Source organism: Ranitomeya imitator, chromosome 1 (genome assembly GCF_032444005.1).
Source record: "Ranitomeya imitator isolate aRanImi1 chromosome 1, aRanImi1.pri, whole genome shotgun sequence".
Taxonomy (NCBI): domain Eukaryota; kingdom Metazoa; phylum Chordata; class Amphibia; order Anura; family Dendrobatidae; genus Ranitomeya; species Ranitomeya imitator.
In genome coordinates, this window is record NC_091282.1 from 1,067,502,793 (window position 1) to 1,067,791,150 (window position 288,358).

Below are 288,358 nucleotides of genomic sequence, written 5' to 3' on the forward strand. Positions count from 1 at the left end.
TTATTATTGGTGGTCTCCATCCTCACAGAAGATGCCATGTCTAGGTGTCAGTGCTTTATTATTGGTGGTCTCCATCCTCACAGAAGATGCCACGTCTAGGTGTCAGTACTTTATTATTGGTGGTCTCCATCCTCACAGAAGATGCCATGTCTAGGTGTCAGTGCTTTATTATTGGTGGTCTCCATCCTCACAGAAGATGCCATGTCTAGGTGTCAGTACTTTATTATTGGTGGTCTCCATCCTCACAGAAGATGCCATGTCTAGGTGTCAGTGCTTTATTGTTGGTGGTCTCCATCCTCACAGAAGATGCCATGTCTAGGTGTCAGTACTTTTTAAGTGGTGGCCTCCATCCTTACAGATGCCATGTCTAGGTGTCAGTGCTTTATTAGCGGTGGTCTCTCAATGCTTTATTAGTGGTGGTCTCCTCTATACAAGATCCTCACAGAAGATAATGAGAAGATACAGACAGCTCAGCCCCTGCGCCATCAGGCACACAGCCGGCCGCCGTACTACAGGGCAATCAGATGACATGACAGCATCCGGTCACTGTAGGCGCAGTGTAGGTCTTCCACGGCCAGAGGGCGCCACTGCTTTCTGATAACACCGTCCTAATTGGCTCACGAGATGTGAGATCAGGATGTTGATACAGAGTGCACAGCGGCTCGTAGTAACCCGCTCACATAGAGAGCGGACAGCCGGCTGAGCGGAGGGCGGACTACAGCTGCCGGGACCGGGACACAGAGCCGGCGTGTGGAGATTACGTGCGGGAGCAGCGCAGCCACCCGGAGCTGGACATGGAGTGAGCGGGAGAGCCGAGCACTGCTGCTGCGGGGACTCCGCTCTACCAGCCCGTGGAATGGTGCTGACATCTGCCCGCAGCGCTCCCTCCGCCAGCAGCATGGAGACGTCGCCTGTCACCGCAGTGTAAGCGCCATCTGTGCCCGCACCAACAGCTGCCTGTGCCACCCACTGTATCTGTCATGTGTGATGCCAGTGTCCCGCCTGTGCCACCCTCTGTATCTGTCATGTGTGATGCCAGTGTCCCGCCTGTGCCACCCTCTGTATCTGTCATGTGTGATGCCAGTGTCCCGCCTGTGCCACCCACTGTATCTGTCATGTGTGGTGCCAGTGTCCCGCCTGTGCCACCCACTGTATCTGTCATGTGCGATGCCAGTGTCCCGCCTGTGCCACCCTCTGTATCTGTCATGTGATGCCAGTGTCCCGCCTGTGCCACCCACTGTATCTGTCATGTGTGATGCCAGTGTCCCGCCTGTGCCACCCTCTGTATCTGTCATGTGTGGTGCCAGTGTACCGTCTGTGCCACCCTCTGTATCTGTCATGTGTGGTGCCAGTGTCCCGCCTGTGCCACCCACTGTATCTGTCATGTGCGATGCCAGTGTCCCGCCTGTGCCACCCTCTGTATCTGTCATGTGTGATGCCAGTGTCCCGCCTGTGCCACCCTCTGTATCTGTCATGTGTGATGCCAGTGTCCCGCCTGTGCCACCCTCTGTATCTGTCATGTGTGGTGCCAGTGTACCGCCTGTGCCACCCTCTGTATCTGTCATGTGTGGTGCCAGTGTCCCGCCTGTGCCACCCTCTGTATCTGTCATGTGTGGTGCCAGTGTACCGTCTGTGCCACCCTCTGTATCTGTCATGTGTGATGCCAGTGTCCCGCCTGTGCCACCCACTGTATCTGTCATGTGTGATGCCAGTGTCCCGCCTGTGCCACCCTCTGTATCTGTCATGTGTGATGCCAGTGTCCCGTCTGTGCCACCCACTGTATCTGTCATGTGTGATGCCAGTGTCCCGTCTGTGCCACCCACTGTATCTGTCATGTGTGATGCCAGTGTCCCGTCTGTGCCACCCTCTGTATCTGTCATGTGTGGTGCCAGTGTCCCGCCTGTGCCACCCTCTGTATCTGTCATGTGTGGTGCCAGTGTACCGTCTGTGCCACCCTCTGTATCTGTCATGTGTGGTGCCAGTGTCCCGCCTGTGCCACCCACTGTATCTGTCATGTGTGATGCCAGTGTCCCGCCTGTGCCACCCTCTGTATCTGTCATGTGTGATGCCAGTGTCCCGTCTGTGCCACCCACTGTATCTGTCATGTGTGATGCCAGTGTCCCGCCTGTGCCACCCTCTGTATCTGTCATGTGTGATGCCAGTGTCCCGCCTGTGCCACCCTCTGTATCTGTCATGTGTGATGCCAGTGTCCCGTCTGTGCCACCCACTGTATCTGTCATGTGTGATGCCAGTGTCCCGTCTGTGCCACCCACTGTATCTGTCATGTGTGATGCCAGTGTCCCGTCTGTGCCACCCTCTGTATCTGTCATGTGTGATGCCAGTGTCCTGCCTGTGCCACCCACTGTATCTGTCATGTGTGATGCCAGTGTCCTGTCTGTGCCACCCACTGTATCTGTCATGTGTGATGCCAGTGTCCCGCCTGTGCCACCCTCTGTATCTGTCATGTGTGATGCCAGTGTCCCGTCTGTGCCACCCACTGTATCTGTCATGTGTGATGCCAGTGTCCCGTCTGTGCCACCCACTGTATCTGTCATGTGTGATGCCAGTGTCCTGCCTGTGCCACCCACTGTATCTGTCATGTGTGATGCCAGTGTCCTGCCTGTGCCACCCACTGTATCTGTCATGTGTGATGCCAGTGTCCTGTCTGTGCCACCCACTGTATGTCATGTGTGATGCCAGTGTCCCGCCTGTGCCACCCTCTGTATCTGTCATGTGTGATGCCAGTGTCCCGTCTGTGCCACCCACTGTATCTGTCATGTGTGATGCCAGTGTCCCGTCTGTGCCACCCTCTGTATCTGTCATGTGTGATGCCAGTGTCCTGCCTGTGCCACCCACTGTATCTGTCATGTGTGATGCCAGTGTCCTGTCTGTGCCACCCACTGTATCTGTCATGTGTGATGCCAGTGTCCCGTCTGTGCCACCCTCTGTATCTGTCATGTGTGATGCCAGTGTCCTGCCTGTGCCACCCACTGTATCTGTCATGTGTGATGCCAGTGTCCTGTCTGTGCCACCCACTGTATCTGTCATGTGTGATGCCAGTGTCCCGTCTGTGCCACCCTCTGTATCTGTCATGTGTGATGCCAGTGTCCTGCCTGTGCCACCCACTGTATCTGTCATGTGTGATGCCAGTGTCCTGCCTGTGCCACCCACTGTATCTGGCATGTGTGATGCCAGTGTCCTGCCTGTGCCACCCACTGTATCTGTCATGTGTGATGCCAGTGTCCTGTCTGTGCCACCCACTGTATCTGTCATGTGTGATGCCAGTGTCCCGTCTGTGCCACCCTCTGTATCTGTCATGTGTGATGCCAGTGTCCTGCCTGTGCCACCCACTGTATCTGTCATGTGTGATGCCAGTGTCCTGTCTGTGCCACCCACTGTATGTCATGTGTGATGCCAGTGTCCCGCCTGTGCCACCCTCTGTATCTGTCATGTGTGATGCCAGTGTCCCGTCTGTGCCACCCACTGTATCTGTCATGTGTGATGCCAGTGTCCCGTCTGTGCCACCCTCTGTATCTGTCATGTGTGATGCCAGTGTCCTGCCTGTGCCACCCACTGTATCTGTCATGTGTGATGCCAGTGTCCTGTCTGTGCCACCCACTGTATCTGTCATGTGTGATGCCAGTGTCCCGTCTGTGCCACCCTCTGTATCTGTCATGTGTGATGCCAGTGTCCTGCCTGTGCCACCCACTGTATCTGTCATGTGTGATGCCAGTGTCCTGTCTGTGCCACCCACTGTATCTGTCATGTGTGATGCCAGTGTCCCGTCTGTGCCACCCTCTGTATCTGTCATGTGTGATGCCAGTGTCCTGCCTGTGCCACCCACTGTATCTGTCATGTGTGATGCCAGTGTCCTGCCTGTGCCACCCACTGTATCTGGCATGTGTGATGCCAGTGTCCTGCCTGTGCCACCCACTGTATCTGTCATGTGTGATGCCAGTGTCCTGTCTGTGCCACCCACTGTATCTGTGTTTTGTCTACATAACACTCAGGCTAAGACTGTTCCACAGAGTGAACAGGTGAATCCCCCCCGTGGGACCCCACACCCCTTACATAAGCACTGCTGGGCACAGAACATTTAATGCTAATTGTACAGACGATGGCTTCAGACATATTCATTTCACAAGCTGCCCAGTCTGTCGTAGAAACATTAGCAGATGTGCACTGAGAACCAGGGTCACTGGTGGGATCTAACACTGATCACCTCTATATCCGGAGCAGGACACACTGGGATCACATGTACCCTGTGTATAATGTCCACCTCGTCTTCATCATGTGTGTCTTGTGTGATGCCAATGACCTGTGTGTGTTATACTAGTGTGTCTCATCGGGCCGAGGCCCCGTACAATCGTTCTGTTATCTGTATCTGTCCTGGAGGTCCTGGTTTTCCTGTTAGGGACACGTCTGGTGTTTCAGCGGTATCTGATGTGTAGGCACTCAGCCGTTCCTGCTTTCCTAATAGATGCAATGTAACCAGCACCTCTGCACCAAGAAACGGGGATCAGACCCCTGTTACCTGGAATGGTGGGAGTCCCATCAGTCGGGCACTTGGTTGCCAGATATTCTGTTTCGGGGGTCAGTTGAGTTGTTGCCCTGTTGTCTTTGCCCATTGCCGACATCTTCACTGGCCCCTGCTTCCTGAGACTCCGAGATGGGCTGTATTGGGAAATCTACTATAATTGGTGGGCCCACTGGGCACGGACTACCAGTGATGGCCCCTACTGACATGTCAGAAAATGGCTAATGGGATTGATTCCAAGCATTAATGCCACGTGCACATGTTGAGAATTGGGTGAGAGTTTTACCTCAGTATCTGTGAGCCAAAACCAGGAGAGGGAAAAGATGCAAAAGTGGTGACGGGTTTCTATTCTACTCCTCCTCTCCTGGTTCTGGCTTATAAATACCGACATGAAAAAGCTCAGCTAATACTCAGGTGGCCTGATGGGTTAGGCGGTCACTCCTCCTGATGAGCTAAATAAAGGCAATGGCGCTTAGACGTGTTTCTGAAATGGCTATGTCGGGGGGTCGCTATTCCTGCAGTTGGGGATTGCTTTCGGATGCCCAGCAATCTTCCCATAGTCTGTAGAATGTGACGGGCTTCATGATCTGCGGTAATTCCCTCTAACCATGTGAGGGGCATCTCCTATGTCTTGTCTATATCCTAGTGTTGCTCCGTTCTCGGTGGGTGGCCTGGAGGCAGACATCCACATACTAGTAGTGCCAGATGGCAGAGTGGGTCTCTGTACACCGCTATTATCTGCTGGGTATAAGCCAGGCTAGCCTCTGTCCCCGCTCCTGACTTGCACAGTACATGTACGGAGGATGTTGGGAAGGGGTTAATAACCTCATTGATAGCATGCCCAGGATCACTGTGTGCTCTGGAAGTCACTCTTCTCAATACAAGTCTATAGGACTGCACACCGGCTCCAGAGCCTCGGCCTGAATTTCTATTAAAGCTGACGAGCTCCTCTTCAGACGGCCCTCACTGTGTACTGTGGTGGTGCCGGACTGAAAAGGGGTGAAGATGGCCGCCGGTGAGTATGTGACTACATGTAGTGCACTTACACCCGTGATCCCTAATAAGGGAGTTCAAAGAAAAAAACAAAACCCTGGAGCGCAGCTTCATGTCATCCCACCCTGTGATTTCCAGAATTCCACCACTGCCTTCTTGGTGTCCAGTGCAGATGAGTGTATGTGCATGTCTATGGGGTCCTAGTCCTGACCGTCTGCTGCTCCCTGGATGTAGCGTTGGGCCGAGCATGGCTCAGGATATACCCCCGGCTTCCGGCTGGCCAGAAGACAGCGGCCTTTCCTGTTTTGTGGGAGAGAAGGATGTGAATCAGTTTTCCTCAGCACTGCGGTGTACATTGTGTAGATACGTTGTGTAGTGCCGTTCTGTGCAGGATCACAGCCGAGCTTGTGGGTCTGGGATTTGCTGTGGATGAGATGCCTCCCTGCATTTATACAAACGCGTGACCTGTGTTCTTGACCTATAAGTAGAGAAGAACGAAAAGTGACGCCGACAGTCACAAATACAAGGCAAACAATAACCCTCTCATTAGTGGGGGCGCCGCTGCCGTACACGTGCTGGCTGGTATATAGCTACCTTACCTGGCTGCATATATAGCAGAGCTGAGCTTGTAGGAATAGTGACAGCAGAGGAGCTGCTGTTAGACAGTTCTGATGGTGACATATCATTACAGAAAAAGCTGACCAATCCTTCTGCTCCGACTTCACCTGACTGAGCAATGTCGGCAGAGGGGGTTCTTCAACATACTAGATACTGATGGTTTGGCCAACTTTAATGTTTATGGGGCCTTTATTCTCATCTAGATAGGCAATAGCCTACTTCTGGGCCTCACATCAGTTCTAAGAATGTGCTCTAAAATGCCGACAAAATGCTTATACAGTTAGCTAGATAAGCAGCTGGAATATATTTGGCAGTCCCATAGCCAATGAATGGAATGGGCACCACTGCGGCCCTCTCACAGGGCATTTCACAGCTCCATTGTGCCAGACTGCTCAGATAGGAGTAATCCTTTGAAAATGTCAGGCCCAACTAAAACTCAGAACTTCTAGGGCATTCTTGGGCAGGAAGCAACTTCAATAAATACATTTCAGGAAATGTCTCGTACAGTTTTTGTTGGAGGTTGTCTGCTCTTACCCTGGTACAGGTGATCATTGTATAATAGAAAGATGTTCGGGTTGGAAGCCAGATCTTCTAGGCCTCAGTGTCTCTGCTTGCTGGCCCTCCGTGGGAACACTTTGTCTTACACTTTAGCTTGAAGCTCTTCCTGACCAGGGCAGTCTTATGCTTGTGAGAGGAGGGAGGCCTGGCCTGGCACTGCGTTGTTCCCCCGACAGATTTCCTTCTGCGCAGCCTCGGCTTCCATTGAATTGGGCCGACTGCAGTTCCCTGTACAGCCTGGATGATTGGGACCGTCCAGCCATATGCCATCATTTTACGCTAAATATTGCCCTATATCACTAGAGTGCTGTGATTGCCTGGGATTTCATGCGACTTGATAGGATAAATCCCTTCTGTGTGTGCGCTTATGGTCAGCTATTGGCGTCTACGTGTAAGTGTAGGGTAGGGGTGATTGTTCTCCTTCTGTGTGTGTGCGCTTATGGTCAGCTATTGGCGTCTACGTGTAAGTGTAGGGTAGGGGTGATTGTTCTCCTTCTGTGTGTGTGCGCTTATGGTCAGCTATTGGCGTCTACGTGTAAGTGTAGGGTAGGGGTGATGGTTCTCCCTTCTGCCCCTGTGAGGGCCATTTAGCTGTTGTTCAGTTTACAATGTGTTTTTTTTTTGGGTGAATGTCACTTACAGCTGGTCTGTTGCAGGTAGTTCAGCCATGTGTGCATACCATATATTCTTTTATGTAAAACACGTTTTTTTTTATACAAGATATTGTAGCCACACATCAGCCAATCTCTGTCTCAGACGCATATGTCTGCCTGTCCATATTACACGCGGGTCTAGGGGCCGACCGGACCACTTCACACTGCCTTCATAAAATGAGTATTTGGTGAGTTTTGCACATTGCAGCATTTCTGCACCCTTTATGTACATTGGGTTACTTACATTTTTCCATTTGTTTTTCTATTGCATTTTTTACTCCGCACTATTGCAGCCTTTTCACTCTTTTTTTTTTACTTTGTAGATGCCGCTGTTTAATTGACCATGGTATCTTAAGAGGTTAAAGAGTTGCTCCCAAAAAAAACTAGTCATTCCATATTAGCTCGTTGATTGCTTGAACTCCTAGCAATCCTGGGATAAGGATCTGCAGCTTCATTTTGAAAGAAGCATACGTGTGTGTGTGCTCGCCCTCTACTCCATTCATTGTCTATGGGACTGCTGGACCCTGCCGAGCGCTGCATGCGGCAGTCCAATGAGTGGATCGAAGGCAGAGCATGCACACCATTGAGAGAGAAATAATCCTGTGTTATCAATGGATATATAACTCATAGCACAAGATGGGGTTAATCACACTTCTATTGCTTTGGTGCTGATCTCTTTTACTCTGTGTACATAGGAAGTTATGAGAATGCTGCCGCTGGTCAGAGACTTGTGCACCTGGCTGTAGATGGCTATGTGCCACTGCTGACATAGATGAATATTTCTTGGTTATTGTGGCTGGCAATGATTCCACATGGTTCATACCTGCAGCCGGTGCTGGAGTGCTATTGGGCAGTCAAACAGCTTGGGAACGTTTGGTGCCAAGTAAAATGCTGGGCGGCGTGTCTTACAATTAGTTGGCTGTACTTGTGATTGTTTTTTGCTGGTAGAGAACCAAGAAGACATCTCGGCAGGTGATCAGGGCTGTAGGAATGTGTGCCCTCATTGTCTTACCACCAAGTCTAGGACTGGAACCCCTCCCAGAAAGCTTGTCAGTGACATGGCGTGTGACAGCACCCAGCGCTAAGGAAGCCACGCATCGTCATGCTGCTATCATGGCTGGAGACACTTTGGACCTTTTGTCCTTCCAAATCCAAATGTTTTTCTTTTAGTTGTAGAGATACGAGGCTTACTGCTGGTAATCACACCTTTAGAAAATGGCCTTCAGCTCACTGTACTCACCCGACACGCAGGCAGGAAGCCTAATCCCTGAGGCCGATGCCTCCATACAGGGGGGATCGCTGGCTTCCTTTTGTTCTCTGAACCTTCTGTGGTTTGGCGACGTTGTGAATCACCGAGCCGTCTGCTCAGCAAGTTTCCGTTTTACCCCCCTCAGATATTTGGAGATCTAGGACTACTGTTTAAGCTCCACAGCTTTCCAAGCTACCCTGGAGGTTTTTTACAGGGCGTATCGGATACGTTTTGCTCCAATCTCCCGAACCAGTCCGGGCCATTTGCACAGATGCCAACAAACCCACAGCAGAATTGTCAGTGAGTGTGTTGAGATACTCCATATGCAAATTGCTGGTATGTCACTCTCCACAAGGAGAAACCTTAGACCTTTGTTGAGATACTCTGCATATTTAATTTCCCAGAGGAGCATTGCAAGGCTTAAAAAGGTTATCCACTACTACGGCAACCCCTTCTTGATCAATATGTTTGACCCCAATGAAATAATAAAGCTTATACTCGCCTCCCGTGCCGGCGCTGTTCCCGCGATGTGGGCACTAGTTCTCCCAGGACTTCGGTGCTGTTGTTGTGACTTGTGACGCCATTGCCCAATCAACGTTGGTGTCACTGTCTCCACGTTCGGACAAATCGAACACGAAGAGGAAGTCCAGGCTGCAACGACAGCGCGGGACTCCCGTGAGAACTAGTGCCGACACTGCGGGAACTGTGTTGGCATGGGAGGTAAGTAAAGGCACCATTATTATATCAGGGATAAGCGAGGGGTATGAGAAGAAATTGTCCAAGTAGTGGACAACGTCTTCGTTTCCTCACATTGGTATGCCAGGCTAGGCATGTCACTCTCCACATGGAGGAACGTTACCCCTGAGATACTCTGCAGGACAGATTCATGCACGCACTTTTTGGACAATTCCCGGTAAAATGACTTTGGGTCTGATCGCAAAGCTCCAAACTGTCATACAGGAAGAGCAGCTCCAGGGAGAAGAAACATATATTCTATGAGCTGCCACTTCCAGGCATTGGGGTGTCCTAGGGGCTGTTAAAGTTACCGATCGCTATACGGGGGGAGTGCTGGAATTGCTCGCCGGCAGTATGATTGACTGCAGCGTTTGTGTGCAGAGCAGGCTTTCACTCAAAGTGCAGGTTTGCAGTGATTTAGCTTTCATTTAGCGGTGACTACACTGCCCGATGCCTGGAAGTGAGCAGCGAGTAAAATTAAGCCACAGTCACACGTTCAGTATTTGGTCAGTTTTTTACCTCAGTATTTGTAAGCCAAAGCCAGGAGTGGAACAGTGAGAGGAAAAGTAGAATAGAAACATATGCATCACTTCAGCATTTATCACCCACTCCTGGTTTTGGCTACAAATACTGAGGTAAAATACTGACCAAATACTGAAGGTGGGAACGTGGCCTTAAACTTCATTTTCACCAGTTAGTGACTGACCAAACCAAATTTGTAAATTCTAAGGCTACGTTCACATTAGCGTTGCGCCGCCGTGCGTCGGCGACGCACGCTAAAACGCGCGCAAACGCGCGCAAAAACGCGCGCGTTTTGCGACGCGTGCGTCGTTTTCCGACGAAAATCGGACGCACAGAAAATGCTACAAGTAGCGTTTTCTTGCGTCCGACGCTAGCGTCGGAAACGACGCACGTGGTGAAAAACGCCACCAAAACGACGCACGCGTCCCCTATGTTAAACATAGGGGTGCGTCGCCGCTGCGTCGCCGGCGCGTCGCCGGCGCAACAGCGACGCACATTGGCGGAACGCCAATGTGAACGTAGCCTAACATGTGCCTTTTTTTGGCAACAACTGTGGAATGCTTCAAATCCCAATGATTTTGAGATTGTTTTTTTTCGTGACACATAATGGTTTATGTTAATTGTAATCTTGGGTCCATTTATGTTTTGCATTCATTTATAAAAAATATCCAGCATTTGACAAAAAAGTCCAAGAATTTAACCCAGCATATAGTCGTACACATGAAAAGTTAATAAATAACATTTAGGTCATGTCTGCTATACATCACCACCATCTGTAAAATGTTCTTTTATTTTGTTGGGATCTTGTTGATTTTAAAATTTAGAAGCACACTTTTTTTTTTTTTTTTTTTGACCTTGTCAACTTTGAAGCGACTTATGGGCACCTATGTTTTGGAAAACCCCCAAAGTGATGCCATTTTATAAACCGTGCCCATCACCATGTTCAAAACTGGTGGTCTAAGGGGAACCGGTCAGCAGGATTGTGCACATTAACCTACAGACCGTGTCAGGTTGGCTCCGTTATACTGATTAAATTGATACTTTTGTTGATGAAATCCGTCTGGTGGTGGTGGTTTAATCTTCATTTTCAGTTTTGTGTTAATGATATGCTCGTGCTGTGGGGCGGCCTGTGGGGGTCTTCATGTGGTGCTCTGATTAGCTGTTTATCTGTATGGCTTATGACATGTCCCTGATCCCTCAGTGACCTGCCCCCTAATTTACATACTAAATATACTATGGTTTGGAAAGGGGGGGGGGGGAAAGCATTGATCAGGCAGACACCTTCGCTGTAGCATGATACGGGAATAATATGCATGTTTTCATTTTATTCACACACAGTTTTAAGAACATTTTTTATTTTCTTTTTCAAACAAAATGTCTCGGCGCCATTTTGCAAGAGAAAAAAAAAATTAGTCTTCATCAAGATGGCGCCTGTGCAGTAGCATCTATCAGAATGCGATAGATGCTACTTCACAGGCGCGGCCACCGGCACCATTTTGTTTGGGGAAAAAATTTCTTAAACAAAACTACCGTATTTTTTGAACTCTAACACGCACCGGACCGTAATATGCACCCCAAATTTTGGGGTGGAAAATTGCAGAAAAATAAGATGGGGGTCCATCTTATTGTCAGTCTTATTGTCCGAATTCAAGGTATCTTACCTGAGAGCCGGCGGTGGTACATCGGGATCACAGAAGGCAGGGTCCCTTCCTCAGGATGCCAGTGGTGGCAGAACTGGGGCAATGCTGCAGTCCCAGGGTGCGATGCTGCGGATCATGGAGCAGGGTCCCTTCTTCAGGATGCCGGCGGCAGACATGTGGCGACGCCGTGGCCGGGTGTCCATGGTGAGCAGAGCCGTGTGCATCACCAATTTCCCTGCGGCCATCTTGCAGAACCTGTGGGCTACCGGAGGCTTCAAGAAAATTGCCGCGCATGCGCAGATTGTGATCTTGGCGGCCATTTTTCTGAAGTCTCCGGCTGTCCACGCCTTCAGAAAGATGGCCGCAGGGAAACTGGTGATGCACTCTGCACACCATGGACATCGAGCTGTTGTGCCGCCACGTTTCTGCCGCCAGCATACTGAAGAAGGGACCCTGCTCAGGTGCACTCCCCACCGCCGCAGCATCGCCACACATCTCCTGCAACCCCCCGGTAAGCCTGCATCGCACTATAAGACGCACCCCCCCATTTTCCTTCCAAATTTTTTTTGGGAAAAAGTATAGTCCGAAAAATGCTTATTATCCCCCATATCCTGCTACAGCGCAAGCGTCTGATGAATGTGATTTTAAAAAAATAAAACATTATATTCAGTGTGTAAAATAGGGGGCAGATCAGTGACTGGTTATAAGCCATACAGATGAATATCTAAGCAGAGCACCACATATAGACCCCCAACAGACCACCCGGGGCACGAGCATATCATTAACTGAAAAATACAGATTAAACAACCACAAGACGGATTGCATCACCCAAGGTAACATTGTAATCAGTATAACGGCGCCGACCTGACACTGTCTGTAGGTTACCGTGCACAATCCTGCCGACAGTATCCCTTTAACCTTTTTGTGCTTTTTAGGAATTCATGCTAAGTGACATGAAAGGAAAGTAAAATGTTGTTTTTATCACCTAAATTTCGCTAACTTCTGAACAGACCCCTATAGGCGGAAGAACCGGCTGTTAAATGGCTGCGAATTGAAATGCCAACCATCAGCACCACATAATCATGATCTCATGGCGCTGATGGGGTTAAAGAGGGAGTCAGCTGACAGCTGCTGCATTTTCACTCAGGAGATGCAATTCTCTTGTATCTCAGGTCAGTAAAAAGATGTATTGGCAGTCACTAAGTGGTTAAATAGAAGAAACAAAATTGCTGCAAGTTTGGTGTGGCCATAAAAATGACCTGGAAAGATTAAACTCCAACAAAACCCAGAAAAATTGCTGAAATGAATATGAAAAATGAATAGTGGCGTTAAAAACTAAAATTCTTAAAAAAAAAAGAATAAATAAAAAATGCGCCCATAAATCGACATAAACAAAAGTTATGGCTCTTTGAAGAAGATCATATTTTTCACTTGCGGCTTTTCTTTTTTGCTTGCACAACTATTTGCTATTGGTCTTGAAAAGATGGCAGATGGGTGATTACACAGGGTGGATCCACCAGATCATGGAAATCTAGATGTGCGGTTAAATTGTCTGACCACCAAGTGATGGTGCGCCCCTCAAAACATAAGGGCAAGGTCTCTTTTGATGGTCATTGCTTAATGTGGGAACAGTGAAGGATCCATTGAAGAACCTGGTGATGTTGGAGGGTGGGCGCGGAGATCCTGCCAGCCTCCATAGTAATCGGATCGGGTGGGTTGCTCAGGTCCCTACTTCACATAGCACAGGTTTTAGTGGCTTGTTTGTCGGGTGATCAGTCAAGTGGTTAGAGAACAGTCATTGTGTTAATGAGTGACTCCTAGTGATGTAGGAGGTAGAAGAGATGGCCGGAACATCAGAGCGGCCAGGTAGCTGCGATAAACGCCCCGGATATCTTCTTAGTCCTCTTTGGAAACACAAGTGAGTTTTCTCTTTACTACATATGTAAATTTACAGCATGGATATGGTCTATAGGTGCGTTTTTATGGAAGCCTAAAATTCCATCAGCGAGCCTCTCCACCAACATGCAGGAACTGTTTACATCCTCGTGTGGATTGTTTTCTGTTCTTAGATTTTCTGCCAAAACGAGATCTTAGGAAAAGGTTTTCCTTTCCTTATCCGCCAAGATAGAGGACAGCCTGCTCTTATTTTTGGCTTAACCCCTTCACCCCATGCCAATTTCTGTTGTTGTTGCTCTTCTTCCCAGAGCCATAACTTTTGTTTTCCCCTTCAATATGGCCATGTGATGGCTTGTTTTTCTATGGGACGAATTGTACTTTTGAACAACACCATTGGTTTTACCAAATAGTGTACTGGAAAATGGGGAAACAAAATCCAAGTGCAGTGAAATTGCAAAAAAAAGTGCAATTCCACAAGTTTTTTTTTTTTTTGGTTCACCAAATGCTAAAACTGACCTGCCATTATAATTTCTCCAGGTCATTACAAGTTCGTAGATACCGAACATGTATAGGTTGTTTTTTATTTACGTGGTGAAAAAAAATCTAAAGTTTGTTAAAATAAAAATTGCATCATTTTCTGATACCCGTTACGTGTCCTGTTACATTTTTCATGATCTGGGGCTGGGTGATGGCTTACTTTTTGCGTGCCGAGCTGACGTTTTTATTTAATACCATTTTGATGTGGATACGATGTTTTGATTGCACGTTGTTGCATTTTAATGCAATGCTGCGGCGACAAAAAAAGCATAATTCTGGTGGTTTTACTTTTTTCTCGTTATGTAATTTACCGATCGGATTAATTATTTTTATGTATTGATAGATCAGGCGATTCTGAACATGGCAATGCCAAATATGTGTATGTTTTAAGTTTTTTTTAATTGATATTTTTTTGTAGTAGAAATGGTCACTTGCTCTGAGCGCCAACCTCTGGGTGGCGCTCTTAGCTCTCCGGCTATGACAAACACGGGGGTCTTCTGTAGACCCTGGGTGGTCATGCCAACCCATCGGCGACCTGTGGTCATGTTACATGTGCACCGATGGGCGAGATTAGTGACACGCTTCCAGCTCAATCGTGTTATTGCTGCTGTCAGAGATTAACAGTGCTATTTAACAGGTTAACAGCCATGGGTGGATGAAATCAGCTGACGTGCTGGAATAGATATGGGCTCAGCGCCTGAGCCCGCATCAAAGGGGGAGACCCAACATGTGCCATACATGTACGACGCATGTCATGAAGGAGTTAAAGGAAATTGTCAGTACAATCAACCCTCCTAAAGGTACCGTCACACATAACGATATCGTTAACGATATCGTTGCTTTTTGTGATGTAGCAATGATATCGTTAACAAAATCGTTATGTGTGACAGCGACCAACGATCAGGCCCCTGCTGGGAGATCGTTGGTCGCTGGGGAAAGTCCAGGACTTTATTTCGTCGCTGGATCACCCGCTGACATCGCTGAATCGGCGTGTGTGACGCCGATTCAGCGATGTCTTCACTGGTAACCAGGGTAAACATCGGGTTACTAAGCGCAGGGCCGCGGTTAGTAACTTGATGTTTACCCTGGTTACCAAGCGCAGGGCCGCGCTTAGTAACCCGATGTTTACCCTGGTTACCATTGTAAATGTAAAAAAACACTACATACTTACATTCCGGTGTCTGGTCACGTCCCTCGCCTTCAGCTTCCCGCACTGACTGTCAGCGCCGGCTGGCCGTAAAGCAAAGCACAGCGGTGACGTCACCGCTGTGCTTTACAGCCGGCGCTCAGTCAGTGCGGGAAGCTGAAGGCGAGGGACGTGACCAGACACCGGAATGTAAGTATGTAGTGTTTTTTTACATTTACAATGGTAACCAGGGTAAACATCGGGTTACTAAGCGCGGCCCTGCGCTTGGTAACCAGGGTAAACATCAAGTTACTAACCGCGGCCCTGCGCTTGGTAACCAGGGTAAACATCGGGTTACTAAGCACGGCCCTGCGCTTGGTAACCAGGGTAAACATCGGGTTACTAAGTGCGTCCCTGCGCTTGGTAACCAGGGTAAACATCGGGTTACTAAGCGCGGCCCTGCGCTTAGTAACCCGATGTTTACCCTGGTTACCCGGGGACTTCGGGATCGTTGGTCGCTGGAGAGCGGTCTGTGTGACAGCTCTCCAGCGACCACACAGCGACGCTGCAGCGATCGGGATCGTTGTCTAGATCGCTGCAGCGTCGCTAAATGTGACGGTACCTTTAGCCTTCTATATGGGCATGTAGACAATAGAAGGCTGAATAACATGATACCTTGATATCTGATGTCTTATTAGAGAAATTTACATCTTTCTTACATGTGAATGAGCTGTTCAGGGCTGTTGGTCAGACATCAGACGTTAGCAGTGTGAGACAAGTAACTTAAGGGTACCGTCACACTAAAGCGACGCTGCAGCGATACCGACAACGATCCGGATCGCTGCAGCGTCGCTGTTTGGTCGCTGGAGAGCTGTCACACAGACAGCTCTCCAGCGACCAACGATCCCGAGGTCCCTGGTAACCAGGGTAAACATCGGGTTACTAAGCGCAGGGCCGCGCTTAGTAACCCGATGTTTACCCTGGTTACCAGCGTAAAAGTAAAAAAAAAACAAACACTACATACTTACCTTCCGCTGTCTGTCCCCGGCGCTGTGCTTTCCTGCACTGACTGTGAGCACAGCGGCCGGAAAGCAGAGCGGTGACGTCACCGCTCTGCTTTCTGGCCGCTGTGCTTATACAGGGCAGAGAAGCAGAGCGCCGGGGACAGACAGCGGAAGGTAAGTATGTAGTGTTTTTTTTTTTTTTACTTTTACGCTGGTAACCAGGGTAAACATCGGGTTACTAAGTGCGGCCCTGCGCTTAGTAACCCGATGTTTACCCTGGTTACCAGCGAAGACATCGCTGAATCGGCGTCACACACGCCGATTCAGCGATGTCTGCAGGGAGTCCAGCGACGAAATAAAGTGCTGGACTTTCTGCAGCGACCAACGACATCACAGCAGGATTCTGATCGCTGCTGCGTGTCAAACTGAACGATATCTATAGCCAGGACGCTGCAACGTCACGGATCGCTAGCGATATCGTTTAGTGTGACGGTACCTTAACACAGAACTGGAGAACTGAACCGTGTCTCCTTACAAACACGTTTTCTGCAGCTCACAGCTCTGCTGTAATACAGCCCTGTCTGCCTGTGAGAAGGAAGCTGGGAGGAACCTGCAGATGTGTCCGGTATAATCACACAGCTCTGCAGTGAGATAATTAAACAGAGAGCGGCTATTACACATCACACTGGTAAAGACATTATAATCTCTGGAGGCAGATTGTCATGCAGATCCGTGTCTGGCCCATAGCCTGGAACAGCTCATTTACATATAAGATAAAGATGTATATCTCTGGAATAAGACCTCAAATCACTGATATCAAGGTATTAGTTTTATTTAGCTTCCTATCGCCTACATGCCCTTAGGCTACTTTCACACTAGCGTCGGTCTCGGCCTCTCACAGTGCATCGGGCCGAGGTTCCGACACTAGCAGTGAAACGGAGGCACAACGGAGGCAGCGGATGCATTTTTCCTGCGCATCCGCTGCCCCATTGTAAGGTGCGGGGAGGTGGGGGCGGAGTTCCGGTCGCGCATGCACGGTCGGAAAAAGCGGTCCGTCGGCAGCAAAAAAGTTACATTTAACGGTTTTTGCTGTCGGCGGTCCGCCACAACATGGCACGACGGTTGCAACGTGTGTCAATGCGTCGCAATGCGTCGCTAATTTTAATCTATGGGGCAAAGACTCATCCTGCAATCAACTTTGCAGGATGCTTTTTTTCCCCTAAACGACGAATTGCGACGTATTGCAAAAAAAACGCCAGTGTGAAAGTAGCCTTATAGAGTGCTTAGGAGGCTATTAAACTGTGTTTTGTTTTGTTTTCTTCTGAAACACCGCAGCAGTCCGCGGATTGGGCTGTGTATCAGCATGTATCGTTTTTTTTCCCTATTTTTCAAAATTTCTTACAAGCACTTATTTGCAGTCTAAGAATAGATCTGTGAACATCTGCTTATTGTGAAGATCTGTTCTCTCAGAGGTGTGTACAAGGGTATAGTTTCCATACAATGGAGGAAACCTAGCAGACTGACTATAAATCCGTGGTCACTGTTTAGGCTGTGTTCACATCTGCATTGGAGGCTGTGTTCACATCTGCATTGGAGGCTCTGTTGCTGATTTTGTGAAGTTCTCTGCAGAATAGAGCAGGATGAGAAAAACTATATAGACCCCATTATAGCCATTGGTGTTAATTGAATGTTTTTGATAAGGCAATGTAACGGAATTCTTAACATAGACGTTTAATAATATCAACAGAGCCTAACAGTGAAGCCATGCATTTTGTTTCTGTAATAAGGTAATATCTCATGTGTTGTGTTCACAGGAACGGTAAGATATGCCAGCAGAAGCCTGTGGAAGTGAAGGAGAACACGGAGAAGTTCTGTCCAGTGACTATGAACCCGCGGCACACCAGGAAGGCTTTCAAGGTTATGAATGAGCTCCGCAGGTAGTGTTTTTGCTTCTAGACCCCGTTAATCTGTACGTCTTTAATTTCAACATGTTTTTATTTTTTTTTTTTTAAAGAAAAACCAAGAAAATTTCACAACAAAATCCCACGCAGGGGAATATGCATAAGTGTAATCAAATTCTAACATAGCCTTGAAAGCATTTAAACAACACAATTAAACATGCAGACAAAGACAAGTGGTTGAAGAAGACAAGAGGAATGGGGGGGGGGGGGGGGATAAGAGATCCATTACTGCATCAAAGTATCATCAATGGTCAGGTACAAAGGGCGAGTCCAAGGAAATCTATCTGACATTAAGTTGGCCTCATAGTGATAGTGATAAGACTTGGTCAAGATTATTGCTAGAGTTCCTTTCAATCCTTTCGATCCACGGCCTCCATACTTGATAGTAGGGCTCCCATGAGTCTTCTCTTGTAGCTTGTATTCTTTTACATAGCATGATGGTGTTCATTTTGTCTATTACCGAGGAAAGAGATAGGGTAGATGTTTTCCATTTCGTTGCAATGTGTAGCTTAGTGGCGAGGAACAGCTGATTGACTAAATTATGGAGTTTGTTGGAGAAGCCCGGGTATCTGGCCCCTAGTAGGAACACCGTTGCTTCTAACTGAATCATCCCACCATAAAGCTCCTCTACAATAGATTTAATCCTTAACCAAAGGGCGGAAACAACCGGACAATCCCACCACGTGTGCTTCAAATCGCCCAGGGCTTCACATCCCCTGAAACACCGATCCGATAAATTTGGGTAGATGGCATGTAATTTGCTCGGTACCAAATATGTCCTATGTAGGAGCTTGATGGATGTTTCAACTAAAGAGGTTTGGAGACTACCCTTAGAGAGAGAGCAGCAACATTTTTGCCACTCTAATGGGGACATTATCTTATTAAAGTCTCTTTCCCATTGAATCATATATTTGAGTTTCACATCCTCTGATATTGCATTCAGAGTTGAGTATATTAAAGAGATAGCTCCCTTGCCCAGTGGGTCATTCAAACATATTTGCTCATAACCTGATGGGCGGTGGGTGACACCATGTCCTAAAATTTGTTCAGCAAAATGAAAGATTTGGATGATCCGCAATATTTCAGAGTTTGGTGGGAAGTACTTTTGGATGAATTCTTGTTTGGTGAGTAGAATGTTAAATGGCGAAGTTAGATGTTTAAGGGTAATTAGACCCCTAGATATCCACCAATGGAAAGGGCGAGGCTCCAACCCTGGTGGAAAAGCTGGATTATGAAAAATATGCGTCATTAAGGAAGTTTTGGATTGTAGGGAATGTTTAAATCTTTCCTTCCTCCATAGCATCAGGGAATGTGCTGTGAATGGAGCTGAAGTATGGAGCCCTTTCGGAAGTCTCTGCAACGACCACATGAGGCCTGGTAGGGTGAATGGGGTCAGGAGATGAGATTCGAGATTCACCCATCTGGGTGTGTAATGTTTGTCAGCGTTGGCACTTATTAGCTGAGCTATTTGGGCCGCTCTATAGTATAAAGTGAAGTTGGGTAGAGACAAACCTCCTCGTCGTCTATTAATAAACATGGTTTTTAGTCTTATTCTAGGTCTTTTCCCCTGCCATATAAATTTAGAGATCGTGTTATGGATATCTAGTAACGTTTTGGAAGGTAGGGGAATGGGCAAAGAGCGGAAAATATACAGAAATCGTGGTAAAGATACCATCTTAATGGCGTGTAGTCTATCTAACCAGGATAAGGACATAGATGACCATCTGGCAAGGTCTGATTTGAGATTTCTAATTAAGGGGGCATAGTTCCATTTAAATAGAGTCGATCTATGGGAGGTTAGATTGATGCCGAGATAGGTTAAGTACTGCTCATTTCTGGTAAACTTAAATTGTGCTGTTATGTTGTTTTGTATTTCCCTGGGGGTATTAATGAACAGGGCTTCAGATTTGTCGACATTAATCTTGAGGCCAGAGACCAGTTCAAATTCATGGAGGGCAACGAAAAGGTTTGGGAGTGTAATAGTGGGATTGACTATGGATAAAAGTAGGTCATTCGCAAAAAGGCTAGCCTTGTATTGATCATCTTTGATTATAGGTCCATTAATGTTGGGGTTGGTTCTAATAGCTTCTGCCAGGGGTTCCATGGCTAGGGCAAATAGGGCTGGGGATAGCGGGCATCCCTGTCTGGTACCACGTTGTATGTTAATAGGGGTAGGCTGGTTTGCGGGTAGTTTCAGATAGGCCGTGGGGTGATCATACAAAAGTTTAAGACAGGAGGTAATACTACTCGGGAAACCAAACTTAGCGAGGACTTCGAACAAGTATGACCATGACACTAAGTCAAAGGCCTTCTCTATATCGAGTGCTAGCAAGAGCAAGGATTGCTTGGAGTGATTAGCCGAGTGTATTAAATTAAGGTTTCTCCTGATATTGTCAGGGCCCTGTCTCTTGGGGATGAACCCTACCTGGTCCCGGTGGATTAGAATGGGCAGTATTTTATTCAGTCTGGCCGTGATTATGGATGTGAAGATTTTTAAATCTATGTTTAGCAATGAAATAGGCCTATAGTTTTTAGGGTAAAGGTGATCCTTCTTCGGTTTTGGGATTACAGTTACATGAGCGGTGTAAAATTCAGGAGGCATTTGAGCTCCGTTTAGGAGAGCATTACAAAAGCTCTGTATGTGAGGTATGAGTAGGCTGTCAAATTAATCTGTACGTCTTTAATTAGCATTTTACTGCTTCTCCTAGACTGAATCCATGGCCCTTCAGAGAGGGCAAACATTTCTTTTATTTCAAAGTTTCATCAGCTGCAAAATGACATGTTTTCCCGTGTCGCAAAGTACCCTAACCGAAGTGATATTACTATTAGGCCGGAATCACACATACGCAAGATACGGCCGAGTCTCGCAGGTGAAATCCCAAACTGTTCTTCAACTATATCAATAGTAAAAGAATAAAAACTGAAAATGTAGGCCCCTCAAAAAAGTGAGGAAAGAATGGTTGTAGATGACGAGGAAAAAGCTAACATATTAAACACCTTCTTCTCCACGGTATTCACGGTGGAAAATGAAATGCTAGGTGAAATCCCAAGAAACAATGAAAACCCTATATTAAGGGTCAACCATCTAACCCAAGAAGAGGTGCGAAACCGGCTAAATAAGATTAAAATAGATAAATCTCCGGGTCCGGATGGCATACACCCACGAGTACTAAGAGAACTAAGTAATGTAATAGATAAACCATTATTTCTTATTTTTAGGGACTCTATAGCGACAGGGTCTGTTCCGCAGGACTGGCGCATAGCAAATGTGGTGCCAATATTCAAAAAGGGCTCTAAAAGTGAACCTGGAAATTATAGGCCAGTTAGTCTAACCTCTATTGTTGGTAAAATATTTGAAGGGTTTCTGAGGGATGTTATTCTGGATTATCTCAATGAGAATAACTGTTTAACTCCATATCAGCATGAGTTTATGAGAAATCGCTCCTGTCAAACCAATCTAATCAGTTTTTATGAAGAGGTAAGCTATAGGCTGGACCACGGTGAGTCATTGGACGTGGTATATCTCGATTTTTCCAAAGCGTTTGATACCGTGCCGCACAAGAGGTTGGTACACAAAATGAGAATGCTTGGCTTGGGGGAAAATGTGTGTAAATGGGTTAGTAACTGGCTTAGTGATAGAAAGCAGAGGGTGGTTATAAATGGTATAGTCTCTAACTGGCTCGCTGTGACCAGTGGGGTACCGCAGGGGTCAGTATTGGGACCTGTTCTCTTCAACATATTCATTAATGATCTGGTAGAAGGTTTACACAGTAAAATATCGATATTTGCAGATGATACAAAACTATGTAAAGCAGTTAATACAAGAGAAGATAGTATTCTGCTACAGATGGATCTGGATAAGTTGGAAACTTGGGCTGAAAGGTGGCAGATGAGGTTTAACAATGATAAATGTAAGGTTATACACATGGGAAGAAGGAATCAATATCACCATTGCACACTGAATGGGAAACCACTGGGTAAATCTGACAGGGAGAAGCACTTGGGGATCCTAGTTAATGATAAACTTACCTGGAGCAGCCAGTGCCAGACAGCAGCGGCCAAGGCAAACAGGATCATGGGGTGCATTAAAAGAGGTCTGGATACACATGATGAGAGCATTATACTGCCTCTGTACAAATCCCTAGTTAGACCGCACATGGAGTACTGTGTCCAGTTTTGGGCACCGGTGCTCAGGAAGGATATAATGGAACTAGAGAGAGTACAAAGGAGGGCAACAAAATTAATAAAGGGGATGGGAGAACTACAATACCCAGATAGATTAGCAAAATTAGGATTATTTAGTCTAGAAAAAAGACGACTGAGGGGCGATCTAATAACCATGTATAAGTATATAAGGGGACAATACAAATATCTCGCTGAGGATCTGTTTATACCAAGGAAGGTGACGGGCACAAGGGGGCATTCTTTGCGTCTGGAGGAGAGAAGGTTTTTCCACCAACATAGAAGAGGATTCTTTACTGTTAGGGCAGTGAGAATCTGGAATTGCTTGCCTGAGGAGGTGGTGATGGCGAACTCAGTCGAGGGGTTCAAGAGAGGACTGGATGTCTTCCTGGAGCAGAACAATATTGTATCATACAATTATTAGGTTCTGTAGAAGGACGTAGATCTGGGGATTTATTATGATGGAATATAGGCTGAACTGGATGGACAAATGTCTTTTTTTGGCCTTACTAACTATGTTACTATGTTACTATGTTAAATCCCTCCTCTGGCGCCGGCACTCCGGAGTGGAGCGTGCAGCCGCACAGCAATACATGGAGCTGCACGCTCCGCTCCCAAGTGCCAGCGCCAGAGGAGGGATTTCACCTGCTAGACTCTGCCGTATCTCGCGTATGTGTGATCCCGGCCTTATACGTATATACTGTAGGGAAAAAGCAAGACGGCAGTGTAGTGTGAAATGTCCGCTCCTAGGACTTAGCGGGGAACTTCTAACAGTTGTGTAGCAATATTTCCTGTTAGGCCATGTTCACACTAGGCGGTTTTTTTTTTCAGTGTTTATTTTGTGCAGCAAAACCTGCTCTCTTGGTAGGAGAGAAGCTGCAGAGAAAAGCAGGTTTTGTTTGCGTTTTTTGCTGCGTTTTTGTCATGGTGCATTTCTCTTGTGCATGCTGATGTCTAGTGCAAAAAAAACCCACTATTTAATCAGGTTTTGGCATAAAAACCACTGCAGAATCTGATAACTGCGTTTTTTTGCTGTGGATTTTCAGCGTTTTTTTCACCATCCATTACTTTTAGTGAGTGAAAAATACTGAAAGAAGTGACCTGACCTATTATGCAAAAACACATGGAAAGCACAAAATATTTTTGCCAAAAAAAAAAAGCTGTGTGCATGAGATTTCTGATAGATTTATCATAGAATTTGCTGGTACTGTAAAACTCAGCTTAAAACTTGCTTAATAAAAAAACACTTCAAAAATGCCTAGTGTGAACTTGGCTCTGTACATTGCACAAAGAAGGCTGTGATCGTCATGGGACCTCCATTTGCTTGGATTACGGCAGACCAGTATGGATTATTTATTTATTTTTATTTTTTTAACAAATGGGTAAAAGGAAGAAAATGTTAGGGAGCGATTTTTTTATTTTATTTTATTTTATTTTTTTATACAAATTAAAGACTTTAGAGTGTGTGTGTGTGTGTGTGTGTGTGTAGATATTTCTTTTGACTATGGGGTTAGTAATGAGGGCGTCTGTCAGACACCCCTCCAATACTAACCCGAGGGCTTGATGTCAGCGATAGCTGCTGACATTAGCCCCACAAACTCATTTCCCCGATTGTCAACACCCCAAGGCAATATACAGGTCCTTCTCAAAAAATTAGCATATAGTGTTAAATTTCATTATTTACCATAATGTAATGATTACAATTAAACTTTCATATATTATAGATTCATTATCCACCAACTGAAATTTGTCAGGTCTTTTATTGTTTTAATACTGATGATTTTGGCATACAACTCCTGATAACCCAAAAAACCTGTCTCAATAAATTAGCATATCAAGAAAAGGTTCTCTAAACGACCTATTACCCTAATCTTCTGAATCAACTAATTAACTCTAAACACATGCAAAAGATACCTGAGGCTTTTATAAACTCCCTGCCTGGTTCATTACTCAAAACCCCCATCATGGGTAAGGGTACCGTCACACTATAACATTTCGATCGCTACGACGGTACGATTCGTGACGTTCCAACGATATCGTTACGATATCGCAGTGTCTGACAAGCAGCAGCGATCAGGGATCCTGCTGAGAATCGTACGTCGTAGCAGATCGTTTAGAACTTTCTTTCATCGCTGGATCTCCCGCTGTCATCGCTAGATCGGTGTGTGTGACACCGATCTAGCGATGCGATCCAGCGATGCGTTCGCTTGTTACCAGGGTAAACATCGGGTAACTAAGTGCAGGACCGCGCTTAGTTACCCGATGTTTACCCTGGTTACAAGCGTTAAACTAAAAAAAAACAAACAGCACATACTTACATTCTGGTGTCCGTCAGGTCCCTTGCCGTCTGCTTCCCGCACTGTGACTGCCGGCCGTAAAGTGAAAGCAGAGCACAGCGGCTGTGCTTTCACTTTCACTTTACGGCCGGCAGTCAGTGAATGCGGGAAGGGACCTGACGGACACCAGAATGTAAGTATGTGCTGTTTGTTTTTTTTTAGTTTATCGCTTGTAACCAGGGTAAACATCGGTTAACTAAGCGCGGTCCTGCGCTTAGTTACCCGATGTTTACCCTGGTTACCCAGGGACCTCGGCATAGTTGGTCGCTGGAGAGCTGTCTGTGTGACAGCTCCCCAGCGACCACACTACGATTTACCTACGATCACGGCCAGGTCATATCGCTGGTCGTGATCGTAGGTAAATCGTATAGTGTGACGGTACCCTAAGACTAGCGACCTGACAGATGTCAAGAAGGCCATCCTTGACACCCTCAAGCAAGAGGGTAAGACCCAGAAAGAAATTTCTCAACAAATAGGCTGTTCCCAGAATGCTGTATCAAGGCACCTCAATGGTAAGTCTGTTGGAAGGAAACAATGTGGCAGAAAACGCTGTACAACGAGATGAGGAGACCGGACCCTGAGAAAGATTGTGGAGAAGGACCGATTCCAGACCCTGGGGAACCTGAGGAAGCAGTGGACTGAGTCTGGTGTGGAAACATCCACAGCCACCGTGCACAGGCGTGTGCAGGAAATGGGCTACAGGTGCCACATTCCCCAGGTAAAGCCACTTTTGAACCATAAACAGCGGCAGAGGCGCCTGACCTGGGCTACAGAGAAGCAGCACTGGACTGTTGCTAAGTGGTCCCAAGTACTTTTTTCTGATGAAAGCAAATTTTGCATGTCATTCGGAAATCAAGGTGCCAGAGTCTGGAGGAAGACTGGGGAGAAGGAAATGCCAAAATGCCTGAAGTCCAGTGTCAAGTACCCACAGTCAGTGATGGTGTGGGGTGCCATGTCAGCTGCTGGTGTTGGTCCACTGTGTTTCATCAAGGGCAGGGTCAATGCAGCTAGCTATCAGGAGATTTTGGAGCACTTCATGCTTCCATCGGCTGAAATGCTTTATGGAGATGAAGATTTCATTTTTCAGCACGACCTGGCACCTGCTCACAGTGCCAAAACCACTGGTAAATGGTTTACTGACCATGGTATTACTGTGCTCAATTGGCCTGCCAACTCTCCTGACCTGAACCCCATAGAGAATCTGTGGGATATTGTGAAGAGAAAGTTGAGAGACGCAAGACCCAACACTCTGGATGAGCTTAAGGCCGCTATTGAAGCATCCTGGGCCTCCATAACATCTCAGCAGTGTCACAGGCTGATTGCCTCCATGCCACGCCGCATTGAAGCAGTCATTTCTGCCAAAGGATTCCCGACCAAGTATTGAGTGCATAACTGAACATTATTATTTGTTGGTTTTTTTTGTTTGTTATTAAAAAACACTTTTATTTGATTGGATGGGTGAAATATGCTAATTTATTGAGACAGGTTTTTTGGGTTATCAGGAGTTGTATGCCAAAATCATCAGTATTAAAACAATAAAAGACCTGACAAATTTCAGTTGGTGGATAATGAATCTATAATATATGAAAGTTTAATTGTAATCATTACATTATGGTAAATAATGAAATTTAACACTATATGCTAATTTTTTGAGAAGGACCTGTAGAAGAGCTGAGGCTAAGTGCCAGAATTTAATGAATGTGCCATTTCTGGGGCGGTTGAGGGCTGGTCTTCTTAGGTTGGGAAGGGGCCAATATCTATAGACCTTCCCAGCCTAGCAATATCAGCCCGCAGCTGTTTGCTTAGCCTTTGCTGCCAAGACCCCTGCGATGACGGCTGAGATGCCAGATAGTGTGTTCATTTGGTGAGTTTAACACGGGGAGTGAAAGTGCAGTTGGAAATGACACAGGAGGGGACATCCTTTGCTCGTCAATGTACATTTTCCATGACGAGCTGGGTCCTGACTTTTTTCCAGGTCACATCCTTGCAGGAAAGCAACGTTGACCCTTTTTGTGTCATTCCAGGCTATTTGTGAAGCAGGACGGGACTAGTAACTAAATTGTATATTTGAGTTTCAGTTACAAACCTAGTGTAAGAAGTCAGAGTACCAGCCGAGTATGGGCGAAATGTAAAGGAAGCCGTAAAGATGTATAGTTAATCACTGCTGAAGAAGGAGATGAGTGCATTACTGAGAATATGGAAATCATACCTTGTAATGGAGCTTTAAAATGTCATATTACTGAGGGTAATTTCCTCTAATTAATGCCATCTTATTACAAGAGCGGTCATGTTGGCGCAGAGTACAGCCGCTCGCTCTCACACACACCCCTCTCTTTGATTTTAGTTCCTGTTTGGAGGCTGATGTCTGGGTGTGATTGCAGTGCAGATCTCGGTTCACAGGAATTAAAATGCCTCTCTTCACAAATCTATATGTGTACCTCATTAGAGGTGATGTCAGGGGAAAGTGTGTGTAGATTTCTAGAAATTATCAAATGCAGAGAATATTGGGAAATTCGCCATCTTTAATTCTTGGAACTGAAAGTCTGTGTGTGGCCCAAGTGTATTTCCAGACAGTAACACCGTTATTAACATTTAATCTGCAGTAGATATGAATGGTACATAAATGAGGCAGAAAAAGTAGATTTCTGCAGTAATAAACCTGTTCATTAGTATGTTCACATGTGGCATATTTTCTGCATATATGCATACGGAATCTTTGCTTATTGTTGATCCCTGCTGAGTTTTTGCTAAGAAACATCATTGTAACATCAATTCTTTCATGCATTTTTGCAGCATCAAAAATGCGTGATGTACGTAGCGCTTTCCCTGTCGCACTTAACATGCTGTTTTTGAAGAATATGTGTGTATTGGTAATAGATGACAATGTACTCGTTTTTAAGAAAATGAAAGAAATATCACATAAATGGATGGTTTACTATATACAAAACAATATAGGCTCAATATATACAGAGACTTGTGTTTTCTATGTATAAATTAACTTCTTATTTATTCTCAAATATGATTACAGTAAACCCCTGATGGGGGGGCTTGGCTTAGGCGCAGGTGATGTAGGTCGCAAAATGTGCGAGCTCCTGAGGTAACCCTCTAACGCAACATATAATGTGACTTTTTTTGAGAATTTTTGCTTCCATTCATATTTACTTTTATTCAGAAATTTATTGTGCACATTTTGAGACATTATTCGCCTTAATCGGATAATCCTAGGATTGTTTATCCTGTTTTGAAGATGACAGACTTAAAATGGCATCATCAAACGGCTTGTCCCTGTGAGTGACAATTTTTCTTTTTAAACATTGTGTTTTTTTTTTTTTAAATAAATTTGTGTGGATTTATGACATTTTTAAAACAATTCTTGCTTTTAGTGCCTTTGCTCTGGTTTACCTGTTTTACCTGGTGTCTGTGAGGTTGCTATGATTACCTCGGTAACCTCTATTGCTCTGCTGAAGACATTGTGTTAATTTCTATTAATAACACCACAGGAGGTTTTTTTTTTTTTCGGGTTGCCCCTGGCCATCTCGGACGGTTTTACCCTTTTTTTTTTCTTTTTTTCTTTTTTATCAAATTTGTACCAGGCACATCATCTTTGAGGGCCCTGTCATGGCCTGTCATAAGCGCTGGTGGTCCGGCATTTATTTTCTCTGTGACGTCACCGCTAATCAGGTGGTGTGACAGACTACCAAGAAACACCTGCCTGGACCTTCCTTGGGTGTGCCCCTACCCAACCTGGGTTTTTTCACCCCCTTTTGACTACGTTTGGACCTTTCACACCGGGGGTGAGGATTCTGTCAGGGTCCACTCGAGGCGCCATCTTCCTTCATCTCAGTGATGTTACCGCTAATCGGGCGGTGTCACAAACCACAACCAAACACCTCCCTGGACCTTCCTTGGGTGTGCCCCTACCCTACTGGGGGGTTTTGCCCCCTTTTAACTGTATTTGCACATAGCACACCAGGGTGAAGATTCTACCACGGACCGCTCCAGGCACAATCTTCCTCCCCTTCAGTGATGTCATTGCTGCTTGCGATAATCTAGTAAGTGCTCAATCTTCTTCGGAACCACTTCAGAAGACTTTCTTGGGGTTGCCCCTTGTGAACCGGGGGTCTGGGATCTATTTTGCTTCTGTTTTCATTGGGCACACTGTTTGGGAAGATCCTGTCAAGGACAGTTGTTTCCATCTACTGGAGGCTGCAGAAGATTACAGCTGCTCTTTCTTTGCATAATATTGACTGACTAGATGGTGGCCTGATTCTAACGCATCGGGTATTCTAGAATATGTATGTAGTTTATTTATGAAGATTTTAGAATAATACATTGAATACACAGGATTTGGCCAACCGCGACCAATTAGCGAAGCGTGGTTTAAATCCTGCGCCAATTCGCGGCCGGACTGCGCTTGTCGCTGATTGTTCGCGGCCGGCCACGTAGTATATAGCACGCCCACGTAGTGTATAGCACAGCCCATGTAGTGTATAGCACAGCCCACGTAGTGCATAGCAATGTGGGCATCATATCCCTGTAAAAAAAAAAAAAAAAAAAAAAAAAAGAATTAACCCCTTAAGCCCCGAGGGTGGTTTGCACGTTAATGACCGGGCCAATTTTTACAATTCTGACCACTGTCCCTTTATGAGGTTATAACTCTGGAACGCTTCATCGGATCTTGGCGATTCTGACATTGTTTTCTCGTGACATATTGTACTTCATTTTAGTGGTAACATTTATTCGATATAACTTACGTTTATTTGTGAAAAAAACAGAAATTTGGCGAAAATTTAGAAAATTTCGCAATTTTCCAACTTTAAATTTTTATGCCCTTAAATCACAGAGATATGTCACGCAAAATACTTAATAAGTAACATTTCCCACATGTCTACTTTACATCAGCACAATTTTGGAACCAAAATTTTTTTTTGTTAGGAAGTTATAAGGGTTAAAAGTTGACCAGCAATTTCTCATTTTTACAACACCATTTTTTTTTAGGGACCACATCTCATTTGATGTCATTTTGAGGGGTCTATATGATAGAAAATACCCAAGTGTGACACCATTCTAAAAACTGCACCCCTCAAGGTGCTCAAAACCACATTCAAGAAGTTTATTAACCCTTCAGGGGTTTCACAGGAATTTTTGGAATGTTTAAATAAAAATGAATATTTAACTTTTTTTCACACAAAATTTATTTCAGCTCCAATTTGTAATATTTTACCAAGGGTAACAGGATAAAATGGATGCCAAACATTGTTGTACAATCTGTACTGAGTACGCTGATACCCCATATGTGGGGGTAAACCACTGTTTGGCCGCATGGCAGAGCTCGGCAGGAAAGGAGCGCCATTTGACTTTTCAATGCAAAATTGACAGGAATTGAGATGGGACGCCATGTTGCGTTTGGAGAGCCCCTCATGTGCCTAAACATTGAAACCCCCCACAAGTGACACCATTTTGGAAAGTAGACACCCTAAGGAACTTATCTAGATGTGTGGTGACCACTTTGACCCACCAATTGCTTCACAGAAGTTTATAATGCAGAGCCGTAAAAATAAAAAATCATATTTTTTCACAAAAATGATTTTTCCCCCCCAATTTTTTATTTTCCCAAGAGTAAGAGAAGAAATTGGACCTCAAAAATTGTTGGCCAATTTGTCCTGAGTACGCTGATACCCCATATATGGGTGTAAACCATTGTTTGGGCGTATGGCAGAGCTCGGAAGGGAAGGAGCGCCATTTTACTTTTCAATGCAAAATTGACTGGAGAGCTGCAGCCTGATCCTGACCCGGAAGTGCTCCCTGCAGGACCCGGATGCAGCCCGGCGGCCATTTTGGATCCGGGGACTGCAGGGAGAAGACGCTCGGTACACGGTGAGTACATCACCGTGTACCGATCGTCTCAGGGAAGCCCGCTCCCTGCGCGATGCTTCCCTGCACCGCCGGCACACCGCGATCATCTTTAATCGCGGTGTGCCGGGGGTTAATGTGCCGGGAGCGGTCCGTGACCGCTCCTGGCACATAGTGCCGGATGTCAGCTGCGATAGGCAGCTGACACCCGGCCGCGATCGGCCGCGCTCCCCCCGTGAGCGCGGCCGATCGCATATGACGTACTATCCCGTCACTGGGAATTAAGTCCCAGGTCACCTGGACGGGATAGTACGTCATATGGGATTAAGGGGTTAAAATAAAAAATAGTTATATACTCACCTTCCATTGGCCCCCGGATCCAGATGAAGCGTTTACCGATGCTCCTCGCGCGCTCTGGTCCCAAGAGTGCATTGCAGTCTCGTGAGATGATGACGTAGCGGTCTCGCGAGACCGCTACGTCATCATCTCGTGAGATCGCAATGCATGGAGCGGTCACCGGGCGTCGCGAGGAGCTGGAAAGGCCTGTTCTGGATCCGAGGGGCCGACGGACGGTGAGTATATAACTGTTTTTTTATTTTTCTTATTTTTAATATTAGATCTTTTTACTATTGATGCTGCATAGGCAGCGTAGATATTAAAAAGTTGGTCACACAGGGATAATAGCAGCGATAACGGAGTGCGTTACACCGCGGCATAACGTGGTCCGCTAACGCTGCCATTAACCCTGTGTGAGCGCTGACTGTGGGGAGTATGGAGCGGGCGCTGACTGCAGGGAGTAAGGAGCTGCCATTTTGCCGCAGGACTGTGCCCATCGCTGATTGGTCGTGGCTGTTTTGCCGCGACTAATCAGCGACTTGGGATTTCCGTTACAGACAGACAGACGGACGTGACCCTTAGACAATTATATAGTAGATTGCTTGCTTGGTTTCATTGAGTGTGGGAAAGGCGTGGGTATTTTTATTGCCTGAACAGGTCTTTTTTTGTACATTTCTTTTTAGCAGTTACTTTTAATAAAGTGGGAGTTGGTTGTGATTAATATAATAATTATAAAATATATATAAAAATAATGGAATAACTGAATATATTAAATACAATACAGATCAAATTAATGCACATTAATAATTATATAAAGCTTATAACAAATTTGTATTGTATATTTATGTATCTAACTATTTACATATTAGGTATGGTTTTGCTTTGGTTGGCACTAGCTCCCTTGGTCCTCCTTTTGGGGGTGGGGGTGGGGCTGTAATTGCCTAGTCAATTGGTACTCATGTGAGCACATTGTGGTGAGACCTTGTCTTACCTTCAATCACTTTTTTATAATACCACGGGACACCATGAGTCATCTCACCTCTAAATTGCCTATGGCTAAATCTTCCGGTTCTTCTAGAGCTCAAAAACAAAATAAGGACCCACAGGCTAATCATGTTTCTTCAAGGTTATTTTCCTGAGTCCAGTTAAGTCTCGTTCTATCAAGGCCCTCTCTCATTCCGCGTCCACGCCTAAAGCTTGCTTAGCAGAGCTCGGTGTGGAACTTCCCACTTCTCTCATTCCTACTGAGACCATGGACCTCTCTTCCTCTTCAAAGAGGAAGGGTTCCCCGAGTTGTGGGGGGGAGAACGCGGTCTTCCATTACCAATTCTTCGGAAGAGGACTCTACTAATTACTCTCCCAATCCTAGTCCAAAAAAGACCAAGCCAAGGACCGAGGAACCTGTCTTCCCTGTCTTGTACCTTTCATGATGCAACATCGCTTGAGGCGTGTATGAATACTCTTGTTGATAAACTTAGCACCAGATTGCGTCTTGATATGGACAACCAGACAAAAATCTTTCAGGTGACTCAAGTTTTTCACTTCTCCGTTGGATAACCATGAAGTTAGACTGGGAGAATTGGAAAAGACACATGCACTGTCCCTAAAGGAACAGTCTGACTCTAAGTCAGAGATTAGTCAGTTGAATCTTAAGTTGGCAGATCAAGAGGACAGATCCCGTCGTAACAACATTAAAATTAGAGTTATATCTGAAGATATCTCGCCCATTAAGCTTCCTGAGTTTAAGGTGATTTTTAGGAGGATGATTCCCAGTCTTTCGGATACGGATCTCATTATAGATCGTATCCATCGTCTTTCTAAGCCTCCTTCTGTCCCCAAAGACCTCCCTAGAGATGTTATCATGAAAATTCACTTTTATCATGGTAAAGAGAAAATGCAAAACTTGGTCAAAATTAAAGGAGGATTCCCAGAACCCTATCACCATCTTAAGCTACTTTCACACTAGCGTCGTTCGACGCATGTCACAATGCGTCGTCTTGAAGAAAAAACGCATCCTGAAAAATTGCCTGCAGGATGCGTTTTTTCCTCCATAGACTTTCATTAGCGACGTATTGCGACACGTTGCATCCGTCGTGCGACGGATGCGACGTGTTTTTTTTTTGTCCGTCGAGTCCGCTTTTTCCGATCGCGCATGCGCAGCTGGAACTCCGCCCCCTCCTCTCCGGCCCTTACAATGGGGCAGCGGATGCGTTGTAAAACTGCATCCGCTGCCCCGTTGTGATTTTACTTCACAGCATGCGCCGGCCCGACGCACTGCGACGGGCCCGTACCGACGCTAGTGTGAAAGTAGCCTTAAGTTGTTTGCCGACCTGTCCAAAGCAACTATTGAGGGTCGGAGGCACTTTAGATCACTCACCTCCGTTCTGAGAGAAAGGCCTTCCTTACAAGTGGGGTTTTCCTCTGAGGCTCATCTTTAATTATAGGGGGAAAAATACAGTTTTTCTTACACCTGAGGAGGGTCTCCTATTAATGAAATCCTACGTTGTTATTTCTTCCTTTCCTGCATCTATTTCCACAGATCCAGACCATGTCACTTGAGCTCAATTTGTCTTTTTTCGATTTGCGTACCTGGGTTTTTTAATATTGTATGATATTGTGCTTCTACTATTCATTTGTTTAATCTTAAATATTTGTTATTGGTACTGAGGGTCGCCTTGCGCTGCGCGGACTTTCCCCCCGTTACAAGGAGAGCCATTTTCTTGGTATGCCTCTAGTGCTCTAGTACTGTAAAGTTTCATGTTTGTACATTTCTTTGTCTATTTAGTCTTGGTAGTGATTTCTTTTTCTTGTTACTTTCCAGCCGGTGATTGCCTACTAAAGCCAATTTCTTATTTCTTTTTTCTTTCATGGTGTTTACTTTGGTTACCTATAATGTGAGGGGTCTTAATAGCCCAAATAGACGTTTTTCCTTTCAGAGGGAAATTAATAAATCTGTTGCGGATGTGGTATGCCTGCAAGAGGCTAAATTTAAGACACATAATCATCCTGCATTTGCCATAATAAATTACCCACATGTTTTTTTGAAGCCTCGGGTCCCTCTAAAGGGGCAGGCGTTATGACCCTGATCAGAGACTCCTTGTCGTTTGAACTATTGGAGGAATTGGTTGATGTGAATGGTCCTTTTCATGTCCTTGTTTGCAAGTTAAATTCCCAAATTTATACAATTGTAAATATTTATGTCCTAATAAGGGTCAATTACATTTTTAGATAAGTTGCTGAAAAAAATTGAACCACTTTAAAAAAAGGCATTCTTTTACTTTTAGGAGACTTTAATTTGGTCCCTGATAATATACTTGATGCCTCATCCTCAAAAAGGCTTAACTTCCCCTCCTTAAATAATTGGCTCTTTACTCACGAACTTTGACATCTTTAGATGTTTAAACTCCACTTCAAGGGAATACATGTTTTTTTTCTGACTCCCATTTGTCAGCTTCTCGCATTGATCTGATATTATCAGATGTGTTCTCCCTCCCTAGATTTTCCTCTATATCCATTGGTAATAAATCCATTTCGGGTCATGCCCCTGTCATTGCCAAATTGATTGAATGTTACTCTATTAATAATCAACCGTTGTGGAAGTGTAATGCTTCTATTTTTCAAACATTTATTTTTCTCGGATTGTGTATGACCCTTGCAAGCCATTCCTCCAGTGGAACGCGCACAAGGCGGTTCTACATGGTGCTCTTTCATATTTCCTCCCGTATTAAAAATGTTAACCTCCAAAAGATTAAACGTTACAAGCCTTGATTAAAGAGGAGTTGGAGCTGTCATTGGCCAATAGTCCAACTCCTTGTTCCAAAACTTTGACTGATTTATCCCATCTTGGGAATGAATTGAGGGCTACATTTTTTTCATTTTATGACTCTGCGGTCAAACAGTCAAAACTCAATCATTATATGTCCCTTAACAAGCCCACTCGTATTATGTTCAATAGAATTAAAAAGGTTAGAATACATAACCGAATCGACAAGATCATTTCTCCTAAGGGCATTTCTCTCAGCCACCCACAGGACATTGCAAATGAATTTGCACAATATTTCAATCAGTTATATAATTTGTGGTCTGATCCCTCTCTCCCCATTCCAGGTGCGAGATCTATTGATGACTTTTTGTCTTATGTCAATCTTCCACAACTTGATTCAATGGATGCAGCCTTTTTCGTCTGCTCCTTTTACTGCAGAAGAGATTAGTGACACAATAAAACAATTGAAATCTTATAAGGCCCCTGGTCTTGATGGTTATAGCGATAATTATTATAAATCATTCCGTGAAATTCTTGTCCCCCATTTAGTTCAAATTTTCAATGCCGCTGCGTCCGTTGGTTCTTTCCCTAGGGAAAATTTGGATGCCACAATTATACTTATTCCCAAGCCTCATACTAGTCCTGATCAAATACTTAATTACCGTCCCATTTCATTAATTAATACTGTTCTCAAAATTTATTCCAAAGTCTTAGCTAACTGCCTTAACCTTATTTTGCCCAAATTAATTTCCACGGACCAGATTGGATTTATCAAGCAATCCATTGAAGGCACCAAGAGGCTGTTAAATATTATTAAATTAATTACCGCATATACTCGAGTATAAGCCGACCCAAGTATAAGCAGACCCCTAATTTTGCAACAAAAAATTGGGAAATCTTAATGACTCGAGTATAAGCCTAGAATGGAAAATGCAGCAGCTATCGGTAAATGACAAAAACAAAAATGGATGCTAATAAAAGTAACATTAATTGAGACATCAGTAGGTTAAGTGTTTTTGAATATCCATATTGAATCAGGAGCACCATATAATGCTCCATACAGATCGTGGTGGGCCCCATATAATGCTCCATACAAAATACACCCCATATAATGCTGCACAAATGCTGATTATGGCTCCATAAGATACTCCATGCAGTCATTTGCCCCATATGCTGTTGCTGTGATAAAAAAAAAAAAAAAAAAAAAAAAAAATTCACATACTCTCCTCTCGTCGCTCAGGTCCCCGCCACTTGCTATACTCACCTGCTCTGTGTTCCAGCACCGACCGCCGCTGTGTCTTCCCCGTCCTCTGCACTGACAGTTCAGGCAGAGGGCAGCACGCACTAATCGCGTCACTGCACCCTCTGACCAGAGCGTCAGTGCAGAAGACGCAGCGGCGGCCGGAGACAGTGGAAAAGGGAGCAGGTGAATATCGCTCACTGCTTATACTCGCCTGCTCCTGGTGCGGTCCCTGCTTCCCCGGCGGTGGCGCTGCAGCTTCTTTCCTGTATTGAGCGGTCACCTGGTACCGCTCATTACAGTAATGAATATGCGGCTCCACCCCTATGGGAGTGGAGTGGGGTCCATATTCATTACTATAATGAGCGGTTCCATGTGACTGCTCACGACAGGAAGAAGCTGCCGGAGCCGGGGGAACCACTGACCACGCCAGAAGCAGGTGAGTATTATTAGACAGCTGCTGCTCCACCTCCCCTGCCGACCCCTGGGTATGATTCGAGTATAAGCTGAGAGGGGCAATTTCAGTCTAAATAAATGGGCTGAAATTCTCGGCTTATACTCGAGTACCGTATTTTTCGGACTAAAAGACGCACTTTTTCCCCCCCAAAAAAGGGGGGAAAATGGGGGGTGCGTCTAATAGTCACAATGCAGGCTTACCTAGGTGGCAGAGGTCCGGTGGCAGAGGTGCGGTTGCGGGGGTGTGGCGGCAGAGGAGGCGCAGTAAGCGGGGTCCCTTTCCCCGGTATGGTGATGCAGCAGGCCCGGTATGCAGCAGAGCCGGGTGAATCCTCTTGTTATCGGTGGTGGCGGCCATTTTCCGGAGGCCGCGCGTGCGCAGATGGAGCGCTCTGCTTCCCGGGGCTTCAGGAAAATGGCCGCCGCGATCTCCATCTGTAGTGATGGATATAGCGTGCACTCTGTCAGAGAATTGGGGTGCAGGTGGGGTCCATCTGCGCACGCGCGGCCTCCCGCGGCCATTTTCCTGAAGCCCCGGGAGCAGAGCGCTTCATCTGCACACGCGCGGCCTCAGGAAGATGGCCGCGCCCACCGATAACAAGAGGATTCACCCGGCTCTGCTGCATACCGGGCCTGCTGCATCACCATACCGGGGAAAGGGACCCCGCTTACTGCGCCTCCTCTGCCGCCACACCCCCGCCACCGCACCTCTGCCACCGCACCTCTGCCACCTAGGTAAGCCTGCATGGTACGCCAGGGACCCCTCTCACGCCATGCCTCTCACTGCACCTCCTGATCCCTGCACCTCCTGATCCCTGCACCTCCTGATCCCAGCACCTCCTGATCCCAGCACCTCCTGATCCCAGCACCTCCTGATCCCAGCACCTCCTGATCCCAGCACCTCCTGATCCCAGCACCTCCTGATCCCAGCACCTCCTGATCCCAGCACCTCCTCATCCCAGCACCTTCTCATCCCAGCACCTTCTCATCCCAGCACCTTCTCATCCCAGCACCTTCTCATCCCAGCACCTTCTCATCCCAGCACCTTCTCATCCCAGCACCTTCTCATCCCAGCACCTTCTCATCCCAGCACCTTCTCATCCCAGCACCTTCTCATCCCAGCACCTCCTCATCCCAGCACCTCCTCATCCCAGCATCACCCCACCTCTGCCGACACCTTGCCTCCTGTGACCCTGCTCTGCCACCGCCATAAGATACTGTAAATTCGGACAATAAGACGGACCCCCATGTTATAAAAAATCTTTTTTTCCAGGTCACCACCTGACAGCACCATGGAGGACGTCCTTCTTATTCGCAGTGGGACAGGAAACACGAGAGTTTAAAAGGACCCTCCCCCTTCCACCCTTCAGTGTTTTTCCTGTCCCACTGTGGATAGGAACGACGAGAGATCGCTGTCCCTACAGAGCGTGCGGATCGGGGGGGCTCAGCCTCTTCCTTCCCACGGGCCGAATCTCTGTATCGCCGACACCCAATTAAGCGGGTCCCTCAGCGACGCCAGTGCAGCGCTGCTCCTGGCGAGGAGGTCGCTTCCCCCTGGGGGGGGCTCTCGACCTCGGATGACTACCCCAAGCATACCTGCGCATGGTCTCTGCAGGGTGATCCCTTCGCAGATAGTCCGGCAAGGAGAGGCAGGTTCGGCAGAATGCTGGAGAGAACGCTGGACTCCATGTGTTCCTCGGCGGTAAATGGGCTTTGAACTTCCGGTTCACCGCTGCCGCATCACTTCCGGGTCAGGGCGGCAGCAAGGGGGCGGTCTTCCTCTTCGCTCCTGTAGGAGGACTGGGACACAAGCAAAAGGATTTAAGGTAAGTGGCTAGATAGCGCTAGGCACCGCAGCTGTAATGGACCCAGGTGCTATACCGGCTGTCAGCGTAGAAGCCCCGGGGAAACAGGATTCCCTGACGCATGTGAGTCCCGCTTAGAGGTGCGCTCCTTATAGGCCCATTAAAGGTACTAGTAGTGGTCCCTTTGTCTGTTCCAGGGGCGTCCTTTATCTGGGGATAAGAAGACGGGCAGAACTAAGAGATGTCCAATATGTGCTACAAAACTTGTTGCCTCATGGCAGAAGCCTCTGTGCGAGTCCTGCACCGCTCGTATTGTAGGAGAGGAACAGGCCTCTCTATTAAAAAGCATGAGAGCTATGGTTAGAGAAGAAGTGCAGGCTTCTATATCTAACATATCCGCCTCCCAGCCGATCCAGCCTGAGTTCCAGGATCCAACCAGGTCTAGGAAGAGGCAGAGAGAGTCAGATTCATCGTCTGAGGACAGTCCATCAGAATCTGATATAGAGGAAGAGGAGGAAGTATGTAGAGACCCTCCTCAGAAGGGGAAAAAGTATCTATTCTCTTCCAACGATATTGATGAACTGCTGGGTGCGGTCAGGCAAACTATGCAGGTTGAAGAACCTTCTACCTCTCTCTCCGTACAAGATGAGATGTTCGGGGGGCTGCGTTCGCAGACTTCAAAAGTCTTTCCAGTTAATGCCCACATTCGGTGAGTCCGAGTTCAGTCTCGGCTTTTGCTCAGAGATTGCAGCTACTGACCCCTTCTTAACCTCTTCCCGCAGCTCAATGATTTTGGAAGAGTGGGAGGAGGCAGAGAAGAGGATATCGATCCCGAGAGACTTTAGACTCCGTCTTCCCTTTGACCATGAGGAGGTCAAAGACTGGGAAGATATACCAAAAATTGACATCCCACTAGCGAAAGTGTCCAAGAGAACTGCCATTCCGTTCGAGGACTCCTCGAATTTAAAGGAGCCCATGGACAGAAAGGCAGATGGCCTCCTTAAGAAAGCTTGGGAAAGTTCGGCCGCTGTGATCCACACAAATATTGCGGCGACTTCTGTGGCGAGAGCCATGCATCTGTGGGTTGACGATTTAAAGGATCAATTGTCAGCCAAGACTTCTAGGGAAACTATCATCAATGCTGTCCCTTTACTTAAACTAGCCACAGGTTTCCTTGCAGATGCTACGGCAGAATCTGTCAGGTTCACAGCCAGGGGGCAATCACTATCTAATGCAGCCCGTAGGGCCATTTGGTTAAAAAGCTGGTCGGGGTATATTCCTTCTAAGAACAAACTATGTTCCATTCCCTTTTCAGGTGGCCGTGTTTTTGGGCCTGTATTAGATGACATTCTGGAGAAAGCTTCTGATGAAAAGAAGGGGTTTCCAGAAGAGAAAAAGAAAAAATTCCAGCCTTTTCGTAGACCCTATTACAGTCAGAGATCAGACTATAGGGGTAAAGGTAAACAGGGGAGATGGAGTTATCAGAAAGGGGGAGAAAATAGGAACCGAAATAGAGATCCAGGTCCCTCAAACCCCAGGTCTGAGTTCCGAAGGAAATGACGCCACCAGGATAGGGGGTCGGTTGTTGAATTACCTGGAGGAGTGGAAAAAAATTACCTCAAATCCTTGGGTCCTTCAGGTTATATCTCAGGGGTACAGGATAGAGTTTGTATCTCGTCCCCCAGAGAGATTTTTCATTTCCAACGCCCGTCTCTCTTCAGTCTCACCAATGTGGTCAGACATTCAGGATCTCCTCTGGATGGAGGCAATAACTCCCGTACCTCCTCACCAAATGGGAACAGGTCACTACTCGGGTCTTTTCTCTATAATAAAACCGTCAGGAGAATCCCGAACCATCATAAATCTCAGGCCGCTAAACAGATGGTTGTCGTACAAGAAATTCAAGATGGAGTCCATTCGCTCCACAATTCCCCTATTAGGGAAGGATGTGGTAATGTGCACTTTGGATCTAAAAAGTGCGTATTACCACGTTCAAATTTCTTCACAACATCAAAAGTACCTAAGATTCGCGATAGAGAAAGAGGGTTCAGTCCTCCACTATCAATTCCGTTGCCTTCCATTTGGACTGGCATCGGCTCCGAGAGTTTTCACAAAACTCATCATAGAGATCGTGTCTTACCTAAGGAAGCGAGACATCATTATAGTACCATATCTAGACGATTTCCTGTTAGTGGCAGACTCAGAGTCCCAACTCAGGATCGACTCTCGATTGGTGATCTCCACACTGCAGAATCTAGGTTGGGTGTTGAACTGGAAGAAATCACACTTAACCCCAAGATCAAGGAGACAGTTTCTGGGTGTAATACTAGACTCGAACATCAGGAAGTCTTTTCTTCCAGACAGAAGACGGTCAGAACTGATAGAGAAGGTTCGACAGTTTGCAAGAACTCGGGTGACGATAAGAGATGCAATGAAGATCCTAGGCCTAATGACAGCCTGTATCCCATGCGTCAGCTGGAGCCAATTCCATTCCCGTCAACTACAAAGAGCGGTTCTAACAACATGGGACAGAAGACAGTCTTCGTTGGACAGACAGTTTGTCCTATCCTATCGAGTCAAGAAATCCCTGCTTTCCTTCGCCATCAAGGGGGCCCGAGACATCCGAAGCTACAACATCTGGCGGATCAGATCTTCGAATGGGCAGAAAGATCGGTACTTTCAATTTCAGCAGTCCACTTAGAAGGCTCAAGGAACCATGTTGCGGATTTCCTGAGCAGAGAAAAGCGATCACCCATAGAGTGGGAACTGAACAGCAGAATTTTCGATACCCTGTGTCAGTGCTGGGGAACCCCGACCGTGGATCTTTTCGCAACCAGAAAGAACGCAAAAATAAGAACCTTCTTCTCACTAAATCCTCAGGAGAATCCAGCAGGGGTAGATGCCCTTTCTCAGTCATGGAGCTCGGGTCTGCTATACGCCTTTCCCCCTCTGGCATTAGTACCAGGGGTACTCAGAAAAATTTGCGAGGACAGAGCTCAGGTGATCCTGGTGGTCCCTTTCTGGGCCGGAAGGAGCTGGTTCCCCCTTCTAAAGAAGCTGGCAGTGGACAGTCCTTACCATCTTCCAGTCAGGGGGGACTTACTTTCTCAGGGTCCGATCTTCCATCAGAACCCAGAGAAGCTGCGGTTAACAGCTTGGATCCTGAACGGCAGATCCTGAGGGCAAGAGGCCTTTCAGAAGGAGTGATTTCTATTCTACAAGCAAGTAGGAAACCAGTGACCTCAGCAATATACCTTAGAACCTGGAAGAAATTCTGCAGTTTTTGTGGAGACACAACAGTCGATGTTGATCATCCTAACATACCCAGGATTCTTGATTTCTTACAACAGGGATTCAAGAAGGGGCTCAAACCGAGTACTTTGAGGGTTCAAATTGCAGCCCTCAGTGTATTTTATGACTCTTCCCTTGCCGCCCACCCTTGGATCGCTCGGTTCTCTAGAGCGGTCTCGAGGCTCAAACCTCTAATCAGGAAGTCTGTCCCTCCCTGGGACCTTAATTTAGTCCTTAATGTATTATGCGAAGAGCCCTTTGATATAGAGAAGGATATAAATATCGCTAATCTTTCCCTAAAAGCAGTATTTTTAGTGGCCATTACATCAGCCAAAAGATTGGGGGGAACTTCAGGCCCTATCCATCCAGAGCCCTTATCTGCAGATATTTGATGATAGGTTGGTTTTGAGGCTTGACCCAGGATTTCTTCCCAAGGTAGCCTCAGTGTCAAATATTAACCAAGAGGTTGTTCTTCCGTCTTTTTGCCGGTTTCCTAAAAATCAAAAAGAAGCTTTCTTTCATAACTTAGATGTTAGGGAGACGGTGTTGAAATACTTTGATATGACTAGGGCCTGGAGACAGGATAGTAATCTCTTCATCCTGTACGGGGGTCCTAATAGGGGTAAAAAGGCATCAAAATCCACTATTGCCAGGTGGATTAGATCCACTATTACCATGGCCTATCAGGCGCGGGGAAAAGTTCCTCCTGATAGCCTTAAAGCTCATTCATCCAGGGCTATGGCCGCGTCTTGGGCTGAAAAAGGGGGGGCCTCAATAGATCAGATTTGTAAAGCGGCATCTTGGTCTAATATTAGCACCTTTTCAAAACCCTACAAATTAGATGTAGTCTCTTCTCAGTTAACATTTGGCAGGAAGGTGCTTCAAGCGGTAGTCCCACCCTAGAACCAGGAAGTCTCCTTTGGTACTTCTCCATGGTGCTGTCAGGTGGTGACCTGGAAAACGGTAATTAGTCTTACCGATAATTATATTTCCAGGAATCCATCCTGACAGCACGGATAGTTCCCTCCCTAATACAAATACGTGTTATACTTATGTGAAGTAACATTGGTGTTAATCTTATGTTCAAAATAAATTTTCTGTTTGCATCCATCCAGATGTGTTACTTTGGAAAATCACTGAAGGGTGGAAGGGGGAGGGTCCTTTTAAACTCTCGTGTTTCCTGTCCCACTGCGAATAAGAAGGACGTCCTCCATGGTGCTGACAGGATGGATTCCTGGAAATACAATTATCGGTAAGATTAATTACCGTTTTCTGCAATTTTCACCCCAAATTTGGGGTGCGTCTTATGGTCCGGTGCGTCTTATAGTCCGAAAAATACGGTATATACGGTAATTCCCCAAAAACTAACTCCACTTTAATTTCCCTTGATGCAGAGAAAGCATTTGATCGCTTAAATTGAACTTTTCTCAATTGTTCCTTAAAAAATGTGACTTTCATTTGGACTTTATAAATAAAATTATGGCTTTATATTCCGATCCTCAGGCAAAAATTTATATTAATAATCACTTTTCTTCCCCATTTCCAATCTCTAATGGTACCCGGCAAGGTTGCCCCCTTTCTCCATTGCTTTTTGCCCTTGCCATAGAGCCATTAGCCCAGGTCAATAGAGATAATCCATAGAGGGAGTTTGCACGGATCGTAAGGAATTTAAAATCAGTTTATATGCTAATGATATTCTCCTGTCCCTTACCAATCCTTGTCATTCTATTCCACATTTGCAAACCCTTCTTAAAAAAGTTTAATTTTTTTCATATTTTAAAATAAACAAGTCCAAGTTGAAAATTTTTCAATTTAACCCCTTCATGACCCAGCCTATTTTGACCTTAAAGACCTTGCCGTTTTTTGCAATTCTGACCAGTGTCCCTTTATGAGGTAATAACTCAGGAACGCTTCAATGGATCCTAGCGGTTCTGAGATTGTTTTTTCGTGACATATTGGGCTTCATGTTAGTGGTAAATTTAGGTCAATAAATTCTGTGTTGTGATAAAAACGGAAATTTGGCGAAAATTTTGAAAATTTCGCAATTTTCACATTTTTAATTTTTATTCTGTCAAACCAGAGAGTTATGTGACACAAAATAGTTAATAAATAACATTTCCCACACGTCTACTTTACATCAGCACAATTTTGGAAACAAAATTTTTTTTTGCTAGGAAGTTATAAGGGTTTAAATTTGACCAGCGATTTCTCATTTTTACAACGAAATTTACAAAACCATTTTTTTTAGGGACCACCTCACATTTGAAGTCAGTTTGAGGGGTCTATATGGCTGAAAATACCCAAAAGTGACACCATTCTAAAAACTGCACCCCTCAAGGTGCACAAAACCACATTCCAGAAGTTTATTAACCCTTCAGGTGCTTCACAGCAGCAGAAGCAACATGGAAGGAAAAAATGAACATTTAACTTTTTAGTCACAAAAATGATCTTTCAGCAACAATTTTTTTATTTTCCCAATGGTAAAAGGAGAAACTGAACCACGAAAGTTGTTGTCCAATTTGTCCTGAGTACGCTGATAACTCATATGTGGGGGTAAACCACTGTTTGGGCGCACGGCAGGTCTTGAAAGGGAAGGAGCGCCATTTGACTTTTTGAATGAAAAATTGGCTGCACTCTTTAGCGGACACCATGTCACTTTTGGAGAGCCCCCGTGTGCCTAAAAATTGGAGCTCCCCCACAAGTGACCCCATTTTTGAAACTAGACGCCCCAAGGAACTTATCTACATGCATAGTGAGCCCTTTAAACCCCCAGGTGCTTCACAAATTGATCCGTAAAAATGGAAAAGTACTTTTTTTTCACAAAAAAATTCTTTTAGCCTCAATTTTTTCATTTTCACATGGACAACAGGATAAAATGGATCCTAAAATTTGTTGGGCAATTTCTCCTGAGTACATTGATACCTCACATGTGGAGGTAAACCACTGTTTGGGCACATGGTAAGGCTCGGAAGGGAAGGAGCGCCATTTGACTTTTTGAATGAAAAATTATCTCCATCGTTAGCGGACACCATGTCGCATTTGGAGAGACCCTGTGTGCCTAAACATTGGAGCTCCCCCACAAGTGACCCCATTTTGGAAACTGGACCCCCCAAGGAACTTATCTAGATACATACTGAGTACTTTATCCGCTGCAGATCCGCAGCAAAATCCGCACCGTGTGCACATAGCCTAATTCTAAAGGTATGTGCACACGCTGCGGAAAACGCTGTAGATCCGCAGCAGTTTCCCATGAGTTTACAGTTCAATGTAAACCTATGGGAAACAAAAATCGCTGTGCACATGCTGCGGAAAAACTGCACGGAAACGCAGCGGTTTACATTCCACAGCATGTCACTTCTTTCTGCGGATTCCGCAGCGGTTTTACAACTGCTCCAATAGAAAATCGCAGTTGTAAAACCGCAGTGAAATGCGCAGAAAAACCGCGGTAAATCCGTGATAAATCCACAGCGGTTTAGCACTGCAGATTTATCAAATCCGCAGCGGAAAAATCCGCAGAGGAACAGAATACGTGTGCACATACCGAAACCCTACCCCTAACCCTACCCCTAGCCCTAACCCTAAGTGCGGGGGGGTTTGATTGGAGCACGGGGGGAGCGGACAGGAGGACGGGGGAGCGGAGCACAGGACGGAGGGGAGCGGACCACAGATCGGGGGGCTGGGGGGGCGATCGGTGGGGTGGGGGCACATAAGTGTTTCCAGCCATGGCCGATGATATTGCAGCATCGGCCATGGCTGGATTGTAATATTTCACCAGTTTTTTAGGTGAAATATTACAAATCGCTCTGATTGGCAGTTTCACTTTCAACAGCCAATCAGAGCGATCGTAGCCACGGGGGGGTGAAGCCACCCCCCCCTGGGCTAAACAACCACTCCCCCTGTCCCTGCAGATCGGGTGAAATGGGAGTTAACCCTTTCACCCGGCCTGCAGGGACGCGATCTTTCTGTGACACAGCATATGCGTCACAGGTCGGATTGGCACCGACTTTCATGACGCATACGCTGTGTCACAGGTCGGGAAGGGGTTAATCTCACTGATTCTCAAATCGGTTGTATAAAGGATATTTCACCCTGGAGTTGGGCGGAGAGGGATATTGATTATTTGGGTCTGAGGTTTTCTAGAAACCTTAGCTCCTTGATTCTCAGCAACTTGGATTCTCTTATTGCTTCTATTTCTAAAGAGCTTAGATTTTATGATGATAAAGTATTATCGTTGTGGGGAAAGTGCCTTATTGTAAAATCAATAATTCTTCCCAAGATTCTCTGTCTTCAGGTTTCTTCCTTTACTTGTTTCTACTTCCTATTTGACCAGTTTGCAGGCACACCTCAATCTGTTTGTTTCGGGCAACAAGAGAGCTCGTATAACCTCTAGTCAACTGTATAAACATAAATTCATAAATTGGGTCTACCGAATGTTTCGGCCTATTATTTCTCTAATTTAATTAAACAGATATGATAAGCATATTACCCAAGCCCATAAACCCTACACGGGAGTAGGCCACACTCCATAACAAGATTCAAACATTACAATCCTCATGTAGTTACCAACAATAGGATCAAGAAGTGTTTCTAAGCACAAATTTTAAAACCATTCAATTTATTTATTTAAACATCAATAAATAGCAAGACAATAAAAACAGATGGTGCCTCAGACCAAACAAAACAAAGGCCAAGCAAAAAGTGGAACTCCGCAAAAATACTAGGTAATTCCTCAACTTATTACCTCTAAGCGTGTCCCACAAAAAATCCACTGCCATGTGACAAGCTGTGCCTCCGGACCCCAACGCGTGTTTCACGGTTGCTTCTTCCTGGGGGTGTGTCTATTGACAGGCGTCATAAGACTTATACCATCACACAACCAATCGGCGTAAAGTGGGAGGAGTTACACATTGAGAAACAAGTAAGTGTACAAGGGCATGTTTATAAGCAGAGTCATATGACATGTGTTAAGCGGCCAATCAGGTTCAAGTGGGAGGAGCAATTTGATCATACCACCAGTTCGTGTAAGCACGGATGATTGTAAATAGCAGTTACAAATATACTTGTGCTATTACTCTGTGCGATCGCGCAATATAGGTCCTGCGCTTTGACATATTCAGTATACCAGGGCACAATCACTTCTGGGTAGTGATATTTGTGGTATGAGTTTGTATGGCTCTGTTTCTATTTTCCTGGTGGCTGCCCAGATGGTTGTCTTTGGAGATTTTTGTTCCCTCCCAAAACCTTTGTGAAGTACCACCCATTAGCAGGAATGTGAACATATGCAACTCCTCCTCCGGTTTTTCTATTGTTTGCCCGGGTAGTTCTATTGGAGTCTCTTGTTCCTTCCTGCAATTGTTGCAAAACATGTGTTATTTATATTTGTAACTGCTATTTACAATCATCCGTGCTTACACGTACTGGTAGTATGATCAGATTGCTCCTCCCACTTGAACCTGATTGGCCGCTTGACGGCGTGAGTCATATGACTCTGCTTATAGACATGCCCTTGTACACTTACTGGTTTCTCGATGGTGTAACGCCTCCCACTTTACGCCGATTGGTTGCGTGATGTTATAAGTCTTATGACACCTGTCCATAGACACACCCCTTGGAAGAAGCAACCGCGAAACGTGCGTTGGGGTCCGGAGGCACAGCCTGTCACTCGACAGTGGATTTTTTGTGGAACACGCTTAGAGGTAATATGTTGAGGAATTGATATTGTGCAATCTATGTATGTGTGGATTCCTGAAGGGATGATACAATAGTATTTGGTCATGGGTGTCCCTTTTGTATGGGTGAATTGCGCCCTCAGCACCTGCTCTGAAATTGTGGATATGACTTTCGTCTTTTCCCCTTCTGTCCACGAACAGAATGGAAAGTTGCTAGTTGCAAATATTACATTATTAGTGCTTAATTGAGAGTATTGCAACATGTCACTGACTACACATATATATGTACCTCTATCATTAGAAGATCTCAAACTTTGTGGATGAAAAAAAATCTTTTTACCCAGTATTTTTGCGGAGTTCCACTTTTTCTTGGCCTTTGTTTTGTTTGGTCTGAGGCACCATCTGTTTTTATTGTCTTGCTATTTATTGATGTTTAACCCCTTCACCCCAAAGCCTGTTTTCACCTAAGTGACAGGGCCAATTTTTACAATTCTGACCACTGTCACTTTATGAGGTCATAACTCTGAAACTCTTCAACGGATCCTGGTGATTCTGACACTGTTTTCTCGTAACATATTGTACTTCATGATGGTGGTAAAACTTCTTCGATATGACTTGCATTTATTTGTGAAAAAAACAAAAATTTGTCGGAAATTATGAAAATTTAGCAATTTTCAAACTCTTAGTTTTTATGCCCTTAAATTAGAGAGTTATATCACATAATATAGTTAATAAACAACATTTCCCACATGTCTGCTTTACATCAGCACAATTTTGGAAACATAATTTTTTTTTGTTAGGACGTTATAAGGGTTAAAAGTTGACCAGCGATTTCTCATTTTTGCAACAAAATGTGCAAAACCATTTTTTTTACGGACCACCTCACACTTGAAGTGACTTTGAGGGGTCTATATGACAGAAAATGCCCAAAAGTGACACCATTCTAAAAACTGCACCCCTCAAGGTACTCAAAACCACATTCAAAAAGTTTATTAACCCTTCAGGTGCTTCACAGGAATTTTTTGAATGTTTAAAAAAATTGAACATTTAACTTTTTTTTCACAAAATTTTTACTTCAGGTCCAATTTGTTTCATTTTCCCAAGGGTAACAGGATATATTGGACCACAAATGTTATTGTCCAATTTGTCCTGAGTACGCTGATATGCAGACTTGGATGGAATGGACTGCAGGTGTCATGTTGCATTTGCAGAGCCCCTGATGTACCTAAACAGTAGAAACCCCCCACAAGTGACCCCATATTGGAAACTAGACCCCCCCCCAAGGAACTTATCTAAATGTGTTGTGAGAGCTTTGAACCAACAAGTGTTTCACTACAGTTTATAACGCAGAGCAGTGAAAATAAAAAATTTTTTTTCCACGAAAATGATATTTTATCCCCCATGTTTTTATTTTCCCAAGGTTAACAGGACAAATTGGACCCCAAAAGTTGTTGTCCAACTTGTCCTGAGAACGTTGATACCCCATATGTTGGGGGGAACCACTGTTTGGGCGCACAGGAGAACTCGGAAGGGAAGGAGCACTGTTTTACTTTTTCAAAGCAGAATTGGCTGGAATTGAGATCGGACGCCATGTCGCGTTTGGAGAGCCCCTGATGTGCCTAAACAGTGGAAACCCCTAATTATAACTGAAACCCTAACCCCCAACCCTAGCCCTAGCCCTAACCCTAGCCCTAACGGGAAAATGGAAATAAATACATTTTTTTACATTTTATTATTTTTCCCTAAGTAAGGGGGTGATGAAGGGGGGTTTGATTTACCTTTTTATAGTGTTTTTTTGGCGGATTTTTATGATTGGCAGCTGTCACACACTAAAAGACGCTTTTTATTGCAAAAAATAGTTTTTGCATCACCACATTTTGAGAGCTATAATTTATCCATATTTTGGCCCACAGAGTCATGTGAGATCTTGTTTTTTGCGGGACGAGTTGACGTTTTTATTGGTAACATTTTCGGGCAGATGACATTTTTTGATCGCTTTTTATTCCGATTTTTGGGATGCGGAGTGAACAAAAACCAGCAAATCCTGAATTTCTTTTAGGGGGGCGTTTATACCGTTCCACGTGTGGTAAAATGGATAAAGCAGTTTTATTCTTCAGGTCAGTACGATTACAGCGATACCTCATTTATGTAATTTTTTTTATGTTCTGGCGCTTTTACACAATAAAAACTATTTTATATAAAAAAATAATTGTTTTTGCATCGCATTATTCTGAGAGCTATAACTTTTTTATTTTTCTGCTGATGATGCTGTATGGCGTCTTTTTTTTTTTTTTGCGGGACAAGATGACGTTTTCAGCGGTACCATGGTTATTTATATCCGTCTTTTTGATCGCGTGTTATTCCACTTTTTGTTCGCCTGTATGATAATAAAGCAGTGTTTTTTGCCTTGTTTTTTATTTTTATTTTTTGCGGTGTTCACTGAAGGGGTTAACTAGTGGGATAGTTTTATAGAGCGGGTCGTTACGGACGTGGCGATACCAAATGTGTACATTTTATTGTTTTTTTTTTAATTTACATAAATAAATGGATTTATTGGGAAATTTTTTTTTTTTTTAATTTGGGGATTTTTTTTTTTTTTTTTTTTTACACGTTCTATTTTTTTTTTTTTTTTTAACTTTCTAACATTGTCCCAGGGTGGTACATCACTGTATTAGATCAGATCGTTGATCTGACAGTGTGCATAGCACACTGTCAGATCAACAATCTGACAGGCAGTTTAGCTGGCTTTCCAGCGCCTGCTCTCAGCAGGCGCCGGCTAGCCAGGTCATTTCATGACCCGGAAGGAGTCCGGCGGCCATCTTGGATCCGGGGACTCCTTCCGGGTCACCGGAGCAACGCGATCTCATTGCGTTGCTCCGGTGGGAGAGCGCAGGGAGCCCACCTTCCCTGCGCGTTCCCCCTCTATGCCGCTGTCACTACTGACAGCGGCATCAGAGGGGTTAAATGCCCGCGATCGGCGATAGCGCCGATCGTGGGCATTGCTGCGGGGTGTCAGCTGTCATATACAGCTGACACCCGCACCCGATCACCGCGGCGCTCAGCGCGAGACCGCGGTGATCGGTGCGCCGTACTAGTACTGCTGCTGGCACAAATGCAGTGCCGGCAGCGCAGTACTAGTACGGCGCGTGGCGCGAAGGGGTTAAATAGATAAATTGAATTGTTTTAAAATTTGTGCTTAGAAACACTTCTTGATCCTATTGTTGGTAACTACATGGGGATTGTTATGTTTGAATTTAATTAAACAGAGTCTATATTGGTGGTCTGCAGATCATACACCTTCATGGGTGGAATTGGAATGATATTTTAATAGAAATTCTCCACCTTGTAATATTATGAATTTATTCACCTCTAAGGGTACCGTCACATTAAGCGACGCTGCAGCGATATAGACAACGATGCCGATCGCTGCAGCGTCGCTGTTTAGTCGTTGTGTGGTCGCTGGAGAGCTGTCACACAGACAGCTCTCCAGGGACCAACGATGCCGAAGTCCCTGGATAACCAGGGTAAACATCGGGCTACTAAGCGCAGGGCCGCACTTAGTAACCCGATGTTTACCCTGGTTACCATTGTAAATGTAAAAAAAAAACAAACAAACAAAAAAAAAACCACTACATACTTACATTCCGGTGTCTGTCGCGTCCCCCGGCGTCAGCTTCCCTGCACTGTGTAAGCGCCGGCCGTAAAGCAGAGTCACCGCTGTGCTCTGCTTTACGGCCGGCCGGCGCTGACACAGTGCAGGGAAGCTGACACCGGAATGTAAGTATGTAGTGTTTTTTTTTTCTTCATTTTTTACATTTACAATGGTAATCAGGGTAAATATCGGGTTACTAAGCGCAGGGCCCTGCGCTTAGTAACCCGATGTTTACCCTGGTTACAAGTGAACACATCGCTGGATCGGCGTCACACACGCCGATTCAGCGATGTCAGCGGGTGAACCAGCGACGAAATAAAGTTCCAGAGTTTCAGCTCCGACCAGCGATGTCACAGCAGGATCCTGATAGCTGCTGTGTGTCAAACACAACGATATCGCTATCCAGGACGCTGCAACGTCACGGATCGCTATCGTTATCGTTCTAAAGTTGCTTAGTGTGAAGGTACCTTTAGTCTTTGCTTCGGTCCGATCATCAGATTTTTGTAGCTGTTCTTGTGGCATGGCGGAAATTTCTCAAAATTAAAAGCGGTTTTGCCAAGATGGTGCTTATGCTGAGACTTCCCCTCTCTTTTTTTTGGCTACTGTTTTCTCGTTTGATCTGCATTCAAATTGGGCTGACTAGGGAATCTCTAACATAGTAACATAGTTAGTGAGGCCGAAAAAAGACATTTGTCCATCCAGTTCAGCCTATATTCCATCATAATAAATCCCCAGATCTACGTCCTTCTACAGAACCTAATAATTGTATGATACAATATTGTTCTGCTCCAGGAAGACATCCAGGCCTCTCTTGAACCCCTCGACTGAGTTCGCCATCACCACCTCCTCAGGCAAGCAATTCCAGATTCTCACTGCCTTAACAGTAAAGAATCCTCTTCTATGTTGGTGGAAAAACCTTCTCTCCTCCAGACGCAAAGAATGCCCCCTTGTGCCCGTCACCTTCCTTGGTATAAACAGATCCTCAGCGAGATATTTGTATTGTCCCCTTATATACTTATACATGATTATTAGATCGCCCCTCAGTCGTCTTTTTTCTAGACTAAATAATCCTAATTTCGCTAATCTATCTGGGTATTGTAGTTCTCCCATCCCCTTTATTAATTTTGTTGCCCTCCTTTGTACTCTCTCTAGTTCCATTATATCCTTCCTGAGCACCGGTGCCCAAAACTGGACACAGTACTCCATGTGCGGTCTAACTAGGGATTTGTACAGAGGCAGTATAATGCTCTCATCATGTGTATCCAGACCTCTTTTAATGCACCCCATGATCCTGTTTGCCTTGGCAGCTGCTGCCTGGCACTGGCTGCTCCAGGTAAGTTTATCATTAACTAGGATCCCCAAGTCCTTCTCCCTGTCAGATTTACCCAGTGGTTTCCCATTCAGTGTGTAATGGTGATATTGATTCCTTCTTCCCATGTGTATAACCTTACATTTATCATTGTTAAACCTCATCTGCCACCTTTCAGCCCAAGTTTCCAACTTATCCAGATCCATCTGTAGCAGAATACTATCTTCTCTTGTATTAACTGCTTTACATAGTTTTGTATCATCTGCAAATATCGATATTTTACTGTGTAAACCTTCTACCAGATCATTAATGAATATGTTGAAGAGAACAGGTCCCAATACCGACCCCTGCGGTACCCCACTGGTCACAGCGACCCAGTTAGAGACTATACCATTTATAACCACCCTCTGCTTTCTATCACTAAGCCAGTTACTAACCCATTTACACACATTTTCCCCCAGACCAAGCATTCTCATTTTGTGTACCAACCTCTTGTGCGGCACGGTATCAAACGCTTTGGAAAAATCGAGATATACCACGTCCAATGACTCACCGTGGTCCAGCCTATAGCTTACCTCTTCATAAAAACTGATTAGATTGGTTTGACAGGAGCGATTGCTCATAAACTCATGCTGATATGGAGTTAAACAGTTATTCTCATTGAGATAATCCAGAATAACATCCCTCAGAAACCCTTCAAATATTTTACCAACAATAGAGGTTAGACTAACTGGCCTATAATTTCCAGGTTCACTTTTAGAGCCCTTTTTGAATATTGGCACCACATTTGCTATGCGCCAGTCCTGCGGAACAGACCCTGTCGCTATAGAGTCCCTAAAAATAAGAAATAATGGTTTATCTATTACATTACTTAGTTCTCTTAGTACTCGTGGGTGTATGCCATCCGGACCCGGAGATTTATCTATTTTAATCTTATTTAGCCGGTTTCGCACCTCTTCTTGGGTTAGATTGGTGACCCTTAATATAGGGTTTTCATTGTTTCTTGGGATTTCACCTAGCATTTCATTTTCCACCGTGAATACCGTGGAGAAGAAGGTGTTTAATATGTTAGCTTTTTCCTCGTCATCTACAATCATTCTTTCCTCACTATTTTTTAAGGGGCCTACATTTTCAGTTTTTATTCTTTTACTATTGATATAGTTGAAGAACAGTTTGGGATTAGTTTTACAGTCCTTAGCAATGTGCTTCTCTGTTTCCTTTTTGGCAGCTTTAATTAGTTTTTTAGATAAAGTATTTTTCTCCCTATAGTTTTTTAGAGCTTCAATCGTGCCATCCTGCTTTAGTAGTGCAAATGCTTTCTTTTTACTGTTAATTGCCTGTCTTACTTCTTTGTTTAGCCACATTGGGTTTTTCCTATTTCTAGTCCTTTTATTCCCACAAGGTATAAACCGCTTACACTGCCTATTTAGGATGCTCTTAAACATTTCCCATTTATTATCTGTATTCTTATTTCTGAGGATATTGTCCCAGTCTACCAGATTAAGGGCATCTCTAAGCTGGTCAAACTTTGCCTTCCTAAAGTTCAGTGTTTTTGTGACTCCCTGACAAGTCCCCCTAGTGAAAGACAGGTGAAAATGTACAATATTGTGGTCGCTATTTCCTAGATGCCCGACCACCTGCAGATTTGTTATTCTGTCAGGTCTATTAGATAGTATTAGGTCTAAAAGTGCTGCTCCTCTGGTTGGATTCTGCACCAATTGTGAAAGATATTTTTTCTTGGTTATTAGCAGAAACCTGTTGCCTTTATGGGTTTCACAGGTTTCTGTTTCTCAGTTAATATCCGGGTAGTTAAAGTCCCCCATAACCAGGACCTCATTATGGGTTGCAGCTTCATCTATCTGCTTTAGAAGTAGACTTTCCATGATTTCTGTTATATTTGGGGGTTTGTAACAGACATCTACATGACATCTTTGATAACAAGTTTGTGTCATTTACCCACCTTAAAGATAGGTTTGGTGTTCTCTCATCGGCTTTTAGGGTATGTGCCCACGTTCAGGATTTCTTGCAGAAATTTCCTGACAAAAACCGGACATTTCTGCCAGAAATCCGCATGCGTTTTTTTCCAGAGCTTCCCAATGTATTAAATAGCAGGAAAAACATGAAAAATCTGCAAAATTAATGAACATGCTGCTTTTTTTTACCGCAATGCGTTTTTTTCGCGGAAAAAAATGCATCGTGTACAAAAATTGCGGACTGCATTCTAAATTATAGGATGCATATGTATGCATTTTTAAGCGTTTTTATCGCAAAAAACACAAAAATTCCTGAACGTGTGCACATACCCTTATGCAGTTTATTATTTTAAAGGATTATTTGAGGCCACTGGTGACTGGTCGCCCTCCTTTATCGGAGCCGGTGATTAATATTTTATGCAACTCCGGTCATAGCATATTTTGGTCTACTCAATATATCTGCCAGTGGTTTAATAACGATTTCAAAATTATAAAATCCCCATACATGAGCAAATGGGAATCTACTTTGAATCTTTCTGTAGCTCTAGATGATTGGGAACTGGCCATGTCCTTGACTTATTCTGCCACCATGTCCATGGCTCTTCATGAGTTATTATTTTAACCCCTTCATGACCTTCCCCTTTTCCGTTTTTGCGTTCTCGTTTTTCACTCCCCTCCTTCCCAGAGCCATAACTTTTTTATTTTTCCGTCAATATGGCCATGTGAGGGCTTGTTTTTTGCGGGACAAGTTGTACTTTTTAACATCATTGGTTTTAGCATCTCGTGTACTAGAAAACGGGGAAAAAAAATCCAAGTGCGGTGAAATTGCAAAAAAAGTGCAATCCCACACTTGTTTTTTTGTTTGTTTTTTTTGCTAGGTTCACTAAATACTAAAACTGACCTGCCATCTTGATTCTCCAGGTCATTACGAGTTCATAGACACCAAACATGTCTAGGTTACGTTTTATCTAAGTGGTAAAAGAAAAAATTCCAAACTTTGCTAAAAAAAAAATTGCGCAATTTTCCGTTACCCGTAGCGTCTCCATTTTTCGTCATCTGTGGTCAGGTGAGAGCTTATTTTTTGCGTGCCGAGCTGGCATTTTTAATGATACCACATTTGTGCAGATACGTTCTTTTGATCGCCCGTTATTACATTTTAATGCAATGTCGCGGTGACCAAAAAACTTAATTCTGGCGATTCGAATTTTTTTTCTCGCTACACTGTTGGCTAGCTCCGGTTAAATGCAGCTGTCAGTGTTTGACAGCAGCATTTAACTGGTTAATAGCGGCGGGTGAATCGCGATTTCACCCGCCGCTATTGCGGGCACATGTCAGCTGTACAAAACAGCTGACATGTCTCGGCTTTGAGTTGGGATCAGCGCAGGAGCCCTGCATCAAAGCAGGGGACCCGTCCTCCGCAGTAATAGTATGGCGAAGGTCGGGAAGGGGTTAAGCTTATCTGTAGGTGGTATTTTTCTCGCTTGGCATTTATTAATCCTTCCAATTCCCCTCTCTGCTGGAGGGATTGTGGACATTATGGTAGCCTTTCCCATTTGTTTTGGTTTTGTCCACGTATTAGACCTTTTTGGGATGAAATCTCTTCTCTTATTTCTATTATATTAAGGGTAAGTTCACACAGGGCTTTTTTTGCTGCATTTTTTTTCTGCAGCAAAACCTGATCATCTTGGCAGGAAAAAAGCTGTGCCAAAAACGCAAGTTTAGGTGCGTTTTTTGGTGTTTTTTTCATGCGGTTTTTTTTCTCTTTGTGCATGGTAATAAAACTGAGTTCCCCCAGAGAAAAAAAAATAACTGCTTCCTGACTATGCTTTGTGACGATCACAAAAAAAAAATAAAAAATGTTACCTCCATGATTAGTTGGGAAACATTAAAGGTACCGTCACACTAAGCGACGCTGCAGCGATACCGACAACGATGTCGATCGCTGCAGCGTCGCTGTTTGGTCGCTGGAGAGCTGTCACACAGCTCTCCAGCGACTAACGATGCCGAGGTCCCCGGTAACCAGGGTAAACATCGGGTTACTAAGCGCAGGGCCGCACTTAGTAACCCGATGTTTACCCTGGTTACCAGCGTAAACGTTAAAAAAACAAACATTACGTACTTACCTTCAGCTGTCTGTCCCCGGCGCTGTGCTTTCCTCTGCACTGTCAGCGCCGGTCAGCCGTAAAGCAGAGCGGTGACGTCACCGCTGTGCTTTCCGGCTGGCCGGCGCTGACAAAGGATGCAGGAGGAGTGCAGAGAAGCAGAGCGCCGGGGACAGACAGCTGAAGGTAAGTATGTACTGTTTGTTTTTTTTACTTTTACGCTGGTAACCAGGGTAAACATCGGGTTACTAAGCGCGGCCCTGCGCTTAGTAACCCGATGTTTACCCTGGTTACCAGTGAAGACATCGCTGGATCGGTGTCACACACGCCGATCCAGCGATGTCAGCGGGAGATCCAGCGACGAAATAAAGTTCTGGACTTTCCTCGGCGACCAACGATCTCCCAGCAGGGGCCTGATCGTTGGTCGCTGTCACACATAACGATTTCCTTAACGATATCGTTGCTACGTCACAAAAAGCAACGATATCGTTAATGATATCGTTGTGTGACGGTACCTTTATGCTCATCCTCCTATACCAAGACATGGTAACACCTCACTAATTCCAGAAACTCCCTCACAATAGCTCACTGTCACTATGGACACCTCACTAACCACACCCCAAAGCGCTTGGCTGTCAGATCGCTTCCCACTGACTATGATTTTTCTGCACAAAAAAACGCAGCAAATAATGATACCTGCGTTTTTGCAGAGTTTTTTCCAACACCCATTCAAGTCAATGGGTGAAAACGCTGAAAGAAGTGTCATTCTCTATGTCCAAAAAACGCAGCAAAGCAGAAAATACTGATCAAACAAAAAAACCAATGTGTGTGCATGAGATTTCTGAAATCTCATAGGCTTTGCTGGTAATGTAAAAAGCAGCTGAAAATAAGCATAAAAAAGCAGCAAAGAAGCCCTGTGTGAACTTCCCCTAAAACGTTCAGATTTTCCTCTGTCTCCTCAGTTGGCCCTGCTCTCCTTGAATGCAGATCAATTGACTCCACCTTTTAGGAAACTTGTTTTTAGTTTCTAAGAATGCTATTGCTTTTTTGGGGGGGAAATCTTCTAAAGTACCCTCGTCACAAGAAATTATTGACAAACTGGCCTTGTATAAATCCTATGGACAAAATTTGACGTTACTGAATGGTTGCTTTCCTTCCTTTTTGAAAAAATGGTCTCGCTGGCTGGAAATATTTCCATAAGAATTTACTGTATTTATTGTTTTGCTATTTTATTCTGTTTTTACTTTTATGCTTCATGAATGTTTCATGTCATTGCATTTATGTTAACCTTGCTCTCTCTATGTCTTGTTTTGGTTGAAAATGTTAATAAAGTTGTTTGGAAAAACAGTAAACCCCTGATGTGCTCTCATTTTGCAAATCTCCAATGAAAAAGCTGCATATTTCAGTTTCACATGTAAATGTAATCTAAGGGCTCGTTCACACTTGCAATGAAATCTGAACAATGCAATTCGATTAAAAAAAAATTGGATTGCGTTCAAACCAATTTTATTTGATTGTGTTCATCTTGAATTTTTTTTTTTTTTTTTACCCCAGATCGGGTCAAGATTGCACTGAAAAAAATTGCAGCATGTTGCGAGTGGATGCAAATTTTGGATCGCAATCTCCATTGCATTGAGTGCAAGAAAAAAATCACACGGACACAGACTATGCGTGTGCCGTCCAATTTTTATGCATCAATCTCCTAGAAAACCTGTCATTTCATCAGCCGAGTACAGTAAATTCACAGCGTGAACTGTCAGGATAGAATAGATATATACATAGAATAGATAGATGTCAGTCGTATCTATATATAATTAGTACAGTGGGTGTGCAGTTTAATATCAATGTATTTAGCTAATAATTAAATAACTTAAAGAAAAAAATTGCGTCCGGCCGCCTCCCAAACTAAAAACATCAGCTCTCTGCCTCCCCAGAAATGGCACATTCACGAGATGCGCCAATTCTGGTGCTTAGCCTTCACTTGTGCTTTGGCAAATGGGGTAATAGTATTGGGGTTGATGTCGGCTTTGTATTGGCGTAACTAGGAAAACACTGCACTTCTGGAATACTGGTGGTGCACAAGTAGGATAACCAAATCCGTCAACTGTGATGTAGAAATACTTGGCACTCATAGAGGTGTGTTCAAGAACTTATTTATTGAATGAAGAAATTCCAGAAAAATGAGATGTTTTGGTCAATACCTGACCTTCATCAGTCATCTGGATAGAGTAGATCTGTGTGGAAGCGCACTGTTTGAGAGTCTGCAGTGTCCAGTGTCATTTTTCTGGAATTTCTTCATTCAGTAATTAAGTTCTTGAACATACCTATGAGTGCCAAGTATTTCTACATCTCAGCTTTGTATTGGCAGCTGACTTCAAGCCCAGGGGTTAGTAATGGAGATGTGTCTGTATGACGTCCCCATAGTCGTATTGTAAATTTAAAAAAAACACCCAGAATATAGTCCTTTAATTGAACTAAAGACACTGACACCTTTTATTTGAAATAAAAATAAAAAAACAAGTTATACTCACCTTTTAAGCCTAATCCACTGAAGCCAATGTCCCCTGTAAAAGAAAAGATAATAAAACACTATAATCCATTTGTCCCTTGACGAGTGTAGCTCTGCTAATTCTAGATAGCGTGCTGAACGTTGGCATGTTGCAAGCGTTCAGCCAGCCATCCAGCAGAGACACTGAGCTGTGCGTCCTAGTGCAGCATCAGTGTCTTGCAGTGACATCAATAACTCAGTGTTCATCTGACGTCTCATGCTAGCGGTGACGTCATTGAGGTGAACGGCGTTTATCCTCTGCTCACCTGTTCACGTCACTGCGAGACACTGATGTTGTGCAAGGACGCACAGCTCAGTGTCTCAGCTGCCTGCCAGGCTGAACGCTTGTGTTTTTTTAAATTTCAAATAAAGGTTTCAGTGTTTTTATTTCCATTAAAGGACTTTATTCTGGGTGTGTTTTATTTACAGTATGACTATCGGGTTAGTAATGGGGCGACTTATAGGCTCCTCTCCATTACAAACCCCTGGACTTGATGTCAACTGCCAATACAAAGCTGACCTCAACCATAACACTACTACCTCACTTGCCAACACACCAGGGCAAGTGAGAAGAGCGGAGGCTAAGCGCCAGAACTGGTGTATCTTATGGTTAAGACATTTCTAGAGGGGCCAGTATCCAAGGCCTCTTCCTAGTCTATTAATATCAGCCTACAGCTGTCTGCCTAGCCTTTGCTGGTGATTAATTATAGGCGGCCTCGCATCATAATTTTTTTTTTTTTTTTTTTAGGGGGGCGTTCCCCATTTTAATAGCCAGTAAAGCTAAGTATACAGCTATGAGCTGATATTAACCTTCTGGGAAGCGCCATGTGTTTCCTCCTTCCCTTTCCAGCTGTTGGCTTTCCCTCTGCTGGTTATTACAACTTCCAGGGACCCCCACGCCATTTTTTTTTCCTGTAATTTATTGATTTAATAATTCAATACATGTACTGTAAGCTACACACGCACTGTACAAATTTTATGTCACTCACATTTATATATGTCTATTTCTATCTCTATGTATTGAAGAATATGTACTTAGAGTAATTCTCTGTCATTTAAAGGGAACCTGTCACCAACAAAATCGAAGATGAGCGAAGCCCACCAGCATCAGGGGCTTATCTACAGCATTCCAGAATGCTGTAAATAAGCCCCCCGATGTATCCTGAAAGATGAGGAAAAAGAGGTTAGATTATACTCACCTGGGGGACGATCCGATGAGCATCACGGTCCCGAGCCTCCCATCTTCATAGGATGACGTCCTCTTCTTGTCTTCACGCTGCGACTCTGGCGCATACGTACTGTGTCTGCTCTGTTGAGGGCAAAGTACTGCAATGCGCAGGTGCCGGGAAAGGTCAGAGAGGCCCGGCGCCTGCGCAATTCAGTACTTTGCTCTGCCCTCAAAAGGGCAGACAAAGTACGCCTGAGCCGCAGCGTGAAGACAAGAGGACATCATCGTAAGAAGATGGGAGGTGCTGGACCAGACAGCGACACCCATCGGACCGGACCGCAGCGGGACCGTCCCTGGGTGAGTATAATATAACCTCTTTTTCTCATCTTTTAGGATACATCAGGGGCTTATCTATGGCATTACAGAATGCTGTAGATAAGCCCCTGATGACGGTGGGCTTAGCTCATCTTCGATTTTGGGGGTGACAGGTTCCCTTTAAAGAGAGTTTTCAATGTAAAAGCTAATGTTAAAATTTCATTGCATACTCATGTTGGGTGAGAAAAATCGCATTGCACTCGCATGACAGTTGTCCTCCCGTTCTGGAATGCTAGTGTGACTCCAGCCTAAGTGTATGTGTCCACGTTCAGGATTGCATCAGGATTTGACGCAGGTAAAATCTGCACCTGAGGTCACCTGCGTTTTTCATGCTTTTTTTTTTTTGGACGCGTCAACGCATTGTAAGGACATGCTGCGTTCTGAAAAGACGCGCCGCATGTCCGTTTACGCGGGTATGCCGCCTGCATGTTTTACCGCATAGTGGAGATGGGATTTCATGAAATCCCCTCCACTATGCTGTAATATCTGGACGCTGCGTGTTTGATGCTGCGGCTCTACGCAGCGTCAAACACAGCGTTTCCTGAACGTGGAAACATACCCTAAGGTTATGTTCACACTGAGTTTTGTTTTTTCTTTTGTGTGGTGTAATTTGGAGCTGATTTTTTTACTTCAAAATTCAAAGATTATTATGTTTTTGATGTGAATAAGTTTTCTGTTGACTTTAATGGGAGAACACTATGATAGTGCACATAGCGAGATTTTTTTCTCTTTTTTTTCATGGCAGGATAAAGTCAGTGATTAAGGGGTTAACTTTCTCTGGTAGCAGCTTGCATACATGTGACACAGTGTGTTATATCAAAACAGCATGTAGTTTGTAATCCTAAACTTTACAGCTCCAAAGCTAAAATTGCCTTCAGTATCAATAGAGAACATAAACTGTGCTCTTCTTCTTCAGGCGGAATGAAACCACTTATATGTGGCTCCTTCACTAACCTCTGTAATCCCAGTAGCAGCTCACATGTTATGGCTCCTGTAAGAAGGGGGGAAATAATGAAAACCCTAAAGTGCACATGGTGCTTTTTTTTTTTTTTTTTGCACATGCAAAATGGGAATTCTTGATGCTTTTGTGCTTAAACAAAAAAAAAAAGCCCCAAATTTGACTATTAAATCATAAAAGGTCCCATAAGCAAAAAATTCACTAATAAAAGGCGCCCACAAACATGCTTTTTTCATGCTTTTTTTACATGAATTTTTCATCCAGAAATTCCACATACTCAATTTATCGTTGTTTTGATGAGGTTCAAATCCAGTAAAATCTACACAAGAAAAAAGAACAAAAAGTGCATGTGATGCTCTAAGGGTAAATTTAGGCAAACCTGCCGTGTTTTCCAAGTGGGAGGCTTCTCAGGAATTGTCAGTGTTTTTTTTTTTTTTTCCCTTTGGACCTGTTACTTTTTCCAGTGCTTTTATTTTTTTAACTTCATTAAAGAATAAAGAAATCCCTCGCTGTATCTGAAATGAAAACTCAAAAAGACATCCTGGTGTCTCTTGAGCCTTCTCATTGACTTGGATTGTAAAGTACAGAGCGTCTTCTGAGTGGAAGATTACTGAAGAATGGCCGGGTCCTTACTTTTAGCTGCTGAGTGTACATGCCCTTAGGGTGGACCCTTGGATACAGTTTCTCCGTTTTTGCAGCCAAGCTCAGCAGCGATACTAATATATTAGACTTTATACATTTGTTCTGGACCCACTCCTTGTTTTGGCTCAAAATGTTGCATGAATAGTATGTGTGTATCCATCCTGAGTGGCCATACACTGTGGCTGTGGGCTGCTCGTGTTCTGAGAAATGCGTGGCCAAACTGCAGTTCATATTTCCGTGGCTTGTAAACTCCCATATTTCTTCTCCGTGATTGACAGTCCTGGGCCATCTGCCTCTGTGTAATAATTACAGAGCTTCTTGTGTTCTTGGCAGTTTGGTCACCATCCATGTCTTTTCTACACCGCCATGTTGGTGGCTCTCTTTTAATATGTATGATATGTAGCTGTGTATGAACTATATTGATGTGATATTTATTACTGTTCCCTGTTCTTATTCTTCACAGTCAGAACCTGCTATGTGATGTGACGATTGTAGCGGAAGATGTGGAGATAGCGGCTCACAAGGTGGTTCTGGCCGCGTGCAGTCCTTACTTCCATGCTATGTTTACAGGTACTTCCCATTCTCCTTTCTTCTGAGTGGTGTGTTAGACGATTGACCTCCGTTATTGCATTAGTAGTTTCCTACCGGTGATTAGCTTTTCTATCTACAGTAGGATTCCATTTCTTTCCCTTTATGACCGTCTTCCTGTGCCTGTCCGGGGAGTGGCTTCAGTGTTCAGTCAGCCTTTACAGGAATTAGGTGGAAGAATCTGGACCCCACTTACCTAGTCTCCTTAGTTGTATATCTTATAGCCTTGATTTTATTGTGCTGTTCATAGAGCACTTGTCCTTCACTATTTTTATTGTCAGAGCACTTTTTTTGTATGGTTATAGTCACACCTTTCCCCCACATCTGCCTCTTTCCATGTGCCCTGTTCCGAGCTACTAGCAGTGCTCGAGCTGATCTGTGCATGTTACATAGTCGGCCATTTAAATAAAGGGCTATGGTTGCAGTGCCCCTATAGTATCTGCTGATTAATGGGAGAAATTGATGCTGGACATCAGATTATTCTTGGTCCAGATTTGTGTTGGTTTTTTGTTTTAGAAATCCTCTTTTAACTTACCTAATGTATAAGAGAAACGACCTGCATCCTGGGAAGTTCTACGAAGGACCATAAAACCACTACTATGATTCGGACAATAACCGTTAAATACCGGACATATGCTGGCCAGTTTATTCTGGTATTCCCGGTAACCAAAAATCCGCTCCACACCTGTATACAGGTACTGTGCAGTACTGCAGCTTTGCCACATCCACCTCAGTGGCGCTTAGCTGCACTACCAGATGCAGCCTATAGACAAGTGTGGCGCTGTCGGGAAAGTATTCATGCTTTTCTGATCCTAAACAATCATTTTCTGCCAACGGTTATGTACACACAGGACATTGCAGATATTATTGCATTGCAAAGGGGAAATTTGCATTGAAAATACACACTATGCAGCCAGTGAGGTTACACTGTGGTCATAGCTGGGATGCCCACAGGAAATAATGGGCATCTGCCCGGTGTGCAGATGGCCAACTACACTCCTACTTCTGTTACCTTGATGGCAATAAGGTCTGATGCATTTGTGACCTTGTGTAAAAGCACTTCCCGTTTTATTGGAGGAGAGGGAGAGCTGTAATTACTATTGCAAGTCATCATGACTCATTAGTGCGGGGCCACAGTGTGTCCCATTAGTGCTAAGGTGGGTGTGAACTGTGGTCAGAAATGTCCCAGTACGTGGAGTCCGATACTGAATGAGTCTTGCCATGACATCGCATCTGTGGCCACCTACTCGCCTCTGCACTGGCTGATGCGTCATGTGAATAGAAGCGGACCCTGCACAGTAAAGCGATAACATGGCTGAGTTATACCCGAGCCCCAGGCTACTGCTGGAATGCCCTAGCGCATGACATTATCAGGAGCCTCGTGTGCATTGACTATAAGGATGTTAATGGCGGTGTAGTTAACTCTATCAGCATGACGTTCATTGGAACTCTGGTGACCTGCTTCTTTCCCGCATCCTGCTCCTATTTCTCACCCGGTCCTGGGATACTGCCTATGATGTGGGATCTAACGAGAATGAATATTCATTTCCCTTTCTCTCAAATTAGAGGAATGTGTCTGGTGCCAACTCGGAAATCAAAGTGTAGTAATCTTCAAAAGGAAGAGTGCAATTAAGGAAGTTCTGTTTGTTACTTTTATTTAATAAATGACGCTCAATTTAATCCTTTATAACTAGCACTACATGTAAAGTATTCATCTCCATAGAAATGAGGAGTGTTCTGGGTCACCAAGACCACCACAAGGTGTCCCTTACACAGCCCACGGGGTTCATTGCCACAGTCTGCCCTGCAATATCCTGCTTGTATGGGCCTATATATTTAGTGATACTTATTATTTCATACATGTCTGTATTCTGCAAGATCTGGACTAGAAACCTCAGCTTAATGCTTACTCTGCCAAATTTGCAAGACAAATTATTTCTAGGTGTCAAACCTTTAACCCTTTCCTGCTGCGGCCAAGTTTTATTTTTTGTTTCCTCCCCCAAGTTATTTAATTTTTTTCCCACTGACCCATCAGTATTAGAGCTTTTATTTTGTAAGACAAGTTGTGGTTTGGAACAACACCAATCACTTTATCAGATAAAGAAAATACTGGAAAACTGGTTAAAAAAAAATGCAAACGTAGTGAAATCTTGCAAGGAAGAAAACCTACTTCTGTCATTGTTTCCTGAGGGGAAGGGATTTGGCATTCTTTGTGTGGTAAAAATTATCTGGTATTATGATTCTTCATGTTAGTGCCATTATGCCAATACCAAACATTTTTAGGTGTGTTTTCTAGTGATGAAATTCAGAAATTTATTAAAATAAACTGAATTGGATTGTGTGACCACCATATTCTGAGACCTACAATATTTAACGTTGTTCTGGAGTATATGCTCAAACATAAAAGGCAGCACTCTGTAGTGCCATAGCATGCAAACATGAAAATTGAATTGCATTAGAAATATGAAAAATTGAGAAAGTTTAGCGCTTAAATTGGTCAATTCATGGGTACTTGGAAGCCACGTTATGGCATTTCTCGTTTCCCGGACCTAGCAATGCCTTTCCTCTCATAGAATAAAGTCTTCATCTGTATGGGAACATGAATCCTCTATTAGACTAAAATCTACCGTATATCTCTGTGGAAGTGTAGTGGTCCTGCTGTGATTAACACCTGTAGCTAAAAGGCAGAGTGCTCAGTCAGAAGTCTATTAATAATAATAAATAATAATATTATTATACATTTTTATAGCACCAATTATTCCATGGCGCTTTACATGTGAAAAGAGGCAAATATAGACAAATACAATAAACGAGCAAAAAACAAGGCACTAACAGGTACAGCAGGAGGGACAACCCTGCCCGCGAGGGCTCACAGTCTGCAGGGGATGGGTGAAGATACACTAGGAGATTGTAGAGCTGGTTGAGGATCACTGAGGCTTGGCGTTAGAGGTGAGTCTTCAGGTTCTTCTTGAAGTTTCCATGGTAGGCGAGAGTCTGATGTGTTGGGGTATTGAGTTCCAGAGTATGATGGAAGCACGGGAGTAGTCTTGGATGCGGTTGTGGGAAGAGATAAGAGGGGAGTAGAGAAGGAGATCTTGTGAGGATCGAAGGTTGCGTGTGGGTAAGCATCCGGAGGCCATGTCACAGATGTATGGAGGAGCCTGGTTGTGGATGACTTTGTATGTCATAGTAAGGGTTTTGAACTCTGGAGTCTCTGGACTATAGGAAGCCAGTGAAGGGCTTGGCATAGGGGAGAGGATGGGGGAGTAGCTGGGAGACAGGTAGATTAGTCGGGCAGCAGAGTGTAGGATGGATTGGAGTGGTGCCAGAGTTCTAGAAGGGAGGCAAGAGAGTAGGAGGTTGCTGTAGTCAAGGCGAGAGATAAGGGCGTGCACTAGTGTTTTTGTGGTTTCGTTGTCGAGGAGTGCGCAGATCGGGGAAATATTTTTGAGCTTGAGACGGCAGGAGGAGGCAAGGGCTTGGATATGTGGCTTGAAAGAGAGGGCAGAGTCTAGGATCACCCCGAGGCACCGAGCATGCGGGACTGGGGAAAGTGAGCAGCCATTGATCTTGATTAGTGATGAGCGAATATACTCATTACTCGAGATTTCCCGAGCACGCTCGGTTGTCCTCCGAGTATTTTTTTTTTTTATTTTTGTGCTCGGAGATTGTTTTCTTCGCCGCAGCTGGATGATTTACAGCTACTAGCCTGCTTGATTGCATGTGGGAATTCCCTAGCAACCAGGCAACCCCCACATGTACTTAGCATGGCTAATAGCTGTAAATCATTCAGCTGAGACGATGAAAACTAAATCTCCGAGCACTAAAAAATACTCTGAGGACACCCGAGCGTGCTCGGGAAATCTCAAGTAACGAGTATATTCACTCATCACTAGTGCGGAGCCTAGAGTCACCAACTCGTATACGCTCAAAAAGAAAAAAAAAAAAGGGCAGCACTCTGTAGCTCCATAGCATGCAAACATGAAATATGAAAATTGAGTTGCATTACTGCATTAGAAATATGAAACATTTAGCCCATAAATTGGCCAATTCATGTGTACCTTGAAATTTGTTCTGGAGCATATGGTGTGTGTGTGTATATATATATATATATATATATATATATATATATTATACAAAGAAAAAAAGAGGCAGCACTCCATAATAAAGTGAAAAAAAGTGGAAGGTTTTAATCGACCCACATAGCCGGGCGACGTTTCAGCTCCATCTGAGCCTTTCTCAAGCAGTGAGTAACCATACCTAACATCCATTTATACGTGTCTCAACACATTACTAATTAATCCAATTATAATTTACATTCAATTTGTGCTCTTATATATAAAAATATATTTCATCCTTTGCTTATATTATCATCATGTGCTCATGTTCCTAAAAGTGACTTGTGCTTCAGTGTAAATAAAAACTCATTCCTCTTCCATAAACCTCAGATTCACATCATATTCTACCCATGATTATCGGAATAATAGTAGGTACCCCAATATCCGTTTTCTATATTTATTATACATACAACACTGTCCACTTACCCCTGTTGCACATGTGGACTGATGGAGGACGATTTGTTTGTAAGTCGGCGTTCCTTGCCGCTTACTGCGCATGTCTCTGACGCATCACTAAGCAGGTTCGCTGTTCTGACCAATTAGACGCTCTGTGTGGCATTCTTTTCTCGGCGCATGCGCAGTAGCGCTATAAATCGCCATATTGGTTGAGGAACATTACGCTCCAGCGTCCTGTATTACTGACACCTGCGCAATAGCGCTGAAGTGAATAACATAGTTCTTTTTGGAGCGCTGTAAACCTGCCCTGATTATTGCACACTGTGTTATCACCATTTGGGCAATAGCGTTGAAGATCCTACTAGATCCCTTACCACGGTGCTGCATACATAATAGGACTACATACAACTAGTACTGCATTATTGATATTCACTATATTAGTCTGCAGATCTGCATACACCCATCTGCCCAGATTTGGCAAGTATACTATAAAGTCAATACCTAGTGGATCGTCACATTGGGTCGTAAATATAATCCATAATAAAAATGAAAAAAGACAAATGGTAATAAGCCGGCATATATTACAATGATCTCTTAGTTTTTTAGCTCTATTTTTTCTTTACTTATATGTTTATTTATTATTTATTTATTATTTTTAAGTTGAGCTACTGGGATTAATAGGCATGCCTCAGATATCTTGGCTATATGGATGGCTGCTTATAAAGACAGCCCCCATTAGTCAATGGAGTCACACTGCCCCTCAATTGTCCCTCCGGACCAAAGTGTTGCAGTCATGACATCCATATGATACCGCTACCAATATCCCAATACCACTGTGTTTAATAAGGATCAATTATATATACCCTAGAATAGGGCCAAAAAGGTGCATACTCGTGTCATTCTTTTTGAGCGTATACGAGTTGGTGACTCTAGGCTCCGCACTAGTGATGAGTGAATATACTCGTTACTTGAGATTTCCCGAGCACGCTCGGGTGTCCTCAGAGTATTTTTTAGTGCTCGGAGATTTAGTTTTCATCGTCTCAGCTGAAAGATTTACATGAGCACATGATGATAATATAAGCAAAGGATGAAATATATTTTTATATATAAGAGCACAAATTGAATGTAAATTATAATTGGATTAATTAGTAATGTGTTGAGACACGTATAAATGGATGTTAGGTATGGTTACTCACTGCTTGAGAAAGGCTCAGATGGAGCTGAAACGTCGCCCGGCTATGTGGGTCGATTAAAACCTTCCACTTTTTTTCACTTTATTATGGAGTGCTGCCTCTTTTTTTCTTTGTGAATTTGGTGCAATCGTCGGACTGGTTGCCTGGGGCCTTGCACCCGAAGATAAGTACTTAAGTTGTGCTGTTCCATATATATATATATATATATATATATATATATATATATATATATATATATATATATATATATATATATATATATATATATATATATATATATATATATATATATATATATATATATATATATATATATATACATATACGCGCATGCATACTGTAGTGCCGCGATAGCACACTTATGTTGTAATAGTGCAAAAAAAAAGTAGTAAGAAACCATCAAAATTTCTTGCCTATCCCAAAATGGTATCAAACTATTGGGCTCTTGGAAAATGACTATGCTTTTTTTAAATTATTTTTTTAACCTTTAAACCCTGAACGACCGCCGATATGCCTTTTAAAGGCGGCAGTTAAGGGTACTAACTTGGGATTAGTGTCAGGGGTAGGGCTGTGTTAGGGTTTGAGTTAGAATTGGGGGGTTTCCACTGTTTAGGTACATCAGGGGGTCTCCAAATGCGACGTAGCGCCAGCCATTGATTCCAGTCAGTTTTGCATTTCAAAAAGTTAAACCGTGCTTCCTCCCTTCTGAGCCCTGCTATGCACCCAAACAGTGGTTTTTCCCCACATGCGGGGTATCTGTGTACTCAGGAGAAATTGCACAACAAATTTTGAGTTCCATTTTTATTTGTTACCCTTGAGAAAATTAAGATTGTGAAAAAATAAAATGTTCATTTTTTCCTTCCACATTGCTTTAGTTCTTGTGAAGCACCAGAAGGGTTAATTTACTTTTTGAATGTGGTCTTGCACACCTTGAGGGGTGCAGCTTTTACAATGGTGTCACTTTTGTGTTTTTATCTGTCATATTGACCCACCCCCCAAACTCACTTCAAATGTGAGGTGGTCCCTGAAAAAAAAAGTTTTGTAAATTTTGTTAGAAAAATGAGAAATCACTGGTCAATGTTTAACCCTTATAACGTCCTAACAAAAAAAAGTTTCCAAAATTGTGCTGATGTAAAGTAGACATGTGGGAAATGTTGTTCATTAACCATTTTGTGTGACACCACTCTCTGATTTAAGGGCACAAAAACTAAAAGTTTGAAAATTGGAAACTTTTCAGAATTTTTGCCAAGTTTCGTTTTTTTGTTTTCATAAACAAACGTAAGTCATATGGAGAAATGTTTCCACTAACAAGAAGTACAATATGTCACAAAAGAAAAATCTCAGAATCAGCGGGATCTGTTGATGCGTTCCAGAGCTATAACCTCATAAAGTGAGTGGTCAGAATTGTAAAAATTGGCCCGGTCATGAAGTACAAAATTGACTGTCACTAAGGGGTTAAAATAAAAACTTGGCAAGTTTGGTATGGCTGTGAAGACACTGACCTGAAGAATCCTACTACCATATCATTTTTATCACATGATGTATGCAGTAAAAACAATTCCCAGAAAACAATCTCAGAATTGCATTTTTCGCCTTTGTTACCACAATTGCAATTTTTGTCCCCCTATTTTCCAGTACACATTGTGCTAAAATGCATGGTCTACTTCAAAACTACAATTGTCCCGCGGGAAACAAGCCTTTGTCTATGTGGACCGAAAAGTACCGTATTTTTCGCTTTGTAAGACGCTCCGGATTATAAGACGCACCCCAAATTTTGAGGAGAAAAATAGGAAAAAACTATTTTTTAATAAATTGGTGGGGCGTCTTATAATCCATGCGTCTTATTACTTACCAGGGGTTGTGGTTGTGGTGGATCAGGGTCCCAGGCTCGTTGCCGGAGGCAGGAGTGGAGCATTGCTGCAGGCTGGGATGAGGGGGTCTGCAGGGGGCTCCTGTGCTGCAGGGGGGCTCCTGTGCTGCAGCCTGGGATGAGGGGTCTGCAGGGGGCTCCTTTGCTGCAGGCTGGGATGAGGGGTCTGCAGGGGGCTCCTTTGCTGCAGGCTGGGATGAGGGGTCTGCAGGGGGCTCCTGTGCTGTAGGGCTGTCTCCGGTGCTGCGGGGGGCTCTGGCGACATTTTGTGAAAGACCAGAGCCCCCCGGCAGTTCTTCCATGCGTTCCAGTATGACTAATTCCGGGAAAATGGCCGCCGGAATCTCGAGAGATGAGATCTCAGCGCTGAAATCTCATCTCCCGAGATTCCGGCGGCCATTTTCCCGGAGTCAGTCATACTGGAACTAACTCCGGGAAAATGGCCGCCGGAATCTCGAGAGATGAGATCTCAGCGCTGAAATCTCATCTCCCGAGATTCCGGCGGCCATTTTCCCGGAATTAGTCATACTGGAACGCATGGAAGAACTGCCGGGGGGCTCTGGTCTTTCACAATATGTCGCCAGAGCCCCCCGCAGCACCGGAGCCTTCAGCATCACCCGGGGCAGCAGCGGACAACCCCGGCAGTGGCGGCGGACGACAGCGGCGGCAGGCGGTAGCGGCGGCGGACACCCCCTCCTCCCAGCCTGTAATGGTAAGCGGTATATCCGCTTTGTTAGACGCACCCACATTTCCCCCCCAAATTTGGGGGAAATAAAGTGCGTCTTACAAAGCGGAAAATACGGTAAACCCGTTATGGCTCTGGGAAGATGGGGGGATGGGGGGGGGATGGGATTGGGGGTAGGGAAACGAAAACAAAAATTGTCCCTATGCGGATTGGATGCCGTGGTCGAGGCAGCGAGCATCAGTGAGTGACCTGATATGCCATTATAGAGGAGTTTGGAGAAGTGCTGCACGTATACAATCCTCGGCTAGTGTGTCTCGATGTCAGTACTGTACTACAGAACAATTCCCTGTTGAGAGTTAATTGGTTGTTGTCGTTATCTGGCAGACAAGACCTGGATCTGCTTGTTTTCTTCCAACAGGAAAATGTTCTCTCTCTTTCTGCCACAGTCATCTGGTTAATGTCTTGTATGACTGTGGCTTCAGAAATGCTAATAGTATAAATGCTCTGCTGACTCACAAGGACGGAGTGGGTTTAGGGGCACTTCCACCCCACCCGCAATGTGATCGTGAGGTGTCGGTTGTTTACAATCTAAGGGCCTTACTATACCCATCCCCGTCCTCACAAATCTTGTTTGCTGCATTTATAGTGGCAATTTGCATTAAAGGGGTACTCCGGGGGAGGTAAAAATGAATTTTTTTATCTACATTCTGTCTAAAATGTTGAACATTCTTACCTCTCTTGTGATTTTACTACTTGTCACTGTGACCACACATTGTCAGAGATCAGTGGGTACCACTAGTGTCCTGCTGCTGACAATCCATGCCCCCTCACTAAGGTTTATCACAATCTGTGTGCAGGCGGGATGTACTCTTGCTCTCTACTACCTACCTGCCTGCACCTTCATAGCTTGTATATGACCTGTGAAGGAGCTTGGAGTGAGTTGGATAAACGGGAGAGGAAAATGACAAGTCATATACAGTGGGGAAAATAAGTATTTGATACACTGACGATTTTGCAAGTTCTCCCACCTACAAAGAATGGAGAGGTCTATAATTCTTATCGTAGGTGCACTTCAACTGTGAGAGATGGAATCTAAAAAAATAAATCAATATAAACAGAAAATAACATTGTATGATATTTAAATAATTAAACTGCATTTTATGGCATGAAATAAGTATTTGATCACCCACCAAGCTTCAAGAATTCTCACTGTCACAGACCTGGTAGTTTTTATTTAAGAAGCCCCCCCCCTCCTACTCTGCACTCATTACCTGTATTAATTGCACCTGTTTGAACTTTTTTTCTGTATAAAAGACACTCTCAACCAATCGCACTCCAACCTCTCCACCTTGGCCAAGACCAAAGAGCTTTCTAAGGACACCAGGGACAAAGTTGTAGACAAGCACAAGGCTGAAATGGGGCTACAGGACAATAGGCAAGCAGCTTGTTGATGAGAAGGCAACATCTGTTGGCACAATTATTAGAAAATGGAAGAAGCACAAAATGACTGTCATTCTTCTTCAGTCTGGGGCTCCATAAAAGATCTCGCCTCATGGGGTAAGTGATTCTGAGCGAAGTCAGGAGTCAGCTCAGAACTACTTGGGAGGACCTGGTCAATGACATGAAGAGAGATGGGAACACAGTCTCAATCATTACCGTTAGTAACACACTAACTAACTGTGCCCTGCATTAAAATCCTGCAGGGCACACAAGCTCCCCTTGCTCATGACAGCACATGTCCAGGCCATTTTGAAGTTCACCAATGACCATCTGGATGATCCAGAGGAGGCATGGTAGAAGGTCATGCGGTCAGATGAGACCAAAATAGAACTTTTTGGTATCAACTCCTGTGTTTGGAGGAAGAAGAATGAGTTCCATCCCAACCGTGAAGCATGGTGAGGGAAACTTCATACTTTGCAGGTGCTTTCCTGTAAAGAGGACAGGACGACTGCGTGGTATTAAAGGAAAAATGGATGAGGTCATGTATCACAATATTTTGGCCAACAACCACCTTCCCTCAGTATAAGCACTGAAGATGGGTCGTAACTGTCTCCCAGCATGACAATGACCCAAAACATAGTCGGGGCAACAACGGTGTGACTCTGTAAGAAGCCTTTCAAGGTCCTGGAATGGCTACAATAGAAAATCTTTGGAGGCAGCTGAAACTCAATGTTGCCCAGATGCAGTCCTGAAACCTGAAAGATCTGGAGAAGATGCGTATGGAGGAGTGGTCTAAAATCCCTGTTCAAGAACTACGTCTGACCTCTAATTGCAAACAAATGTTTCTGTACCAAATATTACGTTCTGTTTTTCTGTACTTATTTCATGCAATAAAAATAATTATGTAAAAATCATACAATGTAATTTTCTGTTTTTATTTTAGATTCTGTCTCTCACAGTTGAAGTGTACCTACGATAAAAATTACAGACCTCTCCATTCTTTGTAGGTGGGAAAACTTGCAAAATCAACAGTGTATCAAATACTTATTTTCCCCACTGTACAAGCTTTGGAAATGCAGAGAGGCAGTGCAGAAATGCTAAATGAATTTACAAAGGCAGACTGGTTGCTTTAAAAAGTGTCTGCTGTTTTGAAATCATGGTCGTCGTCTTTTAACATTCGAAACCTCCAGTTGAAACACGTGCAGTCATCATTGCCTTGCATCAGAAGGGCTTTACAGGCAAGTATATTCCTGCTTGTAAGATTGCTCCTAAAGCAACCATTTATCTGACCACCTAGAACTTCAGAGTGGTTAATCGGCTGTGAAAAAAGGCTTTTGGTTGCAGATGAAAGTCCAGTAAGTGCTAAGACCATCTCCTAAAGAGGATTCAACTATGGGATTGGTTTAACACTAGTGCAGAGCTTGTTCTGGAATTGCAGCGGGCAGTTGTCAATACATTTGCGTGCACAGTGAAGCAAAGGCTTTTGGAGGCTGCTCTGGTGTCAAGAAGGGCAGCAAAGAAGTCACCTCTTCCCAAGAAAAACATCAAGGATAGACTGGCATTCTGCAGGAAATAGAGTATTTGGACTGCAGAAGACAGGAGTAGAGTTATTTTCTCTTCATGAAGCCCCCCTTCAGACTGTTTAGGACATGTGAAAGAATGATTGTTCGGAGAAGAAAAGGTGAACACTACCATGAGTCCTGCGTTATACCCACACTAAAGCATCCAGCGACCATTCATTTGTGGTGTTGCTTTACATGCAAAAAAGGGGGCAGACTCCCAATTTTGCCTAAGAAGAATGGTATATAAACCTCCTCAAAGTGCAACGTCTCCCAAGGATCCAGGAGCCATTTGGTGATAAACAATGCTTTTTCAAGCATGAGGGAGCACCATGTCACAGGCATATGTGATAGTCAATGCCTCAACAAGATGCTGACAGTTTTGGAAACTCTCCAAATCTCAACCACATTAAGAATGTGGTCAATCCTCATAAAGCGGGTGGTCAAGCAAGAACATAAAAAATAGTGATTAATGGGCAAGAATGTCAAAATTTTGCACAGAAGCTATTACGCGTCAGTGCGAATTGCAAAAGCCTTGAAAAATAAGGTTAGCACTGTAAATATTCAGTATTTTACATAAACTTGACTACAATAGTATTGAATACTTCTAATGGTATTTCAGTAGCCATAGAAACATCTGACTTAAAGATCTAAAAACACCAAAGCATCATAATTTTGCGCTAGTCTCAAAGCTTTTGGCTACAACTGTACACTGGCCCGACCTATGCCAAGCTGAGAATAATACATTGCAGTATCGAACAAATGGCCAAGTCTCCAAGTGGGAGTTAAAAGAATGCAAATCACCTTTTCTCTTATGAATTACTTTATTATTGAAAAGATTAAACAAAAATATAAATAATTGGTACCAGCACATAACTACCCAAACTTTGGTCGGCTCTCCTCCTCAAAAAAATATTCTAAAAATAAAAAGTGATAAAAAAAGCTATAGGTATATAAATATTAGTAGAAACCACATCTTGCTCTGTAAAAAGCTGAGCTTCGCACTCCTGGTCAGCAAAAAAAACAAGCCCAAAAATTATGATGAAAGGGGTGAACAAGTGAGCAGCTGAAAAAAATGATTTGTAATTGCCATATCTGATTTCACTAATAATATTGTGTCTGGCCGTTGAGAATCCCAAGATCAGCAGTTGCCCTTAATTGTGGCTCCCACAAAGGTAGTGAGCCGGCCTCATCCTATGTTAGTGTTACGTTTTTAGCTTTTCCTCCCTGCTTCTTACACGGCAAGATTTCCCAGTAATGGCTACAGGAGTTTCTCCACATTCCCCCTCATGCCGAGTTCCCTGGATTTGTTTTTCCTGCCTGGTTTACATTGGAATCCTGCAGTTGGCAGCCGACTGTGTCCTTCAGCTGTTTCCCGTACCCCACCCTGGTGTAATGTTACACAATTGCATGAACTTTACTGTATAAAGTCAATGCGCTGATGTGGCTCCAAAATGAAAACTAGAAAATCCTTTATCTAAATACTACCTAGTGGCGTTGATAGAATTGTGACTGTGTAGACATCTCAAGGGGAAATCTTATTGGCACAGTATAGAGCTCTTCAATCACACCAAATTTACAATAATGGGACAGATTTATTAAGTAAGCACTCCCATCAAAGGTTTTATCCTCTTAATATAATTGAAATCATCAATCCTCATATCATATAGCACTGTGTACTTACAATTGCTCATTTTGCCTTTCTACCCAGCTAATTTGCTTTCTGTGCTCTGTGTAGAAACGGCAAGTCTCTTGCCCCTGCAAAAATCATTCCCCCTTTTTCAACGACTGACCCATTTGCTCCCCCATGCCATTGACTTTTTCAGTGACTTATGACTCACGCAGGGAAAATTGACCTTCTGTTTCAACATAGAGCTTAAAAGGATTCAGCTAGTCTGTTTTTAATCACGTGACGTCATAGACCTAATGAAAAAGAGAAGAATTTGCTGGGTAGAAGAGCAAACTTAGCAATTGTAAGTACACAGTGCTATATAATATGATGATTGCAATGTGTTAAGAAAATGTAATTTTTGATGGGAGGAGTGCTACTTAAATTTTTTTTTTCCCTGATAGTCAAAACCTACTCAATATATAGTGACACATCTCTTATCCCGGTAAGCCAGGCTCATTTCCACCTAGGCCACACCTGGTATTCAGTCACCAGGATTATGCGATATCCCAGCACTGTCACTTTCTGGGCTCATTGCTGTAAATTCACTATTTTATTGAAATCTTGCCAGGACAAAGGCCAGAGATTTTCCATAGTGAACCTGTCCTCTTCATTGAAGTGAATCCATTGTGTTCAGCGGAGAGCACCGTTAGTATTTGGTCAGTATTTTACATCTGTTTTTATCGCCCACTCCTGGTTTTGTCTTACCAACACGGAAGTGGTGATGTTTCTATTCTACTTTTCCTCTGATTGTTTCATCCATGTGAAATACTGACCAAATACTGAGCGTGTTCACCTAGTCTATTATGTACAGTCATGGCCAAAAGTTTTGAGACTGACACAAGTTTTGATTATAGTTAAGTAAATAAGGCAGCACACTGCAGCGCTAAAACATGTAAACTTGAAAACACGAAATTTGAACTGCATTACTGCACTAGAAATATGAAAAATTAGAGCTTTTAGCGCATAAAAATGGCCAATTTTATGTGTACCTGGTAGCCCCTTTACGGCATCTCTCTTATACCAGGTCTTAAACTTGCCTTACCTCGCTGAGAATAAATGTCTCCATCTGAATGGGTACATGTGAAACCTCTTCCTAGACTAAAATTCTCTCTCTCTGTGGAGGGGTACTGGACCTGCTGTAATTAAAACACCTGTGGCTAGGAGGCGGAGTGCACGATCAGAAGGCTAGAGAATACATTTCAAAAACCTGACCTGCACATCCAAACATAGACTAAGTGTGAACAGGTGCTGAACCTAGTCGCCAACTCGTATATAGTTAGGTAAATAAGGCAGCACACTGCAGCGCTAAAACATGTAAACTTGAAAACACGAAATTTGAACTGCATTACTGCACTAGAAATATGAAAAATGAGAGCTTTTAGCGCATAAAAATGGCCAATTTTATGTGTACCTGGTAGCCCCTCCACAGAGAGAGAGAATTTTAGTCTAGGAAGAGGTTTCACATGTACCCATTCAGATGGAGACGTTTATTCTCAGCGAGATAAGGCAAGTTTAGGACCTGGTATAAGAGAGACACAAGTTTTGAGTTTGAGTTTACTGCTTACGTTTTTAGATCTTTTAGTCAGATATTTCTGTGGTTACTGCAGTACAGTAAGTTATCAGCATTACATGAAATTTTAGATGTTTGCATAAACTTGATGTATTTGACAGTAAAAGCTTCTGCAATTCGTCCTGGCATTTTCTGGGTCAAATCCTGATTGACCAATTCTTTCCTAATCCGTGATTAGGGTTTATTACAATTTCTGTTCTTTTGTTTAATCCTCAAAAAGCGGGTGGACAAAGACAAGTTCTCAATTGGATTGTACCTAAAGTTTCAATCATTTGCTTACCCAGGCCACTTGGTTATTACCTTGTGACATGGTCTCCATCATGCTTTCAAAAAGCATTGTTCGTCATTAAATTGCTCCTGGATCGTTGGATTTGCTCTTGGTGGATATTTGGATCTCATTCGTTATTCATGGTCGTGTTCTTAAACAAAATTGTGAGTGATCCCCGCACATGAATGGTCTCAGGATGGACTTACTGTTGGCACGACACCACCGTGGGCTACAACCTTTCCCAGACAATGGAGGGAAAGTGTCTAAATTATGAAAGACCACTTATTTGTTGCATGATTTTGTTATTTTATATAGTATGCTAATCCAGTTTTCGATGTTTTTTTGTTTTGTTTTCCAGATAAAGGTAAGAATAGATCCAGAAAGATTATAAGGGGAGGACACTTATTTCTCCTTCATACTATATTATCAATTCCTTCTTTTGCAGACTAAGCGGTAAGGGCTCCTTTTCACTTGCGAGAAATATGTCCGAGTCTCGCAGGTTAAAACCCTCCTCTGGCGCCTGCACTCCAGAGCGGAGCGTGCGGCCGCACAACAATACATGGAGCTGCACGCTCCGCTCCCAAGTGCCGGCGCCAGAGCTTGGTTTTAACCTGCGAGACTAACACTTATTTCTCGCAAGTGAAAAGGAGCCCTAAAGGCTGCTTTCACACATCAGATTTTTGCCGTCAGGCTGAATCCGGTGAATTTTGAAAGAAATAGATCTGGCGAATGATGCCGCCGGATCCTTTTTTTCCTCATAGACCTATATTAGCGCCGGATTGCGCCTGATGGCCTCACGTTTCATCCGTCTTTCGCCGGAACCAGCGAAAATAGTTTTTCTGGAAAAAACTTCTAAAATTACATTTTTTTTTTTTTTTGTCTGCGCCGAAAAACAGGACAGCGTCGTATCCAGCGCTTCCGGCTTTTTGCTAGAATGGAAGCCTATGGATTCCGTTTTTTTTAACTGCGCATGCTCAGTTTTTTTTTTTTTTAAGGATCCAATTAGCTGGATCAGCTAATCGGATCCGTCACATCAGTTTTTCACAATCTGCAACGGATCCTTTTTTTTTTTTTTTTTCAACATTCGCCGGATTGTGCCTGACGGCAAAAACTTGATGTGTGAAAGCAGCCTTATAGAGACTGACCAGCAGCATTAACTAACCACCGGTAGCTAAATATTTACTGATTGGTGCGCACTCCGCAATGTATGCTACCGTTTAATTTCACCTTATTAATAAGCATTTTGCTCATTCAATGTGATTGATAGCCTGTTTACACTGCAAGGTAATCGTGATATGGTTGACTATGATCTTTCAGTGTAAATACAGCTTAACTCTTTATAACCAGCAGTGTCCTCTTGGCGCATAGCCCTTTCGAAGCAGCTGAGTCCTCCTCATTTTTCTGGCCTGCGGCATACACAGGAACGTTGTATTACATCACAGTATTCAGGATGAAGCTTTGGCTTTCTGGCAAGAGATGAGGCAAATCTTCTCTTGCGATGTCTTTTGCTAATTCATTACCCTTTGAGATGCATTGGTGAATGAAGCCACCATGTCGATATTTCTCTTTTAGTGAATTTGTTATGTGAGTGAATTGATTTTCTAGGTATATTTTATTTACTTGCAAATTTAGGACAATGTCCTATTTACTTTTTCTCGTGTCTAGAAAAATCTGACAATGTAATTTTTATGCCTGTAATTTTTGTTCCTGTGTGTCCATTATTATGATTGGAAATGTGATTACTACATCCAGCTCAAACTTTCCCATTAAAGGCGATAAAGCTTTTTCGCACATACATGATTTCCGCTATTATGGTCTGTATCTCAACATAGGTTCTCTCCCAATTAGAGCATTACCATTCTCCTTCGTTGTAGCTGATGTGATTTATCTGGACATTTGGTACTGTTCCACATATCGGCCTTATACTGAAGCTCCAGAAGCAAGGACTGGGGGAAACTATATGCAGATGGTTAGGAATTGGCTAAATGACAGGAAACAAAGTCGTTATAAATAATACATTCTCTGACTGAGGAAATAGTCAGCAGTGGGGTACCACAGGGATCTGTGCTAGAACTGATTAATGTGTTGATGACCTTGTGAATGGGACTGCGAGAAAAGTGTCAGTCTTTGCTGACAACATCCAACTCTGTAGGATATTAAAATCTGACCTTGACATAAAAATATTACAAAACAATCTGGAAAAGATGTCTGAATGGGCAAACACTTGGCAAATGAGATTGGTAATGTTTCGGTTTCTTTTCACATTCACCCCCATACTACTTTATTTCTTCCTATCTCCTGTAGTCCCTCCACCCAGTAAGGAACTAGTCATTTCTCCCTCCATCCTCCCCAGTCATCTCACCTCCTCCACAGAACTATTCCTCCACATACAATCCTTTCTCGCCAGGCACACACGGCCACATCATGACCTATCCAGCTCACACCTTCTAACGCTCAGTCTGCTGCTCCTCATTGCTGGCGACATATCCCCAAATCCTGGCCCTCCTCATCACATCCCCACACTCATTTCTAATCCCCTGCCACGATCCTCTACACGTCCTCGCAACCACAGTAACCTCATACCCATTCATCCAGCCCCCACTCCCCCAATTTCCCTATCTGGAGCACTATGGAACGCACGCTGTGTCTGCAATAAACTGTCATTTATCCATGACCTCTTTATCAATAAAAAACTCTCCTTCCTCGGCATCACTGAGACCTGGCTCACCCCTTCTGACACAGCCTCCACTGCGGCACTCTCTTACGGTGGCTTCCACCTTTCTCACACACCCCGCCCCAGCAGCAAGCATGGCGGAGGAGTTGGTTTTCTCCTGTCAGATAACTGCTCCTTCACCCCAATCCCACTGCCACCCTCTGTTACCCTCCCTTCCTTTGAGGTGCACTCTGTGCGCCTCTACTCCCCCTCCAACTGGCTGTCATCTACCGTCCCCCAGGGCCAGCCACCACCTTCTTTGACCACTTCACCACCTGGCTACTCCATTTCCTCGCGGCTGACATCCCCACTATCATCATGGGCGACTTCAACATCCCCATTGACACTTCCCTCTCAGCTGCCACTAAACTTCTATCCCTCACTTCCTCCTTTGGCCTCACTCAATGGTCTTCTACAGCCACCCACAAAGATGGTCACACACTGGACCTCATTTTCACCCGCCTCTGCTCCCTATCTAACCTCTCAAACTCACTTCTTCCTCTTTCTGACCACAACCTACTTACATTCTCTTCCCTTTCCACTCCTTGTCTACAACCCCACCCCACAAACTCTCACACCCTCACAGAAATCTTAAACACCTTGATCTTCACTCACTCTCTGAATCCCTCCTCCCTCTCACAGACATAAGCTCCCTACACAATGCGGATGATGCTGCCGCTCTATATAACACCACAATAGCTGCAGCTTTGGAATCTCTTGCCCCTCTCACACATACCAAAGCTCGCAAAATCAACAGACAACCCTGGCACACCAGCATGACCAAAGAACTGAGGCGAGCTTCCAGAGCTGCTGAGCGCAGATGGAAAAGATCCCACTCCATCGAGCACTTCATCGCATTCAAACAGTCCCTCACTACTTTCAAAACCGCGCTCGCCACAGCAAAACAAACCTACTTCTCATCTTTCATATCCTCCCTGTCTCACAACCCCAAACAGTTATTCAACACCTTCAACTCTCTCCTCCGTCCCCCAGCACCTCCTCCCTCCCCACTCATCTCAGCTGAAGACTTTGCCTCATTTTTCAAGCAGAAAATTGAGAACATCAGAGACCGTTTTAGTAAACAACCCCCAGAACCCTTCCTCCCAACTACCCAGCCCTCCACCTCCAAAACCAACTTCTCCACCATTACAGAAGACGGACTCTCCACTCTACTCTCAAGATCGCATCTCACCACCTGTGCACTTGACCCACTACCATCCCACTTCATCCCAAACCTCACCACAGTCTTCATCCCAACCCTAACCCATCTCTTCAACCTATCACTAACAACTGGCATTTTCCCCTCAAGCTTTAAACATGCCTCAATCACACCTATCCTCAAAAAGCCCTCTCTTGACCCATCCTCTGTATCTAGCTATCGCCCTATATCACTTCTCCCCTTTGCCTCAAAACTACTGGAACAACATGTCCATCTTGAACTGTCCTCCCATCTATCTTCCTGCTCCTTCTTCGACCGCTTTCAATCAGGCTTCCGGTCACACCACTCCACTGAAACTGCCCTAACTAAGGTCACCAATGACCTATTAACCGCCAAGAGCAAGTGACACTACTCTGTCGTCCTCCTCCTGGACCTGTCCTCTTCCTTTGACACAGTGGACCATTCCCTGCTGCTGCAGACCCTCTCATCCCTTGGAATCACAGAATTGGCCCTATCCTGGATCTCATCATACCTAACTGACCGTACATTCAGCGTCTCCCACTCACACACCACCTCCTCACCTCGCCCCCTATCTGTCGGAGTCCCGCAAGGTTCAGTTCTAGGACCCCTGCTCTTCTCCATTTACACTTTTGGCCTGGGACAGCTCATAGAATCTCACGGCTTTCAGTATCATCTCTATGCTGACGACACACAGATCTACATCTCTGGACCAGATATCACCTCCCTACTAACCAGAATCCCTCAATGTCTGTCTTTCATCCTTCTTCTCCACTAGATTTCTAAAACTTAACATGGACAAAACAGAATTCATCATCTTTCCCCCATCTCACATGACCTCCCCAACGAACCTATCCATTACAGTAAACTGCTGCCCACTCTCCCCAGTCCCACAAGCCTGCAGTCTTGGGGTAATCCTTGACACTGATCTCTCCTTTAAACCACATATCCAAACCCTTTCCACTTCCTGCCGCCTCCAACTCAAAAATGTTTCACGGATCCGCACATTCCTAAACCAAGAATCTGCAAAGACCCTAGTCCATGCCCTCATCATCTCCCGCCTTGACTACTGTAACCTCCTGCTCTGTGGCCTCCCCTCTAACACTCTTGCACCCCTCCAATCTATTCTAAACTCTGCTGCCCGACTAATCCACCTGTCCCCCCGCTATTCCCCGGCCTCTCCCCTCTGTCAATCCCTGCACTGGCTCCCCATCACCCAGAGACTCCAGTTCAAAAGCCTAACCATGACATACAAAGCCATCCACAACCTGTCTCCTCCATACATCTGTGACCTCGTCCCCCGGTACTTTCCTGCACGCAACCTCCGATCCTCACAAGATCTCCTTCTCTACTCCCCTATTATCTCCTCTTCCCACAATCGCATACAAGATTTCTCTCGTGCATCCCCCCTACTCTGGAATTCTCTACCACAACATATCAGACTCTCGCCTACCATCGAAACCTTCAAAAAGAACCTGAAGACCCACCTCTTCCGACAAGCCTACAACCTGCAGTAACCACCGATTGACCAAACCGCTGCACGGCCAGCTCTACCTTCACCTACTGTATCCTCACCCATCCCTTGTAGATTGTGAGCCCTCGCGGGCAGGGTCCTCTTTCCTCCTGTACCAGTTGTGACTTGTATTGTTCAAGATTATTGTACTTGTTTTATTATGTATACCCCTCCTCACATGTAAAGCGCCATTGAATAAATGGCGCTATAATAATAAATAATAATAATAATAATGTAGATAAATGTAGAGTAATGCACCTAGGATGGAGAAATCCTATTGCTTCATATACATTAAATGGGAGTATGCTCGGGACTACAGAACAGGAGAAGGGCTTGGGTATTCTGGTTACAAGTAAGCTGAGCAGCAGTACTCAATGTCAAGCAGCAGCTGCAAAAGCAAACAAGATTTTATGATATAGGAAAAGAGAGGTAGGATCACATGATTGTAACTTGTTACTGGTTTATAAATCACTCGTGAGGCCACATCTAGAATATGGGATCCAGTTTTGGGCTTCACATTTTAAAAAGGATATTCAGAAGTTATAACCAGCTTAAAGACTGGAAACTAGATTACTACAAGGGATGGAAGGCCTCTCATATGAGGAGAGGTTGGAAAAGTTGGGCTTGTTTAGCTTAGAATAAAGATGCCTCAGAGGAGATCTGATTTATATGTATAAATATGTCTGTTCAGTACAAAGCACTGGCACATGACCTAGGCTACGTTCACATTTGCGTTGTGCGGTGCTGCGTCGGCGACGCAACGCACAACGCAAAACAAAACGCATGCAAAACGCATTGTTTTGTGACGCATGCGTCCTTTTTTGGCATGATTTTGGACGCAAAAAAAATGCAACTTGCTGCGTCCTCTGCGCTCTGACGCGTGCGCCAAAAAAGACGTATGCGTCACAAAACGCAATGCAACGCATGTCCATGCGCCCCCATGTTAAATATAGGGGCGCATGACGCATGCGTCGCCGCGGCTGCGCCTGACGCAGCCCGGCAGAATGCAAATGTGAACGTAGCCTTATTCCTTCCAAAGACCATACTGAGGACTAGGAGGCATTCATTATGGGTGGAAGAAATGCGATTCTGACAGCTAAATAGGAAAGGGTTCTTTACAGTTAGAGCAGTCAGAATGTAGAATGCCCGACCACATGAGGTAGTAATGGTAGACACTATAACAGTTTGTAAAAAAAAAAAAAAGAGGCTGGATGACTTTCTCGATACACATAACATTATGGGTTAATGTTAATTTAGGTGCTGCTTTCTTTGTTGGCTTACGTCGTGCCTACAGGGCATGTGTGCATAGGGATCTTTGGGCTGTTGCTTAGTACATCGGCCCTTATGTGTGTTAGGCTTTGTTCTCATCAGCGTTTCTTAGTAAATATTTCTAGGGGTCTCCAACATAGATGTGAGCAGAGCATAATTTGCTCAAATACTATTGATTTTACATTTGTTATATCGCAACAACATATGCTGCAGCGCCGTACAAATATTGTCACCATTCACATCAGCCAAATCAAGGAAAAAATTGTGATTCCTGTTCCCCTTTTTGTCTTTTTTTTTTTTCTTTATAGGCGAAATGAGTGAAAGTCGAGCAAAGCGAGTCCGAATAAAAGAAGTGGATGGATGGACACTAAAATTGCTTGTAGATTACGTTTACACTGCGGAAATTAAAGTGACTGAAGAAAATGTTCAGGTGAGGTTGGTGATCACGGCTGGTGTACTTTGTGGCTGTCACTACCGGCAGAAATATATATGGTAATGTGTTATGTCTGAAGAAGAGTTGATGATATAGTTTGTGAATACACCAATTGGCTTCTGATTACCGTGGTTGTCCATCAACCGAGTACATTATATACCTCCCATCTCCATTTATTAGATTGTAGATCCATTGCCTGCAGATCCGGATGGGATATTCACTGCATGTCCACTGTGTATAAACTTTATCCTTCAAACTTCTCTTTGGCACCCTGGCTGTTGGGCTGACAGTCAGCTGGGCACCATTGCAGAAAACTCGTCTGAACTAAGGTTTTCAATCTCTGAATAGATTGTCCACATTCAGTGATAAACAAAAATCAAGCGAATCTCAATGAAAAATCTCTGCAGTTTTGTGTATACAGCTCCTATACAGAGCAATGTTTTCTTGGTCATCAGTAGAGATGGGCGATCCCTTGGATGTTCGGGTTTGGCAGAACAGTTAATAAAAGGTTTGGGTTGGATACCAGAACAGTACTCGAACCCAGACCCCATTCACTTGGGGTCCCAAACCTCCACTGCATGACACTGCGGCAAACACTGCTTCTGATCGGCCGTAAAGTCATTGCCAGCAGTCAGACAACTGCGGTTCCCACACTGTCAAGTGACAGCGTGAGCCCACAGGTGTGATCGGAGGTATAAACTTTACCTATGGTCACTGGCGTGGCCTGATGGGTCTACTGCTCCCATCAGCCTACGCCTGCTGCCGCTAATAACAGAGAGAGCAGGAGTGGCTGATGGGACTGTTCATCAGCCTGCAACTGTGCTCCAATTAAAAAAATAAATATATTTAAAAAAAAAACAAACATGAAAAATGGCTTGGGTTCACCTGTATTTTTTTAAATCCAGCCAGGCAAAACTGGTGGCTGCAATCCTCAGCTGTCAGCTTTATCAACGTTGTTTATCAAGAATAAGAGTCCCCATGCTGTTTTTTTTTTCTTTTAATAATTTAAAAAAAGACGTAGGGTTCCCCCAATTTTTGACGACCAGCCTTGCTAAAGCAGACAGCTGGGTGCTGGTATTCTCAGGCCAGTAAGGAACCATTGATATTCTCCCACCCCCTTCAACCAGCCTAAAAACCGGAGCCCGCAGCCACACAGAAAAGGTGCATCAATTAGATGTGCCATTTCTGTTGCTTTGCAGATTTTCCCACTTGCCCTGTAGCAGTGGCAAGTGGTGTTCAGATTTGTGGGGTTGATGTCACTTTTGTATTGTTTGGTGACATCAAGCCCACGGATTAGTGATTCTATAGTTATATTGTAAATAAACACAACGGCCGGAATAAGTCCTTTTGACAGACTCCTTTTAATGATTCTAAATTAAACCATACTTGTCATCACCCACTCCTTTCAAAGCCATCATCTCCTGTAATAAAACAAAAATAAAAAACAACCATATTCCTCACTTGTTCGTTGTTGTGTCCCACACCATAATCCATGTCTGGGGATAAATAGTTTTCAACCTGGGCGGTGCCAAGATGTGACTGTCAAGGCTCAGAACCACTGGGAAGACTGAGCTGCTGTGAGAGCAGGATCAGTGACTAGCGGTGTAGTCATCCAGGTTACCGTCGCTCGCTGAGGCTGCGTTCCCAGCCGTGCCCTTGAATTGCGGTGACCTTTGTGAGATTCCTGCTAGGACAGTGAGCAAGGTTCAGGGTGCAGCGCTGAGCTCAGAGAGTTCACTGCAGTTCGCTGTGAGAATTACCTCCCAGCTAACAGCTGTGAACTCACCGCTGCACCTTGAGCCTTTTTTTCACTGTGCTAGCTGGGATCTCACAGATGTTACCGCACTTCAGGGGCCCAGCTGGGAACGCAGCCTCAGTGACTGGCGGTAACCTTGAAGATGTCACCATTCCTCACTTATTACAGGGGATGATGGCATCAATGTTTTTAGGCTGGGGGGGGGGGGGCGCAATATCAATTGCCCCTTTCCAGCCTGAGAATATCCATCCCCAGCTGTCTGCTTTACGAAGGCTGGTTGTCAAAAAAGGAGGGGACCTCACAACGGTTTTTTTATTTTATTTAAATAATAAACAAAAAAAAAAAAAAAACAGCGTGGCGACCCCTCTATTCTTTATAACCAACCTTGCTAAGGCTGACAACTGAGGGCTGTGAGTTATGCCTGGCTGGTTATCAAAAATACAGGGGAACCCACACCGGGTTTTTTTTTTCATTATTTATTTAGAGCACAGGCGCCGGCTGATGAATACACCCATCAGCCGCTCCTGCTCTCAGCAGACGTAGGCTGTTGAGAGCAGTAGACCCTTCGGCCCACACCAGTGACCGTAGGTGAACTTTATACCTCTGATCACAGCTGCGGGCTCATGCTGTTATTTGAAAGTGTGGGAACCGCGGCTGTTTGACCGGCAGTGGTGATTTTACCGCTGATCAGAAGTAGTGTTTGACATGCTGTCATGCACTTGACACCTGGTGTTTGGGGGGCCGAACCTGAACAGTAGCACGGACTTACTTGTGAAGTCTGTGTTCGGTGTCCGTGCCCTAACAGTAGGTGTTCAATACGGATCCTGAACTTTACTGTTTGGATTCGGCGTCTGATCCTGCAGTCATATTGCCATTTTTCTGTCCCCTGAATCTTGCAACCTTCAAATGTAAGCTAGCAGGAATAGGGGACAGATGGAGGGGAGTATGACGGCAGGATCAGACTACATGGTTTGTCTGTTACCATGGAAACACGTAGACCTCAAATGATAGATTTCTGCCTTCCATCCATTATGAGATTGGATCAGAGTTTTATTTTGTAGGAGATATTATGACTGCAGCTTTAGGACACTTTTCCGATGATACCATGTAGCCATTAAAATCATTTATTCAATCTCATTAAAAACCTAGCAATCTAGACTTAAAGGGAAGGTGCCGCAATTTTGTTTTTGTATTAAAAATGATTGTTTATATAAACAATTATTTTTAATACAAAATCATTTTTTTTAACTTTAATATATTTTTTATTATTAATTATTTTTGCAGCCACTGGGCGCCGCCATTTTGCTTTGCAGCAGTGTAAGAGTCCCAGCAGGACACTTGGGCCATGTTCACACGATCCTTTTTTTCATGCGGAATTGCCGCGATTTTCCCGCTGCGGGTCCGCAGCTGTTTTCCATGCAGGGTACATTACATTGTACCCTATGGAAAACAGGAACTGCTGTGCCCACAATGCGGAAAATAAAAAAAAAAAAACGCGCTGAATAGCTGCGGGAAAAAAGAAGTACCATGTCACTTCTTTTTTCGGAGCCGCAGCGGTTCTGCACCCATTGACCTCCATTGTGAGATCAAACCCGCAGTAAAACTCGCAGATGAAAAAAATATCTGCGGGTTTTACTGCGGTTTGTGGTGCCGAACCGCTGCAGCAGGAAGTGCGGGGAAGCGGGCGGAAGTGCGTGGGCGGAGTGTGGCTGCCCCCCCGTGCTCCGATCCCGCCCCCCGTGCTCCGATCCCGCCCCCCGTGCTCCGATGCCCCCCCCAGTGCTCTGATGCCCCCCCCGTGCCCTAATCTCCCCCCCTTATACTTACCCGGCGTCCCGGTGTCCGTCCGGCCGTCTTCTCCCTGGGCGCCGCCATCTTGCAAAATGGCGGGCGCATGCGCAGTGCGCCCGCCGAATCTGCCGGCCGGCAGATTCGTTCCAAAGTGCATTTTGATCACAGGTTATATCTCAATCTCAGTGATCAAAATAAAAAAAAATAGTAAATGACACCCCCCCCCCTTTGTCACCCCCATAGGTAGGGACAATAAAAAAAAAATTAAGAATTTTTTTTTTTTCCACTAGGGGTAGGGTTAGGGGTACGGTTAGGGGTAGGGTTAGGGTATTTTCAGCCATTTTAACTGCATAGAAAACTGCATAAAAAAAAAAAATCAAAAAAAGGATCAAAAAACGCATCAAAAAAGGACAAAAAAAGGACCTGCGTTTTCTGCCAAGAGCTGCAGTTTTTTAAAAAAGTCCTGAAAAAAAAAGGGTGGAAATCAGGAACGTGTGAACATACCCTTACACTCTGCTACCCTGGACATAGGAGGCTGCGGGTCGGCGTCCGACCCATTAGCTACAATTATAAACTGCTCTCTGCTCTGATGTGGCCACGCCCCCTGGGCTGTCTCCACATCACAGCAGAGGCAGGAGATCGGCGCCATCTTGCTTCAGCCCACAGTGGAGTGTACATGTGAGCTCCACTGTGACTGAGAGCTGCTCCCCTCACACTGTCAGCGGCCGTTCCCTGTCCTCTGCTGCCTGGTGTGTGGCTGTAATCCCTAGAGAGGGTGAAGGAATGCTGCCGTCTGATGTCCTCTTGTCTGGAGCTGCAGAGAGGTAACAGAGGGGGATGGGGGAGGCTCTGTGCTGCTCCGACCTCACTGCAGCTCCTCACAGGACATCAGACCGTGCATCTATCAATATACTGTGCTGAGCCAAGTATCTAATCCTCTCCTGTGTGATACTGTCTGCTGAGCCAAGTATCTAATCCTCTCCTGTGTGATAGTGTCTGCTGGCCCCTGTATCTAATCCTCTCATGTGATACTATGCTGAGCCGTGCATCTAATCCTCTCCTGTGTGATAGTGTCTGCTGGCCCGTGTATCTAATCCTCTCATGTGATACTATGCTGAGCCGTGCATCTAATCCTCTCCTGTGTGATAGTGTCTGCTGGCCCGTGTATCTAATCCTCTCATGTGATACTATGCTGAGCCGTGCATCTAATCCTCTCCTGTGTGATAGTGTCTGCTGGCCCGTGTATCTAATCCTCTCATGTGATACTATGCTGAGCCATGCATCTAATCCTCTCCTGTGTGATACTATGCTGAGCTGTGTATCTAATCCTCTCCTGTGTGATACTGTCTGCTGAGCCGTGTATCTATTCCTATCCTGTGATACTGACTGCTGAGCCGTGTATCTAATCCTCTCCTGTGTGATATTATGCTGAGCCGTGTATCTAATCCTATACTGTGTGATAGTATGCTGAGCCGTGTATCTAATCCTATACTGTGTGATAGTATGCTGAGCCGTGTATCTAATCCTGTCCTGTGTGATACTGTCTGCTGAGCCGTGTATCTAATCCTATCCTGTGATTCTGACTGCTGAGCCGTGTATCTAATCCTCTCCTTTGTGATACTGTCTGCTGAGCCGTGTATCTAATCCTCTCCTGTGTGATACTGTCTGCTGAGCCGTGTATCTAATCCTCTCCTGTGTGATACTGTCTGCTGAGCCGTGTATCTAATCCTATACTGTGTGATATTATGCTGAGCCGTGTATCTAATCCTCTCCTGTGTGATACTGTCTGGTGAACCGTGTATCTAATCCTCTTCTATGCACTCCTCTCCCCCCTGCATATCTTTCCCCATTGCACACACAACTCAATGCGTGCGATAACAGGAGCTGCGGGCGTCATGCTGTATTATGGCATTATGTGAGATCTATATGACGGTATTATGTGATCTGTATGGTGGTATTATGCTTGATCAGTATTGTGAGAATTATATGGTGGTATTGTGTGTGTGATCTATATGGCGGTATTATGTGAGAACAATGGCAGCATTATGTGTGATCTATATGGCGGTATTATGTGAGAACACTGGCAGCATTGTGTGATCTATATGGCGGTATGTGTGAACACTGGTGGTATTGTGTGATCTATATGGCGGTATTATGTGAGAACGCTATGGCAGTATTGTGTGATCTATATGGCGGTATTATGTGAGAACACTATGGCAGTATTATGTGTGATCTATATGGCGGTATTATGTGAGAACACTGGCAGTATTATGTGTGATCTATATGGCGGTATGTGAGAACACTGGTGGTATTATGTGTGATCTATATGGCGGTATTATGTGAGAACACTGGTGGTATTATGTGTGACCTATATGGCGGTATTATGTGAGAACACTATGGCAGTCTTCTCTTCAGAAAGCGGACCCATTCTATGGTGGTTTTGGCTGAGCACCTGCACGCGGGTCTGGGGTAATAGAGGGGGCAGCATGACCTCCAGTTAGGTGTAGTCAGGGGAAGGCTGGTGAGGCAGCTGAAGAGAGGGGTCTCATTTTTATAGTTATTATATGGCTACATTTCCTTCCCAGCGTCACCCCGGACTGCACCTGTCGCCTCGCTTTCACACATCGCCAGGACAGGATGGAGAAGACAGGATCTGAGGAGGGGAATGGGGTCTGCATGCAATGTCTGGATCAGACCAGGCCATCAATCCGCAGAAATGTTTCCTGGATTTCTGTGGAGCAGACGGTCCATCCATGTGTATAAAAGACAGCGCTCTATGTACAATCCCTGGCTGCTCCGCGCACCAAACAGGGGGCCCCCATAGACCTGCACACTGCTCTCCTGAAATACTCTGTGCTGCTGTCACCCTGCTCCCTCCATCACATATCTCCCAGAATCCTTGCTGCCTGCCATCCTCGGTGACTGTCTACTTGTCAGCATAAGGTTGCTTTCACACTAGCGTCGGTACGGGCCCGTCGCAGTGTCGGGCCGATGTACCGACGCATGCTGTGAAAGAAATGTCCGACGTGGGCAGCAGAAGGTGTCTTACGACGCTTCCGTTGCCCCATTGTAAGGTATGGGGAGGATGGGGCGGAGTTTCGGCCGTGCATGCGCGGTCAAAAATGGTGGACTCGACGCACAAACAAACGTTACATGTAATGTCGGTAATGTTAGTATATGGGGAAAAAACGCATCCTGCAGACAACTTTGCAGGATGTGTTTTTTCTCCTGAACGACGCATTACAACGTACAGCCAACAACGCTAGTGTGAAAGTAGCCTAAGGCTGCCGTCCACTATCAGTATTTGGTCAGTATTTTACCTCAGTATTTGTAGCTAAAACCAGGAGTGGGTGATAAATACAGAAGTGGTGCATATGTTTCTATTATACTTTTCCTCTATTTGTTCCACTCCTGGTTTTGGCTTACAAATACTGAGGTAAAATACTGACCAAATACTGCTAGTGTGACGGCAGCCATACTCTGCAGTCACTAACAAAATGGCTGCTCACTGGGTTCCTGAATATCATCCTCTCTAATCCCTTAGCAAACACCCAGAAGGGGAGGAGAGGAGACATCACACGTCAGCAGACTCCGCCCATATTTACTGCAGTGCTGTAATGTGAGCTATTTGTACACTAGGTTTTTCTGAAATTTCAGCAGCTGCTCCCCCTAGTGTTTAAAAGTGGAAATTCCAAAACTTTTCAAATTATTTTTCATATTTTACTAAATTATAAACAAATGATAATATTTTTTAAGAACATGTAATCATTAATTCTTTACATTTTTACAATTTCTGCCAAAAATTTTTTTTTGATGGCACCTTCCCTTTAAGACCATGTGCATACAACACTGCTGCCGTGTGCCCTGTTGGTAGGTAATGCTATGTATCCACTGCCCTTCTGCTTCTTACATTCACTTTTCTGCGCTGTAAAGTTGCTGTCCTTGAAAATCTCATCAACATGAAGACTTCTAAATGGGCAAAGTACCCAAAATAAATGATAAAAGGTGTGCGACCTGAGCATGTGACTGAACCCCTGGTTCGTTTCTGCCGCACCCATCCCGATGATTACACAGAAATGCCTCATTCTGTTGCTTTTGGAGCATTTCATCTTCTGCCCAGTCACAAGCGTGCTGGCAGCGCCATGCCTTTGATCCGGCTGTCTGCGCATTCAGCTTCAGCAAGACCAGACTGAAAGAAAGTGCTCGACAAAGTGAGAGACACGTCCTGTGCAATTATTTTTAATGGGCTCAGTTCAGTCTCATGGATGGATCACTGTAATGGAGGGAAGAATATTTTGTATGCACTCTGCATAAGTGTGCTTCCTCTTATTTTCTTTTCATTCAAATTTTTTTGATATACATTTCTAATTACCATTATGAGCAATTTTTTTTTAAGCTTTCGCTTTTTTAGCTTGTTTTAACCCCTTCCCGACCTTTGACGCCACGTAGGCGTCATGAAAGTCGGTGCCAATCCGACCCATGACGCCTATGTGGCGTCATGGAAAGATCGCGTCCCTGCAGATCGAGTGAAAGGGTTAACTCCCATTTCACCCGATCTGCAGGGACAGGGGGAGTGCTAGTTTAGCCCAGGGGGGGTGGCTTCACCCCCTCGTGGCTACGATCGCTCTGATTGGCTGTTGAAAGTGAAACTGCCAATCAGAGCGATTTGTAATATTTCACCTATTATAACTGGTGAAATATTACAATCCAGCCATGGCCGATGCTGCAATATCATCGGCCATGGCTGGAAATACTAATGTGCCCCCACCCCACCGATCGCCCCCCCAGCCCCCCGATATGTCCGGCACACTGTTCCGGCTCCCCTCTGTCCTGTGCTCCGCTCCCCCCCGTGCTCTTGTCCGCTCCCCCCGTGCTTCAGTCACCCCCCCGTGCTCCAATCACCCCCCCCCCTGCACTCCGATCCACCCCCCTCCGTGCTCCGTTCCACCTCCCCGTGCTCCGTTCCACCCCCCCGTGCTCCGTTCTACCCCCCCGTGCTCCGTTCCACCCCTCCCGCGCTCTGATTCACCCCCCATGCTCCGATCCCCCCCCCCCCCCCCGTGCTCCCCCCCCCTCATCATACTTACCGATCCTGCCGGGGTCCGTCCGTCTTCTCCCCGGGCGCCGCCATCTGCCAAAATGGCGGGCGCATGCGCAGTGCGCCCGCCGAATATGCCGGCCGGCAGATTCGTTCCAAAGTGCATTTTGATCACTGAGATATAATCTATCACAGTGATCAAAATAAAAAAAATAATAAATGACCCCCCCCCTTTGTCACCCCCATAGGTAGGGACAATAAAAAAATAAAGAATTTTTTTTTTTTCCACTAATGTTAGAATAGGGTTAGGGTTAGGGGTTGGGGTAGGGTTAGGGGTAGGGTTAGGGTTTCGGTATGTGCACACGTATTCTGGTCCTCTGCGGATTTTTCCGCTGCGGATTTATGGCGGATTTACCGCGTTTTTTCTGCGCATTTCACTGCGGTTTTACAACTGCGATTTTCTATTTGAGCAGTTGTAAAACCGCTGCGGAATCCGCACAAACAAGTGACATGCTGCGGAATGTAAACCGCTGCGTTTCCGTGCAGTTTTTCCGCAGCATGTGTACAGCGATTTTTGTTTCCCATATGTTTACATTGAACTGTAAACTCATGGGAAACTGCTGCGGATCCGCAGCGTTTTCCGCAGCGTGTGCACATACCTTTAGAATTAGGCCATGTGCACACGGTGCGGATTTGGCTGCGGATCCGCAGCAGTGTTCCATCAGGTTTACAGTACCAAGTAAACATATGGAAAACCAAATCCGCTGTGCCCATGGTGCGGAAAATACAGCGCGGAAACGCTGCGTTGTATTTTCCGCAGCATGTCAATTCTTTGTGCGGATTCCGCAGCGTTTTACACCTGTTCCTCAATAGGAATCCACAGGTGAAATCCGCACAAAAAACACTGGAAATCCGCGGTAAATCCGCAGTTAAAACGCAGTGCCTTTTACCCGCGGATTTTTAAAAAATGATGCTGAAAAATCTCACACGAATCCGCAACGTGGGCACATAGTCTTAGGGTTAGGGTTGGAATTAGGGTTGTGGTTAGGGTTGTGTTTGGGTTAGGGTTGTGGTTAGGGGTGTGTTGCGGTTAGGGTTGTGATTAGGGTTATGGCTACAGTTGGGATTAGGGTTAGGGGTGTGTTGGGGTTAGTGTTGGAGGTAGAATTGAGGGGTTTCCACTGTTTAGGCACATCAGGGGTCTCCAAATGCAACATGGCGCCACCATTGATTCCAGCCAATCTCGTATTCAAAAAGTCAAATGGTGCTCCCTCAATTCCGAGCCCCGACGTGTGCCCAAACAGTGGTTTACCCCCACATATGGGGTACCAGCATACTCAGGATAAACTGCGCAACAATTACTGGGGTCCAATTTCTCCTGTTACCCTTGTGAAAATAAAAAAATGCTTGCTAAAACATCATTTTTGAGGAAAGAAAAATGATTTATTATTTTCACGGCTCTACGTTGTAAACGTCTGAGAAGCACTTGGGGGTTCAAAGTGCTCACCACATATCTAGATAAGTTCCTTGGGGGGTCTAGTTTCTAAAATGGGGTCACTTGTGGGGGGTTTCTACTGTTTAGGCACACCAGGGGCTCTGCAAACGCAACATGACGCCCGCAGACCATTCCATCAAAGTCTGCATTTCAAATGCCACTACTTCCCTTCTGAGCCCCGACGTGTGCCCAAACAGTGGTTTACCTCCACACATGGGGTATCTGCTTACTCAGGAGAAACTGGACAACAACTTTTGGGGTCAAATTTCTCCTGATACCCTTGGGGAAAATAAAAAATTGCAGGCTAAAAGATCATTTTTGAGAAAATAATTTTTTTTTTATTTTCATGGCTTTGCGTTATAAACTTCTGTGAAGCACTTGGGGGTTCAAAGTCCTCACCACACATCTAGATTAGTTCCTTTGGTGGACTAGTTTCCAAAATGGGGTCATTTCTGGGGGATCTCCAATGTTTAGGCACACAGGGGCTCTCCAAACGTGACATGTTGTCCGCTAATGATTGGAGCTAATTTTCCATTTAAAAAGCCAAATGGCGTGCCTTCCCTTCCGAGCCCTGCCGTGCGCCCAAACAGTGGTTTACCCCCACATATGGGGTATCAGCATACTCAGGAGAAACTGGACAACAACATTTGGGGTCCAATTTCTCCTATTACCCTTGGCAAAATAGGAAATTCCAGGCTAAAAAATCATTTTTGAGGAAAGAAAAATTATTTTTTATTTTCATGGCTCTGCGTTATAAACTTCTGTGAAGCACCTGGGGGTTTAAAGTGCTCAATATGCATCTAGATAAGTTCCTTGGGGGGTCTAGTTTCCAAAATGGGGTCACTTGTGGGGGAGCTCCAATGTTTAGGCACACAGGGGCTCTCCAAACGCGACATGGTGTCCGCTAACAATTGGAGCTAATTTTCCATTCAAAAAGTCAAATGGCGCGCCTTCCCTTCCGAGCCCTGCCGAGTGCCCAAACAGTGGTTTACCCCCACATATGAGGTATTGGCGTACTCGGGAGAAATTGCCCAACAAATTTTATGATCCATTTTATCCTGTTGCCCATGTGAAAATGAAAAAATTGAGGCTAAAAGAATTTTTTTGTGAAAAAAAAGTACTTTCATTTTTACGGATCAATTTGTGAAGCACCTGGGGGTTCAAAGTGCTCACTATGCATCTAGATAAGTTCCTTGGGGGGTCTAGTTTCCAAAATGGGGTCACTTGTGGGGGAGCTCCAATTTTTAGGCACACGGGGGCTTTCCAAATGTGACATGGTGTCCGCTAAAGAGTGGAGCCAATTTTTGATTCAAAAAGTCAAATGGCGCACCTTCCCTTCAGAGCCCTGCCGTGCGCCCAAACAGTGGTTTACCCCCACATATGAGGTATCAGCGTACTCAGGACAAATTGGACAACAACTTTCGTGGTTCAGTTTCTCCTTTTACCTTTGGGAAAATAAAAAAAATGTTGCTAAAAGATAATTTTTGTGACTAAAAAGTTAAATGTTCATTTTTTCCTTGCATGTTGCTTCTGCTGCTGTGAAGCACCTGAAGGGTTAATAAACTTCTGGAAAGTGGTTTTGAGTACCTTGAGGGGTGCAGTTTTTAGAATGGTGTCACTTTTGGGTATTTTCAGCCATATAGACCCCTCAAACTGACTTCAAATGTGAGGTGGTCCCTAAAAAAATGGTTTTGTAAATTTCGTTGTAAAAATGAGAAATCGCTGGTCAAATTTTAACCCTTATAACTTCCTAGCAAAAAAAAATTTTGTTTCCAAAATTGTGCTGATGTAAAGTAAACATGTGGGAAATGTTATTTATTAACTATTTTGTGTCACATAACTCTCTGATTTAACAGAATAAAAATTCAAAATGTGAAAATTGCGAAATTTTCAAAATTTTCGCCAAATTTCCGTTTTTATCACAAATAAACGCATAATTTATTGACCTAAATTTACCACTAACATGAAGCCCAATGTGTCACGAAAAAACAATCTCAGAACCGCTAGGATCTGTTGAAGCGTTCCTGAGTTATTACGTCATAAAGGGACACTGGTCAGAATTGCAAAAAACGGCAAGGTCTTTAAGGTCAAAATAGGCTGGGTCATGAAGGGGTTAAGAAGTCCCATGCGCGTCTTCTTCTCAAGCATGAGCATAGCAAGAAGGTCTAATAGGATGTGTTTGGGTTTGTACATTGCCATGTTAACGCTTGAGCTCATGTTCTTATGCTGCTTAGTTTGACAAGTTCGGCGGAAGTTTCATTGTCTGTACTCCAACCAATCAACGTTAGAAGCTGGGAGCAATAACATATTAAACATGTTGGCTAGCCTTTAAAATTAGTGAAGGGCTTAATGAATAGCACTGATTGTTAGAACAGCAGCTGTCAAGGTCTATTGAACAGCAGGGGAACGGACCATGCTAAAACTTAGTTTGGCCACTGCATTGTTTTATTGATGGCTTATGCCTAGTATAGGTGGCATTTGCAGTAACCGGCCGTGGCCACAATGGAAATGACAGCTGCTGCGTTCTGGCAGCATCCAAGTACTTCTTCTGGCTGGAATTTGAAAAGGTCACGTCCCCGCTGATCAGATATTTGATAGGCCATAAAAAAAACAGTAGTAGTGGTCAAATCCTGTAATGAATTGGAAGCCCAAAAAAGAGCCAAGTGTAAGGATTTGCGTGACGTTGAGGAGAACCTAGAAAAGAGGGGTGGGGAGGGCACCATCATACTAATATCAAGCCGGGATCAACCCGGGGTATGTCCAAAAAGGGTACTGTCAAAAAACCAAAGAAAAAGGAGACATACACAAACCGAGGATCACCTAAAGAGAGATTATGTGTATATATAATATTAAATTTTATTGTAGTAAAAAAACAGGACACAGCACACAATAAGGCTATGTTCACACATTCCTGATTTCCCTCCTTTTTTTTCAGGACTAAAAACCGCAGCTCTTGGCAGAAAACGCAGGTCCTTTTTTTGATGCGTTTTTTGATGCGTTTTTTAGTGCGTTTTTTTAATGCAGTTTTCTATGCAGAGTCTGTGTGTTTTCTATGAAGTTTTTAGGGTTAAAATGGCTGAAAAAACCCTATCCCTACCCCTAACCCTACCCCTATTCTAACCTTAGTGGGGAAAAAAAAAATTCTTTATTTTTTTAATTGTCCCTACCTATGGGGGTGACAAAGGGGGGGGGGGGTCATTTACTATTTTTTTTATTTTGATCACTGAGATAGATTATATCTCAGTGATCAAAATGCACTTTGGTACGAATCTGCCGGCCGGCAGATTCGGCGGGCGCACTGCGCATGCGCCCGCCATTTTGGAAGATGGCGGCGCCCAGGGAGAAGACGGACGGAGGCCGGGTAAGTATAAGGGGGGTGATGAGGGCACGGGGGGTTGGGGGGGGGGGGGGTGTCGGGGGTGGGCGTCGGAGTACGGGGGGTGGCATCGGAGCATGGGGGGGTGGGATTGGGGCACGGGGGGGCAGCCACACTGCAGCGGTTCTGCACCACAAACCGCAGAAAACCCGCAGATATTTTTTTCATCTGCGGGTTTTACTGCGGGTTTGACCTCACAATGGAGGTCTATGGGTGCAGAACCGCTGCAGTCCCGCAAAAAGAAGTGACATGGTACTTCTTTTTTACCGCAGCTATTCAGCGCGGCTTTTTTCGGGATTTTCCGCAATGTGGGCACAGCAGTTCCTGTTTTCCATAGGGTACATTGTAATGTACCCTGCATGGAAAACAGCTGCGGACCCGCAGTGGGAAAATCGCGGCGATTCTGCATGAAAAAAAGGATGGTGTGAACATGGCCTAAAAACATTTAAAAACCATAATAATACATCCCCAAAAGAAGGGGAATACCCCCCCCCAAGACCGGAGACAGGCAAATATTGAGATACACAATACAAATATGCTGAAACAAATGTGTACAAATGTAAAACAGGTGGTAATAAGCGCATACAGAATATACACAGCTGCTCAAAGTGCAGGATGATAGTGTGTAGCCCTAAAGGCATAAAGTTGTTATGGCCATAACAAATAAAGAATGAATGAAGCTCACAAAATAATAGTAATGAATCTAATACCTAACCCAGTATATTATACGCAGAGCATGTATAGCCCAAAACCAAGTAGATACCAAGAGCATGCAATCACATGCAATTGTGGAATGAGATGTTATGCCCAAACCTTGTGGACTGCAGGCCTGCTAATAAGGGGTACAGAAATATCATACCTGCCCGCAGGCAATAGCTAGATAGAAAAAGAGAAGCATACACACACTATCTTATAATAAATCAGACAGAAATATATAAATATATCCCATATATCATACGAGCCCAATAAATAAAATACTATGTGCAAACCATTGCAAGGCTGTAGTGTGGGGTGGAGGACAATGCCTGAGCCACACAAACTACAAATGAAGTGTATACAAGCCTGCAAATACAGGTCATATAAGTGTCACATCTGCCTACAAACAATAACTAGATGGAACAAGAAGAGGCATGCAGGTGCGCACAAGTGGGGGCATGGGAGAGCTGAGAACGCCCAATACAACCTGCCTATAGGCTAAAAGTAGCGCTGAATCGGCATAGCACCGGTCAAGGGGGTGCCACTCTTGGCACTCTTGCTCCTGACGAAGACACGCTGTGGCGACACGTGTTGGGCTTTTTTTGCCCCCCTTGACCGGTGCTATGCCGATTCAGCGCTACTTGAATGAAGCGATTAATGCAGAGAACAGTTGATTTCGGTCTCTGGTCCACATCTGCCAATGACGCTGTGACGGAGAAGCTAAATGGGCACCATATTGAAATGAATGTGCATTGCGGAAACCACTGAACCACAGTGTGATGTGTGGCTGAGTTTTCTGCATAATTGCGTGTAATTCATAGATTATTTTTTTTCTTTCAGATTTAATGTGCAAGTTTTCAGGGAACATTTCTGAGTACTGTGTGTTCGGTAACTCGCCGTGCTGCAGATATTTTTATGAATGTGTATTTTTAGCACCACCTTATGCGATTCACCCACAGATTTTATGCTTTTCAACTGTGAAATTAATCAGGATAAACTATCTAAAATTATTAGCCAGCTATAAAAGTGTGGATATGAGTAACAGGCCTGCAATGTTAATCCTCCTTGCTGGCAAGTTGGAGTGACGTGGAATTTTGTCTTTTTCTTTTCTTTCCTCGGGACTGGAAATTGTTGCTTGCATTTTAAGAGCTTGTATAAGAAGTGCACCGATTGCTATCCAGACTGATGCAAGTGCATGTAACCGATCCACAGTCCCCAAGTACATGGCAAAGTTTAATACACTTCTGCTTGTGAGCCTCCGCCTTCAAAATTGGTTCCTTGTAGGAAACTTTCCGCTGGCTGCTGTAACATAAGGCCGTAGGTCCTGATTTGCCTTCACAAATTTGAATATTCCATATATTCTCCATTATTCTTTCTAAATGTATGCGGCAGCAAAGTTTTAATCTGTGTCTCGTATGTTGCAAACTTTTTACACAGTCCTAGCGGGGAGTGTTGGCACCCTTGAAATTGTTACGGAAAATGAATTATTTCGCCCAGAAAATTATTACAATTACACATGTTTTGTTATGCACATGTTTATTTCCTTTGTGTATATTGGAACAAAAAAAAAAGGCAAACTGGACAACATTTCACAATACAACCCCCAAAATGGGCCGGGCAAAATTGTTGGCACTCTCAGCTTAATATTTGGTAGCACTTCCTTTTGAAATGAATAACCTGAAATCAGTCACTTCCTATAACCTTCAACAAGGTTCTTACACATCTACACTGGAGTTTTGGACCTCTATTCTTTTGCAAACTGCTCCAAGTCTCTCATATTTGATGGGTGCCTTCTCCCAGCCGCAATTTTATGAACTCTCCAATGGGATTTGGATTCAGACTCATTACTGCCACTTTAGAACTTTCCAGCTCTTTGTTTCCATCCATTTTTCGGTGCTTCTTGAAGCATGTTTGAGGTCATTGTCTTGCTGGAAGACCCATGACCTAGGACACCAACCCAGTTTTCTAACATTGGGCACTACATTGTGACCCACAATCCTTTTGGTAATCTTCATAATTCATGATGCCTTGCACACAATCAAGGCACCCAGTTCGAGAGGCAGCAAAACTTCTTTGATCCTTCACCATATTTGACTGTAGGTACAGTGTTCTTTTCTTTGTATGTCTCGTTCCATTTTCGGTAAACAGTAGAATCATTTGCTTTTGCAAAAAGCTCTATCTTGTTCTCATCTGTCCACAAGACACTTTCCCAGAAGGATTTTGACTTACTCATGTACCTTTTGGCAAATTTAGATTTCTGTCTGTATCAGCAGTGGAGGTTCTCTTGGGTCTCCTGCCATAGTGTATCATTTCATTCACATGTCAACGGCTAGTTCACGCTGATACTGGTGCACCTTGAGCCGGACAGCTTGAATTTCTTTGGAACTTGATTTAGGCTGCTTATCCACAATCCTGATTATCCTGCATTGCAACCTTTTCATCAATTTTTCTCTGCCGTTCACATCCATGGAGATTAGCTGGAGTGTCGTGGGTTGTAAGCTTCTCTTAGTTATGTTGTGTATCGTGAACAAACGAACATCAAGATCTCTGGAGATGAACTTGTAACTTTGAGATTGTTGATATTTGTCAACAATTTTGTTTCTAAAGTCCTCAGTCAGTTTCCTTCTCTTCTTTCTGTTCTCCATGTTTGTATGGCACACAATGCAAAGATTGAGTCAACTTCTCCCCTTTTTATCTGATTTTTCAGGTGTGATTTTCATGTTGCCCACACCTGTTACTTGCCATAGGTGAATTAACAGAACATCAAATGTTTGAAACAAAATTTTTTACCCACAATTTTGGAAAGGTGGCAACAATTTTGTTCGGCCCATTTTGGGGTTTTGTGTGAAATTATGTCCAATTTGTCTTTTTTGTGTGTTATTCCAGTGCACACAAAGGAAATGGGTAATTGCAATAATTTTCTGAGACCAATTCAAGGGTGCCAAACTTTCGGCCATGGCTATATAGTATGGATAGTGTATAATTTTGTGAATTTTATTTTTACATAGGTCCTATTCCATTTATATGGGTGGCATAGCCCCAGTTACAAGAGAAATGTAATAATTCCAACATTGGAGTAACCTTGCTCTGCGTCTATGTCGGATGACCACTTGTTCTCCTGACTTCACTTCCATGTGAAGGCGCTGGTCACTTACATGTTATTTCCTGTATTCTATAAGGGAGTGCTATCTGCCTGACCCTTTTCTCTCTTCAAATCAGTAGATGTTGGACAGTTTGGGGGCCTCATACATATTAGATGATCAGACAGTCCTGCCAAATTTAGCTAGGTTGTATTAAAGGGTATACATGGTTCATAAGTGTTCGCATTGGTTTTTCCTGCTGGTTTAATACAGGAGGCAGCATAAGCAACATTGTTTATTCAGCAATTTGAAAGACCGCGATGATAGTAAATTGTAAGTCTGTAATGTCTTATAACATTGAAACTACCTACCTTCTACATAGGCCCCCATTATACCTACAAAACAGCTCTGACCCATTGAGGTATGGACTCTACAAGGTATCTGAATGTGTCCTGTGGTATCTGGCACCAAGACGTTGGCAGCAGAAGTTGTAAGATGGGTCCTCCTTAGCTTTAACTTTTTTTCTCTGGCACATCCTATAGATACTTAATTTACTTGATACAAGGGTAATTTGGAGGCCAGGTCCACACCCTTATACTGCTTAAAAACAAAAGAAGAGGAGATTCTGTATCCTATATATTTTTCATCAATACCATTTGATAAATGGGTTGTCCAGTAATGGACAACCTCTTTTTAACGGACCCTGATCTACAGCCTTCAATGTGGATGTTTCCTTTGACACTAAAGTGAAGGTTGCTAACTGGCTGCAGCCGTGACATGATATAACAGTACAGAACACGTGATCGCCAGTAGACAAAGCGCTGCAATTGGAGCGGTGCGGGTCACGAAGGAGAGTGTCCCATTTCATTTATTTTAATTTTGTGATGGACATAGAAGTACTACTGAATAGCCCTTTAAGGTCTAAGAAACAGTAGAAACCTTAACAGAACTGTGATCACAAGGGCAGGAATAGGCTTGTCTCTGGTTTTCTGCTGATTTACCCCCACAATTTGCTTTGTCAATGCTGATAAGTACCGCTTACCCTGAAATCCATGCAGAAGTTTCAGCTATCTATGTATGTATGTATGTATAGGATTTGACTCCTTTATTCAGCCCTATATTTTGGGATTGACTGTGCCAGTTGTGTTCAAGGGTGATAGTGTAGTTCCCTAATATTCAAGTGAATGCAATAGCGGTGATTGTTGTGCTGGTAAGATCTTCTTAACTGATTTGGTCCATTTTCAGATTAAGTGCATGTAGAAAAGCCTTGGAGACACCATCACGTTTTTCTCAACGCAAGCAATAAATAGCCAGGTGTTTCACCGGGAAGGAACAACCACGGGAAGGGCAGCATCCAAAAAGGAAAACCACCTATGCCAAAACATGGTATCCATCCACAGACAGCTGTTTCGGGGTATTTGCCCCTCATCAGTGTGGAGTAGGAAACTGGCTATTAGGAGCAGTGCCTAGTAAAAGGACTATAAACATAAGGATGAATGACCTCGGGGAGATCAAAACATCCAACACCGCGGAGACACCATCACGTGTTTCTCCACGCTGTCTGTGGATGGATACCATGTTTTGGTATAGGTGGTTTTCCTTTTTGGATGCTGCCCTTCCCGTGGTTGTTCCTTCCCGGTGAAAGACCTGGCTATTTATTGCTTGCATAGAGAAACACGTGATGGTGTTTCTGCGGCTTTTCTACATGCACTTGCATATTTCTCATAAGGGATGGGAGCAGTGTTCTGGATCACTGCGTTGAGAAACACGTGATGGTGTCTCCGTGGTGTTGGATGTTTTGATCTCCCCGAGATCATTCATCCTTATGTTTATTGTCCTTTTACTAGGCACTGCTCCTAATAGGCAGTTTCCTACACGTGATGGTGTCTCCGCGGCTTTTCTACATGCACTTGCATATTTCCCATAAGGGATGGGAGCAGTGTTCTGGATCACTGCGTTGAGAAACACGTGATGGTGTATCCCCGGTGTTGGATGTTTTGATCTCCCCAAGGTCATTCATCCTTATGTTTATAGTAGTTTATAGTCTCATCACTATCGAAGCTACCGCCTCACCAACACCGGAGCTCCTGCAACCCTCAACCTACTGTCTCCTTCCCCATAATCCTGTAGAATGTAAGCCCGCAAGGGCAGGGTCCTCGCCCCTCTGTATCAGTCAGTCATTGTTAGTTTGTTTACTTTGTGATACCTGTAACTTGTATGTAACCCCTTCTCATGTACAGCACCATGGAATCAATGGTGCAATATAAATAAATAATAATAATAGTACATTTTCAGATTAAAACTTTTCCCCAAGAAATAACTTTATATCTTTTCCATAGCATAGTGGAAAGGTGATGATCGCTGGGGATCCCAAGACTGGGGCTTTGCATCCCTATCCTGATTAGATTGGAGGTGTACATGCTTGGCCTCCGCTCCGTTCGTTGCATATGGGACTGTCAGAAGTGGCCGAGTCGAGCTCTACACTTGGAAGTCCTGTAAGCAATTAACACAACGGAGGTCAGGCACACACATCTCCCCTCCATTCAGGATGGGGCTATATTGCTCAATTCTTTGGATCTCTGGGTGTCCCACCAGCCTGATCTCCAGGGATCAGTGAGTTTAGAACTTCATTTATGGGGAAAACCCTTTAACACTTGATAATAAATGTGGTCATACTTAATTTAGCTGTGGCTGTATTGTGGCATTGTAGACCTCAGAAATATCTATTTATGAGATGCAAATAGTCTATCTTTTATTTATGAGATTTATTGTGGCCACAAAAGTTGTTGCCAGCTTGCCCCAGTAATATAACTGCATACTGTAGATCAACCAGTGGGCTGCTATCCTGATTGTTGGAGGTCCCATGCTTTGGACCACTATTGATCATCAAACATTCATGGCTCATCCCTAAGATAGGACATCATTGTCTTAGGCTTCTTTCACACTAGCGTCGGAATCTCCCCGTCGCAATGCGTCGGGGAGAGATTCCGACGCTAGCGTTTGCTGCATTGCACAATGGGTGCAGCGGATGCATTTTTCTGGCGCATCCGCTGCCCCATTGTAAGGTGCGGGGAGGTGGGGGCGGAGTTCCGGCCGTGCATGCGCGGTCGGAAAAAGCGGTCCGTCGGGAGAAAAATACGTTACATGTAGGGTTTTTTTCTCCCGACGGTCCGCCAAAGCACGACGCATCCGTCGCAAGACGGATGCGAAGTGTGCCAATCCGTCGCAAATGCGTCATCAATAGAAGTCTATGGGGGAAAAAACGCATCCTGCAAGCACTTTTGCAGGATGCGTTTTTTCTGCAAAACGACGCATTGTGACGGATTTAAAAAAACGCTAGTGTGAAAGTACCCTTAGTCTCAGAAAACCCCTTTATAGAAACCTCCACAGCAGAGCATCTCTTGACTGTCAGGGCGGTCTGCACATAAATAATTTCTAATTATTAGAAGACCTAAAGATAATGTAGTCATCATCTATCCACAGCCAAGAGCTGTCTAGTCTACATTGTTTTAATTAGACACAAAATGTTCTCACCATGACTAAGAAATTAATTGTTGCATATCCAGTCGTCCCGACCTAACTTGTTTCCGGTGAGTCCTCGGCATCTGGCTTGGTTTGCTTTTGTTATTTGATGGCTTATATTCGCTGAGAGTTATTCATCCACATTAAAAAAAACAAAACAAAAAACGTCTAAATTCTTGAATCATTGGTTGTCTCCAGATTTAGATTAAAAAAAATATATGAACAAGCCTGAATCCTTGTGGGAGAAGCCACCAAATGTGTGGTCAGTTGTAATGGCTTACAGTCTGCACTGCGTTTTTGCCACCGCACTTTCTTAACATGGAAAATTAACAGTACAGTACCAGCAAAGTGAATGAGATTTGTGATCTCACAGTGCTTATTTTTTCCTTGTAGATCTGTATCCTGTCATGTCTTTGTGCCCATTCAGATGTCAGCGATATTTCTCATAAGCAGAAAATACAGTTTAATCAGTATTTTGTCTGATGGGGGAAAAAATAGTGGTTTCACAATCTCTTTTAATCAGTCAGTGGAGAAACTGATAGCACATGCCTAGCATCTGGACAGTCTCCGTGATTTTGTCTGGACTACTCAGTCAGACATGTGAACAGCCCAACAACATAGGCACGAGTTTTGTTTGCGTAAAACAAGGATATAACTTGTATGAGAGAAACTGTCGTCTGAATGAGCCCGAACTCAGAGGGGGCTCCACTCTCGCCCATAAGTTGCCTACAATCGCAGGGTCCTGGTGGTTTGACATGGCTTTCAGGGGCCTAACAATGACACTCGTGTCTATCTACTAGGCCTCTGGGAGTGCTGCGTTGCAGTACAGAAGTAATCAAGACTTTAGGCTCATGTGCCCTATTTGGATAAAAAAAAAAAAAAAAACTACTTAGCCTTAAGGTACCTTCACACTGAACAACTTTACAACGATAGCGATCCGTGACGTTGCAGCGTCCTGGATAGCGATATCGTTGTTTGACACGCAGCAGCGATCAGGATCCTGCTGTGACATCGTTGGTCGGAGCTAGAAGGCCAGCACCTTATTTCGTCGCTGGATCACCCGCTGACATCGCTGAATCGGCGTGTGTGATGCGCTTAGTAACCCGATGGTTACCCTGGTTACCATTGTTAATGTAAAAAAAAAAAAAAAAAAACACTACATACTTACATTCCGGTGTCTGTCGCGTCCCTCGCCGTCAGCTTCCCGCACTGACTGTGAGCGCCGGCCGTAAAGCACAGCGGTGACGTCACCGCTGTGCTCTGCTTTACGGCCGGCCCTCACAGTCAGTTCGGGAAGCTGACGGCGAGGGACGCGACAGACACCGGAATGTGAGTATGTAGTGTTTTGTTTGTTTTTTTTTTTTACATTAACAATGGTAACCAGGGTAAACATCGGGTTACTAAGCGCGACCCTGCGCTTAGTAACCCGATGTTTACCCTGGTTACCCGGGGACCTCGGCATCATTGGTCGCTGGAGAGCTGTCTGTGTGACAGCTCCCCAGCGACCACACAACGACTAAACAGCGACGCTTCAGCGATCGGCATCGTTGTCTATATCACTGCAGCGTCGCTAAATGTGACAGTACCTTTAGAGTGAATTTATTTAGAAGAATCCCAATCAGATAAGGCTAGGTTCACACCAAACCGTGCTTTACTCAGTTGGGGTTCCCATCTGAATCCCCTGAAAACTATTCTGATTGGAGGCCAGACAGAGCCATCCACTTGATAGGAGCAAAGGTAATCCCTGTGAAAACAGTATGGCCTCCAACATTTGTATTCACGCACAAAAATGTTAAATATCCCCAGTCTGCTCACGGAGTTGTGGTGACTCCCATGTCTGTGATAGGTGATATAAGTATGGACTGTAGAAAGACTTGGCAGTCAGGTGATAAGTGAAAAACATAAAGATTTTATTTACAGTGTAGTAGTACAGTATCGCTTGACCTGTTTTTTTTTTTTAATCACATTATGAAACCAATTCCATCTGTCCTGTGCTATTTGCAGGTGCTTTTGCCGGCTGCCAGTCTTTTACAGCTTCAAGATGTGAGGAAAACCTGCTGTGAGTTCCTGGAAACCCAACTTCACCCAAGCAACTGTCTAGGGATTCGGGCCTTTGCTGACATGCACGCGTGTACTGAGCTGTTACAGCAAGCCAACACCTTTGCAGGTAACTCCTCCAATGTAGTGTTCATACACTATACATGTACTGTATGTGGGCAAGTGTTACACAGCGTTACTACAGCCCATCCTGGTTGATGGTAATAACTCCTCTCCTCAAGATCTTTTCCATGAATGACCCATTTGTGTCTTCTCTGCCTTCTTGTAGCATATTAAGTTCTCATATCCCATCATCCAGGACCCCAGTGGTGTACGGAGTCTGGCTTTAGCTGGATGGACCTGTATTTTTAGGCTTTTATTACAGCTGGACACCTTCCAGTAACATGAATGTCATCGGTACGGTAAATGTGAGTGAAAACATGCTGTATAAATATATTACATATCGTGGAGAGGCAGTCTTGTAGCTCAGCACAAGTACAGAAACATTAATGGATTTCATACATGAGGCAGAGGAGAGCCCCAGATGTGGAAGCTTCTGAGAGTGGAGAATCATCCAGTGACCCTGCCATAATGGTTACATTTAAGGCAAATGTATCATTCAAAAGTATATTTCACAATTTAGGAACTAACTTGTTGTTTTCAAATTGCTGGTAAAGTTAAAAGGAAAAGTACACTGCTCAAAAAATAAAGGGAACACTAAAATCCCACATCCTAGATATCACTGAATGAAATATTCCAGTTGTAAATCTTTATTCATTACATGGTGGAATGTGTTGAGAACAATAAAACCTAAAAATTATCAACTTAAATCAAAACTAATATCCCATGGAGGTCTGAAGTTCGAATGATGCTCAAAATCAAAGTGGAAAATCAAATTACAGGCATATCCAAATTCAGTGGAAATGCCTCAAGACAAGGAAATGATGCTCAGTAGTGTGTGTGGCCTCCACGTGCCTGTATGATCTACCTACAACGCCTGGGCATTCTCCTGATGAAGGGGCGGATGGTCTCCTGAGGGATCTACTGCCAGACCTGGACTAAAGCATCCGCCAACATATGGACAGTCTGGTGCAATGTGATGTTGGTGGATGGTGCGATACATGATGTCTCAAATGTGTTCAATCGGATTCAGGTCTAGGGAATGGGCGGGCCAGTCCATAGCTTCAATGCCTTCATCTTGCAGGAACAACTGACACACTCCAGCCACGTGAGGTCTGGCATTGTCCTGCATTAGGAGGAACCCAGGGCCAACCACACCAGCATATGGTCTCACAAGGGGTCTGAGGATCTCATCTCTGTACCTAATGGCAGTCAGGCTACCTCTGGTGAGCACATGGAGGGCTGTGCGGCCCTCCAAAGAAATGCCACCCCACACCATTACTGACCCACTGTCAAACCGGTCATGCTGAAGGATGTTGCAGGCAGAAGATCGCTCTCCATGGCGTCTCCAGACTCTGTCACATCTGTCACATGTGCTTATTGTGAACCTGCTTTCATCTATAAAGAGCACAGGGCGCCAGTGGCGAATTTGACAATCCTGGTGTTCTGTGGCAAATGCCAAGCGTCCTGCATGATGTTGGGCTGTGAGCGCAACCCCCATCTGTGGACTTCGGGTACTCGGATCATCCTCATGGAGTCTATTTCTAACCGTTTGTGCAGACACATGAACATTTGTGGCCTGCTGGAGGTAATTTTGCAGGACTCTGGCAGTGCTCCTCCTGTTCCTCCTTGCACAAAGGCTGAGGTAGGTAGCGGTCCTGCTGCTGGGTTGTTGCCCTCCTACGGCCCCCTCCACATCTCCTGGTGTACTGGCCTGCCTCCTGGTTGCGCCTCCAGCCTCTGGACAGTACGCTGACAGACACAGCAAACCTTATTGCCACAGCTCACATTGATGTGACAACGCTGGATGAGCTGCACTACCTGAGTCACTTGTGTGGGTTGTAGAGTCTGTCTCATGCTACCACGAGTGTGAAAGCACAACCAACATTCAAGTGACCAAAACATCAGCCAGAAAGCATTGGTATTGAGATGTGGTCTGTGGTCCTCACCTGCAGAACCACTCCTTTATTGAGTGTGTCTTGATAATTGCCAATAATTTCCATCTGTTGTCTATTCCATTTGCACACCAGCATGTGAAATTGATTGTTAAACAGTGTTGCTTCCTAAGTGGACAGTTTGATTTCACAGAAGCTTGATGTACTTAGAGTTATATTCTGTTTTTTAAGTGTCCCCTTTATTTTTTCTGCTTCATCGGGAGGGTTCGCTCAGCCCAGTTTTCCGTTGGCGATATCTGCCACATGTGTATGGTGGTGGTGCGCAATGCATGGTAGCGGACGGTCTCTGAAGCTGAGCTGACTCCATGCTGTGAATGTTCCGGCTAGATTATGCAGCCAGCACCTGAATGTAGCTGCTTAGATCAGAGCTAGGTCTGATCACAGCAGTTTACCCCTTAGATGCAGCTGACAATTGTGACTGCAACATTTAACAGTTTGGAAAGGAGAAACAGCTGAGATTGTGTTTCTGGGGTGCTGATGGTGGAGTCATAGCAAACCCGGGCTCTGTATCTGCCATGTTTGTGCTCCCATGAATCCCAGCTTGTTTCAGGACTCCATACGAGATGAGTAATTTTACAGTACACTGCAATATCACACTGCTGCCATTCATTTTACAAGCAATCGCAGGTTCAAGACTGCTAGGTGGACTTCATAAAAGATTTGAAAAAACCTTGAAAATAGTTTTGTGTTTTTTTATTTTTTTTTAAAAAGCTGAAATTATACCCTCAGTAACTGTCCAAACTTTTAAGATGTCATAAATGTGTATCTCATTAGGTGAATATTGGAAATAAAATTGCCAGAAATGTTGTAGCTCTGCCCCACAACAGTGAAGTAGAAAAACATCATAAAATCACTCATACCATTTAATGGTACCAATAAAAACTGCAGCTTGTATCCCAAAAAATAACGATCAACTGAAAAATAAGAGCTTCTGGAATGTGAGGAGGAACAATTTTAGGGGCTTATTTGCACTCTGATGCCTGCTTGGACCTGGCGCCTGCATGTTCCCTGGTGTCTTCATGGACCTGGCGCCTGCGTGTTCCCTGGTGTCTTCATGGACCTGGCGCCTGCATGTTCCCTGGTGTCTTCATGGACCTGGCGCCTGCATGTTCCCTGGTGTCTTCATGGACCTGGTGCCCTCATGTTCCCTGGTGCCTGCATGGACCTGGCACCTACGTGTTCCCTGGTGTCTTCATGGACCTGGCGCCTGCATGTTCCCTGGTGTCTTCATGGACCTGGTGCTCTCATGTTCCCTGGTGCCTGCATGGACCTGGCACCTACGTGTTCCCTGGTGTCTTCATAGACCTGGTGCCGGCCCAGTCTTTATCCTCGTAGCCACACTGAGCTTAGTGGGTAGGTCAGTATTGACTTGCATGTAGCGTATAAAGCCATGTCGGGTCGGCACAGCTGTGGTGACAGTCTTTATAGCTTTATGGCGTGGTGAAACGTGACACTGCTTCTTAAAGAGGCTTTATGTTTCGTAGCAAGTGAATTCTTGGTGTGGTAAGTAATTCACCGTATCAGAGTAGCAAAACTTAGTGGGACAGTCAGTTTAGTTTATTGCATTAATGTATACATTTAATATGAGATGTATAATGTAGAAGAGAGACTGAATCACTGTGTTCTTTGCTCCTGTTTTTCTCTGCAGGAATATCCACATATTCTACATTCAGTACTGCTTGTTCACATTGCATTGTTGTGCCACTACCCTGTTCTGCCTCCTCACCATCTGCCATCACTGTCGCCAGCTATAGTTCTCAGTTTAGCGCTTTATGAATGGTTATTTGCAATTTTTTTTTTCCTATCTAAATAATATGACAATCCTGGAACAATGAAATGGGAATACAGAGAGCTGGAATAATGGCTGCCAAATCCCTATTTACTTATGTATGAAATGCAGTAGAAGCTTTAGTGATGCTGACACATGCAGTTCTGCTCTGTAATCCGTCTGATTACTCTGCTGTTATATGTTGAAGGTCATAAAGTAAACTTTGCAGAGCAGAACCTGCAGTGCAGTAGTAGTCATCTAGTATAGTATAGTAAGAGGTCCAACAGACTTGGACTCGCCAGTCGGTCTCTGGGCTCTGCAGTTTTGTGCCTTCTACATTGGGAGAGCTGCTCAGCCTAGTGACAGGCTGTAGCGGTCAGGTGTGTTGTAGCCATGATGTCACCTCTGCAGCCTGTCAACAAAGACCAGAGAGTCAGCACTGGACCCAGAGTGGGCGAGTGTGGCTGTGCTTCATATTTTCAGAATATAGATAAATATAAATTACTGGACAACAGAATTTAGTCTGTGGCTGTGAAGTTGCAGGTCCATACAGAAGTCCTGTCTGATTCCTATGGCCTGAGCTCGATAAAATAGGTGCAACCACAATGTTAGGTGGAGGATAAAGTAATTTACAGGGATTGCCACTAATTCATAAGACAAAAGGGTCTGCTTCCCCCTTTAGAAGTTTTGTAACAATTATCCATATAACATTTAGTCACTAGCATATCACAGGATAGCAATGAAGATGTGGCATTCCCTCACCCCCAGAAACTGGTCTCTTTCCATAGGTCAATATCAAAACCACCAGACATGTGCCACCAAGGTTACAGGGCACTAAGTGGAGTCTAGCCAGGAGACTCTCTCGCCTAAAACCTTTTTCTGCCGTAACTTCTGGACTTTGAAGTCTTACACTGGAACACACATCTAATTATTTCTAGTAGTTTAAAACAAGTGTCTGTGGATCAGCCCGCTTATGGTTACCAAGGACTATACTGTCAGGTTGCTTTTTCCTGACATTTAAAAACAGATTTTATATGTTGGCTGAAGTCCTTTATCACTCATCTTTTGCTTGGTCCCAGTGTTATTCCACAGTTTCAGGTTAATGTAAGCTTTATGTTAACTCCATAGTAATGAAGTGATCTGCCTTGCAGGCATCCACCTTCCGCCTCACTCACCTCACATCTTGTGCTAGTGCCAGATCATTTCTGTTAAATATTATCGCTCTTTCCCATGGTTCTTATCTGCTTTTAAATTGAGTTTATGTAATGGGAACGGCTGATGGCTGTTCCAGGGAAGCTTGTATAGAGTTTTAAAGTGAAGTTTCCTTCAACAATTTTTTTTACTCCTGTGATAAAACTATAGTTTCTAAAATTTATTTTTCTAAATGCATGGTGCATATAGTGAAACTGTCACAGGGATACCGCAATGAAGAGGGGCCCGAAGTTCAGAGTCTGCTCACTCAAAATCCTGCACTGAATAGAACTGCTTCACCATCCTATTAAACAGAGCAGGTTTTTTCCTTGCTCTGTCATTGCAAGGGTTAATCAGTTGAGTTGATCTCCTGGAGCTTCATCCTGAATTGTCTCAACTGTTCTGTGTTGGCCACTCGCACTTGGAAATTTCTACTTACGGATTACGTGTTGGAGGAGAAATTCAATGTTTGGAGTAAGCTAGTGGAGAGTTGTTCACAAGACTTCTGCTTTGAGTTTGTTTGCATGCTTATCCTCATCCTCTCCTATTTGGTTTCTGCTACCTATCCCTTCCCTGTGTTCCACTCTGTTTTGTGAGTATATTTTGTATGATTGTAGTTTTTTTTCATCCTTTGTATGGTTAGCGTAATCCTATACACTTCAGCCTCACACCTCCCTGTCTAGGGAAGGGAAGATTAGATAAGATTTAAGATGGTAGCATAGCAAGGTACATGACCATGGTGTCTCCACCTTCCAGGATAAACCGAGAGACATGGATAGACTAGGGCGCCCCCTAGTACAAGGGATCAGGTAGGCGCCCACCATTCCTAGTCACTACGTGACAGAAACATGGTGTAGGCAGTGTCTTTACGTGAGGCTGCAGACTGCTCCAGATGTCGGGGAGCTACATTTCACTGATGGCATCATGAGCTCACAGATGTACTGCTGTAACTTGAAAGAGAAGAAGCTTCCATCACTCAGTACCCTTGGTAGACGTTCACTTTTTCTAAATGCGTGATGCCTACAGTGAAACACATGTAACCTTACTTTCATGTTATAGTTCAAAAAAAAAGTTCTATAAACTGAGTCTATATCAAAATTTCAGAAATTATTCTTGTGTTCAGTAAGATGGTGATTAAAATGTTACTTTTTTTTTTTTTTTTTAGAGCGGGTATACTCCTTTATGCTGAGCACTGTAGGTATAGGCAGGTCATTTCATTATTACAGAGTAAACATTAAAGCTTACAATAACCTGAAACTGCTGTATATTGCAGGGACCCCCATGCCCTCCAACCCTCCAGCATTAGAATATTTGATAAAAACCCTGCCTATAGACCTACAGTATATCAGTCATGTAAGGAATATAGTGAAATTTCTAACAAAATAATCCCTATCATTAACAATTATACTTTTTATTAATATTATTAAAAGTAAAAGGAAGTAGACTTATACATACCGTATTTTCCGGCGTATAAGACGACTGGGCGTATAAGACGACCCCCAACTTTTCCAGTTAAAATATAAAATCTTCTCAAAAGTCGGGGGTTGTCTTATATGCTGGGTGTAGTCTTATAGGGTGGGTGCGAAGCAATCTGCGGTCGACGTATATAGTGGGGGGAGTGGTCCCGATGACGAGGTGAGGGAGCGCCTCACCAGGAAGGTGTAAGTGAAGCACACTGTCAGCGTCTGGGATGCCAGTTATGCAAAACTGGCTCGCCCTTGTATCCTATTATCTCCTTCTCTGCCTCTGCTTCACTTAAGGTACCGTCACACTAGACGATATCGCTAGCGATCCGTGACGTTGCAGCGTCCTCGCTAGCGATATCGTCCAGTGTGACAGGCAGCAGCGATCAGGCCCCTGCTGTGCTGTCGCTGGTCGGGGAAGAAAGTCCAGAACTTTATTTCGTCGCTGGACTCCCCGTAGACATCGCTGAATCGGCGTGTGTGACACCGATTCAGCGGTCTTCACTGGTAACCAGGGTAAACATCGGGTAACTAAGAGCAGGGCCGCGCTTAGTAACCCGATGTTTACCCTGGTTACCATCCTAAAAGTAAAAAAACAAACACTACATACTTACCTACAGCCGTCTGTCCTCCAGCGCTGTGCTCTGCTCTCCTCCTGTACTGGCTGTGAGCGTCGGTCAGCCGGAAAGCAGAGCGGTGACGTCACCGCTCTGCTTTCCGGCCGCTGTGCTCACACAGCCAGTACAGGAGGAGAGCAGAGCACAGCGCTGGAGGACAGACGGCTGTAGGTAAGTATGTAGTGTTTGTTTTTTTTTTTACTTTTAGGATGGTAACCAGGGTAAACATCGGGTTACTAAGCGCGGCCCTGCGCTTAGTTACCCGATGTTTACCCTGGTTACCGGCATCGTTGGTCGCTGGAGAGCGGTCTGTGTGACAGCTCTCCAGCGACCAAACAGCGACGCTGCAGCGATCCGGATCGCTGTCGGTATCGCTGCAGCGTCGCTAAGTGTGACGGTACCTTTACACCTTCCCGGTGAGGTTCCCCCTCACCTCGTCATTGGGGTGGCTCCCCCCACAATATGCGGCGACCGCAGGTTACTCCGCACCTGCCCTATAAGACGACACCTGGCGTATAAGACGATACCCGACTTTTGAGAAGATTTTCAAGGGTTAAAAAGTAGTCTTATATGCCAGAAAATACAGTATATCTACAGTTATGGCCAGAAGTGTTGGCACCCTTGAGATTGTTCCAGAAAATGAAGTAAAATTATTGCAAGAACATGTTTTGTTATATAAATGTTTATTTCCTTTGTGTGTATTGCAGAAACACAAAAAACTGAGAAAAAGGGCAAATTTAACATCATTTCACACAAAACCCCCAAAATAGGCTGGACATAATTGTAGGCACTCCATACTCCAAGAAAATAGGTTACAGCACTCACTGATCCTTTTAAGACAAATTGGTACATTATTCAAACATGGTTAAAATCTTCACGGCTCGGGGGTGTGCAGAAGAAGGATTGTGTAGGTTAAGACGGCTGTTTCGTGACTGGTATGGCTGTCGTCTTAACCTACACACTCCTTCTTCTGCAGACCCCCGAGCCGTGAAGATTTTAGCCATGTTTGAATAAAGTACCAATACGTCTTAAAAGGATCGGTGAGTCCTGTAACTTTTCTTGGAGTATGGACTGCATTTTTGTGATATTCGGTTTAAGCACCCGGGATCCGAAAGCAAGCCTGTATCCTCAAACAGGTGCGTTCAATATATGACTCAGACTTATTGGTGGTTCTGTCTACTACTTTCTTTGGACTTGATATAATTGTAGGCACTTTTCAAAATTATGGGTAAGCACCTTTGCTTCAAGCATGTTAAGCTTGTTCGAACTCACCTGTAGCAAGTAACAGGTCTGAGCAATATGAAAACCTCACCTGATGAAAAGGGGAGAAATTGATTCAATCTTTGCATTGTGTTTCTTACCACACTAAGAATGGGGAACAGAAAAGGAAGAGAAGAGTCTGAGGACCAAAAATGAGTAGTCAAAAGTTCCACTTGAGAGGTGTAAGATGCTTTTTAATGATAGGAAGGGATTGATTTCAGTTATTTATTCCAAACGGTGTGCAACCAATTAAGTTCAGGGTGGCAACAATTTTGCTCAGCCCATTTTGAGGGTTTTGTGTGAAATGATGTCCAATTTGCCTTTTATTAAACATGAAATAAACGTGTATAGCAAAACATGTATAACTGCAATAATTTTCTGGGAAAAATACTTTGTGGTAAGCAATGTCCAGTTAATACCCCACACAAAAAAAACAGGCCTGAAAAGATCAGGCAAGGAGATGTCCTAACATTTTTCCTCAATGATGCACCCTAAAGATGAATCCTGCCTGACTGTAGAGGTTGACACCCAAGATATTGCACACAAGTTTTGGCGCTCGCTTTGTCATCTAACCCTAGCTGACCCTAGATAGTCTTGACTAAAGGAGGTCCCCAAGAGCATTGAATCTGAGAGGACAAAGCATCCAACGCAATGGCGCCAAAGTCTAGTCTTGCCCAGTATATAGTCAGGAGTATATATCACCCTCACTGTTCAGAAGTGCTCAAACTACACAGTATATTGTGTGTAGAGAAAGTGTCCTTGCATAGAGTAAAGTGTGTATTGTGCTCAATCCAACTGATAGAGATATACACCTGTATCCTTTAAACCCTTATAGGGTGATAGAAAATAAAACAAAACCGGGCCCAGACCAGATGCAAATAGTTACTTCAATAAGAAGGACCACATGTAGCTGCCAAAGTGCCGCAACCTCGATGCGTTTCCCCATTCATACTGGCTCATCATGAGGAATTAGAAGGTTTTTTGGAGTCATGATGCCAAAGTGGAAAATGAGACTAATCTTCTTTTCAGTCCTGTTTTCTGTGTGAGGTAATAATTGTACATTCTTTGGTTACCACATAGATATATGTATTAGTGTATGTGGGATAGGAGTTACCAAGTCTTTCCTTTTTGTTTTAATAGTATTAATAATGGTATAATTTTCAATTATGGGGATTTATTCCTTTTGTTGTATATACCCTGGCTAACCAAGGCTAGAGTAAGACCCTTCCAGACATGTCAGTGCACCTCTGAATTCGGGAAGCGTACACCTAGCTTCAGAGGAGCAATGATGTGGGTGAAGAAAACTTTGCGCATGTGCGAGATTTGCAGGGAGTTGAAGATGAAGCCATCAATTGGAAATCCTGTTATGCCCACAGGGGCGTGAATGTGCTGAGGGGGACGGCTACTTTGAGGAAAACCATGCCCTGTTGATTAGTTAAAGGCCTAATTAGCATATTAAAGTTTTATAAAGCCTTAAAAAAAAAAAAATTGGGGTGTAGGTGTAAACATGGGTCTTGGGCTGGTTAGGCAGAGTCTTAGCAACAAATAGTGTAATTCTGGTGGGTTGGAGGGCATGGGGGGACCTGTCTGGTTCCCTTTTAATATTTTATTACTGTTTCTCTCGCTAGGAGGTTGATTCACATTTGGTTGATTATGGCCCCTAATCAGGTCAGGTAATCAATCACTTAGCAATATGCAAATGAAATAAAAAAAAAAAAAAAACCCTCAAAGCACCTCAATTGTTTTTTTTGCCTTTACACAAACTTGTTTCCTTTATTAATAAGGAAGACTTAGAATAGATGACATGACATTGGACACCCAGACCTTTTGTGCCGGGCCCGCACATGGATCACTAGTAGCATGGACGATGGGAACAATCCATAGCACTGATGCAGGATGTGTCGGTCTTCTGCAGGGTCCTGTACACACTCGCTCTCGCTGTTCTTTTGACTTCATTTTTTCTTTAATAGTGATTCTTTTCCTTACAGAACAACACTTTTCAGATATTGTCCAAGGAGAAGAGTTTCTGCATCTCGGCATAGAACAAGTGTGCAGTTTAATTGCCAGCGATAAGCTCACCGTTCTGTCAGAAGAAAAGGTAATTTGTTTTAATGACTTTGTTTTTTTTCTTCACTTCCCTTATAACGATAATGGTATATGGGTTAACTGTCCCGGACTCAGGCCTGACGGCTCCCACCTTTCTGCTTCATGTATTACCTTCCCACCTGCTTGTTTTTCCTCTATCTCCACCTCACTCTTTGATTGACAGCTCTGGCTTGAAGAAGTCAGGGAAACGTGGCGATAGATGGAAGAACAAGCCGGTGTAACCTTTTTGGCCCCACCAGGAGGCACAGAGCGCCTGTGCTTGGTTTGAGCAGTCATTCTAGGTGGAGAGTCCCTATAAATAGCATCTGGGGAGGTGATAAGTTCCCTTGACTTGCCGCTGATCCCAGTGATTTTGGCTTCTTATCCCAGGTAGATTTGGGTGACGGAACATTTTCAGCTGTTGCTGGGGAAAATGTAACGAGAAGACAAAGTATGAGCGCTCCCATGTTAATGTCCTGGTGATCAGAAACAGGGAAGAGTAGATGGAATCTGCTCTCCTGGTGTAGTTGTGAAGGTCAGTCACGACGCTGATGAGAGTAGTAGTGAAGTGGTATTCCTCGTATAGACTGGTGCTCCATCCCTTGAAGCTAGAGTCGCCAACTCGTATATAGTTAAGTAAATAAGGCAGCACACTGCAGCGCTAGAACATACAAACTTGAAATACGAAATTTGAACTGCATTACTGCACTAGAAATATGAAAAATGAGAGCGTTTAGCGCATAAAAATGGCCAATTTTATGTGTACCTGGTAGCCCCTTTACGGCATCTCTCTTATACCAGGTCCTACGCTTGCCTTACCTCGCTGAGAATAAACGTCTCCATCTGAATGGGTACATGTGAAACCTCTTCCTAGACTAAAATTCTCTCTCTCTGTGGAGGGGTACTGGACCTGCTGTAATTAAAACACCTGCGGCTAGGAGGCGGAGTGCACGATCAGAAGGCTAGAGAATACATTTCAAAAACCTGACCTGCACATCCTTGTTTAACATAGGGGACGCGTGCGTTTTTAGGGTGGCGTTTTTTGACACTTGCGTCGTTTCCGACGCTAGCGTCGGACGCAAGAAAATGCAACAAGTTGCATTTTCTGTGCGTCCGATTTTGGTCGGTGTTGGTTTTGGTGTTTTTGCGCGCGTTTGCGCGCGTTTTTTCGTGCGTCGCGCGTTGCGTCGCCGACGCAGGGCGGCGCAACGCTAGTGTGAACGTAGCCGTAGTGTGTTTTCTGATCGGATTGCTGTAGGTTTCCAGGCTCCGACAGTTGCTTACACTGTGATCTTGTTAGTCCTTTTAACAATGATTTACTGTGAGTTATTTTAGTGGTTAAATAAAAGTGCAGAGGGTTTGTTGGTTTTCACTGCATTTGTTCTAGTTTTTTGTGCTCATAACCAGATGTGTAAATGTGGAGTTTGAGAATATTTCATGGCTGCTCACCTTTCTGTCATTAGTCTTATGTTAATAGTGTGCAAAGAGGTTAATAGATGCAAGTACTACTGTGTTTTTGTTTTCTTCATGGTAAAGACAAGGGAGATGGACTGAGAAAGGGAATAAAAATATTGTCACCTTACATGCCATTATCAGCTTTATAAATGCAATTGAGCTTAGTTAACTGTAAGGCTTAGTTCACACCTGCTGTCTTCTGTTTCTGTGTTGGTAAAGAAATATGGAAATAACTAAAGTGCTCGACCCACTTACTCCTGCAGTGCCCAGTGGACCACATTGACCATTTGGTTTCCATCATGGTGTCCAGTATTTTACCAAACACAATAGCATAGCTATTATTGGACAGATCTGCAAATGTGAACGCAGCCTAATAATAAAAAAAATACTACTCATAAAGGAAAATTGAAGCCACCACATACAGTGGGTGCAGAAAGTATTCAGACCCCTTTGAATTTTTCACTTTTTGTTTCATTGCAGCCATTTAGGACATTCAAAAAAGTTCATTTTTTCTCATTAATGTACACTCTGCACCCCATCTTGACTGAAAAAAAACCCCCAGAAATCAAGTAATTTTTGAAAATTTATTAAAAAAGAAAAACTTAAATATCACATGGTCATAAGTATTTAAACCCTTTGCTTAGTATTGAGTAGAAACACACTTTTGAGCTCGTACAGTCATGAGTTTTCTTGGGGATGATACAAGTTTTTCACACCTGAATTTGGGAATCCTTTGCCATTCTTCTTTGCAGATCCTCTCCAGTTCCATCAGGTTGGATGGTGAACGTTGGTGGACAGCCATTTTCAGGTCTCTCTAGAGATGATGAAGTGGGTTTTGGTCAGGGATCTGGCTGGGCCAGTCAAGAATGGTCACACAGTTGTTCTGAAGCCACTCCTTTGTTACTTTAGCTGTGTGCTTAGGGTCATTGTCTTGTACAGTGGTCCCCAACTCCAGGCCTCAAGGGCCGCCAACAGTGCAGGTTTTCAGGATTTCCTTAGTATTGCACAGGGGTTGGAATCATCACCTGTGCAGATGATCACATTACCACCGATGCAATACTAAAGAAATCCTGAAAACCTGCACTGTTGGCGGCCCTCGAGGCCTGGAGTTGGGGACCCCTGGTCTTGTTAGATGGTGAACCTTCAGCTAAGTCTGAGGTCCAGAGCACTCTGGAAGAGATTTTCATCAAGGATGTCTCTGTACTTGGCCGCATTCATGTTTCCTTCAATGTCAACCAATCATCTTGTCCGTGCAGCTGAAAAGCACCCCCATAACATGATGCTGCCACCACCATGTTTCACTGTTGGGATTGTATAGGGCCGGTAATGAGCACTGCCTGGCTTTCTCCACACATACTGCTCAGAATTGTCACCAAAAAGGTCGATCTTCGTCTCATTAGACCAGAGAATCTTATTTCTCATAGTCTGGGTGGCCTTCATGTGTTTTTAGCAAACTTTATGCGGGCTTCCATCGGGCCACTCTGCCATAAAGGCGCGACTGGTGGAGTGCTGCAGTGAAAATTGACTTTGAAACTTTCTCCCATCTCCCTACTGCATCTATGGAGCTCAGCTATGGTGATCTTGGGGTTCTTCTTTACCTCTCTCACCAAGGCTCTTGTCCTACAATTGCTCAGTTTACCTGGACTGCCAGGTCTCAGAAGACTTCTGGTGGTCCCAAACTTCTTCCATTTAAGGAGTATGGAGGCCACTGTGCTCTTGGGAACCTTGGGTACTGCAGAAAGTCTCTTGTAACCTTGGCCAGATCGGTGCCTTGCCACAATTCTGTCTCTGAGTTCCTTTAACCTCCTGATTCTCATTTGATCTGACATGCACTGTGAGCTGTGAGGTCTTGTATAGACAGGTGTGCGTCTTTCCAAATCAAGTCCTATCAGTTAAATTAAACACAGCTGTACTCCAATGAAGGAGTAGAACCACCTCAAGGAGGATCACAAGGAAATGGACAGTATGTAACTTAACCCCTATCTGACCTCGGACGGGATAGTACGTCCGAGGTCAGATCCCCTGCTTTGATGCAGGGCTCCGCGGTGAGCCCGCATCAAAGCCGGGACATGTCAGCTGTTTTGAACAGCTGACATGTGCCCGTAATAGGCGCGGGCAGAATCGCGATCTGCCTGCACCTATTAACTAGTTAAATGCCGCTGTCAAACGCAGACAGCGGCATTTAACTACCGCTTCCGGCCGGGCGGCCGGAAATGACGTCATCGCCGACCCCCGTCACATGATCGGGGGTCGGCGATGCGTCAGGATGGTAACCATAGAGGTCCTAGAGACCTCTATGGTTACTGATCACCGGTGGCTGTGAGCGCCACCCTGTGGTCGGCGCTCACAGCACACCTCCATTTCTGCTACATAGCAGCGATCAGCAGATCGCTGCTATGTAGCAGAGCCGATCGCGTTGTGCCTGCTTCTAGCCTCCCATGAAGGCTATTGAAGCATGGCAAAAGTAAAAAAAAAAAAGTTAAAAAAAATGTGAAAAAAATAAAAATATAAAAGTTTAAATCACCCCCCTTTCGCCCCAATCAAAATAAATCAATAAAAAAAAAAATCAAATCTACACATATTTGGTATCACCGCGCTCAGAATCGCCCGATCTATCAATTTAAAAAAAAGCATTAACCTGATCGCTAAACGGCGTAGCGAGAAAAAAATTCGAAACGCCAGAATTACGTTTTTTAGGTCGCCGCGACATTGCATTAAAATGCAATAACGGGCGATCAAAAGAAAGTATCTGCACCAAAATGCTATCATTAAAAACGTCATCTCGGCATGCAAAAAATAAGCCCTCAACCGACCCCAGGTCACGAAAAATGGAGACGCTACGAGTATCGGAAAATGGCGCAATTTTTATTTACTTTTTTTTTTTTGAGCAAAGTTTGGAATTTTTTTTCACCACTTAGATAAAAAATAACCTAGACATGTTTGGTGTCTATGAACTCGTACTGACCTGGAGAATCATAATGGCAGGTCAGTTTTAGCATTTAGTGAACCTAGCAAAAAAGCCAAACAAAAAACCAGTGTGGGATTGCACTTTTTTTGCAATTTCACCGCACTTGGAATTTTTTTCCCGTTTTCTAGTACACGACATGCTAAAACCAATGATGTCGTTCAAAAGTACAACTCGTCCCGCAAAAAATAAGCCCTCACATGGCCATATTGACGGAAAAATAAAAAAGTTATGGCTCTGGGAAGGAGGGGAGTGAAAAATGAACACGGAAAAACGAAAAATCCCAAGGTCATGAAGGGGTTAAATATGAGTGTCTGAGCAAAGGGTCTGAATACTTATGACCATGTGATATTTCGATTTTTCTTTTTTTAATAAATATTCAAAAATGTCTACCTTTTTTTTCAGTCAAGATTGGGTGCAGAGTGTACATTAATGAGAAAAAAATTAACTTTTTTGAATTAACCAAATGGCTGCAATGAAAGAGTGAAAAATTTAAAGGGGTCTGAATACTTTCCGTACCCACTGTACACTGTGTGCAGAATTATCAGGCAAGTTGTATTTTAGAGGATTATTTTTATTATTGATCAACAACTATGTTCTCAATCAACCCAAAAGACTCATAAATATCAAAGCTTAATATTTTTTGAAGTTGGAATGTTTTTTTTGTTTTTTTTTAGATTTGGCTATCTTAGGAAGATATCTGTTTGTGCAGGTAACTATTACTGTGCAGAATTATTAGGCAACTTAATAAAAACCAAATATATTCCCATATCACTTGTTTATTTTCACCGGGTAAACCAATATAACTGCACAAAATTTAGAAATAAACATTTCTGACATGCAAGAACAACCCCACCCCCCCAAAATTAGTGACCAATATAGCCACCTTTCTTTATGATGATACTCAACAGCCTTCCATCCATAGATTCTGTCAGTTGCTTGATCTGTTTATGATCAACATTGCGTGCAGCAGCCACCACAGCCTCCCAGACACTGTTCCGAGAGGTGTACTGTTTTCCCTCCCTGTAGATCTCACATTTTATGAGGGACCACAGGTTCTCTATGGGGTTCAGATCAGGTGAACAAGGGGGCCATGTCATTATTTTATTCTTTGAGACCTTTACTGGCCAGCCACGCTGTGGAGTAGATGGAGGCATGTGATGGAGCATTGTCCTGCATGAAAATCATGTTTTTCTTCAACGATACTGACTTCTTCCTGTACCACTGCTTGAAGAAGTTGTCTTCCAGAAACTGGCAGTAGGTCTGGGAGTTGAGCTTCACTTCATCCTCTACCTGAAAAGGTCCCACAAGTTCATCTTTGATGATACCAACCCATACCAGTACCCCACCTCCACCTTGCTGGCATCTGAGTCGGAGTGGAGCTCTCTGCCCTTTACTGATCCCCCCTCTTTTTATAGCCAGTAAAGGCTGCACAGACAGCTGCAGGCTGATATTCATAGCTGGGAAGCTCCATCGGTATTAACCTCTTCCCAGGCTACAAATATCAGTCCCCCAGTCGCTGGCTTTCCCTCTCTGGCGCAGAAAATTGAGCGGGAGCCCACGCCATTTTTTTTTTTTAATTACCGTAAGCATATTGCATTTAGGGCTGGGTAAATACCTGACACTGCCGCGGGCACTCAGGACCGGAGGGTTCAGCTGCATAGAAATACATGCAGCCGCACACTCCGGTCCCGCATGCCCGCGGCAGTGCTGGGAATTGAAGCGAGAGACCTGTGAGTTTCTCGCGAGTGTGACCCCTGCCGAACGCAGATTTCACGGGTGTGTGTCTATATTTAAGGCCGGGATCACACATGTGAGAAACTCCGAGTCTTGCATCTTAATACCCGGCACTGCTGCCGGCAATCGGGACCGGAGCGTGCGGCTGAATAGAAATACATGCAACAGCACGCTCCGCTCCCGAGTGCCGGCAGCAGTGCCGGGTATTAAGATGCGAGATTCGTCCTAGTTTCTCACATGTGTGATCCGTCTGTCGTATCCGTCCGTCCGTCTGTCGTATCCGTCCGTCTATCGTATCCGTCCGTCTATCGTATCCGTCCATCGTATCCATCCATTATATAGATAGATATATTTATAGATCGATATATCAGTAGATGATAGATAGATAGATAGATAGATAGATTAGATAGATAGATATGATAGATCTATCTAGCTGTGTGTGTAAACATTCTTCAATGGAGTATGTAAATAAAGAGGTTGGACAAGAAATGGCATCATAATTGTATATCTTTATGTAGCTTACAAAAACACACACATCCACATGAAAAACGCATGTAAAAACGCATCAAAAACGCAGGTGACCTGCCAGTGACCTCAAGTGCAGATTTGGTGCAGATTTTACCTGCTTCAAATCCTGAGCAAATCCTGATGCGATCCTGAACGTGGACACATAGCCCAAGAGTCACTCTCATTTCATCAGTCCATAAAACCTTTGAAAAGTCAGTCTTAAGATATTTCTTGGCCCAGTCTTGACTTTTTATCTTATGTTTCTTGTTCAAAGGTGGTCGTTTTTCAGCCTTCCTTACCTTGGCCATCTCCCTGATTGTCGCACACCTTGTGCTTTTTGTTACTCCAGTAACGTTGCAGCTCTGAAATATGGCAAAACTGGTGGCAAATGGCATCTTGGCAGCTTCAGGCTTGATTTTTCCTCAATTCATGGGCAGTTATTTTGCGCCTTTTTTGCCCAACACACTTCTTGCGACCCTGTTGGCTATTTGCCATGAAACGCTTGATTGTTCGGTGATCACTCTTCAAAAGTTTGGCAATTTCCAGACTGCTGCATCCCATTGCAAGACCTCTCACAATTTTGGACTTTTCAGAGCCTGTCAAATCTCTCTTCTGACCTATTTTACCAAAGGAAAGGAAGTTGCCTAATAATTAAGCACACCTTATATAGGGCTCTGATGTCATTATACAACACCCCTCCTCATTACAGAGATGCACATCACCTTGATTTACTTAATTGGTAGTTGGCTCTCAAGCCTGAACAGCTTGGAGTAGGACAACATGTATAAAAAGTATCATGTGATCAAAACACAACTTGCCTAATAATTCTGCGCACAGCGTATAATCGAGGGGTTAAAGAGCCTTGGTGGTCTTATTTTTAGGACTCCCGCCAATTCAGAGAATGAAGGGGCTGCAGTGCAGATGTAGTGTTCAGTCGCCCTCCTTGCACCATGATGCTCAGACACTGACTTGTGAAGAGAGGTAGCGCTGTATTCCGTGCCTATTTTACCATTTATAATATGACAGTCCTTTTGTCTGTTGAATTTCCATGTTTTTTTTTTTTTTTTTAATTTTAATCTATTTTGCTTCTTTCCTTTTTCAAGGTGTTTGAAGCAGTAATTACTTGGGTTAACCACGACAAAGATGTACGTCAGGAGCACATGTCACATTTAATGGAGCACGTTCGCCTTCCGTTACTTTCAAGAGATTATTTAGTGCAGGTAATCAAAATTAAATCTTTTTTTTAATTGTATTGATGAATCTAAAACATGTTTTCCACGAACAGCATGTCACTAGTGATGAGGGAATGTGCTCGGACAAGGTGTTCTCTGAGCATGCTCGGGTGCTAAGTGTCTTCGGCGTGCTCAGATATATTCAAGGTCTCGTGGTTGTTCTAGAGCCGCAACACACGCAGGGATTGTCTTACAAACAGGTAATCCATGCATGGGTTGTAGCTGTCGAACAGCCGCGAGACATGCAGCCGCGGGAATTTTAAGCAGATTTTTCAAGCACGTGGAAGACACTTGGTTAGCATCGGAGCATGCTCGGGAGCACATTTGCTCATCACTACATCTCATAGTCAGTCCTTTAAAATAGTTCTATAGCTGTGAAGACAAAAGTGAGTTCTTGTGGTTTTGGCTGATCCGGCACTGCTGCAGCATTAAACACCTTCAGTAACTGCTGTAACAATGTTGTGTAATCTCACTTAACGCGTTTCAGACAACTGTTTATCGTATACCATAACACCTTCACGACATAAGATGTAAATATATGTCATGTCCCTGTCTTTTCCCCCACGTGACAGCTTTCATGAGCCTTTAACAGCCGTGGGTGAAGTGGTGCTCCACCCTTGGCTGTTAACCTGTCAAATCCCGCTGTAAATATCTGATAGTGAAATTAAACACACAATGGCTGGAAGCGCATCATAAATCCCACCCAACGCCGACGCATAATAGCTGGGCGCTGATGGGTTGTCATTACATCTGGGGGCCCACAGAAGACCTCTGTACATACTCGTGGCCGGCATTCATAGATCTTGATTTTTACATAGCAGTGCTCATACGCACAGGTGATCAATCGGAGCTTCAAGTTTCCCAAAGGGAGATTATTCAATACAGTAAAAAGTGAACGTTTTTTCATACAAATTTCTGAACTATTTTTCACCACTTAAATGAAAAATAAAATATTCATGTCTGGTATCTGCATACTCATACTGACCTGGGGAATCTTATTGCCAGGTCAGTTTTCCCATATAGTGAACATGGTAAATGAAAAAAAAAATTGTGAAGTTGCACTTTTTTTTTGCTATTTCATCACACTTGGATTTTTTCCCGTTTTTCCAGTACACTATATGGTAACATCAATGCCATTCAAAAGTACAAACGAGAAGCCTTCATACAGTCATATTGACCGAAATAGATAAAAAAGTTATAGGTTTTGGAAGAAGGGGAGAAAAAAGCAGAAGATGGCGTGAAGGGGTTAAAGACTGTCCCACATCTGGCATTTATGGCGTATCGACCTGATGTGCAATAAGTCTAACAATCGAATGCATGCAGCTTCAAGGCGCACTGGGCTCTATTCAAAGGTCCGATAGCCGTGATTATAGAGCGCGTGATCCATGCGCAGCCACATCTCCTGTCTCTGTGACCAGGGCAGTATTCGGAATGGGGCATCTGGGGACCTGCGTCTAGTAGACATTTATGCCATGTCCTCTGGATAAACCATGAAGGATTGTTCTGCGACAACCCCTTTGAATGGATCTTTCATATGAATGCCACACACAGTGGTATTCATCACCATAGCATCCCTCCCAAAAAAGCGCCTATGTCTAAGGCGCATGGTTTTCTCCTTGGCCTTGCCGTTTGGAAAAAGCTGTCTACTGTACCACTCCAAACAACGCTAGCCTGGTAAACCTTAAGCGCCATTTTCAGTAGCTCCGATGCAATGTGTGGCATCTGTGATACATTCATTCGATACTTACAATCGTATATATTGAATGGATTTTTTTTTAAAACGCTGTGTGAATATAGCCTTAAAGAGGTATTCCCATTTGCAAGATCTTATCCCAACTTGTAGTAAGTGTAATAATATTAGCAAATGCCTCCAATAAGAAATGTAGTATAGTTATCCTGATAAGCTGCTGATTGCGACATAGTTTAGGTCTCCATGGTTATGACCACGAGCAATTAACTGTTACTGAGTGGTCGTAACCATGGATACCTAAGCTACTGTAATGCCTGCACATGAGGTAAGCAACAGTGTTTATTAGTTAAAGGAATGTAGCATAGTTCTTCTATTGGTAACTGCTGTTCAAAGGCCGTTAGACAGTGTTTGTTTTGTCAAAATCACAACATCTCACAATACCTGTAATATTTTGGACCCAATTAATTCATTCATAATTGCCATTTCACTGGAGTAATTTTCTTTTTTGTGTGTGGCTTTAGTATTTGCACCTTTTTTTTCTGTTAGTTTTACATCCATTTTTTTCCTAGTTGACAATCTAAGTCTTATTTTTATTGTACTTTTTATGAGAACTTTACATAGCCAGATATTTTTAGATGGATTCAAGAAATGCAACTTTTATCAAATGTTGAATTTTTTTTTCTCCCACTGAATGGATTTTATATCTCTCTCTTTGGCCAAATTCCTGAACTGTATTACATAGAAGACAAAAGGTCCGAATCAGCATCTAAGATATATTGAATTCATTTTTATTTGTTTTTTTTTCTCCAAATGCTGATGTGAAGGTTTGATGGAAGCTGAATAACATAGTGAGATCTTAAAAACAAAAAAATACTGACCCAACTCATGCTGAAGATTTTTCTTTTTTTTTTTTTTTACAGTCTAGTAACCACCATTGATTGTATGTAAGTTATGTGCTTGGCCTGAATTTAATTCTCAAGTCAGCAATGCATGTTGCATACGTTCTGTGAAAAGCACTTTCCAATAAGTAACCTCAAGTCCACACGTCTGCCCTCAGGCTACTGGAGTGCCATGTTAGTGTAGCGTGAACTTAAATCTCCATCCCCATCAATGCAAACTCTTACCGCTTATGTTCGCCTCCCCTTTTGGCCTTTTTTAACCACTTCAAGGCCACCCACTGTATACATAATTCCAGAAATGTGCCATTTTTCAAAACTGGCGTGAGAGATAGATTGCATATCGAATGTGTTTCGATAGACATTTACAATTCCAAAACTTGTCACTGTCCAAATTTTTTGGACCTTAAATTTTGCACACTTTTAGCTTCAAATTGAGGGTATTTTACATAGTAACATAGTTATTAAGGTTGAAGGAAGACTTTAAGTCCATCTAGTTCAACCCATAGCCTAACCTAACATGCCCTAACATGTTGATCCAGAGGAAGGCAAAAAAAACCCATGTGGCAAAGAGTAAGCTCCACATTGGGGGAAAAAAATTCCTTCCCGACTCCACATACGGCAATCAGACTAGTTCCCTGGATCAACGCCCTATCAAGGAATCTAGTATATATAATCTGTAACATTATACTTTTCAAGAAAGGTATCCAATCCCCTCTTAAATTTAAGTAATGAATCACTCATTACAACATCATACGGCAGAGAGTTCCATAGTCTCACTGCTCTTACAGTAAAGAATCCGCGTCTGTTATTATGCCTAAACCTTCTTTCCTCCAGACGTAGAGGATGCCCCCTTGTCCCGGTTTCAGGTCTATGATTAAAAACATCATCAGAAAGGTCTTTGTACTGTCCCCAACTGTTGGGGTCCAATTTCTTCTCTTACCCTTGGGAAAATAAAAAATTGGGGGCGAAAAGATAATTTTTGTGAAAAAATATGATTTTTTATTTTTACGGTTCTACATTATAAACTTCTGTGAAGCACTTGGTGGGTCAAAGTGCTCACCACACCTCTAGATAAGTTCCTTAGGGGGTCTACTTTCCAAAATGGTGTCACTTGTGGGGGGTTTCAATGTTTAGGCACATCAGGGGCTCTCCAAACGAAACATGGCGTCCCATCTCAATTCCAGTCAATTTTGCATTGAAAAGTCAAATGGCGCTCCTTCGCTTCCGAGCTCTGCCATGCGCTCAAACAGTGGTTTACCCCCACATGTGGGGTATTGGCATACTCAGGACAAATTGTACAACAATGTTTGGGGTCCATTTTCTCCTGTTACCCTTGGTAAAATAAAACAAATTGGAGCTGAATTAAATTTTTTGTGAAATAAAGTTAAATGTTCATTTTTATTTAAACATTAAAAAAATTCCTGTGAAGCACCAGAAGGGTTAATAAACTTCTTGAATATGGTTTTGAGCACCTTGAGGGGTGTAGTTTTTAGAATGGTGTCACACTTGGGTATTTTCTATCATATAGACCCCTCAAAATGACTTCAAATGAGATGTGGTCCCTAAAAAAAAAAATGGTGTTGTAGAAATGAGAAATTGCTGGTCAACTTTTAACCCTTATAACTCCCTAACAAAAAAAAATTTTGGTTCCAAAATTGTGCTGATGTAAAGTAGACATGTGGGAAATGTTATTTATTAAGTATTTTGTGTGACATATCTCTGTGATTTAATTGCATAAAAATTCAAAGTTGGAAAATTGCGAAATTTTCATAATTTTCGCCAAATTTCCATTTTTTTCACAAACGCAGGTACTATCAAAGAATTTTTACCATTGTCATGAAGTACAATATGTCACGAGAAAACAGTGTTAGAATCACTGGGATCCGTTGAAGCGTTCCAGAGTTATAACCTCATAAAGGGACAGTGGTCAGAATTGTAAAAATTGGCCCGGTCATTAACGTGCAAACCACCCTTGGGGGTAAAGGGGTTAAACTAGTTATGTGACACAAAATCGTTAAAAAATAACATTACCCACGTCTACTTTACATCAGAAAAATTTTGGAAACAAATTTTTTATAAGGGTTAAAATTTGACCAGCGATTTCTCATTTTTACGATGAAATTTACAAAACCATTTTTTAGGGACCACCTCACATTTGAAGTCAGTTTGGGGGGTCTATATGGCTGAAAATCCCCAAAAGTGACACCATTCTAAAAACTGCACCCCTCAAGGTACTCAAAAGCACATTCAAGAAGTTTATTAACCCTTCAGGTGCTTCACAGCAGCAGAAGCAACATGGAAGGAATAAATGAACATTTAACTTTTTAGTCACAAAAATGATTTTTTAGCAACAATTTTTTTATTTTCCCAAGGGTAAAAAGAGGAACTGGACCCCAAAAGTTATTGTACAATTTGTCCTGAGTATGTCGATATCCCATATGTGGGGAGAACCGCTGTTTGGGCGCACGACAAATGAAAAATTGGCTCCAATCTTTAGCGGACACCATGTCGCGTTTGGAGAGCCCCTGAGTGCCTAAACATTGGAGCTCCCCCACAAGTGACCCCATTTTTGGAAACTAGACCCCCCAAGGAGCTTATTTAGATGCATAGTGAGCACGTTGAACCCCCAGGTGCTTCACAAATTGATCCGTAAAAATGAAAAAGTACTTTTTTTTTTTTCACAAAATATTTTTTAGCCTCATTTTTTTCATTTTCACATGGGCAACAGGATAAAATGGATCCTAAAATTTATTGGGCAATTTCTCCTGAGTACACTGATACCTGACATGTGGGAGTAAACCACTGTTTGGACACACGGCAGGGCTCGGAAGGGAAGGAACGCCATTTGACTTTTTGAATGAAAAGTTAGCTCCAATCGTTAGCGGACAAATGTCGCGTTTGGAGAGCCCCTGTCTGCCTAAACATTGGAGCTCCCCCACATGTGACCCCATTTTGGAAACTAGACCCCCCCCAAGGAACTTAACTAGATATGTGGTGAGCACTTTGAACCCCCAAGTGCTTCACAAAAGTTTACAACGCAGAGCCGTGAAAATAAAAAATCATTTTTCTTTCCTCAAAAATTATTTTTTAGCCTGCAATTTTTTATTTTCGCAAGGGTAACAGGAGAAATTGGACCCCAATAGTTGTTGCCCAGTTTGTCCTGAGTATGCTGGTACCACATATGTGGGGGTAAACCACTGTTTGGGCGCACGTCATGGCTCGGAAGGGAGGGAGCGCCATTTGACTTTTTGAACGCAAGATTGGCTGGAATCAATGGTGGCGCCATGTTGCGTTTTGAGACCCCTGATGTGCCTAAACAGTGGAAACCCCTCAATTCTAACTCCAACACTAACCCCAACACACCCCTAACCCTAATCCCAACACACCCCTAACCACAACCCTAACCCCAACACACCCGTAACCCTAATCCCAACACACCCCTAACCACAACCCTAACCCCAACACACCCGTAACCCTAATCCCAACCCTAACCCTAATCCCATCCCTAACCACATCTTTAACCCCAACACACCCATAACCCTAACCACAAGCCAAATCTTAACCCTATTTCCAACCCTAGCCCTAATTCCAACCCCATCTCTAATTCCAACCCTAACCCTAAGGCTATGTGCCCACGTTGTGGATTCGTGTGAGATTTTTCCGCACCATTTTTGAAAAATCTGCAGGATCCTGTGGATTTTCCGTGGATTTCCAGTGTTTTTTTGTGCGGATTTCACCTGCGGATTCCTATTGAGGAACAGGTGTAAAACGTTGCGGAATCCGCACAAAGTATTGACATGCTGCGGAAAATACAACGCAGCGTTTCTGCGCGGTATTTTCCGCACCATGGGCACAGCGGATTTGGCTTTCCATAGGTTTACATGGTACAGTAAACCTGATGGAACACTGCTACGAATCCGCAGCGGCCAGTCCGCTGCGGATCCGCAGCCAAATCCGCACCGTGTGCACATAGCCTAAGTCTAACCCTAACCCTAGTTCTAACCCTAACCCTAGTTCTAACCCTAACCCTAGTTCTAACCCTAACCCTAGTTCTAACCCTAACCCTAGTTCTAACCCTAACCCTAGTTCTAACCCTAACCCTAGTTCTAACCCTAACCCTAGTTCTAACCCTAACCCTAGTTCTAACCCTAACCCTAGTGGAAAAAAATATGTATATTTTCTTTATTTTATTATTGTCCCTACCTATGGGGGTGATAAAGGGGGGTTCATTTACAATTTTTTTTATTTTGATCACTCTGATAAGTTTTATTACAGTGATCAAAATGTACCTGGAACGAATCTGCCAGCTGGCAGATTCGCCAGGCGCACTGCGCATGCGCCCGCCATTTTGTAAGATGGCGACGCCCAGGGAGAAGACGGACGGACACCGGGAGGCTCGGTAAGTATGAGGGGGGTGGGGGATCGGAGCACGGGGGGAGCGGACAGGAGGACGGGGGAGCGGACAAAACAACGGAGGGGAGTGTAGCAGTGTAGCAGTGTACAGGACAGAACGGAGGACTGGGGGGCAGATCTGGATTTCAGCCATGGCCGATGATATTGCAGCATCGGCCATGGCTGGATTGTAATATTTCACTTTCAACAGCCAATCAGAGCAATCGTAGCCACGGGGGGAGGGGGAGGTTGGTGAATCCACCCCCCCTGGGCTGAAGTACCACTCCCCCTGTCCCTGCAGGTCGGGTGAAATTGGAGTTAACTCTTTCACCCGATCTGCAGGGACGCGATCCCTCCATTACGCATATGCTGCTTCACAAGTCGGATTGGCACCGACTTTCATGATGCAACGTATGCGTCATAAGTCGGGAAGGGGTTAAAGATTAAAAATCATGGTCTATCAATGACTGTACTTAACTCCTGCAGTACTCGGGGTGTATTCCATCCAGGCCTGGAGATTTGTCAATTTTAGTGATTTTCAGACGCCGCCGTACTTCCTGGTGGGTTAAGCAGGTGACCTTTATTGGGGAATTTTTGTTATCACTGCTCATAGTCTGCCATGCGATTTTCTTTTGTAAATACTGATGAAAAAAAGTCATTTTAGCATATTGGCTTTTTCCTCATCCTCATCCACCATTTCACTCAGACTATGTTTAAGGGGGCCAACACTATCATTTTTTACTTTCTTACTATTTATGTAGTTAAAGAATATTTTGGGATTATTTTTACTCCCTCTGGCAATGAGTTTCTCTCTCAATCTTAACTGCCTTGATTTGCTTTTTACAGAATTCATTTAATTTTCTATATTTATTTAATGCTTCCTCACTACCTACTTCCTTTAATTCTCTAAATGCTTTTTTTTGTCACTTATTGCGCCCCTTACAGCTCTATTTAGCCATATTGGTTTCCTCCTATTTCTAGTATGTTTATTCCCATACGGTATATACTGTGCACAGGTCCTATATCATCCCAGTTAATTACACCAAGATCATCTCTCATCCGTAGGAAATTTGCCCTCCTGAAGTTTAGTGTCCTTGTAACCCCTCTACTACACATCTTATTAAAGGATACATGAAAACTTATTATTTTGTGATCACTTTTCCCCAAGTGACCCCCAACCCTTATATTTGATATGCGGTCTGGCCTGTTGGTTAATATTAGGTCTAGCAGTGCCCCCATTCTTGTTGGGTCCTGAACCAGCTGTGAAAGGTAATTGTCTCTCATAGTTGTCAAAAACCGATTACCTTTGCAAGAACTGCAGGTTTCTGTTCCCCAATCTATTTCAGGGTAGTTGAAGTCCCCCATAATAATGACTTCTCCTTGAGTCGCTGCTTCATCTATTTGCTTTATGAGGATATTCTCCATTGCTTCCATTATTTTTGGAGACTTGCAATAAACCCCTATGAGTAATTTTATTATTTTTTCCCCCTCCCCTTATCTCCACCCACAGGGACTCTACATTTTCATTAGATTCACCTATATTATCACGCAGGATGGGTTTTAAGGATGATTTTACATATAGACACACACCTCCCCCTCGCTTATCTGTTCAGTCATTTCTGAACAGACTATAACCCTGCAAGTTAACAGCCCAGTCATGGCTCTCATCCAGCCATGTCTCAGATATCCCCACCATGTCATAATTATGCTCCAACAACATTTTGATCCTAAATAGACTAAAGGTTGATTTTGAACAGTCTGTAATGCAGGGGTCCGCAACTACATTCCTCAAGGCCCACCAACAGGTCTTGTTTTCAGGATTTCCTTAGTCTTGCCCAGGTGATAATTGCATCACCTATGCAATACCAAGGAAATCCTGAAAACATGATCTGTTGATGGGCCTTGAAGACTGGAGTTGGGGAACACTGCTGTAATGGACTGCATGGCTATTCCCTCTCCAATAAAGCAGGTAAAAGGTCTTAAACTGATTCCAGGTCTGCCATTTGCATTTGAAAGCAAAGAAGTTCTCAACGGAAGAGACACAGACCATCAGAGAGATGGCAAAAATGTTAGGAGTGAAGAACAACCCCTTCACAACATCCATCCAAGTGAAGAACACTTTCCAGAAAATAGATGTTTAGGTGTCTAAGTCTACCATAATGAGAAGACTTCATGAGGGCAAATATCACAAGGTGCAAACCATTAATCTGCCTTAAAAATAAAGGTCAGATTAGACTTTTGCCAAAACACATGTAATGAATTCATCCCTACCAATGACATACCGATACTTGAAGGTGATCATGTGGCACAGGAGCTGTTCCCTCACGATTGCCATTGGGAGTTCTGCTTAAGTGATATCAAAGTTCTGACGTTGACAGCCCGGAAGCGGTGCCTGCACTGCTCTTGGTTGGTTACCCCCCTAAATGCCATATTCCATGTCGATCACAGCATTTGGGAGGCAAGGAGAAGGGAGGGAGCCCCCACGCGGTTGGCATCCTCGCATCTGAATTGTGATGGGCCGATGCTGGTCATGGCAACCGGAGGTAAAATGATGTCCTCCAGGTCTGCAAGCTATGGTGGCCAGCTTGGAGCATGGTCTATAAAGCGTTCTGTCAGTGAAACAGGTATAATTTATTGCAATTGCAATGCATTATAACAGTGATCAGTTTAATAGAAGTTAAAGTCCTATAGGGCAGGGGTCCCCAACTCCAGTCCTCAAGGCCCACCAACATGTCATGTTTTCAGGATTTCCTTGGTCTTTCCCAGGTAATAATTGCATCACCTGTGCAATGCAAAGGAAATCCTGAAAACATGACCTGTTGGTGGGCCTTGAGGACTGGAGTTGGGGACCCCTGCTATAGGGGGACAAAGTATGAAGAAAAAAAAACACTACTCGTAAGACTTTTTGAAAACAAAATTTACTGGAATTGAGTGGATGTCATGTCTCTTTGGAGAGCCCCATTTTGGAAACTAGACCCCTCAAGGAACTTATTTTAATCTGTGGTAAGCACATTGAACCACGGGAGTGGTTCAAGTCAGAAATTAATTTCTTAGTCCATGGATGTGTGGTACAGTTTGAAGCATTCATTTAGGCATGAGTCACATTAATAAGTGCTGTCCTTTTTATCCCCCTTCTGTAACACACTCGGCAACTTTTGCAACCTTTTTTTTTTTTTTTTTTGTGGTTTGAGGAACCTCACCTGGGAATTGTTGCCCTGCTTCAATACGAGTACCTTCAGTTTCGGAAGTACTGGGTCCCACTCCTTCCCGACTTCCAAAGATTAGGGCCTTGATCATTACCTTCTGGAACTGAAGATACGTATTAGCCTGGCCTGCACCTCGAAATTTCACGTAAGTTATACATTGCCATCTGTACAATGAAGGAATTGATCAGGGAGTTCAACTCCCCCCATTTTACCCTTCCCCATGACAGCACCGTTACATGAGAGATGGCTCCTGCCCCCAGGAACAGGAAACTTGCAGCAGAGATAAAAGAAGGGGGCGGCACCTGTCTCCTCAGTTTGGTTTCCTGTTCCTGCGGGTGGAAGCCTGCGGCATGGCTATACCTCTGGAGGGATCCCCCTCTGTTGATTCCTGGTCCAGAGACCAAGGTCTGCGGCGTGGGGCAGCTGGGTGCGGTGACGCTCGCCCGTCATTCCGGTCTCGGGGCTGCCATATGTCGCGCCTTATCCCGCTGCTGGACTCCCTGGCAACCGCTCCTGGCCGGAGGCTGAGCCCCGGGGTAGGAGGCGTGTCCATTACGAATCTGGCGCCGAGTGAATGGGACGGCTTCCGGGTTACTCTGGAAGTGACGTTACACGCCGAGGGAGAGCGGTGTGCTGACACTTTCGGGAGGAAGTTGATTCAGAGGCGTGCACACCGCTCTCGCCTCATAATATTTAAAGGGGCCGTAGGCAGGGACGCGGCGGCAACAGCCTCTCAAGCAATATGGCGGACCCCATGGTGGAATCGCCTATGCCAGTGGAAGAGAACCCACAAGCTACCGTGGTACTAAGTCTCTGGTGGGTGAGTGCCTTTGTAAGGCAAAACATGTTGGTAATAGTGTTTTTCTGTGTCCTGTTATTCAGGGAAAGAAAGCCATGTCTAAACAGAACAATAAAGTATGTGCACTGTGTAATAAAGCCCTCCCTCGAACAAAGGAAAACATTTAGTAGTGTTGTCCGACAACAGCACGACAGTCTCATACATAAACCGACAAGGGGGAGCAAGGTCGAGGTCTCTGATGGAACAAAGCCAAGAGGCTGTTCATTTGGGCAGAAAACCATCTCTTTTCCTTATCAAGCACACACTTGAAAGTGGCGGACAGCCTTGTGGCAGATTTCTTAAGCCGTTACACGTGTTACACCAGGAAGAGTGGTCCTTAAATAAGGAAATATTTGGAGAAATCTTTGCCATCTGGGGTACTCCACAAGTGGATCTGTTTACAACAAAACATAATCGGAAAGTAAAAAGGTTCTCCTCCCTAAATCCAAGGGAGAACCCAGGAGTGGATGCACTGTTGCACCGATGGAAATTTCAACTTGCTTACGTGTTTCCCCCGGTCCCGCTAATCCCTATAGTCCTGAAGAAAACTCGGGAGGATGGGACGTGAATAATTCTTTTCACTCCCTTCTGGCCAAAGAGGACATAGTTCACCTGGCTCAAACGCATGTCCATCTCGGACCCTTGGATCCTTCCAGATATCCCAAATCTTCTACACCAGGGTCCAGTAACGCATCCTCAGGTGCACAGACTACATCTCACCGCCTGGAACTTAAAAGGGGACTCCTACTAGTGAAAGGATTCTCAAACCCATTAGGTACTACTCTGCTCTCTAGCAGAAAGAAAATCACAACGGATAAATATCAAAAAGTTTGGGAAAAATTCCTAGAATTTTCAGGATGACGGCTGTCTAATACAATCCAAAAAGTTCCAATAACCGAGGTTCTAGAATTTGTCCAAAAAGGACTAGTAAGAGGATTATCTACCAGCACCCTAAAAGTGCAAGTTTCTGCCCTAGGTGCTTTGATCAAAAATTGGCTTTTCACCCCTAGGTGTATAGGTTCATCTGAGCCTCCTTTACGGCCAGACCATTTAAATCTCGACCAAAGGTAGCTCACTGGGATCTAAATTTAGTGTTGAATTCCTCCTTTTGAGCCTCTTGCTTCCATTTTGGTAAAGGCCCTGACTCTAAAGACAGTTCTCCTGGTTGCCCTTATGTCAGCTCGACGTATAAGTGAACTACAAGCTATATCTGTAAACCCCCCCATATACTACTTTTCTGTGTGGCAGAGTAATTATAAAAACTGACCTGGCCTTCCTACCAGAGGTCAATTCAAAATTTCACAGGAAACAGGAGATAATTCTGCCCTCTCTTTGTACCAATGCAAAATCCCAGGGAGAAGAGACCTTTCATTGCCTAGATGTCAGACGTTGCCTACTTCAATATCTAGAAGTATCAGAACCATGACGACAGTCGTCAGCCCTTTTTGTCTCCTTCCAGGGGGCAAACAGGGTAAAAAAAAAGGCCTAAAAATCAACTATCGCACGGTGGCTTTGTATGGCTAGCTCACTTTCTTACTCTTCAGGGCAAGCTCCTCCACTGGGTGTAATGGCCCACTCTACAAGGGCCATCGCCACATCCTGGGCGGAAAGGGCAAATGCATCTGTAGAACAGATCTGCAATGCAGCAGTATGGTCTTCACCTTCTACTTTCTTCCACCACTATAGGCTAGATCTAGGGCTTTCAAATCTTGCCTTTGCAAGAAAGGCGTTATCTGCTGTTGTCCCACCCTAGGAGCCTTTTACTATTTTCTCCTGTCATGTAATGGTGCTGTCATGGGGAAGGGAAAAAATAATTACTTACCGGTAATTTGATTTTCCAGATCCATGACCGCACCGCATTAATTCCCGCCCTATCTTGGTGATGGTTGTGTGATGCACAAAAAAAATAAAAATAAATATATATAATATACATATAATTTGTTAATCAGTAAATATGTCTTTGTGGAAAGTGAATACAATATACACATATCTGAACTAATAAAGCGGTTACCTTGTATACTCTGAAAACAAACTGAGGAGAGAGGTGCCGCCCCCTTCTTTTATCTCTGCTGCATGTTTCCTGTTCCTGGGGGCGTGAGCCATCTCTCATGTAACGGTGCTGTCATGGATCTGGGAAATCAAGTTACCGGTAAGAAATTATCATTTTTCTTGTTGTACCCCAGTGCACATTCTGGTTTGGTGACCTGTGTATAGTAACTTTGTACAACAGTGGGGGTGCTGCCATCATCATGTATGGTGGTTAAGAAAAGGACATCCCTCTTACCCTTGTACTTGACCACCAGCTTGTTGTCTCTACATTAGGTTCTGCTCTCACCCTTTCTGTGCAGCTGCCCAATTAGCATCTTAGGAAGGCCTTTCTGATTTTTGCGGACAGTACACTGTGTGCAGAATTATTAGGCAAGTTATATTTTAGAGGACTAATTTTATTATTGATCAACAACGATGTTCTCAATCAACCCAAAAGACTCAGAAATATCAAAGCTTAATATTTTTTGAAGTTGGAGTGTTTTTTTTTTTTTTTTTAGATTTGGCTATCTTAGGAGGAGATCTGTTTGTGCAGGTAACTATTACTGTGCAGAATTATTAGGCAACTTAATAAAAACCAAATATATTCCCATCTCACTTGTTTATTTTCACCAGGTAAACCAATATAACTGCACAAAATGTAGAACTAAACATTTGACATGCAAAAACAACCCCCCCCCAAAAAAAAATTAGTGACCAATATAGCCACCTTTCTTGATGACACTCAACAGCCTTCTATCCATAGATTCTGTCAGTTGTTTGATCTGTTTACAATCAACATTGCGTACAGCAGCCACCATAGCCTTCCAGACACTGTTCCGAGAGGTGTACTGTTTTCCCTCCCTGTAGATCTCACATTTTATGAGGGACCACAGGTTCTCTGTGGGGCTCAGTTCAGGTGAACTTGGGGGCCATGTCATTGTTTTTTCTTCTTTGAGACCTCTACTGGCCGGCGACGCTGTGGAGTAGTTTGAGGCATGTGATGGAGCATTGTCCTGCATGAAAATCATGTTTTTCTTGAACGATACCGACTTCTTCCTGTACCACTGCTTGAAGAAGTTGTCTTCCAGAAACTGGAAGTAGGACTGGGAGTTGAGCTTCACTCCATCCTCAACCCAAAAAGGTCCCACAAGTTCATCTTTGATGATACCAGCCCATACCAGTACCCCACCTCCACCTTGCTGGCATCTGAGTCGGAGTGGAGCTCTCTGCCTTTTACTGATCCAGCATCCGGCCCATCAAGAGTCTCTCATTTCATCAGTCCATAAAACCTAAAAAGAAAAGTCAGGTCTTAAGATATTTCTTGGCCAAGTATTTACGTTTTATCTTATGTTTTTTGTTCAAAGGTGGTCGTTTTTCAGCCTTCCTTACCTTGGCCATGTCCCTGAGTATCGCACACCTTGTGCTTTTTGTTACTCCAGTAACATCGCAGCTCTGAAATATGGCAAAACTGGTGGCAAATGGCATCTTGGCAGCTTCACGCTTGATTTTCCTCAATTCATGGGCAGTTGTTTTGCACTTTTTTTGCCCAACACGCTTCTTGCGACCCTGTTGGCTATTTGCCATGAAACGCTTGCTTGTTCGGTGGTCACGCTTTAAAAGTTCGACAATTTCAAGACTGCTGTATCCCTCTGCAAGACATCTCACAATTTTGGACTTTTCAGAGCCCGTCAAATCTCTTCTGACCCATTTTGCCAAAGGAAAGGAAGTTGCCTAATAATTAAGCACACCTTATATAGGGTTTTGATGTCATTAGACAACACCCCTCCTCATTAGAGATGCACATCACCTGATTTACTTAATTGGCTCTGAACAGCTTGGAGTAGGACAACATGTATAAAAAGTATCATGTGATCAAAATACAACTTGCCTAATAATTCTGCACACAGTAGTACATGCTGCTGTAGCTCACGCAGAGAGGAACTTGAAAAGTAGGATGCTGGTATAAAAGTTATCTACGTGGAGGTGATAACCTTGATCCAGCAATGAGTGCACCAAATCCTACACAATTTTTCCATTCACTCCCAGGTCAGGGGGAAATTCAGGGGATTGAATCCGGGTGTGGAACAATGGAGTGTTGTATAAAACATCAACACGCCAATATTGCCATTGTTTTGGCTTCTTCACTAACCCCATGTGAAGGACAAGGCCTCCAGACCTCTTAATTTATATTGCGTCTACAGGGGTCCAGTTAGGAAATAATGAAAGTCGGTTTTGTGCCAAAAATTTTGGGGCACAAATTTGTCTCTGCCACCATGAGGTTTACAAAATCCTCAGACTCAAATTGGATTCCTGATTGCACTTTAAAATCAGGACTCTGTGGCTCATAATCTTCGTGGGGTGAGGTTGGCACTGGTTCATATTTTTTTCCTGGGGCGTCTGCGTCACTGTTCAGTATCACTTAAAGAAGAGGAGTCTATCAGTGTGTGAGGCAAAAAAGGTGTAGGCCTCCTACTCTGAATGCCATGGTTTGGACGAGCGGGACATTTTTTCATGTATGTGGGGTTTGTATCAAATTTTATTTAATGTTTGTGAGTGTTTGATATAAACTTTTTTTATATAGAGGAGGGAAAAAAAAGAATCTAGAAAGAAAAAAAAAATGAAAATAAAGCCAATATAAAAATTTGGTAAAATAAACAACAAACTTACTAATCAAACGTCCTTTAAAAATAATAATAATAAAAAAAAAATTACTGCGCGCCTGCAACTATTTGATGACACTAACCCTGACTATATTCATTAAAAAATACTGTAGTAGACACTACATAGGTTACTATGATAGATTACTATCCCTAGTCTAATTTTTTTTTTTCAACACAAAAAAAACCCAAAACACCCATATGCTGATAACTGACCAGCGCTCAACAGCTGCAGAGCGCACGTACGGATGAGGTGTAAAAAATGAGCACAGACGCTGATCAGTGGTCTGCGTTACAGTTCAGAAGCTTGGCTGCTGCAGGACGCAAGCATGGAGGTGGTGCAAAAGGGGGGGATGGAAGATAAACTGCAACTAAAAATAAGTCCTGGAAAACAGCGAGCTTGGGGTACTGATCAGTGATTTATGTTACTGATCAGCGCTTGGTGGCTGCAGGACACACAAACATTAAAAGTTACTGCGTATGCATACTTTCAAGGTCTGTAAGTCCTTACCAACCTGGATGTATGAATGTCCAAGTTCGTGAAGGGGTTAAAAATGTTATACCAATAATTACTGTGTGTATATTTTATGTATAAACACAAATAAACCAAAAAAGTACACGTTTGGTATCGCTGCTTCTGGTACGATCTGATCTATCAAACTATCACAATTGTTATCCCCTTAACTGAACACTAAAAAAAAAATTAAGACTTGACAAAAAATGGATTTTTCATCATATCGCCAAAGCAAAGTGAATAAAATACATTAAACTTTTTGATTGCATCACTGAAAACATCATCTTGTCTTGCAAAAAACAATCTGCCATACAGCTTCGTCTGCAGGGAAATAAAAAAGCTATAGCTCTCAAAATATAGCAATGCAAAAGCAATTATTTTTTTTCTATAGAATAGTTTTTGTGTAAAAGCAAAAATACATAAAAAATTATATAAATGTGACATCGCTGTAATCGTACTGATCCGAAGAACAAAGCTGTCTTATCACTTTTACCACACAGTGAATGACATAAAAAAATTGCAAAAAGCAATTACTGAATTGCTGGTTTTTGTCAATTCTGCTTCCCAGTAATTGGAATAGAAGGCGATTTCAAAAAGATGTCATGTGCCCAAAAATAGTACCAATAAAAACAACAATTCATCCTGTGAAAAACAAGCCCCCACATGACTCAGCCGAAATATGGGAAAATTATCGCTCTCAAAATATGGCCATGTAAAATCTTTTTTCCTTTGTGTGCAATAGTATTCAAGCTTAAATACCAATATAAATCTGGTATTGCTGTAATTGCACTAACGTTGTCTAATCACTTATACCACACGGTGAACGGCGTATAAAATAACATAAATTCACCTGCTGTTGATTTTTTTTTTTTCATTTTGCCTCCCAAAGATCGCAGTAAGGCTCCATTCACATTTATTCTGCTCTAAGCTCTTACACCAGGTTTTATATTTAAATCTTGGAAATACAGGACAGACAGAACCCCCAGCGCAAGATTCCCTATAATGAGACCTATGGAAACACTGTGGATGCAGTCTGGCTTATGAGCCATCATGGGTCCGTTTTTTTTAGCGTACATGAAAGTGCCATCGGCCACAGTTTTGTGCACCTCTGAAAGGGACACAGTTGGACATAAGCCAGACAGAGTCCAGAGTAATTCTGCTGCCTCGTTATAGTGAATGGATCTTTTAGGAGTTTCCTCTGAATCACGTTATTTGGAGATTCTAATGGAAACCCCTATATAAGTGCTCAGCGAAGAGCACAGGATAAAAATGCAAAATGTTTTGTAAAATGTTCCAAATAAAAGCTTTAACTCAATCCACAAAAAAAGCAAATCCCAACTCAGGTCTGTCACCTGTGAATGGAAATATAGGGGGCTTCCATGTTACTGGTTATCACAAAGTTTCTGGAAAAGCTCTATAGCTTATGCGCTCTCAAAAGAAATTCAGTGAATTCTGCTCTCCCAAATTCAAATGTCTACCTCCCTTCTGAGCCCCACAGTGTGCCTAAACCATATTTAGCGTCCACATGCTTGGCATTTTTGTAGTGATGAGAGCCTGCTTAATGTACTAGGTGGTTGTCTCCAGAAGCATTAGCTGGGCACAATGTACTGAGCAATACAATATACTGGTCATTACAATGGCAGATTTATCATTTTTTGTCAGCAACAGCCACTGCTGCCTATTTCTGGAAAACACCCATGGAGTCTCGCTATGTTGCTAAAAAGTACTGTACAGATACATATGGAGTATTGCCACCTTCAGCAGAAATTGTGTGACAAATTTTGTTGCCATTTGTATCCATTTCCTCTTGTGAAAATGTAAAATCTTGGGTTAAAACAATTTTTTTGGTGGCAAAAATGTAATTATTGTTCTTTACCGCCAAATGGCATAAATTTCTGTACGGCACATGTGGTATTCAACATGCTCGCTGCATCATTAGATGTATTCATTGGTGGGTGTAGTTTGTAAAATGGGGTCACTTATGGGAGGGTTCTACTTTTCTGGTACCTCAGAGGCTCTGCCAATGTGACATGCCACATTCTAGCACGATATGAACCCCAATAATGCTTTTCCTTCCCTTCTGAGCTTTCTACATGTGGGGTATTGGAGTACTCAGGGGAAATTGTGCAACAAATTGCACCATTCATTTTCTCCTATGATCCCTTTTGAAAATTAAAAGCTTGTGCCAGAACATCATTTTAGTGGAAAAATGGTAATTTTCCTTTAACTCAGCTTAATCTACTATATAATTGTCTAAGGGTCACTTCCGTCTGTCTGTCACAGATATTCATTGGTTGCGGCCTCTGTCTGTCATGGAATCCAAGTCGCTGATTGGTCTCGCCAGCTGCCTGTCATGGCTGCCGTGACCAATCAGCGACGGCCACAGTCCGATTAGTCCCTCCCTGCTCCCCTGCCGTCAGTGCCCGCTCCATACTCTCCGCAGTCACCGCTCACACAGGGTTAATGCCAGCGGTAACGGACCGCGTTATGCCATGGGTAACTCACTTCGTTACCGCCGCTATTAACCCTGTGTGACCAAGTTTTTACTATTGATGCTGCCTATGCAGCGTCAATAGTAAAAAGATCTAATGTTAAAAATAATAAAAAAATAAAAAATCATCATATACTCACCTTCCGGCGCGTTTCCCGCTCCTCGCGACGCTCCGGTGCTAAAGATGGTATGCGACAAGGACCTTCCATGACGTCACGGTCATGTGACCGCGACGTCAACACAGGTCCTGCACGCCTGCACGAGAAGGACCTTCCATGACGTCGTGGGCTGGGCAATATACTACGTGGGCTGGGCAATATACTACGTGGGCTGGGCAATATACTACGTGGGCTGTGCAATGTACTACGTGGGCTGTGCAATGTACTACGTGGGCTGTGCAATGTACTACGTGACTGGGCAATATACTACGTGGCTCTGTGCTGTATACTACGTGGCTGGGCAATATACTACGTGGCTGGGCAATATACTACGTGGCTGTGCAATATACTACGTGGACATGCATATTCTAGAATACCCGATGCGTTAGAATCGGGCCACCATCTAGTGTTATATATTTCTGTCAATTGCCTCAGGGCTAAAAATGTTCACCACACCCCTAGATGAATTCTTCAATAAGTGTAGTTTCCAAAATGGGTCACTTGTCGGGGTTTCTGCTATTTTGGCATGCCAGGTGCTTTTCATATGTGATATGGCATCAGCAATCTATTCCTGCCAAAACTGCCCTGCACAATTCAGATGGCATTCCTTTCCTTCTGTGTGCCCAGACAGTAGTTTTCCACCACACATGGGGCATCTGTGTACTCGGAAGAAATTGCCCAACAAATTATGTGGTCCGTTTTCTCCTGTTATTGTGAAAATGAAAAAATTGGAGCTAGAGTAGTCATTTTTGTGGGAAATACAAAAAAAATTTTTTTCCCTTCCACATAGATGTAATTACTGTGAAGTACCTACAGGGTTAATTAAATTCTTGAATGCGGTTTTGAGTCTTTAGGGTATTTTCTGTCACATAGTTCCCTCAAAGTTACTTCCAATGTGATGTGGTCCCTAAAGAAATGGTTTTGTAAAATTTTTGGGAAAAAATGCATATTAACTTCCTAACAAAAAAAATGTTTAAAAAATTATGCTGACGTGAAATAGACATGTGTTAAAGGTTATTTATTAATAATTTTGTGTGGTATGACTATCTGGGAACCTGTCATGTCCTTTGTAACATGTGAAATGTCCCCAGTGTGGTTTTTAGTGATGCAGTGTTCATCACTAACACGTTGTTTTAAAAAAAAAATGTTTTTTACATAGTTATCTTACCTGCTTGTTTAGTCATAGGGGTGTGCTTGATCGTGATCAGTAAGGCTTGTCCCCGCCGATGTCACTGTATATCCCTTTTTTTGTGCAGTTGTATCCAAGCAAAAAAAGGGAGATATCCAGTGAGCGTAGAAGACATTTTTGCAAAGAACTTCTCAATATTTAATGAATCCAATAATGTTACATGTATAGACAAAAAGTTGACCCCTCACCCCCTTAAAACTACGCGTTTCAGCAGATGCCTTTCACGTTTTTCAAGATCTTGGTCCCGAGATCTCCATCTGCGCATGCGCTGCCCCCGGTGGCCATTTTCCCGGAGTCCACCACATAGGAAACCATGTAACTGCAGTGGCACTTGGCTTTCACAAGATGTCGGCAGAGGAGCGGCAGCGCCATGCCGCACATCCGAACACCCCCTCATCACAGTCTGCGGCCTGCACCAACGCTCCACTCTTGCCTCCTCCAACAGCGACCCTGGGACCCCGCTTCACCGGGGCCACCATCCCCAGTAAGCAATAAGAGGCACCACCATTTTATTAAAAAAAAAAATAGTTTTTTTTCTTCCTATTTTCTCCTTAAAATTTGGGGTGCGTTTTATAATCTGCAAAATACAATAATACCTCTCCTTTGTATGTCTCCTGTCAAAGTGAGATCAGAGAAGGGGAGAAACTTGATCATGACAGCCCATACCTATACTGTGGAAGCATTTAGAAATAGAACTTCGTCTGTAAAACTTTTAAAGTATTGCACACATTGCAGATTTGCCTGTGGAATTTTCTGCGCAGATTCTGCATCTCTTGGCAGAAAACGCAGGTGCGGATTTGATGCGTTTTTGATGCGTTTTTTAAATGCAGATTTGTATGCGTTTTTGAACTCTAAAGATCTATTATTGAACAAAAAAAATTGTGATGTCATTTCTTGTCCAACCTCTTCATTTACATACTCCATTGAAGAATGTTTACACACACTGAAAGATAGATGATATAGATAGATGGATAGATAGATATAACTATAGCTAGATATAGAGAATACCAAGCCCGATGTTTAGTAATAAACATAATAAAATGATACATAAAGAGTTATATAAAGACACACACACACACACACACACACACACACACAATATCTGTGTTGGCCGGGGTCACACTTGCAAGAAACTCCCACGAGTCTCGCACCTCAATAACCAGCACTGCTGCCGGCACTCGGACCGGAGCATAGAAATACATGCAGCTGCACACTCCGGTCCCAAGTTTCTTGCAAGTGTGATCCCGGCCTTAAACGCAATATGTGTTTTAATTTTTTTTTTTTCAAAAAAAGAAAAGGCAAAAAAAAATTGCATGGGCTCCCGCGCAATTTTCAAGTTTAGATTGGAAAAGCCAGCGACTGGGGCCAATGTTTCTAGCTTTTACTGGCTATTAAGATGGGGGCCCCCAAAAAAGTGGGGTCCCCCTATAATTGACCCCTTTCTGCCAGCTGACGGAATAGTACGTCAGCTGGCAGAACCCCCGCTTTGAGGTGGGCTCCGGCGGTGAGCCCACCTCAAAGCCGCGACATGTCAGCTGTTTTGTACAGCTGACATGTGCGCGCAATGAGCGCGAGTGGAATCACGATCCGCCCGCACCCATTAACTAGTTAAATGCCGCTGTCAAATGCTGACAGCGGCATTTAACTAGCGCTTCCGGCCGCGCGGCTGGAAGTGCTCGCACCGCTGACCCCCCGTCACATGATCACAATTTTTTTTTTTTTAGCAAACTTTGGAATTTCTTCACCACTTAGATAAAAGAAAACCTAGACATGTTTGGTGTCTATGAACTCGTAATGACCTGGAGAATCATAATGGCAGGTCAGTTTTAGCATTTAATGAACCTAGCAAAAAGCCAAACAAAAAACAAGTGTGAGATTGCACTTTTTTTGCAATTTCATCGCACTTGGAATTTTTCCCCCCGTTTTCTGTTACACGAAATGTTAAAACCAATGGTATCGTTCAAAAGTAAAACGCGTCTTGCAAAAAATAAGCCCTCACATGGCCATATTGATAGAAAAATAAAAAAGTTATGGCTCTGGAAATAAGGGAAGCGAAAAACGAGAAAAACGAAAAAAGCTCCGGGGGAGAAGGGGTTAATTAGTTACAAAGGCTATGCGGACAGCTGCGAGCTGTTATTCGTAAGTTGGGAAGGGGCCATGGATATTACCCCCCCATCCCGGCTGCAAACGCCAGCACACAGCAGCCGCCCCAGAAACGGCGCATTTCTAAGATGCACCAATTCCGGCACTTAGCCTCTCTCTTCCCACTGCCCTGTAGCGGTGGCATATGGGGTAATAAGAGGTTAATGTCACCTTTGATTGTAAGGTGATATCCTATATTGTGAAAGAGTTAAAAAAGACACAGCCACAAAAAAATATTTTAATCTTAATTTCACAATACTTGCAACCACACCTAATTCCCTGTAGCCATCGATCACCTGCAAAAAATAAAAAATAATAAACCAACCGTATACTCCCTGGACTGACATAGTCCAATTGTTAACTAGTGTCCCATGATGATCTCCCCTTTAGAACAGTGACATCAGGTGATGTCCCTGCTCTATATTGCCTCCAGTGACACACTGACCGGAGACAATGGCTCCTGCAGTGCATCACTAAAGAGGTTACTGGAGTTCATTCCCTCACTTTACGGCAATGCTGCGTGGGAATTTTCTCAAGAGTGTTGCCGGCAAGAGAATGAACTTAAGTGACCTCTCTCCCAGCAGTGGCGGAGGGATATACATCGCGGAGGATTGCCCGCGCTGCCAGTTCATCACAGGGCCCCTGTAGAGCACTGACATCACCCGATGTCTGGACTACGGCAGAAAGATAAGTATAGGTTGGTTTATTATGTTATTTTTATTACAGGAGAATCTAGGGCTTCGGGGACTAGGTGTTTGGTAAGTATGTTCTCTATGTTGTGTTTTATGTTATATGTTGTATATGTTTGTTTTTTTTACTACTGAACACAGCCGTTGTCTGATGGGACTACTTTCCTATCATCGGCAATGCTGTCACTGTGAGCATTCATTGCCGGATGGGAGCAGTAATCCCATCAGACAATGGCTGCTTATACAGACCCGCACACACAGGGACACACATACACACCCGCACACAGGGACACACAGAGAAAAAATGCTCATACTTTATATAATATATGTCATGATCACCGTGATGATTCTTAATATAATGAAACACGTTGGGAGACACTATACATAAGAAGGACCACATGGCAAAAGTACATGACTTATTCACTGCCGTGGATGGGACCCTGTGAACTCCGCTACAAAAACCGGTGGACATATCCGGTCCTATAGATGAGTATAATCTGAGTAATGATATTTACAAACCCAATATGATGACATTTAGAACGTATGCCTATGAGTGAGTCTCTTTAGATGAGAGGCATGGATGTATTCAGGTGGTTATTTGGGATAACTGATTTGTTACAGGAATTGGACCTATGTTTTACTTTCCTTGATCAATTTGAGCTTGCTGCTATATACATTGTACCGCCATATGTTGGATGAAACCACGGTAGATATACATAATGGTTAAATGATCACCGGGGAAGAATGGTGATAAGTGCCTCCCTGGGTATATCAATTTGTTTGCTGTTGTTTTCTGGACCGCCATTTCTTGAAAAAATAATAAGAGATATAATGACCACATGATGATTGGAGGCAAGTGATAATGAGTACCTCCCGAGGACAAGATACACATGTGTAATAACACCGATTGTATAAAACAATATAATATTCAATTGCTATAAGTTCAATAGATAAGACAGGTTGCCCACTAAAGCGATGGGGATCGTATATTGCATTTGAAAATTTGTGAATATTGATTTATAAGGGTAGATAAAGACCATGCATGGAAATATATACAACTTGGTAATGCCCCTATGTATTGGTACATGTGGTGTGTACAAAAATGTTTTATTTGCACTAGCACTTTTTTTGCACAATTTTTTTTTGTACTTTGGACGGAGGTTTTAATGAGCTTTAATAAAGACTAAGTTTTAAATATGTATCCTAGCCGGCTGAGAGTATAGTACACACTCCCCCCCACACCCTTTCTCCTCCCGATCTGCAGCGTTAGCGTTTCATCTGCAGCAAAACCTTAGATCTTTTTTTTACATCTGCGGGTTTGCTGCGCATTGGCCTGACACAATGGAAGTAAATGGGTGCAGAAACACTGCAGATCCGCAAAAAGAATTGACATGCTGCGGGAAAAAAAAGCTGTGATTCTGCTAGTTTTTTTTCCTCATGTGCACAACAAATGTCAATTTCGCATAGACTAACATTGCTCGTGCACTGCACTGAGGACTTGATGCAAATCCATGCGGCCAAAAACGCAGCGGAAACGCATCAAAATACCCAACGTGTGCACATAGCCTTAGAGAGAGCAATTCTACGAAAAAAAAAAAACCTAAAATAGTGTAGGTGTCCTTATAACACCATATTGCCGTTATTAGACGTTGAACAATATATTCATGTGTGGCAGTACTATTCATCGGAGAAATACAATAATCAGTTTTGAGGTCATTATTTTATGTTGAGTCAACTACGTCAGAATTTTTTTTTTAGAAATTGTGTATTTTTTTGCAATTCTACCCATTTTCCCATTGAGGATCTGCAAAATGGAAAAAATAACCACTCCAATTTTAGATAAATTTAAAAAGCCATGATTGTCCCACAAGGAAAAAATATCAGGGTAGACTAAGCAGCAAAAATAAAAATTGTTGTCAGAATGCAGCTTTCCAGTTTGAAATTTTTTCGGGGTCATCAAGGTCCCAAATGCCTTTGGTCATGAAGGGGTTAAGCTATGATCGGATATTCCCGTGAAATGGACGTTCGTCACCATAGGATTCCACTGTGAAAACACAAATATGTTTACCATGTACTTTTTTTCTTTTTTATACATTATTTCTTTCGGAATGCAGTAACCAGCTGCTTTTCTAAATGCGCGATCTCTCTCTCTCAAAAAAAAAGTACATTACATGTGAAAAATTAACAATATTCATGCTCTTTGAGGATTTTTACGTAGAAATTAGAAAGCTTAAAAATATACTAAATATTCTCATCATAGAAATTTGAACTCCCAAGAAGGAAAAGTTGTGGAATTATGAAAATCGCAGGAAGGAGAGACATGTTACCGAAATAATGGAGACCTATTTAAACATCTTGTTAGTGTTGAGTATGAGCGCCACATACAGAAATCCTTGCGCTTACACGCACTCGCTGTTATTAATACCGTATTTTTCGCTTTGAAAGACCCACTTTTTTCCCCCCAAAGTTGGGTGGAAAATGGGGGGTGCGTCTTACAAAGCATACATGCCTTACCGATACCGTGGGTGTAGGCCGCAGGCTGGGATGAGGGGCTGTCTGTGTGTCTCATCTCTCGAGATCTTGGTCCCGAGATCACCATGTATGCATGCGCCGCCCCTGGCGGTGGCCATATTCCCGGAGTCCAGTGCACACACACACACAGGGAACCATGGAATTACCGGGCTCTGGCCTGTCAAAAAATGTTGGCAGAGCGTCGGACACCCACGCAGCACCGCTGGGCACCGAAGACACCCGCAGCAGCAGCCAGCAACCACAGGGCACCCGGCAACAGCACTGGACATGCACCAGGACAAGACCCCCGCACCAGCACAAGACTCGCGCACCAGCGCGCCGCACATCCGAGCCCCCCCCTCATTATAGCTTGCGGCCTGCAGCATCGCCCCACTCCTGCCTCCTCCAGCCTCCTCCAGCAGCGACCCTGGGACTCCGCTTCACCGCACCCACCACCCCCAGTAAGCAATAAGACGCATGGATTATAAAAATCACCACCATTTCTCCTTCGCCTCATTGGGGGACACAGACCGTGGGTGTATGCTGCTGCCAATAGGAGGCTGACACTAAGTGATACAAAAAAAGTTAGCTCCTCCCCTGCAGTATACACCCTCCTGCTGGCTCTCCGCTAACCAGTTCTTGCTTAGTGTCTGTAGGAGGCACTTGGGTCTGTTTCAGACCCCAACGTTTTTATTTTATTGTTTACTTTTCTGTAAATTTTTATTTTTTAATTAATGGAGTGAAGGGGGCGACAGTTCCTTTCAAGGTTCCGATCTCCCCCGAACCATCAACAGGCGAGCATGGCGAGTATACCTCCCCGTACCCTTTCCTGCGACGTGGGAAGCCATGCCTGAGCTCACTTCAGGGGCGACGGTTCCTTTCATGGTCCCGATCTCCCCACACCAGCAGCAGGCGACCACATGGAGTGTCGCCCCCATGTATCCTCTCCTGGAGCCAGGCCTAATGCCGGACAACTGGCCCTGTCCACCCGGACTGAACTCCGTGGCTGTACAGAGGCCCCTCTCTATGGCGTCCGAGCAGCCCCCACTGTCCCACCACTGTGAAAGCGGATGGCACAAGGAGGCGGACGGGTCCTCTCCACCTCCCTATCAAACGGATGATGGATTGAGGCTTATCCCTGCACCGTCCACGCTGCACAGAACAGCGCTGAAACCCACATCCGCGGCGGCTCCATGCCGGGACGCGCACCAATCGTGAGTGGATCCATCTTCAGTGGGATATTCATATGCTGACAGGCAGCCTCAGCCACTTCCCTGTGGCCCACCTCTCTGAGGTAACGCTCTGGATGGCTGCAAAAATTTAGCCCCTGGCTTCGGCCGATTTGTAGGCCGCATCCTGGAAGTCTTGCCTGGAACGACCCACTGGTGACGTCCGCCGGCTACAGAAATTTAGGCCCTGGCTTAGGCCTATTCAACATCGTGTCTGTGGCTCCGCCCCCCAAATTGGCGCTTCTCGCTCTCTGCGAGATTTTTTCAACTCTGCAGCTCCCGGTGGCCATCTTGGTCCACCCGGCCAGCTCACACTGGGGTGACAGTATTTTTGCATTAAAGGGGCACATCGACTCTACATCAGTACCCGGTTAAGGAAGTACCTCCTGGTCTTAAAGGCATATGGCCAGTATTCCCAATCTTAAAGGCGCATGACCAGTATTCCCTGGTCTTAAAGGCGCATGACCAGTATTCCCTGGTCTTAAAGGTGCATGACCAGTATTCCCTGGTCTTAAAGGTGCATGACCAGTATTCCCTGGTCTCAAAGGCGCTTGACCAGTATTCCCTGGTCTTAAAGGCGCATGACCAGTATTCCCTGGTCTTAAAGGCGCATGACCAGTATTCCCTGGTCTTAAAGGCGCATGACCAGTATTCCCTGGTCTTAAAGGCGCACGACCAGTATTCCCTGGTCTTAAAGGCACACGACCAGTATTCCCTGGTCTTAAAGGCGCACGACCAGTATTCCCTGGTCTTAAAGGCGCACGACCAGTATTCCCTGGTCTTAAAGGCGCACGACCAGTATTCCCTGGTCTTAAAGGAGCACGACCAGTATTCTCTGGTCTTAAAGGTGCACGACCAGTATTCTCTGGTCTTAAAGGTGCACGACCAGTATTCCCCGATCTTAAAGGCGCATGACCAGTATTCTCTGGTCTTAAAGGCGCATGACCAGTATTCCCTGGTCTTAAAGGCGTATGACCAGTATTCCCTGGTCTTAAAGGCGTTTGATCAGTCCGAGGAGCCCTCTGCCGCTGACCCCAGCTTTATCCTCTAGTTCCCCTTAGTGGACTTCTTCACTGACCAATCTATGGTTATCTGACCAAGAGATTGAATCCCTCTGTGTACCCTCTGTGTTTGGAGTGCTCGCAGGACCAATATACATGGTCCCTATCCTACATGGGAGCCGTCGGCTAGCAAGGGCCGCAAGTATTCTAGAAACGTGCAGGCGTCTAGAAACATACAGGCATCTAGAAAACGGAAGTTTTTCGTTTCCTGCTCCCTCACCAATGATTTGATGACAACAAGGCTCTGAATATGGATTGGATATTGCCTGAGCTTGCCAGAGCTTCAGAGACTAAACTCCCTCGAGAGCATTTGCCATTCAATTCGGATAAGCGATTCACTGGACAGAAGCCTCTACGTGGGATGCCATGCCTGGCCTGTTTTTTAAGGGCGACGGGTCCTTTAAAGGGCACCGATCTCCCCACACCATCAACAGACAAGCACACGGAGTGTCGTCTCCATGTTTCCTCTTCTGCATCCAGGCCTAACGCCAGACAACCTGTCCTGTCCACCTGGAGACCTGAACTCTGTGGACATATAGAGGCACCCTTTTTGGCATATGAGCTCCCCCCTCTGCATCACCACTATTTAGTGGATGATGCAAGAAGGCGGACAATTCCTCTCCACTTCCCTGTTAAGAGGTTGATGGATCGAGGGTTCCTAATTTTTATCTCTGCACCGTGAAAAGAGGAGATGGCAAGAGACTATGACCTGCTGGATGCAGCCGCACATTCTGCCATGGGGCAGATTAACCGGGTAGAATCTCCTGTGGTATACCTACCAGTATCCCTACCTGATGGGTCATCAATTAAAAATACCACGGATTGTCAGATAGCAAATCTGGTTCGTTCCGTCTTGCGGTTTCGGGTCCAGCGCTCTATCCTCCCTAGCGGCCGCATGGATTGCTAGAGCAATGGTCTCCTGGCTGGAGACCTTAGCTACCTTGATTCACACCAGCAACAACTGGCCAATCAAATCCTTTGAGTGGGAGACTGACAAAGGATTGTATAAGGATTGTCCAGCACAATCTAGATCTAAGGGATCTTGGTTCCAAACAGGGGAACGAAAAGTAAGATCGACCCTGGACCTCAAACTTCTAACAACCTTTGACATGGTCCTCCTTCTTTGGATGGAGTTCCTCCGCTCAGCCATTACTTCAACAGAAAAAGGTGCAGTTTCCGGCATCCATCGACATTCGGGTTGCTTGCCCTCTGCAAAAATTCCTTCGCCTTTCCATTCGTCAGCAGCATTTTCGAGTCACAACCTTGTCCTTCGGCCTTGCTTCCGCACCCAGAGTGTTCGCTCGGGTCATGGCGGATGTCATGTTTCTCTTGCACTCTAGAGGCGTGCTCGTCCTGCCCTGTTTGGTCTGTCTAGCTGCCCTTCCAGGACTACGCTGAGTCGTCTATTTCTCTTGCGATACCTTCTCTCCTGGGCTGGCAGCTACACTTAGACAAGTTCTCCTCATTTCCAGCCCAGCAGATATCCTTTTTGAGGATGATCCTGCACACTTCTAGAAGGATGGTAATTCTTCCTCGAGACAAGGTCATGGCCCTTCAACAGGGAGCTCGCGCAAGGAGAGTTCTGAGGACTTGATTACTCACCCCCTCATTTCATTCGATTTGCTAAGAGAGTTCTGAGGAAAAATGGTGGCGACAATGGAAGCGGTTTCCTTCGCTCCGCTCGTTTTCAGCAAGTCATACAGACTTTCAGACAATAGTCTCTGAGCTCCTTCTTCATCCAGGGCCTTTCTCCCGGTTCAATGATTATTAGTAACTACCAATGCCAGTCTTCTTCTCCCCATCATTGTTCTGGAGATCCGAACGGTAGTCTTACAGCAGGTCCACTGCCTTCTGGCGGGTCACCCTATCCGAATTCAATTGGATAATGCCACGGCGGTGCCTTACGTCAGTCATCTAGCAGGTACCCACGGTCAGGCGCCATGACCGAGGTACCTCACTTTCTCTGATGGGCCGAAGTCTATTATTCGGTTATTTCGGCAGTATATATCCCAGAAGTAGAACTCTGAACGGCAAACAAATTCAGCCGTCAGGGTTCCGCCTCAAGTCAGTGGGAACTTCACCCCGAAGTCTTCCATCAGATCTGTCCTTACTGGAGCTCTCCAGTTGTAGGTGGGATGACATCCAGACTGAAGGCCAATGTACTCGAGTTTGTGGTTCGGCCTCGAGATCCAAGAGCCATCGCTCTCCATGCTCTGGTTCTGCCGTGGTACCGGTTTCCATAACTCCCCTTCCACTGCTTCCGAAAGCCTTTCGGAAGCAGAAAGGGGCCCCAGTGATCCTCAGAGATCCGCACTGACCACATCTGTTTTTTGTTTGCGGAGCTAGTATCTTCTCGCCTTATCGCAGCACAACTGCAAGTAGGGACTTTCTCACAGGGAGTTTTCACACGTAGTTCTTCCCTATCGCATACCGTTAGATCATTGGGACCTTATTATTCCTAGGAGCCTTACAGTAGGCTCCTTTTTCATCCGGGCAGACTTTACTATCAGGGAAAGTCGTCCTGTTCTCCTCTGCGATATTCTCACTCTGACGAGTCTTCGGAGCTAGCTTCTCTGCTCTTTCAGACTTTTTTCTCTTATTACCTTCGAGGCAAGGTTGTCCTCAGGCCATCTCCATCCCTTGTTACCAAGATGGTACTGTATTACCACTGTTATGAGGGCATAGTTCTTCCCTCATCTCTTTTGGCTCCAGTCCACAAAATGGAATAAGATCCCCCATATTCTGGACGAAGTGAGTGCTCTGAGTAGGTACGTCTTGAGGACGGCGTCCTTCTGAAGGTTGGACGTTTTATTTGGGCTTCCTGACGGTAGAGGAAGGCTTCCTGACATTTTCAGGAAGGGTTTAGCCGTTTCATCGACCATGATAACATGGTGAATTCTTTTCACCATCCAGGAGTCCTTCCGTGCTAGATGTCAGCCTATCTCCCTGTCTATCTAGGGTTCTAGGCACCAGGCGTCAGCAAGGCACGCCTGCAAGCTTGCAGATTCGTCCAGTCCGCATGCATTCTTGAAGCACTATAATTCCCACACTTCCACAGATGTGAGTCTGGGCAGGCGGACTCTGCAGGCCGCGGTGGCGCACTTGTAAGTAGCGGTTACACAGGGCCTGATCTATTGTTGTCCCCCCCAGGGACTGCTTTGGGACGTCCCACGGTCTGTGTCCCCCAATGAGGTGAAGGAGAAATAGGGTTTTTTGTTTACTCACCGTAAAATCCTTTTCTCCGAGCCATTCATTGGGGGACACAGCTCCCACCCTGTTATTAGCTTATGCTTGTTTTTTAGAATATGACATGCTATACGCTCATATATTGTTATTGATCTCCTACTGCTTTTGCACCGAACTGGTTAGCTGAGAGCCAGCAGGAGGGTGTATACTGCAGGGGAGGAGCTAACTTTTTTTGTATCACTTAGTGTCAGCCTCCTATTGGCAGCAGCATACACCCACGGTCTGTGTCCCCAAATGAATGGCTCGGAGAAAAGGATTTTACGGTGAGTACACAAAAATCCCTATTTTATTTAAAAAAAAAATTATTTTTCTCATCAAAATTTGGGGTGCATCTTGTAATCCGGAGCGTCTTATAATCCGAAAAATATGGTGGTTGTTTGAAAAATGTTCTGCTACTGTGAGTGATATGACATATGTCAATCCTGTGATTTCCATAGCGCCACAACTTTTCCCTCTTAGTGCTACAATTTCAATGTTGAGGAGTGTAGAATTAAATCTGGGCCTAGACTAGCATGTGTCAGTGATACCAGAGGAGATACCCAAAATCAAGGTTCTCTCATTTATACTAATAATTTTGAACTGTGACGTCATGCTCATGAAATAGAGGAAACTTGCTCCAGTATTTCTGATGCATTTTGCGTCATATTACACGATACTGTTAATCAATATTCATTTTGGAATCTCCTCATAGACCCTGCATAATTAAAAACTAACATATTAAAATGTAAGGTTCTTTTAGTTTTTAGCCAACACCAAGATCTACAGGACCCAAATATATATCAAAAATGGGATGTACTAAATAGAGCCCGGGCGCACTGTGTCAGGCACTGTGGTTACGGATCCCACATAATCCCCAAAAGCATCTGACTGCAGGAGCGGTGTCCATTCTTGTAATACGAGCGTCGGTGCCACTATGTGAACGGGTATACTTACAGGAAATGCCGTGATTGTGTGCAGATTGTGACATCAGATCATTTCTGTTTTTAAGAGAGTTGAAGAAGAGACTCTAGTGAAAAACAGCAGTGCCTGTAAGGATTACCTCATTGAAGCTATGAAGTACCACTTACTACCTGGAGACCAGCGGACATTAATAAAGAGTGCCCGGACACGGCAGAGAACTCCCGTCAGTCTTCCCAAGGTAGGATGTTACTTTCCCACCCTCGGCATATTGTACACAGCAGTGCCGTCTTCAGAACATGAGAACCGTCTGGTTCTTTTCCGGATACATGTAACTGTTGATGGGAGTGAAAACTAGAATTTGAGGAAAGCCTTCCCATTGTAGAGATTTCCCTCATGACATTCAGATTCTCTTACTTACCTTAGCTGTATTCGGACTGGTACATTATTAGTACAGAAACGCAGTTCATGGAGCATCTGACTCCCGTAACGTGGGGCGTTTGGTCCCACGAATGCTGCCTTACCGTTAAGGCTTCATGCTTAATTGAATACACAGGGTGTGCTTTTTATTAGCACCAGTTGGTCGGATGTCCTAATTCTAGAGGTTGATCATGCTGGAAGAGTGTAAGAAAAATTTGGAGATCCAAAGTAAAATTGTCACATGCAACCTGATTAATTTGACTGTATTACGTTATGACCGTAATCTGGAACATCTCACTCTCGATTTTAATTACATTTATATGAATTGGGTTTTAGTTTTCTTAACCAATCTTTACCAGATTGCAAAATGCAAAATTTTGTGATAAACTGCAAAGTAAAACATTGCACTACTGTGTGACTGCATTATTGTGGACATTTTAGCACTGAAGATCAGCAAATATTTCTGCAGATTGGTATTCTGTAGCCTTGTATTTGTATCATGAAACGTAAATTATGACCATTCGTAATGTTGAGGCAACATTCATACTGCAATCACAGTGTGTGTTTAGCATGTTCACCAGGAAGGCGCCTGTCCTATACTGAAGAAATTGGTTGGCTTCACCTTACAGAGGCCTCTTGGCTCTATGATATAGTCCACAGCACATGCCGATCTTTCCGATGGTACCGTAATTTGAGACGTGAAAATATCCTCAGCAATGTGAAACAGACGATTGAACTGCCATTCAATCACCATTGTGCAATTTATCGTTGTCCAAGTTCTTTGCCCATAAAGCCGGCAGTAACGCCTGTATGATGGAATTGTGTCAACCTAAGTTGCAATGTTTCAGGGCAATCGAGGTTTCTTGTGCGTTTACAACCAATACCTCATGTCGCCAGCCTCCAGCAGTAAAAACATTACAGTGTAAAACATTATAGTGACTAGCCACATTTACAACGCAAATACTGGATAATGGCAGACTTTTCAACACAAACACTGAAAAATGGCAGTATCAAAAGTATAAAAAATCATTAGTGTCCTAAATACAATTCGGTCCAGAAATATTTGGACAGTGACATTTTGGCTGTTCACCAAAACACATTCGAGATAGTTATGTAATTAATATTAGCTTGAAGTGCAGACTCTACTTTGCATCCTAATTGGAGTAAGGGTTTAAGAATTACAGCTCTTTACTATGTAGCTGCTTCTTTCTTAAAGAGACCAAAAGTAATTGGCCAATTATCTCATAAGCTCTTTCATGGGCTGCATGGGCTTTTCCCTTTAATACATCATCAATCAAGCAAGTAAAAGGTCTGGAATAGTGATGAGGGTAACGTGTTATTGAGTATTTTGGGCGTGCTTGGATAATATATTAAATTTCCTGCTGCTGCATGTTTTTCGGTGGTAGACAGCCGTTACAGATGCAGCCACAGGGACTTGAATATATTATCCGAGCACACCCAAGATACATGGATAACAAGTTATGCGAGTACGTTAGCTCATCGCTAGTCTGGAGCCGATTCCTGGTGTGGCATTTGGAAGCTCTTGCTGTGAACCCACAACATGTGGTCAAATGAGCTCCTAGTGGAAGAGAAACAGACCGTCATGAGGTTGAAAAAAAAAAACGAATTCTATCGAAGATATAGTAAAAGTGTTAGGAGTGGCCAAATCAATAAAAAAAAAAAAAAAAAAAGCGCAGTCAAATGGTTTCTCACGCGTGCGCAGTACGCTTTGCGGGCAAAGCCAAAAAGCAGAAGTGTACATGCGCGATAAACCACTTGACTGCGCAGGTGCGAAATCTCACAGTGATCTAAGTCATCCACGTCAAGGACTGCGTGCAGCAGCCAAGGAGAGGGGTGGTCTGAATGAACCGAAGCCACGCCCATCGGACTGGACAGACCCTGTTAGCATACACCATGGGAGAAATATAAAAAGTTTTTATGGGTGATACATGGGGAGTCAGAGGTAACATAAGTATTTAGGGAATGCACAGCTGACATTGAATAAAAGGATATTTTTAGCTGGTAGGACAGAAGAGTGGTGACAGGTTCCCTTAAAGGGATCTGTCACCACATTTGACCTATCTAAACTATTAATATAGACATACAGTTATTATAGACTGCTGAAGAGTCCTACCTCTATGCTTCATATCTGAGCCCTTGTTGTTGATAAATCATCTTTTATCACTTTATATAAACTAACTCTTCAAGGCTCTGGGGCAGATGCTGCCTAGAAGATAACTCTAGAGATTATTCTACATGAAGGGGGGAGTTACCAGTATAATGGCCGCTCTCTAATCTCACTGCAGAGCTGTGTGATTATACCTGACACATCTGCAGGTTCCTCTCAGCCCATTTAGATGGCTTAGGAGGGTTGGTCCTACTGACAGACTACCCTTTTAATGTAAAATGTAAGGCAGGAACAGCCACAAACAAGCAAAAACTTAAGCCAGCTGCAGTAAAGGCCTGGTAAAGCATCATGAAGAAGGAAACCCAGCGTTTAGCGACGTCAATAGCTTCCAGACTTCAGGCAGTCATTGCCTGCAAAGGATTCTCTACAAAATATTAAAAATTAACATTTAATTTATGGTAAAGTTAATTTGTCCAATTACTTTTGAGATCTGAAATGAGGTTTTGTAGAAAAATAGTTGCAATTCCTAAACATTTCACAGGCTATTTTTGTTCAGCCACTATAACTCCTTTACCACCTTAGGCTGGTTTCACACGTCCGTTTATTTCTGGTACCGGAAATAACAGTACCGGAGGTATCGGCGTTCGTATGTGTAATACTTGCGGCACACGTGTGGCAAGCATGTGCCGCATCAGTACCATACGGATGGCTGGCAGGGAACAAGCGCTACAGTAAGCTCTGTTCCCCGGTGGCAGGTACTGAAGACCGCTCTCATCATTCTCCCCTGCTCTTCCTGCAATCGGCGCAAGCAGAGGAGAATGATGAGTTATATTCAAGTCAGCAGGTGGGGGCTTTTGGGACTGTTACTCTCATCAACCTACACCTGCTGCCGCTAATATCCGTGACAGCAGGAGTGGATGATTGGGGTATTCCTCACCTACCGTCTGTGCTATAAATAAATAAATGAAAACCCCGGCGTGGGAACTCCCTTATATTTAATGACAAGCCTGGCAGCTGTTATCTTCAGCAAGGCTGGTTATCAAGAATAGAGGGGTCGCCACGCGTTTCTTTTAATTAAATCTACTATATAATTGTCTAAGGGTCACTTCCGTTTTTCTGTCTGTAACGGAAATCCCAAGTTGCTGATTGGTCGTGGCCTTTTTGCCGCGACCAATCAGCTATGGGCACAGTCCGGCGGAAAAATGGCCGCTCCTTACTCCCCGCAGTCAGTGCTCGCAGTCCATACTAGTCCGCCCCCCCGTCAGCGCTCACACAGGATTAATGGCAGCGTTAACAGACCGCGGTGTAACGCACTCCGTTACCGCTGCTATTAACCCTGTGTGACCAACTTTTTACTATTGATGCTGCCTATGCGGCATCAATAGTAAAGAGATCTAATGTTAAAATAATTTAAGAGAAATAAAAAATCCTTATATACTCACCTTCTGTCACCCCCCCTCGGATCCAGCCCAGACCTCTCCCGCTCCTCGCGACGTTCCAGTGACCGGTCCATGCATTGCGCTCTCACGAGAAGACCGTACGTCGTCCTCTCGCGAGACCGCAATGCACTCTTGGGACCGGAGCGTCGCGAGGAGCATCGGCAGGTGAGTATATAACTATTTTTTTATTTTAATTTTTTTTTTTTTTTTAACAGGGATATGGTGCCCACATTGCTCTATATTATGTGGGCTCTGTTAGATACTGCGTGGGCTGTGTTATATACTACATCTCTGTGCTATATACTATATGGGCTGTGCTATATACTACGTGGCTGTGATATATTACGTGGCTGGGCAATATACTACATCACTGTGCTCTATACTATGTGGCCTGGGTTATATACTGCATGGGCAGTGTTATATACTACGTCTCTGTGCTATATACTACGTGGCTGTGCTGTGCAATATACTACGTGGCTGTGCTATATACTACATGCCTGGGCAATATACTACGTGGCTGTAAACTACATACATGTTCTAGAATACCCGATGCGTTAGAATCGGGCCACCATCTAGTAAATAATAAATAAATAAACAAAAAACGTGTGGGGTTCCCCCTTCATTTTTGACAGCCAGCTTTGCTAAAGCTCGAAGCTGGGAGCTGGTATTCTCTGGTAAGGGGCCATGGATATTGACACATCCCCCCCCCCCCCCCCCCAGCCTAAAATTAGCAGCCCATAGCTGCTGAGAAAAGGCGCATCTATCAGGCTACGTTCACATTTGCGTCTTTGGGTGCAGCGTCGTCGACGCATGCATCATGCGCCCCTATCCTTAACATGGGGGGCGCATGGACATGCGGCGGTATGCGTTTTGATGCGTTGTACGACGCATGCATCAATTTGGCGCACCAGACAGGGCGCGTACGACGCTACATGTAGCATTTTTCCTGCGTCACATTTTCGATAATCAACGCATGCAATGCACTTGCGTCGTACATGGTCTAAAAATCACATAAGTGTCAATGTAAAACGCATAGGGTGCAGGTGCCTGCGTTGACCTGCGTTGGTCGACGCATGCGTTTTTTGAGTTAAATGCAAGTGATGTAGTGTCTTGACACTTTTTTGGGCGTTTTGAATCTTCCTTAACCCCTTAGTGACAGAGCCAATTTGGTACTTAATGACCGAGCCAATTTTTGCAATTCTGACCACTGTCACTTTATGAGGTTATAACTCTGGAACGCTTCAACGGATCCCGCTGATTCTGAGATTTTTTCGTCACATATTGTACTTCATGTTAGTGGTAACATTTCTTCGATATTACTTGCGATTATTTATGAAAAAAACGGAAATATGGCGAAAATTTTTAAAGTTTTGCAATTTTCAAACTTTGTATTTTTATGCCCTTAAATCAGAGAGATATGTCATGAAAAATAGTTAATAAATAACATTTCCCACATGTCTACTTTACATCAGCACAATTTTGGAAACAAAATTTTTTTTTGTTAGGGAGTTATAAGGGTTAAAAGATATTTAGCAATTTCTCATTTTTACAACAACTTTTTTTTTTATTTTTAGGGACCACATCACATTTGAAGTCATTTTGAGGGGTTTATATGATAGAAAATATCAAAGTTTGACACCATTCTAAAAACTACACCCCTCAAGGTTCTCAAAACCACATTCAAGAAGTTTATTAACCCTTTACGTGCTTCACAGGAACTGAAACAATGTGGAAGGAAAAAATGAACATTTAACTTTTTTTTGCAAACATCTTAATTCAGAACCATTTTTTTTATTTTCACAAGTGTAAAAACAGAAATGTAACCATAAATTTTGTTATGCAATTTCTCCTGAATACGCCAATACCCCATATGTGGGGGTAAACCACTGTTTGGGTGCACCGCAGAACTTGGAAGTGAAGGAGTGCCGTTTGACTTTTTCAATACAGAATTGGCTGGAATTGAGATCGGACGCCATGTCACGTTTAGAGAGCCTCTGATGTGCCTAAACAGTGGAAACCCCCCACAAGTGACACCATTTTGGAAACTAGACCCCTTAAGGAACTTATCTAGATGTGTGGTGAGCACTTTGAACCTCCAAGAGCTTCACAGAAGTTTATAACGTAGAGCCATGAAAATAAAAAATCGCATTTGTTTACACAAAAATGATCTTTTCGCCCACAAATTCTAATTTTCACAAGGGTAACAGGAGAAATTAGACCACAAAAGTTGTTGTGCGATTTCTCCTGAATACGCCAATACCCCATATGTGGGGGTAAACCACTGTTTGGGCGCACCGCAGAGCTTGGAAGAGAAGGAGTGGCGTTTTACTTTTTCAATGTAGAATTGTCTGGAATTGAGATCGGACGCCATGTCGCGTTTAGAGAGCCCCTGATGTGCCTAAACAGTGGAAACCCCCCACAAGTGACCCCATTTTGGAAACTAGACCCCCCAAGGAACTTATCTAGATGTGTGGTGAGAACTTTGAATGCCCAAGTGCTTCACAGAAGTTTAGAATGCAGAGTCGTGAAAATAAAAAAATATTTTTTTTTTCCACAAAAAAGATTTTTTAGCCCCCAAGTTTTTATTTTCACAAGGGTAACAAGAGAAATCGGACCCCAAAAGTTGTTGTCCAATTTGTCCTGAGTATGCTGGACACCATAATGTGGGGGTAAACCACTGTTTGGGCACACGGCAGAGCTCGGAAGGAATGAGCACCGTTTTGGAATGCAGACTTTGATAGAATGGTCTGTGGGCGTTATGTTGCGATTGCAGAGTCCCTGATGTACCTTAACAGTAGTAACCCCCCACAAGTGACCCCATTTTGGAAACTAGACCCCCCAAGGAACTTATCTAGATGTGTGGTGAGAACTTTGAATGCCCAAGTGCTTCACAGAAGTTTAGAATGCAGAGTCGTGAAAATAAAAAAATATTTTTTTTTCCACAAAAAAAGATTTTGTATCCCCCAAGTTTTTATTTTCACAAGGGTAACAGGAGAAATTGGACCACTAAAGTTGTTGTCCAATTTATCCCGAGTACGTTGATGCCCCATATGTGGGGGTAACCCACTGTTTGGGCACACGGCAGAGCTCAGAAGGGAGGGAGCACCATTTGACTTTTTGAGCGCAAAATTGGCTGTCGTGTTTGGAGACCCCCTGATGTACCTAAACAGTGGAAACCCCCCCAATTCTAGCTCCAACCCTAACCCCAACACACCCCTAACCCTAATCCCAACCCGATCCATAATCCTAATCACTAACCCTAACGATCATCACAACCCTTACCCCAAAACAACCCTAATGTCAACCCTAACCATAACCCTAATCAAAACCCTAAATCCAACACACCCCTAATCCTAATCTCAACCCTAACCTCAAACCTAACCCTAATCCCAATACACCCCTAATCACAACCCTAACCTTAACCCTAATCTCAAACCTAACCCTAATCCCAAGCGTAACCCTAATGCCAACCCTAACCCTAATACCAACCCTAATCCAAACCCTAACCCTAATCCCAACTCTAACCCTAACTTTAGCCCCAACCCTAGCCCTAACTTTAGCCCCAACCCTAGCCCTAAGGCTACTTTCACACTTGCATCGTTTGGCGTCCGTCGCAATCCATCGTTTTGGACAAAAAACGGATCCTGCAAATGTGCCCGCAGGATGTTTTTTGCCCATAGACTTGTATTGCCGACGGATCGTGACAGATGGCCACACGTCGCGTCCGTCATGCACTGGATCAGTTGTGTTTTGGCGGACCGTCGGCACAAAAAACGTTCAATGTAACGTTTTTTTGTACGTCGCGTCCGCCATTTCTGACCGCGCATGCGTGGCCGTAACTCCGCCCCATCCTCCCCAGGACATAGATTGGGCAGCGGATGCGTTGAAAAACTACATCCGCTGCGCACGTTGTGCACAATTTTCACAACGTGCGTCGGTATGTCAGGCCGACGCATTGCGACAGCCCCGTACCGACGTAAGTGAGAAAGAAGCCTAACCCTAAATTTAGCCCCAACCCTAACCCTAAATTTAGCCCCAACCATAACCCAAGCCCTAACCCAAGCCCTAACCCAAGCCCTAACCCAAGCCCTAACCCAAGCCCTAGCCCAAGCCCTAACACTAGCCCTAACCCTAGCCCTAATTTTAGCCCCAACTGCTCTTCTCCTGCCGGCCGGCAGATGGCAACAGATGGCGGGCGCACTGCGCATGCGCCCGCCATTTTCTTTTGCCAAGAAGATGCAGGTGGCCAGGAGGAGCAGCAGGAGGACCCAGGGACACTGGTGAGTATAATAGGGTCCCCGAATCCCCCTATTTCTCTGTCCTCTACCCCCGGCAGCCGAGACCCCAAAGATTCTCCCGATGGCGGGCGCACTGCGCATTTTGAAGATGGTGGCACCCATCGGGAGCCACGAGGAGCACCGGGGGAGACGGGTAAGTATTGGGGGGCTACCTGGGACCCCATTTCTCTGTCCTCTGATGTGCGATCACATCGGAGGACAGAGAAATTAAAAAGAAATAGCGTTTTGTTTTTTTTGCGATCGTCGGGAAACGGTTAATTACCGGCGATCGCAAATGCGGGTCGGTAAAAAAAAACCCCGAATCATGTTCTCTGGGGTCTCGGCTACCCCTGGCAGCCGAGACCCCGGAGAAAATCTGACTCTGGGGGGCGCTATTTATTTTTTCCACAGCGCCGTTAATTAACGGCGTTGTGGTTTAAGTACCCTTAGCGGCCGCCGTTAAAAGGCGTATCGGCGGTCGTTAAGGGGTTAAATTTAGAGAATGCGTGCGTCAAAAAACGCTGCGTTGTGTATGCGTTTGACATGCGTTATGCGTTGCGTCGACGACGTTGCGCCCAAAGACGCAAATGTGAACGTAGCCTTAGATAACAAATAATAACACAGTTATACTCACCAAACTCTTAGGTCCTCCAAAGCTCCCGATCTCCTGTAATATAACAAACAAACAAAAAATAAATAATATACCATGCCTTTGTTGTTCTGTCCCACGCCGTAATTCATGTCTGTGGGATAATTAGTTTTTAACCTGGACGGTGCCAAGATGCGACCATCCAGGCTGAGAACCACTGGTGAATGAGATGCTGCGAGTGCAGCATCATTGACCAGCGGTGACCTCATCACTGGCATTTTCCCACGGTCCTGAGGTCACCGCAGTTCAGCCCGGCTGTGCTCGCAGCATCTGATGTTTTTCATTCTCCATCAAAGATCGCAGTAAAGCTTGGCACACATTTATCCTGCACTCAACTCTGAGCAATACACCAGTTTTCTTGTGTAAATCTCTGCAACATGTGATTCAGATGGAACACCCAGGTGAAGATTCCCTATAATGAGGCAGATGGAGGCTTTGTGGTCACTGTCTGGCCTGTGATCCAGCAATGTCAAGTCTTTTGAAGCGTGAATAAATGTGCAGTCGACCACCGTTTTGTGCACTTCTGAAAAAGACACCGCTGAACAGAGGCCAGATAAAGTCCAGAGTAATTCTGCTGCCTCATTATAGTGAATGGATCCCTCGGGGGTTTCATCTGAATCACGTCACTGAGATTTCGCTTGAAACCCCTTTCAGTGTAGAGCACAGGATACATGTGATCCAAAATGTTCTTAATAAAAGCTTCAACTCAGTCCACAAAAAATGCAAGTCCTCACTCAGGTTTCTCATCTGTTAACGGAAATATAGGGGGCTTCCACATTATTGCTATTTCAAAGGTTCTGGAAAAGCGAAATGGCTCCTCGCCCAAAAGAAAATCTGAAAGTTCTGTGCTTCCAAATCTAAGTGCCACCCTCCCTTTTGAGCCTCAGTGTGCCTAAACCACATTTAATGTTCACATGTTTGGCATTTCTGTAGCCATAATAGTCCGCCTACTTTATGGGTTCATGTCTCCACAAGCACGGACTGGGCACTACAATGTACTGGGCACTCCAATAGCAGATTTGCAGTTTTCACTCAGCAACATCCTTTGCTGCTTGTTTCTGGAAAATACTCATGGAGCAAAATCATCACTGCACCTGAAAATAAATTCAAAGGAGTATAATTTCCAAAATAGGGTCACTTAAGGGGGATTCTCATCTTCTAGCATTTTGATATTCTGTATATGGAGTCCGCAAACTATTCTAGGAAAAACTGTGCTTCGTCCCTCCCAAGTCTTGCCGTGTTGCTAAGTAAGAAGTACTGTACAGCCACATATGGGGCATTTCTACATTAAGCAAAAATTGTGACAAATTTTAATGACATTTTCCCCATAGGAAATTGTAAAATCTGTGGCAAAGACATTTTGTGGTAAAAAAAGTTGGTTTTTCTTCACTGCCCAATGGTATAAAATTCTGTAACCCACCTGTGTTGTCAATGTGATCACTGCACCCCTAGATTTACCCATTAATAACCACCAATACGTCTTTTTTACTGCTCTGCGATATGAGACTAGCATCTTCCGACGGGTGACAACAGCCTTAGAGTCTGCCGGCTATAGCGGCCTGTTAAAAAGTTATCAAAATTTAGATGTTAAAAATAAACCTTTTAATTCCGGTCATGCCATTTTGCATTAATTCCTAAAAAGCACCTCAAGGGTTAATGAAATCCTTGAAACAATTTTGAATACGTTAAGTGGTGCGGTTTTTAAAATGGTATCGCTTTTGGGGGTTTCCAATATATGGGACTCCCAAAGTCCCTATAAAAAAATATTTTGTAAATTTCCTTATAAAAATGTAAAAGTTACTGCTACATTTGTAAACCTTTCAAAATGCTAACAAAATAAAACAACATTTTACAAATAGTGCTGATGTAAAGCAGACATGATGTAAATGTCACTTATTAATGTTTTTATGTGGTATGACTATCTGGATTACAGGGATAAACATTAAACGTTTGAAAATTGCTATTTTTTTTTAAATTCGTGTCAAATTTTTGATATTTTTAGAAATAAACTCAAAACATATCAACCTAGTTTACCATTATCATAAAGTACAATGTGTCACGAAAAAAGACTCTCAAAATCACTGAGATATGTTGAAGCGTTCCAGAGTTATTACTAGATAAAGGGACACTGGTCAGATTTTTTTTAAAAAATTGGTGGTCACTAATGGGTTAATTCATTTTATTATTATTATTATTTATTGTTATAGCGCCATTTATTCCATGGCGCTTTACATGTGAGGAGGGGTATACATAATAAAAACAAGTGCACTAATCTTAAACAATACAAGTCATAACTGGTACAGGAGGAGTGAGGACCCTGCCCGAGAAGGCTCACAATCTACAAGGGATGGGTGAGGATACAGTAGGCGAGGGTAGAGCTGGTCATGCAGCGGTTTGGTCGATCGGTGGTTACTGCAGGTTGTAGGCTTGTTGGAAGAGGTGGATCTTCAGGTTCTTTTTGAAGGTTTCGATGGTAGGCGAGAGTCTGATATGTTGGGGTAGAGGGTTCCAGAGTAGGGGTGATACGCAAGAGAAATCTTGTATGCGATTGTGGGAAGAGGAGATAAGAGGGGAGTAGAGAAGGAGATCTTGTGAGGATCGGAGGTTGCGTGTAGGTAAGTACCGGGAGACGAGGTCAGAGATGTATGGAGGAGACAGGTTATGGATGGCTTTGTACGTCATGGTTAGGGTTTTGTAGTGGAGTCTTTGGGCAATGGGGAGCCAGTGAAGGGATTGACAGAGGGGAGAAGCTGGGGAATAGTGGGGGGACAGGTAGATTAGTCGGGCAGCAGCGTTTAGAATAGATTGGAGGGGTGCGAGACTGTTAGAGGGGAGGCCACAGAGCAGGAGGTTGCAGTAGTCAAGGCGTGAGATGATGAGGGCATGGACTAGGGTTTTTGCAGATTCATGGTTGAGGAATGAACGAATTTGTGAAATATTTTTGAGTTGAAGTCGGCAGGAAGTGGAAAGGGCTTGGATATGTGGTTTGAAGGAGAGATCAGCGTCAAGGAGGTGTAGTTTGTAAAATGTAGTCACGGGCAGCATGGTGGCGCAGTGGTTAGCACAGGAGCCTTGCAGCGCTGGAGTCCTGGGTTCAAGCCCCACTAAGGACAACATCTGCAAAGAGTTTGTATGTTCTCTCCGTGTTTGCGTGGGTTTCCTCCGGGTACTCCGGTTTCCTCCCACATTCCAAAGACATACTGACAGGGAATTTAGATTGTGAGCCCCAATGGGGACAGCAATGATAATGTGTGTAAAGCGCTGCGGAATATGTTAGCGCTATATAAAAATAAAGATTATTATTATTATTATTATTATGTAGTCACTTCTGGGGGATTCTGCTGTTCTGGCACCTCAAGTGCTCTCCCAGTGGGTCATGACTACAGTATGGAGCTTCTTTCCTTCGGAGCTTTGCACTGTGCCTCTAAAGTAGATTTCGAGCACATATGGAGTATCTGTGTACAGTTCAACTTTGTCAAATTCTGTGAAGCACCTGTGGGTTCACGGTGTCTACTTCATGTCTAGATAAATTTATTTCCCTTGTGGAAAAAAATGGGGCTAAAGTAACATTTTTGTGAAGGAAAAAAATAAATGTTCATTTTTTTTTTCTTTCCACATTGTTATTTCTGTGAAGCACCTGAAGTGTTAATAAACTTCTTAAACGTGATTTTTGAGAGCCCTGAGGGAGTGCCTTTTTTTTAGAATTGTCACTTTTGGGTATTTTCTGTCACATAGCCCCCAAAATTACTTCAAATGTGATGTGGTCACTAAAAAAAAAATATTTTTGTAAATTTTGTAGGAAAAATGAGAAATCGTTGATTAACTTTTAACAATCAAACTTCCGAACCAAAAAAATGATTTAAAAAATGCTGCAGATGTAAAGTAGGCGTGGGAAATGTTATTTATTAACTAGGACGTAAGAATTAAACCAATTTCCAATATTTTCATAGACTCAAGTCATACCGAGCAAATTTTACCACTTTCATGGAGTACAATATGTCCCGTAAAAACATTCTCCGAATCAGTGGGATCTGCTGAAGCGTTCCAGAGCGATCACCCCATAGGGTATGTGACACTGCATACTTATGCGGCAGCCAGCTGTTACAGCATGGAAAGCCCAGGTCCGCTATGTGCCCGCGGATCCCACAGGCAGACTGAACTTCAGCGCGTCTTTCCAGACCTCCGCTTGTCATTTTCTCTTACTCAGTAGCGTAGCTACTGGGGGGGCAGAGGGGGCCGTCGCCCCGGGCCCGGTCACATGAAGGGGCCCTCTGGGAGCCAGGGTGAGCCCTCTTCTGTGAGGAGGCAGAACACACACATATGAGCAAAGCAGTATGTCTGCTCCCGTCTGACGGAGACTCTGCACCTGCTAGCACAGTGGCCGGCTGCAGAGTCTCCCTCCTGCATTGAATGGTATTGCCTGTCTTTTCCTGGGCTGCAGCTCTGAATCTTGACTCTGTGCAGTGTGCACGCTGGGTCCTAGTGCCATTTCACTGACACAGACACTTCCTGGTCCTGCCTGCAAACTTCATCAGTAAGTGGGGATGGAACTTATTAGCTTTACTAAATTCAGGTATGTCACTGTGAGGTGAATGTGAGACCATGGGGATATAGTGTGGGAGGGGAGACAGGGTGCTGGGGGGTGAATGTGAGGCCATGGGGGCATAGTGGGGGAGGGGAGACAGGGCACTGGGGGGTGAATGTGAGGCCATGGGGGTATAGTGGGGGAGGGGAGACAGGGTACTGGGGGGGTGAATGTGAGGCAATGGGGGTATTGTGGGAGAGGGGAGACAGGGCACTGGGGGGTGAATGTGAGACCATTGGGGTATTGTAGGGGCTGAAAGTAGGTGAGGGAGAACAGGGTACTGGGGGGGTGAATCTTAGACCATGGGGGTATTGTGGGAGAGGGGAGACAGGGTACTGGGGGGTGAATGTGAGACCATTGGGGTATTGTAGGGGAGGGGAGACAGGGTACTGGGGGGTGAATGTGAGGCAATGGGGGTATTGTGGGAGAGGGGAGACAGGGCACTGGGGGGTGAATGTGAGGCAATGGGGGTATTGTGGGAGAGGGGAGACAGGGTACTGGGGGTGAATATGAGACCATTGGGGTATTGTAGGGGCTGAAAGTAGGTGAGGGAGAACAGGGTACTGGGGGGTGAATGTGAGGCAATGGGGGTATTGTGGGAGAGGGGAGACAGGGCACTGGGTGGTGAATGTGAGGCAATGGGGGTATTGTGGGAGAGGGGAGACAGGGTACTGGGGGGTGAATGTGTGACCATTGGGGTATTGTAGGGGCTGGAAGTAGGTGAGGGAGAACAGGGTACTGGGGGGTGAATGTGAGGCAATGGGGGTATTGTGGGAGAGGGGAGACAGGGCACTGGGGTGTGAATGTGAGGCAATGGGGGTATTGTGGGAGAGAGGAGACAGGGTACTGGGGGGTGAATGTGAGGCAATGGGGGTATTGTGGGAGAGAGGAGACAGGGTACTGGGGGGTGAATGTGAGACCATTGGGGTATTGTAGGGGCTGGAAGTAGGTGAGGGAGAACAGGGTACTGGGGGGTGAATCTTAGACCATGGGGGTATTGTGGGAGAGGGGACACGGGTTACTGGGGGGTGAATCTTAGACCATGGGGGTATTGTGGGAGAGGGGAGACAGGGTACTGGGGGGTGAATGTGAGACCATGGGGGTACTGTGGGAGAGGGGAGACAGGGCACTGGGGGGTGAATGTGAGGCAATGGGGGTATTGTGGGGGAGGGGAGACAGGGCACTGGAGGGTGAATGTGAGGCCATGGGGGTATTGTGGGGGAGGGGAGACAGGGTACTGGAGGGTGAATGTGAGACCATGGGGGTATTGTGGGGGAGGGGAGACGGCACTGGGGGCTGAATGTGAGACCATGGGGGTATTGTGGGAGAGGGGCGACAGGGCACTGGAGGGTGAATGTGAGGCCATGGGGGTATTGTGGGGGAGGGGAGACAGGGTACTGGAGGGTGAATGTGAGACCATGGGGGTATTGTGGGGGAGGGGAGACAGGGTACTGGGGGGTGAATGTGAGACCATGGGGGTACTGTGGGAGAGGGGAGACAGGGCACTGGGGGGTGAATGTGAGGCAATGGGGGTATTGTGGGGGAGGGGAGACAGGGCACTGGAGGGTGAATGTGAGGCCATGGGGGTATTGTGGGGGAGGGGAGACAGGGTACTGGAGGGTGAATGTGAGACCATGGGGGTATTGTGGGGGAGGGGAGACGGCACTGGGGGGTGAATGTGAGACCATTGGGGTATTGTGGGAGAGGGGAGACAGGGCACTGGGGGGTGAATGTGAGACCATGGGGGTATTGTGGGGGAGGGGAGACAGGGCACTGGAGGGTGAATGTGAGACCATGGGGTTGTGTGGGTGAGGTGAGGACAGGGCACTGAGGGGGTGGATGTGAGGTGATGGGGGTATTGTTGGGGCTGAAATGGGGGAGGGGGACAGGGCACTGGGGGCTCAATATTATGTTTTATGTTATTTTATTATATGTACTCCATCACATGTAATATTTGCTGTCTGGGGGGGTAGGGGGCTTTTGATACGTACCACTTGGGTCTTCTAGGAGTATTAGTATAAGAAGCCCCATACAGTAACCAAGAGCTGCATCACATTTACAGCACCACTCCAGTATTTTTTTTTTATTTCACTGCTGGAGCGGAGCTGAAAATCCAAGTCCCCTGCCCCCTGTCTAAAACTCACCTTCAGGGGTTTTCATCGGTTTTCACCTCGGCTCTGTCTCCTGCAGTGTTTCATGGAGCGGTGCAGAGGTCACTAATCATATAAGTCTATGGGAGCCTCGTTCTGGTATGTTCCTCGCTCTCATAGTCTTACATTGAGCGCTTGTGACATAGCTTCTCACTTCTGGCCAGTCAGAAGCTACACTCACAAGTTTGAGCCACCGCACTGCAGCAGTGCCACGAAATAGCGCACTTAAAGCACCATTCCAGCGGTAGAAAAAAAACCCTGCTAGAGAGGTGCTTTAATAATTTAATAATAAGCAATTTTTCACTATAAAGTTGATAAAGGCTTGGAATAAATGTCTGCAGTCACTTTATATGACTGCAGACTGCCAAATCATGATCGGGTGCTGCGGGCCCATCATATTGTGTATAAGGGAGCTGCGGGCCCATCATACTGTGTATACGGGAGCTGTGGGCCAATCATACTGTGTATAAGGGAGCTGCAGGTCCATCATACTGTGTATAAGGGAGCTGTGGGCCTATCATACTATGTATAAGGGAGCTGCGGGCCCATCATACTGTGTATAAGGGAGCTGCGGGCCCATCATACTGTGTATAAGGGAGCTGCGGGCTATCATACTGTGTATAAGGGAGCTGTGGGCTATCATACTGTGTATAAGAGAGCTGTGGGCCAATCATACTGTGTATAAGGTAGCTGTGGGCCCATCATACTGTGTACAAGGGAGCTGCGGGCCCATCATACTGTGTACAAGGGAGCTGCGGGCCCATCATACTGTGTATACGGGAGCTGCGGGCCAATCATACTGTGTATAAGGGATCTGCAGGCCGATCATACTGTGTATACGGGAGCTGCGGGTCCATCATACTGTGTATAAGGGAGCTGTGGGCCTATCATACTGTGTATAAGGGAACTGCGGGCCCATCATACTGTGTATAAGGGAGCTGCGGGCCAATCATACTGTGTATAAGGAAGCTGTGCACACATCATACTGTGTATAAGGGAGCTGCGGGCCCATCATACTGTGTATACGGGAGCTGTGGGCCAATCATACTGTGTATAAGGGAGCTGCAGGTCCATCATACTGTGTATAAGGGAGCTGTGGGCCTATCATACTATGTATAAGGGAACTGCGGGCCCATCATACTGTGTATAAGGGAGCTGCGGGCCCATCATACTGTGTACAAGCGAGCTGTGGACCAATCATACTGTGTATAAGGTAGCTGTGGGCCCATCATACTGTGTATAGGGGACCTGCGGGCCCATCATACTGTGTATAAGGGAGCTGCGGGCCCATCATACTGTGTACAAGGGAGCTGTGGGCCCATCATACTGTGTATATGGGAGCTGCGGGTCAATCATACTGTGTATATGGGAGCTGTGGGCCAATCATACTGTGTATAAGGGAGCTGCGGGCCCATCATACTGTGTACAAGGGAGCTGTGGGCCAATCATACTGTGTATATGGGAGCTGCGGGTCAATCATACTGTGTATATGGGAGCTGTGGGCCAATCATACTGTGTATAAGGGAGCTGCGGGCTCATCTACTATATAATTGTCTAAGGGTCACTTCCGTCTTTCTGTCTGTCGTTCTGTCTGTCACGTATATTCATTGGTCGCGGCCGCTGTCTGTCATGGAATCCAAGTCGCTGATTGGTCTCGCCAGCTGCCTGTCATGGCTACAGCGACCAATCAGTGACGGCAACAGTCCGATTAGTCCCTCCCCTGCAGTCAGCTCCCGGCGCCCGCTCCATACTCCCCGCAGTCACCTCTCACACAGGATTAATGCCAGCAGTAATGGACCGCGTTATGCCACGGGTAACTCACTCCATTACCGCGGCTATTAACCCTGTGGGACCAAGTTTTCACTATTGATGCTGCCTATGCAGCTTCACTAGTAAAAACATCTAATGTTAAAAATAATAATAAAAAATCATTATATACTCACCTTTCGAGACGCTCCGGTGTCCGCTCCATGCAAGCGGCAGGTTTCGGTGCAGTGTATGGGAGAAGGATCTGCCATGAAGTCACGGTCATGTGACCGAACTACAAGGGGCCCTCGGAAGGTGAGTATATGTTTATTTTTTATTTTTTAACCTGTTACATACGTGGCTGGGCAATATACTACGTGACTGGCCAAAATACTATGTGGCTCTGTGCTGTATACTACGTCGCTGTGCAATATACTATGTGGCTCTGTGCTGTATACTACGTCACTGGGCAATATAGTACGTGACTGGGCAATATAGTACGTGGCTGGGCAATATAGTACGTGGCTGGGCAATATAGTACGTGGCTGGGCAATATAGTACGTGGCTGGGCAATATACTACGTGGCTGGGCAATATACTACGTGGCTGGGCAATATACTACGTGGCTGGGCAATATACTACGTGGCTGGGCAATATACTACGTGGCTGGGCAATATACTACGTGGGCTGTGCAATATACTACGTGGGCTGTGCAATATACTACGTGGGCTGTGCAATATACTACGTGGGCTGTGCAATATACTACGTGGGCTGTGCAATATACTACGTGGGCTGTGCAATATACTACGTGGGCTGTGCAATATACTACGTGGGCTGTGCAATATACTACGTGGGCTGTGCAATATACTACGTGGGCTGTGCAATATACTACGTGGGCTGTGCAATATACTACGTGGGCTGTGCAATATACTACGTGGGCTGTGCAATATACTACGTGGGCTGTGCAATATACTACGTGGGCTGTGCAATATACTACGTGGGCTGTGCAATATACTACGTGGGCTGTGCAATATACTACGTGGGCTGTGCAATATACTACGTGGGCTGTGCAATATACTACGTGGGCTGTGCAATATACTACGTGGGCTGTGCAATATACTACGTGGGCTGTGCAATATACTACGTGGGCTGTGCAATATACTACGTGGGCTGTGCAATATACTACGTGGGCTGTGCAATATACTACGTGGCTGGGCAATATACTATGTGACTGGGCAATATACTACGTGGCTGGGCAATATACTACGTGGGTTGTGCAATATACTACGGTAGAATGAAAATAAGGCGCACAGCTATATAAATATAATAACTAGGAGGGTGCAAAAAGCAGTAATAAACAGAACCAGAAAAAGTGTGTAGAAAAAAGCATCACTGCACCACATGCACACCATCCGAATAATAACCAATATATAGAAAATAATATAGTTTATTGACACATCTAAAACACACCAACAATTAAAACATACTTAAAAAGCACCAAAAACAATACATCTCAGGTTGAATAGCCGTATATAATGAGGTAAACACCAATGCCTAACCTAACTGGCTCATATTATAGTATCCTATGTGGCTCTAACAGGATAAACCAGCCACTAATAAGGAGCAAGCAGGGGAAACAGAAAGAAAATAAACATATCCCCACAAATAAACGGCCATAGCTGGAGTGGTAACCAAAACCCTAATTATAGGCAGGACACGAGGTAGGAACGATCCGCCATAAAAACGGCACAAAAAAGCTCATAGTAAGATCTAAATGAGCATACAACCTGGTGCGAACAAATATCCCACGTGTATCGCCCGGCGAACCGGGCTTCGTCAGGGAATGTGCAGAGAGACGCATACATGTCACTTATATACAAACAATATAATCATGAATAGCATACCGGTGTGGGAGGACACGGCCGACCAGAAGGAGCAGGAGACTCACGCAGCCGCAGTACATAGTAAGCGCTGATACAACGCGGGGCCGGGACAGCGCACGTAAGTACAGCTCCACCCCCCATCGAAAGGACAGAGGAAGAGCGCGCCTGCGCAGACGCATAGTAACAAGCTGCATGGAGGCTTGTCTCAGCTTCATGGAGACCACACGGCATCCGGAAATGGGACAAACAGTGTATGCCCATAGAGCATGAAGCAGGTACACAAGCACAACACCGCCCCCATGTGGAGGACGGATGTAAAGTGTGCCTGCATAAAAATGCATAAGGAAATGAACTGGGCGGTAATAGCAGAATCACTGCGGAGACCACCCAGTCACCGAAAATGAAACAGACCCTAGCTCTAAACCGCTGCATATATTGATGCAAAATAAGTATATGATCAATATAGGAAGACCTGGATACGTGTACAAATAAAGCGCCATATAAAAGCAGAATATGTATATGATCAGTACAGGATGACCTAGAACTGCGTGCAGATAAGGTGCCATATAGACCATGATGGACACATGCGTAGAAATATCTGGTAACCCCCGGATAGTAGTCTCTTTTTGTATGCTGATGTTTTATCCTTACACTATATTTTTGAAGTGAAATAAAAACTATGGATTTTTCACTACATCGTTGAGCTGGATCTCCTTCTCTTTCCTGTTCGTTTACGCCCTGACACAGCGGTTCCGTGCTCCGAGCTTTTGGGAATGTCGGCATGGTGAGCTGGACTTTGTTTTTTCTTTCAACATCATATAATACAAAGGCATACACATTTATATAAAATGTTATTGAACATCTGTGGAGAACCTTTTACAAACATTATAAGGCATGATAACCTACAGCAGCAAATACGTCCCGAAGCAAAGAGGGGCAAAAGCGAACCCAAAGATCATAACGAGAATGGAGGACCATAGACCTGCCTAATGAGCCAGTACTAAGGGCTAATATTGTCATAGGGCCAAAATAGCCTATCAGCCTACCTAATGAGCCAGTACTAAAAGCTAATATAATAGTAAGACCCAAACCTCTATATGCCCATGGAAACCTATAGATAGGGTCACGACAAGCCTGTACTGGGCAAAGCAAATGACATCCCTTCAACAACCCCAAAACAACCTAACAAGAAAGAAATAATCTACTCAGGCAATACAACAAGAACATATAAAGGCCACTAAAGGGCCACTCCCATAGGGTAATCCGTAATCCATAGGTATTCGAGGGTTTCAGTCCAGATATCAACGAGGAACAAGGAAGACATCCTTCACATCCAACTCCCGATAACCAAAGGCAGGCGTCCGACACTGAATTAGCCAAGGAATCCAGTGAAGAGTAATTATTCGTTCAAACCTGCGGGAGCAACAGAACCCAAATTAAAGATCCAACGAGCCTCCATTTGCAAGAGGGACCGTTTATGGGATCCCCCCCTATTGGATAATTGGAGACTTTCAAGACCTATGATTTTTGTGTTCAACACCCGGCCACCATGATGAACTAAGTAGTGAGCAGCCACCGGGGTCAACATCTTGCCCTTAAGGGAATCCGTGGCCGCCAAGTTTATTGTAGAAAAATGATTTTGGGCCCTGCGGCGTAACTCTTGGGAGGTTTGGCCCACATAGATGTATTGGCAGGGACAGATCAAAGCATAAATAACATATGACGTTTTACAATTCATATAGGAGCGTAGTCTGTGTTTACTACCATCCCTAGGGCTGATGAAGAAATCTCTAGTCGGAGCCATATGTGGACAGATGTTACAATCGCCACAGGCAAAAGACCCATGCAGCACCACACCCCGATGTAACCTAGTGGTCTGCCTCCTATAATGCTCTTAGTCAGAAGGTCCCTAAAATTAGGGGCCCTCCTGGCTGTAAGAAGAGGCCGATCTCCCACCACCAAGGACGTGTGCAAATCAGTGGCCAAAATATCCCAGTGTTTTTGAAGGATACGTCGAATTTGTGGCCAATTATCATTGTAGTTGGTAATAAACCTGGATTTTCCATCTCGTACCTTATTCCGAGGCTCTAGCAACGATTCTTGTGTATGGGCCGCCGCACGCTGAAAGGCCGTAGAAATACTCTTCTTGGGATAGTGCCGCTGTCTGAAACGGTCCGTCAGCCCACGGGCCTCCATCCGAAAGTCCTCATCAGAGGTACAGTTCCTTCTAGTCCTCAGGAACTGCCCTATGGGGACGCCATCTATCGTGTGCTTGGGATGAAAGCTCCTGTAGTCTAATAGACTGTTAGTCGCGGTGGGCTTGCGAAACAGTTTAGTCGACAACCCATTGTCGCTGACCAGAACCTGCAGATCCAAGAAGGTGACTGTCATGGGGGAGAAAGAGTACGTAAGAATGATACTGTGTACATTCCCATTTAGAGAATCTATAAACTTACAACACCCCTGTTCGTCCCCCTCCCAAATAAAGAACACGTCGTCGATATAACGACTCCAATAGTGTACGTGTTCCCTGAAATCCTCAAGGGGGTAAACCATGGTGGCCTCCCACCTGCCTAAAAAAAAATTAGCAATGGCCGGGGCACACCTGGCACCCATGGCTACCCCCGAGGTCTGAAGATAGTAAGTGCGGTCAAACAAAAAGCAGTTGTGCCTCATAATGAATTCCATAAGGTCTACCACTAAGGAGTCATGCATGCGATCCGATTGTCCAAGTTTATCAAAAAAGTGTAGGGCAGCCATAACACCATCTTCATGACTTATATTCGAGTACAGAGACTCGACATCGCACGTCACCAACAAAAATTGAGACTGTAACGAAACCTCCCGACAAATGCGGATAAAATGCGACGAGTCCTGAACGAATGAAGGTAAGCCCTTAACCAATGGTTGAAGAAAATGATCTACGTAAACGCCAGCTTTCTCACACAAGCTACCTATACTAGCCACGATAGGACGTCCTGGTGGCTTGTGTAGGCACTTGTGGATTTTCGGCAACATATAAAATGTCGCCGTAATCGGAACCTCAACCCACAGAAACTTAAACTCTTGATGCCCAATAATATTCAGATCCATAGCTCTATCCAGGAGACGTCTAAACTTGGCAGCAAACACTCCAGTAGGATCTGAAGGGAGCCTCTTATAAAAACGACTGTCACCAAGCTGGCGTTGGGCCTCTTCCAAATACAGCGCGTGGGGCCACAGCACAACATTGCCGCCCTTATCCGCCTCCTTCACAAGGAAGGCAGTGTTGGATCTAAGCCCATTAAGGGCCCGTTTCTCTTCACCATTAAGATTGCCCATGGTGGAAGGGCAAGGGCGCAGAGCCATAATGTCTCTCTTTGTAAGCTAAAAAAAAACCCTGAGAGCAGGTACAAGGGAAAACGGAGGTGCCACATTGGATTCACTTTTAAAAGGGAAGGGGCTCTTACCACTATCCGGCTCGTTCTCCTGTAAAAGCTGCAAAAGGTCACGGAATACCATCTGTTCTGTTTGATCAAAACCTTCCATCATATGCGATCTGTTGTGAAGGACCTGCAATACAAGGCATCGGCAAAATAAGTAGAGATCCTTGACAAGTGTAAACTTGTCTAATGGATACACTGGGGAAAACGTAAGACCCCGCTGTAGCACAGAGGGTTCAATAGGAGAAATTGCAATATACTACGTGGACATGCATATTCTAGAATACCCGATGCGTTATTAGCGGTGATAACGGAGTGAGTTACCCGTGGCATAACGCGGTCCGTTACCGCTGGCATCAACCCTGTGTGAGCGGTGACTGCGGGGAGTATGGAGCGGGCACCGGGCGCTGACTGCAGCGGAGGGACTAATCGGACTGTGGCCATCGCTGATTGGTCTTGGCAGCCATGACAGGCAGCTGGCGAGACCAATCAGCGACTTGGATTCCATGACAGACAGAGGCCGCGACCAATGAATATCCGTGACAGACAGAAGTACAGACAGACAGATAGACGGAAGTGACCCTTAGACAATTATATAGTAGATTTTAAGTCTTTTTTAACCTGTTACATACGTGGCTGGGCAATATACTACATGGCTGGGCAATATACTATGTGACTGGCCAATATATTACGTGACTGGGCAGTATACTACGTGTCTGTGCTGTATACTACGTGGCTCTGCTGTATACTACGTCGCTGTGCAATATACTACGTGACTGGGCAATATACTATGTGGCTGGGCAATATACTACGTCACTGGGCAATATACTACGTGACTGGGCAATTGTTGTGAATTCTGTTGTCGGGCTCCCTCCTGTGGTCATGAATGGTACTTCGGCTGGTTCTGTCCATGGACTTCCTCTGGTGGGTGTTTCTGAGTTTCCTTCCTCAGGTGACGAGGTTAATTCGTTAGCTGGCTGCTCTATTTAACTCCACTTAGATCTTTGCTCCATGCCACCTGTCAATGTTCCAGTATTGGTCTAGTTCACTCCTGGATCGTTCTTGTGACCTGTCTTCCCAGCAGAAGCTAAGTTCCAGCTTGTATTTCTTTGGCTTGCTATTTTTCTGTCCAGCTCGCTATTTTTATTGTTGTCTTGCTTGCTGGAAGCTCTGGGACGCAGAGGGAGCGCCTCCGCACCGTGAGTCGGTGCGGAGGGTCTTTTTGCGCCCTCTGCGTGGTCTTTTTGTAGGTTTTTGTGCTGACTGTAAAGTAACCTTTCCTATCCTCGGTCTGTTCAGTAAGTCGGGCCTCACTTTGCTAAATCTATTTAATCTCTGTGTTTGTATTTTCATCTTTACTCACAGTCATTATATGTGGGGGGCTGCCTTTTCCTTTGGGGAATTTCTCTGAGGCAAGGTAGGCTTTATTTTTCTATCTTCAGGGCTAGCTAGTTCCTTAGGCTGTGCCGAGTTGCATAGGGAGCGTTAGGCGCAATCCACGGCTATTTCTAGTGTGTTTGATAGGATTAGGGATTGCGGTCAGCAGAGTTCCCACGTCCCAGAGCTCGTCCTTTATTATCAGAAACTATCAGGTTATTCCGAGTGCTCTTAACCACCAGGTCCGTTATTGTCCTGACCACCAGGTCATAACAGTACAGGTGGCCAAAAGTACTAATGCATCTCAATAGAGGGATAAGAGAAGTTCTGAGACCATTTTTTTTTCTTTGCAGTGTGTTTTGTCTCTCTCTTCCCCTTTACCTCTGGGTGGTTCAGGACACTGGTGTAAACATGGGCATTCAAGGTCTGTCCTCTTGGATGGATAATCTCACTACAAGGGTACAAAACATTCAAGATTTTGTGGTTCAGAATCCGATGTCAGAGCCTAGGATTCCAATTCCTGATTTGTTTTTTGGTGATAGATCTAAGTTCTTGAATTTCAAAAATAATTGTAAATTGTTTCTTGCCTTGAAACCTCGCTCCTCAGGTGACCCTGTTCAACAAGTAAAGATCATTATTTCTTTGTTGCGTGGTGACCCTCAAGACTGGGCATTTTCCCTTGCGCCAGGAGATCCGGCATTACGTGATGTTGATGCGTTTTTCCTGGCGCTTGGATTGCTTTATGACGAACCTAATTCAGTGGATCAGGCAGAGAAAATCTTGCTGGCTCTGTGTCAGGGTCAGGATGAAGCGGAGATATATTGTCAGAAGTTTAGAAAGTGGTCTGTGCTCACTCAGTGGAATGAATGTGCCCTGGCAGCAATCTTCAGAAAGGGTCTCTCTGAAGCCCTTAAGGATGTCATGGTGGGGTTTCCCATGCCTGCTGGTCTGAATGAGTCTATGTCCTTGGCCATTCAGATCGATCGATGCTTGCGTGAGCGTAAAGCTGTGCACCATTTGGCGGTGCTATCTGAGCATGGGCCTGAGCCTATGCAATGTGATAGGACTTTGACCAGAGCTGAACGGCAAGAACACAGACGTCGGAATGGGCTATGTTTTTACTGTGGTGATTCCACTCATGCTATCTCCGATTGTCCTAAGCACACTAAGCGGTTCGCTAGGTCTGCCACCATTGGTACGGTACAGTCTAAATTTCTATTGTCCGTTACTCTGATTTGCTCTTTGTCATCCTATTCTGTTATGGCATTTGTGGATTCAGGCGCTGCCCTGAATTTGATGGACTTGGGGTATGCTAGGCGCTGTGGTTTTTTCTTGGAGCCCTTGCAGTATCCTATTCCATTGAGAGGAATTGATGCTATGCCTTTGGCCAAGAATAAGCCTCAGTACTGGACCCAATTGACCATGTGCATGGCTCCTGCACATCAGGAGGATATCCGCTTTCTGGTGTTGCATAATCTGCATGATGTGGTCGTTTTGGGGTTGCCATGGCTACAGGTTCATAATCCAGTATTGGACTGGAAATCTATGTCTGTGTCCAGCTGGGGTTGCCAGGGGGTACATGGTGATGTTCCATTTTTGTCTATTTCGTCTTCCACTCCTTCTGAAGTTCCAGAGTTTTTGTCGGATTATCGGGATGTATTTGATGAGCCCAAAGCCAGTGCCCTACCTCCTCATAGGGATTGCGATTGTGCAATTAAATTGATTCCTGGTAGTAAGTTTCCTAAGGGCCGATTGTTCAATTTATCTGTGCCAGAACACGCCGCTATGCGGAGTTATATAAAGGAATCCTTGGAGAAAGGCCATATTCGCCCGTCGTCATCATCACCGTTAGGAGCAGGGTTCTTTTTTGTGGCCAAGAAGGATGGTTCTTTGAGACCTTGTATTGATTACCGCCTTCTTAATAAAATTACAGTCAAATTTCAGTATCCTTTGCCGTTGCTGTCTGATTTGTTTGCTCGTATTAAAGGGGCTAGTTGGTTCACCAAGATAGGTCTTCGAGGGGCGTATAATCTTGTGCGTATTAAACAAGGCGATGAATGGAAAACAGCATTTAATACGCCCGAGGGCCATTTTGAGTACCTGGTTATGCCATTCGGGCTTTCCAATGCTCCATCAGTATTTCAGTCCATTATGCATGACATCTTCCGAGAGTACCTGGATAAATTCCTGATTGTGTATTTGGATGATATTTTGGTCTTTTCGGATGATTGGGAGTCTCATGTGAAGCAGGTCAGAATGGTGTTCCAGGTCCTTCATGCGAATTCCTTGTTTGTGAAGGGGTCAAAGTGTCTCTTTGGAGTTCAGAAGGTTTCATTTTTGGGGTTCATTTTTCCCCCTTCTACTATCGAGATGGACCCTGTTAAAGTTCAGGCCATTTACGATTGGACTCAGCCGACATCTGTGAAGAGCCTGCAAAAGTTCCTGGGCTTTGCTAATTTTTATCGGCGCTTCATCGCTAATTTTTCTACTGTTGCTAAACCGTTGACTGATTTGACCAAGAAGGGTGCTGATGTGGTCAGTTGGTCTTCTGCAGCTGTAGAGGCTTTTCAGGAGTTGAAGCGTCGTTTTTCTTCTGCCCCTGTGTTGTGCCAGCCAGATGTTTCGCTTCCGTTTCAGGTTGAGGTTGATGCTTCTGAGATTGGAGCAGGGGCTGTTTTGTCGCAAAAAAGTTCTGATGGCTCGGTGATGAAGCCATGTGCTTTCTTTTCTAGAAAGTTTTCGCCTGCTTAGCGTAACTATGATGTTGGTAATCGTGAGTTGTTGGCCATGAAGAGGGCATTCGAGGAGTGGCGTCATTGGCTGGAAGGAGCCAAGCATCGCGTGGTGGTCTTGACAGATCACAAGAATTTGACTTATCTTGAGTCTGCCAAACGGTTGAATCCGAGACAGGCTCGATGGTCGTTATTTTTCTCCCGTTTTGATTTTGTGGTTTCGTACCTTCCGGGCTCTAAGAATGTGAAGGCTGATGCCCTGTCAAGGAGTTTTGTGCCTGACTCTCCAGGTGTTCCTGAGCCGGCGGGTATTCTCAAAGAGGGAGTAATTTTGTCTGCCATCTCCCCTGATTTGCGGCGGGTGCTGCAAAAATTTCAGGCTGATAGACCTGACCGTTGCCCAGCGGAGAAACTGTTTGTCCCTGATAGATGGACTAGTAGAGTTATCTCTGAGATTCATTGTTCAGTGTTGGCTGGGCATCCTGGAATCTTTGGTACCAGAGATTTGGTGGCTAGATCCTTCTGGTGGCCGTGTTTGTCACGGGATGTGCGTTCTTTTGTGCAGTCCTGTGGGACTTGTGCTCGGGCTAAGCCCTGCTGTTCTCGTGCCAGTGGGTTGCTTTTGCCCTTGCCGGTCCCGAAGAGGCCCTGGACGCATATTTCTATGGATTTTATTTCGGATCTCCCCGTCTCTCTCAAAAGATGTCGGTCATTTGGGTGGTTTGTGATCGCTTTTCTAAGATGGTCCATTTGGTACCTTTGTCTAAATTGCCTTCCTCCTCTGATTTGGTGCCATTATTTTTCCAGCATGTGGTTCGTTTACATGGTATCCCGGAGAACATCGTTTCTGACAGAGGTTCCCAGTTTGTTTCGAGGTTTTGGCGATCCTTTTGTGCTAGGATGGGCATTGATTTGTCTTTCTCCCCCGCTTTCCATCCTCAGACAAATGGCCAAACCGAACGAACTAATCAAACTTTGGAAACATATCTGAGATGCTTTGTTTCTGCTGATCAGGATGATTGGGTGTCCTTTTTGCCGTTGGCTGAGTTCGCCCTTAATAATCGGGCCAGCTCGGCTACTTTGGTTTCGCTGTTTTTCTGCAATTCTGGTTTCCATCCTCGTTTCTCTTCAGGGCAGGTTGAGTCTTCGGACTGTCCTGGTGTAGATACTGTGGTGGATAGGTTGCAGCAGATATGGACTCATGTGGTGGACAATTTGACATTGTCCCAGGAGAAGGCTCAACGTTTCGCTAACCGCCGGCGCTGTGTGGGTCCCCGACTTCGTGTTGGGGATTTGATTTGGTTGTCGTCTCGTTATGTTCCTATGAAGGTTTCCTCTCCTAAGTTTAAGCCTCGTTTCATTGGTCCGTATAAGATTTCTGAGGTTATCAATCCTGTGTCATTTCGTTTGGCCCTTCCTGCTTCTTTTGCCATCCATAATGTGTTCCATAGGTCGTTATTGCGGAGATACGTGGCGCCTGTGGTTCCATCCGTTGATCCTCCTGCCCCGGTGTTGGTTGAGGGGGAGTTGGAGTATGTGGTGGAGAAGATTTTAGATTCTCGTGTTTCGAGACGGAAACTCCAGTACCTGGTCAAGTGGAAGGGTTATGGTCAGGAAGATACTTCCTGGGTTTTTGCCTCTGATGTTCATGCTGCCGATCTGGTTCGTGCCTTTCATGTGGCTCATCCTGGTCGGCCTGGGGGCTCTGGTGAGGGTTCGGTGACCCCTCCTCAAGGGGGGGGTACTGTTGTGAATTCTGTTGTCGGGCTCCCTCCTGTAGTCATGAATGGTACTTCGGCTGGTTCTGTCCATGGACTTCCTCTGGTGGGTGTTTCTGAGTTTCCTTCCTCAGGTGACTAGGTTAATTCGTTAGCTGGCTGCTCTATTTAACTCCCCTTAGATCTTTGCTCCATGCCACCTGTCAATGTTCCAGTATTGGTCTAGTTCACTCCTGGATCGTTCTTGTGACCTGTCTTCCCAGCAGAAGCTAAGTTCCAGCTTGTATTTCTTTGGTTTGCTATTTTTCTGTCCAGCTCGCTATTTTTATTGTTGTCTTGCTTGCTGGAAGCTCTGGGACGCAGAGGGAGCGCTTCCGCACCGTGAGTCGGTGCGGAGGGTCTATTTGCGCCCTCTGCGTGGTCTTTTTGTAGGTTTTTGTGCTGACTGCAAAGTAACCTTTCCTATCCTCGGTCTGTTCAGTAAGTCGGGCCTCACTTTGCTAAATCTATTTCATCTCTGTGTTTGTATTTTCATCTTTACTCACAGTCATTATATGTGGGGGGCTGCCTTTTCCTTTGGGGGATTTCTCTGAGGCAAGGTAGGCTTTATTTTTCTATCTTCAGGGCTAGCTAGTTCCTTAGGCTGTGCCGAGTTGCATAGGGAGCGTTAGGCGCAATCCACGGCTATTTCTAGTGTGTTTGATAGGATTAGGGATTGCGGTCAGCAGAGTTCCCACGTCCCAGAGCTCGTCCTTTATTATCAGAAACTATCAGGTTATTCCGAGTGCTCTTAACCACCAGGTCCGTTATTGTCCTGACCACCAGGTCATAACAGGCAATATACTATGTCACTGGGCAATATACTACGTGACTGGGCAATATACTATGTGGCCAGGCAATATACTATGTCACTGGGCAATATGCTACGTGACTGGGCAATATACTATGTCACTGGGTAATATACTACATCACCGGGCAATATACTACGTCACTGGGAAATATACTACGTAGCTGGGCAATATAGTACGTGACTGGGCAATATACTACGTGGCTGGGCAATATACTATGTGGTTGGGCAATGTACTACGTGGTTGGGCAATATACTACATGGATGGGCAATATACTACGTGGGCATGCATATTCTAGAATACACGATGCGTTAGAATCGGGCCACCATCTAGTACTGTGTATAAGGGAGCTGTGGGCCAATCCTACTGTGTATAAGGGAGCTGTGGGCCAATCATACTATGTATAAGGAAACTGCGGGCCCATCATACTGTGTATAAGGGAGCTGCGGGCCCATCATACTGTGTATAAGGGAGCTGCTGGCCAATCATACTGTGTATACGGGAGCTGTGGGCCCACCATACTTTGTATAGTGAACTGTGAAGGCATTAAATTGTGCATATGAGAGCTGTTGGCCCATTACACTGTATATAGTTGGCTCTGGGGGTCATTATACTTTCTATAGTGGAGCTCTGTCAGCATTATACTGTGTAAAGGGGAGCATTGGGCTTATACTTTCTATAGGGAAGCAGTGGGAACATCATACTGTGTAAAGGGGAGCAGTGGGAACATCATACTGTGTATAGGGGAGTTGTAGAATCATAATTTGTATAGGGGAGCTGTAGGGGCCTTATACTGTGTATATGGAAGCTTTGAGTTTACCATACTGTGTATAATGGAGCAGTACATGGGGAACTTAGGGGACATTATTAAATGTTAAGTGGGCACTTAAAGGGAACCGGTCACCCTGTTTTTTCAAGAAGAGCTAAAAATAGCGTTAAATAGGGGCAGAGCTGGGCTTTACATTAGTGTATTTTGGAGCCTTTATTCCCCACCTATGCTGCCGAAATACCTTTGTAAAGTCGCCGTTTTGGGCTGTCACTCATGCTGGTCAGGTCATATGGTCGTGGTGACAGCGCTGTTTCTCCCCCAGATCTCTGTTGGTGGCGTAGTGGTGTGCGCATGTCCAAGTGGCGAATCCACTGCGCAGCTTCAAGGAAAATAGCGCAATCTGCGCTATTCAGCCGTTTATCGGTGGGCGCGGCCATCTTTGTGAGGCCGCGCGTGCGCAGATGGTTCTTCTCGGCTTCCCGGGGCTTCAGGAAAATGGCCGCGGAATGCCGCGCGTGCGCAGATGGAGATGCAAACTCGGCTTCAGGAAAATGGCCGTCGAGATCGCCATCTGCGCACGCGCGGCATCCTGCCCCTATTTAACGCTATTTTTAGCTCCTCTTGAAAAAACGGGGTGACAGGTTCCCTTTAAGCATTATTGTTATAGGGGCACTCAGAGTATTGTGACCATCAAAGTTGCATATGGAGTATTATTACTTTCTAGGTCAAAAATGTGGAGGGCACTAGCAAAGGGCATTCATATTTTCTAGGAGGCAATTTTACTCTCTAGAGAGCACAAAGGAGTCATTATTACTATGTAAGGGGCACACAGTGGTGGCATTATTATGTGGGGCGGTAAGAGGAGCAGTTATTGTACCACACAGTAGGTGCAGTAATAGGGACACATACGGCAGCAGCGGCTCAGTATTGGGATATCAGCAGGATGAGGAGTTTGTGCAGATTGGGGATAGATGGGGACAGTGCAGGAAATGTGAGGAGTCAGATGTGTTGTTGTCATGTCAGTGTGGGCCAGATGGGAAAGTGAATGACTCCATCAGAGAAAACGTCAGCTGTACGTCACCATCTATGACTAGTGCAATCTCTTATATGGTCTGCAGAACTGGTATCTACCACTATATGGTCACAATATGGCAGTAAAATCAATGTTTGTTTTTGTATATAGATTTATTTTCAATAACAGTGAGGTCATATTCTGAGGTTCCACTATATTCACAATTAGAGTGCGCAACCGTAGTTGTAATCAGGGTTAGCTGGTTAGGGGCCCACTCAGGTGTTTCGCCCCCCCTAAGTTGAAACCCTAGCTACGCCTCTGCTCTTACTGAGATGCTCTCTAGCGGTCAATGGACAGCAGCGCTTTGGAGGCAGCGTGTAAGTGACGGCAGACGTGTGAACCTTCACAGCACGCACATCGCACTGTGAGGATTCCCTGACCCTGGAAGCGTTGGGCATGTGACTGATAGTATGATTTACATACATGCCGGCATTGATTAGTGCAAGTGTATTGAAGAATGAGGCCAGACACGTCTGCTTGGAATGTAGCCAGAAGTATACAGATCACATGGCTTCCCGTCTCGGAGAAATCCCCCAGCACAGTCACTATGTGACTGCAGACTTGTACCCCAAGGCTGAACAACTTCATTCCATGTGTTTTCTATCATGTGGTACGGTTTGTTGCTGTTTATCTCCGTTTGCACTGATTGTGTATATCTTGTATACTTTAGTGCAAGTTGGTGTTAGAACAAATTTTAGGAGTAGGATATCCAAAGGCAATTATTACATCTTTAGACTCTTGCGCATTTCTGGCATTGCCACCCTTAGTCCTATTGTGTGAGTAAGGGCGGTAACGCCAGAAATGCAGCAGTTTGGTGTCAATTATTCCTCTCCTTTCTCTGATTTAGGAGTAGGATCGCTTTGATTATTGTATGGGTGGGCTGCAGTGGGTATCCCCTTAATTTTTTTATGATTTTTTTTATAAATTTGTATTTTTTCTTTCTTTATTATGCATAATTGTTTAGCCACATTGTTTGCAGCACCCCTGGATACATATAGTTACTTATTTTTTATGTTGCCTGTGCTGCTTTTTTTTTCTCATGCATTTTATGTGATCGCTCTGAAATGCTTCTTCCAGTCCCGATGATTCTGAGACTTTGTAATTTTTTTTCGTCACACTTTGCACGTTATGGTAGTGGTAAATTTAATTCAATAAAATTAGTGTTTATGAATATTTAGCATGATTTTAGAAGAATTTGTAATTTTCAAACTTTGAGTGCTTATAGCCTTATAACAAACTAGCTATTGAACCCGTTCTATGCCCGGGTGGCGAGCATTTATATTGGTATATGGTCTCCATCATGTGCTGCTGCCATCCTGCGCCAGTTCTGTCATGTGCTGCTGCCATCCTGTGCCCGTTCTGTCATGCGCTGCTGCCATCCTGCGCCCGTTCTGTCATGTGCTGCTGCCATCCTGCGCCCCTGTTCTGTCATGCGCTGCTACCATCCTGCGCCCGTTCTGTCATGTGCTGCTCCCATCCTGCTGCCATCCTGCGCCCGTTCTGTCATGCGCTGCTGCCATCCTGCGCCCGTTCTGTCATGCGCTGCTGCCATCCTGCGCCCGTTCTGTCATGCGCTGCTGCCATCCTGCGCCCGTTCTGTCATGTGCTGCTGCCATCCTGCGCCCGTTCTGTCATGTGCTGCTGCCATCCTGCGCCCGTTCTGTCATGTGCTGCTGCCATCCTGCGCCCGTTCTGTCATGTGCTGCTCCCATCCTGCTCCCCTGTTCTGTCATGTGCTGCTGCCAACCTGCACCCGTTCTGTCATGTGCTGCTGCCATCCTGCGCCCGTTCTGTCATGTGCTGCTGCCATCCTGCGCCCGTTCTGTCATGTGCTGCTGCCATCCTGCGCCCCCGTTCTGTCATGCGCTGCTGCCATCCTGCGCCCGTTCTGTCATGTGCTGCTCCCATCCTGCACCCGTTCTGTCATGTGCTGCTCCCATCCTGCGCCCCCGTTCTGTCATGCGCTGCTGCCATCCTGCGCCCGTTCTGTCATGTGCTGCTCCCATCCTGCGCCCCCGTTCTGTCATGTGCTGCTCCCATCCTGCGCCCCCGTTCTGTCATGCGCTGCTGCCATCCTGCGCCCCCGTTCTGTCATGCGCTGCTGCCATCCTGCGCCCGTTCTGTCATGTGCTGCTCCCATCCTGCTGCCATCCTGCGCCCGTTATGTCATGCGCTGCTGCCATCCTGCGCCCGTTCTGTCATGTGCTGCTGCCATCCTGCGCCCGTTCTGTCATGTGCTGCCATCCTGCGCCCGTTCTGTCATGTGCTGCTCCCATCCTGCTGCCATCCTGCGCCCGTTATGTCATGCGCTGCTGCCATCCTGCGCCCGTTCTGTCATGTGCTGCTGCCATCCTGGGCCCGTTCTGTCATGCGCTGCTGCCATCCTGCGCCCGTTCTGTCATGTGCTGCTCCCATCCTGCGCCACTATTGTATTATATGCCCCCCATAAGACGCTCCAGTGTGTATGCCCCCGTATACTGCTGCCATATATAAAAAAAAAAAAAAAAAAATACCATACTCCCCTATCGTCCGGCTTCACTGCAGGTGTGTCTTCAAGAAAATGGCGCCGGAAAGCGCGGACTGTGCAGGCGCCGATTCCGGCAGCAGGAATCGGCGCCTGCGCAGTCCGCGCTCTCCGGCGCCATTTTCTTGAAGACATACCTGCAGTGGAGCCGGAGTGTGTGTTCAAGAAAATGGCGCCGGAAAGCGCGGACTGCGCAGGCGCCGATTCCGGCAGCAGGAATCGGCGCCTGCGCAGTCCGCGCTTTCCGGCGCCATTTTCTTGAACACACACTCCGGCTCCTCTGCCTGTGACTGGACTCTGTCACAGCAGAGGAGCCGGGAGACTGAGCCGCACGCAGCGCTGGAACGGAGGACAGGTGAATATACTTACCCTCCCTCCTGGCGCGTCCACGGTCCCTGACTCTCCGGTGGAGATCGCGGTATGCGTTCAGTGCTTACGCATACCGCAATCTCCTGGGAGCGTCACTCTGTGGGGGCCAGACTGCGCCGGCGCTTGCGCCTGCGCAGTCTATAAGGCTACGTTCACACTAGCGTTATGCTAGTGTGCGTCGGGTTAGCGTCGGGCGACGCACGCGTCATGCGCCCCTATACTTAACATGGGGGACGCATGCGTTTTTGTTTGTTGCGTTGTGCGACGCATGCGTCTTTTTTGCCGCAAGCGTCGGACCAAGAAAACGCAACAAGTTGCATTTTTCTTGCGTCCAATTTTCGGCAAAAAATGACGCATGCGTCGCAAAACGCAGCGTTTTTGCGTGCATTTTGCCGCGTTTTTGCGTGCGTTGCGTCGCCGACGCAGCGGCGCACAACGCTAGTGTGAACGTAGCCTAAAGGCTTCGGACAGAGTGACGCTCCCAGCGTTATATTATAGATAGCAGTATCACTAAAAATGTTTAACATTTCTCATGTCTAGTTTTCATGCGCATCATTTTTGACACTCCCTTAAAGGAGTTAAAGGTTTAGCAGCAATTTTTCATTTTGTTTTTCAACAAAATTTTCATAACCTTTTTTATTTATTTTTTTTACAAACTTATTCAGTTTTGAAGGTACTATGTTTCATAAACCCCCAAAAAGTGATACATTTTAAAAACTTCTCCCCTAAAAGTATTCATAACTGCATTCAGGACGTTAACCTTTCTCTTTCACAAGAATTAATGCAAACTGGAATGAAAAAATATTCCCTCCACTAAAATATTACCTTAGCCTCAAAATTTAATTTGTACAAACTGAAATGAAGGTAGAATGCAGCAAAAAAAATTGTTGCACAATTTCTACTAAACACGGCGATACCCCATATGTGGTTGGAGTCTGTTTGGGCACATGGAAGGGAAGGCACGCTATTTCACTTTTGGGGCGCGATTTTGGCTGGAGTAGATTGAACAGGCCATATCACATTTTTCAGTTCCCCCAAAATGCCAAAACATAAGAAACCATCCAGGAGTGATCCCATTTTGGAAACTACACACCTCAAGGAGTTTATCTGGTGTTTGCAGTCGCCTTTTTCAACTCCCAAAAGTTTATAATATTGGGACATTAAAATGAGAATTTATTTTTTCCACTAATGTATTTTAGTCCCAAGAGATAGTAGGAGAAAATGGACCCGACCATTTGTAAAGTAACTTCTCTTGATAGTGAAAATGCCGATTGTGGTCGGAAACTGTGTACACAGTGTGACTCGGATGAGAAGTCGCTGTTTGACTTTTGGAGCACAAATTTGGCAGTAATAATTTGTGGGTGTCACTTGGAGAGCCCCTGAGGGGTCAAAACGGCAGAAACCGCCCATTTTGTAAACTTCACCCCTCAGGAACTTCATCTAGGGATGTGGTGAGCATTTTTATCCCACTGCTGTGTGACTTATTTATTTACTATCTCCTGTAAAAAAATGTAAAAATAACATTTTAACAACCAGATGTATATCAAATATTTCATCTTTACCATGGTTAATAAGCAAAAATTATCCTGGAAATTACACAATTTCTCCCAAGTGCAGCAATACTGTACATGTGGTTATACACTACTGTTAAGGCACATCCCATTTGGCTTTTTGGGCTCAGGTTTTCGTGAAGTAGTATGTGGGCACCACTTTCAGGACCCCTACAAGGCAAAACAGCAAAAATCCTCATAAGAGATCCTGTTTTGCAAATTACACTTGGAGAATTCATCTATAGATCCAGTGACTGTTTTGACTCCATTGGCGTATCCAAAAATTAGTACATAGTGGATGTGAAATTGCAAATGTGCCATTTTTGTGCCCAATATGTTGTGCCCACCTTGTGCTTTTAGAGACTTGAACCCCATAAATTAAGTACTTCATCCAGAACTATTGATGATCTAAAAATATGAAATCTGTAGGTGTCTGACACTACGCCAATAAAAACTGTTCTGGCAGCTTCCTGACCTAAGCGATGTCCAGACAGAGCACAGCAGCCAGTGCCGAGTACTTCAATGAGCGATAAAGCACAGTACTCGTCTGCGGCCACAAACCAGTGTACGAGGCTTTCGTTTTCCTCTGCTAGAGCAATGTGGCACTTCTGGATAGGCTATCAAACATTATACTTGTAGAATTCCCATTTAAGTGGGTTCTCCCCTCTAACCTGTGCATTGGGCACGCTGCAGGGCTCAGAAGGGGGAAGCCATTTGGTTTTGAAGCGTGGATTGATGTTTGGGAACTATCTGGCTGTACCAGCCTTTTTGAGCTGCTAGTAATGGGGAAAATTTCACCCATCACTCCCCTTAATGACATATCTGGTTAGGGGCTTGCTTTTCGTTGGAGATGGAGTTTTTATTGGTACCATTTGGGGGTACATAACATTTTTATTCTTTTATTCACATTTTTGGGAGACCATGAACAAATAGCAACTCATGAATTGTCTGTATTGGCATTTGAGGGGTTAATTGGCAGCACTCTCATGAGCCAACAAAATAATCGTACCGTACAATCGCGTTTTGCAGGAAGTGTTTAGGAAAGGGTTATTTTTTTAATCTCCTTTTGCATCTCTGTGACAGTTTTTATTTTTATTTTTTTTACCCTCTCTCAACAACTCCCTTGTGGGTACCCTCTCTGTACAAATTTGTTCACAGAAGTGTCTCTACGATAATCTCCAGGCTAATAAATTGACTTCTAGCGATCTCTTTAACCCCTTCCTGCTAAAACTAATTTTCAACTTTCTGACCATACCAAATTTTTCATTTGACATGTCACTTTGTATTAATACTCTGGAATGCTTCTATAAATCTCAAAGATTCTAAGATCCATTTTTGTGACACTTTGTACTTTATGATAATTTCTGAGAGTCCATACAAGAACAGCCTCCAGCATCAGAGGAATTTTAAAACATAACTTTATAGCAAAGGATTAAAAATAATGTTCAGAATATGTGCATAGATAAGAAATGCTGTATGTTGGCTTGCGCATTTCGGGTTAAAGGGACTCTGTCACCTGAATTTGGAGGGAACAATTTTCAGCCATAGAGGCGGGTTTTCGGGTGTTTGATTCACCCTTTCCTTACCCGCCGGCTGCATGCTGGCTGCAATATTGGATTGAAGTTCATTCTCTGTCCTCCATAGTACACGCAATCTTGCCTTGTGCAGGCATGTACTACGGAGGACAGAGAATGAACTTCAATCCAATATTGCAGCCAGCATGCAGCCGGCGGGTAAGGAAAGGGTGAATCAAACACCTGAAAACCCCGCCCCTATGGCTGAAAATTGTTCCTCCAAATTCAGGTGACAGAGTCCCTTTAAATAACCCTTATTCATAGCTGACTATTATATGTGTGGCCCAAACCTTAGGAAGTAAATGTTAGGGATGGGATTAATTGCCATTACGTAGCCATTCACATGAATATGTGACCACTGTTGTAGGTATTTATTGAAATAATTGTAAAGACAAAACAACAATTTATATTGAAACACACAAATTAGTAAACTAATTAAGGTTGGTTTTATTATTGAGTCCATCTTGTGAACGGGTCTGTAAAAGACTCTCATTGTTGCAACTTCCCCTAAATGTTTTTCCAAGAAGTGTTGAGGCACTGGAAGTGGTGCATTTTTTAAATCTGTGTGAATATCATTAAATGTCACTATACAAATCTGTAGTTTGCGGGATGTACACACCACGTACTGACGGGCCTATTTTCCATTTGCTGCATTCTATGATGTAAACTACATAAGCTGTGTTACAATTAATGAATGTATGAGTAGAATAGGGAACACCTTACCTACAAATACCGTAATTATAAAGGCGAACACCCGCACATTTCTTTCTGTGCCTTTCACGCAGCCATGTGTACTTAACCAGATTTTATTTGTATCTTTTTTGGTATTGGTCATATAATGTTACCTATCGTTCAAGATCTTCAGACAACAAAGTATATGGGGATAATAATTTGCTTTTCTATAAATTTGGAAGTTTACCATGTGTGGCGTAACCGCTGTACGGGATCACCTTCTCTGGGGTAAAAGGTATGGCGCGGCCTGCACACAATGAGGACTCTGGAAGTTGCAACATGTTTAAACTGTGTCTATCCGTTTTTCACTGGTTGCACAGCACAGAAAAACAAAAGCATAAACACAACATCTGTAGCCTTGTCCTGGCGCTAACTAAACAATATGAGCAATGGCTACTCACACGGCTGAGCTAGTCCCAGGGCACATGAAGCAACCAGTGATACAGGCTGTGCAGGCTCCTCTCTGAGATGTCTGGTCTCCATCTCCAGGCTGAGAGACTAAGGGCTCATACTTGTGCCAACCTCGGATGAGTCTCGCACGGCAATACCCAGCACTGCACCCGGCACTCAGGAGCGGAGCGTGCGGCTGCATGTATTACTATGCTGCCGCACGCTCCGGAGTGCCGGCAGCAGCGCCGGGTATTGCCGTGCGATACTCATCCGAGTTTCACGCAAGTGAGTATGAGCCCTAAGGTGCACACACAGCCTGGTTATACACACAGCGAGCCAGGTGCAGTGCATCCGAACCTGCAGAGCTAGGATTTAACCCTGTTCTACAAAGTTTTCCTCAGCATATTTCAAGAGTGTGGGAAGAACATAGATCCCTACAATAATTTCACCATGCAATACACTACACATGATTTTTGTTTAATTAATAATCTCTACTCTTCCAGTTAGTAATCTTTTTAGCTTGGTTAAAGGGAATCTGGCACCAGGTTTATGCTACCCCATCTGAGAGCATCATGATGTAGGGGCCCAGACCCTGATTCCAGTGAAGACTCACTTGCTCGTCTACATGCTGTCATTTTAATACAATCCAAGTTTCCTCTGCTGCAGATCTAGCAGTACCCAGGATGTTGAGCTTTTTATAACACCGCTCACACCACTCATTGACCACTTTCTGTCAATGTACATTTTATAACCCCGCCCACACCACTGATTGGCAGCTTTCTGTCAGTGTATATTGTATACAGCTGCCAATCATTGGTGGGGGTTGCACAGAGCAGTTGTTTACAATTAGCCCTATAGTAGCAATCTCCTGCTGATAAAACACTGATTTTGACATCACAACACACAGCTTAGTAAGTGACACATCGCTGAAATCAAGGTGTCTGCCTCTACTTCGTGATGGTTTCATAATACATTGCAAAAACCTGCTGACAGATTCCCTTTAAGTATAGAAAAAGTAGAACCTGTCGTAAGCAATCGTTTAGTAACATCACTTTCTTGTATGTAATGCTGCTTATCAGGACATGTACTTGTGCACTTGCATGTTTGCCAATAGCTAAGTTCTTGGTGACATGATTGTGGTGACACCTGTTAAAATGTAACCATAGTATTGCCAGATAATGGTTGTGTGTACAGTTTGGTAATAATGCTCCGGTTAGCCTGATCACCAGTTAGGTAAGTTCAAGAAAGTGAGAGATGCTTTTTGAGTTGTACCATGAAAACAAAGTTATCATTATTTGAATTAAGATCTGCTTCAAAATGTGATATATCCAGGGTGCCACTGCCAATGAATAGCAAGTCGTCTATGTACCTCCCATACTATTGAGTACAATTGTGAAAGGGATTGTGGGATACACAGACAGTTCTCCTCCTACCTAGCCATATATCAGGATGAAGAGCGAGAATCTATTTAGTATCTGATAGAAATTATTCTTCTGATATTAATGAACACTTTTTATCTTGGAATATGAAGCCCGCAATTTTCCACAGGGAGGCATGGCAGTATACAGGGAGCTACTATCACAAGTTCCGCAACAAAAATGATTCTCGCACTGGAAATGTTTTATATGAAACTGCTTCAAATCTGCAAGGACAAAATATGCAACATGTGCATTAGACTTGAGGAACTTCATTCACTTTGCTGGTTCTCGGAAATCCTTCAGTCTTTGTGACAAATTGCAGAAAAAAAAGCCACCAACAGACTTTTTAATACCAGTATTTGAGTAGTTTTGAATCCGTCTGTGTTGGGCATCGAGCATGTGATCTCTTTTGTATAGAGAGATTTGTTGGAACCCCCCTATGTGAAGGATGTAGAATGATGTTGGAGTGGAACAGAAGTTTTGACTTCGATCTTGTACAGTCCAGATTTATAATATTTTTCTCGATCAATGTTTGGAAACTGTCGATAATTGTGATTTATGTGCATAGAAGTCTGGATTTGATATTCTCATTTGGTTATGAGTTGCAGTTATTTCTCCCATGGGAGCGGCATTCTCACTTTGTAGACTCGTCTAGGTAACTTTGGATAACTGTTCAGAAAACAAAATCCATTTTATTGGTACTAATGAAAACTACAACTCGTACTGCGAAAAGTAAGCCCTCAAACGGCTCCATCAAGAGAAAAATAAAAAGGTGGCGTCTCTAAGGATCTGGCGACAAAAATAAATATTTTTATTTTAAGTGTTTTTATTGTGCAATCGTAGAAAAACATCATTAAAATTATATAAATGTGTTTTCTAATTAATTTTACGGACCCGAAGAATATAAAGTTAGAGGAGTTTTACACTACTTGGCAACCCCTTCTTGATCTAAATGTTTGGCCTGAAAAAAAATAATGCCTATATTCTACTCCTGTGCTGGCACCGTTCCAGCGGTGTCGGCACTCGCGGTTCCGGGGCTCTTGTGCAGTCATTGTGACACATGGCCCCGGCGCCAATTCAGCACTGGTGTCACTGTCGACGCCTTCAGACAAATCGAATACGAAGAGGAATTCCAGGCTGCAGCTGATCTGACTTCCTCTTCATGTTGAGTTCGACAGGAGGCGGGACAATGACGCCAGCGCTGATTGGGCGTCAGTCACGTGTCACAACAACAAGCCGGGAGCCCCAGGAAATGTTAGTGCCTACACCGCGGAAGGTGAGTATAGGCTTTATTTTATTGGGGCCAAGCGTGGTGGATGAGGAGTTGTCCAAGTGGTGGACAACTTATGTAACTGATGCCACAGTTGGTGCTTAATGTATCAGTGAGTGCGTAGGCCTACAGAGCCATGTATGGACTCTCCTTACATGTAGATATTGGATATACCAAACCGCCTTTAAAATGATAATTGCTGCTAAAATGGGTGAAAATTGCTCCGACTACCAGAAATGCAAAATGTGTATTTAAAAAAAACAAACAAAAACCTGGAAATGTAAAAGTGGAAGCAACCTCGGACTACTGAAGACATCTTGAGATGCATGGACTTACTGCCTGGAACACCTCTTCTGCAAGACAGGTTGGAAGCTGTCAGTTCATCCGGGTAAAGTTTCACGTTTCTACAGTTGGTGTTCAGAACTTGTTCTGTTCCTGCAGGAACCGCTACCATTGGGCTACCTAACTGCAATGATTTCTAGTTTAGGGACTTTGTGATGGGTCCTCATGCACAACAGGAAGACACAACTCAGCTGTCATAAATTGTGTCGCAGTGTACGGTTTATATCCACTACACTGAAATACGCTGTTGTAATTGCCTAACCATAAATTAGAAATTGTAATTTAGGTCTCCTCTCTCCCCCCCCCCCCCCCCTCCTTCTTATTATTCTCAAAGGCCACATACGTAGTTTAGTCTTGTCTGTGGTTTAATTACTTATATTGTGCCTGTTTTTAATGTTGAAAATTAATATGCAATTAAAAATTCTAATTCTAGATTATATTTGTGTTCTCTAGTTTCAAGCCATAAATGCTTTATTTTTGTGTCCAACTCTTATTTTAATTGTGTAATGTGTTTTGTTGTGGATATGAAAAGTAATAAAATAGTATTATTACAGTAATTGTGTTGCTCTGTGCTTTGTTCTACTTCTATATACCTGAGGGGAGACCTAAGGGCATAGAACATATGCCACCACTCTATTAAGGCCTCTTTCACACTTCAGTCTTTTGGCGTCAGTCACTACCGACATAGTGACGGATTGACGGATCCGTCACAATTGTTGCGAAAACGGTTCTAACGGATCCGTTTTTTTGACTGATCCGTTACTTGGGGGTTGTCTGGGAGAAGTATCTACTTTTTGGAGCATGCGCAATTGAAAAAACGAATTGGGGCGACGGATCCGCCGAAAAAACTGTTGCGGCGGATCCGTCGCCCATAGGCGGCCATTCTATGGAATGGCGGACGCGACGGATCCGTCGCGATCCGCCATTTCGGCGGTGACAAAAAACGTTCTAATGTCCGTCAATTTTCAGAAAACGTCCGCCAAATTTCGACGGATCCGTCGCATGGCGGATGGAACGGACGACCATCCGTCACAATCCGTCACTAATGCAAGTCTATGGGAAAATAACGGATCCGTCAAAAAAAAAAATGACGGATCCGTTATTTGAGGAAAATGGCGGTTTTAGACTGATGCCAAATAACTGAAGTGTGAAAGAGGCCTAGCCATGTAAGAGCTTTTGGACCAAAATTGGACTTTCAGAAGATGATTTCAATCGAGACCAGAAAACAGCCATTAGTCACACACATATAGGATTTTATTTAGAACATGTCTGAAGTAAGAAAAACAAAGGATGGAAGAACATGTCTCTATACACAAAAAACCACATCATGGCTGAAAGAGAGAGGACCAAGAAAGTGCTGAATTTGTACGAATAAATCGGAGTATGATCATTGTTTGCCTTTCTGTATTTTGTTTGTTTCTAAATCCCAAGTGTGTTTTCTTTTTCTACAATCCCTACTTTTCCACCACCTGAAGAAAAAAAAGAAAAACCGTTTATATAGATGTATACACACAGTGGGGAAAATAAGTACTTGAAACACTGCCGATTTTGCAAGTTTTCCCACCTACAAAGAATGGAGAGGTCTGTAATTTTTACACTTCAACTGAGAGAGCCAGAAGGTTAAAACAAAAAAAATCCAGAAAATCCCATTGTGTAATGTTTACAATATGTGCATTTATTGCATGAAATAAGTATTTAATACAACAGAAAAACAGAACTTAGTATTTGGTACAGAAACCTTTGTCTTAGAGAGGTCAGACGTTTCCTGTAGTTCTTGACCAAATTTGCACACACTGCGGCAGGGATTTTGCCCCACTCCTCCATATAGCTCTTCTCCAGATCTTACAGGTTTAGGGGCTGTATCTGAGCAACATGGAGTTTCACTCCCTCCAAAGATTTTCTATTGGGTTCAGGTCTGGAGACTGGCTTAGGCCACTCCAGGACCTTGAAATGCTTCTTATAGGGCCATTCCCTTGTTGCCCTGGCTGTGTGTTTTGGGTCATTGTCATGCTGGATGACCCAGCCACGACCCATCTTCAATGCTTTTACTGAGAGAAGGAGGTTGTTGGCTAAAATACTGCAATACATGACCCCATCCATCCTCCTTTCAATACGGTGCAGTCTCTTTTGCAGAAAAGCAACCACAAAATATGTTTCCCCCACCATGCTTCACGATTGGGACGCTTTTTTTGGGGTTGTACTCATCCTTCTTCCTCCAAACACAGCAAGTGAAGTTGATACCGAAAAGTTCTATTTGGTTTCATCTGACCACATGACCTTCTCCCATGCCTTCTCTGGATCATCCAGATGGTCACTGAGAAACTTCACAGTCCTGGACATCAGGGCTGTGGAGTCGCTGTCATGGAGATTGAGGAGTTGGAGGTTTGGCTTACTGACTCCACAGCCCTGCTGGACATGCGCTGGCATGATCAGTGGGACCTTTATTGCCCTGCAGAATTGTAATCCATAACGGTGTAGTGTGTTACTAATTGTAATGTTTGAGACTGTGGTCCCAGCTCCCTTCAGGTCATTGACCAGATCCTCTTGTGTAGCTCTGGGCTGATAATTGACATTTCTCAGAATCATCTTTACCCCACAAAGAGATTTTGCAGGGAGCCCCATACCGAGGAAGATTGACAGTAGTTTTGTGTTTCTTCCATTTTCTAATAATTGTGCCAACAGTTGTTGCCTTCTCATCAAACTGCTTGCCTATTTTCCTGCAGCCCATCCCAGCCTTATACAGGTCTACAATTTTGTCCCATGTGTCCTTAGACAGCTCTTGGGTCTTGGCCATGGTGGAGAGGTTGGACTGTGATTGATTGTGTGGACAGGTATCCTTTATACAGGTGACTAGTTCAAACAAGTGCAATTAATGAGTGCAGAGTAGGAGGGCTTCACATAATAGAAAAACTACCAGGTCTGTGAGTGACAGAACTCTTACTGGTTAATAGGTGATCAAATACTTATTTCATGCAATAAAATGCAATGAAATTATCTAAAAATCATACAATGTGACTTTCTGTTTTATTTTATTATTTATATTCGGTCTCTCTCACAGTTGATGTTTACCTATGGTAAAACTTACAGACCTCTCCATACTTTGTAGGAGGGAAAACTGGCAAAATCGTCCGTGTATCAAATACTTCTTTTCCCCACTGTGTGTGTGTGTGTGTGTCTGTGTGTGTGTGTGTGTGTATCTTTGTCTGCCAATACAAGGTATGCTTTAATAGTTAAAGACTTGTCAGTGTCATTGAAATCCTCTGTTAGGTCTCATTCAGACGTCCATGTTGCACGGAGGTGTTGTGTCAGTGTTTTTTCACGGATAGAACACGTACCCATTCTATGGTGCTGTTCACTTGTCAGTTTTTTGTCCACTTTCGCAGATGAAAAGTGCCAATTCAGGCCTACGGGTCTGTGAGCGTCATATACAACGCACAGATGGCATTTATGGGCTATCGATATTTAACATTGCAAAGGATAGAAGATTTGTAATTTGTTCATCCGCGAAAAATAGTGATGATAAAATTGATTTACGGACCGTGCTCTGTTCGACTCATGGACCTTAAAGACTGATGGACACACTGATCTAAGAGATTGAGGACACCGGTACCATTTTCTCACGGACGTGTGAATGAGGCCTTACGCTGTATATCTGTCAGTGAGTCTGATCTGTATTCAGTGATTGTTAAATACTGCACAAGTCTGGCATTGCATAATGTGTAATATCTATGGAAATGTGACAAATACTCTATTCCAGTTATTAGAATGTGGCCAATTGTTCACTTCAACACAAGGGTGTCAACTCCAACTGGAGATTCAACCCAGAGCAGTGAAAGGCTTCTTTACTGCAACAGCGGTAAAGCTGTGGGTGGGATCTGCGGTCTCCGCTGTGCTCTGGCATGATCTTTACATCACTTGATGTAAGTTTCAGGGCAGTGCGCACGGCGTATGCCTGAGAAATAATTGCAGAGCACAGGCACGGGTGACGGCACAAGACAGAGAGGAGGCGGCGCCCAGTGGGATGATGGACGGCTGTGAGGCGGCTGAGTCAGGGGGAGAAAAGGTACCTCTCAGACTCAATACAGGTATGGCGCACAATTTATAAAAGTGAATATTTCTGCATTCCTAGGGATAATAAACAAAAGAGCCACCTTCACAGAATGCAGCCTTAGTGCTGATGAAGGTGGCTTTTACTTAAAAACGCCTTGGGGGTGACAGGTTCCCTTTAAACTGCTGCATTTTGTCAACTTAAAAAAAAAACAAAAAATCTCCTACCTTTTTAGTATTTTACTCTCCAGTTTGATTAAGAAATAACAATACACATTGGTTGAATACAATGATTTTATAAATGGGCTCACCACAAATGTCGACGTTGGGGATGTTTTATTGAAGGCTAAATATGTTCGAGATGCCATAGGTAATGAAAGTCCCAACATATGGCAGCTTTGAAACTAATTCTACAGATATTGTTTATAGGGTATCATATGTTTTATGCCCCACAGGAAAACTAAAGGAAAAATGCCATAATATATTAAATAGGCCATTAAAGGGGAGCTGTCAGCCTTATGAATGGGAAGAGCGCCTGATTAGTGATGTCACTTACTGAGCTGGGTTTTGCACTTTCAATACAATCATCATTTTATCAGCAGGAGATTACCACTGCAGGACATCTGACCTCCGAGTCCAGCCATACCCCCAGCACTGATTAGCAGCTCTCTGTCACTATGCAATGTGCACAGAAAGTTTGGTGCGGACGGGTTATACACAACTGAGCTCTGGTAGGTCTGCAGCAGAGAAAATTGTGACGCCGTCCTAACTACTACACCCAGTAAAGTAAGTGATCACTGGAATCAGGATTTCTGTCCCTATCTCATGGTGCTGTCAGATTACATAGTGTTTAAATTCAGAAGCACTTAAAGGGAATCTGTTGTGAATTCTGTTGTCGAACTCCCTCCTGTGGTCGTGAATGGTACTTCGGCGAGTTCTGTCTATGGGCTCCCTCTGGTGGCTATGAGTGAAGCTGCTGCTTCTGAGGTTCCTTACACAGGTGACGTGGTTTATCCTTTGGTTGGCTTCTCTATTTAACTCCACTCAGATCGTTACTCCATGCCAGCTGTCAATGTTTTAGCATTGGTTCAGTTCGCTCCTGGATCTGCCTGGTGACCTGTCTTCTCCTGCAGAAGCTAAGTTCCTTATTGTTATTTTTGCTCGTTGTTTCTTTGTCCAGCTGGTTATCCTGATTTTGTCTTGCTAGCTGGAAGCTCTGGGATGCAGAGTGCCCCCCCCCCCCCCCCCCCTATTTCATTTCTGCGTTTGTGACTTTCATCTTTTCTCAGTCATTATATGTGGGGGGCTGCCTATTCCTTTGGGGAATTTCTCTGAGGCAAGGTAGGCTTTGTTTTCTATCTCTAGGGCTAGCTAGCTCTGAGGCTGTGACGAGGCGCCTCGGGAGCGTCAGGAGCACTCCACGGCTATTTTTAGTGTGTTTGATAGGATTAGGGCTTGCGGTCAGCAGAGCTCCCACATCCCAGAGCTCGTCCTGTATGAGTTTAACTATCAGGTCGGGTGCTCCTAACCACCAGGTCATAACAGGAATCTGTCACCTGATTTTTCATATATAACCTGCAGCCACCACCTTTAGGGGCTTATCTACAGCATTCTGTAATGCATGAAAATGGGAGGCGCTGGACCCGGACCTGCGACGCCCATCAGACTGGACCGGACCCCCAAGGTGAGTACAATCTAACTTGTTTTTCTTTCAGGATACATCGAGGGCTTATCTATTATCTACAGCATTATAGAATGCTGTAGATAAGCCCCCTGATGGCGGTGGCCGAAGCTTATATACGAAAACGTAGGTGGCAGATTCCCTTTAATCCTTCTCTGTCTAAACATTTTCAATAGTGTACACAGATCGCAGGTTCAAGTCCCCAAAGGGGACTAACAGATACAGTAAAAAAAAAAAAAGAGTAAAGAACCAATTGTTTTTTCCTCAATTAGTAGAAATCTGGCAGGTAAAAAATAGTGTTTATATTTCTCTGAATTCCCCGCAAAGGTTTACATGACCTTATGGAGGTGTACAATATCTGAAATAGATATAAAGCAGGAAGCCGGCCCTGCCAATCCAAGTGAATGTTACTAGCCTCGCCCACATAGAAAAAAACAACTTTTCTCCGATATGTAAAAATTGTCACAGAAGGGGAAATAGATTTTAAAATGTAAAATTTTTATTACTGGACCTTTTGTGGTAATAAAAATGTAAAACACAGACCCCGATCTCCTTTATTTTCCCACTGATCTGACCTGATTTCGGCAAAAAAAAGTATGAAAACATAAAAATTATGCCCCATGCGTCATGGGAAAAAAATATAGTATTTATTTGAATTTCCATATAAGAAATTGTTACTGCATGTTGAAAAATCCCCAAATCTGTTTGGTCAGGTAATGGAGTACATGGCCTGGTCTTGATCTGAGTATTTGTCACATTTCCAGACAATGAACATGTTGCGTCTTAGCCTGACAGTGGTATTTTGTATAAAAAAAACACATTCTTTCATTATCATTTTATGTCAGTCTCCAACAGAAAGTTGTGACAGTGACCCGATCAGCGAGGAGGAACCGATGGACCCAAGCAATGATATGGTAAGGAATCAAGTCCAAGTTCTTTTTGCCTTATAACTTTAGAATTTCTGTTATTTTCTAAATGTATTCTTTTTTTACATCATTACCAGTCTCATCAGTAATATTGTGATTTTATATTTTCAGCTTTGAGTTTACAAGCATTATTAGGTCTTAAGAGATCTACTTAAAGATGACCGGTCACCAGAAATGGCAATTTTTTGCTTTTACTTTATTCTTGCTACTCTCCTGTATCTTTTTTTTTTTTTCTTTTGTCTTCTTGCGTCACCATATGGTTTCAGAGATATGGGTATTTTTATAAGTGCTCATTTTCATGGTCTTTATCAAGGGAATGTGGCTCACAGAATTTTCGGGGCAGGATGTTTTCAGGCACTTTTAAAATTCCCACATCTCAGGAGCCGTATTGCGGATTATAACAGAGAAGGGAAAAGGACCCCTAAATACGTAGCACGGCCAGAATAAAGCAAAAGCTGCCACTTCTGACCTGGTGAGAGATTTGCTTTAATGGTGTATGCTGTTTCTATTATGAAATCTGGTGACAGATCTGCAGTAATAGGAAAAAATCTTTAACGGGGACCTGAGTTTTGACTATACAAGTTCAAATAAATACTAAAAGCAATTCATTTTCACATGCTGCATTTATAATTCTTGTCCACGTACGTTTATTGGGCTTTTTTTGTATGCTGTAAGTTTTATTTGGCTTATTAAAGGGAACCCGTCACGCCCAAAATGGAAGATGAGCTAAGCCCACCGGCATCAGGGGCTTATCTACAGTATTCTGGAATGCCGTAGATAAGTCCCCGATGTAACCTGAAAGGTAAGAAAAAGGTTAGATTATACTCACCCAGGGGCGGTCCCGGTCCTGTTCAGGTCCGATGGGAGTTGTGGTCCAGTCCGGGGCCTCCCGTCTTCATAGGATGACGTCCTCTTCTTGTCTTCATGCTGCGGCTCCGGCGCAGGCATACTTTGTCTGCCCTGTTGAGGGCGCCGGCCTCTCTGATCTTTCCCAGAGTACGCCTGCGCCAGAGCCGCAGCGTGAAGACAACAAGAGGACGTCATCCCATGAAGATGGGAGGCCCCGGACAGAACCAGGACCGCCCCTGGGTGAGTATAATCTAACCTCTTTTTCTTACCTTTCAGGTTACATCGGGAGCTTATCTACGGCATTCCAGAATACTGTAGATAAGCCCCTGATGCTGGTGGGCTTAGCTCGTCTTCCATTTTGGGGGTGACAGGTTCCCTTTAAAGATTTTAGCATGGCTGCCGGAGGCTTATCAAATTCCCATTGTTAGTGTCATGGACCACCAATGGGCTGAAGTAGAAAGCCACCTTCTGTTCAGATCTTCAGATGCCAGTGCTATTTTTTATTATTATTATTACCATCTAATTTTTTAAAAGTGTGATGTTGTGATGCCATTTTTCTGGTGGTGAACTGAAAGGGCATGAAGTTGTCATCATACAAAACCTTACATTTTACCAAAATGCTTTAGGATATAGGTATGGTCATTTAATGAAAAAAAAAAACCTGACTGCCAAAAGTTTTGCATATACTATTTATTGATCACAACCTAGAGAGTAATTCATTGTTACAATGCCATAACTTAATATTTTGTAGCATAACCTCTTGCTTTAATTACTGCACCATTGTATAATGTAGAAAAAAGCACCACTGCAATAATGCACACCACGTCATATGTACAAAGAATACAAACAGAGGCTTTTATTGATACAACACACATGGGTTAAAACATAACTAAAAATGCAACACAGCAGAGAACCTGGTCCATTAGAAATGAAATCCATATAATAATTCATGCATAAGAAGATACCTAAACATGGCCTATACAACTACTGGCTCATGGGACTGCTAATCTGAACTTCATAACCCGTCACACAAGTATGACTCTAACCAAGAAATATATCCTACAAAAGGAGAAATAGAGCACGAACATTCCCAGGGCTGAAGAGCCCCTGGCCGGGAAACGTCTGTGAATTAACACAAAGGCTCATAAAGCAGAAACCCTAGAGCTCAGAAAAGAGTATAGATTACCCGTTTGTAGATATTGGCAGGGGCAGGTCACCCCATGCACAAAGTGGACGGACCCAGGAACAAGGCCCCACGCGTATCGCCCTCCAGTGAGGGCTTCGTCAGGGGAAGTGTGGTGTACCTGTTGGCCTCTGTTTATATAGGCCATTGTAGATGAGCCTGGTAGCAGGATGAGTAACGAGCTGCACCTGAGCAGGAAGTAACAGAGTGCAGCAAGACTCAGGTGTGGACGAGGGCATAATGAGAGACGCCGCACATGTGCGGGTAACTAAGCAACCAAGGCGCCTGGGGAAAAAAAAAAAGCCGTGCAGCTGCGTGTGTGTGGCTGGGATCCGCAGGCACGCGACCGCGCCTGCACAAGCTGGAGCCAAAATGCACACCAGGGGGGATGTAGAGCCCCAGGGCACACGCGCAAATTGCCACGTGTGCGCAGAAATGCGGCTGCTGCGCCTGGGGAAAGAGCCACGTGAAGCCCCACTGCGCACGCGCAGCTGGGTGGAGCAGAAATCCAGCACGCCTGCGTGAGTTGGACCGCGGTAATGCATGCCAAGAGGGCCGCAAGGCGCGTGCGTGCGATGCCACGCATGCGTAAAAAAGGGGTATGACTTGAACGTTAGAGAGGGGGGCTGTATGATGAATGGGGGAGAGGAACCGCCCGTGCATATCTGCATATGCACACAATAGTATGTGTGCACATGCACATGAAAAAAATGCACAGGAGTGTAGGCATAGAACGGGGAGGGGGCTGATTATTATTATTTTTCCCTTTTGGTGCCAAACAAAGTACCGGAATGTAATACCGGTGACACCTTAGCTGCGGTTAAAAATATAATATGGACAAGCCATCGTGTTGCTGGTGCCAGCAAAGGAATGAATACAATAACACACATACCACAGACAACCCCCGGGGGTGCATTCATGCATGAGTCCTCAGGCACCCAAGAATGCAAAGAAAGTCATGATAAACATGTATAAATAGTATATCAAAAATATATATATATCTTTATTAAATATGGCGCACCAGACAAAAAATCCCATCAGTATATAATAGAAAATTTGCAAACAAATGTCACGAAACCCCCCCACAATACCAAAATTGTCCCCCTTTTTTTCATTTTTTATTATTTATATTCTTGTTCCCCCCAGTTGTATGTGCCAGGTCCCCAAATAAAGACCCAATTAAATAAGGCTTGGTTCACATTGCGTTCAGGGGCAACATTTAACGGAGTACGTTACACCGCGGCATAACGTACTCCGTTAACGCCACCATTGAATGCAATGCCGGATGCATCGCCTAGCGCACGCCCAGAAAGGGCGTGCGCTAGTGATGCGCCGTCATTGAGTGACGGACCCGAGACGCTGGCTGCAGCGTTTCCGGGTCCGTCACTGCTAGCGCAGATGGAGCTAGCAGAAGCTCCATCTGCGCTAGCGTGATGTAGCGCCGGCACTTGCGTTAGCAGCAGCCCGTTAGCGTATGTGCTGAACGGGCTGCTGCTAACGCAATGTGACCCTAGCCTAATGCACTTTTGCCAAAAGCCCAGCCTGTAGAATGAAGATACTGAGCCATGGTCCCGAGAATGGACACAAACCCTAATCGAACAAGAAAGTCCGAGTACAGGGCAAGGAAATAGCTCGTATAGTCACAGAGAAAACAGATCTGCTGCTGAAACAGCCTAATTGAAAAGAATGTCCCATGAGCCAAAAGCCCTGACCCTACACCAGAACAAAAAAAAAAGCCAGGTTGTCCAAATCAATGAAGGAAAAAAAATACATAATGGTGTGTGTACAAAAACATATGCTAAATTATTGCAAATAATAGTCACACCGATAATCAGACCCCAGACACGTGTCTGCAGTAAATTCCAATAAGGGGAAGCAGAAAATTAGGCGCAGAACCTGAATAAGTTCCAAAACGCCCAGTCCCAGGCAAATAGAGGGCTGGTACCCAGAAGTCTTCAGTTCTAGTTCAATAAAATTGCAGGAACCATTCCATTGCTGTAGAAACCCATGGAAGCCATTGAAGCAATTGTGGTGAAGATGAACCGATCTCATCTCAGAAATCCTGTAAAAAGGAGCTCCTCATTAAGACCTGCCTGGGCAACAGAACCAAGGTTAAAAATCCATCGGGATTCGGCACGCAGTAAGCAAGGCTTAAAGGGACCACCCCTGTTGGATAACTGGACGTGTTCAAGCCCGACGACCCGTGTATTCAGCGTACGGCCTGCGTGATGGGCAAGAAAGTGAGCAGCTACAGGCGTGAGCGCCTTGCCCTGGGACAAGTCACATGAGGCCAAATTAATGGTGGAGAAATGTTTTTGGACCCTCCGTAGCAATTTCTGCGAAGTTTGGCCTACATACACCATCTGGCATGGACAAATAAGAGCATAAATCACGCAGGTGGTATTACAATTAATGTAGGACTGCAACCTATGAGTCTCTCTCTAGTGGCCACCATATGAGCACAGATGTTGCAACCACCACAGGCAAAGGAGCCCCTAAGCCTGGTACCCCGATTGGTTCTGATATGCTGTCTCCTATAATGACTCCTCGTCAGGAGATCCCTGAAGTTCGGCACCATCCTAGCCATAAGTAAGGGTCGTTCGCCTACAACCGCGGAAGTGTTCAAATCCGTTGTAACGATATCCCCCAGTGTTTTTGCAAAATGGCCCTGATGTTCCCCCGGTTATCATTAAAACTGGTAATAAACCTGGGTTTGTCATCACTTAGTACGAGTGTCCATAAGTGATTCATGTGTATGGATACGTGCCCGCTGGAATGCCGTGGCAATACTCCTGCGTGGATAATGTCTTTCCTTAAACCGTTCCGTCAGATTCTGTGCCTCAATCCGAAAATCCGCATCTGAGGTGTAGTTTCTTCACACCCTCAAAAATTGGCCAGTTCGAACACCATTCCTAGTGTGTAATGGGTGGAAGCTCCTGTAGTCCAACAAGCTGTTGGTGGCAGTTGGCTTCCGAAACAATTTTGTAGAGATAGAGCCATTGTCGAACAACACTTGCAAATCCAAAAAGGTCACTATCGAAGACGATGTGGAGTAGGTAAGTACAATATTGTGTGTGTTGACATTTAAAGATTCAATGAACCTACAGCAATCCTCCCTAATACCTGTCCAGATGAAGAACACGTCATCTATGTATCTCGACCAATGGCACACGCTGTTTTTGAAGGCCAGCGATGGATGAACCACCGTAGCCTCCCACCATCCTAAAAAAAGGTTTGCGAGGGCCGGGGCACATCTGGCCCCCATGGCCACCCCCGAGGTTTGCAGGTAGTATGTTCGATCAAACAAAAAATAGTTATGCCTAAGAATAAAATCCAGCAAATCTACCATCAAGAAATCATGCATCCTGTCGGAATGCCCTATCATGTCCAAAAAATACAACACCGCGGTAATGCCATCCTCGTGGCTGATGTTAGAGTACAATGACTTCACGTCACAGGTGACTAGTAAAGCCTGCGATGGTAATGTGAGACCCCGGCAAATCTTGATAAAATGTGAGGAATCCTTCACAAAGGAGGGCAGATCTTTGACCAAAGGCTGCAAAAAATAATCAACGTATATGCAAGCCTTCTCATAGAGGCTACCAATACAGGCCACAATCGGCCGACCTGGAGGCCTAAGGAGACTCTTATGCACCTTGGGCAACATGTAAAACGTGGTCATAACCGGGCATTCCACCCACAAAAATTGAAACTCCCGATGGTTAATGATGCCCAGGTCTCTGGCCTTATCCAAAAGGTTTCTGAACCTAGCGGAAAACACTGCTGTAGGATCCGAAGGGAGTTTTCTATAAAAATTCCCATTCCCCAATTGTCAGTGTGCCTCCTCCAAATAGAGGGCATGTGGCCACAGGACCACATTGCCCCCTTTGTCGGCCTCCTTGATAAGGCCTCATTGCTTTTCAAACTGTAAAGAGCCCTTTTTTCCTCCATACTTAAATTACCCGGCACAGACTGCCGTAGGGATGTAGACATGATGTCCTTTTTAACCAGTTCAAAGAACACCCTAATAGCTGGTACCAGGGCAAAAGGGGGGCCCACACAAGATTTATTTTTATGGGGAAATCGGTGCTTACCTGTGGTAGGTTCATTTTCTTGAAGTAGCTGAATCAAATCTTGCAAAACCTGTTGGTCAGATTGGTCCAAATCCTGGATTGCCTGGGGCTTATGTAGCACCCGTAGGACAAGATGCCTGCAAAATAAGTATAAATCCTTTATCAAAGTGAATTTATCAACAGAATGCGTAGGGGAAAACGTTAGACCCCTCTGCAGGACCGTCAATTCAGTGGGAGTAAGCACGTGGTCGGAAAGATTGATAACCTGTAGGTTGTCACTGGAAGCCTCACCTTCCCCCGAGTAAGCCACCGCCATGGAGGATGTTAGAACTTGCGGTGCGATGTCTGACTCGCTTTCTGCGTAAGATAAAAAATCACTGCCTGAAAAGTAGTCAGTGCCCCTGGAGAGATACTGTGTCAGATCTCTAATCCTTTGAGCCTGTGGCCACTGTCGCTGATTACCTTGATATCTCCATTTGAAGGCCCTGGCAGATTCAAAATCCATGCGATCCCTGGCAAATTTGAATTTCTTTTTATTCATGATGTCCCGGTCATATTTATCCAAATTGTCCTTGAGCCTGATTTTAAAGGGCTGTACTTGTTTGCCGTCACAAAAATTATTTGTCAATTTAGTTTCACGGTCCTTAATCCTGACCTTGGTAGCAGATAGGAGCTCCCTATCATGCTCCAATAACATGTTTATAGTGCACCAGGTGCTTTTCTTGTCTATATATTAATTACTGCACCACCCCGATGGGGCATTGAAACCACTAAGGGTATTCAAGACATCCTGAGGGATCTTGCTCCTTTCCATTTGCATACTGCAAACAATTCATCTTTATTGCTATTGGTATGGATCCCAACTCGTCAGCCTAACTCATTCCAAAGGTATTCCAAAGGGTGTAAATCAGGTGATTGGCTTGACCATTGCAACAGACGAACATTTTTCTTTGCTAACCAATTTTTTACTAAATTGGATGTGTTTTAGGATCATTGTCTTGCTGGAATTTCCAGCTCTTGCCTACTTTGGTTTTACCATGTGGCAGAATTACATTCTCCAGTATATCCTTGTACATGGTAGCATTCATATTTGCATCAATTCTATGCAGATTGCCAATGACAGATGCAGAAAAGCAGCCCCAAACCATGACCTTGCCAAATTGGGTAGTATATATAGTGCTTGCCATCACTACCAAACAGATTGAATTTGGGATTCATCTGGCCATAGCATCTTAGACAAATCTGACTTTCCACTGGCTGTGTTTTATGACAAACTCAAGTCAGACGATCCTTTGCAGAGCTGAAAGGCTTCGTGACTGAAACTCGTGCAGTCAACTCTACTGCTCTTAGCCATCGCACCACAGTTTGGCGACTCATTTTGTCCCCATATTGTAAGGCACAGTGTAGGAAAGACTAAGGGCTCCTTCTCACTTGCGAGAAATACGGCCGAGTCTCGCAGGTTAAAAACCGGCTCTGCCGCCGGCACTCCAGAGCGGAGCGTGCGGCCGCACAGCAATACATGGGGTTGCACGCTCCACTCCCAAGTGCTGGCGGCAGAGCCAGGTGTTAACCTGTGAGACTCGGCTGTATTTCTCGCAAGTGAGAAGGAGCCCTAAGTGCAACATGAAGGGATAAGTGGGAAGGGAATCCAACACTGAGGAAGTGGGGAGTGGAGGCCCCTAGGCAGATCTAACATCACCCTATCAGCCCTAACATCCCTATTTAGGTTTTGCACCTATCGCCGAGCAGGATACCTAGCTGTAAGCCCCCACTGCAACTAAAGACAGAGGATAGACTAACAAGAGGGACACTTAACTTGAGTAGACTCAGACGTAACAGACTTCTTCCAGCAACACCAAGGAGGAAGATAGTTGACTGCTATAACTCCATGCTTCAACAGGGGGAAATGGAAATATCACCGGCAACTCCAACAGCAAGCTGGGAGTTATAAACACCCCGATCCAGGTGTCCACTAGAGCCAAGAGAAAGTTGCAACTGGGTCCTATAGTTAGAAGGACCAGGAAGAAGTCTGCAAAGCAAACTGCTCAGACCATCTGCAGTCAGATGCAGATAAACTGTCTTCAGCCTCTGACACATCCGTGACAGTACCTCCCCTTCTACCAGTGGCCTCTGGACACTCAGGACTAAGTTTCTCAGGATAATGGAGGTGTAAAGAACGAAGTAGCCTGGGGTAGTTCACCTCTGATGCACAAGCCCACATCCTTTCCTCTGGACCATAACCCCTCTGATGCACCAAGTATTGTAGGGAACGACGTTGGAGGCGAGAATCTACAATCCTCAAAATATGAAACTCTAGGTTTCCATCAACCATTATTGGGGGATGGCGGTAGGGGTGAGGGCTCAAGAGGTTCCACATATTTCTTGAGCAAAGACCTGTGAAAAACATTGTAGATCTTAAGAGCCTGAGGTAGCTCAAGACGAAACGCAGCTGGACCAATGACGGCGGTTATTCTATAGGGACCAATGAATCTAGGTCCCAACTTCCAGGAAGCGAACCCTCAACCTGAAATTCCTAGTAGACATTCACACAAACTCATTCACATTCAGGTCTGGACCTGCCACGCGTTTACTGACAATCATACATTTATACCTGTCTGTCTCCCCTGACCTTATTAGGAACAGATAGTGGCAAAACAGGACCAGATAGATGGGTACGCCATACTTTAGAATGTGCGCAAACACTGCAAGCAGACACCTGTTCGACCACATCCCGATGCAACCCCAGCCACCAAAAACTACGAAAAAGGAGGTCCGCGGTAGCCTTACGACATTGGTGACCAGCAAGTACCGAATAATGATATTCCCTAGTTACTTTGCAGCGCAAATTAGCCAGCACAAAAAACTTCCTGGAAGGGCCAGAGCCAGGGGCATTCTCCTGAGCCTCCAACACCTCACCCTCCAGGTCAGGGTACAAAGCCGATGCCTACCCTCTTCGGCAAAATTGGGGCAGGGTCCTCAAACCCAGACAAAAATGCCGGCAAGGTCCCCATAGATAACGCAGAAGGGGAAATGTTTAGTCAGTTACCATGACAGTAAACTCCCCACTTTACAATCTCTCTGGATTGCCAATCCACAGTTGAATTATGCTTCTCCAACCAGGGCAAACCCAGAACCATTGGAGTGTGGAAAACCTTCCGGACATAACAAGGGATTATTTCATAATGCAAAGACCCCACCTTCATTCTTATGTTATGAACAATATAGGTCTGTTTTCTCTGTGCAAATGGGGCTGAGTCGATGGCGCGAATAGGAATAGGTTTAGCCAAGGTACAGCATGTAAAACCATGAGTTCTAGCAAACTCAGCATCCACCATACTGACTCCAGGTCCACTGTCTACAAACACAGAAATTTTTTCAGACCTGCTCTCTAGCACCACCTCTGCTGTCAGGACAAAATGAGAATGGTAGGTTGAAGACAAACGCAACACTTGATTATCAAGCTCAAGGCTCCCAAGGGTTAATTGAGTCTCTTTTTGCTTTGGAATTATAGGACATGTCCCAATAAAATGTCCTTTCCTCCCACAAACAAAATACACCTATCATGTTCCAGTCCGGAATTTTCTGCTATTCTCTCTCTGGACTGGTCATGTGGGGGTTAACCCCCTCTGCTTTGTTTTGGAGCTGGCTGAGCTTTTTCAGTCCTCTGCAGTCTGCTGGCCAGCATCAGTGATAGTTCATGCTTCCAGGCTAGAGCTGCTGACCCGTGTACCCTGGTGATCCTTCTGACTTCCTGTATTTGTGTGAGACCCGTTACCTATCCTTGTCTGAGTGTTCGTCTGGTGGTTTTCCTTACAGTGTATGACTCGGCCTGATCTTTGAACCCTGCCTCTTGCTTTCCTTCTCTGTTACCTCGTTCCCTGACTGGCTTTGACTTCTGGCTTGTACCCTGACTTCATCTTACGTCTCAAGTTTTGGATACTGCGTTTCTTCTGGTTTGTTCCTGACTTCGCGCATGCTGTAACCTCTAGTACTTCTGCTCCTGATAGTTTCTGACTCTGCTTGCCTGACCACTCTTTCGTTACCTGACACTGTGAGGCTGCTCAGTGTTGCTACGCTGTGAGTGTGCAACCTCTCTTCCCTCACCAGCATCCCCTAGTGGCAGTTGCGCTAAACTGCACTGCAGCTACATCACAGCACCCTTTTTCTTGTAAATGTCAGGGAAAGCATACCATGTGAACGCACCCCCGCTACCCCCCATCCTCCACTGCATTGGTTCCTCTAACTTTGCAAGTATTGGTTCACCTCCGACATCGGGGTTTTTTCCCAGAAAGAGGGGTCAGAAGGGCATGGTCATTCGTCTATCTACCTGAATAGCCAAGGACATGTCAGCCTCCGATGACACAGGAGTCTCATTGCTAATGCGTCCTTTAACCTTTCAGTGAGACCCTGAAGGAATTGGCTTCTGAGAGCCAGGTCATTCCTTTTAGTATCCGTTGATCATCTGCAGAATTCATTGCTAGAAGTCTGCACTGAACGATTCCCTTGCTGAATGTGACACAGCCTGGATTCAGCCAAGGAAATACGGTCAGTATCATCATAGATAAGGGCTAGGGCCCTGAAAAATTCCACAGACTGGAGACACATAGAATCCTATGATAGAGATAAAGCCCATGACAAATGTCCCCCCTGCAACAGTGAAATAATTCCTACTCGTTTGCTCCTCATCTCCAGAGGAGTAAGAGCAAAGTTTAATGTACAATTTGAATGCCTCCTTAAACACAAAAAACCTGTCCCTACCCCCAGAATACCTGTCCAGGAGGGCAATTTTGGGTTCAAGCTGGACCGGCCTTCTCGCAGAGTCCCCCACAATAGGAGCCTGCTGCCATTGCTGCTGAACCTCAGAATGAGGTGTGATGGATCGCACAGGGGAAGGGGTGTGTCAACTTTACTCACCTATGGGGAGGGGAGAGAAGGACCCAGCAGGGATCGGCTCTCTGGCGCCACCACTAGCCCCAGGTCAGTCAGGGAACTGCCCTTACAAGTACGAGTTATTGTTATTGAGGCACTCCCAGTGTGTGTGTGTGTGTGTGTGTGTGTGGGATATACATCACCAGGCTATGGACATACAGCTCTGGCAAAAATTAAGAGACCACTGCAAAATTTTCAGTTTGTTTGATTTTTCTCTTTATAGGTATATTTTTGAGTAAAATGTAAGTTGTTCTTTTATTCTATAAACTTCTGACATGTCTCCGAATTCCAAGCAATAATTTTTTTTTCTGAAAAGGAAAAATGGTCCAAATGAAAAAAACAAAAAAACAGTGCTTTCAGACCACAAATGGAAAGAAAACAAATTCATAATCATTTAGAAACAACAATACTAATGTTTTAACTCTGGAAGAGTTCGGAAATAAATATTTTGTGGAATGACCATGATTTTTAATCACCGCTTTCATGCGTCTTGGCATGCTTTCCACCAGTCTTTCACACTGCTTCTGGAGCAAATATTTAAGCAGTTCTTCTTTGTTTGATGGCTTGTTACTATCCATCATCCTCTTGATTACATTCCAGAGGTTTTCAATGGGATTCAGGTCTGCAGATTGGGCTGCCCATGACAGGGTTTTGATGTGGTGGTCTCTTAATTTTTGCCAGAGCTGTATATGTAAACCTCCTGGCCGTCACTATCACAGTTCCTCACTAACAGTACGGTATGCTGCCACCAGTTCCTCGTTCAATATAAGCCCTGTCCGACTGCAGGCTTATATCTGGTTAGAAACCAACCTGGGTAGCGTATAATAACCAACTGAGCGTGCGGATGTGGGGATTCGTGAATCGAGATAAAAGAGCAGCCCAAGACTAATTTTATATTTAATCACAGAAAGGCGCACTAGACATATACCGGTATATATTTACAAGAACAGATATGCAAGTACAGTCAAGTGAAGTACAAGGTAGGATATAGATAGGTTGCAATTACCATGTTATGTAGCATGTGACCACAGGGAGGCACTAATGGATCACAGGTCCAAATGTTTGTTACATGGTTCTCTGGCTGCGTCAGCTAACGGGTCTCCTGCCAGTAGAAAGTCTTCAGTCCAAAATGAGGCGCTGCCTATTATCCAATAGGCTGCTCCCTCTCACATGCTGTGCCAGTTCCCCTGGGCTGTGCAGCGCCTCTCCTCCCATATCCGAGTGCCTGGTTTTCCGGGCAGAATTGTGGATGTCCATAACTTTCTGCCCGTAGCTCTAGATGGAACGGCAGCGGCGCCACAGGGTTCTGCGCAGGGAGACCAAATATGGCTACCATATTTAATTCCTGGCAGTTATGTTTTATAACTCGATAACGCAGGGTTCTAGAGGTGGCTATATGAGATAGGCTTGTGGGGAAAGGAATGCTGATTCCGATCATGTGATCGGCTAGGCTCAGAGATATTGCTTTCTTTTATTATAGGTAATTTTGTAGTTTAAATATCTCAGAGCCTTGTGCTGGTTTAGCCTGGGATCTGTGGTGCCACAAAGGAGCCAGTTTTGCTCAAGAGTTCACACCCACATGATAATTGCTGGGGACATAGGGTCTATGCCTTTTGGCACACTGTGAGATATGGGAACATGATATCTAATTGATATCATTTTGATATCTGATGGAATTCCCTGTCAGATGCAGTAGCCCAAAGATACTCGCTCCAAACTCGGCGCCCACCGTTGACATTCCCCTCAGGCCAAAGGTCAAGTCAAATACACGTTATACAATGGGACCTCTTCATCCAGCGAACGCACTTCCTTGGACAGAGCAGATCAATGTTTTTCTTTAATTAGCCCAAGCAAATAGGCCTTTGAAGCTCTCTCCGGAGGGAGGGGGGCAAAAGGCATAGACCCTGTGTCCCATCCAGTGACCACGTCTGCAGCTGCTCTGCCAGCATAGAAATGGGATCCATGAACCCAGCAAAAGAAAAAAAAAAAACACAAAAAAAATACATCGGAAAAAGTGTCAGGGTTGTGTTTTTTTTTTTTTTTTTTTCCTTTTACAAACATGAATGGCCGGTGATATTGTCATGCACAGTGTAGGAAAGACAAAGTGCAAAACGAAGAGGTAAGGGAAAGGGAACCCAACACTGGTGAAGGGAGTGAGTGGAGATCCCTAGGCAGATCTAACATAACTCTGTCTTCCCTAACGTCCCTATATAGGTTCTGCACCTATCGCCAAGCAGGATACCTAATCCCTGCCTGACCCTAAAGGTACCGTCACGCATAACGATATCGTTGCTTTTTGTGACGTAGCAACAAAATCGTTATGCGTGACAGCGACCAACGATCAGGCCCCTGCTGCGAGATAGTTGGTCGCTGGGGAATGATCAGGACTTTATTTCGTCGCTGATCACCCGCTGTCATCGCTGAATCGGCGTGTGTGATGCCGATTCAGCAATGTCTTCACTGGTAACCAGGGTAAACATTGGGTTACTAAGTGCAGGGCCGCACTTAGTAACCCGATGTTTACCCTGGTTACCATTGTAAAAGTAAAAAAAAAACACTACATACTTACATTCCTGTCGCGTCCTTCAGCGTCAGCTTCCCTGCGTCCCCCAGTGTCAGCGCCGGCCGGCCGTAAAGCAGAGCACAGCGGTGACGTCACCGCTCTGCTTTCCGGCCAGCGCTTACACAGTGCAGGGAAGCTGAGGCTGGGGAACGCGACAGGAATGTAAGTATGTAGTGTTTTTTTTTTTTACTTTTACAATGGTAACCAGGGTAAACATCGGGTTACTAAGCGTGGCCCTGCGCTTAGTAACCCGATGTTTACCCTGGTTACCCGGGGACTTCGGCATCGTTGGTCGCTGGAGAGCTGTGTGACCGCTCTCCAGCGACTACACAGTGACTTACCAACGATCACGGCCAGGTCGTATCGCTGGTCGTGATCGTTGGTAAATCGTTAAGTGTAACGGTACCTTAACAGCTAACCCTGCGTAGGGAAGGACAGGATATGCACTAGTCAATCCCCACTACAACTAAAGACAGAAGAGGATAAACAAACAAGGTGAACACTTAGCTTGAGTAGATTCAGAGATGTAACAGACGTCCTCCAGCAATACCAAGGAGGAAGATAGCTGACTGCTATAGTTCCAAGCCTCACCAGGGGGAAATGGAAATATCACCGGCAACTCTCAGCAGCAAGCTGGGAGTTATAAACACCCCAGTCCAGGTGTGTCCACTAGAGCCGGGGGAAGGCTGCCACTGGGTCCTAGAGTCGGAAGAAATCTGCAAAGCAAGCTGCTGAGACCTTCTTCAGTCAGATGCAGAGCGATGGTCCGCAGCCTCTGACGCACCCGCAACACATATTCTTTGTTAATTTAGTGTGAAATCTGTACATCATCACTTTTATAAACATCAGATACTGACTATTTCTTAATAATGTGATCAATATGGTTGTTCACTTCTAGGTGTCAGCTGTTCCATATCCTACTTTTTCTTTATTACATGTGACAGTTGACTCTGAGAACAGTTGAATTCCATAGCTACTTCTTTTGGCTTTTGCCTGACTTCACTCTCAAAATAATAAGCTTCATGACATTTCGTGATAAATTTGTCTGTCTTTGCCATGTTTTAACCTAAAAAGACACAAACAAAAACAAATGACTATCCAGAAAGTTGGCTACCCACGACAAAAATGCAAAACATTTGGCCCAGCAAATGTTGAAAACTAACACATAAAGGAAGAAAACAATGTCAGTCACAATTTTCATCCTTTATAGCTGACGACCATTTGCTTCCGGTTTCTAAAATCACCAGGAAAATGGCATCACAACAACCAGAAAAACAGAACTTAATGTTTTTGTACACATCAGAAAATTGCAAACAAAGGTTTCTGTACCAAATATTATTTGGTGACCCAACAGTAACTTTTGTTGGTAGGTACATTGTGGTAACTAATATTGTTTGGTGATTTATGTGTCTGCAGGAACTTTTGGAACGGTTGCAATCCATGTCGAGGGCTTTGTTTCCAGTCAGTGACCATTGTTTCCAGGATGTCCCAGTGTGGGCTGAAGGCACAGCCAGACTGCCACACCTAGATCATGATCGCATCGGGCATACTCGTTGGTGCAAGTGTACAAATTGTATCTCTCTGCCCACTAAAGAGGAATCTGTTTGTTGTCATGAATTGGCCAACCTTACAAGATACATAACTAGGGAAGTCAAGTGTGTCACACTAGAGGAAACCTTCAGGGATGAATGTCTAGATGAAGTCTTACTGATTTCCCACTTAAAATACAAATCCAAAATTTCAAAAAATGAGTTCCTTCATAAAAGGGCAGAGTAAGTTTGTCTTCTGAGTAAATTTATTATCTTTATTTTTTGCTGGGCTAGTTGGCTGGAGAGGAGAGAAAATGACAGTTGGCAGTATTTCTGCAGCCTTATTCATTATTGCCATAGTTGGACAACTTTATTACTGCTTTTTGCAGTAGGGGCTGCATACACCTCTTGAAATCATTTTACAAACCACTGTAATAAGGTTTATCCTTGGTGAATACCTGGGAAAAACTGCTATTTTGCTCCAGTTCTTGTAAATGGTTATTTTCCTCTAAGCCTTCCATGTATGAAAAGTAGTAGTGTGCCATATGTAAATTACCAGGGCAGATCCTGGCAGCCTTTGAAGCAGAAGCCCGATTACTTTTATGACTTGGTGCTGGCCTTTTCTCTATAGGTTGCATACAGGGAGTCTTCTGAAAACTGCATGTTTAGAATTCTGTTCCTCAGCAGTATAATGACATGCTGGTGGTCGAGTCTACGAAAAGTGTGTTCTTTAAGGGGCTGTGATGCACAGTGAAATGATGTTCTCTGGAGTGAACCCAGGCTGCTCGCATGTGTGGAAGTTGTAACATTTCACACGAAAGGAACAAGATGTTCATCAAGGCTGTTGGACATATTGTTCCAGATACGTTTGGCCATGCATTCATTGTAGAGATTGCAGTGATGAAACCACTTTTACCTTGAAATTATAATCTTCCATAGGTTTTTTTTGTTTGTTTTTTAGATTTAAAGAAGACCTATCACTTGCTCAAAAAATGTAGTTAAATAACCATAGCTCCCTTGATCCTGCCTCTGTTTTCTCATTTTGCGCTGCAGCACTATTGCAGAAATCTTCACATTTGCTGCTTTTGGCACCCAGCATACAATATTTCTGCTTGGAGTCCAACTAGGCGTTTCACCAGAGTCTTCTCTACAACATGCGCTTCCACCCCTACATCCCAGACACTGAGGGAGAAGACTCTGGAGAAACGTCCAGCTGGATTGGAAGCAGAAATTTTACATTCTGTGTGCCAAAATCAGGCCGGGTTCAGATTTGCGTTCCGGGGCTTTGCGGAGGGCTGCGTACGTTTTCTGTTAAGCCCCGCCTACTTTCACATACTTCTGCATGTGTATCTTTAACATTGGGTGTGCAGGACTGCGCGTCACAACGCATCCACATACATCTGCATGTCCTGCGTACACAATGTTAAAGATAAGTAAGCAGGACACATGCAGAAGTAGGCGGGGCTTAATGGAGGACGTACGCAGCCCTCCGCAGAGCCCCCGAACGCTAATGTGAACTTAGCCTCAGCGATTGTAAACATTTCTGCAATAGTGATACAGCACAAAAGAGGAAAATGGAGGCAGAATTATTGGAGCTCTGGAATTTTTACTAGGCATTTAACAACCTTTTTGGAGGAAATGACCGGTTCAGTTTATAAGCAATACAATGAACTTTAACTGCTGCTCCGGATCTGTCTTTCTGCCACTACTCCATGGTTGACAGTTGCATTACTGATGTCAAGACTACAGCACGTTGCCCGCTGCTGCCAATGCTGGGCTCTTCAGTCTCATGCCATCTTTACTGGCCTCACCGCTGAGCCCAGTGAGTAGCTGCATCACTCGCATGTAGTGATGAGTGAGCGTGCTTGGATAAGGTGATACCTGAGCATGCTCGGGTGCTAACAGTGTCTTCGGCGTACTCGAATACTATGTTCAAGTCCTCGCGGCTGCATGTCTCGCGCCTGTTCGACGGCTACAACACAAGCATGGATTTCCTGTTTGTCAGGTAATTCCTGCATGTGTTGTGGCTGTTGAACAGCTGTAAGACATGAAGGCACGGGGACTCTGACATAGTATTCGAGCACGCCAAAGACACAGTTAGCACCCGAGCAATGTTATGGCTGCTGCTTGTCAACTAAAACTTGGGGCAGCATCATAGGCAAAGCTGTATCATCGGTCAATGTGCAGAGCTAATTGCGAAAACTCGGCAGGTCTATTCAATATCCAAATGAATCCGTAGAAAACACTTTTAACATCATGTATCAAAAGTGCTGCTATCTTCACACTTGCTGCGGTTGTGTGCACTGTGGTGTCACCTGGTTTTGCAGGAACACCGGATGACGTGTAGGACATGATGTATAACAGTAAATGGGCCTTATTTGTATATGCACTGATTTATGTAATAACATGCTGTTGTGCGTTATTTAAGGAGGGTTTCTGAGAATTGACTACATTTCTGACTGTCATTGTCCTGACCATATACATTGTGCACACTGTCGGGTTTCCCAGTTATTGCCAGATTGAGTAGGCTGACATAGGCAGACTACATGCAGATCCACTTGTCTCAGGAGAACATTGAGACGCCGATGAGTATCTTGTTGGCTCATGGCCGCCTGCTCCGTATAGTGTGCAATCTGCTGTCACATTGATAGACTGCAGAAATGTAGCTGAAACCCAGAAAACCTCCCTAACACACAAACATCCGACAGGCCTTTTGTGTTGTGGATAAATGACTCCTTGACGTATGTGCGCTTCAACTATTTTTCTATTCTGTTTTCTTCAGATTCCTTCAAAGAGCGGCATATAGATCTTTCCAGTCATGGGCACATGGATTTTGTGGCCCCAAACGTGGAATCCCAATACCTGCGTGTGTGGTCAGCTTGGTTAGAAGAACTTTCCCTGTTCCGCTGATTCCTGGGAAGCCGATGGACTACTCGTTTTCAGAGGGCCCAGCTGTAGACATGGCTAACACTGGATAGCTGAAAGCGCGCAGAATGTTTGTCACATTAATGTTGTAGCTTTATGATCATTACTTCCCAAAATGTTCATGTTGTAATCTTGTTTAGATTTCCTGAAAATTTCAGTTCAATATTTTGTGACCAATTTCCTTTTTTTTTTTGTATTTCCCCTCCTATCTCTGTGAACAGTATCACAAAATTGGCTTGCTAGTGTGAGTAATGATTGCCTTCTTTTTTTTTTTTATTAAACAATAGGAAAAGTAATTGCTTTATGGGAGAAGTGTGATAACATTTATAATGTGGCATTTCCAAGGGTCCCTCTGTGACTATATTAATGTATATTGGTTGCTTTAGTCACTTGTAAGAAAACTACGATGTGTTGTACATGACATTTGCCAAAACTAAATAAAGAGGAAATGTAGATGTTCTTGTTTCTGTATCTTTATTTTGTGTCTGTCTAGCATTTCAATGTGGTCTTTTGGGAACGTTCAGTGTTTTGCGTCTATCAAAAAAGACTTTCTGGATGCAAGAAAAGAATGATTCGGGTGACTAGACTAACCCTCCAGAAATGCTCCAGATGAGCCCGTGTAACCTCACCATAGGGCGGCCATTTCCACTGGCAGTGAGCCGCACAGATTTGGTCTTTCCCTGTATTGTGGTGTGTTCTTAGGTGTCGACACGTTATTTCCGGACACAGGCCAGCACATGACACATACAGTTAGGGAAATGCTTAGAGCCTTTATACATCTGATTATCCTATACCCATCCAGTTGTAAGATTATTCTGAAAATTGTGTGCTATTAATGATTTCAATAAACTTGTTTAAAAGAGATCTGTGGAAATTCTTCTCTCACCTTAAATTGAATTTGTCATTTGCATCTTCATTTCTATTGGACATCAAAAATGTTCTTTTTCAGGCAAATGCATAAAGATTTTTCTCAGAGGGAAAGCAAAATCAAGTAATATTGTAGCTTTGTGAGACTTCACTGATCGGCACTGTATTGGCACTGACTGACCTTTTCTTTTAGGGATTAGGATGAAATTGAACTGTAAAGTGGATGCACGTTTCAATAGTGTAAGGGCGCGTTTACGCTGCAGAACCTGCGGCTTTTAAGCTGCTAATTGGTTATATGTAGGTCAGTCATCGGTTTCATTGCTTTAGACACATCGACCGCACTTTCATGTGCACAGAATAATTTCGCGCACTGCGCACTACTGGCATGTGACTTTGCTAATTATGACGTGTCCATTGGGATCCTGTGCGTCTGCGCAATAGTTTTGAATGTGCGCACAGTAGCCATTCACCAGTACACAGCCGGTATAACGTGTTTTTTGTATAGCGTTCTTCTACTAATTTTATTTTAATTACATTATATATTTGAGTAACGACTCCTACTCTGCATTATGCCCCTGATGGCCAGCTGGGTATTACCCTGTTCAGTATATTACTTGGCCCATTTGCCAAATTTATATGCCTAGACACATGTTAATATTTTATTCATGATAGTTTTAGGATGTTTTGTATTCCTTTTGGTCATTATACCTGTTTGCCCTGATCAGTTACATATATATTTGTAATAATTGCACTTTATTAGTGTATTTGCATAAAACACTAACGCGTCTGTTCAGTACAGTGGATGAAATAAGTATTGAGCACATCACCAATTTTCTAAGTAAATATGTTATTGACATAAAACATTCTAAATAGTCTAATGATCTTGCATTCAGCAATAATATCTGACAAAGCTGTGACTTGTAGTACCTTGTACACTCCTGTAATAGCTGGCCATAGGATGTTAAGATTGCCTGATTAACCTAGAAATCTGCCAGCATATTATATACAATACTGATGAGAACTGGAGTCATTCACAGATTTCTTACCCCTCTAGAGCGATGGCAGAGATGTGCAGAACACCTACATAGAGCGGCGATTCTGGGGTGGGAAAGGGATGAGTAACTGCAGTGTGGGAGAATAGATTAGCTCATATTGTTCCCAGTGTATAATTACATGCTACTTGTCATTACTACAAAAGGAGATTGTGTATTGTACTCGGGAATACGCAGTTATGTCATACCTGAGTGTTGTGTGGTTAATAAAGCCTGTATCTGTCACACTGTACATGCCATCATATTACACTGTACATGCCGTCATATTACTGTACATGCCTTCCTGTCACACTGGACATACCATCCTGTCACATTGTGCATGCCTTCCTGTCACACTGGACATACCATCCTGTCACATTGTGCATGCCGTCCTGTCACACTTTGCATGCCGTCCTGTCACACTGGACATACCATCCTGTCACACTGTGCATGCCGTCCTGTCACACTGGACATACCATCCTGTCACATTGTGCATGCCTTCCTGTCACACTGGACATACCATCCTGTCACATTGTGCATGCCGTCCTGTCACACTTTGCATGCCGTCCTGTCACACTGGACATACCATCCTGTCACACTGTGCATGCCGTCCTGTCACACTGGACATACCATCCTGTCACATTGTGCATGCCGTCCTGTCACACTGGACATACCATCCTGTCACACTGGACATACCATCCTGTCACACTGTGCATACCATCCTGTCACACTGTGCATACCGTCCTGTCACACTGTGCATGCCGTCCTGTCACACTGTGGACATGCCGTCCTGTCACACTGGACATGCCGTCCTGTCACACTGGACATGCCGTCCTGTCACACTGGACATGCCGTCCTGTCACACTGGACATGGACATGCCGTCCTGTCACACTGGACATGCCGTCCTGTCACACTAGTCATGCCATCCTATCTCACTGTGGACATGCCGTCCTGTCACACTGGACATGCCATCCTATCTCACTGTGGACATGCCGTCCTGTCACACTGGACATGCCATCCTATCTCACTGTGGACATGCCATCCTATCTCACTGTGGACATGCCGTCCTGTCACACTGGACATGCCGTCCTGTCACACTGGACATGCCATCCTATCTCACTGTGGACATGCCATCCTATTTGCAGCCAGCATGGGGCAGAGCAGGATAAGCCGAGTAGGATTTTATTCATTTACATCCCTGCTCTTTCCATGCTTAGTGAAGAGGGCGATCATACTTGGTGATTGACAACTATTTCTGTGTGCACAGTTATACAAGAAAAGCTGCCAATTGCCGAATCCTGCCCGCATGACTATGCTGCATAGACAGAGCAAGTTCTACTAAATGTAAAAAAAAAAAAAAAAAATCTATGCGCCAATCTGTTCAGCTTCTGCTTCTCTATAACACGTTGCCTGCAGTTCGGATACCGAGTAAATAGTTCTCTTTTAACTGAACAACAAAAATTATTTTTTTTTTTTTGCACAGACTAGTGTGAAGTACGGTAGATAAGAACTCAAAAAGGCTATTTCATGTGTCTCCTGAGGGGGGCGCTGATGTGATGGTGATAATGCAGTAAACCAAACTGAATACTGTACAATCTTTCGATCTTATCTGTACCTAATAACGATCTGGACTTTGTATGTAGAGTAAAATATTTACCATATCACAATAGTATTTGATAAAGAATATAAAGAATTGCTTGTTAAAGTATGTAATGTTATATTTGTATATATCAGTCTTACGCAGTTACTTTACCATGTGAAAAACACGAGAAGTTTCTAACTGAATTTCATTCTTTTCCTGCAGTTAATGGTCGTGGTTGGTGGCCAGGCGCCCAAGGCGATCCGCAGTGTGGAGTGCTATGATTTTAAAGAGGAACAGTGGCATCAAGTGGCAGAACTGCCGTCAAGGAGATGTAGATCAGGTTTGTGCTTCCCACTGACCCTGAACAGTGACATTACATAGAACATTGCTGATGTGTGACGGCTTATCAGAAATGCTGAGGACTGTACACTGCAGAGCCAGGTTTCCTCTGCTGACGTGTCGGAATGTTTGCTACTGTATGTGAAATATAATGTATTGTAGGGAATAGATATATAGGAAACGTTTATCCACAAACATTTATTAACGGTTTTATTATAAAATTAATGCATACTAGAAGTTATCAGTAAGGCTCTCCATGTGCTGGGACCCCAATGATTACTGAAATAAAGCTACTCTTCTTAACACTGCCAATTCAGCTTTAAATTTGGAAATCTCAGAAAAGCCCAAAAAACTACTTAAAGGGAACCTGTCACCCCCAAAATCGACGATGAGCTAAGCCCACCAGCATCAGGGGCTTATCTACAGCATTCTGTAATGCTGTAGATAAGCCCCCTATGTATCCTGAAAGATAAGAAAAAGAGGTCAGATTATACTTACCCAGGGGCGGTCCCTCTGCGGTCCGGTCCGATGGGCGTCGCGGTCCGGGGCCTCCCATCTTCTTACGATGACGTCCTCTTGTCTTCACGCTGCGGCTCCGGAGCAGGCGTACTTTGTCTGCCCTGTTGAGGACAAGAAGCCCAGCATGAAGACAAGAAGAGGACTTCATCGTAAGAAGATGGGAGGCCCCGGACTGGACCGCGACGCCCATCGGAACCGGACCGCAGCGGGACCGCCCCTGGGTGAGTATAATCTAACCTTTTTCTCATCTTTCAGGATACATCGGGGGCTTATCTACAGCATTCCAGAATGCTGTAGATAAGCCCCTGATGCCATCGTTGATTTTGGGGGGTGACAGGTTCCCTTTAATTCTAGAGGCCAAAAGGGACTCCAACACCAAAGACATCAAAACTCATTGTCACATGTATAATAGAACAATCACCTTTAGTGCTTACTACACTCAAAACCTTCAGATTTAGATGCATTTTAATAGGGTTGCCTCGTTCTGTCAGGAGTACACTGCTCTCCAGCCTCTTGGCTTCCAGTTTGCCAGGTGGGCAATGCACCCCTGCTTGACATTTTAGACCAACAACATGGTTGTGCCACTGGACTTACGACTCCATTTGGGGTATGGTGGAACAGTTTTCTAAGATGGCTCTCTGGCCGGGCATCCCTCCAGTCCTGAGCTTCCCACACAGTTCTTCCCGCATGGTTTTTGCCTTGACTGTCTTCCTCTTCACATAGTCTCTGATCGTGGAGTCCAGTTCACATTGAAGTTTTGGTGACATCTGTGCAAGCGGCTGAATTTCCAGCTGGACTTCTCCAACTCATACCATTCGTAGACCAATGTGCAAGTGGAACTTGTAAATCCGATTCTCGAGAGCTACCTTCGCCACTTTATCTCTGCCCTTCAGGATGACTGGGTGCCACTACTTCCGTGGACAAGGTTTCCTAGAACAACTACATTGGGGAGCCTTCCGGAGCATCTCCATTCTTCATGGTTCGCTCACCAATACCTCGGTCTGTACAAAATTCTCATTCAACTTAATCCGGTGACCTACCATCTTCAGCTCCCTGCAAATTTTCGGATCCCAAACGCCTTTCATGTTTCGCTCCTGATGCCAATGGTCCTGAATCGCTTCTCGAAACCTCAAGCTACTTCTGCTAGCGCTGTTCTTGAGGGTCCCTCAGACGTTTTAGAGGTCAAGGACATCTTGAAAACAAAAAATGTTCAGTGGAGGACCTGGAAGGACTTTGGACCTGCTAAGAATATCAGTGCCCCTGTCATCTTGGAGGTTTCTCTGTTGGACTGGCCAAGGAAGGGTGGGGGCGCATAAGGGTGGGGGTGCAGTCACCGTGGTGGTTCAGTCACAGTGGTAACTCTCATGCCTCCTCAGTGCTGCCCTACTCACCATGCGGCTTCTCATGTCAGGCCATCCTGCTGAGTTTTCTTTTTGCAGCACTGCTGCATCTACATGTGGTTTTAGCCTTGGGGGGCGTGGTCAGTCTCTATAGGTATTTAACCTTGTGTCCTGCAGAGATTAGGTTCCCTGGCCTATCTCGTCCCAGCAGGGCCTATATTAGGCAGCTATTCCCACCACTCCTCCTGAACTTTGGTTCCTAGCCTGCTAGCAACCGTTTATGCATTTCTCAGTATTCTGTCTCCCGTTATCAACCCGGCTTGTTTATACGCTCAGTTAGACTTCTCTATCCCTGACTCCGACTTTGTGTTGTGAACCCTTGCTGCCCTCCTTGACCTCAGACCATCTGACTATGCTTTTGCCTCGCCCTCCTGTACCTATTACTTGTGCTTCTGACCCTCTGGTCAGCTGCTGCAGTACCGAAGACTGCCCTGGAGTGGTATCTGGTGTCTACCGGCAGCACAGCCTGTCCTCACTGTCAGAGGCCCTAGTGAAGACCTGGTAGACACTAGTAGTAACGGCCCTCCAGAGTAACCCAACCCGTGATGCAGTGGGTCCACATAGTTTCTATAGGTTTCTGTCTAAATCCCCCAAAACCACAATTCAGACAAAATCCCAACTGAACCACTCACTTTTGAGACAGATGGAGTAAGTTTGGACTCCGTCTTGTACCTGTTCCGGCATTGTCCCATCATCTTAGGTGTCTTTTTAGCACACAAGCATGGATGACTACAGTTCTGTGAATGCCTAAAAAGGATAGCACCTGAGGAGATGCCATATGGATGTGTCTCCATCTGCATCATTATGGTGGGTGGTTCCATCAGGGGTTTCGTCTGAATCACATTTTTCTGGTATTTACATGAAACCCCGACGTAAGAGCTCAAGGTAGAAATTAAAAATGTGATTCCAGCCTTATATTGGAAGTGATCAAAAATGTTACCACTAAAAACCCTAACTTATCCTGCACAAAACCATTCCTCACTGAGGTCCATCATCTGTCACTGGAAATATAGGGGGTTCCCACATTACTGGTAGAACAAAGACTCAGGGAAAAGGAACACATCTCCAACACCCCCTCACATAATATCCAATGAAATCTGCGCTCCCAAATCCAAATGCCCCCTCCCTCTGAGCCCCACTATGCCTAAATGACAATAAGCAGCCACATTTGGCATTTCTGTAGCAGGGAGAACCCAATGAACAATTTACGGGATGCATGTCACCAGAAGCACAAGCTGGCCACAATTTATGGGGGTACTACAATATATAAGGACTCTACACTGTACAAATTAGTCACTGCAGCAGTAGATGAATTCATTGAGGTGTGCAATTTCTACAATGGGGCCACTCTTCAGGGTTTTTTGCTGTTCTGGCACCTTTGGGGCTCCTCCTAAATGAATTCTTTAAGGGGTCTAGTTTCCAAAATGGGGTCACTTGTGGGAGAACGTCTTCTGTTTTGGCATGTCAGGGACTTGCAAATGATACATGGCATTTACAATATATTCCAGACAAATTTACGCTCCAAAAATCCAATTGTGCTCTTTTCTTTCCAAGCCCTACCATGTGCCCAAACAGCAGTTTTTGGGGTATCTTGTTTGGACGAAATTGCATAACAAATTATGGGGCCTGTTTTTTCTTATTATCCTTTGTGAAAATTACAAATGTGGGGCTAAAGCAACATTTTAGCAGAAAAAACATATATTTTGTTTTCACATCCACATTTTAAAAAGTTAAGTGAAGTACCTACGGGTTTAATTTTTTGCTGTTTTGGTATCCCAGGGGCTCTGCAAATAAAACATGGTGTCTACAATCTATTCCAGCCAAATTTACATTGCAAATACCAAATGTCACTTCCTCCCTTCCGAGCCCTGCTGTATGTCCAAACAGAGCTTTTTGGCTACACGTGGGGTATATCCACACTCAAAATAAAGTGGGTAACACACTTTGTGGTCTGCTTATTCATGGTAACTCTTGAAAAAGTGAAAAAGTTGGGGCTAAAGCAACATTTTCTTGAAATAAATGAAAAATGTCAATATGATGACCTAATGTTATCAAATTCTGTATAGTACCTGTGAGTTCAAAATGCTCACTATACCCCTGGATAAAATCCTTGAGGGGGGTATACTTTCTAAAATGGGATCACTTGTGGGTGTTTTCTGCTATTTGGGTACCTTAGGGACCATGCAAATGTGACATGGTACCCGCAATCTATTTTAGACAAATTTGAGTTCCAAAATTCAAATGGTGCTCCTTCTTCCTTGCCATTTCTCCAAATAGAGGTTTCTGGCCACATGTGGGTAGTATCAGCACCCTCATAATTAACTAGGTAATACATTGTTGGGTCCATTTTGAAGTACGGTATTTGAAGGGTGCAGTTTTTAAAATGGTATAAATTTTGGGAAGATTCCAATATATATGCCTTGCAAAGTCCAAATAAATTTGAATAAGTCCCTAAAGAAACAGGTTTGTAAATTTCTTGAAATTAATGAAAAATTATTACTAAAATTTCCAACCCTTCTTAACATGCTAACAAAAAAAATGTTGTTTGGAAAATGATGCATATGTAAAGTAGACATATTGGAAATGTTGTTTTGTACAGCATGACTAGTTGAAAGATTGAAAGTTTCAAAATAGTGAAATTTTACAAATTTTGCCAAAATTCCACTATTTTTACAAATAAACGCAAAACGTATTGACCTAAATTTACCACTAATATGTTGTACAATGTGTCTCGAACAATAACGGTCTCCGAGTTACTGGGATATGTTGAAGCCTTCCAGCATTATGAAGTTACCACATGAAGTGACACTGGTCAGATTTTAAAAAAAATTGGCCTGGTCATTATGGTTAAAATTGGCTCTGTCAGTAAGAGGTTAATAATGGCTTTATTCCTAGGTGTGGTGTACATGAATGGACATGTGTTTGCTGTTGGCGGATTCAATGGCTCGCTCCGAGTTCGTACTGTTGATTCATATGACCCAGTGAAAGACCAATGGATAAGTGTAGCGAACATGCAGGACAGGAGAAGTACTCTAGGGGCTGCAGTGCTCAGTGGGCTGCTGTATGCGGTGGGAGGATTTGATGGCAGTACTGGTAAGCGTTTATGATGCAGTTATGTTACTTCGTACATGTCACGTTATATGTAGTTTAATCATAAAGTTACCACTTTGTGTGTATATATTTGTATGTGATTATATACAGTCATGAAAAAAATATATGTACATCCTCTTTGAAGTCTATTGAGTACATATCAAAATATAATTAAAAAAAAAAACATCTGGTCCTTGGAAGGCTTTAAAATAGAGTAAATACAACATCCCATAAAATTAAATTCCAAAGAATAGATGGAATATAAATACAAAAAAGGCGTACAATATACCATCCAAAACACAGAAAACCCATATAACATCATTTTTATTATTACTTAAAATGCCCAACAAATGGGAAAGAAGAATATTGGCCTGGTCCATTCTACTGAGCACACATCAGAATTGACCACCGACGTATGCTCAGTGGGATCTTATATAGTGACCAGGCTCAATAAGCCAGCCCCTGACACGGACGTCACTGATGACGATTGATTTCAGGGTGGAGGCAGAGGCTGTTGCAGTAACCGCAGCCTCTGCCTCCATCATGACGACTTGGTTGAGTATCCTAGCATGCACTGGGGGTTCTCAGGTGAAGCGTCATCACACCGGAAATAGTAAAAAGCAAAACATGAGTAGTGATTGAACGATAAGGACTTGTTAATTAACGTATAGTATAAAAAAATTAGATTACGTCATTAGATGGATAAAAGATTTAGGATTAACATTTTTAGTTTTGGACCACCGATTCAAGGCTTTCTAACGCCTAGATGGTATTTATATTATATCCTGATTGTAAAACCTTACAATTAAACGAGGGTGTACTCAGGTTTTCTCAAAACTGTCTGTATGTCTGTATGTATGTATGTCTGTATTATATTGTTTACAGTGGGGGAAAACAAAGTATTTAGTCAGCCACCAATTGTGCAAGTTCTCCCCCTTAAGAAGATGAGAGAGGCCTGTAATTGACATCATAGGTAGACCACAACTATGAGAGTCAAAATGAGAAAACAAATCCAGAAAATCACCTTGTCTGATTTGGCAAGATTTATTTAGCAAAACATGGTGGAAAATAAGTATTTGGTCACCTAAAAACATGCAAGATTTCTGGCTCTCACAGACCTGTAACTTCTTTAAGAGGCTCCTCTGTCCTCTCTCATCTTTTTAAGTGGGAGAACTTGCACAATTGGTGGCTGACTAAATACTTTTTTCCCCACAAGTATATGCAGCCAGCAATGTCAGTAATTGGAATTTTCCTTTTTTTTTTTTTTTTGCTGTCTGGCTAAACCCGAGATTTGTTTGGATCACAGATGCGGCATGCTTAGAGAAGCTTCACTCATGAAATATGTAGTATGTTGTGTAAACCAGCATAGAAAGCATATTTATATACATATAACGCAATGTAGGCCAAAGTAACCAGAATTAAAATGGTCCTAGTCAATAACCAGGCTTAGATTTAAAAAAGTGCTAAAATAACTATTTTCTTAAGGGGGTAAACAACATTTTCTTGTGTTTTCTGATGTCCTAAGGAGGTATACAGAAATATTATTCTGTTTTTGCAGGTCTGGCGACTGTTGAAGCTTATAATGTGAAGGCAAATGAATGGTTTCATGTAGCACCAATGAACACTAGAAGAAGTAGTGTTGGAGTTGGTGTTGTTGGAGGTGAGCTCTCCAATAATGTACTGGTCGTTATGGAATTTTGATAAATCTAGCAAGTGTTAATGATCTTTCTGAAGTCACCAATGTCATAATGTTAATTTCTTGTACTTTCTAGGAATGCTGTATGCTGTTGGCGGTTACGATGGGGCATCACGACAGTGTCTTAGCACAGTTGAATGTTATAACCCTAGTACAAATGAATGGAGTTACATTTCCGAAATGGGCACACGAAGGAGTGGAGCAGGTATGAAAGACAATGGGCGCGATGATCATCAAAACTTCCATACCAGAATTCTGGCGTAAAAGCTTTAAAAGTTTGCAAATTTTTCTTGCATCTTGGATTTGCGCCAAAATTTTGTGAGTTTTGACCTTTTCTCGTGAGTTTTTTCCAGCTCAGCCAAAATGTAAGCATTATGCCACAGCTCATCTAATTCAAGACAATCTTTGGTGTTCCCTACGCCAGAAATCTCACTTCAGAGTGAGATTTCTGTCATGGCACACGGAGGTGCACAACAGTCGTCATATGCTTCAGATTCATGAAGAGGAGTGCACTTCGTGAATCGGGAGCGTCTGACTCCAGCTTGCCCCCTTACCAAGACTGGTGTGAACAATGACTGTCTTGATGACTTGGGCCCAATGTATCAATATGATATGTTATACCTTAGTGCTAGATGGTTCCAAAGTTGGCTTGCTGAATTTATAATGGTGTATTGCTGTCTGTATTTTTTGCACTATTAAAACATTTTGCTGTTCACATTTAATTCTGTAGGGCCATTTTGAATTGACACTGTTCAGGAAATGTAGGCCATACAGTAAACACGTGCCTTATACGGTGCCACATATTGTATGTAATACCGTGAGCATTTACGGGTTTGATCCCATGAATAGATTACATGGTCGCCATGTGACTAAAGGAAAAATGAAAGTCTTTGAAATATTCTAGTAGATGTGCACAGAATAGGTTTATACATTGGAGCACAAGTCCGAGATTACATGTGCTTGGTTACATAACAGGCTGTGAGGTCATACGTGATTTATACACTCGGCGTTAAAGTCCTATTTTTGTTTGTAGGTGTGGGAGTACTGAGTGGATTGCTCTATGCAGTTGGGGGCCATGATGGTCCATTGGTTAGAAAAAGTGTTGAAGTTTATGACCCCTCTACTAATATGTGGAAGCAAGTGGCTGACATGAATATGTGCCGGAGAAATGCAGGTAAGTTGCGTGACATGTTACACCAGACTTATAATTTCTCCCTACATGTCCCACCCATGGTTTCCAGGCTCTCCTGAGTCTGTAGGGTTAATGTGAAAAGAACACCGGAATCCTAGTAAATGAGCTCCATTGCTTTATACTGCAGAGCTTCTGTTTTATTAGCAAAGGTGAAATATCATATTCGGACAGAGGCATCTAGAGGAGTAGCCCAACGTGCCGCCCAGCAGACCTCACCTTCATGACTACTATTATCTACTGCTGTTTTCTGTGTGTTGCTGGGTGCAGTGTTTACTTGGCTCCATTAATTGTGCAGGTTCATTGAAGTTTATCGTACGCTGCGCTGTTCTCTGATTATAGTCATTGTTTGTATCATTGCCCTTTTATGAGGTGTCATCCTGAGTGATGGCCTTGACTTATCTGCAGAGATTCCTGCATTTTGGGGCGGTACAGAATCCAGCCAGGGCTTATATGCTCAGCTGTGACATGGAGTCGGTGGGTGTATATAGCACTACATTGCTCCATAAAGAGAAGTTCCAGCTGTTTGGGCCATGCCGTTCTATGGGATATGTAAGAACATGTAAGTTGGCGTGGACCCGCTTGTCCGCAGTATGACTGTGCTAGAGAGCTGCATATAGTGTTCTCATCCTGCATCATATGGGAAAAACACCCATAGAATATGTTCTTTCTAAAAGGGCATACAATATTTTGTATTTTCAAACACAACTTTAATATATATTTTCAGCAAAATTTTGTAACATGTGAATTTTACAGTGTTGGAGATTAATGAAAAAAAATAATTTTATTATAATATTGAATGTCACAAAATATTTGGGTTTTAAAAGTAAACTTTAGTGCTGCCAAGTTTAATTACAAAATGATTTTGAGATTAATTTTATAAACTACATATATATATATTTTAAATGAATCCAAATCCATTACATGAAACGTGTGAACAGTTTTGGGACCTCTGTATTTAATTTAATGTGGTTATGATTTCATCCTTGATGTCCCGGTGTTGTTCACACAGGGTTTTTTGAGACTGTGAAACACACAAGTTTTTCAAGCAGAAACAACTTCTGGAAACGCTCCTGTGTGGCGTCTTATAGGGGCTTTTCTTTACTGTAGCGTTTTGTGTAATATTTTGTTAAGGTTTAAGGATTTTTTAACCCCTTAGTGACGGAGCCAAATTTGTTTTTTTCGTGACACATTATACTTTATGATAATGGTAAATTTAGGTCAATATGTTTTGTGTTTATTTATTAAAAATATAAAAAATTTGAGAAATGTTAAAAAATTAGCAATTTTCTAAATTTGAATGATTATCCCTTTAATCCAGATGGTCATACCACAGGAAAACATTAATAAATATCATTTCCCACATGCCTGCTTTACATCATTACCATTTGTAAAATGTTCTTTTATTTTTTTAGCATTTTAGGAGGTTTAAAAATGTAGCAGCAATTTTTCATTTTTTCAAGGAAATATACAAAATTTATTTTTTTAGGAAACTATCCATGTTTGAAGTGACTTTAGGGGTCCTATATATTGGGAAACCCCCAAACATGATACAATTTTCAAAACAGCACCCCTATACAAATTGAAAACTGCTGTCAGGTAGTTTATTAACCCTTCAGGTGCTTTACAGGAATTAATGCCAAGTGGTATGACAGAAATAAAAATGTGCATTTTTACCACCTAAATGCCTCTAACTTCTGAACAGATTACTAGAGCTGTCAGACTGTAAAGCTGCTATTTGGACATGAATTGCCATGACAAACATCAGGACCACACAATCATGATCTGAGGGCACAAGTTTGGACAAAGAGGAAGCCCCCACACTCTGTTAACCATTTATAATGATGTAGTCACTATTGACAGCAGCATCTAAGGGGTTAAACAGATTTGGAAGGTGCAAACACTAATCGTGGTAATGCAACAAGTTGTCAACTATAGTGTACAGCTGACAGCTGCTGTATTGTCACCTGTATGGGGAGACTATTCGCTTATATCTCAGGTCAGTTAAAAGACGTATTGGCGGTCATTAAGGGGTTAAATGTTATTTGGAGGTAGAGACCGGGGGACATTTCCTTATACTTTTTAAACCTCACAAACACTTACAAAACACTCAGCAGATTCTCAGGCATCTTTGTAGCGTTTCATTTCACTTCTGCTGTAAAATATGGAGTGGCTTCATAGTGGAAAATGCCGGAAGAATTGACAGGTTACTTCCGTTAAACACACAGAGGGCTGACACATTGGTTTTTACAGCATTAGACTGGCGTAAAACACTTAATAGTTCATTTTTAGCTCAACACAGACTTGCACAAAAAAATGTTGAGACTTTTGGTGTTTTCTTCCCAGTTGCTGCCAAAATGGGTGGAACAGGGATAGTCTGTGACTATGCCCAGCAGTCAAATTCATGGAAAATGGCGGCATTCTTTATGCCAGAAATGTTACTCTAGTCATTGAGTAACCTTTTTTTGGGTGAGGCACATGGCGGTAGAAGCCACTGATAAGATGCACCAAATTCATTAAGTGACGTGCGCCTTTTAATAAATTTGGCGCATCTTATTCCTGCAGGTCACTCTTTAAGACTTCTGTACAAAATGCCAGTCTTAATGAATCTGGCCCTTGGCGTTTTTGAAAACCTGGGCCGATTAAAAACCATTGAAATCCTGAACATATGTACAGTAGGTGGTTTTACAATGGAAATGAATAGGATGAGGTTTTTGCGTGTTTTTTTTTAAGCGCAACTGATCAAAATATCGCTTCATAAATCTGTGTCCGCATACTCTTAACACGAGTCACTTACATAATTTCTTTCACATCTGACAACCATCATACCGCACGCCATGTTAGCCGATCAAGCTACTGACAAATTGTCAGATTTCCTGCTTAAACAGGACTACGTGCTGTTGAGAACGATGGCTCTTAAGCAAGGTTGTTCGTTTCAATTGTTGGGTGCTTCACACTAGTCTATTATTGGGAAATGGGCATTCCTAGGAACACTTTTCATGCTAATGAACCATAGTAAACGCACCCCAAGTCTCTGACACACCTTTCCTGGGAACAAAAGTTTACCTGTTCCAAGCTTTAAGGTCCATTGAGACTAGCTTACCAGTGGAGCTGATCGACCACCAGTTATTGTTTGCTGATTGGCGGCCGTTTAATAACCTGTTTAAACAGGCAGACCCTGCTACAGATGTGCACTGACCGATCAGTAATCATTGAGTGTGCATAGACCGCTATTGTTTTCTATAGTGCAGGTCCTGTTTACACAGAATGACGTGCTGCCGAACACTATGACCTTTTGGAAAAAAAGATTATTTCGCTTGACAAACGTTTTGATTGCTCGTCGAGTGATCAGCATTCTGGTTAGTCTGCAAAATTATTGTGAAACCAGTAGCTGAAATCCTCCTACACTGTGCCGTGTTCTGTGGATCTGTACTATTGAATCCAAAGCAAGAATCTGTAATTTGCCGAATGTGGACATGTCCTTTCCTGACCTGAGTCGCAGTTGCGCCATTGTGTACGGAAACGTCTATTATCCTTCACTTTTTCTTCCTATGTTTAGGTGTTTGTGCAGTTGATGGCATGTTGTATGTTGTCGGAGGTGATGATGGGTCTTGTAATTTGGCGTCAGTGGAATATTATAACCCAGCGACTGACAAATGGACACTTTTACCATCGTGTATGAGCACAGGGAGAAGTTATGCAGGTAAATATTTTTTTAAGCACTTTGTACTTTGTCCAGTGTGTGAGCATAAGTCTGTGATCATTTTATCAAATGTAGCTATGACCCCATTGTACTTCATCCTACTGGAATGGCTGATGTAATGAGACCGTTTCTGCTCAGAATAAGGTAAATGAGCACCAAAAAACAGTTAAGAATATAAAAAATACAATTGGCCATACGATCTAAATTACCGGTGCACAAAATTGCCTGGTCAGGGGCGGACACAGACAGGAGAGGGTCCTTTTGCCAGCACTCTATGGGGTCCTCACTTATCCCATCCCTCATCATAAAGCACCTAATTATTTTTCTAACAAAGTAATTATGCAGTTTTTGTGCAAGTGCAACTGTGGCCCCCTAATCTGTCTCTTTTGTAGCTGCACAGGTTGCACCAATATACCATTGGTTGGTCGCCACTGATTTTTTTTTTTTTTTTATAATTTTTAAATTTTCCATTTTTTTACCACCAGAATAATAATGAAAAAAAAAACAACTACGGTATATGTGTGGTATCGCCGTAATCATATTGACATAGACAATAATGATGTCTATGACAATAATTATGTTATAATGAGGTTATTTTTACCACAAAACATACGCTGTAAGAGCAACTCCCAAAAAAAACAATGTCAAACAAGATATATATATTTTCGCAAATTCACAGCACTTGGAATTTTTTTCCCCACTTCTTGTAAAATTGTTCTTTACTAAACTAAAATTAATGGTGTCATTCAAAATACAACTTGTCCTGAACAAAATAAGCCCTCGTACATCAATTTGGACAGAAAAACAAGAATTGTATGGCTCTTGGAAGGAGGGAAACGAAAAAGCAAACAAATTGGGAAGGATAGTAAGTCACTAAATATATATCATAAGAGGCTCCAAGGATAAAATTCAACATTCTGCCGATCGGTGCTGGTCACATGGGTCAGGCCGTCAGTAAGTGACCACCTGCCATCAGGATAGATGATATCTTTTTTACATTGGACAATCCCTTTAAGGTCAATTTATTCAGGCTGATTTTATATACAATTTGATTGGTTCTTGTTTATTCCCGTCCTTATGTCCTGACACAATAGTATGATGACAGAATGATCCAATTGACTGACGAACAAGCGTTTTGCTTGTTCATCCGCTGGCCGACAGCTTGTTTACACGGGCCAATGATTGGGCCTCATGAACGCTCGTTTGTCCAATATTGGCTGTGTAAATGGATCTTTATTACGTTAGTATTTTTCAACTGAAATTTCTTTCTGCTTCTATAAAGCGTTTCTATAATAACTGGTTGATGGGATTTTGGAATAATGTAACGCATATATCTTGATGTTTCATTATGTTAGGATATGTTCGTATGCATTTTTGTGTTTTTCACCCATACAAAGCAGCAAGAAAGTGGTCAAATTGCTGCATAAAACGCAGTGTGTTTTCACAAGTTTTTAGCATTTTTAATGACTAAAACTGACTGTATTATTATGTACTGTAGACAAAGCACACATGTAATCCACACTTGAAAAATGCTGCTGCAAAAAACAAAAAACAAACACCTAATAGCAGACATTTTGACTAACTGTTTTGGCTGCAGAAAAAAAAATGCTGCAAAAACACTGCGAGTGTACATAGAATTAGGGTATAACTTTCAAAATCTTTGAACACAAGTGTATCATATTTTGCGGACTTTAAGATGCACCCCAAATTTTGGGGAGGAAATTAGGAATTTTTCATTTAAAATGATAGTCCTAATTTACGTTAGCTTACCAGTGGGTTGGAGGGGGGCGGCGTAGCAGTGTCACAAGAGGCAGGGTCTGTGCTGCAGTAAGCCGGTGGAATCAGGAGTATGGCGATGCTGTGGGCCCCAGGCTGGGAGCAGGGTTATCCCAGCGGTGCGAGGCTGTGGCCCATGGGCTTCAACAAGATGTCTGCAGAGGTGGCACATGCGCAGATTGAAATCTTGGCTCGTCATGGAGCCAAGATCTAAATCTGCGCATGCGCTGCATCCGGCAGCCATTTTTCTGAAGCCCACCGCCGACAAATCAATGGACAAAGCCTATACTCTGCTCATGCCTCACCGCCAACATCTTCTGGGAGCCTCACATTGCGGGTCAAGCCCTCCTCCCAGCCCGGAGCCCGCAGCATTGTCCCTCTCCTGCTGGCTTCCTGCCTCATGTGACCCCTCTCCACCACCGCCATCCCACCCACTCACCCCCCGCTAAACTAGTCGGACTATAAGATGCCCCCCTTATTTTTATCCCAAATTTGGGGAAGAAGGGGGATGGTGTGCATGTTATAGTCCAAACAATACGGTATATGTTTTAATTTATCAGTGGGTTCCATTTTTTCCTTTTGTATATGTAATACCCTCACACCCTGCTTGTCTTCTCTCTATAGGTGTTACAGTTATTGATAAGCCATTATGATCTGAGCTTTGGCCTTCTGACAGCACGGGTATAAAGTGAAGTGTGGCATTACTTCATTGCTTGTAATATCAAGCTGTGGGAAAGGAAATTAAAGCCTTTTCGTCTGCAGTAAAGCGCAGCAGCCGCCGAAGATTACCCAAGGTTGAAGTATTGCTCAGAGTTCTTCTGAGAGGAGCAGCAGATGTCTGGATTTTGATATGATTTATGACATTTGTTCACACAATTCTTCCCAACTGTGACAAAAAAAGAAACAAAGCTGCTTTCATGTCATCCAGCTCTCGCTGACCACGGTTGACTATGATGTCTATGAAGAAGTGTATTTGGTGAGGTGGACTAGGCAGTAGAGTGAAATAGATCTTTTTTGGAATCTACATTGGTAGAGTATTAGGAGTCATATTTTCACATACGAGGGATGCTTTTTTCAGCTATGTGAATAAAATCTAAACTGTGTGTGTATGTCTGTGCATACGTGTATTGTATAATTGTAATTGCTGCTTTTTTCAAAGCAGTCCAACTGTTGGGTTACTGCACTATTTATATTTGGCACAGTCCTAGGAAATTTGCCAGTACTGTTGTGAGACAGAGTTGTATTTTTTTTTATTATGTATATTTAAAAAGTGCCACATGATCTGGTCAGTGGCATTTGGGGAGGGGGGATTGTACAAACATTGCCAAATGTTTTTATAGAACAAAAATAAATTATGAATCAAATGATTATTTATGATGTGGTTTGTATAAATTTGCACAAATTTCATTGTAATTCCTTTCTTTACATGAAGGAGTCTTATAGCATGGCAAAGATTTTTCAGTTTTCCAAATAAGCTTGTGAATATGCATGATTTATTTAAGTATTTGTCAGTGTAGTTAAATTATTTTACATGAGAGGCATCAATCTGATGTGTTTTCTTATGAACAATTTCTTTTAGCTTTTAACAACACTCACATGTACGTACAATTGATTACATATTTCTTTCAATAAAATTTTTGTATCACAATGTGACTGTTTTTTCCTTGACTGGAGGACAGTGATTGTAATGGTGCATTTACACAAGTAGATAATACGTGTACAAGTGTTTATAGGAACATTTGTTCCCTATTATCCGCTGGTGTAAACACGCTAGCAATGACACTACAAACGAGGAAAACGCCCATTCATCAGGTGACCGGTTCATTTATGCTGCCATAAAAATCGTTATCGGCAGCACATTGCTCGTGTAAATGGGGAATGAGGCAAAATAACAATTTATTGGGACTGATCGATCGTATTAGGAGACTGTACAGGTCCTTCTCAAAAAATTAGCATATAGTGTTAAATTTCATTATTTACCATAATGTAATGATTACAATTAAACTTTCATATATTATAGATTCATTATCCACCAACTGAAATTTGTCAGGTCTTTTATTGTTTTAATACTGATGATTTTGGCATACAACTCCTGATAACCCAAAAAACCTGTCTCAATAAATTAGCATATCAAGAAAAGGTTCTCTAAACGACCTATTACCCTAATCTTCTGAATCAACTAATTAACTCTAAACACATGCAAAAGATACCTGAGGCTTTTATAAACTCCCTGCCTGGTTCATTACTCAAAACCCCCATCATGGGTAAGACTAGCGACCTGACAGATGTCAAGAAGGTCATCATTGACACCCTCAAGCAAGAGGGTAAGACCCAGAAAGAAATTTCTCAACAAATAGGCTGTTCCCAGAGTGCTGTATCAAGGCACCTCAATGGTAAGTCTGTTGGAAGGAAACAATGTGGCAGAAAACGCTGTACAACGAGAAGAGGAGACCGGACCCTGAGGAAGATTGTGGAGAAGGACCGATTCCAGACCTTGGGGAACCTGAGGAAGCAGTGGACTGAGTCTGGTGTGGAAACATCCAGAGCCACCGTGCACAGGCGTGTGCAGGAAATGGGCTACAGGTGCCGCATTCCCCAGGTAAAGCCACTTTTGATCTACAGAGAAGCAGCACTGGACTGTTGCTAAGTGGTCCCAAGTACTTTTTTCTGATGAAAGCAAATTTTGCGTGTCATTCGGAAATCAAGGTGCCAGAGTCTGGAGGAAGACTGGGGAGAAGGAAATGCCAAAATGCCTGAAGTCCAGTGTCAAGTACCCACAGTCAGTGATGGTGTGGGGTGCCATGTCAGCTGCTGGTGTTGGTCCACTGTGTTTCATCAAGGGCAGGGTCAATGCAGCTAGCTATCAGGAGATTTTGGAGCACTTCATGCTTCCATCGGCTGAAATGCTTTATGGAGATGAAGATTTCATTTTTCAGCACGACCTGGCACCTGCTCACAGTGCCAAAACCACTGGTAAATGGTTTACTGACCATGGTATTACTGTGCTCAATTGGCCTGCCAACTCTCCTGACCTGAGCCCCATAGAGAATCTGTGGGATATTGTGAAGAGAAAGTTGAGAGACGCAAGACCCAACACTCTGGATGAGCTTAAGGCCGCTATTGAAGCATCCTGGGCCTCCATAACATCTCAGCAGTGTCACAGGCTGATTGCCTCCATGCCACGCCGCATTGAAGCCGTCATTTCTGCCAAAGGATTCCCGACCAAGTATTGAGTGCATAACTGAACATTATTATTTGATGGTTTTTTTGTTTGTTATTAAAAAACACTTTTATTTGATTGGATGGGTGAAATATGCTAATTTATTGAGACAGGTTTTTTGGGTTATCAGGAGTTGTATGCCAAAATCATCAGTATTAAAACAATAAAAGACCTGACAAATTTCAGTTGGTGGATAATGAATCTATAATATATGAAAGTTTAATTGTAATCATTACATTATGGTAAATAATGAAATTTAACACTATATGCTAATTTTTTGAGAAGGACCTGTATAAACACACCGTTAACTGAGCATTGAACGACTTAGAGGGGTGATTGGCTTATGTAAGGCCACGTTCAGACATTCATTATTTTACATCCGTATTTGTAAGTGAAAACCAGGAGTGGGTGAAAAATACAGACATGGTGACGTGTTTCTATTCTACTTTTCCTCTGAATTTCCTTCTCCAGCCTTTGGCTTACAAATACTGGTGTCAAATACTGACCATGTGAACATGCCCTTAATGCTGCAAAATCAGCACATCTGAATGCACAGAACTTTTCATTAAGCCTTGCCTATCACAGAGCCTATTCAGCTGAGAGTGCAAGACTGAAAAGCATAACACACTGTACTACTGAAGTATTGAGATACAATTATTGAATTGATCAAAACGTAGCAAGTTCAAGGCCCATGGTAAAAAAAGGCCCATGTTTACAGAATGTTTCTGTATATACAAAATATGCATAATTGTTTAGCCACAACTGTAACAACCTATACTATAAAAACACTTATTTTTCCCACATGGTGAATGTCAAAATTGCTGTTTTAGTTGGGGTTTTTTGTTCATATATCATTCCCAAAAATAATAAAAGTTAATAAATTCTGATGCCTATGAAAACTTCAGCCGCAAAAAGTAAGCCCTCTATAAAAGCTACACTGACTGAAAAATGTAAAAAGATGGACACTTCAATAGAAACTTTTCCAAAACTTGATTCCCTTCTGATGTTACATGAAGTCCAATTTGGTCATTGACTCCACACAGCTCCTCCATTCAGTATGCCGCAAAGTGCCTGATATTTGGGTCATGATCACACATAGCAGATATGCTGTGTAGTGATGATTGAATAGTGAAATTATTCGGATTTGGGAGAATCAGTCCCAATAATTTCTAATATCCGTGTATTCGTACCGAATAATTAATCCAATGCAAGTCAATGGGAAAGCCGAATATTTTTCTGCTGGACCCAAAAGTAAGGCTAGGTTCACATTGCATTAGTGCAGTCCGTTCAACGCATACGTTAAATGGACTGCGTTAACGTAAGTGCCGAAAAAGATTGCGTTTATGCGATCGCACTAGCGCAGATGCTCTATCTGCGCTAGCGGTGACGGACCCGAAAATGCTGCAGACTGTGTCCGCGGGTCTGTCACAGAATGACGGCACATCACTAACGCATGCCGATTATGACATGCATTAGCGATGCGCTACATAATGGCAGTTAATGGGTGCGCTAACGCATATGTTACATAGCGTTGGTGCCGCTATGTAACGGATGCCGTCAGCGCATTGCCAATAACGCAATGTGAACCCAGCCTAACAGGTCTGGGGGCATGAGAAAAAATCTGAAATGGATGGGAAAGATCTAAAACTAAATGGGAACAGCATGGAGAAGATGCCTGCATGCCTTTCTGACTCGCATATGGTATCTGGGAATAGTGTTGTCAGACTATTGTGCCAGTTTTGCGGATTTATAAGAAGACCTAACAAATCAAACTTTTTTTTTTTTAAAGGGAAACCTGCTAAGAAACATTTTTTCCTTCATAATTACATGTATATAACGCAAAATTAAAAAAATTTGGCGGTCCCTCCCTCATTCCAGATTGTTAGCTAGATAGTGGAATCCATATTCCCCATTACTTTACAATGCCAGCTAAAACATATCCATATGAATTTTGGGCTTAGCCTGCAACCACCACCACGTCCACCACCTTTCCATTATGTGGTCTTCACTTCACGTTTTCAGAGGGCCAGCAGGTGCCGTGAAACCTGAGTTTTGTGAGCTCCACAGTTCATTTTGGCGACCAGATCCCAATGGAGCCACTGTCAGCGGGTGCAGCTGCTGTACGCGTAAGGTGAATATAATACAGGAGTTGGGGGAGTTGTATGCTCAATGTCAGTAAATTGTATTCTGCCAGACACCAAAAGCATTAGAATTAAATTCTGAATTCAGTGTATGCAATCAAGGACCTGTATTGTTGTCAGTCTTTCAGGCCTGAAACCCATGACAGGAACATGTACAAGCCTCATTTTACTTTGAAGCAGCCTCCTCAAGGTAGAGACATTGACCAATCTGCAGTAGCCTACGCCCTTAAGAATGTATCTCTTACATGGTTTTGAGCAAGAGGTAAGTAATTACAGGATATGTCCCAGAGCACTCTGTGGTCTGTATTACTCAAGTGACAGGCAGTGCTACAGAGCTCAGGTAAAGGCCTTAGCATGGCAATGTCCATGTTCCAGCGGCCTAAATCGGTCTATGGAGCATATTAACCCAGTCTGGATATGCTTAAAATACAGAAACTGACCAATACCCCACCACTACTTTTTTTTTTTTTTTTCTTTTTTTAACCAACATTTCTAAATTTAAGGGAAGCGTCAGTTTAATAAAGAGACACAAGTCTCATTTAGGAGCCAGGAATGGTCTTTGTCCAGCACCGGACAATGTAAAGTGCTAATGAATATGTATGCCCTATCTAACAATTTGGGAAGAGACATACATGCTGACAAGGGAAAACTGAACACTGTGCTGAGACCAAAAAGTGGACGTGGTTGCTGAATGTTCTTACTGTATGTGCAACTGCAGGTTGTGGGGAAAAGGCATCAGCACCTTCTTCCTGAATGGCAGATTAGGAAGGACGTAACACAGGGGAAGAGCCTGTTGGTTTTATCCTCAAACACAGATTTTGTACTCAGGCGTTCCACCCACCTACTGGGGTGGTGGATATATCAGCAGTATATGGCGTATGCCAACAGAGGTATTGTGTCAAATGTCCCTTTATATATTGAGGTGTGGGTAAGATTTTCAAACAAGCGGAATATATAGAGCATGTTTCATTATACATATTTTTCTATGTAAGGCTGAAACCTGAAGTGTGTGGAGCATATTAATTCATTGATGATCCACAATGTTCAAATGCAGACCCAAAAATCAACATCAGGCTCCCATATACACCTTAAAGAGACTGTGAGTGGGGCAACACAATAAAAAAAAATTATAGTAGAATATAGAGGTTGAGAGTAGAAATTTGACCATTTCAGAATGTACAAAGGTTTCAAAAAAATACCCAATGGGTCTGAATCATACATGCTGAAAAAGACCGAGATGGGGACCTCTCAATACATTTTGGAATGACTATAATTGCTAGAGATGGGGAGTACAATTTCATCATTGCACAATGTACAAAAGTTAATAAATTTAAAAACATTACCCATGTGGCGTTTAAATATATGACCACTAAGTACTTATTGTCGAAGCAGGAGGAGTAGGACGTGATTTCCAGAACAAAAAGGGTTTGGATTGTAAGAAATGGACGTTAAGACAACTTCCAAAAAAGAACATTTGGGCTGCATGTACGTTGAGTTGCTGTCATCCGTAGGGCTTACAAAGGCGGAGGAAATCCAGCCCTTGTTCAATTTTAGAAGAGTGAGCCTGTCTGCATTTTCCATTAATGGATAGGCGCACACAAGGCATACAAGGAGAGGTTGAGCCAAGTGTGCAGCTTTGGCAACCAATATTCAAAAGGCATTGAAGAATCAGGAAGGATGCTGGTATGATCACTTAAATATTCCTTCACCATCTTGGTCAACTTCTCCCTCATTGTCATTGTTACACCCACAGATAGCCCTTGCTGATGTGACAATTTCATAAAAATGGTCCAATTCGTGCACATTTTTCCCTGCCTGAGTTTCCCCTGGTGTGCGTTGTCCCTCCCCTGTAATCATTGTTGGTGAAAAGAGCCCAGACCTCTGCCAGCAGCGAGGTCTGAGGGTAATCTTTTTCAGCAATGCATGCACTGAAAATGATACGTCTGCCTACGACATTAGAGAAGGAAATTTTTCCTTGTATCGTCGGTCAAGAAAGATGCACGGCCAGTATTTCATGGTGGGAAAAATGTCTTTCACGCAAGGGTCTTGAGAAAGGCATCTGGACATGAACTGGGCCATGTGTGGCAGACTACAAAGAGTCAAACTTTCAGTGTCACCACAAGGACAAACACTAATCATCCTCTCCTCCTCTTCAGACCATCCATGCTGGACAGGCATGAAGCTGGGATTGGAAGTCCCCTTTACAGTGCAGACCAAAAACTCCTTTTCCTCCTCCTCCTCCTGTTCCTCGTCTTAAAGCAATGTGGCCTGAGAATATTGTTTGAGGCTGGGCTGTACGGTATCAGCCACTGTAACATCTTGCTTCATAGCTACATGCTTGGAATTCAAAGCTTCCTCTTTGAGATTTTGCAGTGAACATTGTAATAGAGCAGTGGGATGGTAAGGCTGGGATCACACACAGCGAGATATGGCAGAGTCTCGCAGGTTAAAACCAAGCTCTGGCACCAGCACTCCAGAGCAGAGCGTGCGGCCGCACAGCAATACATGGAGCTGCATGCTCCACTCCGGAGTGCCGATGCCAGTGCTTGGTTTTAACCTGCGAGACTTGGCCGTATCTCGCTGTGTGTGACCCCGGCCTTACTCTGATAATGGTGTCATCAGTGCTCACATATGTAAGCGATTCACACCCACTCGGCAGTTGTTATGTGGGAGGCTGAGTGTTACTCTGACGGGCATTGAGAAGCTGGAATTCAGCCATTGCCCTCTGCTGCTAATTAAACCATGCCAACATATGAAAGGTCAAATTGCAGCATGTGATCAGGTCACAAATCAGTCAGTGATGAGGCAAATTAAAGCACTGCTGCAGCGTAGCCAGACTGGCAAAAGCATGAGATGACTTTCGAAAATGGGCGCTAACACTGTGTACCTTGGCAGGGTATGTTTTTAAAAACCCCATGTACAACCAAGTTCAGCATATGGGTCATGCATGGAACGTGTAGCATCTTGCCGAGCTTTAAAGCCGCCACCGAGTTACGCCCATTATCGCACACAACCAGACCTGATTGGAGGTCCATCAGGGAGAGCCAATGATTAGTTAGGTATTCTATCCCTTTCAACAGCTTTGTTGCGTAGTGAGCTTTATCACCTAAACCCGGGGTTCCCCAACCGATAGCTCGGGAGCCACATATGACTCGCGATCCCACGAATTGTGGCTCGCGACTGTCTGCCAGCTTGGTGAATTAGCTCCATGTCTAGCAAACTGGTATGAAGAGAACATCTCAAAATGGTGAATTTTGTGAGTTGCCCTGCACAGAAGTGCAGATCTGGATGCACATTTACTAGTCTTAGGAGTTTAGAGATGTTTTAGGTATGGTACACTAGAAGGTGGTACTACCTGTTAGAGGAGATGCTCAAAGCTGGAAGTGACAGTCTGTTGGGAGTCCTTGATGGGAGAATACAGAATGGGGGTATTGTGGGAACCCATGGATCTCAGTTTACTGCTTTGGAGTGATTTATGTGCAAAGCATTGGTTATTATACCTGTAATGGGGGCTTTGGTTGACACTATTTTGAAGGGGGTGGGAGCTGGATGTGGCTCGCGACCCTCTCTCAGTGCTGAATGTGGCTCGCGACCCCCTCTCTAAGCTGAATGTAGCTCTCAAAGTCAGAAAGGTTGGGGACCACTGACCTAAACAGAGGAGCTTCAGCAGAGCATGCTGCCATTTCACCAAGGCAGTGCTGCAGAGCTCCCAGCTGGGGAGGCTAGTTCACCTGAGGAGAGACAGGAACTGGCATACTAGGAGACTGAAACCCTGATGGAAATTGGGCCCAATATTCTTGATGTGGGTAAGATGTGTGATGTCTCAGCCTCTGACACAAACTGTCCCTGTCAACAAGAACTTTTCCACGTGTCTGTGGTTAGGTGGACCTTCCCTGTGACTGCATTGGCCAAAGCACTGCTGATATTGTGTAGCACACGCTTTAACGCCGGGATAGCACCCCGGGATAAATATTGGCGGTTGGGAATTAAGTACCGTGGGGCTGCCACCGCCAAGAGGTTGCGGAAAGACAACAAGTAGCAATGGCAACATTTCCAGGGTTAGCAATCTGGGCGTTTAGCTTTTGGGCCTGTGGGTGGATATATCTGCTTCCTGTGAAACATCTGGGGCAGGGACAACTGAGCACTGCGCTGGGACAACAAAGTGGACGTAGTTGCTGACTGTTCTGTCTGTGCAACCACAGGATGTGGGCAGGAAGCCTCAGTGCCTGCTTCCTGGGCAGCAGATTGGGAAGGCTGCAACACAGGGGAAGGGGCAGTGGTTTCACCCTCAGACACAGATTTTGTACCCAGGCATTCCGCCCACCTACTGGGGTGCTTGGCTACCATGTTCTTCCGCATACTGGTAGTGCACAGGTTGGCAGTGTTCTTACCTCTTCTCAGCTTGGTATGGCAGGTACTGCAAATTACAGTTGTTTTGTCTGAAGGACTTTCAGAAAAAAACGTCCATACAAGGGAACAATGCACCGTTGGCCTGTTATCTAGCCAAGTGGGGGTGCTCTGTGGAACAGTTGACCGAGTTCTCCCTCTGGTCAAACCACTACCTCTTCCCTGTTTTCGTTCTACGGATCCATCCCTCTCTGCAATAATATGCGTGCCACCGTGCCAGGTTGGATCAGTGGCCTCATCATAGACATAGTCTTCCAATTCATCAATCTGATCCTACCGAGTTGCGATTTTAGGCTGACCTGATGGCAACTCTGTGTCATGATTATCCTCCCCCTCTTCAGACATGAATTGACCTTCCCCAACGTGGCTTTCTTCTGGCTGTGGATGATCAAATGTTTGTGCATCACTGCACTCCACCTCCTCCTGACCCTTTATAATGGTGCATGGTGAGAGGCCAGAATAATTACAAGGGAACATAAACAGTTCCTCGGAGTGGCTAGCGTTGGGGGTCATATGTCTCCTGGGACTCTTGATGGGGTGAGGAAGGAGGACCAGGTTGTGAATTCTGATGTCCAGCCTCTTGGCTACTGAGACTGGTGCTGCTTGTCAACACACTGGAGCCTTTGGCTGCGATCAAACACAACATCCTCGCACTTCTCTGGTTTCGACAGTGGTGTAGCGCGCAGACCGAATGTTGACAGGAAGCTGGAAAGGGATAATGTCACCTTCTGATCTGTCACATTGCCTTCGCAGGCACCACCACATTCCCGTCCCCATTTCTTAATGTCACCCTTTCACATATTGTGTGTTATGCTAAAAAAGTTTCCTGGCTTTATTTTTCAGAAGTACCCTCATGCACAAATTTCTTGTATGCAGCAATGTGTGGGTAATTATTTTTTAGATATCAGCTTTATTAAACACGGCAGCAGCAGACTCCGGAAAATTACTGGTAAATAATCACGTTTGCGTATCTCAGCAGGCTTTGCACCAGTCACACAACTGCTAGATAAATATACGCTATTTAACAAATAGCATGGTAATCTTTTTGTTATATCGCCTTTGACACATACCAAAAGAAGACAAAGGAAAACTAATGGTAAATAGTGACTTTTTGTGTATCTTAGCAGGCTTTGCGCTATTCGCACAAAAGCTACATAAATATATGCAATTTATTTAACCAACAGCAGAGTATTTTTGTTATATCGCCTTTGAGGCTAATTGAAAAACCTTTATAAAATATAACTTTTATTAAGTTTTGTCTAAAAGGAATCTTAGATACCCACAACGAAGGTGAAAGTGCAACGTGCAAAGACAATATTAACTATATACAAATAATTGTAAAGGGCTAATTAAATCAGATGGCAGGTTGGTATAATGTATAGAAACCTTGCCCTATTCCCTTCTGTTAAATGCAGTAGTATAGTTTATTATAACTGCTATGTGTATTCCAATGTCGCTAAAATCTGACAAAAAAATAAATAACATTTTTGTCAGATGTGGAGTAGAAGACTACTATTAGCTCTACAGCACAACGCTTCATCAATGGAAGCAGTATAACTGATTTCCCAGGGTGCCCAAAAATGCAATTTGGTACTGGCTATATTGATGGATAATTTGTCATAACGTTCCAGTGTCCTTAATAACTGTTCTTAAAATATTAACCAGTCCTAGCCGAGGTAAAGAAAGGGGTGCGCTGACCCTACATGTTATCCCTGCTATACACCTACTTGTGGAGGTTGGCCCCCTAAGATGGCGAGAAGTGGTGCCCCCGCTCGTGTCAGCTGCCCCTGAAGTCCTATAACAGCCCCTAGCCGGACGAATAGTAAGAAACAGTAGTCCAGTTTGGCCTGTATCTGCTGCTAGCGATATTCAAAGTCACAGATATGAGTAATGGATGTAATGTGAAGATAAATCTCATAAATAGAAAAAAGGGCAGAGGTCAAAATATGTCGGAGTGACAGTACAGAAGGGCTAAAGCACTTTCATGCTTACCATATAGGCCGTGGGTGCACATAGTATACACAGCAACTGTTATGCACAGCATACTTAATGGAGGTTTTGCCTGACGTTATACACAAAGGACAGAATACATAGATGAGCAATCTGCTAATAGATAAAAGTGTGTGAGCAACATATACAGCAACAGCAAGTCTATACAACCCCTGGTAAAAAATTATGTAATCACCAGCCTTGGAGGATGTTCATTCATTGTTTAATTTTGTATAAAAAAAAAAAGCAGATCACAGACATGGCACAAAACTAAAGTCATTTCAAATGGCAACTTTCTGGCTTTAACCCCTTCCCGACCTTTGACGCATACGCTGCGTCATGAAAGTCGGTGCCATTCTGACCCATGACGCAGCATATGCATCATGGCGGAATAGCGTTCCTGCAGGCCGGGTGAAAGGGTTAACTGTAATTTCACCCGGCGTGCAGGGACAGGAGGAGTTGTACTTGAGCCCAGGGGGGGTGGCTTCACCCCTCCATGGCTACGATCGCTCTGATTGGCTGTTGAAAGTGAAACTGCCAATCAGAGCGATTTGTAATATTTCACCTAAAAAACTGGTGAAATATTACAATCCAGCCATGGCCGATGCTGCAATATCATCGGCCATGGCTGGAAACACTAATGTGCCCCCACCCCACCCCACCGATTGCCCCCCCAGCCCTCCGATCTGTGGTCCGCTCCCCTCCGTCCTGTGCTCCACTCCCCCGTCCTCCTGTCCGCTCCCCCTGTGCTCCAATCCCACCCCCGTGCTCCAATCCCACCCCCCTGCACTCCGATCCACCCCCCCCCCGCACTGCGATCCACCCGCCCGCACACCGATCCACACCCCCGCACACCGATCCACCCGCCCGCACACCAATCCACCCCCCCATGCTCCGATCCCTCCCCCCGTGCCCTGATCTCCCCCCCCCCTTATACTTACCTAGCCTCCCAGGGTCCGTCCATCTTTCCTGGGTGCCGCCATCTTCCAAAATGGTGGGCGCATGCGCAGTGCGCCCGCCGAATCTGCCGGCCGGCAGATTCGTTCCAGAGTGAATTTTGATCACTGTGATAAAACCTCACAGTGATCAAAATAAAAAAAACAGTAAATGACCCCCCCCCCTTTGTCACCCCCATAGGTAGGGACAATAATAAAATAAAGAATTTTTTTTTTTTTTCCCCACTAAGGTTGGAGTTAGAACTAGGGTTAGGGGTAGGGGTAGGGTTAGGGCTAGGGCTAGGGGTAGGGTTAGGAATGTGCACACGTATTCTGGTCCTCTGCGGATTTTTCCACAGCGGATTTCATAAATCCGCAGTGCTAAACCGCTGTGGATTTATCGCGGATTTACTGCGGTTTTTCTGCGCATTTCACTGCGGTTTTACAACTGCGATTTTCTATTGGAGCAGTTGTAAAACCGCTGCGGAATCCACAGAAAGAAGTGACATGCTGCGGAATGTAAACCGCTGCGTTTCCGTGCAGTTTTTCTGCAGCATGTGCACAGCGATTTTTGTTTCCCATAGGTTTACATTGAACTGTAAACTCATGGGAAGCTGCTGCGGATCCGCAGCGGTTTCTGCAGCGTGTGCACATACCTTTAGAATTAGGCCATGTGCACACGGTGCGGATTTGGCTGTGGATCCGCAGCGGACTGGCCGCTGCGGATCCGCAGCAGTGTTCCATCAGGTTTACAGTACCAAGTAAACATATGGAAAACCAAATCCGCTGTGCCCATGGTGCGGAAAATACCACGCGGAAACGCGTTGTATTTTCCGCAGCATGTCAATTCTTTGTGCGGATTCCGCAGCGTTTTACACCTGTTCCTCAATAGGAATCCGCAGGTGAAATCCGCACAAAAAACACTGGCAATCCGCGGTAAATCCGCAGGTAAAACGCAGTGCCTTTTACCCGCGGATTTTTCAAAAATGGTGCTGAAAAATCTCACACGAATCCGCAACGTGGGCACATAGCCTTAGGGTTAGGGTTGGAATTAGGGTTGTGGTTAGGGGTGTGTTGGGGTTAGGGTTGTGGTTAGGGGTGTGTTGGGGTAAGGGTTGTGATTAGGGTTATGGCTACAGTTGGGATTAGTGTTAGGGGTGTGTTGGGGTTAGTGTTGGAGGTAGAATTGAGGGGTTTCCACTGTTTAGGCACATCAGGGGTCTCCAAACGCAACATGGCGCCACCATTGATTCCAGCCAATCTTGTATTCAAAAAGTCAAATGGTGCTCCCTCACTTCCGAGCCCCGACGTGCGCCCAAACAGTGGTTTACCCCCACATATGGGGTACCAGCATACTCAGGACAAACTGCGCAACAATTATTGGGGTCCAATTTCTCCTGTTACCCTTGAGAAAATAAAAAATTGCTTGCTAAAACGTCATTTTTGAGGAAAGAAAAATGATTTTTTATTTTCACGGCTCTGCGTTGTAAACGTCTGTGAAGCATTTGGGGGTTCAAAGTGCTCACCACATATCTATATAAGTTCCTTGGGGGGTCTAGTTTACAAAATGGGGTCACTTGTGGGGGGTTTCTACTGTTTAGGCACACCAGGGGCTCTGCAAACGCAACGTGATGTCCGCAGACCATTCCATCAAAGTCTGCATTTCAAAAGTCACTACTTCCCTTCTGAGCCCACGTGTGCCCAAACAGTGGTTTACCCCCCACACATCGGGTATTAGCGTACTCAGGAGAAACTGGACAACAACTTTTGGGGTCCAATTTCTCCTGTAACCCTTGGGAAAATTAAAAAATTCTGGGCTAAAAAATTATTTTTGAGGAAAGAAAACGCATTTATTATTTTCACTGCTCTGTGTTATAAACTTCTGTGAAACACTTGGGGGTTCAAAGTGCTCACCACACATCTAGATAAGTTTCTTTCGGGGTCTAGTTTCCAAAATGGGGTCACTTGTGGGGGGTTTCTACTGTTCAGCCACATCAGGGGCTCTGCAAATGCAACGTGACGCCCGCAGAGCATTCCATCAAAGTCTGCATTTCAAAACATCACTACTTCACTTCCGAGCCCCAGCATGTGCCCAAACAGTGGTTTACCCCCACATATGGGGTATCCGCGTACTCAGGAGAAACTGAACAACAACTTTTGGGTTCAAATTTCTCCTGTTACCCTTGGGAAAATAAAAAATTGCGGGCTAAAAAATCATTTTTGAGAAAAGAAATTTTTTATTTTATTTTCATGGCTCTGCGTTATAAACTTCTGTGAAGCACTTGAGGGTTCAAAGTGCTCACCACACGTCTAGATTAGTTCCTTTGGGGGTCTAGTTTCCAAAATGGGGTCATTTGTGGGGGATCTCCAATGTTTAGGCACGCAGGGGCTCTCCAAACGCGACATGGTGTCCGTTAATGATTGGAACTAATTTTCCATTTAAAAAGCCAAATGGCGTGCCTTCCCTTCTGAGCCCTGCCGTGCGCCCAAACAGTGGTTTACCCCCACATATGGGGTATCTGCGTACTCAGAACAAACTGGACAACAAAATTTGTGGTCCAATTTCTCCTATTACCGTTGGCAAAATAGGAAATTCCAGGCTAAAAAATCATTTTTGAGGAAAGAAAAATTATTTTTTTATTTTCATGGCTCTGCGTTATAAACTTTTGTGAAGCACCTGGGGGTTTAAAGTACTCAGTATGTATCTAGATAAGTTCCTTGGGGGGTCTAGTTTCCAAAATGGGGTCACTTGTGGGGGAGCTCCAATGCATAGGCACACAGGGGCTCTCCAAACGCGACATGGTGTCCGCTAACAATTGGAGCTAATTTTCCATTCAAAAAGTCAAAAGGCGCGCCTTCCCTTCCGAGCCCTGCCGTGTGCCCAAACAGTGGTTTACCCCCACATATGAGGTATCGGCGTACTCGGGAGAAATTGCCCAACAAATTTTAGGATCTATTTAATCCTATTGCCCATGTGAAAATGAAAAAATTGAGGCAAAAAGAATTTTTTTGTGAAAAAAAAGTTCTTTTTCATTTTTACGGATCAATTTGTGAAGCACCTGGGGGTTTAAAGTGCTCACTATGCATCTAGATAAGTTCCTTGGGGCGTCTAGTTTCCAAAATGGGGTCATTTGTGGGGGAGCTCCAATTTTTAGGCACACGGGGGCTCTCCAGATGTGACATGGTGTCCGCTAAAGAGTGCAGCCAATTTTTCATTCAAAAAGTCAAATGGCGCTCCTTCCCTTCCAAGCTCTGCCGTGCGCCCAAACAGTGGTTTACCCCCACATATGAGGTATCTGCGTACTCAGGACAAATTGGACAACAACTTTCGTGGTTGAGTTTCTCCTTTTACCATTGGGAAAATAAAAAAAATTGTTGCTGAAAGATCATTTTTGTGACTAAAAAGTTAAATGTTCATTTTTTCCTTCCATGTTGCTTCTGCTGCTGTGAAGCACCTGAAGGGTTAATAAACTTCTGGAATGTGGTTTTGTGCACCTTGAGGGGTGCAGTTTTTAGAATGGTGTCACTTTTGGGTATTTTCAGCCATATAGACCCCTCAAACTGACTTCAAATGTGAGGTGGTCCCTAAAAAAATGGTTTTGTAAATTTCGTTGTAAAAATGAGAAATCGCTGGTCAAATTTTAACCCTTATAACTTCCTAGCAAAAAAAAAATTTTGTTTCCAAAATTGTGCTGTTGTAAATTAGACGTGTGGGAAATGTTATTTATTAACCATTTTGTGTCACATAACTCTCTGGTTTAATAGAATAAAAATTCAAAATGTGAAAATTGCAAAATTTTCAAAATTTTCGCCAAATTTCCGTTTTTATCACAAATAAACACAGAATTTATTGACCTAAATTTACCACTAACATGAAGTCCAATATGTCACGAGAAAACAATCTCAGAATCGCTAGGATCCGTTTAGGCGTTCCCGAGTTATTACCTCATAAAGGGACACTGGTCAGAATTGCAAAAAATGGCAAGGTCTTTAAGGTCAAAATAGGCTGGGTCATGAAGGGGTTAAGAAACACTAAAAAAAAATCAAGAACAAAAAATTTGGTAGTCAGTAAAGGTTACTTGTTTTAACCAAGCATAGGGGAAACATCATGGAGTCTGAGGGAAAAAATTATGGAATCACCCAGTAAATTTTCATTCCCCAAACTAACAGCTGCATCAAATTAGATTTGATTGTTAGTCTGCATCTAAAAAGGAGTGATCACACCTTGGAGAGCTGTTGCACCAAGTGGACAGACATGAATCATGGCTCCAACGAGAGATGTCAATTGAAACAAAGTAGTTGATTATCAAACTCTTAACCCCTTCACGACCTTGCCCTTTTCCGTTTTTGCATTCTTGTTTTTCGCTCCCCTCCTTCCCAGAGCCATAACTTTTTTATTTTTCCGTCAATATGGCCATGTGAGGGCTTGTTTTTTTGCGGGACAAGTTGCACTTTTGAACAATATCATTGGTTTTAGCATGTCATGTACTAAAAAACGGGGGGAAAAATTCCAAGTGTGGTGAAATTGCAAAAAAAGTGCAATCCCACACTTGTTTGTTTGGCTTTTTTGCTAGCTTTACTAAATGCTAAAACTGACCTGTCACGATTCAAACTGTGACCGTCACCCCCACGTCACAGATCGGGGTGACTTTAGGCCAACAGACTGCTATCACATGTGCAGGGGGGCTTATTTTAGTTATCCCTCCACTCCACAATGTGATGAAAAAAACACACACAAGGCTATTGACCTCTTAGTTTACAGCAGGGGCTTATTTTAGGTATCCCACTGCTCTTCAATATACCACAAACTGCAGGGATTTTTATATATCCCACTTACAGTTCCACTTGAAACTTGCAGCTCTCTGCCCCCCCCCCCCCTTCTCTCAGGTCAGATTAGGTACTGCACCTAGGGTAATTAGTCGCCAGAAAGGCTGCCTGCTATGTACTAGCTATTGGGCACGCTGCAGCGACGCGATAAACTACTCCCACTCAGGCAGGAACAATAATTATCAACGCCGCAGTCGCTTCAACACCCAAAGGCCCGCACACTGTATGCTGCCACCAGCTTCGATTAAACGGGTCCGAAGCTAACCCAAAACAGTAGCGTAATTCCCTTCAGAAGACTTAGGGTACGTTTTAGGGCAGAAGAACGAATCTAGTATATTAAATATTATACTCTGTAAAAGATTTAAGTCAGTGTTTATAAAAAGTAATATAAAGATGTTACAATATGAGACAATTGAAAATCTGTACAAGGTAATTCTAAAAATAACAGGGGTTAAATGAGAAATAACACTTACATGTGTTCAGATCATTTGGGCAACCAGGCTAGTGGAGTTTCCATCTGTCCCAGTGCATTAGGACTGTGGTTAGGAACAGCTCTTCAAGTCACTCACATAGGCGCCAGCAGACAGACTCACTGCTGGGGTCTGGCCAAAAACTTATAAACTGCAGCCTGTGACATCACAGAAAGGGCTTGCTTTCCCAGACCCTCCTACCTCTTCAGTGTAACTAAATTTAACCTAAATTTGTCTAATGCCTGTAACTCCGCTACAGAACATGTCATAGTCATAACAAACCCAGCATTCATCTCGTATTAACATTGTCATTCTAATGAGATCAAATATGTCCTATTTGTGATGCATAATTACAGAGAAATCCCTACTTTTTACCTGATGGAGTTAGAAGCTCGTGTTTACAGCGGCTGACAGATCCGCCGAGGGACGTTAAGAGTAGGTATTTTCCTTTTTCTAGCCTAAATAGTTAGCCCAATATCTTACAATAATAGAACAAAAGACTCTCGTGGATTCTGGAAGCTTCTATACCAGTTTCTGCTAGTGCAGTTGGGAGGGGTACGAGTAACTTTCTTGAGCCTGGAATTTATGGCTAGGGCAATAAAACCCTCTTCTACCATACATTCCAACACAAAGAGACAGAGAGCCAGAGAGAGAAGGAGGGGAGGGGTTTAGCCCCCAGTGTGGGCTGAAGGACAAAGCTACAACATCATATTATATTTCATACAATATCGTGACATGACCTGCCATTATGATTTTCCAGGTCATTACGAGTTCAAAGACACCTAACATGTTTAGATTATGTTTTATCTAAGTGGTAAAAAAAATTCCAAACTATGTTAAAAGAAAAAAAAAGTGTGCAATTTTCTGATACCGGTAACGTCTCCATTTTTCTTGATCTGGGATCGGGTGAGGGCTTATTTTTTACATGCTGAGCTGACGTTTTTAATGATACCATTTTGCTGCAGATACGTTCTTTTGATCGCCCGTTATTGCATTTTAATGCAATGTTTCGGCGACCAAAAAACGTAATTCTGGCTTTTTGCATTTTTTTCTCGCTACGCCGTTTAGCGAACAGGTTAATCCTTTTTTTTATTGATAGGGCGATTCTGAATGCGGCGATACCAAATATGTGTAGGTTTGATTTTTTTTTTTTTGTTTTATTTTAATGGGGTGAAAGGGGGGTGATTTAAACTTTTATATTTTTTTCATATTTTTTTTAACTATTTTTTTAACTTTTGTCATGCTTTAATAGCCTCCATGGGAGGCTAGAAGCTGGCACAATTGGATCGGCTTAGCTACATAGCGGCGATCATAAGATCGCTGCTATGTAGCTGAATTGCAGGCTTGCTATGAGCGCTGACCACAGGGTGGCGCTCACAGCAGACCGGCATCAGTAACCATAGAGGTCTCAAGAACCTCTATGGTTACTATCCTGACGCATCACTGACCCCCGATCATGTGACGGGGTCGGCGATACGCACAATTCCGGCCACGCGGCCGGAAGCGCTGGTTAAATGCCACTGTCGGCATTTGACAGCGGCATTTAACTAGTTAATAATGGCGGGTGAATCACGATTTCACCCGCCGCTATTGCGGGGACATGTCAGCTGTTCAAAACAGCTGACATGTCCCAGCTTTAATGCGGGCTCACCACCGGAGCCCACATTAAAGCAGGGGACCTGACCTCTGCAGTAATAGTACGGCGGAGGTCAGGAAGGGGTTAAAAGAGGGTAAATCATCACGCAATGTCTAAAATCTGGACCAAATACAAACAACATGGGAAGGTTGTTAAAGGCAAACATACTGGTAGACCAAGGAAGACATCAAAGCGTCAAGACCTATGCCAAAACATGGTATCCATCCAAGACCTGGCTATTTATTGCTTGCGTTGAGAAACACGTGATGGTGTCTCCGGCTTTTCTACATGCATTTGCATATTTTCTATAAGGGATGGGGGCAGTGTTCTGGATCACTGTGTTGAGAAACACGTGATGATGATGTCTCCGCGGTGTTGGATGTTTTGATCTCCCCGAGGTCATTCATCCTTATGTTTACAATTAATTGCTTATCTGTTCAGCTGTGATGTTCCAGGTACACAAGATGATATTATAATCAATCTCGCCGCATTTCCCCCATGACTGGGTTCACCAGGAGATACCAATGTATTGGCGCATGGCAGAGGATCGATGTCCTGTGGATGAGGCTGCAGCCTTTACTCTGGTTCCCTCCAGAATATATACCTCAGAGTGAGAAGATACACTTCCTGGTTGGTGTTCTAATCTCAATAGGGAACACATGTCCCCGACTAGTGCAGTGCGCATGTCTGTAAATCCCAGACGAAAGAGGTCGGGATATGGAGTGCACAGCCATCCTGGTCAGAAATATCCCTCAGATATCTTCATTGTGCATGCGCCGGGGAGCGTGATAAACATTCCGCCCCCGGTCACATGAGCACAGCTTTAGGTGTCCCTCATACTAAACCATTGCGCAGGCACCGGGAGGCCCCTGAGTGGAACTCTGCCTCTGGTCACACGATCTCAAATGCACTCTACATATAGACAGATGCCAGTAAGCATCAGGTGTCTACTGCGCAAAAGTAGGATTGCTGCAGACAGGATAGTGAGGCTGATGCCAAGCATTTATGGCTTTAGACCACGCACATCTGGCATCGCTGGGACGAATACATATCAGACATGTTCAAGGTTAATCATAACCCCATCCATTTGCCAGCCCCCTCAAAACGAGGCCGGGTCACAATATGTAAGAGGCAATGATTGCCTAAGAGGGATAGGTCAATCAGCAATTGATAATGTATGCTGACAAGACAAACAGCTACTAGGCTAGATACAGTATATAATCCATAATGGAAGCACCCAAATGCATAATAATAACTGATATTAAGTAACAAAAAATTGTGGAGTATACAACAATTGATAATTAAAAACAGAGTGTTGAGACACTGACAGCTGGTATTACAGTTAATCTATACATACCACGGGATGCATTAAAATGTGCTATTAACAGGTACAGAAAGGAGCTTTACAGTACAGAGGTATTTGATATAGGCTTATCTATGTTTACCCAACAGACCTTGGACTATGTACCACTGAGGGTAACCAGGTGAGAAGTGGGAGGGTACATAGAGTTATAAAGAGATAAACAATAGATTATGATACACTTTATTGATCCCGAGGAAAATATGGTATATATATATTAGTATATAAATGATAATATAACTGGCTTATCAAGCAGCCAGTATTGGCAGTGGCCACTGATGATGGTCATACGAATTAAACAAAGCGGCAGTAATTTTGTTGCTCATTGAGACCAACCGGCATAAGAGTCTGCAGCCTGTATATCCAGTGGCACTCCTTTTGAAGGAGAAGCTTGTTCCAGTCCCCATCCCATATATTTTGTCACACAACCTCCAATACATAAAAAAGAGATACATCTTGGGTTATTCTGATGGAATTCTCTAATATGCCTAGCCAAAGGTGTATCCTTACAGTGTCTAACATCCCCAAGATGTTCGCCAATGCGTCTTCTCAGTTTCCTTTTGGTTTTACCAATATAGTTTCGTGGGCATGGACAGGTGGCCACATAGTCCATCCCCTTGCTTTTGCAATTTCATATAATAGACTGTCAGAGGTGGTTCCTGAAAATGATTTACATGTTCTAACCCATGGGCAGTATTTACAATCCCATGGTTTACAGTCTAGCCAGGTTCCCGGCTAAGTAGGCCTTTGATAGAAGCCATGGACCAGTCGGTCCCAGATCGATCTACCCTTTCTGTAGGTGACTTTAGGGACAGGTAGTAAGTAGTCCCTAAGTCAGGGGTCTCCAACCTGTAGCTCGGGAGCCACATGTGGCTCGCGGTCCCATGAATTGTGGCTCGCGGCTGTCTGTTAGCTTTGTGCATTAGCTCCAGGTCTAGCAAACGGTATGAAGAGCACATCTGAAAATGGTGAATTTTGTGTGCAACCCTACATAGAAGAGCAGATCTGGATGCACTTATACTGGTCTTAGTGATTTTGGAGATTATTTGATATGCTGGAGACAAGTTGATACCAAATGTCAGAGGAGGTGTTTGAAGATGGATGTGACCGTGTCTTGGGAGTGCTTTATAGGAGAATACTGAATGGGGGGTATTGTGGAAACCCCTGGATCTTAATACACTGCTTTTTTTTTTTTTTTTTCTGGAAAAGCATGGGTTGCCATTATGCCTGTAATGGGGGCTTTGTTTGCTACTATTGTGAGGGGGTGGGAGATGAATGTGGCTCGCGACCTTTTCTCAATGCTGAATGTGGCTCTCAAGGTCAGAAACGTTGGGGACCTCTGCCCTAAGTTCAGGATCGGCTTTAAGGATTCCCCAGTGTCTCCTGAGGGCATTGTAAACAGCGCTTGACTAGTTGTCATAGGTAACAGTAATCCTAGTGATTATCAATTGTTGTATACTCCACAATTTTTTGTTACTTAATATCAGTAACTATTATGCATTTGGATAATATATCTAGCCTAGTAGCTGGTTGTCCCGTCAGCATACATTATAAATTGCTGGTCAACATATCCCCTTAGGCAATCATTGCCTCTTGCATATTGTGACCCGGCCTCGTTTTGAGAGGGCTGGCATACGGATGGAGTTATGATTAACCTTGAACATATCTGATAGGTGTTTGTCCCAGTGATGTTGGATGTGTGTGGTCTATACCCTTGAACGCTTGGTGTCTGCCTCACTATCCTGTGCTGCAGCAATCCTGCTCATGTGCAGTAGACACCTGATGCCTACTGGCATCTATGTACTTATGTTGCTCACACACTTTTGTCTATTAGCAGATTGCTCATTTATGTATTCTGTCCTTTGTGTACAACGTCATTGGGAAAGCCCATTGAGTATGCTGTGCATAACAGTTGTTGTGTATACTATGTGCACCCACGGCCTATATGGTATGCATGAAAGTGTTTCTGCCCTTCTGTTCTGTCACTCTGACATATAGACCCCTGCCCTTTTTTCTATTTATGAGATTTATCTCCCCATTACATCCATTACCCTTATTTGTGACTCTGAACATTGCCAGAAGCAGATAAAGGCCAAACCAACCCTCTGTTTCTTGTTATACATCTGGCTAGGGGCAGTTATAGGACGTCAGGGGCAGCTGACGCACGAGTGGGGGTGCCACTTCTCACCATCTTAGGGTGCCAACCTCCACAGGTAGGTAGGTGTACAGCAGGGGTGGCATGTAGGGCCAACGCATCCCTTTCTTCACATCGGTTGAGTATGACTGGTTAATATTTTAAGCACAGTTATTGAAGACACTGGAACGTTATGACAAATTATCCATCAATATAGGCAGTACCAAATTACATTTTTAGACACCCTGGGCAATCAGTTATACCGCTTCCATTGATGAGGCTTTGTGCTGTAGAGCCAATATTCGTTTTCTACTCCACGTCTGACAAACGTTTTTTAGGTCAGATTTTGGCGACATTTGAATACGTTGAAAAGGAATATAAACCAGCTCACTTGTGATGCATAAGCTGAGTTTCGGGAGCACGGACTCGCTGTGTCCAGGCGTGTAGAATCCAAAAGAAAAAAATGTCCAGCTTCATCGAATCTGTGAAAAAAAGTGAGAAACGGTCATGATTAAGGGAGCTTAGTCTCCAGAAACGCGTTGAGATTCGTACCCGTATGGTTTGTGCTGAAGTTTGTATCCTCCATGTTTAAGTTTGTGAATAAAGAAAACTTGTTTTCACGGATTCGGTGAAGCTGGACATTCTCTTCTTTTTGATATTTGAATACACATAGCAGTTATAATAAACTACACTACTGCATTTAACACAAGGGTATAGGCTAGGTTTCTATACATTATACCAGCCTACCAGCTGATTTTATTTGCCCATTACAATTATTTGTATATAGTTAATATTGTCTTTGCACATTGCACTTTCACCTTCGTTCTGGGTATCTAAGATTCCTTTTATAAGGGTTTTTTCCGTTAGCCTTCTAGTGTTAACCTTCTATAATAATCTATTCATGTAAGACTACAGTGGGGACAGAAAGTATTCAGACCCCATTACATTTTACACTCTTTGTTTCATTGCAGTCATAAAAAAAAATCATATTTTTTCTCATTAATGTACACTCTGCATCCCATCTTGACTGAAAAAAGCAGAAATGTTTTCAAATGTATTAGAAAAGAAAAACTGAAATATCACATGGTCATAAGCATTCAGACCCTTGTGAGTTTTTCCTGGCTGACATATTATGTCTCAAAACAGAGAGATTTTTGGATAAGTATTGCCAGTACCTGCTTTCTGATAAAAATTCAACACTGATTTTTCCTAAGAATAAACTTTTATTAGAAATTTCCTTGGTTCCTAATGTAGGAAAAAGTATGTTAATTTACAACTAATTAGTCTGGTAGCATCAACGATAAACTCTCAACTCAAATGCACTTTAACCCCATAATGCAAAGTGACCTATATTATGGTAAGTGATTGCTGGGGTGTCTGTGTGGCGAGGAAGACGCTGGCTATATTACAGAGCTGACATCTGTGTATAAGCTATCATACCAGATTGCAGGTTCAGCTTCTCTAAATACAATTTACAATAAAAAAACATTATATAATGTATTAAATAGAAATTATCCCCTTTATACCCATTTAAAATAAAACAAAGAATAAACATATATGGTATCGCCCCATCCGTAAAGGTCTGTTCTATCAAAACACAAAAGTTAATTCACCCAATAGTAAAATCCACAATGAGAATAAAACCACCAAAATGTATTTTTTTTCAATCACCACTTCACCTTACAAAATGCAATAAAGTAAGATCAAAACATCCTATGTACCCTGTGGAAAATCAGCTCACTCGGCTGCACATACAGGTAGACACAGGAACATTGTCTTTTTAAATCTTCCACTGGTTTATTAAGAGTATTGCATAAACCAGGGCAACGTTAACAAACCAAACACAGCCTTCCCAGTCTAAAAGGAAAACAAAAACATAACAGATGGCACAGTGCTTGTTGCTATGGGAAAGCGCCTGCTGCAGGAACAAACAATGACACATGACAATACAACTCCAGAGCTTTCACCTCCAGGGCCATCCCCACACCAAATACTCTAGAACAGTGGTCCCCAACTCCAGGCCTCGAGGGCCGCCAACAGTGCAGGTTTTCAGGATTTGAGCTGGGGACCCCTGCTCTAGAAGGCTGGGTATATATCCTCTGGACTCCTCACACTCTACAGCTGTTTAATCATCCTAGCACTAAACATGGCTGATTAACCTCTCAGCAGTTCGTATACTGGAGCATTTTTCTATGTTTATATTACTGGAGCTAATAATCTCAGTGCTATATATCTCCCCTCCAGTACTTTGTCACATATCACCCTACCCCTCTGCCCACTGTCGGGGGGTTTTGGTACATTTAGTCACCAAAAAGGGAAGTCTGAACAGGGCATATGGGTTACAGTGCTGCTTTCTTGGTCTGTGTTCCACATGAAACTTGAAGTCCTGTAGCCCTGAGTTTCAACTCTTGGAACGCCATCTCTGCTTCAAGAGACCATTTGGCCATTAACTTATTCGTACCCTTAAGAAGGTCGGCCAAGGGTGTGGCCGTCATGGCAAAATTTGGGATACACCGCTGATAGTATCCCACCATTCCCAGAAACCTGTTTCTTGGAGAGTGGTTTCAGCCAATTTTGGACTGTCTCCATCTTATTCACTTGGTGCTTTACTTTTCTTCTTCCGATGATGTAGCCCAGGTATTTTCCCTTCTTTTCTTCCAAAGGCACACTTCTTGGGTTTATGTTAACCCCCAGAGCTTTTTTCGGTTTTGCCTTTTCATTTTTCGCTCCCCTCCTTCTCAGAGCCATAACTTTTTAATCTAAGACGCTACATGTTCATTCTCCGTATATGTGACAAATACTTAGATCTGTAGTTCAACATGCAGCTTAACCCCTTGACCCTACCCCCTTCCCCCCCCCCCGAGCTTTTTTTGGTTTTGCGTTTTCGTTTCTCGCTATCCTCCTTCCCAAAGCTGTAGCTTTTATTTTTCCATCAATATGGCCATGTGAGGGCTTATTTTTTGCGGGACGAGTTGTACTTTTGAACAACACCATTGGTTTTACCATGTCGTGTACTAGAAAACGGGAAAAAATTCCAAGTGTGGTGAAATTGCAAAAAGCGCAATTTTCCGAGACCCATAGCATCTCCTTTTTTTGTGATCTCAAGTTGGGTGTGGGCTTATTTTTTGCGTGCCGAGCTGAGGTTTTTACTGATACCATTTCGGTGCAGAGAATTTCTTTTGACTGCCCATCATTGCATTTTAACGCAATGTCGTGGCGACCAAAAAAACGTAATTCTGGCACTTTTAATTTTTTTCTCACTATGCCGTTTAGCGATTAGGCTAATTCTTTTCTTTTATTGATAGACCGGGCGATGCTGAACGCGGCAATACCAAATATGTGTAGGTTTGATTTTTTTTGTTTTATTTTGAATGGGGCGAAAGTGGGATGATTTGAACTTTTATATATTTTTTATTTTTTTTCATATTTTAAAATTTTTATTTTTTATTTTTGCCATGCTTCAATAGCCTCCATGGGAGGCTAGAAGCTGGCATAGCCTGATCGGCTCTGCTACATTTGAGCGATGCTCAGATCGCCCATATGTAGCTGAATTACAGCATTGCCATGAGCGCCAACCACAGGGTGGCGCTCACAGCAATCTGGCATCAACAACCACAGAGGTCTGCAGGAGACCTCTGGTTGTTATGCCGGCGCACCGATGACCCCCAATCATGTGACGGGGTCAGCGATGAGCGCATTTCCGGCCGGATGGTAGGAATGCTGCTGTCAGTTTGACGTTGGCATTTAACTAGTTAATAGGTGCAGGCGGATCGCGATTCTTCCCGTGCCTATTGTGGACACATGTCTGCTGTTCAAAACAGCTAACATGTCCCGGCCTTGATGTGGGCTCACCGCCAGAGCCCGCATCAAAGCGGGGGTTCTGCCATCGGACGTACTTTTCCGTCCGATGTCCGAAAGGGGTTAAACTCCCCTTTCCTCAGCACATCCAGCACGGCGTGGACCTTCTGCAGATGAATTCCTCAATCTGGGCTGAATATCACAATATCGTCGAGGTAACCAGTGGCGTACTGTTTGTGAGGGGCTAAGATCCAGTCCATAGTCTTCTGGAAGGTAGCTGGGGTTCCTTGCAGCCCAAACAGCCTTCAGGTCTTCTCCTTGGCACTTTGAGAGAGGATTTGCCGGTAACCTTTCTTTAGGTTCAGGGAGCTGACGTATATAGAAAAAAAAAAAAAAAAAAAAAAACACAAAATTGAGCTTAACTTAAGATGGTATACATGCAGAGGTAAAACGCATGTTCAAAATGGCCACAAAACATTAAAACCTACAAGAGAAAAAAGTAAATGAAAACCCTGATATAACTAAGTAAAAAAGCAAAAATGCATTTAAATAACACAGAGTTTTTAGTAATACTGTTTTTTGATCAAAAAATAGCACAAAAGCCATCCCACCTCGTCACGGTAACTCTGATCGGGACAGTCCTAAACTATCTAATATTAAAACCTTACCATGAGTCAATGTTGACCTCAGTGTGAATAAGGGCAGATGAAAGGACTGAGCCCAAAAAGTGAAACACTAGACTAGGGAAGCCTTATATAGTTTCTAGCTCAGAAACAGGGAGGCCACACCCCGGATTGCACAGAATGCAACAATACACAGAAAAAAAAAAAACACAAAATTGAGCTTAACTTAAGATGGTATACATGCAGAGGTAAAACGCATGTTCAAAATGGCCACAAAACATTAAAACCTACAAGAGAAAAAAGTAAATGAAAACCCTGATATAACTAAGTAAAAAAGCAAAAATGCATTTAAATAACACAGAGTTTTTAGTAATACTGTTTTTTGATCAAAAAATAGCACAAAAGCCATCCCACCTCGTCACGGTAACTCTGATCGGGACAGTCCTAAACTATCTAATATTAAAACCTTACCATGAGTCAATGTTGACCTCAGTGTGAATAAGGGCAGATGAAAGGACTGAGCCCAAAAAGTGAAACACTAGACTAGGGAAGCCTTATATAGTTTCTAGCTCAGAAACAGGGAGGCCACACCCCGGATTGCACAGAATGCAACAATACACAGAAAAAAAAACACAAAATTGAGCTTAACTTAAGATGGTATACATGCAGAGGTAAAACGCATGTTCAAAATGGCCACAAAACATTAAAACCTACAAGAGAAAAAAGTAAATGAAAACCCTGATATAACTAAGTAAAAAAGCAAAAATGCATTTAAATAACACAGAGTTTTTAGTAATACTGTTTTTTGATCAAAAAATAGCACAAAAGCCATCCCACCTCGTCACGGTAACTCTGATCGGGACAGTCCTAAACTATCTAATATTAAAACCTTACCATGAGTCAATGTTGACCTCAGTGTGAATAAGGGCAGATGAAAGGACTGAGCCCAAAAAGTGAAACACTAGACTAGGGAAGCCTTATATAGTTTCTAGCTCAGAAACAGGGAGGCCACACCCCGGATTGCACAGAATGCAACAATACACAGAAAAAAAAAACACAAAATTGAGCTTAACTTAAGATGGTATACATGCAGAGGTAAAACGCATGTTCAAAATGGCCACAAAACATTAAAACCTACAAGAGAAAAAAGTAAATGAAAACCCTGATATAACTAAGTAAAAAAGCAAAAATGCATTTAAATAACACAGAGTTTTGCTACATTTGAGCGATGCTCAGATCGCCCATATGTAGCTGAATTACAGCATTGCCATGAGCGCCAACCACATATAGCTGACCCTAGCTTCTCTATGTGTTTATTGACACTGAGCATCTGATACGCATCAAATTTAGCCACCTCCTTCTACATCACCTTGCGGCTGGCTTCGGGGATTTTATACGGCTTTTGGTTCACATGTCCAGTAAGTTAGAACGGATCCAGCAGAAATCCGTTAGGAAAAAAGATGTGGTGACACAAATTTTTATTTAGACCGCTATTCACTAACTGATGTCTGCCGGATCCATTTTTTTTTTTTTTTTTAACATTTTAGTCATTGGGCAACGAATTTGCAGCATTCATTGTTGTCTATAAGAGATCAGGCAAGGCTTTTTTTGTCAAGTGGGGTCAAATGAAGACAAACGGCGTTCCTACCCTTCCGAGCTCTGTCATGCACAGTAGTTCTTCCCACATAAGGGGTATTGGCGCACTCAGAAGAAATTGCACAACACATTTTGGGGTCCATTTTCTTCTGCTATCCTTGTGAAAATGAAAAAAAAAAATCTTAGTTACTTACTGGTAATGGGATTTTACAGAGCCCAAGACAGCACTAACTGAGAGAAGGTATCCGCCCCCACCAAGCAACAAGTGGGGGAGGGAATATAAGGGTGCTGTCATGGGCTCTGCAAAATCCCATTACCAGTAAGTAACTAAAACTTTTTTCCTTCTCCCATGACATCACCACCTGAGAGATTTATATAGACCAAAGCACCCTAGGGCAAGATCACCGCTTGCAATACTTTCCTCCCAAAGAACAGGTCAACAGAGGAGGACAGTTTGAGGCGATTGTGTCAAAAGAAGGTGGAAGAGGAAGACCATGTGGCCATCTTACATATCTTGTCAATGGACACCTCCGCTCTTTCAGTCCAGGAGGTCGCCATAGCCCTTGGTGGAATGGGCGTTCAGATTTCCAGGAACTGGACTATTACTAGAGGTATGGCCTAAGCTAATGGCATCCCTTATCCATCTAGCTATGATTCCCCTCGTAACACCACACCCCTTGCTGATTCCCTGGGATGACACAAATAAGGCCTCATCCTTCCTCCATTACCTAGTTCTGTCCAAGTACTGCATCAGGGCCCTCCTGTCATCTAATGTGTGAAGTTTATGTTCCTCTGTAGTCCTTTGTTCACTTTAGAAGGAGGGAAGAACTAACTCTTGACTCCTATGAAACTTCGAGGCCACTTTGGGGAGATATACTGGATCTGGCCTCAACACCACCCTATCATCTTATACCTGCATAAAAAGATGATTGATAGGGCCTGCAAATCACTAACCCTACGTGATAACGTCAGGGCCACTAGAAACACAGTTTTTAGTGCTAGTATCTTATCTGGCACCTCATGTATGGGCTCAAAGGGCGAATTTGTTAAGGCTTCCAGGACTAAATTTAAATCCCACGGAGGCATTTTTGTAGCTGACATAGGCATAGACACCTGGCATGCTTTAACCCCTTTACCCCCAATTGTGGTTTGCATGTTAATGACCGGGCCAATTTTTACAATTCTGACCACTGTCCCTTTATGAGATTATAACTCTGGAACGCTTCAACGGATCCTGGTGATTCTGACATCGTTTTCTTGTGACATATTGTACTTCATGCTAGTGGTAAAATTTCTTTGATATTACCTGCGTTTATTTGTAAAAAAAAAAATGGAAATTTGGCAAAAATTTTGAAAATTTCGCAATTTTCCAACTTTGAATTTTTATGCAATTAAATCACAGAGATATGTCACACAAAATACTTAATAAGTAACATTTCCCACATGTCTACTTTACATCAGCACAATTTTGGACACAAAATTTTTTTTTGTTAGGAAGTTATAAGGGTTAAAAATTGACCAGCAATTTCTCATTTTTACAACACCATTTTTTTTAAGGGACCACATCTCATTTAAGTCATTTTTAGGGGTCTATATGATAGAAAATACCCAAGTGTGACACCATTCTAAAAACTGCACCCCTCAAGGTGCTCAAAACCACATTCAAGAAGTTTATTAACCCTTCAGGTGTTTCACAGGAATTTTTGGAATGTTTAAATAAAAATGAACATTTAACTTTTTTTCACAAAAAATTTACTTCAGCTCCAATTTGTTTTATTTTAGCAAGGGTAACAGGAGAAAATGGACCCCAAAAGTTGTTGTACAATTTGTCCCGAGTACGCCGATACCCTATATGTGGGGGTAAACTACTGTTTGGGCGCATGACAGAGCTCAGAAGCGAAGGCGCGACATTTGACTTTTCAATGCAAAATTGACTGGAATTGAGATGTAACTCCATGTTGCGTTTGGAGAGCCCCTGATGTGCCTAAACATTGAAACCCCCCACAAGTGACACCATTTTGGAAAGTAGACCCCTAAGGAACTTGTCTAGATGTGTGGTGAGCACTTTGACCCACCTAGGGCTTCACAGAAGTTTATAATGCAGACCCGTAAATATAAAAAATCATATTTGTTCACAAAAATGATCTTTTCGCCCCCAATTTTTTATTTTCCTGTTTGGGCACACGGGAGAGCTCGGAAGGGAAGGAGCACTGTTTTATTTTTTCAACGCAGAATTGGCTGGAATTGAGATCGGACACCATGTCGCATTAGAGAGCCCCTGATGTGCCTAAACAGTGGAAACCCCCCAATTATAACTGAAACCCTAATCCAAACACACCCCTAACCCTAATCCCAACGGTAACCCTAACCACACCTCTATCCCTGACACACCCCTAATCCCAACCCTATTCACCACCGTAAATGTAGCCCCATCCCTAACCCTAACTTTAGCCCCAACCCTAACCCTAACTTTAGCCCCAACCCTAACTGTAGCCTTAACCTTAGCCCCAACCCTAACCGTAGCCCTAACCCTAATGGGAAAATGGAAATAAATACATTTTTTTTAATTTTTTAATTTTTTCCTAACTAAGGGGGTGATGAAGGGGGGTTTGATTTACTATTTATAGTGGGGGTTTTTAGCAGATTTGGCAACCGTCACACACTGAAAGACGTTTTTTTTATTGCAAAAAATATTTTTTGCGTTACCACATTTTGAGAGCTATAATTTTTCCATATTTGGGTCCACGGAGTCATGTGAGGTCTTGTTTTTTGCGGGACGAGTTGACGTTTTTATTGGTAACATTTTCGGGCACGTGCAATTTTTTTATCGCTTTTTATTCCGATTTTTGTGAGGCAGAATGACCAAAAACCAGCTATTCATGAATTTCTTTTGGGAGAAGCGTTTATATCGTTCCGCGTTTGGTAAAATTGATAAAGCAGTTTTATTCTTCGGGTCAGTACGATTACAGCGATATCTCATTTATATCATTTTTTTATGTTTTGGCGCTTTTATACGATAAAAACTATTTTATAGAAAAAATAATTATTTTTGCATCGCTTTATTCTGAGGACTATAACTTTTTTATTTTTTCCGCTGATGATGCTGTATGGCGGCTCATTTTTTCCGGGACAAGATGACGTTTTCAGCAGTACCATGGTTATTTATATGTCTTTTTGATCGCGTGTTATTTCATTTTTTGTTTGGCGGTATGAGAATAAAGCGTTGTTTTTTGCCTCGTTTTTTTTTTTTTTTTAACGGTGTTCACTGAAGGGGTTAACTAGTGATATAGTCTTATAGGTAGGGTCGTTACGGACGCGGCGATACTAAATATGTGTACTTTTATTTTTTTTTATTATTTAGATAAAGAAATGTATTTATAGGAGGAATAATTTTTTTATTTTTTTTACACATGTGAATATATATTTTTTACACTATAACATTGCCCCAGGTGGGGGCATCATGTTATAGTGTAAGATCGCTGATCTGACACTTTGCTGTGCACTGTGTCAGATCAGCGATCTGACGTGCACTTCTCCTGGCTTCCCGGCGCCTGCTCTGAGCAGGCGCAGTGAAGCCACCTCCCTGCAGAACCCGGATGCCGTGGCCATCTTGGATCCGGGCCTGCTGCAGGGAGGAGGTAAGAGACCCTTGCAGCAACGCGATCACATCGCGTTACTCTGGGGGTCTCAGGTAAGCCCACAGGGAGCCCCCTCCCTGCGCGATGCTTCCCTATACCGCCGACACACCACGATCATGTTTGATCGCGGTGTGCCGGGGGTTAATGTGCCGGGGGCGGTCCGTGACCGCTCCTGGCACATAGTGCCGGATGTCAGCTGCGATAGTCATACGGGCCCACCCCACCTCGACGGGATAGTACGTCATATGTCAGAAAGGGGTTAATGAACTTAGCCACCCATCTATTCGTCGCCAGGTTATAGTTGCATTGAGTTCCTAAGGGTACGGATACCTGCACCTTCAGAGTGCTCATGGCTAGACCCATCTCCATACCCCTCTGAAGAAACTCTAAAATATCTCTGAATGGGACCATACCACCAACAGACTGCCCTGAGAAAGCCTAAAACTTAGCCCATATCCTGCCATAAATTCTAGTTGTTATAGGCTTCATATTCTGCATCAGAGTAGCTACCAAGGCCGGAGAGAACTCTCTCTGTGTTAGCAGCACCCTCTCAAAATCCAGGCCGTCAAATGTAGATCTGAGCTCTGAGGATGTGACACTGGGCCGTGCCTGAGGAGACCTGGAACGTTCGGGAGAATTCAGGGATCTGCCAAGGATATCCTCCTCATCCAAGAGAGCCATGGTCTCTTAGGCCAGAAAAGAGCAATGAAGATGACATCTGCGGCTTCCTCACGAATTTTCCTCAGAATTGCCGGGATCAACCTTAATGGGGGAAATACATAAGCCAGTCAGAAATCCCACGGGATCTGCAGTGCATCTACTGAGTATGGTCTTTCTCTTGGGTTCAGGGAACAGAAGATCTTTGTCTTCCTGTTCTTTCTCTTGAGAAATAAATCTATCTCGTTGTCCGGCTGAGGAAATCTGCTTCCTCGTTCTCTTTCCCTTTTATATGTAGGGCCGATATTTGCAGCTGATGTTCCTCCATAACCTGGAGAATTTCCCGTGCTATCCAGATTAGGGGCCTGGGTCTTGTGCCCCCTGGTGATTGATATAGGCTATGTAAGTTCGATTATCCGATATTATTCAAATGTGGCTCCCTTCCAAAAGGGGAAGGAACTCTATGACTGCGTTCTTTATTGCTAGCAGTTCCCTGTAGCTTGAAGAAACACCTGCTTCTGCCTCTGACCAGATTCCCTGAATTATATGGTCTCTGAGATGCGCACCCCATCCTTCCACGCTTGGGTCCATCACTATCACATCCGATATTTGGAAGGACCATGGAACGCCCCGCGATAAATTCCCTCGATCCAGCCACCAGGCCATGGAGTTTACTGCTTCCTGGGAGAGCATAATCTTCCCCTCTAGACGTCCAGCAAGCTTCCTGTCCCCCTCTAGGACATCCTGCTGAAAGGCCCTGGAATGATACTGGGCCCATTGGACTGCTGGAATGCATGATTTCATTGATCCTAGAAGGGGCATGGTTTTCCTCAGACATGATTGGGTTGGCCAAAACTGCTAACACTAGGCCTAAAATCCTGTCTTTCTTTCCCTCTGGTAGGAGACAGACCTGCTTCTCTGAGTCCAAAACAAGCCCCAAAAAGGATTGAACCTTCAGAGGCTGCAGTCTCGACTTTTCGATATTTATCATCCAACCGACATGGGACATAGTGTCTCGGAAGTGATTTAGTTGAGAACTGCATTCGTGTTCTGTTCTGCCGATCACTAAAAAATCATCCAGATATGGCACTACTAACATGTTCTTTTCCCGTAAAAGTGCCGTCACCTCCAGAACAATCTTGTTGAAGATTCTCTGGGCCATGGACAATCCAAAGGGCAGCACCCTGTAGTGGAAATCTCTGAGTTATCTGTTTACATATACCGCTACCCTTAGGAATTGCTGGTGTTCCTCATAAATGGGGACATGGTAATATGCGTCCTTTAACCCCTTAATGACCGCCAATACGCCTTTTAACTGACCTGAGATATAAGAGAATAGCCTCCCCATACAGGTGACAATCCAGCATCTGTCAGTTGTACACTATAGCTGACAACTTGCTGTACCAGCCACGATCAGTATTTGCACCGTACATCTGTTTAACCCCTTAGATGCTGCTGTCAATAGTGACTACATCATTATAAATGGTTAACAGAGCGTGGGGGCTTCTTCTTTGTCCCAATTGGTACCCTCATATCATGATTTTGTTGTCCTGATGTTTGCCATGGCAATTCATGGCCAAATAGCGGCCTTAGAGTCTGACGGCTGTAGTAATCTGTTTAGAAGTTAGAGACATTTAGGTGGTAAAAATACACATTTTCATTTCTGTCATACCACTTTGCATTAATTCCTGTAAAGCACCTGAAGGGTTAATAAACTACCTGACCGCAGTTTTTGATATGTCAGGGGGTGCTGTTTTTAAAATGGTATCACGTTTGTGGGTTTCCCAATATATGGGACCCCTAAAGTCACTTCAAACATGGATAAGTCCCTAAAAAAATAAATTTTGTAAATTTCTTTGAAAAAATGAAAAATTACTGCTACATTTTTAAACCTCCTAAACTGCTAACAAAATAAAATAATATTTTACAAATGGTCCTGATGTAAAGCAGACATGTAGGAAATGTTATTTATTAATGGTTTGCTGTGGTATGACCATCTGGATTAAAGGGATAATCATTCAAATTTAGAAAATTGCTAATTTTTTAACATTTTTCTCAAATTTTTGATATTTTTTATAAATAAACACAAAAAATGTTGAACAAAATTTACCATTATCATAAAGTATAATGTGTCACGAAAAAACAATCTCAAAATCACTGGGATTTGTTGAAGCGTTGCAGAGTTATTACCACATAAAGTGACACTGGTCAGATTTCAAAAATTTGGCTCGGTCACTAAGGGGTTAAATCCAAGACATATAACAGCCCGGGAACAAGATCTTTATTGCTGTCTTTATCGACTCCATTTTGAATGGTCTGTAGACCAGGACCTTGTTGAGGCCTTTCAGATTGCTAATAGTCCTGAATGACTGGTCGGGCTTCCTTATCAGAAACGGCAAAATAAAATCCCCTCGCCTGCTGCTAAACGGGCACCTTCACCAGCACCCTCTTTTGAAGTAGGAGCAACACTTCTGCTTCCAGGGCCAGTTGTTCCTTCCAGGATCTGGGAGACGAGATCCTAAAGCTGTGCCTGGGAATGGATATGAACTCTAGTCTCAGCCCTGATTTTATTATACTGAGCACCCAGGCATTAGCCAAGATTTTCTCCCAGGCAGTTTGGAAGTGGGACAGCCTTCCTCCTACCTGGGACCGCCCATCACTTGGAGGATTTTCAGCTCCTCGATGAGGAACCCCCAAAGGGTCTACTCCTGCTATACTTTCTCCTACGAAAGGAACCTTTAAACTTAGGACAGGACACACTAGGGAAACCTTTCTTCCTTGTCTGCTGCCTTATCGAGAATATCGCCCAAAGCTTGACCAAAAAGATATTTGCCTTCACACAGAATAGCGCATAGCCTAGTCTTGGAGTGAGCATCTCCTGGTCAGCTTTTTAAGCCATAGGGCTCTACGGGCAGCAATAGCGAGGTCTGCGGATCTTGCCGCTAACTTGATTTGGCTGAGGCATCAGCCAATAAGGAAGCTGCTTCCTGCAACAGCGGAAGATCTGCCAGGATCTTCTCTCTTGGGGTATTGTCTCTCACATGGTCGCCTAGTTGCTGTAGCCACACCATCATTGATCTTGCAGTGCAGGTTGCTGCTATCGCCCGCTTTAACAAGCCTGCCGATGACTCGCAGGCTTGCTTTAGGAAGATCTCGGCCGTCTTGTCCAAAGGATCCCTTAGAGTCCCTAGGTCTTCAAAGGGCAACATAGATTTTTTAACTGATTTAGCAACTGTGACATCAATTTTTGTGGTCTTCTCTTCCTCATCAAAAGGATATCGCCTTTTCGAAGAAGTTGGTAGCGGCCCTTTCCTTTCCGGCCTTTTCCACTCCTAATTAATGAGAATCTTGAGGTTTTCATTGATGGAAAGGAACGCCTCTTCCTTTGACACAAGCCCCCAAACATAATGTCCTGAACTATCTTGGTTGACTTGGGATCAGATATGCCCATAGTGGACCTTATAGCCCTAAACAGCATGTCAGTATCCTCCGCTGGGAAGCAGGGCGTACAACCCATGTCCTCATCAGAGGAGGAAGAGGAGGATAACTCAACCGGGTCTAAACTCCTCCCCCTGTACTTCACCCATTCTTCAGACTCTGACAACAGTGGTTCTGACTTCCCAACTTCTCTTTGCCCCATCAGTTGTTTTAAGGACTCGTGCACCTGCGATCTAATGATGGTTTTTAGGTCCATAGCAAACCCGAGGGTTTCCTCTGAGATCGTCTGCTGTATACACAGAGGGCAGAGTCTATTTATAAGTGCTGGGTAGATCCCCTTTGCACAGGGCGCACTCCCTATTGTTCTGCTTGGAACTATGCTTCAGGGACCTTCCCTAGTAAAGGAATACACAGAGAAAGAGGGGCCTGATTTAGTACAGTGAACTTTCACGTAGATCAATCACCATTTAGCTGATCAATCTACTGTATCAGAGACGGAGGCTGAGTTAGTTCCAAAGAATGTCTTCCCCTGGCGGTGGGCTCGTGACCTGCCTTGCTCTTCAGGCTGGTCCTGCTGTTTATACGACTGCCATTGCGCTGTCGATGCTGCTGGTGGCGCTGAAAAGGCTCCTGTGTCGACTGCAGCAAAAACAGTGATAGTGGTGGTGGCTGCTGCTGGTGTGTTGGCGTTGGGTGACGCTGCTGTGGCTTACCCATGATCAGGATGCTGCAGGAAATGTCACGATCTTCCTGGGCACTTCCCTTTAAATATCGGGTGGCCCGCCCCCTTGTCTCCTGAGGTTTCAAATCTGGCGCACTGTGTGCAGGGGTTCCCCTAGCCCTGCGCAGACCCTGATGGCCGCTGATGTCCTCGGCGCGCTTTGTCACCGGGGAGCGCCCGGATCTCCTCCTGTGTCCCGTACGTGCGCAGAAGCGGTTAGCCTTTCTTTCTGGTGCTCGGCTCCAGGTCACACCGACTTCCTTCAGCGTCCCCGGCCGTGCGCATACCCAGAAGCGCATCCCAGCGCACATCGATGGGGAGCTCCTGCAATCCCCAGCGAGCGCAACCCCGGGACCCGTGTTGGCTAGGAGCCATTTGCACAAGAGGTCTCTGCCTGCACTGTGCTGCACCAACCTCCCGGTCGGCGTTACATCACCCGTGGATGGCATCCTGCATTCCCGTACACCCTCCCGAGTAAGTGTACCACTTACCGCTTCATTCTGCAGGTTCCCTCGAGGACAGGAAACCGAAATGATGCGGAGGATAGTTACCGGCTTTTTATTCAGTGGGTTTCCTGTCCTGGTGGGCAGATATAGTCTCTCAGGTGGAGCTGTCTTGGGAGAAGGGAAAATTGTGGTTAAAACATTTTTGTGAGAAAAGTATTTTTTCATTTTCATAGTGCAACGTTGTAAAATTCTGTGAAGCACCTGTGAGGTCAAGGTGATCACCACAAGTCTAGATAAATTCCGTGTGGGATGTAGTTTCCAAAATGGGGTCACTTGTGGTGGGGCTTTCCCTATTTAGGCACAGCAGGGGTTCTCCGTACGCTACATGACTCTTGCAGACCATCCCATCAAAGTCTGAGCTTCAACACGTCACCCCTGCCTTGCACCAAGCAGCAGATCCCCCTCCCCACATACAGTATGTGTTATCTATATACACAGGAGAAATGGCACAAATTTTGAGCTCCATTTTCTCCTGTTATCCTTGTGAAAATAAAAAATGTGGGGCTAAAAGAACATTTTTGTGGGAAAAATGTGATTATTTTCATGGCTGTACGTTATAAACATCTGTGAAACATCTGGGGGTTCTATGTGCTCACCACACATCTAAATATGAGGGGCGTTCATTAAAGATTTCTCCTGACCCACTTCCAATGGACTGATAAACAGAGAAATGGGGGCACCACGGTAAGTGGGACTCAAACCAGGCCTAAAAATTAACACAAGCATATGAAGAAAAGAGAAGGTAGGCCTTACAAATGGGAGTCACCACCAGACAAGTACAAAGAACACAGCTTTATTAAACAACAAAATATACAAAAGGCAAAACACACTAAAAACATTTAAAAAGGGATAAAACGTAACCCCATACAAACTGAAGCCCGAAATAGGGCAAAAGACTGCACACATCTAAACAGGGCAAAATACACATTCCCATGAAATAAAGTGGCCTGGATGACGACAAAATAATCCAATCACGCCGACCCAGCCAACCCCGTAAGTACAAGCACATAAATGAACGTAGTACAAACCTGGGGGGGCACTAAGACATGACCAGGTAACCACCATACACTGAGTGTGACATAATAGACACTGATAGACAATAATAGAAAGATGCTATAAAGTGAGTGCCGGTCATGAAGATATGCCCAAATGAGGCTGGGACCACAAATGTAAACCTGTGTTAGTTGTCCACTACCCACCTATAATGAGACCATGCGCCCCAAATAGGAGAGCTCCATAAAGTGCAAGGATAGCAACATTCCATAGGCACCGGTCAGCAATAGGATAAGCAGGAGCTGTATACCCTGTGACGGGAGAGGCATTCCATAGGCACCGGTAAGAGATAGAATAAAGAGGGAATGTGTGCCCTGTAGAGAGAGCGTGCAGGCTGCAGACACCCACATGGCATCAATAGTAAAAAATGTAATGTTAAAAATAAAAAAATAAAAACTACTATACTCACCCTCTGTAGTCCACTGAGCCGCTTGCGCCGGCCGCCATCTTCCGTTGCAGGTTCCGGTGGCAAAGATGGTATGGGAGAAGGACCTGCCATGACGTCACTATCATGTGACCGCGACGTCATCACAGGCCCTGCGCGCCTGCGCTAGAAAGACCTGCCATGACGTCACGGTCATGTGACCGCGACGTCATCACAGGTCCTGCGCTCATACCAACCCTGGGACCGGAAGCTGCCATGGACTCCCTCGAAAAGGTGAGTATGTTTATTTTTAATTTTTTAAACTGTGACAAACCTGGCTGGGCAATATACTACGTAGCTGGGCAATATACTACGTGACTGGGCAATATCCTACGTGGCTCTGTGCTGTATACTACTTTGCTGTGCAATATACTACGTGGCTCTGTGCTGTATACTACGTGGCTGGGCAATATACTACATGGCTGGGCAATATACTACGTGACTGGGCAAAATACTACATGGCTGGGCAATATACTACGTAGCTGGGCAATATACTACGTGACTGGGCAATATACTACGTCACTGGGCAATATACTACGTGGCTGAGCAATATACTACGTGGCTGGGCAATATACTACGTGGCTGCGCAATATACTACGTCACTGGGAAATATACTACGTGGTTGGGCAATATACTACGTGGCAGGGCAATATATAGCTGTATACCCTGTGACGGGAGAGGCATTCCATAGGCACCGGTAAGAGATAGAATAAAGAGGGAATGTGTGCCCTGTAGAGAGAGCGTGCAGGCTGCAGACACCCACATGGCATCAATAGTAAAAAATGTAATGTTAAAAATAAAAAAATAAAAACTACTATACTCACCCTCTGTAGTCCACTGAGCCGCTTGCGCCGGCCGCCATCTTCCGTTGCAGGTTCCGGTGGCAAAGATGGTATGGGAGAAGGACCTGCCATGACATCACTATCATGTGACCGCGACGTCATCACAGGCCCTGCGCGCCTGCGCTAGAAAGACCTGCCATGACGTCACGGTCATGTGACCGCTACGTCATCACAGGTCCTGCGCTCATACCAACCCTGGGACCGGAAGCTGCCATGGACTCCCTCGGAAAGGTGAGTATGTTTATTTTTAATTTTTTAAACTGTGACAAACCTGGCTGGGCAATATACTACGTAGCTGGGCAATATACTACGTGACTGGGCAATATACTACGTGGCTCTGTGCTGTATAGTACTTTGCTGTGCAATATACTACTTAACTGGGCAATATACTACGTAGCTGGGCAATATACTACGTGGCTCTGTGCTGTATACTACGTCACTGGGCAATATACTACGTAGCTGGGCAATATACTACGTGGCTCTGTGCTGTATACTACGTCACTGGGCAATATACTACGTGGCTGCGCAATAAACTACGTAACAAAATTAATAAAGGGGATGGGAGATCTACAATACCCAGATAGATTAGCGAAATTAGGATTATTTAGTCTAGAAAAAAGACGACTGAGGGGCGATCTAATAACCATGTATAAGTATATAAGGGGACAATACAAATATCTCGCTGAGGATCTGTTTATACCAAGGAAGGTGACGGGCACAAGGGGGCATTCTTTGCGTCTGAAGGAGAGAAGGTTTTTCCACCAACATAGAAGAGGATTCTTTACTGTTAGGGCAGTGAGAATCTGGAATTGCTTGCCTGAGGAGGTGGTGATGGCGAACTCAGTCGAGGAGTTCAAGAGAGGCCTGGATGTCTTCCTGGAGCAGAACAATATTGTATCATACAATTATTAGGTTCTGTAGAAGGACGTAGATCTGGGGATTTATTATGATGGAATATAGGCTGAACTGGATGGACAAATGTCTTTTTTCGGCCTTACTAACTATGTTACTATGTTACTATGGACAATATACTACGTGGCTACGCAATAAACTACGTTACTGGGCAATATACTACGTGGTTGGGCAATATACTACGTTGCTGGGCAATATACTACATCGCTGGGCAATATACTACGTCACTGGGCAATATACTACGTGGCTGGGCAATATACTACGTAGTTGGGCAAAATACTACGTAGCTGGGCAATATACAACGTGACTGGGCAATATACTACGTGACTGGGCAATATGCTACGTGACTGGGCAATATACTACATCACTGGGCAATATACTACGTCACTGGGCAATATACTACGTCACTGGGCAATATACTACGTGGCTGGGCAATATACTACGTGGTTGGGCAATATACTACGTGGTTGGGCAATATGCTACGTCACTGGGCAATATGCTACGTCACTGGGCAATATGCTACGTCACTGGGCAATATGCTACGTCACTGAGCAATATGCTACGTGGCTGGGCAATATATTATGTGGCTGGGCAATACACTACGTGGCTGGGCAATATACTACGTGGCTGGGCAATATACTATGTGACTGGGCAAAATACTACGTGGCTGGGCAATATACTACGTAGCTGGGCAATATACTACGTGACTTGGCAATATACTACGTGACTGGGCAATATACTACGTGGCTGGGCAATATACTACGTGGCTGCGCAATATGCTACGTCACTGGGCAATATGCTACGTCACTGGACAATATACTACGTCACTGGGCAATATACTACGTCACTGGGCAATATACTACGTGGCTGGGCAATATACTACGTGGTTGGGCAATATACTACGTGGTTGGGCAATATGCTACGTCACTGGGCAATATGCTACGTCACTGGGCAATATGCTACGTCACTGGGCAATATGCTACGTCGCTGGGCAATATACTACGTGGCTGGGCAATATACTACGTGGCTGGGCAATATACTACGTGGCTGGGCAATATACTACGTGACTGGGAAAAATACTACGTGGCTGGGCAATATACTACGTAGCTGGGCAATATACTACGTGACTGGGCAATATGCTACGTCACTGGGAAAAATACTACGTGGCTGGGCACTATACTACATGGCTGGGCACTATACTACGTGGCTGGGCAATATACTACGTGGCTGGGCAATATACTACGTGGCTGGGCAATATACTACATGGCTGGGCAATATACTACGTGACTGGGCAAAATACTACGTGGCTGGGCAATATACTACGTAGCTGGGCAATATACTACGTGGCTCTGTGCTGTATACTACGTCACTGGGCAATATACTACGTGGCTGCGCAATATACTACGTAACAAAATTAATAAAGGGGATGGGAGATCTACAATACCCAGATAGATTAGCGAAATTAGGATTATTTAGTCTAGAAAAAAGACGACTGAGGGGCGATCTAATAACCATGTATAAGTACAGTGGGGCAAAAAAGTATTTAGTCAGTCAGCAATAGTGCAAGTTCCACCACTTAAAAAGATGAGAGGTGTCTGTAATTTACATCATAGGTAGACCTCAACTATGGGAGACAAACTGAGAAAAAAAAATCCAGAAAATCACATTGTCTGTTTTTTTAACATTTTATTTGCATATTATGGTGGAAAATAAGTATTTGGTCAGAAACAAAATTTCATCTCAATACTTTGTAATATATCCTTTGTTGGCAATGACAGAGGTCAAACGTTTTCTGTAAGTCTTCACAAGGTTGCCACACACTGTTGTTGGTATGTTGGCCCATTCCTCCATGCAGATCTCCTCTAGAGCAGTGATGTTTTTGGCTTTTCGCTTGGCAACACGGACTTTCAACTAACTCCAAAGGTTTTCTATAGGGTTGAGATCTGGAGACTGGCTAGGCCACTCCAGGACCTTGAAATGCTTCTTACGAAGCCACTCCTTCATTGCCCTGGCGGTGTGCTTTGGATCATTGTCATGTTGAAAGACCCAGCCACGTTTCATCTTCAATGCCCTTGCTGATGGAAGGAGGTTTGCACTCAAAATCTCACGATACATGGCCCCATTCATTCTTTCATGTACCCGGATCAGTCGTCCTGGCCCCTTTGCAGAGAAACTGCCCCAAAGCATGATGTTTCCACCACCATGCTTTGCAGTAGGTATGGTGTTTGATGGATGCAACTCAGTATTCTTTTTCCTCCAAACACGACAAGTTGTGTTTCTACCAAACAGTTCCAGTTTGGTTTCATCAGACCATAGGACATTCTCCCAAAACTCCTCTGGATCATCCAAATGCTCTCTAGCAAACTTCAGACGGGCCCGGACATGTACTGGCTTAAGCAGTGGGACACGTCTGGCACTGCAGGATCTGAGTCCATGTTGGCATAGTGTGTTACTTATGGTAGTCCTTGTTACATTGGTCCCAGCTCTCTGCAGTTCATTCACTAGGTCCCCCCGCGTGGTTCTGGGATTTTTGCTCACCGTTCTTGTGATCATTCTGACCCCACGGGGTGGGATTTTGCGTGGAGCCCCAGATCGAGGGAGATTATCAGTGGTCTTGTATGTCTTCCATTTTCTAATTATTGCTCCCACTGTTGATTTCTTCACTCCAAGCTGGTTGGCTATTGCAGATTCAGTCTTCCCAGCCTGGTGCAGGGCTACAATTTTGTTTCTGGTGTCCTTTGACAGCTCTTTGGTCTTCACCATAGTGGAGTTTGGAGTCAGACTGTTTAAGGGTGTGCACAGGTGTCTTTTTATACTGATAACAAGTTTAAACAGGTGCCATTACTACAGGTAATGAGTGGAGGAAAGAGGAGACTCTTAAAGAAGAAGTTACAGGTCTGTGAGAGAAAGAAATCTTGATTGTTTGTTTCTGACCAAATACTTATTTTCCACCATAATATGCAAAAAAAATGATAAAAAAACAGACAATGTGATTTTCTGGATTTTTTTTTCTCAGTTTGTCTCCCATAGTTGAGGTCTACCTATGATGTAAATTACAGACGCCTCTCATCTTTTTAAGTGGTGGAACTTGCACTATTGCTGACTGACTAAATACTTTTTTGCCCCACTGTATATAAGGGGACAATACAAATATCTCGCTGAGGATCTGTTTATACCAAGGAAGGTGACGGGCACAAGGGGGCATTCTTTGCGTCTGAAGGAGAGAAGGTTTTTCCACCAACATAGAAGAGGATTCTTTACTGTTAGGGCAGTGAGAATCTGTAATTGCTTGCCTGAGGAGTTGGTGATGGCGAACTCAGTCGAGGAGTTCAAGAGAGGCCTGGATGTCTTCCTGGAGCAGAACAATATTGTATCATACAATTATTAGGTTCTGTAGAAGGACGTAGATCTGGGGATTTATTATGATGGAATATAGGCTGAACTGGATGGACAAATGTCTTTTTTCGGCCTTACTAACTATGTTACTATGTTACTATGGACAATATACTACGTGGCTGGGCAATATACTACGTGGCTGGGCAATATACTACGTGGCTGGGCAATATACTACGTGACTGGGCAAAATACTACGTGGCTGGGCAATATACTACGTAGCTGGGCAATATACTACGTGACTGGGCAATATGCTACGTCACTGGGAAAAATACTACGTGGCTGGGCACTATACTACATGGCTGGGCACTATACTACGTGGCTGGGCAATATACTACTTGGCTGGGCAATATACTACGTGGCTGGGCAATATACTACGTGGCTGGGCAATATACTACATGGCTGGGCAATATACTACGTGACTGGGCAAAATACTACGTGGCTGGGCAATATACTACGTAGCTGGGCAATATACTACGTGACTGGGCAATATACTACGTCACTGGGCAATATACTACGTGGCTGAGCAATATACTACGTGGCTGGGCAATATACTACGTGGCTGCGCAATATACTACGTCACTGGGCAATATACTACGTGGTTGGGCAATATACTACGTGGCAGGGCAATATACTACGTGACTGGGCAATATACTACGTGGCTGGGCAATATACTACGTGGTTGGACAATATACTACGTGGTTGGGCAATATGCTACGTCACAGGGCAATATGCTACGTCACTGGGCAATATGCTACGTCACTGGGTAATATACTACGTGGCTGGGCAATAAACTACGTGGCTGGGCAATATACTACGTAGTTGGGCAAAATACTACGTAGCTGGGCAATATACTACGTGACTGGGCAATATACTACGTGACTGGGCAATATGCTACGTGACTGGGCAATATACTACGTGACTGGGCAATATACGTCACTGGGCAATATACTACGTCACTGGGCAATATACTACGTGGCTGGGCAATATACTATGTGGTTGGGCAATATACTACGTGGCTGGGCAATATACTACGTGGCTGGGCAATATACTACATGGCTGGGCAATATACTACGTGACTGGGCAAAATACTACGTGGCTGGGCAATATACTACGTAGCTGGGCAATATACTACGTGACTGGGCAATATACTACGTGACTGGGCAATATACTACGTGGCTGGGCAATATACTACGTGGCTGCGCAATATACTACGTCACTGGGCAATATACTACGTGGCAGGGCAATATACTATGTGACTGGGCAATATACTACGTGACTGCAATATACTACGTGGTTGGGCAATATACTACGTAGCTGGGCAATATACTACGTGACTGGGCAATATACTATGTCACTGGTCAATATACTACGTGGCTGGGCAATTTACTACGTCGTTGGGCAATATACTACGTGGCTGGGCAATATGCTACGTGGCTGGGCAATATGCTACGTCACTGGGCAATATGCTACGTCACTGGGTAATATACTACGTGGCTGGGCAATAAACTACGTGGCTGGGCAATATACTACGTAGTTGGGCAAAATACTACGTAGCTGGGCAATATACTACGTGACTGGGCAATATACTACGTGACTGGGCAATATGCTACGTGACTGGGCAATATACTACGTGACTGGGCAATATACTACGTCACTGGGCAATATACTACGTCACTGGGCAATATACTACGTGGCTGGACAATATACTACGTGGTTGGGCAATATACTACGTGGCTGGGCAATATACTACGTGGCTGGGCAATATACTACGTAGTTGGGCAAAATACTACGTAGCTGGGCAATATACTACGTGACTGGGCAATATACTACGTGACTGGGCAATATGCTACGTGACTGGGCAATATGCTACGTGACTGGGCAATATACTACGTCACTGGGCAATATACTACGTCACTGGGCAATATACTACGTGGCTGGACAATATACTACGTGGTTGGGCAATATACTACGTGGCTGGGCAATATACTACATGGCTAGGCAATATACTACGTGACTGGGCAAAATACTACGTGGCTGGGCAATATACTACGTAGCTGGGCAATATACTACGTGACTGGGCAATATACTACGTGACTGGGCAATATACTACGTGGCTGGGCAATATACTACGTGGCTGCGCAATATACTACGTCACTGGGCAATATACTACGTGGCAGGGCAATATACTATGTGACTGGGCAATATACTATGTCACTGGTCAATATACTACGTGGCTGGGCAATATACTACGTGGTTGGGCAATATACTACGTGGTTGGGCAATATACTACGTAGCTGGGCAATATACTACGTGACTGGGCAATATACTATGTCACTGGTCAATATACTACGTGGCTGGGCAATATACTACGTGGTTGGGCAATATACTACGTGGTTGGGCAATATACTACGTGGCTGGGCAATATGCTACGTGGCTGGGCAATATGCTACGTCACTGGGCAAAATACTACGTGGCTGGGCAATATACTACGTGGCTGGGCAATATACTACGTGGCTGGGCAATATACTACGTGGCTGGGCAATATACTACATGGCTGGGCAATATACTACGTGACTGGGCAATATGCTACGTAGCTGGGCAATATACGTGACTGGGCAATATACTACGTCACTGGGCAATATACTACGTGGCTGGGCAATATACTACGTGGCTGGGCAATATACTACGTGGCTGCGCAATATACTACGTCACTGGGCAATATACCACGTGGCTGGGCAATATACTATGTGACTGGGCAATATACTACGTGACTGCAATATACTACGTGGTTGGGAAATATACTACGTAGCTGGGCAATATACGTGACTGGGCAATATACTACGTGGCTGGGCAATATACTACGTCACTGGGCAATATTCTACGTGGCTGGGCAACATACTACGTGGTTGGGCAATATACTACGTGGCTGGGCAATATACTACGTGGCTGGGCAATATACTATGTGGCTGGGCAATATGCTACGTGACTGGGCAACATGCTACGTGGCTAGGCAATATACTATGTGGCTGGGCAATCTACTACGTGGACATGCATATTCTAGAATACCCGATGCGTTAGAATCGGGCCACCATCTAGTTGTATAATATTACTAGTCCGGTCACAGTACTACCTGTGCAGCACTCTGCTGCCTGCCTTCTGCCACTGTATAATATTACTAGCCCGGTCACAGCGCTACCTGTACAGCACTCTGCTGCCTGCC

General features: G+C 44.2%; 1 protein-coding gene across 3 annotated transcripts; it reads left to right on the top strand.

The window, feature by feature from the left end:
* The first annotated feature begins 596 nt into the window (after nt 1–596).
* KLHL2 (kelch like family member 2) lies at nt 597–242,062 on the top strand. Of its 3 annotated transcripts, XM_069744186.1 has the most exons (15): nt 597–924; nt 17,883–18,005; nt 62,151–62,257; nt 84,027–84,148; nt 106,910–107,072; nt 117,305–117,414; nt 125,169–125,285; nt 157,226–157,375; nt 226,926–227,043; nt 231,857–232,054; nt 233,610–233,711; nt 233,824–233,952; nt 234,781–234,921; nt 238,496–238,639; nt 241,040–242,062. In XM_069744186.1, the coding sequence occupies exons 1-15, from the start codon at nt 857–859 to the stop codon at nt 241,066–241,068; spliced, it is 1,821 nt and encodes a 606-aa protein (XP_069600287.1). In that variant the 5' UTR covers nt 597–856; the 3' UTR covers nt 241,069–242,062. The 3 variants fall into 3 exon arrangements, with proteins under 3 accessions (XP_069600287.1, XP_069600288.1, XP_069600289.1); XM_069744188.1 differs by lacking the exon at nt 62,151–62,257 and having other exon boundaries at nt 629–924; nt 241,040–242,061; XM_069744187.1 differs by lacking the exons at nt 226,926–227,043; nt 231,857–232,054; nt 233,610–233,711; ... (2 more) ...; nt 238,496–238,639; nt 241,040–242,062 and adding exons at nt 205,091–205,159; nt 220,185–220,540; nt 223,080–223,677.
* Nucleotides 242,063–288,358: the final 46,296 nt, after the last annotated feature.

Excerpts from the sequence above, each read along its gene's own strand:
- KLHL2 (XM_069744186.1), top strand. The coding sequence starts at position 857 with ATGGTGCTGACATCTGCCCGCAGCGCTCCCTCCGCCAGCAGCATGGAG. Across the intron at positions 925-17,882 it reads ACGTCGCCTGTCACCGCAGT|GAACGGTAAGATATGCCAGC; the intron begins GTAAGCGCCATC and ends TTGTGTTCACAG. Across the intron at positions 107,073-117,304 it reads GCAAGCCAACACCTTTGCAG|AACAACACTTTTCAGATATT; the intron begins GTAACTCCTCCA and ends TTTTCCTTACAG.